General features: G+C 42.6%; 1 protein-coding gene across 9 annotated transcripts; it reads right to left on the bottom strand.

The window, feature by feature from the left end:
* Positions 1-3897: 3897 nt before the first annotated feature.
* STOX2 (storkhead box 2) lies at positions 3898-230103 on the bottom strand. Of its 9 annotated transcripts, none has more exons than XM_055276513.2 (5): positions 187435-187475; positions 186206-186280; positions 25709-25861; positions 16008-18273; positions 3898-10372 (listed from the first exon to the last, which is right to left on the bottom strand). In XM_055276513.2, exons 3-5 carry the CDS (start codon positions 25839-25841, stop codon positions 10177-10179), a joined length of 2595 nt encoding a protein of 864 aa, XP_055132488.1. In that variant the 5' UTR covers positions 25842-25861; positions 186206-186280; positions 187435-187475; the 3' UTR covers positions 3898-10176. The 9 variants fall into 9 exon arrangements, with proteins under 9 accessions (XP_055132488.1, XP_063493736.1, XP_063493733.1 ...); XM_063637666.1 differs by lacking the exons at positions 186206-186280; positions 187435-187475 and adding exons at positions 38385-38504; positions 38611-39223; XM_063637663.1 differs by lacking the exons at positions 186206-186280; positions 187435-187475 and adding an exon at positions 229366-230100.
* Positions 230104-247427: the final 17324 nt, after the last annotated feature.

Here is a 247427-nt window from a genome sequence, read left to right as displayed (position 1 = left end):
AATACCATTCTCCAATAAAAGACACCAGCGTTCTTTAGAGAAACGACTCATTCCAAGACTGGGACAGGAAATATACAAAATGAGCCTACAGCTTCTTATAGTGCCAGAGAGTTAAGAAGGTGCTCAAAAACATGTGAACAAACCACAATGATGGGGGTACATCAAAGAGGTACAAGAGCCAACTTCAAGTGCTCTCAATGCAAAAGCTGGAAAAGTTTTTGAGCAAATAAAATAAAGTGGTAATAGACTCTCACCCAAAGTATAACATAAATACCTGAATCTGTACTGCTAAGAATGATTGAATAAATAAATAAGTGGCACAGAAGAGACAAATCTTCTGTACAGAAGAATTACAACTTATTTATTTAGATACTTTGCCCTTAAGGAAGTAGAGCTTAACTCTCCACTCCTTAAGCTGCATGTGGTGACTTTCTTCCAAAGGGAACAGTATGGAAAGAGAGGAAAAAAGAGTAACTTCACAGTGAAGAGAGCTGACAACCACTACCTCTAGCCAGATGATCAAGGTTAACATCAATAGTGGTAATAGGTCATAATGAATAGGATGGACTCTTGATATGATGAGAATGGAACTTTATCTCTGGGGTCCTCCTCCCCAAAACACATAACTCTGGCCTACTCATGACAAAAGCATAAGTCATACTCACACTGGGGACATTGTACAAAATACCAGACACATACTCCTCAAAACTGTCAAGGACATCAAATATAAACAGAGTTTAAGAAATTGTCACAGACCAAGCAAGACCAAGGAGGTAGGACAACTGATTGTAGTACGGTATCCTGGTTGGGCTCCTGGGACAAGAACAACAAAAAATGACAGTGGGGACAAACAGAAAATTTGAATAAAAGGTGAACTTTACTTAATAATGTAATAATATTGGTTCCTTAATTGTGACTAAGGAACTGTATTAATGCGAAATGATAATAACAAGGGAAATTGGATCTAGGATATCCAAGAACTCTCTGTACTATCTTTGCGATAATTCCAGAAATCTAAAAATGTTATAAAAGGTTTATTTTTAAAGTGCAATGGAAGTGCTTTACTCTCAAAAACTCTCTACAAAAATGCTAACTGCTGACGTCCCGAGGCAAGTCTTTCTAAAGCGCTGGCCCTCCCACCAGTTGGCTAGAGCAAAAGTCAATTGTAAAAGATACCTTCTATTATGCTCATTTGTCTGACTTCTTAGGGGCCCATATGGAGCCCCAATCCACCTAATTAAGTCCCCTTCAAATTAAGAGACAAGACATGGAAGGGAGAGAAATGCAGAAATGACTATTTCTGTTTCCAAGCTCACTGCTCTATTCCAGACAATCTTAACACTTTCCCAGACTGAGTATTGATCCTTTGACATTCAACACAGATGTCCTCTCATGAACTGCCCTCAGATAACACATGAAGGAAAAAAGAGGGGCAAAAGCTGTCTTCTCCAATCCACTTAAGCTTTGTTAGTTATCTGTCTCACTTGTTTTATCAACAGTGACAAACAATGTGAAGCTGCACTGTGTCGATGGGCCTGCTGATCACTAAACCACTGAGCTGTTATTAACTTTAAAGGAGGTGTTTGGCCGGGCGCGGTGGCTCACGTCTGTAATCCCAGCATTTTGGAGGCCGAGGCAGGTGGATCACCTGAGGTCAGGAGTTCAAGACCAGCCTGGCCAACATGGTGAAACCCCGGCCCTACTAAAAATAATTAGTTGGACGTCGTGGCAGGTGCCTCTAATTCCAGTTCTCAATGAAAGCTTTTGAACCCGGAAGGCAGAGGTTGCAGTAAGCCAAGACTGTGCCATTGCACTCCAGCCTGGGCACCAGAACGAGACTCTGTCTCAAAACAAAAAAAAAAGGAGGTGTCTTTCAGGGGAAAAAAACTTTTCCCACAATAAATCGTATATCGTACAGTAAAGAATGGCAGGCACTGGCTTGAAGCATAGATAGAAGAAGGTTACAAAATAATTTCCCAAGATGAGTTCTTAAAAGGGAGTCACATGGACATCAAAAAATATCCTTTTGCATGATATCTCCTTTTGTTTCATTGTCATTTTCAGACGATAAGAATACAGGAACCTTTGTCTAATGCAATATCCATCCATGCATATCTTCAAGTTACCATGTATCAGGCCTCTGATGACTCAGCTGGTGGTAGATATCTACAGAAGTGTTGGAGAACCAAAGGCTCTTAGTGGCAAGGTGAGAGTGGAAATGAGATTGAAGGATGACAGTGGTCTGTGGACACAAGGAGGGAAAGACAATATAAATGTAAAATTTTAAATACTAGTAATCAATTGTGGTTATCAATAATGGAGAACAAGGGTGAGTCCAAATATTAATAGCATAACAACAAACAAATGAAAATCATTGCTATTATGCAAAGTGAAGAGTAGTAAAGTAAAATAAACTCAAGGTAATAGAAAACAAAAATAACGCATGGAACTTTACAATAAAGGATGAGGGACAAGGGAAACACAAAGGAAAGTGACCTGGGAGGAATTTATTTGATGGAATTTGGGAGCTGCAGTTAAGCAACCTATTTGGCCTCTCTTGAGCGCAGGTGCCTTGGTTTTTCTTGAAATTCCCGTATGGAGCAATGTACTGTGCAAATATATCAATCACACACATGATTAACCATTTGCTTGACAGGAAAGGTCTGGAGCCACTGAGCGTGAAGATGGGCAGGTGGGTGTCCCTAAACCCAAGAACTCCCACAGTAGGGATAAGATTTTACACTTAAATGAATTATTAAGGTCAGGTGAATAACTTCTTTTGATTACTCAGTGGTTCTCAATTTCATGGCCACCACCAGGGAAGGAGGCAAGTATTGAGTACTCTGCTTGAATTTTCTCTAAGGAGGGGAGAAAACCCACCACTCTAAATGCTAAAAATAAGTTAAAACCATACCGTTTCCTTTGGAAAGACAACGTGTTTATGAACTGTGACCAGTCTCTCCAAGGAATCAGAATCCTGCCTCCCCCCTTCTCCTTAAGTCCTCACGTTTCCTCAGTTCACTAGATCGTTCTGAAAGGAACGCACAATTACCTTTCCTTGACCACAGCTGCTTTTGGTCCTAGAGTAAAACTCACAATATACTCCCAGTATTCCTGCTCTTCCTAACTTCATGCCTGAAAAAGGAAACGTCTGTATAGAGACAGTTTAAAATATAAAGACAAACTTACGCAACAAAATACAACTTGTTCTTCAAAGCAGTCACCTTGGGGTCTCCAGACACTTATCCGAAGACACTGTCATTGTTCACAACAATTTTTGGAAGTCTACTTTGGATATTGCCTTTATAAGAAAATCAGGCTCAACTTTATGGCTCATTGTTTTTGACTGAGAATACTATTTTCTAGCTCCACGATTAATGGGGCAGCAAATCTCTTTGGTTTGAGAAAGCCCATTCTCTACGGGCAAAGATTTGCCACAGTGAGAGACTCAGAAGAATGAATGACAGCTGAAGGCAAATAAACATGGAGGATTCCGAACCTGTGCAAGTGACTCACTGGAACCTGTGAGCAGCCTCCTCGTGTTTACCGGGGAGAGGATCCCATCCGCTTGGGAACAAAAGCTGAGACATGAGTGCTAATGAAAAAGAAACCCCAGACCTCATCACATCACTTTATAATTTCATATAGAAAATGTAGTTACAGGCATCTCTCTCACTCTGTTTTAAATTCAGTTACCTAAAAATGTGATTTTTTTCCCCAAATTTCATGGAAAAAGAATTTTGATCAGAAATTTTCCTTTTTAGTTGTTTTAACTCAGAAGCTCTAATAATATTGTATAATCACAATGTTATAAAATCCTATTAATTGAAGAGAGAAATCAATTAACCTCACCTAAAATATTTTCTCTCAAGTACCAAAAAAAATCCACTTAAGACATATAACCAAATGTTATTTAATATCTTAAAAAGTAACACAATCCAAAATGGATATTTCACACAACACTACATAAACAACATGAACACAGTATCACCATAGGGAGGGACTTTCAAATATAGACTTACAAAAATCCCTGTCCTTTTTTTTCTTTTAAGTTATTATACTAAGCATGACAAGTAATCATCATTTACAGTATGGTACACTGACACGATAAAAACCATGTTACAAATGTGCTGTTATAAATCAGTAACATTAGGGAAGACATTTCATGAACTGTAATTATTTCATATGAAATACTATACAATATAAACAGAACATCCATCTTGGATGACCTTTACAGCAACCAGAGACTAAGTAATTTAAAATTTTTTTTCAGTGCAAACACATTTTATTCAAGGCAGTCTTGGCTGCAAAACTCCTTTCTAACATACAGTAAATCCCACTTGCACGTCTTAATTCATTTACCCTAATGCAATAGTCACATTCAGCCACTCAGAGAAAGATACCTGCAGAATTATGATCCCTTTAAACTTGACGTTTAAATTTAATTCTCTTCTAGAACGTAGTATCTGTGTCAACTGCTCTAAGGACTTTAATTTGTAGCTGTCAATACTTGCATGAAGGTGACCCTAGGGCAGCTCTATTCCTACCCCAGCAAGTGTGCACGATACTGCACAGTGTTCTGCCTTTCCAATGTGGAAACCGTGGCGGCGTGTCAGTATCTAGGTGGGAGAATGGAAAGGAGGACCTTGGAGGAAAGGAAGCGGAGGAGCTGCTGCGTGTGTACTTCATGATTAGTTTCCCGGAACTGCAGAGGACAGATATTGGAGGAGATCTCAGGTCTCACATTTGGTACCTCTTCTTGGTGGGAGCAAGGGAACAGGTTTACTAAGATCAGCCTTGGGACAGGGAGGCAGACAACTGTACATGGACCAGCCAAGCTTCTAACCTTACATTTTCAACCTTCCAGAATCATCGCTGCCTGACTTGAAACACCCCCATTCCTTCCTTGGCATGGTGTGTGTGTGTGTGTGTGTGTCCACATTTGAAGCCAACCATTAATGATTACAGCCCTATAACTGATCATGTACAATCATAAGAAGGAAGTTTAGTTCCCCCTTGAGTCTTGTAGAATCCTGAATCTTGTGAATCATCAACTGTAAGTCATAGAACTGTAAAATCACAGGATTGTGTGTTAGGGGAGCCATCTCTGGGAATCTCCTTGTGGGCTGCTGCTGAAAAAGATGCAGAGTATTCACTCAACAGAAAGGTGCCAATGTCTGTTTGAAACACACAAGGAAATGTAATAATGAATGTTTTCATATATGTAATTTATGAAACATCTCCTGAATAAAAATCTGTGGGAAAATATTGGATGTATCCTTAATATCATAAGACCTTCTAGGAGAGGAATGGGGTGACAGCTGATTCTATCTCACTTGGCAAAGCTCAGACCGATAGTAATCTTTTTCTTGCCCACATTTTACTAACCCGAAGCAAAACAGTGTTTTCCATGCCTTTTGCATTCATGTTTCCTGTGTTCTAGCTCCCCCAAGCCCTAAACATGTGCAGAAAAGTCACTCACTACCAGAAGAGCGCTGGATGACATTGACAATGGGCAGGATGGTCCTGGGGGAGATAGGGGGATAGAAGAGATTGCTCCTGCTTGGGTCCACTGAGGTCTGGCAGCACGTGGCTAGTTGGTTCTGTGACTGGCCTGTGGTGATGGAGGAGATCGCCGTCAAAGATCATCTATCTCCTAATTCGAGAAAACACTTAGAACTGGATCAGCTCCCTCAGAAATCCAGCTCCTCCAAAGTAGGGCTCGATACATTGTACTGGATTTCTATGGTGCTAAGCAGCACTGTGAAGAGTACTCGATAAAGTTTTTAATTAAAATTTCTGTTTCAGCACCGTCCACTGCCAAGAGCAGTCATGTTCCCGAAAGATGGTGATTTAGCACGGGAACTATAGAAACCCAATATGAAACTGTAAACAAGGGTGTGTGTCCAGATCTGCTTCTGACTGCAATGGCATTTGGGTGGATCTGTCAATCACCCACTTCATCCATTGATACCACTAAGGTGTGCCGAGGTGTAAAATTCCAAACACCCTGAACTTTTTTTTTTTTTTGAATGAAAATGGACAAAAGTGTCAAGTTGTATTTGTTTTCTTTGACTTTATTAGCACACATCAGAAAAATAGCATTGTATTTAGTGATTTCTCATGATGCTCTATCAAACAGATAGAAAACAGATCATCAATAGCTGCCACTGTGTTCCTGGGGAATCTTAAGTCACTCCTTTTGTTTATTCATTTTAAGTATGGGTATTACAAAGATGACCTGTCTTTGAATTGTTTGTGAATCTGAATGCTTTGGAAGCACTTTGAGATCCCAAAGTGAATCGTGCAAAGTCATTATCGGTTGTTGTTGGTTTTTAAATCAAGCTCCAAATACTGCCCATGTTATAAATGGCGAGACTTTCAAAAAATGATCACTATTGTATTGTGAGCAATATGCTTGTAATTTAAGTTAAAAATTTTATTTTCAAGTACACTTGGTGGTGATAAGTGGTTTATCCTGGGTAGAGTTTTGCAAAGCTGCGCCAACCTAAAAAAGGTACAATGCTTCTGCTTCCACTGAACAGGTTTCTTCTCCCCATGGTGACTGCAATGTAACTTAAATTTACATTTTAGAAATGCTGGTTGGGCTATGAAAAAGAGGGACCTGGGAACAGCTGGTGTTCAGATCCTTGTTACTCCAGATTAACTGTGAATTGATGCTTCCTGAACCTGACCTTCACAACATCAGAGAAGCAGTAATTTGTTATTTTTATCCAGCTAGTCTCCATTCACCTCTTCTACTTGTTTTCTCTATTTGATGGCACCCCCCCCTTTCGTATGTTCATTATGGTCCCCTGAGATGTGCAAAATATATATAATGGAATACAAATTATTTAACAGAAGTTGTGGAATTCACAGCACAGCTCTTTTAATTAAAGTGAAGTTTGGGCTCGACATGGTAGCATGCGAGTGAAGGCAGAGCCCGAAGTGCTTCAAGCTTGGCAGTCCACATTGCTTGTGTGTCTTCTGTTACTGAAAACTTAGACTTCAAATCAGATTTCCAAAGGAGCAAATAGCTCTTTCAATTATGTTCACCCATTGGCTCTTCGCCAGAGAACTTTTAACAGGAATGGGTGGAGGGCGGGGGTGGGCACAAGAATTTTTAAACTTCCGTTCATTCCTAACAAAATCGAGTGCGCTTTCGTGGGGAAGAGAGGAGAAGACAGGATTACATCTGAAAGCCAAACAGCGGCGTAAGAGAAAGCCATGGCGATGGAAAGTCATGAGTCCACAGAGGCAATCACTGACACACACAGCACGCCATGCCCTAACGTTGAAGGAAGTGTTCAACTTTGCTCTTCTGAACGATACACTTTAACACACGGCTGCCATTTCATCAAATTTATGGAGGTAGTTATATGTAAAAATAAAAATTACCATAAAGTAATATGCTGTATCATAATAATACATAAGTGTGCAAAATGCCGACAGATGTGTTGACCCTTTCACAGAGATTCAACCAGATTCAGTTTTGTAAACCTTTCAGTTGCTAAACCCTAAGACTGGATAAGCAGTCGTGTAACACAAAGCTATGATTTTACAGGAGGAAAGGGATACTGGCAACGCCTGGCGATGACCCCACTGTTCCGGGACCGAGAGCCTCACCGTGACCTCGGATGACATTTGCAATGTGCAGCCGGCTGCCAGTCCTCCCCCATTCAAGAATCTCGATCAGATTCAGGCAGGAATATTTTTATATGCAACGTCTGCTTACATAGTATCACCTTTAAAGTCCATCATTTCTACACTAATGGCTGCTGGTCTAAGGGAGTTTTTAAAAAATTATGTACCCCATAGCATCAGGCAAATAGTGTACATATTTATTTGAATAATGTCTTCTGTAAACCTATATCTCGTGAAATATCAATAAATTCCTATTTTAAAGCTTCTCTTAAAGGTAATGCTTTCCTTTCCTGTTCACACAGTATTCGATTATTTCAATGGCTACTTTCAGAGGATCAGCTAGAGGCTGATGTGTTGTTTCAATGGTTATATTATTTATGAACTGAGAGCAGAAGAAAGTTTGAGAGCAGGTTTTTGGAAAAAATGAATTTAGACAAAAATTTAGTAACCGTATGATACATAACTCCCCAAGGGAACCGACTATGTAGTCTATTAGATACATGATCATTCCTTCTGGACATATCTAAGCAATGAGACAAACAATGCATCGAGGCATGCCTTGGAGGAAATCAGGCATGAGACTGAAAGCCAACTGGCTTAAGCATTTCAATGGTATGGGAGTTTACTAAGAAACGTGCTGAAGTTTCACTATAATAGCACAAAAAAGGAATTTATACCAAACTCAAGGAGTTCAGTTTGACCCAATGCAACTTCCAAATAACTGAAAAACTATAAGGGAGCATTTAAAGGTTTCAAGAATGAGTCCAGCTGTGTATAGGACTGGATTCTTTAAACAGATTGCTAGTGATTAAACCTCATACAAAAACAGATGTGTCTCACAAATCATATGCCAATTACTGAAATTGGAGGTGAAAATGTTCTAGATTTATTTTGGGATCTATATATTTTATGGTGTATGGCTCCCAACAGCACATGCCACTGAACTAAATAAAACTTTACGTCAGAACACTTACTTGTGTCACATGTAACCCTTTTGCAAATAATATTCCATTACTACAGATCTGTCCCACTGTTCTCAGAAAATAAAACACGGGAACGTTGGAATGTCTCTTTGCTATAAGATGAAATTATTGGTCATCCCTTTGCTGCTGGGTCTTCCTTGTGTTCAACATGACATCGTAAACCAAAGCAAAATGTGAACAAACCATTTGGAAATAAGCTGGGCTAATTAACTACACAGCCAGCTAAAAACGCCTCCTGAAATTGGTTACAAGGTATCTGTAAACATTACTCTGGCATAGTTCATGTATGCATAATTGTTATTCTGATACATTTTAGGGGAGTACAAATTAGGATTATACCACACTGGCAGAATGAGCACATTCTGCTGTTTATTACGTGGGCACATGTATATTTCTAATCAAAAATTATTTTAAAAGTTTTCTCTATAGATATCTTCCCAGGAATAAAAGGCCTGAAGTTCAACTCTCCCTAAATTTGCTCTTTCGTATAACCACTAAAAATTATCTCCCACAGCCTAATTTAGGCATTCTATTTAAAACTACATAAAATAGATTTATGTCCTTCCATTAGAAAGAATAACATCCTCAGGCCCTACTCTTCATTTGTATCACAAAGAACATTTTGCTTTTAAACAAACTAATTATTGTATCTATTAGAGTAAGATAGGGTCATCCTAAGTATCACAAGGAGGAAATTCTCTTCCTTCAATATTTGAGTAATACCTTTTACAAGTCCACATCACCTTTTCCATCACCTAGTGCTGTGCCCCAGCCAGACTGGAAATTCCTTTCCTTTGTCCACTTCAGATTCAAAGGCCTATATTCCTGTTTGTGATGATGGGAGGTTAAAAAATCAGACAAGCATCTGTTATACTTGAAAACAAAACCCTGAAAACATTCACTCCCAGCGATTTCCATTGCAACCCCTTCTCACACACTTCCATGGGCTCCTGCAAAATAGTGTCACGAAAACTCACAGTGAAAAATGACTGGTGCATAAACGATTCACACACAAAGGGCCAGGGTCCCTTCTAGTTAGTTTGGCATCTATTTCCCTCAAGGTGGACCCTTGCATTTGACATTTCGTGGTAGCTTAGTTTTTTTGTTTTTTTTTTTTTAATTTTTTTTGTTTTGTTTTGTTTTTTGGAAGTGTCAAGGATCAGTTCTGTGGCACCGTTTAACCACAGACTGGGAGCAACACGCATCTGTGGCATTTTAAAATGGAATTGGCAACTGCATGACATTGAAAATGCATATTACACTTACAGTGTCTAGACTTTCCTATGTGTGCTCAGATACAATTAGTGAAGCAAAAGTATACATATCACCCCTACTGTTATTCAGTTGCTACAGAGCCATAAATGTGAAAAGCAATACTCTGAAATAAAGATTTTTTGTTTTTTTGCCCTAGCCCTACTTAGCAGCACAGTTTAAGTAAACACAAAAACTGTGGTTGAGATGCTTGTCTTTCCAAAGATGTAAACATCAGTCCCAGTGTCGTAAACTTTGCTGTATCGAATGAGACAGAAGATCTGAGGCAGAAGGACTATCACACGCTAGTAACAGAAGCTTGCAAGCAGTTGGAAGGTTTCTGTAGCTTCTCAGCTTCATTTGTCGGGGGCTCCGTGCTCGCTCGGAAGTTGAAGGCTGGACCAGCTCCACCATGGGCCGGGCTCAAAGCGGGGTTCTGACGACGGTTACTTTCAACAATGCTTGATGTGTTGGAAGCCAGGCTCTCCCGAGTACTAAAAGAGCAAAAAGGGTTTGTTTTGTTTTGTTTGGAACATAAATAATTATAAATTGAGCCCCAGAGGAAGAGCAAATGATGTCGTTAATGGATTTCCTCTGTTGGTTCATAATGTCATATCAATATACATCTCGACTGATTATTCACATCTGCCTCTCCACCACGGACTCCAGAAGCTTCCACAGACATGTAATAATCAGCAGCACACTCAGTGAATAAAGGGTTTTTAAACAGCTAAATGCACTTTGAAATGTCTTTCTCCTTTTCACACTCAAGGAAACGACTTCAAAATTTGAGGTGATAGCTAGCTATCACAGTGGTTTTTAAAATAGATACTCATAAATACACCTAAGTCATGATTTCATTTCAGGCTGGAAATTCACTGGCATAGCCGCTCCTGAACACACTCAATAATTTTACCCTAATGATTCCATTTTCGTTCTGGATTAGCAGATTTCAACTGCAGGGGACTCTGAGCATGCCCTTTTTGGGGGGACCCTGAGCATTTGCCACACAGATGGGAATAAAATTCACTTTAAACACTTTATTCCACTGTTTCAAAATTTAACACTTTAGTTAAAATACATTATATTTTCGATAAGGGAACTTAGATTTTTTTTCCCATTCATTTGTTAAGTTTCCACTCATTTCTGCCCCACTTTGGCAGGATTGTTTTTGGTTGGATTTTTTTTTTTTTTTTTTTTTGGAGACAAGGTCTTGCTCTGTCCCCCAGGCTGGAGTGCAGTGGTATGATCTCAGCTCACTGCAACCTCGGCCTCCCAGGCTGAAGCAATCCTCCTACCTCAATCTCCCAAGTAGCTGGGACCACAGACATGTGCCGCCACACCCAGCTAATTTTCGTGTTTTCAGTCGAGACTGGGTTTCGCCATGCTGCCCAGGCTGGTCTTGAACTCCTGAGTGCAAGCAATCTGCCCGCCCTGGCCTCCCAAAATGCTGGGATTATAGGTGAAATATTTTCTTTTTAAAATAATTCATATAGAATAGAGGTGATTTAAAAGCTGTATTATTTTGCTCTCTCTCTTACTTTTTCTAAGTTAGAAACATTTGAATCTATTTCATTGCTTTAAGATATTTAGAACAGTTAAGATTTCAAATGCACAGGGCAATGGCAGAAATAAGATGACTGGGCCAGATTGAGAAGAACTGAGTACGTTTCCTGTTCCAGGGCCTCAATGTGGCTACAAGAAACGTATCAGCTACAGAGACCGAGGGAGCCAGAAGCATTCTCAAAACATCCACTGCATGAGGCAGAGTCAACACTTAGGAAATATTCTCTGAGAGTTGGTCCCCACAACTGACTTAAGCCTGCTAGAGCTAGTTAACAGGTCAAACTACTACAGCGAAGACGTCCTCTCCTCTCTCATTCCCATCCTAGGCTGATAGCAACTTTGTCTGAATCCTGTACTTTGATAGCCCTTTCCAACAGGTTATTTAAGCCTAACTCCTTGTGGCTTTGAGTTTGCTTCTCACCAAGAAGCCAAGAGTTAATTGTTTAAAAGGCAGTTTGTTCACTGACAACCAAAAGAAAAAAAAAACCCTGGTACTTTCTTGAATGTCGAGGGTACCTCCAGAAAGGTAATCCATTTATAGGGAGAAGTCAAGTTTTTCATTATGCTTATGGTAAATCTGAGCATACCTAAAGGACACTCCAAAATGTCATCACTAAAAGGGAAAATGCGAGACTTGCCTACATGACGTCTCCCCCAGGAAAATTCACCAGTGGCTTTGCCAGAGCTACCACTGAGGCATGGAGCAGGTGGAGGAAGGAGGAGGGGCAGGAAAGATGCAAAACCCCAAAGATTTCAAGACACATTCCTTCGGTTTCGTTCTTAATCACTGAGGTAACTTTTTACAGTATCTGACTTCCTCATCTCTAAAAGATAGAGAGTCATGATGGGATTTACCTACTCCTAGGGTGACTGTGAAGAAGAAATAAGCATCAAGGAAGAATCTGTACGCTAATAAGGTAGAAAATGTGGATTATTTCTGTTATATACCAAGCATATGATGAAATAAATAGTGACTGTGGGTTCGCTTCAGAATCCATGTATTACAAATGACATATTTTCTATGGGAAAATACATTTTAAGGCCCAAAGGATTCACTCTTAAACCAGCTTTCAAGGGGTAGGCTCAACATTTACTGAGTGCCTGCTGTATACCAGGCACCGTAAACACATATTGCAATAGATGATCTGAACTGGGGTCTGTCTCTACTGTAAGATCCCTTAGCCCACCTTCAATCACAGCCAACATATTAATAGTGGTAAATATGTAATATATGTAATAGTGGTAAATAATGGTAAAGAATGTATTTCATTATTGTTGCAATAATGATTACAGTCTGTGACATTCATACTGGGGTCTCCGGATGTGCTGATGAAAAAGTTAAAGGAGGTGGAATGTTAGCAGTAAAAATACTCCTCAAATTTAAAAGTTGGGTTTTTTTTGTTTTGTTTTGTTTTTTAGAGAGCTAATGGAGTGCAACCTTAAAAATAGGATTTCAGGATTTTATAGGCAGGAGAAATGGACCAAGCGGCTATGTTTTTCGTTCTTCTGTGCGCATGTGTTCCCCTGGCCCCAGGCGTCTACAGCACACGTTCTTGCAATACATTAAGCAGATATACCCCTGGCAGCCTTTGGTCTCTGATTTTCATATTGTGTTTATCAAGCAGCTTTAGGCCTCACATTTGAAATCGCAAAAGCTTCTCACGTCAAGACTTTTCATTTTCAATATTAGATCTCATAGCAGAGTTCAAGTTTCTACCCTTTTTCCTTCTACATACCCTTTAATTCCCAACAAAAGGGACTAAAGAATTTTGGAAATGTGTCTGAACATGACTTCTGAGCCAGCACTGAAACCCTGCAGTGTGGAGAAAAATCACCTTTTGGGGTCTTTGTTTGTTTGTTTGTTTGTTTTGGTTGGGGCTTACCTGCTCAGCGAATTATTTACTGAAAGATTTTAATAAATGGCCTGCTTAAGATTTGCAAGTCAGGGCTGGGCATGGTGGCTCATGCCTATAATCCTAGCACTTTGGGAGGCTAGGGCAGAAGGATCTACAAAAATTTTTTAAAAAATCACCAGGCATGGTGTCACACACCTGTAGTCCCAGCTACTCAGAAGGTTGAAGTGGGAGGATTGCTTGAGCCCAGGAGTTCCAGGAGGCAGTGAGCTACAATCACCACTGCATTCCAGCCTGGGCAACAGAGTGAGACCCTATCTCCAAAACAAATTTAAAATGATTCCCATGTCTCACAGCAGTGGTAATGTATAAGCATGATAATGCTATTTGGCTAAAATACCCCCCAGACTGGAGAGTAAAGTCTCTAGAAGTCAAATACTTTCCCTTGCAGAACATACTCCTGGATCAGCGAGACAACTCAGTGACTTTATTAAGGTGTGTAGAAAATAGTTTGTCACCTAGCTTCTAATCAAAGGGTAGTAAATACGAAAGGGGTAAAATTAGCAATTGTTCTGTAGATTCTCTAACTGCATAACAGGTATAGGTGATACATGTTTTCATGTAGAGAAAATTCTACTTAGTATTAGTGGGGAGACATGTGGCTATCGTGTGAAGGTTGTCTCTTTAGAACAATCTTTACCTTCTGCCATGACAAAGCATTTAACTTTAAGCACATACTGAAACAACTGAAAATCAACTTACTTCAAGAAATAATCCCAGTCATAAATTCTATATTCTGCACCCCAAGTTTAGAGATAGTAAAATATATTCTGTAGAGATACTGGTTCAACCATTTCATGAATATCTCTGTTTACCTTCAAACAAACAAAAAACTTTCAATATTATGCAGTGGAAGGTTTTCTAGTTAGAACCCATTACACTACTCCCAATGTCTCCTTAGCAACTATCTCTTTAGTATGGCAGCTTCCTGTCTGTGGAAGTCCAGGGGCCCAGAGGGAAAAGAGAAAGGTTTAAAATGAGCGTGTGAAAAGCAGGTAGGAGGCAGAGGCTACACAATGAGAAACAATAGAACAGAAAGACACAGGCAAATACACCACACCTTCCACCAGCAATTGTTCTCAACTTCTACCACGGATTACAGACCTTCTCTTTTGCTAATCTGGTATCCACTACTACGAACTCAAGAGGAAAAAAGAGTAGAACAGGAACATGAAGAAAAAAAGGACAGTTAAAATAAATTGGGAAATAAATTAATATCTGATTTGAGATAAAAAATTATTTAGCAACAATGATTTCTTAGAAAAGCCACTTAGTAGACCAGTGGTTTTCAGGCTGAGGCCCATGGCTCCCTGAGGTCTCAGAGGCTTCTCGAGGGATGGGGAGAGGGACTGGGGCCCATAGTCTCCACTGTCACCACGGCCATCTCTCAGCTCTGTGCAGACATTAGACTTCCACACACGTGTTAACTAGGAAGAAAGGCTCCAAGAGCAAAATAATAATAATGATAATAATAATAATAATGAACCAGCCCTTTAATAAATCACAAAGGCCTAATATGGGACGAAGCAATTAATGATTCCCAGTTCCAGCTGTGTGATGCTCACTTCCAAAATTATCCAGGGATATAGTGAAAAGATCACAACAGAATTAATTTTAATTCTTAATAATTAAAATAAATATATGAAGTACATAATCCTATCTGAATCCGTGTTAAAATGATTAGTATTGTCAAATCTTGGGAATCACAGCTGATGAAAAATGTCAATCTCTCAGTAGTATTTCTGCATCTCAGAGTCACCAATCTGGAGTAGAAGTCAGAAAGAGAATTAGGTCCCATGTTGCTTTTTGAGGAGAAGAAAGAGTTAAGGAGAAAAAAGGAAGTTGCACAGACTCTTGTTTGCTTTCTGAATCCCTGAACAACTCTAGAGCTTTGGCCATGACCACTGGGCACCACTAACTCTCCACTGTCAACCCTTTGCTGACCTAACACCTATTAACAAGAAGGAACTACAATTAGACTGCCCAAATGGGCTCTGTCATTTCTGCAGGAGGAGAAATAAACATGGCACATGCTTTGATCTAACAGAGCACAGGCCCCCGCCCTCGCTGTGAGGGAAGAAATATTCCATTTCTTGGCGGTGAAAGGAAAGTGTGTGAGCCAGAGGGACAGGCTGCACAGAACACCGGGATCCAAATGGCAACAAGCTTCTAGATCCATTGGAAAGGTTTCGAGATCTGCTATTATATTTTCACTAGAGGGACCCCTATCTTAGCATCAATCAATTTACTCCCAACCCCTATCTTCCTCCCCCACCCCCAGACTATTTATTCTACTCAAAAAGTTACTATTTTTGAAGGACTTAAAAAACATCCTTCTCTTAGCATGGGTGGCAATATGAATGTAGCAAAAAAATACTGGAAATGTTGGTTTTAGTTAGATCAGACTGCTGCAAGTTTGAGGGGAGAAGCCAACCCACCAGTCCAGATTGGTGATCTCTACAGGTGCAGAAACATTTTTTTCAATTCCTGAAAAAGAAGTCAGAAACAGATTGTTAACAATACAACTCATACAACTCTTAACCCTCATCCATAGAACTGAGACTACGAAATCAGAAACTTGTCAAGTTACGTGCATAAAGCCCCAGGCCCCGCTAGGTGCACGTGTGTGCACAGAGACACCTCTCCCTACCGTGGGGAGTTGAATCCACTGTCCACTGTGATGCTGCTGCTGTCCATGCTGTCCAGCCGCGCTGAGTGGGTGGCTCTCTGGTTGCTGCTGCTGTCGGTTTCTTTTGGGGCGAGAAGGGTGAGGTTCTTTTCAAACTTCCTCTGCAAGTCTCTTTCCTTCTCCCTCTCGAGGAGCCACTGCATGGTGCCTACGTCCTCTCTATTTTTCTCCTCCTCCGTGTTCTTGTTTGCCCCTTCCTCGGAGTCATCATCATCAGAGACGTTGTAATAGTCGAAAGAGGCCTCCTGGTTCCCTCCTGACTCCTGCTGACGTTGGGAAGCAGGCATGGCTTGTGCCGCCGAGGTCCCCAGGGACGGTTCCAGTTTCTCACATCGGCCTGGCAATGTGTCGGCAGGTGTCTTCGGGTGAGATTTGAGGAGGGACAGGCTCGATTTGTGATAGCTGTTTACAGACAAGGTGCTGTGAAGAGGTTTGAACAGTGTGTCTTTGCTAAATATCTCTTTCCTCTTGTCCAAGCTGCTGGGCTCGGCACCATGGTGCTGGACGAGGCGTCCATTGGCGATCCCTTCAGCCACTCCTCCCGAAGCAGCTGGGCCCCCACCCGGCCCTTTTGGTGACTCCTCCTTGTGGCCCACAGGCTCCCTGGAGGAGTGGGGGACCTGCCTATCAGATGGGGAGAGCTTTTTCACCCCTTCTGCCAAAGTCAGAGTGTCATGGTCCTCCTTATTCTTTCCCAGAGGTGACGGTGCCGTGAGCACCGTCTCACTAGAGGTGTTGCACTGGAAATAGTCATCTGTGGCTGTTTTTGTTGGACAAGAGTTGAGTTCGCCATAGGATGGCAAACTCTCGGGTGGTTTGCCTGGCTCCAAAAGGCTGCAAGCGCTGGACGGCTCCTTGCTGCCACTGACTATCTCCGGAATACACACCTCTTTATAGCTTGTGGACGAAATGTGAGCCCTTTGGAGACTAACAGTCTGTGCAGGCCTTAAAGTACTGTCGTCAATGTAGGAGTGGCTGGGGGTCTGGTCGTCCTGGCTGCAGCCTTCAGCAAGGTCTTCTGGCGTCCCTAGAGAAGAAGCACCCAGAGGGCCTTTGGAGTTATCCATCGACCTGGATCTCTCCTTGGCTTTGTTGGATCTCTCATTCCTGGACCTCCGGTCCTGTGTATGGCTGTGGCTTCGGTGCACTTTTGAGTGGGAGCTTCCCCTAGAAGGTTCAGGAAAAGGCATCTCAGTTCTCCTTTTAGCCAATTCACCAGACACATCCCATTCTGGTGTCATGGGGAAGTGGGACTCGAGCACGTTTGTGTTGCCGTGCATGATGAAGCTATCTCCTTTGTGTTCAATGATGAAGCAGCCCTCCCTGGGCACCCTGGTAAGAGGATCACAAAAGTCATACTCTCTTTCACCTGGGATATCCAGATGTGAACCGTCGGAGGGGTCTCCTTTAGACACTCGTGTCTTGCTGTGAGACCGAGACTTTCCATGGGACTTCCTATGAGTCCTACTCTTTTTACTCCTTCCGCTGTGATGGGCAGAGGACCCGGCTTTACTCCTCTGCGCCTTTTCTTCCTCCAGTTTCTTCATGAGCGCGGTGTGCCGCATGACATTTTCCACGGTCAGGTCCGGGTTAATGCGCCTGATGATTTCCATCTCTACTTCCCGAGGGATCGTAGCTGGCGTGTCCTCGTCTCGCAGGGGCCACTCTTCAGGAGGAAACTGGGCAGAAAAATTGGCCAGCTGTTTGGTCTTGTCTTTTTTAAAACTTAGCCGGAATAACTTTAGCCCGAATTTTTTTGACTGCTTTTCACTATCTTTAGGTTTTGAGAGCGTGTCTGTCTTATAGGAAAAATTTACAGTACTTTTGCTCTTTTCAGTGGGTGGCACCTGGCACAGAGAAGGGGGGCAGTAAGGGTCTTTGCAGTCCTTGGCAGACTTCCTCTGCAGGGTGGGTGCATGCGTGCTGTGCACGTCTTCTCTGCAGCAGTGGCAAGAGTCGCAGTGGTTTCGGGGTAATGTCCTTTCCCTGACACAGCCTGAGGCAGAGGGCGTGATGGTCCCGGGTTGCGGAGAGGTGCACTGAGACCGGTCAGGTATCCTCTCGTCCAAATGGTACCATTTACTGTTAGTTCTTATGAGGGAAGGAGTTATGAAATAAGTCTGTGGGGTCACGATGAAGTAGCCATCTGGAGTTGGGTAGATTTTCCTCTCCCGTACCAGCGTGTTCAGCGTGTGCCGCAGAATTTCTTGGCTTGGGGTTGGAACACCTGAAAAAAAAAAAAAAAAACCCACTTGTGAGAATGAAGACAGAACATGTGGATTCCTGATTTCCAGGATCCTGTTCATTCTGCCAAGATGCGAACGAAGTACCATCACAGAACTAGGAAGCACAATTCAGACAAAGGTGTTCATTAAATTCAGTGCAAATCCTCGCCTTCTTGGATAACTCCTAAATTACTACCCACAGAAAGAGCAGATATAAAAGCTGGGAAGACAGAGATGGAAGTTAGGTGGAGTCAGATTGCTACTGTTGTGACCTGTTGTTTCCTGTTTCCTGAACGAAACAGGAAAGACAGTATATTTTTAAATGAGAGAAAAATGAAAAATGTTTCCCATGATATGATATGAAAGCATAGAAAAGGCTTTTTCAATAAAAGCAACCAGAGAAGCAGAGTGAAAATATCTACCTTGATATTAAAAAATACATCTAACATATATGGAGGCTACCACAGAATAGTTCCTGTACGTGCTCACTGTTAAAGATTTTACTTACTAAACTTAATGCTGTGAATTATATAAAAGGGCAACTAGACTTGACTACTGTGTATGATGCACCCTCTCATTTTGGAGTCGTCGCCTTCCATTTGGAAACTGACTGCCGCATGGGCAGAATTCATGTAAGAATGTTCTCCTTTTTGGCGTCAGTCAGTAAGATGAAGGTGGTTTTTCTAACTTCTAACCAAAGAGCCCTAATAAATACATGAGTGAAGGCTTTGACATTCTGTATCTGTTTGTCCCAAATTCCCATATTGGCTAGAATAGACACACCAGATGGAAATGATGAAAGCTTCTTTGTATGATTGATAATTGTTTTCAAAGGGTTTTTGTGCATGTTTATGTCTCGTCTACCTTAAGAGACAGAATTAAGAGTATAAATTCTTAAGAGAGTTTAACTTCTCCAGGCTCCAGCCCATTTACTTCATTTCTTGGGTATTCTCCATTTCTCAATGCCAGGCACATAAAGGGTGATAATACTTAGAAGACTGATCTCAAATCGGTCAGGTTGAGTCATATGAAACTGCCCATATTTAACCATCTGACTCACAAAAATGGCAGTTTCATGTGGTTCAACCTAACACGAATGAAGCAGTGTAAGGTGGAGACTAAAAGGCTGGGGCCAGGCTGCTGGATTGAAACCTCTGCCCTGTTAGTGTTAGCTGGTGTCGCTGGTTGAATTACGCACTCCCCATCCCAATTTGTATGTTGAAATCCTAACTCCTAATACCCTTTTAAATATGACCTTATTTGGGGAAAGGGTCTTTAGAGTTAAGTTAAAATGAGGTTGTTAGAGCGGTCTCTAATCTAATACGACCGATGTCCTTCTAAAAAGGGGAAAGCTGGAGACAGAAAGGCACAGAGGGAAGACAGTGTGAGGAGACACACAGAAGGTGGCCATCCATAAGCCGAGGACAGGGGCCTCACAGCTCTCAGAAGGACAACCAATCCTGCTGAGATCGTGATTCTGCACTTCTGGCCTCCAGAACCGTAGGACAATACATGTTGTTTGGTTGAGCCATCTGCACTTTGTTATGGCAGTCCTAGCAAATGAAGACAGCTGGCACCACCTTAGGCAGCTCAGCCTCTCTGAGCCTCCACTCACTGTCGTCAAAAGGTAGATAACAATAGTACCTGTAGCCACAGGGTTGAGGTGAAAGGAGTTTAGTGTGTGGAGCAGTGCCTGGCACACAGAGAGTGCTCAGTAAACATTAACTGGGAGTTAGTCTCCACTTTGGGTCGGGACCCACGGAAAACCAGATTGCCTTCAAACAACAATGTGCACCAACCTAGAACACCTGGGTCAGCTGAGCTGCTTCAACTCCCCAAGTCCTTCCAAAGTAGGAAATAAAGGAATTAGAAATGGCCTAGAATTCTCAAGGGGAGAAAATCCGTGAATGCGAGGTAACATACACACCCATTTGTGTTACCATCTTCAGAAGGCATCTTTAGTGACCAAGGCGGAAAAGGTAACATTGGTCATAGATAATGTATTAAGATAATTAATTTTTAAGTCGCATGGTTTCCTTTTAGTCTAATACTTTACTTCTGGTAAGCAAGCATTAGTTTTTATACAAATGATTTTAAGACCAATAATAACAAAATTTGTTTTTTAATTTTATAATACTTTCTGTACAAAATAGAAATAAATTGTTTTCTTTTTTTTCTTTTTTTTTTTTTGAGACAGGGTTTCACCCTTGCGCAGGCTGGAGTGCAGTGACAAGATCTCAGCTCACTGCAGCCTCAACTTCTCCAGGCTCAGGTGATCCTCCCACCTCAGTTTTTTGAGTAGCTGGGACTACAGGCACACACCACCACACCTGACTAATTTTTATATTTTTTGTAGAGATGGGGTGGGGTTTCTCCACATTGCCCCCCAGGTTGGTCTCGAACTCCTGGGCTCAAGCGATCTTCCCGCCTCTGCCTCCCAAAGTGCCTTCCACTGAATAACTTCAGGGGACACCACTGACATGGAATATACCTTCTGAGATGAGGGCACACCTCTGCACCACAGTCTCAGGAATGATGCCCACTGTCATTGTTTGGCACAGCAATCAAGATAACAAGCCCATGTTTAAAACCGACCACATATTAAATGGTAGCAGACTTTTAGTCAACAATGTGACAAACTTTTTCAAAAACTTGTAAGGTTCATTTATAAGTATTCATGATTGACCAGTTTACCATGGCTCCTAATAAGGGAAAGCTGATGTATATGTCATAAAAATAGCTATTACTATAAAGCAAAAGTTTAATTTTATTATAGAATTTACTGACTGTAGGCCTTCCAAATGATGATCTTAGGAAACTCATAAAGCTATTAATATATAGAATCATGACTACAATGCAATCATCTTTACTTACCATTAAAAACAAGTTCTCCAGTAGTTCTCAAATGAAGGAATAAAAAGAAAAATAGAGAACAAAATAGAGAAAAAATTTTCTGTTTCCATAGAGTATTTGTGCTTAAATTTTATTATGTCTTGGGTTTCCAGGTATATCAATCAAATAATGTTTAATTTGATAATGCACACTAGAAACATTCTTTGCCCCCTGTCCAAGCCATTTTCCATGCTGTGACCTGAGTTTTCAGACTTAACTGAAAGTTGCTTATGTTTATGATTATCATTTTATTATGAAGCCCTAACATACTGACTGATCATCTATGAAATTCAGGGTTCTACCAGAAATCTGTAGGGTTGACCTGAGAAAGTGATGGTTGTGATGGATGTTTAACGTTTGCATATTCCACTACTTCCAAATTCGACTCTGAAAGTTCATCATGAATGCAGATTGTGAGGGCTTAAAGAACAAAAATAAACTTTACATCCTAACAGGCCTGAACCTGATCTCTTCCACACCTTTACATTTTTCAAAGCAAAAATAACTATTTTAAAACGCTGCATGACACTGTGGTCTACTTATATCTATGTATTGCTTTGCTTTTTTTTTTTTTTTTTTTGGAGATAGCGTCTCACTCTGTCACCCAAGCTGGAGTGCAGTGGCACAATCTCGGCTCACTGAAACCTCCACCTCCCAGGTTCAAGTGATTATCTTACCTCAGCCACCGAGTAGCTGGGATGGCAGGCGCGCACCACCACGCCCAGCTAATTTTTGTATTTTTTAGTAGAGACAGGGTTTTGCCATGTTGGCCACGTTGGTCTCGAACTCCTGGCCTCAAGTGATCCGCCCACCTGGGCCTCCCAAAGTGCTGGGATTACAGGTGTCAGCCACCACAATCAGCCTCTATATATTGCTTTAGTCCTGCGAATCTGACAAACTGTCAGAACAGCGAGCACATGTACACGTTCTGTATGTTAAGCACCTTCAAGTGAAACGCTTTAATGAGCATCTTTAGATTATTCTTGTTTGTGAAGAACACTGGCTGAAGAATAATGCAGTAAGAGCCAACATAATGAGATGAACGGGAGACGGAACACAGCGTATGTAATATTAACATTCTCCAGAAATCTCTAAAGTCAAGTTCAGCTCCATACCTAGCCTTATAGGTCTAGCTCTATGTCCCTGAAGACCAGCCTTCCTCCCAGGAAGATTCAGTTGTAACAGCTTAACAGGTACCAGACCACCAATTTAAATGATCATTCTGGATGAATGGATGCGTAGTTATTTAGAAATACGAGAAGCAAGTATTATTCTTTATAAACCTTTTTAAAATATTCTTGATTCTGTAATGGAAACTGATAGATAAAAGTTGTTGAGTTGGTTTTCAAAAATTCAGCCAACTTTTTTTTTCTCACTTTTATAGAAAAGTGATAGAAAGATTTAACTTTTGATGTATCAGAATTTTTTTTTTTTTTTTTTGAAACAGAGTCTCGCTCTGTCGCCCAGGCTGGAGTGCGGTGGCGCGATCTCGGCTCACTGCAAGCTCCGCCTCCCGGGTTCACACCATTCTCCTGCCTCAGCCTCCCAAGTAGCTGGGACTACAGGCGCCCACCACCACGCCCGGCTAATTTTTTTGTATTTTTAGTAGAGACGGGGTTTCACCATGTTAGCCAGGATGGTCTCCATCTCCTGACCTTCTGATCCGCCTGCCTTGGCCTCCCAAAGAGCTGGGATTACAGGCATGAGCCACTGCGCCCAGCCCAGAAATTTTTGCTAGAAGACTATTCACTAAAAACTTTCTTTAGAATATGGATGCCCAAAACAAGAAAATAAGCCAAATTCTAGACTATACTTTTGATTTATAAAATAAATTAAATATGAGATCCAAATATTTTAATAATACTTAGGCTCAAAAACTTTATTTTTCAATAGTAAGATATAAAATAACAATACTTTATTCTTACCTTAAAAAACAAAAAATACAAATACGATCTTTAAATCCCTTCAGAGTTTTAGCATTGTCATTAAAAATACAATTTTCAAGTAGAATTTAAAGGGTTAGATTTTCTAAAATATTTTCTTCTGCTGTAGCTTAACTGATAATAAAAGACAGACAAAAAAAAATCAAAGGAAGGAAGGGAAGGAAAAGAGAAAGAGAGCTAAGAAGAAAGGAAAGAAGGCAGGCAGGAAACAAACTTTCATTTTTTATGAAATACCAGTTTAAAATCTGGAGCTATTGCTGAACATAACTTTAAATAGTTACCACCATATCCTAGCCCAGGGGTCAGCAGACTTTTTCTGTAAAGAACCACATAGTAAATATCTTAGGCTTTTAGCCATATGACCTCCATTGCCACTACTCAACTCTGCCACTATTGCATAAGGAGCCAAAGATCATCCATGAGCAAATGGGCACGGCTGTGTTCCAATAAAACTTTATTTACAAAAACAGGTGGTGGGCCACACTAGGCCTGCAGGTTAGCAAACTCCTGCGCTAGACTTGGTTTTGTACGGTGTCCTTGCAAACTTCTGAGGCTGACCAATGAGTCATCAGTGTCACACAGAAGAAAAAGCTCCTCAGTCTGTCTGAAAACCAGGGCCTTGGGATTTAAGTTCTCTTCCCATAAAAGCTACTAAAACAGCTATTCTTTTAAGTACAAACGACCTATGGATTAATCCACAAAGCATTCCAAGTTAGTGATATTGTTATCAGCTGCTTGGCAGTGAGGAGCATTTTACTGTTACACACTGGCTCTATGTTCTTTCCATTCTTTATTTTAGAGCCCAAAAGTGGGTGGTACATAACCAATTTCAGAAAAGCCATGTGATTTCTCATGAAGCTATATAAAAATACAAGGATTTAAAAAGCTGCTGGGTTGTTCAATGTCAGATGTGGCTACGCACTCATAGGGCAGAAAGCAGGTCCTTCCTCCAAGACCATCGTCTTTGCCAACACTATCTGTCGCCACTTAAGTGGCTGTCACCTGGGATTCTGTTTCTCTCACTACTGAAAGGAAAGGGGTTTGCCTAGGACTTAACAAAAAGATATATGCAATCAGACAGTGAAGAATATTCAGAGATAAAATGCTGGAAAGCTTAAAATAATTTGTATGTTGCAAGGGTGGGTTCATGTTAGAGGTTTTAAACCATATACATATTATCAAAACATACTAATTAGAATATTGAAAAAGGAGGAAATATCACAAGAAGAGGGAGAAAACGTTTCTCGGGGACAAAAGGAAAAGCAGGGAGACCAATATGGTAGATAAGATCTCTACTTAGCTTAGAACTAGTCCTCCCGTTCTCTTCCCATGTGTGGGGTGCACTTCCCCACACCTTGACTTTGAGTTTAGCAGGTTTGCGTTGGTCATTGCAGTGTTAATGGGGCTGGCATGAACAAAGCTTGAAGAGCCTTCGTGCAATGGGCTTGTGCTCTGGTGCCTCTGCCATCCCACGAGTGAAAGAGATCTTCATTTGCCCCCTTTTCTAAATAGGATGGGTACAGATGGAGCAGAACTACCCTGCTGGGCCCCACCTGGATCAGCTGACTCCTGGGGAACCCACAGAGGCATGAGTGAAATCAACGCCTGTTGCCATAGGCCTTTGATATTCTTTAGTTGTTTGTTACCCAGCATTTTTGTAGCAAAAGCTAACTGATACAATTAACAGCTTATATTTACTCAGATCTCTTCTAAGTTGAATGAAAAATATATCAAACATTCCCTTTTCATATAACCTCCATTTCAATCTAGAAACAGGCTGAGTCCACACCAAGTTGGCAAACTGGTAGCCCGATAATGTATTCCATTTGACTTGCATGTTGCTGGCACACAAACGTTAAAACATACACACACACACAATTGTCAATATTTAATGAAATGTAGAGATTTCACATAAGACCAAATTTCCAGATTCTCTTGAAACATGAGATTGGCAACTCTGGAAGGACCTCCATTTGGGGGTGGGGTGACAATACACTGGACCTCTTGAAAGACGGTCTTGCATTCTGCAGCTTGTCACCCTTCCTAACGCCTTCCAGCACTGAAAGCGTCAAATGCCACTCATACAATGGCTGGGCTGTTGCCTCATTTTTATAATATTTAAGAGAAAAGTAAATATTTTATTTTTTAAAATGAAATCCTAATTTATCAAATATTATTTTCTTAAAACTCATCAAGCCATGACACAAGTATGTAAGACATGTTAATTTTTGACATGACCCTTCCTGTAGTTTAACTCCCTAGGACTAAAGTTTTCAGTTGTTGAACCCTCACGTTCATGCATTTAAAGATTAGATTGCAAAGACTGACTGGAGTCCTGGTCATTCTTGCCAGATTCTTCATGGATTCTGAATTAATTTCTTCCTCTCGGTGCCAATTTAAAAAGTATTACAGCTGAAGCAGTTATTTTTGATGTCATGCAGGTGCCTGGATTTTTAACTACAGAAGTAAGAAAAGCTTCTGGTCAGTTTTGGGGAAGACAGTTTTCCTATTCTCTTTAAACATAGGAAGAACAGTCCATGTGAGTCCTAGAGTGACCAGAGCACACCGCCACCTGGCAAGTGCTACGTTCCCGCCTCGTTACCTGGGAAACACGTGGTCAGGTGCTCCATCAGTGCTTCTTGGGTGACAGGTTTTCTTGCTGAGTTCATTGCTGAGATGGCCAAGCAGAGGATTTCCCCGAGTGGAATAAACTGAGACTGACTGATGGGAGACATACTGATTGGTGATACATCACCTGCAGAAAGACAATTTTCAAGTGAGCGGTTCATTAAAAGACCCGGTCATCTGTCAGACACACACCTTCATGCGTCCACACCCCTCCCGCCTTCACGCGTCCACCCAGTCCTGGTCTGACAAACACAGTCAGCTCTGAACAAAGAAGCTGCTTGCCAATTCCACTCTGAACACAGAAGCCACAGCCAATTCCACTCAGGTGGAAAGACTTCCACACGCAGTGGAAGCTCCTACTTCCTCAACAAATAAAACTTCCCTTTAACATCTGAGATCTCATTTAAATAGTCCTAGTACTGAAAGTCTTGCAACAACAGGCTTTTATTTCCATTTTTATTAAGTTGGAGCTGATTTATTTAATAACTGCCATTCATATCCTGACAAATTGCATTTGTGTAACTTGATGATTCATTCATTCAAACATTGAACGCCTTTACGCATCTGCTGGGGGAATGGGAGCTGCAGAGAGTGAGTGCGCGCCTCTCCCCAAACATCTCTGCCCTCAGTTTCTATTTCAGTGGAGGAGACAGACAAGTAGATCGAAGTTCGCAATGTTGTGTGGCAGGCGCACAAGAGAACAGAAAAACACCTGGGCGCTGAGAGGCGAGGGAGGATAACACCTCGGGGAGGCGAGGGTGGGGCTCAGAAGCAGGAATTTCCAAGGTTCCACCAAGGAGGTGTAATCTGAACCCAGTGCTCAAGAGTAGGTGTGTCCCTGCAGGGCTGGGACCTATAAGCAGATGTTTTCTGGGGCACAGAAGCGAAGGGGGACAGGTAGGTAGGGACGACCATGAACAAAGAGCTGAGTGTCCAAGCTCTGCATTCTATGAGGGGTGGTGAGCCATGGAAGGCCAAAGGCAGGTGTGGATTTCAGAAAGATGAGTGTGGTGGCTGTGGGGATGATGGCCTGGGAGGAGTGGGAGAAGGCAGATTACAATTCCCTCAGAGATTGAGGTTTCCCGCACACCATAAGGGCCAGTGGAGGCAGGAGAGGCTGAAGACCCCGCACTGGAGGGGTGATGGACGGTGACTCTTGAGATGTCAACCTACAGTGCAAATATCTGCCTTCATTTCTCAAGTCTTTATACCACAGTGCAGTGATTTTCAAGTGATGCTCCAGGGATCCCTAGAATTTCCTGGAATATTTCTGGGAAGGAGGTGCCCTCAGTAGAAGCAGAGGCTGGGAGGGCAGGAAAGTTCGCCCCTGACACCTGAGTGCCACCTGTTTTATACCTGGGGTTCTCCAAGGTTGCACTTGAAAAGATGTCCTACACAAAGAGGATGCAAACTATCAACACAGTAGAACACAGAAGGGCTCACAGGGTCTGTTAAGTTTCTAATCTGATTTCCTAAATGTACTTACATAATCTCTCCTTTTTTGTTTCCGAAGCATGCTTGTAATAAGCTACCATGGTTGACCAAAACCGAGACTCAGGTTGGCCTGTGGCATTAAGCAACACCCTCCCCGACAAGGTGTCTGGCTGCTCTGGGGTGGACCAACCTCCTCACTATCAGGCACTTAAAGCCATGCCCAGCCACAGTTCCTAGTTTGCAGGAGGAGTGCAGAGTCCCTATGGGGAAACACCTGCTGCTTTGATGGGCTAGATGAGAAATGGTTTGCTAGATGAAATCAGGCAGCAGGGCCTGGGATAAAGATCAGCACGTACGGGGAGAGTCCAACAGGTGCCTCGGACAAAGCAGCAGGACTCCAGTGCCCAAGGCCCAGGCCTCGCCCCCTTCCCAAACCCAGCTCAGTTCAACGCCCCCCTTTCCCTGGACCACATGGGACTCCCATCGGCTCTACTGTAGCTCCACTCTCTGCAAAATGGGTATGAGGAGGGTAAGACATTGTCCCAGTGGCCAGAGGGAGACAGGAGTACCCACATCCAGAAAAGGAGGAAGGGAGAAAAATCAGCAGAAGCCAGGAACTGACCTAGCTTAGAAGCCACAAATTTCTGGGGCCTATGGGTCACAGGCATCATAAAGAGACACCCTCGGAAAAATTCTTGTAATATTTTGTGGGGCAGTAGCAGGCGAGACTGTGTGAACTTGGGGCCATTTTGGGGGATGTGAGTTTCATTCATTGGCTGGTGAAGCTCAATTCATATTGGTAACTCAAAAATGACAGAATGACAGAATGACGTGGGCTGGAACCACCTCGGTGGGCAAGTTTGCAACGGCCTAGAACAATGTATTTAAATCTTAAAGAAAAGATTTGTCATATCCTTTTTTTTCCTGCAAAAAAAGCTGAGTTTTTTTGTTCGTTCGTTTGTTTTTGTTTTTTTGTTTGTTTGCTTTTTTGAGACAGGGTCTGGCTCTGTGGCTCAGGCTGGAGTGAAATGGCACAATCATAGCTCACTGCAACCTTGAACTCAAGAGATCCTCCTACCTCAGCCTTCCAGATAGCTAGGACTAGAGTCTGGCCACCTCTTAAAGAGCTGGGATTACAGGTGTGAGCCACCATGCCCAGCCCAAATGAAGTCTTACTCTAAAACCTAATGTGGGTTGGGCGTGGTGGCTCACACCTGTAATCCCAGCACTTCTAGAGGTCAAGGCAGGCAGACTGTTTTAGCCCAGGAGTTTGAGACCAGCCTGGGCAACATGACGAGACCCCATCTCTACAAAAAAATACAAAAATTAGCCAGGCATGGTGGCACGCGCCTGTGGTCCCAGCTGCTTGGGAGGCTGAGCTAGGAAGATCACTTGAGCCTGGGTGGTTGAGGCTACAGTGAGCTGAGATGGCGCCACTGAACTCCAGCCTAGGCAACAGAGCAAGACCCTGTCTCTAAATCAATAAATACATAAGAAATGGGTAAAGATTGGCTGAGTGCTGATGCGAGCTGCAGCAGAGGTGGGAGTTGGGAAGTTCACCTGTTTGACTCTGCCCTCCCTACAGCAGGCCCTACAGCTCAGGCACTGACAGTCTGAGACACTGGCCTGTAGTTCCTTCTCTTTCACTCCACCTCCACTGGATAGGACAGGGGCACTGAGGCCAGCTTTCTTACAGAGGTGCTAAGTTAGCCACATGGACCTGAAAGTCACCTGGGATGATTTTTAAAGTCATATGAAAAGGAAGATGGGATCAGCTGGCAAAGAGGGAGAGGATCAATGCAGATTTCAGAAACTCTGGGCTTGGGTATCACTTGAGAGGTTAATACCTTCTAACGTGTGCCTATTATATAACTGAGAACATCTCAGAAGATGAAAGATACAAAAATACTAAATATGATCCCCAAAATGCAGGCCAGACTATTTCCAGATTTTTGTATAGGTCATAAGAGGAAACTCGAACTCTGTAAAACAGAAATGACTATTGGCAAAATTAACTGCTTTGGTTTACATCATGCTTGTCCTTATGGGTTTAGCTGAAACAGTTTGTTTGGTTTCACTGCCATATTCTCAGTTAATTTCTTTTCATTCATTGCAGGCAACTCCAAGAGGCAGCATGCTTTAAGTGTGTCTGAATGGCATTTGCTTTGGAAAAGCTCAGTTTCACTATAATAATGAATATGGGCAATAACTTTTAACTCAGAATGTAGAAAAAAATGGAATTTGGATGTTCTAAATAAATATCTCTACCTCATCTCATTTTTGTGCTGCACTAAGATATATTACTTTCAACTCCTTTCCCATCCCCAACCCCATCAGCAATCCTGTCTACACCCAAATGCTTCCTGGTCTGTCCCCTGGATTCTATCCCTGGAGCTCCCTTAAACTACCATCATCTCTCACCTGGTCCCTCATAAGAACCTGACGATGTTCAGCCTTCCCTCCTGCCTCCAACACTCCCCTCTCCACAGAGCAGCAAAAGTCCTCTTAGGAAAACAAAAAACACACCACTTCCCCGCATAAAATCCTCCAGGGACTGCCTACTGCACTTAGAAGAGAAGCTGAACTCCTTGGTAGGCCTACAAGGGCCCACATGGTCTAAGCCTGTCCACCCAACGCTAGGACCACTCCCCACCTCCATCCCTACTTGCCACTCACAACCTCCTCTGTTCTTTGAACATGTCAGGCATTTCCTCAACTCAGGGCCTTTGTATTTTTTGTGCCCTTGGCCTGGGATGCTCCTTGGGTTGACCTTTCAAGACTGGCTTTTCATGCTTTAGGTCTCAATTCAAATGGCACCTCATCAGAAAGCCCTAACCTGACTGTCTGGTCTACTGCCATTCCATCGCAGCCGAGTTTACTGTCTTCTCTCCCTGCATGTGTGCATGTGGGTTTGGTTCACTGGTTTACTGTCTGTCTCACCCACTTGAATGTGTAAGCTCCATGACAGAAGGCAACGTGAATGCCACATTTCCAGCACCTAATGATGTGGTGCTTACCCAACAAATATTTGTTGAAAGAATGAATATCCATTTTTAACATGATAATCTAAGGAATTTCTTAGCCATCTTAAAGGATTGTAATTTTATTAATATTTTTGCTAAATAATAGCAAACAAAAAGAGAACAAATAAGTTTAGCCATGCAATTTCTAAGACTCCCCCAATTAACTGCATGAGAAATAGGCCTCTAAACACAGCAGTTATGATAGAAAAATAACTTTGTAATACAACTATTATATAGCAATAAGTAATTAAAAATTAATAAAAATGAGTAAATTTTTTAAAAGAATAATTATATATTAAGTGAAGTTTAGAACATGCATTTCAGATCTGTATTAAAGGAATCACAGGTGTCTTTCAACACAGCATAAACATTATTCAAGTTTACCATAACCTTCTGTGGATCTTACATAAACCTGCTTAATAAGCCAACTAGTCATTTTTAAGATATGCTACTAGAAAATTCTTCCAACTACTGGACCACATTTATTTCTTCAAAGAAGAAAAAAGAGAATGTAAGTACTGCTAAAATATTGTTGGTCACGATAATCTACATAATCTACAGAAACTACCATATTTTTCATGAAGTCTGAATTATAACTTACTTGTCTATAATTTATAGGATGGATTTTTCTATCGTCAGAATTAGCTCAGAACACATTCAAAACGACAGCTCATCTTAAAGCACATTGGCACTTTGTCAGCTAAAAAATTCTTTCTAAACTGCTATAATTCTGTCCTATTGTTCTAAAAAAGGAGTAGATACGTTTTAGTTCAGCTTTATTTTCTTACAAACATCCATTTAAGTACAGTGCTCAGAGGACTTTTGTCAAATCTAGGCTATTTCAGATAAAACCAAACTCAGTGCCTTGGACAGAGGAAGCATTCCATAGATTTTTAAGTGAGCTTAAAATGTGAAAAGACATGAAAATATTACAATTGTAAGTAAACTTCTGTTTTAAGAGTATTTAACATTTAAAATGCATGAGTGAAAATGTGGATACTGCTTTCATGTGAGGTCATTGTCAGCTGACTGGCATGAAGAGAAAAAGTAGCCGGGTGGATGATGAGGGGCGTGGAAACTGGACCCCCCTCCAGGAGAGGCGGAACAGCCCAGCCAGCAAGGCGGTGGGGCCAGGGGTGGGGGGGCAGGGGCAGCATGCTGAGCCCAGGCAGCCTGGGGAGCTGAGCCTGGGGAGCTGCGGCAGGTTCAGGCTCCCCTGGGGCAGGCTAGTGGTGAGATACAGAGAAAAATAGGGGCCAGATCCTGGTTGACAAGACAAGAAGGCTTAGATCTTATTCTTGATGCTGACGGGGCACTGCCCATGTTTTCATACAGACAAATCACATGATATGCTTGTATGAGAAAATCACTCTCGTGCAACTGTGGAGAAAGAGCTGGTGACTCCTGAAATCGCTCGCAACGGACAACAGGCAGAGGTCCTGCAGACGCCAACCTGCTCTTGGATTGTCTACAGCTAGTCACCCCTACCTCAGGAAATAGCTTTATCAAGCGCATCCATTTTCACTATTTAAATCCCTCTATCTATTTTCCCCTTCCAACTTTTGGCCCGTTATTTTAGTTGGAGTTATTTCAAAAAAACTCTCTCTCACATAATTCATCCTTTCAAGAACTATCTGAATGCCTATTATACATCAAATACCTTTAAGCACTCAAGTTCGAAAACTGTTCTTATCTCGGTTCTATTTGTGCAAAAAAAAAAAAAAAAAAAAAAAAAAAGGACTATTATAAAGCCCTGTCCTTTATAAATGGCATTTTCACTTTTTGCAGTCATTAACTGAGGTTCCAGGAACTCCTCAGCCTGTGCACATGCAGGAGGCCAGCACCACTCCTGGGATGTGACTTTCACGACAGCTTACACTTGCTCCTTCCTGGGTGACATCGGTGGCTTTCCAAAAGATACCTGCTACAGAAGCCAACATAAAACTATGTCATTTCATCTTAAAGCACCCATCCTCATACAACTGTGTAAGAAAAGGAAAGCCAGAATTTCCCCAGGCGAACTGCATCACAGTGAACAGCCTGGAAAGTACCAGCCTCCATCCTCTATCTTAGCTTTCTTTAAATAATTTTTTTTTCAAGCACCAACATTCCATATGAATTACCCTGTTTTCCTTTTAAGGTACTATTTTTCATTGCAAATGTTAATGTAATCTATTCTCTGGGTTGAAGAGTTATCTTTGACATTAATGAAGTTCTTGTACCAAAACAACCCACTTACGAATGTGGTTCTGAAACTGTACTAGTTTATGATTGAGAAATTCCCAATATAAAAAAAAGCATTCAAGAGATATTTTGATAAGTACTCAGTCTCTTAAAACACAATACAATTATCTGCTCTGCGCCTGTTTCCTCATCTGTAAAATGAGAGTTTGGATGAAATGATTTCAAAGATTCCTTCAGGCTCCTAAATCCTATGATCCTCTATTAATGCAGCAGAATTCTGGCATAAAAGCATCATATAGTACGGGTGTCTAGCTCTGCTTCCATCATGCTGGGGACACTATTTTAACACTCATCTGATCTGAAAAAGTTGGGCTTTAATTTTCAAAGAAATGGCTCCATATACTGGCTAGTAATTTTTTCTTTCCTTACAATAAAGGCTTCATCATTTTCTCTTTCTAAATTCAAAGTCTTGCTCAGCTTTGTTCCTCAGGACTAATGTGTGCCCCTTTTGTTCTCTGTACAGCCAAAATTAACAAGCAAGTTAGAATGATGGATGCCAATAAAATTACCACAAGTAGTGGATACTGTGATTCCTCATAAAAATAGTCAAACATGTCTGTAAAATGCACTATGGGCACGGGGACAACACAACTCTATTCCTCTCAACAAACTCTTCAGAAAGCGATTCTGTTGCCAAGTTTTATCTTAAATGCCCTTGGGCTTGGGGAAATCACCCGCTTTCTGGGGTTGCAGTTAACTGAACAACTTCTCGGATGCAGCACCTCAGACAAATCTTGTGTTTTACAATTTAATTCAATTCATTAACCCCAATTTTATGTATTAATGCTGTTTGGCTCTTTTAACAGAAGGCCTACTACGATATTTTTTAAAAAGCTGCTCTAAAAAAAACCCCACATACTTCTTTCTTATGCGCTCTCTTGAAGACCACAGCACCCATCCGGTGGGGGCAGAGCAGACGGCTCCCATTACCTCACATGCTCGCGTTTTAAGCAGCTTTCCTTTGAAACCAGATGACTATTCTTGACTTTCGAATGTTTGTATTTGACATTCAGAAGAAAACCAGCAATGAAAAGGCACTTTTACTAGTTTACTGTAGGTTTGTTTCAAATGCCGCTCATTTCAAAAGTTGAAGGCTGAGCCTGATGGCAATAGTCAACTGAAGGCAACAGCATAAAAAAGGAATTTTAGAATATTTAGAGATTCCATAACAACTTTTTAAACGTTTCCCAATGCTTTACTTCAACACCTAATGGGTATCTTAAAGCAAGTCCAATTCCTAAGCTATTATTTGAGTAAATCATTTCAATCAAAAGAGACCATAAACAGAAGACACTCATTAATCATACTGAAATACTGGTGTCCATTAGCTATTACTTACTAAGAAACTTCTAATGGGAATAGAGTTAAACAAGAGTAACCATGGTGGCTAAGGGCACCCAAAAGAATGAGTTAACATCCCCCACATCACCCAAGCCTTTGTGCTGATCAGTCTGGCTAATGCCACTATGTGAAGTAACGAATTAATTGGCTCATTGGTCTACAGAAGAAACTCATGATCTTCCCAGGCCGCAACCCTTCGTTAGTCATATTAGCTATTGCTCTTGTTACTGAGATTTGACTACAGGTAAAAGGTTATCACAGAACAAGCAGAGACAGACAAGGCAGAAAGGGTAGAGCATCGGGCAGAAAGGGGCCATCCTCGCGGGCAGGGGTAGGTGAGAGCGCCCTGGCCAAGAGCCACCTTCCCCACCACCAGAGGTGATTCGTGATGTCTCCGATAGGAACAACGAACACTTTTGTTGGACCATTTAGCTATTTGCAATAGACGCACAGCAGAAAAGGTAGGATGGAATATGAGCCCTGGGACCGATCAGGTTAATTCCGTAATTAACGCCTTTGCTAAGGCTCCACGCTATAACCCATCAACCACGCCCACGGTGGTATGTGTCAGGCACCTGAAATAAAACCTAGCCGAATGCTTTTACACGGCAGGTCCTCAAATGCTTGTAGAATCAAAAGGTCCTACATACATAGACAAGAAGAGGCAAGGCCCTGCTACCTTGCAAGATGTTTTCCAACACCAGCTGCCACTTGTGCTCCAGTCCTTCAACCGGAATGAAGTTAAAGCCACTTACCAACAGGGATAAAATCATGATGAAATACCAGTCCTAGATGATAACAATTAGTAAGATCTCCCAGATGTCCTGAAATTCTGACCAACAAGAGCGCCTGTGTAATATGATGTCTTCTTTTTCCTTAAGTGGATCACATAGGACAGAACATAAATTCCTGTTTTAAGCCACCCTGTACTTCTCTTTCATGTTCATTCTGCAGCATAACCTGGCCTAACACTAGACATTAGATGCTGCGATTTCCACTGATGATATTTCCCAACTTCAGCTTAATAAATCAGTCTAACAACTCTAGGTAATACATTCACTTTCCCTCTTTTTAAGTCAGAATCACCAGAGCTGTTTCTCAGCCTTTGCATTCTCTGCTTTACCAGTTTAGGGATGACAACTGCAGTGGGACTGATTTCTGTAAAATACAATTGTAATAGGACAGGAAGGCCTAATTAAATAAACTACAAATATGGACAGGTTGACAGTTCCCAAATTACAACAAAATTACACCGATTGACTGCTACCAACCAACCCCCCTAAAACCGAACACCCTCCTACCCCTTCCAGCTGCCATGGAGGCCATTATGAAAGGACTATGTCAGAATTCAGAGGCATGAAAGAAAGGATGGGGGATCAGATCAGATACACAGAGGAAACTTCCAAGTCACTGTACAATTAAGTAACTTTTCTCTCTTCAATTCAGCATTACAAGATGGTGGTAAAGGCCATGGGCTTTGTAGTCAAAACTTTAGGTTCAGAGCCCAGTTCTGCTCCTCATTGGTTGTGCGATTTGGGGCAAATTATTTAATTTTTTGAGTTTCAATTTCTTCTTTTGTAAAGTATACATAATCACGTTTACCTTGTAGACTCACTGAGGGGATTAAATGAGATAATGGATGTTGAGTGCTTACCCTGTCCCTGAGACCTAATACATGTTTAATAAATAGTAGCTAGTATTAAAAATATCTTCCCTGGCCAGGCGCGGTGGCTCATGCTTCTAATCCCAGCACTTTGGGAGGCCGAGGCGGGTGGATCAACTCAGGTCAGGAGTTCAAGACCAGCCTGGCCAACATGGAGAAACCCCATCTCTACTAAAAATACAAAAAATGGGCCAGGCGTGGTGGCAGATGCCTGTAATCCCAGCTACTCGGGAGGCTGAGGCAGGAGAATCACTTGAATCCGGGAGGCGGAGGTTGCAGTGAGCCAAGATCGTACCATTGCACTCCAGCCTGGGAAACAAGGAAAGACTCCGTCAAAAAAAAAAAAAAAATCTTCCCCAAGCCCATCTAGATTTATCCAATTTACCCATTTACAGTGTTTGAATTTCCACCAAGGGAAAATTTGTTTGGTCCTAAAAATAAGCCTTTTTAAAAAACTAAAATATCTTTGGGAAGGCTAAGAGTGCAGAGGTCTTTCTTATACTAGTATGAAGTAGTTTAATCAGATTACTTTAATTAGATACATAGAACACATAGCATTTGGGATGCATCACCAGGCTGGGAGTGCAAACATGCATCACACTAGGGAGTTTGGAGAGAAAAAGGCACTAGGAGATGGGAAATAGTGTGGACAGAGAATTACAAGGATATCAAAGGATGTTGACCTATTTCAAAACTTAGGTTGGGCCAATCCATTACCTAAGAAAGGGAAAGGAAACTCAATAAGTAGTCTTAGTACTAAACATCAGTGACACTAGGAGTTAAGTAATTTCTGATATGACCTGAATTATTAGTAACTATTTTGACTCTCTCTTCTAAGGAAAATGTCCTGTAGGAGTGAAAAAAGTGACTTTCACGTAAACTCTCCGAATTCAGCACACTCCTTATAACTTAAGGATGGCTTGTCCAATACAATTCAAGCAAACCGTGATCAACGTTCATATTTAAGGGCCTTACATGCTCATTTGTCCTTAACGGCAACAGTCCTTTACAAGCAGGGTAAGGCAGCTTTCCTGGCTGTGACACTGTCTCAAGGTAAGAACCATCACAACTTCTAGAGTGGCATGAGTGACTCCTGAGGTCCACCTTAGCCTGAATATACCCTGTGAAGATTCTTAAAATTAGCAAAACCAGATCATTCTAACCCTCTATGACCAAAAAAAAAAAAAAAAAAAAAAATTCCTGCTTTTTAAACTGCCCCTCTTCCTATTCAACTATTTATTGAAAGGTTTCCATGTATAGGGAACTGCTAGGAGATGTAGATAGCAGAAAAAAGCATAAATCTTGATCTCTGCCTTCAATGAGATTACAATTTAGGTGAGAATACAAGATACACATGTGTGAAAATATAAACCATCATGAAATATACACATTGCTGTTCAAAACACCCTTAGAAGAGCTATACCAAGAAAACACATGAATGACTAGAAAATTAACTCTATAATGGGAGTTTCAAGGATTTAGAAATGACCTCCTGTTGGGGTGATTAGGGAGAACTTTCCAGGGGAGAGAGATTTGGAGTAGGTCCTTAAGGACGGGTAGAATCGATGGGTGTGAGGACATGATGGAACTATATTTGCAACATACCATGCTTGTGTTTTTTCTGACCAAACATCCTTTAAACCTGACTCAGCATCCTCAACGGTGCTCTGAAGATGCAAAATGCTATGCAGAAAGAAGAGACGTCCGACAGTGAAGAAAGGAAACATGCTCTCTTTTCTTCTGTGAGAGGGTGAGCTATGAGATGGATGTGACTGCGAAGAGAAAGAAGATGTTCAAGGGGTCTTGAACATCTGCCTTTAAAAATGTTCTAAAAATTCTTACCAATTACATACGGGATTCACCACTCTCAGAAATATCTTTAACAGTCCTGAAACCATCCATGTGATGAGGGGTAAAGCCACGCTTTCAGATGTGCCAAGCCTCACTTTGGAAATGAAGCAGGTAATGTACTTTTGAGGACCAAAATTTTCCATTTTGTTGTCATGTTTTTTTAGAAAGCTTTTGTGTGAAAAGCCCCTGGATGTTGTAAGAAAACAGCTCTGTCATAATCTGAATCCTAAAGCAGACTATGATGAACTATGCTTACTTCCTTAGCAGTTAACAGCAGCCTCAATATGATGTTAGTCTTGGAAACAGTCCCTGGGCACATAAATCAGGCTTTCTTGGATTTTAGTGCATTGCATGTAGGTTAACAGGCCAAACAGTACACAAAATTTCAGGCACTGTATATTAATTGGTAAGAAAAAATGTCGAGGCCGGGCACAGTGGCTCATGCCTGTAACCCCAACACTTTGGGAGACTGAGGCAGCCAGATCAACAGAGGTCAGGAGTTCGAGACCAGCCTGACCAATGCGGAGAAACCCCGTCCCTACTAAAAATACAAAATCAGCCGGGTGTGGTGGCGTGTGCCTGTAATCCCAGCTACTCAAGAGGCTGAAGCAGGAGAATCGCTTGAACCTGGGAAGCGGAGGTTGCAGCGAGCTGAGATCGCACTATTGCACTCCAGCCTGGGCAACAAGAGCAAAACTCTATCTCAAAAAACCAAACCAAACCAAACCAAACAAACAAACAAACAAAAAAAAAACCCAGGAAAAATGTCAAATACTATTTACTGAATGCCTCCCTCAGAGCAGCGAGCGAGATAGATATACAGCTGAGGGAAATCTGGGGCAGTCTGATTATTTCCTATTGCTGTGGACTTCTCGGTTCCCATGAGCAGCGCTGGGATGACCCGTGCTGGTGAGGTCATGTGTGGTGGACAGTCCACAGGAGGAGGACCCGGACTGCCTAAGATTGAGGCTGCGGGAGGAGCGGAACAGCAAGACTTCTCAGAGGACCGTGCACCCTCTTCACAGGTGGTGCTGACATTTCACCATATTCCTTCGCACACAACAACTCTTGAAATAAAAGCAGGGGAAACCTACCTGGCCCTTTCTGGACTGGCTCCATCCCCCAGGTAGCGTTGACGCTAAAGCCTGGTGCATGCTAGGGAGCTGCATCCAAGCACAAGAAGGAGCCAGTAACAGAAATGGACGTCCTAGAATCTGGAATAAGAAGAAAGAGTAAACTTTCAAGTCATAGTATCCTAAATGAGCATTTCAGATTGGCTACTGAGGGCCCGTGGAACACAACAGGAATCTGGTACTTTACCTTCGTAGATCTACTTTTTAAAAATGAGTTCCAGAACTCTCAGCTCTTCTTACAATTCAGGGCTTGAGATACTGGTACAAGTTCAGTTCAAAAGCTGGCAAAAGGCACCTTAAAAAGGCTCTCTGAATGTACTTTGCTGGTAACGTTTTGAGGAGGGAAAAAAAAAAAAGGAATCCTCTTTACCATTCTTTTATCCTATTAGCATGGAACAGCTGGAATCCTGTTCCATGCCTATCCCATACATCACAGCCACTTGCTGAGCCAACATCCCACTGCAGTGCCTCGGAATCTGCAGTGTCACTCCTCTTCTGCTTGTTCTCTGCAAAGTGAAGTCACAGGGACGGATCAGCCAACCTGACTTCTCACTGCCCTGCCCAGAATCCTTTGTGAACTGAAATGAGTCATCGCTCCAAGAAAAGCTACAGCCTCTGTTTGTCTGTGCAGTCTCCTTTGTCTGTGCAGTGCAGAGACGCGAGGTCGGAATGTACCCCAGGCGCGGGGTGTCGAGGGGCATATTCTCCTCTCCAAGGGGCCCAGGTCCCCTCCCATGCATTAGCACCAACTCACATGAAAAAGGTAAAAAGGGCACATACCTCCAGATGCTTGAAGAGAGAACACACACATTAAAATTGATCTGGCGTCATATACTCACCAGTCCGTAATTAGAGACCTGCCACATTTTCCTATTTTGTGTTAAGGCTGGCTTTGCATTGTGACGAAGGACGCATCTCCCTCCTGTGTGTAACAGGCGGTTCTACTGTACACTGTATCAAAGTTTAGCTGCAGTGAGCGATTTGTCATAAATTCCAGTTGCCGTGCAAGTCTTTGCAAGCCTGGGTCTTGTCATTCCCAACACACAGACGTCAGGCTCGCAGCCCGGGCAGCGGTGGAGCTCAGCCAGCACCAGCCAGTGCGGCTTCTGCCGCTGCGAGGAGGGCGGCGTTGGGAATGAGGTCACTATGTCAGGAACTCGCTCTCAGCAGGAGCCTCTCCTGCGCTTACCACACAATTCCAGTCTCACCCAGAAGTAGGATTCGTGGGATTTGGGGGGTGGCTGTTTCCTCCGCTTTTTCTTAAAAACGTCTACGGCTAAGATCAGCAAGGTGAAAATGAATGACGTATCTGCATAAAAATGTCCTTTTCATTGCACTACGGGTGCCACGCTCATTGTGAACCCCAGGCTGAATCACTCATGCGTACACCTGTGGACATGCATTTACACACCGACACACACACACAGAGGAACTTGTGCCAGCAGAGAAAACATTTAGTCTTTATTTAGAGTGCAAGAAGCAACACGTAAACATCTCAGGAGGAAAACGGGGTCGGCAGTTGAGAGAGAGGACAGAATGGAAGGAGTAGAGCAGCCACATAAAACCCGAGAAAAATGGAGTCGGAGAGGCCAAGGAAACGAATCCCATGGCAGTGGTACTGCTACTGCCAAACTCCCAAACCGCGTAACACCAAAACAGGCACCGCTCGCTGCTTCCGCTCGGGATCCAGATAACCGAAAAATTATCTCATTCTCAGAAACCCACAGAGGTGGGTGGCAGATGACTGTGCAGCAAATTCTCCCACATCCTCATGAATCCAGCAGCTCAGCTACCAGGGGCACAAAATGTGGGGTGCCAGCAAAGATGGGAAATGCACTGAAGCTCTTCATAAGGCGCCCCCAAAACTCAGAGTTACAGAGGTCCCCATGTGGGTCTCCCGGCTAAAATCCTGAGAGCATCCTATCCGCTCCTGACTCTGGTGATTCAGCCTGTCCTCCAGAACCTCCCCCAACAGAGCTCAGGCTCTGGCAAAGGCCCCCCTGCGAGTTGAGTCCAAGTCAGCATCTCTTGTCACCCCTGCACAGTGACGTCCATTCTGTCCTCGGGAGGCTACAAAACGTATAACCCTCTTCTGCGCCATCACCCATCCGATAGCTACAAACACTAACCAGGTCCCCGTGCCCAGATCAGCTCTTCTCTAGCTGCCTAGAGTCTGGGACACTCCGCAGGCATGCAGACTATATATTCATCTACTGATCCACTGAGATGCTTGCTTTGAATGTTATTAAATAAAACATCTTCCATGCCCTCAACCACCTGACGCTTTTCACATCCTCTGCCCTCCTCGGGTCCCCCCTTTGCTCTGGTCTGGCGTATCCATTTCCCTCCAACGATGTGGCATCCTCCTGCTAAATCCTCCCTGTGGCACCATCTCCTCCCTGTCCTGGACTATCTGTCACCCTATGACCCCCTTGAGAATGTGTTCCACACCAACTGCTACTGATGCACTTTTTAACAGCCTCATCGATTTTACCTTGTATGCTTGATCAGAAGCATATAAGGACCTAATAGGCCATATATAGATGAAAACATACATGCTTGGATATTAGAAATTATGACTACATTATTATTTATACGTTCTCATCCCTTTTCTTCAAGTATTTGTTTTTTTTCTTTCTCCACATACTTAACCAAATATGGTCTTGATTTTCCCTTCTAGTGTATTATTTTCTCTCCTCTTTGATAAGCCACTAGCTTCTCATCCATGCCACAGACTGAGCCTAGGACCCAGCACCAGGGCCTCCAACCAAAGCCACTCACCCTTCATCAAACCTCTTTAAGTTTGGCTGTGTTGTTGGTTATAAATCCACCCAAACCCATGTAATCCAGCCCATTCCTGTCGGGCATGGTCTGATCACTGTAAGGTCAGACAGGGTGCCTGATAAGCACACGCACCTTAAGAATGCAATGATGGAAGCATATAACAAATGTATTACAAATTAAGATCTAAACAGACATATCTGTAGTCGTGGCAATGTAAGAGCCTTCTGGGAAGCCCTGGGTCACTGTAACACCTCCTGACAGTTAAAGATACAAGTTTCTTCTATGATCTATGAAAGGTTAAATATGTGGAGAAAGAAAAAAAATCCAAATACTCGAAGAAAACGGATGAGAATGTACAAATAAAAATGTAGTCATAATTTCTAATATCCAAGCAAGCATGTTTTCATCTATATATGGGCCTAGTATGTCTGTACTAAGAAATTTACATAATCTTCACAAGGACTCTGGAAGTTAAGTAATGGTATGATCCCCACTTAAAGAGGGGAACGCTCTTCCTGAAGCTCACAGAGCTGGTAAACGGCAGAGACGGGATTTGAACCCAAGGCAGCTGGCTCTCAAGTCTGTTCTTTCAGCCACTGAAAGTCAGTTTTACCGTTTACACTTTTATGTATGCTGTTCTACAGACTTGCTACATCCTCTTCAACAACCATTGTTGTTGTCGAAAGTCTGTTCTTTCAACAACACGTGCTACCTCTTGATTATTAAAAAAGCCACTGTAAGCAAAAAAATGTTAAAACCTATATCTCAATTTTTAAATTTAGATTGAACACAATCTGCTTACTTGGCGCATGGACCAATGAGGTCAAGTTCACAAGTGGGGTCTCCCGTAGAAGTTGCTTCTGCTGGGGTCTATGACCCCTAACGACTGCCCCTGAGTAGACTTTTATTGAAGGACCATGATAAAGAATGTACATGGTCAGGGAAAACCACCACAAGCTCATCTTGCTGCCCTACTGAGAGTACGATGGGTTTCATAATGGACACTGTTGGCCTCCACTGAGAAATAAAGACAAGAAAGGTCTGCTGATGCTTTAGATCTCGGTATCTGATGGCAAGATGAGCTCAAGAATCACATGCAGCCATCCCTCCTCCTTGCCCCGTGCCTCTTGCATCTTTGAATAACAGCTTTGGTGTTACAGTAGAGATTTACAAACATCACACTGAGGACCGCAGAGGTGATTTGCTCAGTTGATGAAGTGTGGGCAGAGGTTGTGCTTGGCACTTGCCTGCATCCTTGGCAGCAGATTAAATATTAGTGCCACATAGTGACACAGGGAGGATCTTAATAAATGCTTGATGACTAACGGTCTCGCACGCTCTTGGAGCTGCTCCACTTGAAAAAGCAGAGAGCAATAAACACCATTAAATCAATTAAAAATATTTATCAGGTCCCTAACTGCAAAGTCCTATGGTCAGTTCAGGAATTTAAATATTAATCTTTAAGGTTGTATACATACGGAGTATATAAACCTTGGTGCACACTCTCTCATGGACAAATGACATGGTGTCTGCCCTCAAGAAGCTTCAAATGTACTTGAGGAGGTAAGATCCTCACATATAAAAAGTGCAAAAATACAAGGCAGTGTATTTCAAAGGGGAGGAACAGGAAACCAGTGCCCCCAAGAATTTTGAAGAAAAGAACCAGGGTCGAGCCATGGCTTCCAGGGAAAGGCAAACTTGTTCTAGAATCTGGACAAGTGAAAGAAACAAGAAAGCACAGCCCATATGTCATAACACAAGCTCCACGAGCAGGGATGTTTTTTGCATGTTTTGTGTTTACAGGTAGATCCCTGAAAGTGCCTAGCCAACAGCAGACCCTAAATCTATGCTGAAGGCAGGAGAGGACTGACCTGCAGAGGGGAAGCATGGACAAAGTGTTGAGGTGTGGATGGGAGGGAGGTGGGGATCATAAAGCAGGCAGGCCTGCCTGGGGCTAAGGGTTCATTACTGGGAAGTAGCGGAAAAGGAGGCAAGAGGGGTGGCCCAAGGTCAGATTCAGAACGTGGCGCACAGTGGCTCGTGCCTGTAATCCCAGCACTTTGGGAGACAGGAAGATCACTTGAGGGCAGGAGTTCAAGGCTGCAGTGAGCTATGATTACACCACTGCACTTCAGCCTGGGAAAGAGAGCAAGATCCTGTCTCTAAAAATTAATCAATTAAAAAAAATTTAAAGAACAGTCTTTAATGGGTAGGAAAATGGCCCATTTGATATTTGCAATGAATTTCACTCGGCATTTGCTAGACGGCCATCAGTAAGTCTCCTCCCACAGAAGCATGACACCTCCATTCTCCAAAAACATTTATAAGCTCATGGCAGCTCCCAGGAGGGAAGGGATGCTGACAATATGGTCAGATGCAGCTTCCCCCAGGGACTTCTCGGCCTCCTATCGCAACTCAGAAGTCTGCGGTGTCAAAATTCTCTCCCCTTTTCAAGACTGCACCAGTCGGGGAGAAAACAATCCTAGTCTGTGACAATATTCCACTAAACCTCCTTTCGAGTCAAAACACACTTATAAAATACAGCACATGAGATCCTAGCGTGTGGCTGAGGTCAGAGCAACGATGAATGAGTACCGCTCCTATATTCACTGTTCAACATCAGCATCTATGTCATTCAAGGCAAAGAGGGAAAGAGGACCAGGAGAGTAAAGATGGTTATTTCTGATATGCAAAAAGTGCCATCAAGGAAGCATGGAGGGAACTGAGAGGTGCTTCAGGAAGGAAGAGGCACTGAGGTGGCCCCACAGGATGGGCGAGTAAAGGGGTGGGGAGAGGAAAGATGAGAGTGTCTTTCCAGGCAGCAAGGCGGTATGAACAGAGACGATGTGCTTACACAGTCTAAGATGTTTTGGAGAATGGCTGGTGGTAGATTCAGCATGGCTGGGTTGGAGGGATCTATGAAGGAGATTGGTAGCAACGAGGCCAATGAGTCAGTCAGGCTGGGATGAAGATAACATTAAACACCTGGCGAATGGCATTAAAGGTTTCTACAGGGCAGACGTTCCTCATGCTGAATGTTTAGGTTATGCAGGCAACAGGGTATAGGATGCATCCAAAGGAAAAGATAATTACTGAGGCAACGTAAAAGCCTACTGTGAGAGAGTGAACAAGATGTAAAGAGTGCTTAACCAGGGAACAGAGAGAAGCAGAGAGACGTGAGATAACTTTCCTATTTCACAAAAGTGCTATCCGACATTTCCAACATGAAATACTGGAACGCTATCAGAAATGCATGAGTTTCACAACGCACATAACACTACCTGCCCAGAATCTATCGAAAAGACTGTCTGTGCTATAGCAGTAGCCTGACATTTGGAGTACTGCCCAGGGTAGAATATTAGCACCAACTGAGAAATAAAGGGAAGAGGAGAAATTCTCTAAACAAAAACCCCTGGGCACCAATAACAGATTAGACTTTCTTAGTTGCATAAAATTGATTAAAAAAAAAAAGACACAAATTAAAAACTCAACAAAAGCAGTTTGGAAAACAGAAAGTTCCTACATTTTCAGGGCCTTTATAGCCCAGAATTGACTAAGTTAAATGCATGTTTGTAACAGTGGAAGAAACCATTTCAATTAAGTTGGGTAAGATTTCCTTGCACTGTATATGCAAGGAAACTAAATATTTTAAAAAACACACTTGGTGTTCTTACAAGTATTAGAGAGCATCACTATGAACACGAAGTGAAGAACATGGCTATTCTGATACTTAAATTCTCAAAAGTCTTTGGATCGGTCAATTCTCATAGGATTGGGAACACTGAATAAGTGCAGGTGAGAGCTGGAGGAGACACGAGAAAACATCTAGTACATCATCACTTGATCGAATATAATCCTAGAGCCCAAAGTGGGAAGGTGACTTGCCCAGGTTGCAAAGATTTACTAGCAAAACCAGAATTAGCACTCAGGTCCCCTGATTCTCAGTGCAGGTGTCCCTCCATTATTCCACAACACCTTGTAAAATGTATTGAAAGAAAAGTCAACTCTAAGGCTTTTCCAGATGCACTCTGTGTTTTGTTTTGTTTTGTTTTGTCTTGTTTTGTTTGAGACAGAGTCTCGCTCTGTTGCCCAGGCTGGGGTGCACCAGTGCAATCTCGGCTCACTGCAACCTCTCTTCCTCCTAGGTTCGAGTGATTCTCCTGCCTCGGCCTCCCAGAGTGCTGGGATTACAGACGTGAGCCACTGCGCCCAGCCACAGGTGCACTTTGGATAAAATTATAAATTAAGTATGCAGATATCCAATTTTTTCCATACCACACTGTGGCATAAACTATTTTTCTGCCCTAAGTTGTTCTAATCAATATCCAAAGGAGACACCTAAGGAAAAGATGAAAGTAAAATGAAAAAAAACTGAGGAGCTTGTGATTTTTCAGTTAAAAAGCCAGATTCTAAATTGGCTGTTTTAACATTAAACAATAAGAAAACGATGAGACAGCACAGAAAAACGAAGTGTTGCCCTTCTCCATTACAATTTTATTACACAGCATTTGGATTTACAGACTATTTATTTCCAACCTACTGGGTTAAAACATGCCTGAGTGTATCTCAGACGTTTCTATCTCGTATCTAGCATTTAAACTGCAGAGGATAATGATGGAGGCCAACAGAAGCCCCCAATATGCAGAGAAAAAACAATTAGATTCTACTGTGAAGACGCCCGGAAATTCATACAGTCTATGCATTCTACTCTGTAATAGAACCCTGATTGTCCTAATAACAAAAGTTTAAAATTTTGTTTACAATGAACACCATTCAATATTACTTTCCAAAATTTACAAGTGAACTGACCCTTTAGGGAGACCATCCACATTCATCTTGAGGTTGTATAAACCTGCCAGTGTACGGCCCCAATCCCTTGGGACAAATATGCTCCCAATTTGAGAAACAACAACTACATCTAAAAATACGCCCTAAAAATGGTATTTCCCAATTAGTTTTCAAAACTATCATCGGTATTTCTGTTGCTTTAAACATATACTGCTATTGAGTCCTAGAGCTCTTTTAGCTGGAATTAGTTATAAGGTCAAAGAGCTGAGAAACTGAGTTACTTTGTCCCTGGCTTATTTAATTAGAACTAAGTTATCCTCTCTGTGGGTTGCATTCCTTCTCTGCAAGATGGAATCGGGAAAAAAATATGAAGGTTGCAAAGGCTGCCATATTTTTACAAAGCAGACATAGCAATAGAATAACCTCTGATCTCAAGGTGCTTCCAATTAACTGAGGAATGAAAAGTAAACATACATGAAAAGAAAGTATCACAATACTTCTAAAAAAAAAAAAAAAAAACTATGAATAAGAGGGAAAAAAAATCCACTCCAAACTAAGTCCAGACGGAGCGTAAAGTAAAGAAATACTGGCCAAACATTCTCATCACAAAGCTGAACTCGGCATGACCAGGCTGAATTTGTACTTTTCACAGTCCCCAGTTGAACCAGTTGGAAGGGGCAAGCCACAGTGGAACACCCAGTTCAGGGAGGTTTGCAGGGACCTTCCAAGGGCTGCTTTCCTGACACCTCCGTATCCGGGGACAGACTCCTAACATCCACCTCTATCCCTACTGACAAGAATGACAACAGGATCCGGACTGTTGTGTTCACCTGGTGAAAGTATAGTTATTTTCAGCACCCTAAAACAATCCAATATTCGCTGGTTTAAAAATAAACATTATTTGGGCTTTGCCCTCCTCTATACCTTTTGTATCACGGTCACAAACTTCTACCCTCCCACTAACATCTTTAATGTACATTGGCCTCATCCTCAGTATCACCTCCCTATAGCACCTCATGGAAGTTGGATCACGCATTTTTGTTTATAAAGCTAGAAAATGTCATAAAATCCTGAAGTCAAAAAGTAAAAACTAGTCATAATTTCTTTTATCTCTCCGAATGAATAAAAATCACATAATTTGTTTTCTAACATCACAGTGATTATACAATCATCTATATTTGTGCTGTCAAATAGAGTAGCTACTAGGCATGTGTGGCTATTTAATTATAAGTTAATTTAAATTAAATAACACTAAAATATTAGTTCCTCAGGAATAATACAGGCCAAACATTCTCATCACAAAGGTGAACTCAGCATGACCAGGCCTAAAATATTAGTTCCCGAGGAATTAACATAAGACCTGAAATATAAGACCTAACAATATATTTAGAATCTGGATTTTTAACTAAAAAATCATAAGCTCTCAGTTTTTCTCCTTTTACTTTCATCTTTTCCTTCCTTGTCTTCTTAGGACATCGATTAGAAGAACTTAGGGAAGAAAACGTTTATGCCACAGTGTGGTATGGAACTTTCTGAGGAATGAATATTTAATTTTATTTAATTTAAATTAATGGAAAATTAGGAACTAATATTGTTAGTTCCTAATAATATTTAAAATAATAATAAAATATTATTTCAAGTGCTCAATAGCTACATGTAGCTAGTATTTACAATGCTGGACAGAGCAGATACAGAACACTGTCATCATCTCAGAAAGTTATACTGGACAGTACTCATCTGGTTAATCAATAGGCAATCACAAGAATATCAGTGATATGGTTTGGATCAGTGTCCCTGCACAAATCTCACGTCAAATTGTAATTAATTCCCAATGTTGGAGGTGGGGCCTGGTGGGAGGTGACTGGACCATAGGGGCAGAGTTCTCATGAATGAGTTAACACCATCTCCTCGGTACTGTTCTTGTGATAGTGAGTGAGTGAGTTATTCTGAGATCTGGTTGTTTAACAGTGTATAGCACCCAGCCCGCCCCCCGACCTTTTTCTTTTTCCTGTTCTGGCCATGCAACAATGCTGGCTCCCTCTTTGCCTTCTGCCATGACTGTAAGTTCCCTGAGGCCTCACCAGAACCAGATCCTGCCATGCCTCCTCTACAGCCTGCAGAGTCACAAGCCAATTAAATCTCTTTTCTTTATAAATTACCCAGTCTCAGGTATTTCTTTATAGCAATGTGAGAACAGAATAATAAAATCGGGTACCGTTCACTTTTGCCAAGAAAACTCATATTTTTAACATAATTTTGAAAATTAACATATACAAAATTGAGGCCTCTTTTGATGCACAGATTCTGTAGGTTTTAACACATGTGTAGATTTGCCTGCTTGCCATCACTCAGGATAGAATCAGATACGGAATTGCTCTATCACCCCAAAGAACTCCTTCATGTTGTGCCTTACACACTTTGAATCCCTGGAAACCACTGATATGCTATTTTTCCTTATCATTTTGCTATTTCTAGAGTGTCATATAAATGGAATCATATAGCATGTAACTTTTTGAGACTGGCTTCTTTCACTGAGCCTAATGTTAAAATGTATCCATGCTGTTGAAAGTACTAGGAATGGGATTGCTGGATCATATGGTAAGGATGTATTTAACTTCATCAGCAACTACTGAAGTAGGATTGCTTTGGCTATTCAGGCTGTTTGTTAGTTTCTGGAGGCATCACATTACCTGACTTCAGATTATACTACAAGGCTATAGTAACCAAAATAGTATGGTACTGGTACAAAAATAGATATGTAAATCAATGGGACAGAATAGAGAACCAAGAAATAAAGCCACATAACTACAACCAACTAATCTTTGACAACGTTCACAAAAATATACAACACTGGGGAAAGGACACCCTATTCAATCAATGGTGCTGGAGAAATTGGAAAGCCAATATGTAGAAGAATAGAACTGGACTCCTATCTCACTCCATATACAAAAATCAAATCAAGATGGATTAAAGATTTAAATATAATACCTGAAACTATTAAAATCCTAGAAGAAAACCTAGGAAAAACTCTTCTGGACATTGGTCAAAGCAAAGAATTTATGACTAAGTCCTCAAAAGGAAATGCAACAAAAACAAAAACAGACAAATGGGACTTAACTAAACTAAAAAGCTTTTCACAGCAAAAGAAATAATCAACAGAGTAAACAGACATCCTACACAATGGGAGAAAATATTTGCAAACCATGCATCCAATGGAGGGCTAATAGCCAGAATCTACAAGGAACTCAAATAACTCAACAAGAAAGAAACAAGTAACCCCATTAAAAAGTGGACAAAGGACGTGAACAGACATTTTTCAAAAAAACAGGCAAGAGGCCAACAAACATATGGAAAACATCACTGGTCAACAGATGTTGTGAGGGTGTGGAGAAAAGGAAATGCTTATACACTGTCTGTGGGAATGTAAATTAGTACAACCTCTATGGAAAATAGTATGGCGATTTCTCAAAGAACTAAATACAGAACTACCTTTGATCTAGCAATCCCACTACTGGGTGTCTACCCAAAGGAAAAGAAATTATTTTACCAAAAAGACACCTGCACTTGTATGTTTATTGCAGCACTACTCACAAGAGGAAAGATATGGAACCAATCTAAGTGTTCATTAGCAGATAACTGGACTAAAAATGTGATACACACACACACACACACACATGAAATGGAATGCTACTCAGCCATAAAAAAGAATTAAATCATGCTTTTGCATGCAAAAGCAGCAACATGGATGGAACTGGAGGTCATTATCCTAAGTGAAATTACTCGGACAGTCAAAAACTGTATTTATAGTACAGTTATAAGTGGGAGCAGAATCAGATATGGAATTGCTCTATCACCCCAAAGTACTCCTTCATGTTGTGCCTTACACACTTCTAATCCCGTGGATACATTTTAACATTAGGCTCAGTGAAAGAAGCCAGTCTCAAAAAGTTATTGCAGAGTGGAATAACAGACATTAAAGACTCAGAAAGGTAGGAGGGTCGGAGGGGAGTGAAGGATCAAATACTACCTATTATACTACCTGTTATACTGCCTATTGGGTACAATGTACACTGTTTGGGTGACGGTTACACTAAAAGCCCAGACTTTACCACTACACAATATATCCATTTAATACAACTACACTGATATCCCTAAATCTATAAAAATAAAAATAAATTTTAAGAAACTACTGAACTATTTTCCAGACTGGCTATACAATCTTGCATCTAACTGGCAATGCTATTCTAGGAACTTTTTCTGTAAATTTCTTGGGATTATCTATATAGTCAATCAAGCTGTTTGCAAATAGGCAGTTTTATTACAGCTTGTAAGCCCTTCATTTCTTTTTCTTACCTTATTCCAATGGATAGAAACTCCAGTATCATGTTCAACAGGAATGGTAAACGTGAACATCCTTGCCCTGTTTCCAGTCTTAAACAGAGGGTATTAGGTCTTTCACCATCAAGTATGATGTTAGCTACAGGTTTCTTTTTCTTCAACTTTTATTTTAGATATGGGGTATATGCGCAAGTTTGTTACATGGGTATATTGCATGATGCTGAGGTTTGGGATTTGAGTGACCCTGTCATCCAGGTAGTGAGCATAGTACCCCATAGGTAGTTTTTAATCCATGCCCTCCTCCCTCCCTCCCCCTCTAGTAGTCTGCAGTGTCTATTGTTATCATAGCTGCAGATTTTTGTGGACGTTCTTTATCAGGTCAAGGAAATTTCCTTTTAATCCTATATAGATTGTTGAGAGCTTTTATCATGAATGTATGTTGAATTTTGTCAACTGCTTTTTCTGAATCTGTTAACATTACTGTGTGGATTTTTTCTTCTTTGGTATGTTAATATGGTAGATTACATTGACTGATTTTCTTTTTTTTTTTTTGAGATGCAGTCTCGCTCTGTTGCCCAGGCTGGAGTGCAGTGGCGCAATCTTGGCTCACTGCAACCTCTGCCTCCTGGGTTCAAACAATTCTCCTGCCTCAGCCTCCTGCGTAGCTGGGACTACAGGTGTGTGCCATCACGCTCAGCTAATTTTTGTATTTTTTAGTAGAGATGGGGTTTCACCATGTTGGCCAGGATGTTCTCAATCTCTTGACCTCATGATCTGCCTGCCTCGGCCTCCCAAAATGCTGGGATTACAGGTGTGAGCCACTGTGCCCAGCCCTACATTGACTGATTTTCAAATGCTGAATTAGCTTTACATTCCAAGCCTAAATCCACTCGGTCATGACTTGTTATTCTTTTTATTATTGCCTAATTCAATGTACTAACATTTTATGAAGGCTTTCTGCATCTACGTTCCTAAGAGACATTGGTCTGCAGTTTTCTTTTACTGTACTTTGTCTGGTTTGGTAACCCGGATAATGCCGGCTTCACAAAACGAGTTGGGAAGTGTTGCCTCCTCTTTTATTTTTCGAAAAATATCTTATAGAATTGATGTCATTTCTTCCATAAATGTTTGGCAGAGAATTCTACCAGTAAAACCATCCAGACCTGGAGTTTTTTAGGTTTTGATTTTTGAGTTTTTGGTAAAGATTTAATTATAAATTGAATTTATTGAGATATAAAGGGATATTTTGGGGTGAGTTCTGGTAGCCTCTTCTTTCTAGGATTTGGTCCATTTCATCTATATTGTTGAATTTATGTGCACAGAGCTCTTGATGGTATTTGCTTATTATATTTCTGTGGGGACTATAGTGATAGGCCCTCTTTCATACCTTACATTGGTAATTTATGTCATATTTCCTTGTCAATCTGGCTAGAGGTTTATCAGCTCTTGATATACTTAAAAAACCAGACTTTTAATTTTATTGGTTTTCTCCACTATTGTTGTTTTCAAATTCACTGATATCTACTCTTATCTTTATAAAATTCCTTCTTTCTGCTTGCTTTAGACTTGTTTTGCTCTTTTTCTAGTTTCTTTAGGTAGAAGCTTAGATTGCTCATTGCAGTTCTTTTCTTCTTTTCTAATATGAGGGTTTAATCCTCCATATTTCCCTCTAAGCCCTGCTTTAGCTACTTCATATGAATCATGATATATTGCATTTTCAATTTTGTTCACTTCAAAATATTTTCTGCTTTCTCTGAGACTTTGATTCAAAGATCACTTAGAAGTACGTTGTTTAATTTCTTAGTATTTAGAGATTTATCAATTATCTTTCTTTTGTTGATTTCTAGTTAAATCTCATTATGGTAAGATAACTACTTTTGATTATTTCAATTCTTTTAATCATTTTTAGGTTTGTTTTATGTCTCTGGCTATCAACCATTTTTGTGAATGCTCCCTGAGGATTTTAAAGGAATGTATATTCTGCTATTTGAGGGAGGAACACTTTATAAATGTCAATTAGCAAGTCTGATGGTATTGTTCAGTTTTTCCATATCCTTACTGCTATTCTATCTACTTGTTCTTGCAATTATTGGGGGAGCTGTGTTGAAGCCCCTAACTGTAATTGTCCATTTTTCCTTTCAGTTCTATTCTGTTTCATGTACTTTGAAACTTTGTCATTAGGTACATACACTTTTTTATGCTTATTATGTCATCATGGTGAACTTACCTATTTTTCTTTATGTAATGTTCTTCTTTATCCCTGGTAATTTTTCTTACTCTACAGTCTACTATTTCTGATATTAATATGGCCCCTCCAGCTTCCTTATGATTAGTGTATATCTCTTTACTTTTTACTTTTAACACACTCATTTCATTATATTTAAAATGTATTACCTGTAGATAGCATATCCTTTGGTCATTTAAAAAAAAATCCATTCTGACAATCTCTGTCATTTAATTTGTATGTTTAGATCATTTATATTTAATATAATTAGTTATACATTGGAATTTAAATGTACCCTTTATTATTTATTTTAGGTTTCTTCCCTCATTTTGTTCCTGTTTTTGCATTCCTACTTTTATTTGAATTATTTGAATATTTTCAGTGCTCTATTTTTATTTATCTACTGAGTTTTTACTATATTCCTTTGTATGGTGTCTTTAGCTGTTGCTCTACACATTTCAATGTATATACTTAACTTTTCACAGTCTACTTAGAATTAATATTTTACTACTTCAAGTGGTAAATCTTACCATCATTTTAGTCCCTTTAACCTCTTCTCTTTATGTTACAATTGTCATATGTGTTACATCTATATACAATGAAACTCTAACAATGCTAGAATATTTGATTTCCATTATTATACATATATATATTTTTTGACACAGAGTTTTGCTCTGTCACCAGGCTGGAGTGCAGTGGTGCAATCTCGGCTCACTGCAACTTCTGCCTCCCAGGTTAAAGCAATTCCCCTGCCTCAGCCTCCTGAGTAGCTGGGACTACAGGCGCCTGCCACCACGTCCAGCTAATTTTTGTATTTTTAGTAGAGATGGGGTTTCCCCATGTTAGCCAGGATGGTCTCGATCTCTTCACCTCGTGATCCCCCCGCCTTGGCCTCCCAAAGTGCTGGGATCAGAGGAGTGAGCCACCACGCCTGGCCTATTATACATATTTTAAAGAACTTAAGAGAATAATTATATTTACTCAGATATTACTACTGTTGCTTTTCTTTTTCTCTTGATGTTTCAAGTTTTCCTCTGGTATAATTTTCTGTCTATCAGCATTTCTTTTAGAGCAAGTCTTCTGGCAGTGAATTATTGCTTTCTTTTATTTGAGAATATCATTTTTTTACCTTTGTATATAAAGAATAGGTTCCCTGGTTATTTTAAAAATAGTGTTCCACTTTATTTTGGTGTTTGTAGTTTCTAACAGAAAATCTTCAGTCATTCAACTTGTTCTATTATATGTTATGTATCATTGGTATGTCTAAACATACCAATTAAATCTGCAGTAATTCAACTTGTTCTATTATATGTTACGTAGCATTTTTCCCTATTTGCTTTCAATATTTTTCTCTTTAGTTTTCAGCAGTTTATGATGTGTCAGGGTATGCATTTCTTTGATTTTAGCCTGTTTAGGTTTGTTCAGCTTCTTAAATTTAAAAGCTTACGTCTTTGACCAAATTTAGTTGCCAACCATTATTTCTTCAAATCACACTCTTTTAGGAAGTTTGATTACACAAATGTTGGACATTTTTGGTATAGTCTCACACATCCTTGAAGCTCTGTTTACTGATTTTTTTCAATCTTTTTCTCTGTTGCTGAGATTGAATAATTTCTATTGATCTATCTTCAAGTCCACTGTCTCTTCTCTTTCTATTTTCTTTATTCTGTTGTTGAGCCCGCCCAAGAATTTTTATTTTTGATCATTATATATTTCAGTTCTAAAATTACCACTCGGTGCTGCATTATATAATCTATTCCCACACTTCTGGGGCCATGATTAGAATAACTGATTTAAATCTTTGATAATTCCAACATCTGTGACACCTCAGAATTTGCAACTGTTACTTGTTCTTTCACATACAAATTGGGATTATCCTAGTTCTTCATAGGTTGGCTAATTTTCAGTAATGTTGATTATTATATTATGAGAGTCCGAGTCTTTAAATCCTAAGGATAATGTTGAATTTTGTTTTAAGCACGTGATCAACATTGTTAAGTTCAGGCTTCGATTTCCAAACCACCTCCTGTCAGCTGAATGTCACTGCAGTGCAGAAAGCCTTTGCAATGCTATTTGGATCTGTCTTACATGTGTACCATGCAGTGGTCATCCTGGGACCTGTATGATCTAGTTCATATTTCAGCTCTCAAAGCATTTGTAATGCTGCTTAGAGTCAGATCCAAACATGCACAGCTCAGAAGCGAGTCCAGGAGTTCATACAAGATTTTATGCAATAGCTCTCTTGATCCTCTCTGTGATCTCCCCAGTACCTTCCAGTACCCTAGGGCCCCTTTTCATGGCCCTTCTGCTAGAACGCTGGGGTTTAGTTGCCTTGCTCAGCCACATACTTCTAGCACAACTGCATTTCAATGTGGTGTCAAGTGGCAGAAGGACAGAGAGAGGGAAGAAAAGCAGTGGGAATTCGCCCCATGCTCTTAGGACCACAGTTCCCTTCATCAGACAGAAGGAAATCCTCCTCCCCCAGCACGCACAGTTTGGATGCCTGCCCAGCCCTACGCCACTGTGCAGGACTGGCTGTGGGTTGGGAAGGGAGAGAATGAGGACGGTGGCTTCTTCCACTCACTGTGAAGTTGGCGCTCCCCTCTCCTGCCTCTCAGGTCAGGAAGCAAGGGCTTCCCTTGAAGATCTTTCTGTCTACACCAGTGTGACCTACTGGATTTTGGGCTACCTCGGAGTCATGCCAGGTCATACAGTTTAGTGGAACTTCAAACTCTGATCTCCTTCCCCACTGTGGCTGCTGCGCCATGCATTCTGTCCCTGGTCTCAGCTACACGCTCCCTCTTGCTCAGAAGCAGAATCCATAACTACTTTTTATTGTTTGAAACAGCACTGTTAGCAGGAGAAGCAAATATGTTCACTTTGGACTTTGTTTTCCTTTTATAAAGACTTACTTTTATTTTAGGACTGCTGCCATTGAGATTTTTTTAAAGTTTTATTTTAGCCTTAAAAAATATCATTTCACTTCAGCCACTTCCCACATACCAGACACTTAGCCTTTTCCCACCTCTGTGATAACAGTGGACAGATATGGGTAACTCAAAGTTAGCTTCCTTTTTATGGTTCTGGCCTCTTTGGCCAACTGTTTTCTTTGGAGTTACCAATGAGAAGCCAAACTGATTGACGTGAGTGCCGTCCTCTCTTTCCCCAAGTCCACCCTCTGGCCAGAGGTACTACTGAGCTTTGTCATCAGTGTTAGGTGGATCAGGAGACAGGAGGAACCCACATGACCCACAGACCAGATCATTAGTGTCAAACATAACTATTGAGTTCATTGTTCCCCTTTCTGACCCTCTCCTATCCAGTCACACACACAATAGTGATGGGTGCTTTCAAAAACTCACCTTAGCCCTGGCTGAGGGCATTACAACAGAGAAGATAAACAGGTATGGCCTGAGACTTTGCCTGAATAATGCTCAGTCCTCCTACTTTTACTTCAGACTGTTGGTATTTGTGGTCATTAGAAGAGTATCACTCAATTTTGTATACTATATGAACATGATCGGCTTCTATACTCAACACAAAAAGTTCCACCAAAAAAAAAAAACCCTCAAATATTACATCTCGACAGTTCCACTACCATGCACAAAGAACCTGACCCCAAAATTCTAATGGCCTTCTCACTGGGGGATATGACCCCAACGATGATACTAAAAAGAGCTCCAAGAAGGCAATGTTCATATCATATATATTAGTATGTCATAGCGAGGGCAGTTTACTGATAATAGGACAGCCTGTTGAACAGAAATCTTGAGTATTTGGCAGGAAGAATGGGCAAGGTATACTTATAATTCTCCTCAATTAGAGAGTGAAATGTGAAAGTCAATATATGCAGTATGAGCAGATTTGCAAGAAAAGGTTTATGGGTAATAGATAAACTTTCTTACTCGACCCAAATGAGGATTTTAATTTCTGGCTACTGGCTACTTTGGCAGGGGAGCCAGTGGGGACAGAGAAGAAGGTGGCTCAGCCCAAAGTGCTCCACGGAGGTGCCTCCTGCTGAGAGCGGGGGCCACCTGAACATCCTCCTTGTGTGTATGTGGTGGCTGCCCTTCCTCCTGTGTGATTCCCCTGACACCCAACAGTTCATCTAGACACGGGTCCGGTCGGGGGCAGTGATGTGGTCTGGGCCACAGAATGGGGTCCCCCCAGGGGCTCCTCCTCAGTGAGTGGCAAACTGTGCTTCATCCACTTGGCATAGTGGGACTCCCTGAGGAGCACCCAACCCAACTGAGAAAACAGTGTTCACCATCCAGCTTGTGGCTGGGCAATCACTTAGACTGAATTATCAGCATGGACATTGCTGATAGACTTCAGAGAACGAAGGCTACCACAGATGTCAATGATACCACATTTGACACCACTGTTTGACTGAAGCCATGAGAAATTGGAAAGCAAACAAAGCTGATTTCTAACTCAACCTCGGGACAGAAAATTCAGCTGGAACTAACACACACACACACACACACACACACACACACACACATGTAGTTATAGACTGAGATTGAGAAACCTAGCAAGACAGTATAACGTGTTTTTTTCATGCATGGGCCGAGAGCAATGCGTCACTGTCTCTATTGAGAGGGGAATGAATGGCTGATGGATCAGCTCCTTTATACTTTGTTCAGATCTGTGGTCCTAAATCAATAGTTTCCCCAACACAAGATATGTAAATTTAACACCTAAAACCTGCAACCATGGCAGGGTGTGGTGGCTCACGCCTGGAATCTCAGCACTTTGGGAGATTGAGGTGAGAGGATCTCTTGAGTCCAGGAATTCAAGGCTAGCCTGGGCAATATAGTGAGATCCCATCTCTACAGGAAACTTTTAAAAATTAGCCAGGCGTGGTGGTGCGTGCCTGGAGTCCCAGCTACTCAGGAGGCTGAGGTGGAGGGATGACTTTAGCCCAGGAGTTGAAGGTTGCAGTCAGCTATGATTGCACCACTGCACTCCAGCTTGGATGACACAGTAAGATCCTGTCTCAAAAAAAACCCTGCAACCCTTAAAATGGTAAGTTCAAAGTTCATAGATTATGAATAAGCAGAAATCTAGCGGGGTATGGTAGCTCACACCTATAATCTCAGGGCTTTGGGAAGCTGAGGCGGGAGGGTGGCTTGAGCCCAGGAGTTCAAGAGCAGCTTGGGCAACAAAGCAAACCCTGTTGCTGTATTTTAAAAAATAATTTTAAATACAAATCAGGCTACTTTTTAAAAGTGTTTCCAAATATCAAACTGTTAATATAAATTAATTCTAAATTTGCAAAAGCTATCAATAAAAGTTGTCTGCAAGCTCTTTTATAATACAAAACCATGGTGCATTTTCTTCTTTCCACATTTTACTTTTATCCCATCCTTGCTGGTAAGTCACTGCCGTAACAAGCTCTTAATATCTGTTCATGTAACACATACACTGATGAAGCAGACTACATTCTTAATGATCTATTCAGATTAGTAGATTTTTCTGTTAACTTTCAAAAATCCACATGTCTACCACATTCATATTTTGCAGTAAAGGAGTCAATTCTCATAGGAACAGCAAAACTGGCCTCTTTAAAGTTCCACACCTCATAAAAGGCTTGTTTTAAGAACAAACAATTGATGAAGAAAGACATCATTCCCAATGTGATACCATATCCTATTACTTTACACTAGAATCTAAAATAATCTTGCCTATACAGCTTAAAGTCATATGTACTTTTCAGGCAGTGCCAGGGCAAAAAAGAAAAAGGAAGTCATATGTACTTAATCATTGAAAGTCTTTAAAATTTCCCTCTTGTGTTATACCATTTACCTTCTATCCTTTCTATCCACCCTCCCCTCCCCTGGCCAAACCCCTGCCACCCAACACCCCCCGCCCCCTGCTGCAACCCAACCTACTCTCAGAAAAGAAAAAAACATTCCCTGGCAACAAAGATCCTTTTGATAACTTGGCTTGGGCCACAAAGTGGTCCGGAAAAAGGGTTGATCTTTTCAGCCCTGCATTTGTAGCAGCGAAGGTGGCAGGATTTCTGTCTCCCAAGCTGTCCCGGGCTGGTCACCTGGGAGCAGGTAGACAACAGCTGGACCAGTACTTAGTAAATTCTGGCCAGATTCTGTAGGTCTGTGCTTGTGCTTGTGTGGACAATTATTTTAACAGTCCACAATGAAAAGAAGGAAAGATAAGACAACAAAGAAAATTTCTCATAAAGATAACTTTACTTGATCAAAAATTGGCTTTAATTCTGCTCTTCTTCGTGTGTGTGTGTGTGTGTGTGTAGGTACATGCATGTGTGCACGTTAAATGTCTTCCTTTTGAATGCAGTAATGGTAATAAGAGATGACAGATTTTTTTTAAAAAGCACTTGCTTGCCAGAACTAAAAGCTGGCGACCTATGGTGATCCACACAAATTTTATTGAAGTGTTCTTTGAACGTGACGTCCAAAAGTGTGAGAACCCTTGGATTAGATTTCAGACAGATGGGAGGGAAAAGGGCACAGGGATTTATAATCCTAACACACATCCTGAGGCCATTCCCCAACTCCATTTGTCATGTTCAGAGTTTGGGAAGCAAAGTGTTACCCATCCTGATATCTTCTGCTTGATAAAAAGCATTAACACTTGCGTTTGAACTCACATGAGTTTCAGTTATTTTCTTAGCGTGTACCAATCCAGTGTTCAGCTGGATCCCCTCATGGGTTTTCCTTAAGTTTTGCCTTCCTCATTTTGTCTTACGCTCCTAAAAACACAGTAGACTTTCATAATTCATTTCCCAAGCTTTGCATTCATAAACTGACTTTGTGTTTCTAAGTTTTAACATTTTCAGACTTTTGTGGCACTACATTTTTCATAACCCAAAGTTGATGATCTTTTTAATCCAATACAGGATTATAACTACTTTCCTTCCTACTATGACCATTTTCATGACATCCTACAATCCAACTATGTCTGATTGCAGGAAACTCAAACAAAACAACTAGAGCGTAGAGCACGCAACAGTTTATCTAAGTTAGGTACATCTCCGGTCCCAAACATCCAACTGTCAGGTGTGAGCACCACCCTTGGGTGGCCAGTGTATGCTCCCATGCCTTCTTACCCTTCCTTCACTCTTCCTTCAAGACACCAAACACCATCATGTTCCCCTTTCTTCCTCTTGCACCACTCACTTTCTTGATAATAAACATTCTCACTTGTATGCACACTCCCATCATCTTTAACCGCCTTCCTCTCACTTCTTTTTTTTTTTCTTGAGATGGAGTTTCGCTCTTGTTGCCCAGGCTGGAGTGCAATGGCGCAATCTCGGCTCACTGCAACCTCCGCCTCCCAGGTTCAGGCAATTCTCCTGCCTCACTCAGCCTCCCGAGTAGCTGGGATTACAGGCATGCACCACCACACCCAGCTAATTTTGTATTTTTAGTAGAGATGGGGTTTCTCTGTGTTTGTCAGGCTGGCCTTGAACTCCTGACATCAGGTGATCCGCCCGCCTCAGCCTCCCAAAGTGCTGGGATTACAGGTGTGAGCCACCATGCCCGGCCCCTCTCACTTCTAATGCCTACCCTTCCCATCTCCTACTAATAACAACTACACTTTACTGCCAGTGTGTACAAAGGGGCTTTCTACATGTCATGTCACTTTGTTCTCATGAGAAGCTTATGAAACAAATACTATTATCTCCATTTTCTTTCTCTCTTTTTTTTTTTTTTTTTTTGAGACGGAGTCTCACTCTGTCCCCCAGGCTGGAGTGCAGTGGCGCGATCTCGGCTCACTGCAAGCTCCGCCTCCCGGGTTCACGCCATTCTCCTGCCTCAGCCTCTCCGAGTAGCTGGGACTACAGGCGCCCGCCACCACGCCTGGCTAATTTTTTTGTATTTTTAGTAGAGACGGGGTTTCACCGTGTTAGCCAGGATGGTCTCGATCTCCTGACCTCGTGATCCGCCCACCTCGGCCTCCCAAAGTGCTGGGATTACAGGCGTGAGCCACCGCGCCCGGCCTTATTATCTGCATTTTATGAATGAAATCAGGGAGAGTTAGGTAACTTGCCCAAGGTCACAGTTTTAATGACAGATTATATAATAGCTAAGACATTGATCGAGTTCTATCAAGGAAAAGAAAAAAGCAAAATTTGACAAAGTAAAGAACACTTTTCTTGTTTTAATAGCTCCCAAAAATACTTAAAATATTAAGTCACACTTTCCACACAGGTCCTAGGTCATCCCTTCTAATTACAACCATTTAAGCACTCATGCTAAAGATGAGTGAAAACTACTTTAAATTGCACACCTCCTTGTTGAGTGTTCAGTACCTTCTATTTCCCACAGCCATCTGCAGCATTTTGGTCTCATGAAGATTACCGTGAATGTGTGGTGTGGCCTGAGTCATCACCACCACTGGGAACGGCTCCTGGGGGAGGCACCGCCGGGAGGGTGACTGTGATGAAATGGAAATTCAGTGGACTCAAGAGACCCGTCCATCTGTCCATCAAATGCAGAACTCACTTAGGGCACTGTGGTTCTTTCCAGCTTTGGCTTTTTGGTTCCAAACAGTTGACTTATCCATCTCTTTGGGAAACTCACTGTGTGTAAATCATTAAAACCAAATCCAGATTCTAAATTCACATCTAGGGTCTGAGTTTCCTCTTCATATAACTGTTTACTCTGCTGGCGTCTAAAAGAGAGCTCTCGAAGGCTCCATCCTCATCCATCTCCTCTCTTCCCCAGCTACGTGCCCCACAGGGGCAGGCCCACCAACTGTCTCAGGTATAACCACTCTCAGCCATACAGAGCTGAAGGGGTCCAAACTCCCTCCCTGGTCCCAAAACTCTCCCTGACTGCCTGACCCACCTGTCTTTCTCAATCTCTCTCTCCCTCCCTCCCTGCCCCCTTCTCTCTTTACCTATCAGATGATTCCACCTAGATACCCCTGGTGCCTCAAACTCAACATGGCCAAAACTGAATGTGTACTCGATCCCGTAAATCCTGCCCCTTCTTGTATCTCCTGGTTTGGACTGTAGCACCACCACCGGGGCAGCCACATGACACATGCATGTGAGATACCTGCTGTCCTTTCTTCCCTAACCACCCCCTCCCCTCATAACGGACACAGTCAACAGAGCCACTCTACTCACTGTCTGGAGGTCTCTAAATCTGTTCCTTTCTTTTGCTTTAGGTTTTCACCTGCACTACTGGAAACCGCCCCCCACAACCCCCGCCACTGGTTTCCTCTGTCACCCTAAGCATAAGTGCCAGAATGAGCTTCCTGTCCAATGCTCCTCTCTTACCCCTTTTCCAATGATAAACCCCTATGATCTCAATATGTTGATATCAATTGCATCCCTATTTTTGAGCTGATAAAACTAAGGACATTACATAAGGACAGATGATAAAACTGTCTAATCGTATCAGAAAGATATTCTTCTAGAATAACTTATCAGAGTTGAAGAACAAACAATTTTATCCCTTCAGGAAACATATCTCATTAAAGCACAGAATTTGGTCATTTTAGCAATTAAATGCAAGCAGGAAATACAGAATGCTAACATTTATTGCACACCTACTGCACGGCCAGTGCTCTATGTCAGACACTTCATATAGGTTCACAATTAATATAACCTGTGATGTGGGTGTAATCCTCATTTAAAGGATTAAAGCTAATTTGTTCTATGTCTCCCAGCAAGGAAATGGTACCTCCAGGATTCAAATGTGGTTCTAATATCCTGAACCTACACACTTGTCACCATTCCACATGCCTTGTCACCAAGAAAACGGACATGCTGGTGCCATGAGTGGCTAAAAGATTCATAAACACGGCATAACTCCTTTGATTTAAATTCAACCACAATATTTCTTTTTTATTCAAATTTCAGATTTCAAGACTATAAGATTTTTATGCTGACTGAAAAAGGAAATGGGTAAATATGAGAAGCACTATTTAGTGATAAGAAAATTCAACAGATAACATGTCTAAGATTTCATAAAACCCTCCCATTTCCTGTTTCTGAGGTCAAGGGTAACTTTTCATAACGTTTCAACATAAAAACTCACCAGTTTGGCTGGGCGCAGTGGCTCATGCCTGTAATCCCAGCATTTTGGGAGGCCAAGGCGAGTGAATCACCTAGGGTCGGGAGTTCGAGACCAGCCTGGCCAATATGGTGAAACCCCATCTCTACTAAAAATACAAAAAATCAGCTGTAATCCCAGCTACTTGGGAGACTGAGGTGGGAGAATCGCTTGAACCTGGGAGGCGGGGGTTGCAGTGAGCCGAGAGTGCACCACTGCTGGATGTGACGGAGCAATACTGTCTCAAAAAGCAAAACAAAACGAAAACAACTCACCAATTTTTTACACCTATTTTATACTTAGCGCTGGTCTGGGGACAAAAGGAAGACAAAGGCACAGTACAATCAGAGTACAATCCACCTACAAGTAACAAACTTTCAACTCAAGATAAACAGGTACTGAGATAAAGACAGCATTTCTCTCCCAGCGCTGTTGGCATCATGCATTACGTACAACCTCACCATACTCAATCTAAATAACATGAGCTCCAAATAAAAAAGGATTTGACATATTACAACCACACAATGTGTAAAATGCACCATAGGGGAAGTGATTCTAGGTCACAAAGATCTGAAAATCAGTCCTTTCTCAACATAACATTTCAATATTAATTAGCACCCCATCGGAAGAACTGAGGTGACTTGCAAAGTTTATCCTCTGAAGCAGATAATCTCCCTTGTGCCATTAATTCATTTAGGAAACCCTTTTTACATAAATGGAACAGAAGTACATTTCAGACTAGTTTCTATTTCAATTATCAACATTCAGCTTTGTAAAGAAAGCTGGGCGCAGTGGCTCACGCCTGTAATCCCAGCATTTTGGGAGGCCGAGGAAGGTGGATCATGAGGTCAGGAGATTGAGACCATCCTGGCTAACACAGTGAAACCCCGTCTCTACTAAAAACACAAAAAATTAGCCGGGCATGGTGGCGGGCACCTGTAGTCCCAGCTACTCAGGAGGCTGAGGCAGGAGAATGGCGTGAACCCGGGAGGCGGAGCTTGCAGTGAGCCAAGATGGCGCCACTGCACTCCAGCCTGGGCGACAGTGAGACTCCGTCTCAAAAAAAAAAACAAACAAAAAAAAAGAAAGCTGGTAAGGTTGCATTTTTGTCGTATTAGAAATAATATAACATTTTTAGGCCAGGTGTGGTGGCTCAGGCCTGTAATCCCAGCACTTTGGAAGGCCGAGGCAGGCAGATCACCAGAGGCCAGGAGTTCGAACCCAGTCTGGCCAATGTGGTGAAACCCCGTCTCTACTAAGATACAAAAGTTAGCCAGGTGTGGTGGCGGGCACCTATAATCCCAGCTACTCTGGAGGCTGAGGTATGAGAATCGTTTGAACCCGGGAGGCAGAAGTTACAGTTAGCAGAGATTGCACCATTACACTCCAGCCTGGGTGACAGTGCAAGACTCTGTCTCAAAAAAAAAAAAAAGAAAAGAAAAGAGAAAGAAAAATATAACATTTTTAAATAGATGAAAGCAACATTCAACATGTTGTTTCGTATTATAATTTGTGTCATTTAAAAATTATTTTAATGGCACTTTATTAATGAAGTATTATACAAATATGACTTTTTGACGTCATAATAAAACCCATAAGAATAGAGACCATATGTTTCTTAGTTGGGGGTAACAAATACTCTCTCCTTCTCATGTTTCCATGTGACGGAACCACCTGATCAGTAAAGAGCCAGGTGTATCCACTGGTCCATCCCACTCATCTACACCTGGGGGACACTGACTTTTCTGATTGGTGAGTGTGGGAGAAGGATCAATGTAGAGAGAGCAAGTGATCAAAAGTTACCCCAATGAGTGTAGAAGAATTAAGATTTTGTCTGATTTTGAAGCCTTAATACTCTTGATACTCTACCTTCCAGAGACCCTGATTTTATTCTTCTTCTAAAGTTTGCCTATCTTCAAAAGAACTTTTGCTTCTACTGCTTAATAACCCCCCTTTTATAAATGTAGTGAGCTTGATATTTGTTTGTAAACAGTGAATTTCTAAAGAAAAGTATTTTTAAATTTCTTGAACCCACCAAATTAACTAAAAGCACACTGTTTTTCTCTAGACTTCTCTACAGGTTCATATTTTTTAAAACTTCACAGACCATCAGTATTACCAATCCCAATTACTTCTGAGCAAAGTCTTTTGCTAAGCTACTAGCTTCACTGGATAATATTAGTGATGAAAGAAAAACACTACAATACTGCATCTGCCATTAATCTCTAAGCATCAGGCTTCACATCAATCACAAGTCATTTATTGTGGAACCTGTCACAGGATAGAATGATTCACGCTAGTTTGAACTTGCCATTGCTCCTCTTCAAGGGGGCTTTCAAAATAGTAAAAAGTTCATGAAACAGTAAATTAAACAGAACATCACTTTACCTTTCAATTCTACTTAATCTCTAACGTATTAATTTTGCATTTGTTAGATGCTCTAAAATGACTTAATAATGAAGATTTTGCCGTATCATAATCTGACCACAGAGACATACTAAATCACCTAAATATAAAAGATTAGAATTTTGCCACTTAAGAAAAACAATTACTATATAGTTACACAAAATAAAGGTGTCTTCCTATGACGATTAAGAAATGTGATTTCTACATTTTAAAGTAAGAGAACCTTTACAGCCTGCGAGTCAACAAAGATAACAAATCCTGCTTATAACAACGGAACTGCATTACAGAGGGTCCAATCTTATGCAAAATGAGTCATTAATGAACCTAAAAATTGTTTAAATTAGAAAAGCATGCTTGAGATTTGAAACTACACAATGAACCCATCCCCCAGAGAAATGAAGGTAACAGAACAATCAAATGTTTATAGAGAAAAAGTGCCTGTCTCATCAACAGGTGGATTTCTCTTCATGGGGTCACCGCACCCTGCTTTGTTTTAGACAAAGGACTCCAGCCCACTTCAAAGGCCTCTCCAATTGTGGTCTCAGCAGAAGCTGTCTGGCTTTGGCATTTGTGCCAGGAGATAGAATCAACATCTTGGTAAAAGTCACAACCCAAGATCCTTTTTGTGCTACAAATATTTTGAACCAATTATTTAAAAACCTAGCTATACTATCACATTTATGTATCTTTGGTAAAGTCTTTCTTTACAAAGCCATATAAACAGAAACCATATAGAGGCGTAGAAATAAGCCAAGAATACTACCTACTGGGTACAGTGTACACTATCAGGGTGATGGGCACACCAAAAGCCCAGACATCACCACTGTGCAAGATATGCATGTAACACAATATAGATTTAGGGGTACTGCACTTATACCGCTAAATCTAAAACATTAAAAAATGAATATATAAAAGAATAAAGCAAGTGTGATGTGCTGCAAAGCTGGCTACAGATTCTTGCTAGCTGGCCTTGTATTTGGTGAATGGAGGTAGCTGGGCTGACGATCATCCAGCTTCCTCACATGCCAGTGGCCTGACCTCACATAAAGCAAGGTGGCTGGCAGAGTCCACCATTCTATGCAGCAGCAGCAGCAGCAGCAGCAGCAGCAGCAGCAGCAGCAGCAGCAGCAACAACAACCATCACTTGTCGTTCGATGTGTTTTTATTCTTTGTTTATCCATTTAAAGGCTTATAAATTTTTATGAACTGTTTGCGAGGTAAATACATTGAGGTGGCAACATGACAGCTCGATGAGCTCTGTCCAAAAGCTTGCTCACATGCTTCCCATTTGTGACACGATGAACCAGATAGCCCAACTCAACTAGGGTATGTGTCCCCCCTAGTGACACATACCTTAGTTGGAGACACTGCCCTAACCTTTCCAGGGCATTGGGTTACTATTTATGAATGTGATAAAACATTCTCTAACCAACTGACAAAACCCTGGAGAGCATCCAAGTCGCTGTGTCACAGAGAACCAGGGGTAGGGCTGAGGGGTGTAGCTCATGTGTCTCTGTCACACCAGCACCTTGATGTATTTGTTTCACAAACCACCATAAACATTTCCAGATCTTTGCATCTGTAAACACAGCTTCCCTTTACAGCTTTAAGTTGAAACTGTCAGAGCATTATTCAGCAGATAATTTTGGAGCAATCAGATATTATGTTCAATTAATGAAAGACTATAATATCAATATTAGGATATAAACCAGCCAATTTCAAGGAATCTAAAAATGAACTAAACCTCCTGATCAAGCAAATCCGACACTCTTTACAACCCCCTTTATGCCCCTTACGACTCATTATAGATAAAAGGCTTTAAAAAGTAATCAATGCCAAAATATTCTCTAGAAATGAACAAGTTTGCTTACCCAATGTAAATGCACTTTAATATATCATTTATCCACCAATAGATATTGTCACTGATGCCAGCAATCAAATGAAATGTTGACTCTGAGCAGAATGACTAATATGGAGGGTTATCTCTTTTTTTAGAATACGCTTGAGATTCTATATGCAGCATACACACGTGTTAAGTTATCTATAATATACACATGCACATATAAAAGACTGAATAAAGGCAGCTGTAAAACTTCCTAACATGTTACAGTCGGTAATTAACGCAAATCAGAATGAAAACACTCTAGACTGCAGTCTTTTGGAGGCAGGAGCTCATGATCCCCAAAGATTCAGAAGCATTACCTCATTGCAGCCTTGAGACAAGCTGAGCATTCACTCTAGGTCTTACCCAGCATGCACTGGTTCACACAAAGACAACAGAGGCGTGACCAATCACATTGTGGCTAGCAGACACTGTTTCAAAGCCCTCTCCCAATATTACCCATTGACATGCTTGCTGGCAGCCTGCTGAACTTGTCGTCATGACAACACATCCCAGCTGCTCACGGAGGCTTGTCATATTACTTTTCCTTTTCACCACTCACTTAGCTAATTAAAAATTTAGAACTATGTTTTGCATGTTGGATGCAAACTGAAACAATGCAGGTTCCTTTTTTCTTTTCTAGTCTCTATTTTTTTTTTCAATGGAGCTTTTAAAAATGCTGGGAAAAGCAAATTGAAGGACACTCCCATGAAGTCCCAATATAACCAATCAATAGAGAGACTGCATGTAGCTCCAGCCAGATGGAATTTGTCGCTAAACCTAATCTGCAGCAAAGCAAAACCAAATCATGAACATCACTACAGATGTTCTTCCTGTTCTGAAATCTAGAGGCCAATTCAGCATAGATATTTATGTTGAAATATTCACATTATTCTTGGTCAAAATGTTCTTTCAATATTTTTATTTAACATGATTCTGATGTAAAACAGCTCTACCCATAATTCCACAATGCAAGCAGAGTAAATAAATAAATAAATAAAGCACAGAGAGAAGATCTTGTAAAAACTGCCAAAATGGCAAGTATTAAAGGAGGTTCCTGGTAAAAAGCATGCCCACAAACCTGACACATGTTTTAGATTTGATCACCAAAATGCACCACTGCGGGGGAAGGGGAGGAACGGCAGCCTTGGCAGTTGAAGAACCGTGGAAAGAAAATACCAGCTTTTGTTTACCAAAGCATGAGAAATAAATTAAACCTCTCAGACTGTTTCGAAGGCGATGGCTCCCTCACGAATATCACCTTTTTGAAAACCCCCCCTTCCACCCTGAGTTAGACCTTCATAACTGGAGTTGATACCAAAGGCATTCTTAGAATTCTAAGGTAAAAATTTGTCTTCAGATCTCAGATATCCACATAACACATGTAACAGAGTAGAAAGAAAATGAAAATTTGAAGCTATGTTCATTGTAAATAAGCAGAGATAGGAGACATCAAAGTGGCTTAGAAAATCCGAGTATTACAGCTGAGGGGAGAGGTCTGCACTAATTTCAATGAAATGAGAACACCGAGACATCAAAAACATGCTGAGAGAGCTGGTGTGCCTTCTGCCTCTTCCCAGGTTAGTCTCCTAATTTTTTTCAGTCTGAAATAATCCAGGACTGTCTGATTTGTAGTTCAGTCCTCAAGCACAGTGCAAATGTGTCCACAGAGAGCCTGGTCTATTCTCTCCAGAACTGCGCACATCTCTGAATTTTCAGGTCTACCATCAAATACCACTGAAAAGGAGTCCCACCCACTGAGAGAGTTAGGAAGAGAACCTTCAAGGAAGCCATACAGCGTTCTAATTGCCAGTGAGGGATACGGGAGGAATACGGACCCGGGACACTGAGGCAGACGTCATGAGCAGAGCTACGTGGGGTGTTAAAGGTAAATACTGTTTATTCCTTGTCTTCTTACTTCAAGTAACCAACAGACGGAAGATCTGAGATGGGCTTTTCAGTTAAACATGGTAGACTGCAAACAGTATCTCCCAGCTCTCACCAAAATGACAGTAGGTGGAATAAAAAAGGAGAAGAGAATGAGAGGGAAGATGAAATCAGATGAAGTCATCAAATAATTTTGGAAGCTGGAAAAGCAGATGGATGGGAAGTAGCTGAATTACAAGAGTGAAGAAAGTGCAAATATATATACAAGAGGAAAAGCCAACCACAGACGGTGGTATGGGTATGGTAATTCTAAAATGATTATGTATATATGGTGTGACTGAGAAAATTAATCATGAGAGAAGAAGACAAAGAGCCCAGTGATATCTCTATGAACTCCTGATTGTATATGTATATTTCTCCTAGCTCTGTCCACTGAAAAGCTCGGGAGGCAACGCCACCCCAGTACAAGGAGCTCCCACAGCATTCACGATCTTGGGTTCTAAATACCATTCTACCATTCCCCCGAGAGAAACCAGGGTGCCTTATTCACGATCTTGGGTTCTAAATACCATTCTACCATTCCTCACTGAAAGAAACCAGGGTGCCTTAGAGAAATAATTGATCATCACAAATAGGTCCAAGGCAGAAAAAACACAGGTGAACATGGAACATCATTTAGTGTCAGAAAAGGCTCAAAAACTGATGAGGACACCTCAAAAGACATGGGGACAAGATTGAAAGGATTTCTGTGGTCAAATCGGGAACCAGTTCAGCATAAAATAGCATGCCTGCAAAAGACTATAACCCACTGAATAAAAAGAAATCCATGAGTCCATTACGGCACAAAAACAAACAAAAAATTATAGAGTGCTTAGGAAAGGATGGTGCTTATTTTCGTTCAAAAAATGAACATCAATTCATAACTTTAGACGAAACTATGGAATTCGAACATCACGCTGTAACCACCATTGCAACAAGTGACTAAAGCAAGAATTACTGATGCATGATAAAACCACAGGGTCAAAGGCTGTTGGAAAACAAGCTATTCATACAGCCTCAAAATATCAACAGATTATTTTTAATTACACAAAGAAAAAGACAATGGAGAAATCAGGCTGCCGCCACCATAACCAAATGATCAAACTTACTATCATCAACGAGACAAAAAGCCACCATGCGCCTCGCAATGTTGTGTATTGAAAAGAACATCACACAACTTACATAGTATGCTTGCAAAAAAATGCTTAATCTAAATCTAACCTGGAGAAATAACTGCATTTCAAACTGAGGAATATTCTGCAAAACAATTGGCCTGTAATGCTCGAAAAAGTCAATTTCATAAAATGCAAAAGGAGGCTGGAAAACTCTGACATTAAAAGAAACTGAAGAAATGCAAGTCAATATAACATGTGATCCTTAGAGTTTGGAATTTAAATATAAGAATTTTAAAAAACAGTTATAGAGGATATTATTGGGACAACAGAAAAAATTTGAATGTTAACTGCACACTAGAAATAGTATCATATCAATGATCAACTTTCTGAATTCAGTAATTCTAGTCTTATTATGTGTAAGAGAATGTCCTTGCTCTTGGGAAACGTACCTCTGAAACATTTAGGAAAGGCAACTCTAAAACTTTAGTGCCACGATGCTTGCGACTACTCTCAAATGTACAGAAAATAGATATTAGAGATAGATAGATAGGTGATAGATAGACAGATAGATAGACAGATAGAACAAATGTGGCAAAATGTTAACAATTAGTAAATCTAGGTGAATAGTAGACTAGTGTTCCTTTCATGTACTTTGTAACTTTTGTGTCGCAAGAAATAAATTAAAAGCTGGTGGGAGGAAAAAAGGCTGCAAAGTCTCTAAAATTCAGGTATTGTTAAAGGCGAGGTGTAAAACAGGACTGAAAGCAGAACTATTGTTTGCAAAACTTCTAAGGGGCATTTAGACACTCAGCCCTATTCCTTCATCGAATACAGTTACCTCTCAACCTAGGCAGACGACAGCAATTTTACATAGTGGAGAGGTTAAACCACAGGTTGTTAACTTAGGGACACCAAGCATAGCTGAGAGGAGAAATCAGTTACTGAATGAAATAGGGTTATGGGAAAAATCATACACCTTACTCTCCCTCTGGACTGCTGTCACAGTCTGGAGACCGGTAGACTCTTCCAGGGAAACTGGCGCAAGAGAAAAGCCCAACCATTATCCTCTGCAGATCGCTCTGCGGGCAGGCCCACAAGGGATAAGCCCACCTCCCACAGAACTTCCAAGCAACACTTCAGTGCCTCCAGAGATCAAAACAAAGCAAAAACCAGAAAAGAAACTTTAAAGAAGCGGATGCAAGGCACAGAACAGAACACTCCTCTCCCAAACTCCTAAAATTAATATTCCCAGGAAGCTACTGGAGATGTGGCCCAGCAGAATAGGGAAATAAATCCAGGAACAGGAAGACATGGGGCCTAGAAGACAGAGGATCCAACACGGGAGTGGTGAAAACAAAACTCCCAGATATCAGCTGTTAGCCAGCCTTAAAAGCTAGTAGTCCAGACCAGAGGAAGAGGACAGGGCGCTCTCAAAGCTAAGTCTCCAAGAACAAGGAGGACTAGCTAGATTGCCTGAGATACTGAAGTACTTGGGGAAAAAAATACCGGTGGGAGTCTGGCACATCTGATGGAGCACTGGGGAAAAAGTTAAAGACATATTTTTAAAAATCTATGCAATTTTTTAAAAGGGCAATCATTAACTGCAGACAAAATGAATGGCTCTGTAAGGAAAGTAAGTGTATTCCTAGCACAATACCTGGCCCTTTGAAGAATAAAAGTTACATAGGTGGCCGGGCGCGGTGGCTCACGCTTGTAATCCCAGCACTTTGGGAGGCCAAGGCGGGCGGATCACGAGGTCAGGAGATCGAGACCACGGTGAAACTCCGTCTCTACTAAAAATACAAAAAAATTAGCCGGGCGTGGTGGCAGGCGCCTGTAGTCCCAGCTACTCGGAGAGGCTGAGGCAGGAGAATGGCGTGAACCCGGGAGGCGGAGCTTGCAGTGAGCCGAGATCGCGCCACTGCACTCCAACCTGGGTGACAGAGCGAGACTCCGTCTCAAAAAAAAAAAAAAAAAAGTTACATAGGTTACATAGTCATCATAACACCAACACTGATTATTGATTTATCTGTAAGTTCTTGTATAACTACATGGGGAAGATAAAGGGAGATGAGGTGAGTCCATAAGGAAGCTAAATTTCACTTAGCCTACCAGGAAGACAAAAGACAAAATCCAAAGTAATAAACCAAGATAAAGCATTACAAGCACATTTAGAAATTAGATACATGCCAAGGAAACAACTAGAGGAGTCTGAAGAGATTACCTCTGGGAATGAGAATCAAGGATTGGTTGGGGGGCCGGGCGTGGTAGTTCAAGCCTGTAATCCCAGCACTTTGGGAGGCCAGTCTGGCCAACATGGTGAAACTCTGTCTGTACTAAAAATACAAAAATCAGCTGGGCGTGGCAGTACACGCCTGTAATCCCAGCTACTTGGGAGGCTAAGGCAGGAGAATCACTTGAACCAGGCAGGCAGAGGTTGCACTGAGCCGAGATCGCACCACTGCACTGCAGCCTGGGCAACAGAGCAACAGTCCATCTCTAAATAAATAAATAAATACATACATACACACGTAAATATTGGTGGGGAAGGGATCAGGCGATTGTTATTTTTCATTATACTAGACAGTAGTGTGTGTGATGTGTGTGTGCATTTTTGACTTCTTAAATTATGTAAATAATTACCTTTGCAAAAGTAAAAATTATAAAAACAAAACTGGGCTGGCGCGGTGGCTCACGCCTATAATCCCAGCACTTTGGGAAGTCGAGGTGGGTGGATCACTAGCTCATGAGTTCGAGACTAGCCTGGCCAACATGGTGAAACCCCGTCTCTACTAAAAATAGAAAAAATTAGCCGGGTGTGGTGGCGGGCGCCTGTAATCCCAGCTAGTCAGGAGGCTGAGGCAAGAGAATCACTTGAACCTGGGAAGCGGAGGTTGCAGTGAGCCAAGATCATGCCACTGTACTCCAGCCTGGGCGACAGAGTGAGACTGCGTCTCAAAACAAAACAAAACAAAACAAAACAAAAAAAACAACTAATGAATAGCACAGGCTTGGTAGGGCAGAAATCAATCCACCAGTGGGACCTTTTTGAGTATCTCCCAAGGGCCCTGCAACGTGACAAGAAGTGCTCCACGGTGCTGAGGGCGTTCTTTTCGTTTCTTTTTTCATGCTATTTTTAAAGAAGCATTAATCACAAAAATTAGTTTTTATCAAGGACTAATAAGAAATTTACCCGAATGACGACGGAAGGGGTGTTGTCCACATGAAACCACCTTCAATGAGAATTAGAGGCCCACAGTCTTAGCTCTGCAAGAGTAAGGCAAATTTCACTCACTCATTTAGCATACATCTATTAAGAAACATTTTCCGGCTCCCTCACACACCAGCTGTGGGACTCTGGGCAAGTTTTGAACCTTCTAATGTCTATAAAATGGGTGTAAGGTCGAGTGTGGTGGCTCATGCCTGTAATCCCAGCACTCTGGGAGGCTGAGGCAAGTGGATCACTTGAGGTCAGGAGTTCAAGACCAGCCTGGGCAACATGGTGAAATCCCGTCTCTACTAAAAAGACAAAAATTAGCTGGGCATGGTGGTGCATGCCTGTAATCCCAGCTACTTGGGAGGCTGAGGCAGAAGAATTGTTTGAACCCAGGAGGTGGAGGTTGCAATGAGCTCAGATCCTGCCACTGCACTCCAGGCTGGGTGATGAAGCCAGACTCAGTCTCAAAAAAAAAAAAAAATCAGTGATAATAATCATGTATACCTCATAAATAGTATGTGGCACAGAAAAAATGCTCAAGCAAGTTAACTGTTACCTACTATGAATGGGCCCCAGTCTTGCCCACTGGATACAACCGGAACAAGGGGCACCCCTGCCTCCAGGACCTCTAGTGGAAGGGGAAGGTGGCGATGAATAGGCAAGGACAGTGCAAAGTGGTAAAGGGGCAACTGGGTGTGGGGCTAGGAGGAATGCTCCCAATACCACCCTTGCCTTCATGTCCCATATACCACTCCTGTGTGAACAAGCTGCCTTTCCCAAGGAAATCTCGTAAAACACTAGTCCCAGGATACACTTCTTTAAAAAAAAAAAGTTTTGTGGTAAAATCCATCTGGGAAACACCACACTTTTTTTTTTTTTTTAATTTTACTTTAAGTTCTGGGGTACATGTGCAGAATGTGCAGGTTTGTTACATAGGCATACATGTGTCATGGTGGTTTGCTGCACCCATCAACCCATCATCTACATTAGGTATTTCTCCTAATGCTATCCCTCCCCCAGCCTCCCACCCGCTGACAGGCCCCAGTGTGTGACGTTCCCCTCCCTGTGTCCACGTGTTCTCATTGTTCAGCTCCCACTTATGAGTGAGAACATGTGGTGTTTGGTTTTCTGTTCTTGTGTTAGTTTGCTGAGAAAGATGGTTTCCAGCTTCATCCATGTCCCTGTGAAGGACATGAACTCATCCTTTTTTATGGCTGCATAGTATTCCATGGGGAAACACCACACTTTATACCTGCGTGGGATAGTCACCACTCATGAGCATATGTAGGACCCTAAGCAGTCCTACAGTAAAGAAAATGGTGCAACTTTGTTTAATTCGGCATTTCCCAAACTAACGTGACACGCGCCTCTTTTTTTACTCAAGAGGCCCAAGTATCACAAAATTGGTGCTCCACAATCACGGAGTCACTGCCACTGATTTTAAGGCTGTCAAGATGGAGAAACTTTTATTCTGTTCTATTTCATAGCTTTTCAAATTCCTTTTTGATTTACCCCCAATTATTTGGATAATTTTTAAAGTCTCAAATGTTTACAATGAAAATACTATTTAATAGGAAACTCCCCTAACTAAACTACTCTTGTGAAAAGGAATCTAACATATATTTGTAAGATCTGTATATACTTTTGACAATAGTTACATAGTTGAGTTCAAATAATTCAGAATGAAGAAAAGGTTTCAATAACATTTTTAGAACAAAAGTAAAATCAGTGATGGATTCTTTTCTTTTTTCTTTAGAAGAATACTATATGAATCCTGGATACTTTGTGAAATGAGATGTGTTATGGCTTTTAAAGTACGCAGAACAAACCAACGCCATAAAAAAAGTAGCATGTGGGTTCTGCAGCAGTTTCCCTGTTTTGAAATATGCGTGACTGGGATTATTTTACATTCACTTGCTTCTCTTGCCTTTTGAGAAAACTCACAAATACATTCTTTCTGTGCCAAAGTTTTCCAAGAAAGAGAGTCTGGAAGTCCAGTGTTGTTTATCTCACCGCAAACAAAACTGCTTTAATGTGGGGAAACTACAAAGGGCTAGAGGGAGCGCATCGGAGAGTGAAGAGAGTCGCTCACCCACTTTTTAAAATTTATTTATTTAGAGACAGAGTCTCACTCTGTCACCCAGGCCAGAGTGCAGTGGTGCGATCTCGGCTCACTGCAACCTTCTGTCTCCCGGGTCCAAGAGATTCTCCTGCCTCAGCCTCCCGAGTAGCTGGAACTACAGGCATGCACCACCACGCCCAGCTAATTTTTTTGTATTTTTTGAGTAGAGACGGGGTTTCACCATGTTGCCCAGGCTGGTCTCAAACTCCTGACCTTGTGATCTGCCTGCCTTGACCTCCCAAAGTGCTGGGATTACAGGCGCGAGCCACCACACCCGACCACTCACCTACTTTTAGAAAACTGGATAAGAGACTGTCTTCCTTACCGAGCACGGTGGCTCACGCCTGTAATCCCAGCTGCTTGAGAGACTGAGGCAGGTGAATCGCTCGTACCTGGGAGGTGGAGGTTTCAGTGAGCTGAGATCGCGCCATTGCACTCCGGCCTGGGCAACAAGAACGGAACTCCGTCCCAAAAAAAAGAAAAAAAAAAAAATGAGAGACTGTCATCCTCTAAATCATGGATGAAAATATCTCTGAATAGGCAGCAACATGGACTTCCCTTCCTCTCTCTAGTCTTGCTCTTCTTCCCACCTCTGTCACCCCAAATCCTTTCTCCACGCTGCAGGAAGAATGAGCTCCTAAAGTGCCTCAAGGTGACCCTGTCACTCCTGAGCAAAGCCTTTGCACTACTCTTTTTTTTTTTTTTTTGAGACGGAGTCTGGCTCTGTCGCCCAGGCTGGAGTGCAGTGACGCGATCTCGGCTCACTGCAAGCTCCGCCTCCCGGGTTCACGCCATTCTCCTGCCTCAGCCTCTCCGAGTAGCTGGGACTACAGGCGCCCGCCACTACGGCCGGCTGATTTTTTGTATTTTTAGTACAGACAGGGTTTCACTGTGTTAGCCAGAATGGTCTTGATCTCCTGACCTCGTGATCCGCCCGCCTCGGCCTCCCAAAGTGCTGGGATTACAGGCCTGAGCCACCGCGCCCGGCCGCGCTACTCTCCTTCTTAAACAAACTAGAGACTTCACGACGTGGGTTGTGGGGCTTTCTGCTCTGACCCCAGTGAACATCCCTAACTCCATCTCTCGGCAGCTGCTCCCTCCTACCAGCCTGCACTCCCACAAAACTGTGAGCTCCTGAAATCAGCCCCCTGCAGGCTCTCTGCAAGCTGTTCTCTGGCTGCAGCAAGGCTGCGCCTTTCCTTGTCTGGAGTCCCCAGCACGCTGTGACTTCTGTGGGCCCGCCAGCCTCACGCGCTATTGCATGCCCAACCATCCTGCTCTATGTCATTCCAGCTCCTCGGTACCGTGATCTTTGACAAATTCGGCCTGCTCACGCCACTTCCCCCATTAAGCCTTCCAGCGGCTTCCTGGGGCACTGTCTCTTCTTTCCATCCTGTCTCCCCTGATCTCCCCAGGAGCTCCAGCCACACCGGCTCCCCATTACTTTCTGCTGCCCTTGGCCTTCACACTCCCTGCCCCAGGAGCATCCTGCCCAGGCCAGGTCCCCTTTTTCTGAACCTCCTAGCAGCCTGTTTTATTTCCTTCATGTTTGAGTCTGAGTCTGTCTCTCTCTCTCTCCCACTAATCTGTAGGTCCATGAAGGCAGAGACCATTTCAACTTTGCTCACTACCTGATATCCTTGAATAATCCCCCACACCTAGACCACAGCCAGGCACACAATAAGCCTCTGTGAACATGTGTTGAATATATGAATGAACGAATGCATGACCAAAGTGTCTTAATCTACCCAGAGAAATAAAAACTAAAGGATTTCAGCTTTAGCTGTCCCTTCTCTGGAATAGCAATGTAATTTAATAAGAGTGTAATGCAGTTAGCAGATTAATCAAATGCAGTTAGCAAATTAATAACAATGCTGTACAATGGTGAGAAGAACATGCCTAAAATGAAAACTTTATGACTTTTAATTCATGGTGTTAACTGTCAGTAGGAGCCCTCAAACCTCAGGGGGACATTTTGAGAAAAGTGGGGAAGAGGTGACATTGCTAGAGGAGGGATACAAACGCTGACTGGATGGACCATCCACACATCAAAGCACAAAAATGGGAAGCAAGACTTGGCTAAATGTCTAAACGGATAAGACCACCAGCCTGAAACAACAAGCACTCAAAAAAAAATGATCTAAAAATATAAAAATATCTTGCAAAAATCTAAAGTGTATTGGTATTTAAATTAAGAAAGTTTTTGTTTGTTTGTTTTTGATACGGAGTCTTGCCCTGTTGCCCAGGCTAGATAGAGTACAATGGCACAATCTCGGCTCACTGCAACCTCCATCTCCCAGGTTCAAGCGATTCTCCTGCCTCAGCCTCCTTAGTAGCTGGGATTACAGGCACCTGCCACCACGCCCAGCTAATTTTTGTATTTTTAGTAGAGATGGGGGTTTCACCATGTTGGCCAGGCTGGTCTCGAACTCCTGACCTTGTGATCCGCCCAGCTCAGCCTCCCTAAGTGCTGGGATTACAGGCGTGAGCCACCATGCCTGGCCTAAATTAAGAAAGTACAGAGAATTACAAATCCAAACTATTATGATTTTAAGGGCAGTTTCTTAAAATTAAAGACAGAAAAAATGCTACCTTTGAATTTCCATGTTTAAAGAATTAATACGGTGATTGATTTAAAATTAGCCTGTGTATTTGTTTTGTAATTTGGCTCCTGAGTGTTTACAACTTGAGATCATTTCTGAGATCTCCTCTCCTATTGTTTCTTCCTCTTCCTTTAGTGCCTAATCTTGGTTTGATTGGTGGTTGTGAACTGCTTTCCCCACCTATTATACCAACAGCTTCGATTTCTCCATGAGAAGTCTAAAAAAAAATATGAAAACTATTAATGCCACTACTGTGTGGACCTCTGCTTAGTGGATATCACTTATTATTTTTCTTATGGTCTCCAGGAATTAGCATCCTTGTTTCAGCAATGGATAGATTACAGCCAAGACAAGGAAAGATCTAAGATTTGCCGAGCACCCTCGAAGTATCAGAGGCAATGCTTTACATGTTCTCTCATTTAATCATAATAGCAACCTGCTAAGTGAGGTCTCATTATTGCAATTTTAAGAATAAGGCAGCCCGGCACAGTGGCTCACGCCTGTAATCCCAGCACTTTGGGAGGCTGAGGTGGGCGAATCACCTGAGGTCAGGAGTTTGAGACCAGCCTGACCAACATGCTGAAACCCCGTCTCTACTATAAAAGTACAAAAATTAGCCAGGCGTGGTGGTGGGTGCCTGTAATCCCAGCTACTTGGTAGGCTGAGGCAGGAGAATCGCTTGAACCCGGGAGGCAGAGGTTGCAGTGAGCCAAGATCACGCCACTGCACTCCAGCCTAAACTCCGTCTTAAAAAAAAAAAAAAGAATAAGGCACTAACAAGTTAACAGCTTGTCCAAAGGCTGCATAGTCATTAGAGAAAGAGCCCCAAGAGCACCTGGATCCCTGCCTGGTGATTATTCCCCAAACTAGGTGTTGAATTGACTAATAGAAATATGGAGCTATTGGAAAACACTCCACTTGCCAATTTTAAGATGCTATGTATCAGTTTAAGGACAAATAAGAAATGTGCAAGTTAAAAATTGTTTCTCTATTGGCTTCTCCTTTTTGAAAGGAAATAAGCCTCCACATACTTGTCAAACATCTCTACTTACTCATTTTCTTTCTTTCTTTCTTTTTTTTTTTTTTTGAGACAGAATTTTGCTCTTGTTGCCCAGGCTGGAGTGCAATGGCATGATCTCGGCTCACTGCAACTTCCGCCTGCCAGGTTCAAGTAATTCACCTGCCTCAGCCTCCCGACTAGCTGGGATTACAGGTGTGAGCCACCACGACTGGCTAATTTTTTTGTATTTTTAGTAGAGACAGGGTTTCACCATGTTGGCCAGGCTGCTCTTGAACTCCTGACCTCAGGTGATCTGCCCACCGCAGCTTCCCAAAGTGCTAGGATTACAGGTGTGAGCCACTGCACCCAGCCTCTAGTTACTCTTAAATGTAAATTTGCTACCATGGAGCCTTGTTGTAACAACATAGGATATCACAGCATCAAGCAAAACGCCAACTGGTTCTAATCACACATGCTAACTGCAGTAATATTAGTATGTACAAAATTGTATTGAGACACAGAGGAGGCACCGTTCCACTCTGCTTGCGAGAACCCTGACAAATACAACAGAGAAGATGACAAGGAAGGAGTCTTCAGGAAGGAGGAAGGGGAGGTGCGTTCCAAGCAGAGAAAACAGCCTCTGGAACACAAAACACAGAGTGAACATTTACTGAGGACTGAGCAATAAGGCAACCATTACTTTAGTTAATCCTCCCAGCAAGCCAATGATGTAGTGCTACTGTGATTTGCTTTTTACAGATAGGAAGACAGAAGCACAAAGAAATTAAATAACGTATATAGCTAGTGGGAAAGTGGAGTTCTGTGTAGAACCAAAGGGCCAGCGCAACAGGGCATATTTTGAGATGTGTATTGCATGAGAAGCAAAAGACAGCCCCACCCCACAAACTAGATGGCTAATAAAGCAGAGAATGCCAAGCCGACAATGAAATATTACACTCAGCCCTCTGCGAGCTCCATATCCAACCAACCAACGATCAAAACTATGCAGAAAAAAAATAATCAAAACTAACAATTCAACAAAAAATAATACAAATTTTAAAAATACAGTATAATGACTACTCATAGAGCATTTACACTGTATGCGGTATTATAAGCACATGTAGAAGTAATTTAAAGTATACAGGAGGATGTGCAAGAGTTCACTGCAAATACAGTTATTTCTTGCTGTCTTAGGGAGCTGGTTCCAGGACCCCCCCCTCTCCCCCCAACAGGATACCAAAATCCACGGATGGTCAGATCTCTGATATAAAGTGGTGTGGTGTTTCCATAGAACTTACCCACATCCTACATATATTTTAAATCATCTTTAGATTACTTACAAGACATAATACAATGTAAATACTATGTAAATAGTTGTAGGCAGGGCACAGTGGCTCACACCAGTAATCCCAGCACTCTGGGAGGCCAAGGGCGGGGGCGTGGATCACAAGGTCAGGAGTTTGAGACCAGCCTGACCAACATGGTGAAACCCCAACTCTACTAAAAATGCAAAAATTAGCTGGGTGTGGTGGCACGCACCTGTAATCCCAGCTACTCAGGAGGGTGAAGCAGGAGAATTGCTTGAACCTGGGAGGCGGAGGTTGCAGTGAGTTGAGATCACACCACTGCAGTCTAGTCTGTGTGACAGAGCGAGACTCCATCACAAAAAGAAAAAAAAAGAAACCACAACTATGTAAGTAGTTGTTATATTATTTAAGGAATAATAACAAGAAAAAAAGTCCATATGCATTCAGCACAAACGCCTTTTTTTCCAAATATTTTTGATCCACAGTTGGCTGAGTCCAAGGATGCAGAACCTACAGACATGGAGGACGTTTTATACTAGAGCACCCTCAGATTTTGGTATCCACAGGGTCACCGGCCCAACCCCCCCTCCAGGGACACCGAGGCATGACTGTACTTAAGAATGTTAAGTTCTCGCTATGTGCTTGGCTCTTGTCACAGATACAAGCTCATTTAATCCTCCTGACAACAGTCACTTTGCAAGTGAGGAAACTGAGACTAAGAAAAGGCGTGTAATTTGCCTGAAGTCACACAGCAAACAAACGCTTGAAATGAAGTCAGTCTTCCTAGAAAGCCCATCATTTTAACCATTATGCTATGCTGCCATTTTATTAAACACTGAGAGGTCATCTGAATTAAAAAATGTGACCTTGAATTCAGCCAACGTCTTGTATTTATTTGTTTTAGAACAAGACCTGTTAGACCTAGGAAACATTATTGCTTTCTTTCCAAAATCATTTACCCTGAGTGCCCATTGACATAGAAAATATTTTAAATTGTTCCCTTTAGAAACTGTAGTCCTAAGGCAGCTATGGACTACATTCGCAATGGTTTTATTCAGATTGAGAACATCAAGCATTTCATGACTAAAGTTTTCTAAAGAGCTTAAAGAAATATATTCTAAAGGAGGATACGATGGCTACAGCTCTTCGCAAGGAGAGAGGAAACGATGCGTCCCAGCAAAACAAACTAAAGGTGAAAGAACACACCGACCGAGGAAAAGACAGCATTTCCCCGCGTCTTAGAACCTGAATCGCAAGGGTCCTTCAGTCTTCTTTCGTGGTGTGCTCAATGATGGGAAACAGCTTTGCTGTACCCACAGTAAACGGATTTCCTCAGCCCTTTGCAACATTCGTCATCCCTCAACAAATGGAACCTGCTTTGTTTTCACAGAACTTTTTCTTTTTCTCTGTAGAACCGCTATGGGTTCCATTTTTAAATGTAGGCCTACAGACATTCGTAGTAACCTGTACCCGGCAAAACCGTCTTGAGCACTACTAACTTTTGCTCAAAATACAGATATAACCCAGAAATGATCTATAAACTCTAAAGACAAAATTACTTATGATTAGAAAGCTCAATAAATCATTCTAATCAATAAATAATCAATTAAGTCACTTTGCTTTTGCTCTCTCACCAAGGAATGGGTATACTGTCACGACCCTCTCTCTCTCTGCCGTGTACCCTCATGTTAAAATCAGATTTTTCCTGTGTCTCCTCCACTTCCAACCCCCAAATTCTGCAACTGAAATTCTCCTAAGTTCCCTTTTTGGAGAAATTTTTAAAATACCAAAGAGCTCAAAGATGTGTAAAATACACACCTGCCTTGCCACCACCTAAAACTGACAATTGATGAAATTTTGTCATAATCTTTTCTACAGAAAAGAATGAAACCTTGAAGGTAAGGTAATACACTCACAGACTCCATAACCAGAGGCACTCTTTTGAACTGGACCATCAATAATCCCAGTACATTTAAACACTTTTACATATGTAAATGAATGCACAACAATATTTGGTATTTTTAGATGCATAATAAAAGACTTAAATAAATGGTATTAGATTGTGTATCATTCTGTAAGCTGTGTCTTTTTTGTTGATGTGCCCTAGACATGGTAGACATTAGATAAAATTTGTTGAATGAGTAAAGATAGGCTTATAATAGGGAAGCCTCATATTTGCCAAATAAATAAATTATCCAAACATTCTTTACTAGTTGTCATATTGAGGTGCTCAAAGGCAAATAGAGAATTTATACTTAAATGACTTTCTCACCATTTTATTTTATTTCATTTTATTTTGAGATGGAGTCTCTGTCACCGAGGCTCGGGTGCAGTGGCGCCATCTCGGCTCACTGCAACCTCCGCCTCCTGGGTTGCAGCAACTCTCCTGGCTCAGTCTCCCAAGTAGCTGGGATTACAGGCATGCGCCACCATGCTTGGCTAACTTTTGTAGTTTTAGTAAAGATGGGGTTTCAGCATGTTGGCCAGGCAGGTCTCGAACTCTTGACCTCATGATCCACCCACCTTGGCCTCCCAAAGTGCTGGGATTACAGGCATGAGCCACTATGCCCGGCTCTCACCCATATATTTTAAATGCATGCTCAGTAAATATCTGATGAGTAATGACAGGGTCTTAATGTAGTATTTGAGTGTATTATGCACTTGAGTTTGGAAGACTCACATATCAGCACCACGTGAACTATTCCAGTTAAGCAGTGGCGCTAAAAGTAAGACATGTTTCCCAGGACATGGAGGAGTAGGGCAGCCCTGGCTTTAATTAAGCCCCACAGGGCCAAGACACTCGCTTAGCAAAAGGGATGAACAGATAAGTAACTATTATTTTACCTTGACTTATATTGTCAGCTACTCTGGGAAGTGTCCCCAGCTTCCTAGGAAGAATTAGTTCTCTTCTATCTACACGCAGAACATTTATGCATCCAGAGTGTATTCTCTTACATTTGTATGTCTGTCTTCTCTACTGAGCCATGGGTTTCTCCAGAGCAGGACTGACTTTGAGACATCTTTGAATCCACAGCGCCTAGCACAGTGCTCAGTGGTGGCTACAGCAGAGTGGCATCCCCTGAGATTTCTTTTTTGTTTTTTGGGTTTTTCTTTTTTTTCTTTGGGACGGAGTCTTGCTCTGCTGCCCAGGCTGGAGTGCAGTGGTGTGATCTGAGCTCACTGCAACCTCCACCTCCCGGATTCAAGCGATTCTTCTGCCTCAGCCTCCCCAGTAGCTGGGACTACAGGCGCACGCCACCACGCCCAGCTAATTTTTGTATTTTTAGTAGAGACGGGGTTTCACTGTATTGGCCAGGCTGGTCTTGAACTCCTGACCTCGTGCTTTGCCCACCTTGGTCTGAGATTTCTTTTTTAAATCATAAAACTCAAGAATGATTCTGCACTTCTATTTCTTCTTACACGTTTGAAATTCTTGATCACTTTATTTCTCTATATTTTATTTAAAAAACATTTTAAAATGGAAAGTTCCAAATACATTCAAAAGTTAGCAGAACAGTATCCTAAAACCTCCACGTACCTATCACTCAGCTTCAAGAGTTAACTCATTTTTGTTTCTCTGTGGAAAATGAAACTGGAAATTATAGATGATACATAATAGGTATGATTTATTCTAGAAAAACTATGCAAATTCATAGTCCTTGCCTCTACATGAAAAAGGTGTTTTCAGTTAAAATATTTTAGATTTTTAACAAATAATTCCCTGCTTTAGTTAAGTTTATTCATTGGGCAACTAGCTACCAGAAGAGAGTATTCCTGGATTGCCAAGTTGCAAACACAGGGTCACTGCCCCATAATATTCTATCCCCAAAATTAATGAGAGTTAAATGACTAAATATATTTAATTATGAAAGGTCAGTGTTCTCTTCCAGCCTAAATTTTTACCTGAATTAATAAATCTTTTAAAATTTGGAATCTCAAGATTTCTTTTCTATTGCCATTCAGAAAGCTGACTGTATCCCAGATTCAGTCTTCTAGAAAAGTTGAAACTCACTACTGCCAGAGTTGGAATTCAAAGCCCCAGCAATTAGATGAACTGATAAGAAATGATTATGTAGCAATACAAAATCAAAAGCCATTTACTTTACAAAATGAAAACATCTGACAAGATAGTAATAAAGACTTCTTATTTCAGGGCCGTAAGAATTGGTTTCAAACCATTAAAAAAGATTTTTTTAAAGCACATGATATAGAAGATCTTTATAAATATGGCCTGCCTCCATTCTCCTAGGACCCCATACCAGCTTTGCAGTTCTGTCTGCCATTTGTTTTCTTAAGCTGAAACAGTAGTTAGCCCATATTTTACAAACAAGAGCTCTTCTATCTCTTTTTGGAGCGTCTAAAAAGTCAGTTTACAAATGTAAATTATGCAATATGGAATGACTTTTTTTTAAGGAAAGGAAGAATATAATTAAAGAAGAGCTGGAGGACTACAGGTTTTTGTATACAGATTATGAAAATGAAATGGGGATGAGCTCAGGAGAATCAGAAGCCTCTTAGTGATCCCTCAGTACCAGATGAAACCCAGATCCAACAACCAGAAGTCTGCTCCCATGCAGTGAGTCATGAGTGTTCATCCAAGTTTTGTTTTTGTTTTTTTAACCTTGGTTTTGTCTAAAAAAAAATAAAAACACCTAGAAGCCTGGCATATATATATATAATACAAATGTGTGAGATAATTTACAAATGTCTAAACTCAAAGGAAATAAGCTGGTTGATCAATCAACAGTAGATTGGATTGTACCTCTGTTGAAATGTCTGCTCTCAGTGTCAAAGTTTATTTAACTGTTGGCTGCTGATCTCAGAGCTGTTAACATTAAAATTACATTGATTGAGCCAAAATCAAAGATGCCTTTGCTGTTTATACATCAGGCATGAAGGCTAATTACTTACTAATCCTTGAGAGTTTTAAATGCTTCTGAGGTACTAAATACCCCTGAGGACCATCCATACTTTTTAATGGATTGAGGACAGACGCTTCAACACATGTGCCCTCTAATAGCTAAAGAGGAGTTGTAGGTTGCCAGACATGATGAAGTGATAAATGTCAACAAGAGAATCATTATTGTCTGTCGTCCTAGAGAATCTCAGATTCTCTCTAACCAAAGTGTACAATAAAATATTCACAACATATTGATTTATATTTCATCTCCGTGTTTCTTCCAGTGGAGCTTTTTAATGCACAACGCATAAACTTAATAATATGAACATTAGCTCCATCTACCAATTGCTAATGACTATGTGCCAGGCACGTGCTAATATGGTATCCATGTTGTTTATCACCATACCCCCAGTATACTTATTAGGTATACACCCCCACCCCATGCATGAATATTGGGGTGCTCAAGAAATTTTATTTTTTTGAGACGGAGTCTTGTTCTGTTGCCCAGGCTGGAGTGCAGTGGCGTGATCTCAGCTCACTGCAGCCTCTGCCTCCCGTGTTCAAGTGATTCTCCTGCCTCAGCCTCCCGAGTAGCTGGGATTATAGGTGCCCACCACCACGCCTGGCTAATTTTTGTATTTTTAGTAGAGACGGAGTTTTGCCATGTTACCCAGACTGGTCTCAAACTCCTGACCTCAGGTGATCTGCCCACCTTGGCCTCCCAAAGTGCTGGGATTATAGATGTGAGCCACCGTGCCTGGCCACAAAATATTTTTTGAATGAATGAAAGAATAGAAGAGTAGGAGAACCAAAAGGATGAGTAAGAATGAATATTATGAACCAATACATATGACTCAAAGACTCCATCAGCACATAGAATCCATAATTCAGTCTACTCATCTTAGGAGTAACTGATTTGGTTCCTGAAAAGATAAACTAAAGATGATCTAATGTGTTTTTACTAACTTCATCATCCTTATCTCTGGTGCACATAAAAGAAGCTAGATCTGAGCTTATTTCATAAAAAGTAGTTGGTTGGCCACACCACAGATCTAAAGCACATGTTACAGCAAGCTTTGTCTCTCCTGAATGTTTCATTTTCGTGGCAGCCTGAATGAAAAGTGGTTTATTTAACACGGTATTCATCAACAAATATTTATTGGACAATTATTTTATGCAGGAATTGTAAAATAAAACTTTAAAATAGTAAAATAAAGAGGCTGCAAATGTAGAAGAAACAGTAGGTTTAGAATAAACTATCACACATAAAATATTTAGTACAATTGGGACCAGGAAGTTTTTAAAGAAAAAGGAAGTCAGGCTTTCAAATCTTGCTGATTAGGGGGTAAATTTTGTACAACCAAATTAGAAAATAATACTTGACCTCTGTCAAACATCATGTGATCAATCAACTTGGCTTATCTTCGAGTTTCAAATTAGATCCTGCTGTGTTCCCTTTGATGACAACATCTTTGTGAAGCTGGTTTTTTGGTGGTTGCCAAGATAAAAAGCAGTATTGTGCAAAAATCAGTGTGGAGCAGGAAGAGGGGTGACCATGCCCCAGGTAATTCCCAGGTTTGAGAAGTTCTGCAGTTTTCAGCATGTACACATATGCCCGGAGTAACCGGACTTATTTAAGAATAAAATAACATTTTCCATATTGCTATGAAGTTGCTAGGACATAAATACCTGCTTAGTTGTTTGGGTCTCACTAACGAGTAACCAGAACAACTAGGTGTTTCTTTTGCCCTAGCAGTTTTGTGGAAAAATTCGTGAGGCACGAAAGATACCATGAACCAACGTCAGGGAACCCGGGCGTCTTGATTTCAGAAATGATGAAAATGCTGGCCGGGCGCAGTGGCTCACGCCTGTAATCCCAGCACTTTGGGAGGTCGAGGCAGGTGAACCACCTGAGGTCAGGAGTTTGAGGCCGGCCTGTCCAGCATGGCGAAACCCCGACTCTACTAAAAATACAAAACTTAGCTGGGTGTGGTGGCAGGCGCCTGTAATCCCAGCTCCTCAGGAGGCTGAGGCAGGAGAATCGCTTGAACCAGGGAGGCGGAGGCTGCAGTGAGCCAAGATCACGCCATTGCACTCCTGCCTGGGAGACATAGCGAGACTCCATTAAAAGAAAAAAAATGCTGTCTTTAAATAAGAAAACACCATAATTATGATCACTCCTGATGTATCTATCACACCGGTCAGAATTTTAAGGAACTTTACATAACTTCGCCATTATGTCATCTTGCAGATGAGGAAACTGAGACGTGGAGAAGTTAAGAAGCACATCCCAGCTCACAGAGCTGGGAGAACGCTAGAGCCTGAAATCAAGCCTGGGACTGTCCAACCCAAAGTATCACTCTTCATTTTACCACAGTCCCTCTCCCTCCAGCAACCACTCGAGCACATTATAAACAACATTCAATAAATAGTGATTCTGGAAAAAAAAAAAAAAATCTGTTACTATCTGTAGTAGCTGAGTGGTGGCCCCTAAAAGGGTACATCTAAGTCCTAACCCCCACCTGTGAATGCGGCTTTACTTAGGAAAGGGTCTTTGCAGATATGATGAAGTTAAGGAGCCCGAGATGAGAAGATCACCCTGGATTACTCGGGTGGGCCCTCAATCCAACAACAGGTGTTTTCATAGAGACAGAAGATGGGAGAACACAGAGAAGATGAAAAAGCTTTGTGAAGACAGAGGCAGACACTGGAGAGATGCAGCCACAGACGAAGGAGGACTTGGAGTCACCAGAAGCTGGAAGGGACAGGGAAGGAATCTCCCCTAGATCCAACACGTTGATTTCAGCCTTCGGGCTCCAGAACTGTGAGAATACCCTTCTGGGGTTGTAAGCCACCCAGTGTGTGTGCTCATTGCTATGGCAGCCCTAAGAAATAATATGCCATCCTTGGTTCCAAGTCACCAAATGATTAAGATTGTTACAAATCACTTAAACATCCAAATTACCTGGTTAGCTACCGATAGCTTTTACAAGTTCAAAATCTGAAAACAGTCTTCTATTCCATATGTACCAAGGAGCTGACTCTTTTGATAGATTTTATTAATGGCCTGCATTTTTAAAATCATTCATTTAATAAAATTTTTTTATTTTCCTTTATAAAATTTTTATTTTCATTAGCAGGCTATTAAAAGATGAGCATTCTTAATCAGAGCTGATGAAATGTAGCAACTGATGCTACAAGTACAAGGCTGGAAAAAATTCGAAAATGCATTTCAAAACAATCATCCTGAAATTAGGCATAATGTTATCTCCAAGGTAATGGTGAGCTTTGGAAATCAAAGTTGTCACACAGGAGCAATGGCATTTGAAAGAGTAAACTTTGGGAGTAAAATAGATTTTTTTTTTTTTGGAGACGGAGTCTCGCTCTGTTGCCCAGGTTGGAGTGCAGTGGCACCATTTCCGCTCACTGCAACCTCCACCTCCTGGGTTCAAGCAATTCTCCTGCCTCAGCCTCCTGAGTAGCTGCGATTACAGGCACGCACCACCACATCCAGCTAATTTTTGTATTTTTAGTAGAGACAGGGTTTCAACATGTTGGCCAGGCTGGTCTCAAACTCCTGACTTGAGGTAATCCACCCACCTTGGCCTCCCAAAGTGCTAGGATTACAAGCATGAGCCACCGTGCTTAGCCATCAATAAAGTTTTTTAAAGTGACAAATGAGCTTGCTTCTTGCATGTTAATTTACTAACACAAACTGGATGATGGCAATGCTACTTGAGGGAATAATGTGTATCTAAAATGCTTTCATGTTTTGTTTTAATAACAGTTACAGTAGAGGAACCAGTCTCACAAAAGTTATGTGAATGAGAATAGAAGAAGATTTTAAAGTAATTTCAGCAAGTTCAGAATTGTTTTGTTTTGTTTCTTGAGACAGGGTCTCATTCTGTCGCCCAGGATGGAGTGCAGTGGCACAATCATAGCTCACTGCAGCCTCGACCTTCCAGGCTCAAGCGATCCTCCCACCTCAGCCTCCCAAGTAGCTGGGACCTCAGGCACACACCCCCACATCCAGCTAATTTTCTGATTTTTTTTGTAGAGAAGGGGTTTTGCCATGTTGCCCAGGCTGGTCTTGAACTCCTGGGCTCAAGCTATCCACCTACCTTGGCCTCCAAAAGTACTGGGATTTACAAGCATGAGCACCCAGCCAGCTCAGGATTTTTTAACTTTTACTCAAAATAAAGCCAGAGATACTGTATTTTCAAAATTCATCTTTAATCAATTCCAAAATTTTTTTCAGTCAAGTTAGTTAATGGTACATCATCTATTGATGAAATCAATGGTTTCCATACTTCTGGATCATAGAAGCTAACCTTAAAATGCCACACGTTGTGAACAAGGTCCTGAGTGTGACTGTTCTGCAGCTCACACCACACCTGAATGAGCTCAGTGAATGAGCTTGGATGCTGGTGAAATATCAAACCGCCATTGGTGTTTCAATGCCCACTCTCAATGTCTGAATATACGTCCTTGTGGACCTGTCTGCCGACCCCACTCGGAGCAGCTCTAAAACAAACGCTGACCTCCCTAAGCAAGTGCCAAGGCCTCATCCGATAAAGAGAGGGTCATACGGCTTCCTGAGCGTCGGAAATAAGGGAAGAAGACTCGTCTTCTCTCCACTGGAAATTCTCTCCTTCAGGATGGATGAAGAATTGATTACAGCCTTTCAGGAAAGCTGTGTCTAAACAGGAAACTGACATTAACTAGGAGAATTCTGGATAACACATTTTTTAAATGACAGGTTATCTCAGCTGAAGTATCACGTACATTAAAGAGCCTCAATGTGTTTTGAATTTTCCTTGCGTGCTACTAAGCTTTCTCTTAGGTAGGCCGTGACTCACAGGAAAGGAAAGGCACAATGAATGTACCTCACCAAAGGGTGCTTTAGCTGTACATCAAAGACATGCATACACTGCCCTGAGTGCATAAAAATATATGCATGTGTGAATTCAAGATGCCGTCATAATTATTTCCCTCCTTATTTACAATGCTCATTTCAAAGTTTATTAAAATGAGTAAGATAATGTCTTTATAATGAAAACTTATAATGTGCAAAAGTATCCATGCTCTGCCCACCAAATTATATCTCCAAATATTTTAAGAACTGTTTATTCCTACAAATCCCTCGTTTCATTAATCAGAATGAAAGTGAGGTGACATAACATTTGCAAGACATAGAAGTGGTTACAACAGATAGTACTGATGAAGTTTTGAAATAAGACAAACTGTCACTCAGCACACAATTGTTCATGGTATACCTCTAAGAATACAGGCAGGCTGGCAGTTCTAAATATTCAACAATTCCATGCACCTATACCTCTCCTTTAAATAAGCTTCTTTGTGATTAAGTTCTTAGTTTCTTTAAAAGTTCTCAGTTTCTTAAAATCTAGGTTTTTCATTTATTCTCCTCAGACACAGTTCTGCCTACAGAAGACTCATGTATAATCACAATTCAGTGCTTTGGTCAATATTTTCCAATTTTGAGCAACTTTGGTATAGAGAAAAAAAAAAAAGATACTATCAGGCCTTACAATAAAGTAAAAGATACTGTCACCAATAGACACATGACCCACTGCGGAAAAAAAAAGAGAAAATATGCAAAAACCTTACAGCAGGAATAAAAATTGATATCCATCAATCACAGCCCTACAAACAAAGAAAAGCCGTGCTGAAGCAATTACGCTGAGTAGAGTCAGGTGGGCTAGGCTAGGCTAGGCTACGTGAGGCTATAGCTTCCCCAGCACAGATGAGAGCGAAGGTTTCACACAGACTGCAAAAAAACTCCAGATGGAAACAACAGCGTTTGCCAAGGCTTGGAGGAAGACTGCAGAAGTACTTAAATTTAAATTCTATTAGTAGTTAGTTACTCTTAGGAAGTTGGATTAGGGGTGGTGAAGATTTCATGTTGAAATTTATTTATATATCCCTTGTTTGAAGTTCCTACAGGAAAGCATTTCTTTTGTCATTTAAAGAAGTAACCCTTTTTCTCCCAAGAATGTCGTGAAATACAAAATCTAAATCTGAAATGCATAGGGTTCATTTCAACAAAAAAATTAAGGATGCTTCAGGTTATATAAAGTACTGTGTATCAGGTTTTCCACCTTAAAACTTAAGAACTAAACATTTCATTTTGTTATCACTCTTACATCCCCCCTCTTGAAATGCAAACCCCATCACTAGAAATCTCTGCGTGAGACGAGGGAAGCAGAGGAAACTAGCAGTTTCTGAGTACTCCTTAGTCCCAGGCAAAATGTCAGTTACTTTAACGCACTACCGTCCCATTAATATTAATTCTCATAACAACCCTATAAGTTAGGAATAAGTACTTGTTTCTACAGGTGAAGAAAGGCTCAGAGTTGAAAAGGATTTTTCCAAGATCATACAAGCTACATGGGGGCTACGTTTCATACAGGGCTAGAATTCCAAGTTCAGTTCAGTTTCCCCACACTACCAAACCGCTGGGCCCCTGGGGCCTGCCTCTGATCTTCAGCCCTGGCCTTCTGTCCCTCTCACTTCAGTTTCCCTTCAACTCTTTCTGGAATAAGCAGATAGACTTATTCACCCTTATAATTCTCCAGGGCGTTAGCGCCAAAATGCTGCATTCCAGGCCTAAGGGAAAGACAAACCTAAATACGAACTTCCAGTTGTTGTTTTTTTTTCATCTTCCCCTTTTTCTGGTCAACAGGCTGATACCCTCTGGGGAGCTTTTAGGTATGTTTGAGGCAGTTTTGCTTGAGAGGGTGCCTCTGCTATTTAGCAGATGAGGCTCCAGGGCACGCATGGGGTGGAGCCCCAGAATGCAGGCTCCTGAGCGGGCTTCCCGCTGTCCTGCGGGACATCCATGCTGGGGAGTATCTGTGTGTAATTATCTGCACTTAGAACAGAACTCCATTTTACATAAAAACACCAAACTGTTTCCCTGGCTTTAATAAAAGCTGAGTTTTCCAGGATTACAGCTGGAGATGGAACAAACTGAACTTTGTTTTGTTTGAAATATCGCACTGGGTCGATTCTTGTTTCAGAAAATTGTGTCACCAATGGCAATGACGATGACTGTGTCTGAGGCACCCATGCAACCTGAGGAGTCAGGCTGCTTGTGCGTTCATAGCGATTTCCCTAAGAGGCGAAGCAGCTGGCAGCTTCCTGCATTTTCTGGTGAAGACCTATCCAAGCAGGTACATACGAAAATATACCTAATTTTACTATAAGTTACATTCTTCTTATTTCTCATTTATTTTACAATTAAGAAGCATATTGATTCTTTGAAATTATGTGTGTAGATAAATTATATTTCAGGATAAGAAAAGAAGCATTACCAAAGTATTTGTTGTTTTGTTTTTTTTTGTTTTTTTGTTTTTTTTAAAAAAAGGAGGCTCATTGAGGCTAACAAGGACAAGAACTACTGCTCTAAATCAAGGAATTGTTGAGTGAAAGATTTTGGATATTTGTTTTAATTAACTCTGTCATTAATTGCTGTACAACTGGATAAGTCAGTAAAGGAGACAAGAATAAAAGAAAGGCTATATAGAAATAAAGATAAAATCAAGTTAGGCTATCTAAAATTTCTAAAGGCCTTTATATACTTAGATCCAAGTGCTTGAATAATTCTCCATTTCCTGATTTAAGACAAAGGGGTTGAGCCAAGGCATTCAGGAGAGAGAGACAGATTTTTCAATTAAATACAACATTTACCTCTTTATTTTATTTTATTTTTTATTTTTTTGAGAGGGAGTCTCACTCTGTTACCCAGGCAGGAGTGCAGTGGCACGATCTCAGCTCACTACAACCTCCGCCTCCTGGGTTCAAGTGATTCTCCTGCCTCAGCCTCCCAAGTAGCTGGGATTACAGGCGCCTGCCACCACACCCAGATAATTTTTGTATTTTTAGTAAAGACGGAGTTTTGCATGTTGGCCAGGCTAATCTCAAACTCCTGACCTCAGGTGATCCACCCGTCTCGGCCTCCCAAAGTGCTAGGATCACAGGCATGAGCCACCGCACCTGGCCAATATTTACATCTTTATATAGATAGAATCAAGTTTGAATTTCTTAATTCTTCCAGCACATCTTAATTCTAACACCCCACCTTCTGCTTACTTTCCTATTTTTATTCTCTATGTCCATTTTTCCACTATTTAATTTTTTTAATCACATGATAGCTATGTATCTACCTAACACATCTTAAATACTTTTGCAGGGAGGCAGGATGAAGCTGAGTATAAATAAGAAATGCTCTTTCAAACAGGAGATACAATTCTAATTACCACGTAAATGTAATTGTTAGCAATACCCAAGTTGGGCATAATGTACAATGTCTTAATACTTCTGGGTTTTGGCCAGGCACAGTGGCTCACACCTGTAATCCTAGCACTTTGGGAGGATGAGGCGTGTGGATCACCTGAGGTCAGGAGTTCGAGGCCAGCCCGGCCAACATGGCGAAACCCTGACTCTACTAAAAATACAAAAGTTAGCCTGGCATGGTGGTGGGTGCCTGTAATCCCAGCTACTTGGGAGGCTGAGGCTGGAGAATCCCTTGAACCCAGGAGGTGGAGGTTGCAGTGAGCCGAGATCATGCCATTGCACTCCAACCTGGGCAACAAGAGTGAAACTCTGTCTCAACAACAACAACAACTTCTGGGGTTTACTGTATAGCTTTTTCTGTAAATGCTTTAATTTCAATAAGAATTAGACAGGCTTAGGAAAAGCCATTAACAATTACGTCTTTGGCTAAATCTGCAGTATTAAACTAAATTGGTATCACTTAAAATATACTGGGGAAAGGCATGGTATTCGTGTCTGTCCACAAACTCCAATAAATGTTGTACGTGAGCCAGATAATCTGCTTCGGAAATTATCCAGGAGCTTAAAGAGAAATGTTTCTATTGATGCACATTAAAAATGTAAACATCGGCTAATACAAACACTAACTAATAAACCATTCAGAAAGCAATGTCATATTTATATATTTTTCATGGTCATTTAGCATGTGAATCTGCCTCTCGACAACTCCATATGTATTCTAAGGAAAAATGGAAAAATAGAGGCAAGCTCTGTAGAATAAGTGCCTTATAGATACGAGGTATTTTTGAAGTCGTATTCTGCAAGAGGCTATAAATATTGCTCAGATGAGGAGCTGTCACGTAGGACGTTTCTTTAGTTCTAAAGCTGCAGAAACACCCACATCTCCCACAGTTCTGACAGGGAGTTGGGAGACGATGTTGCTGCAGGAAGTCAGGTTCCCCATTTCCTAGCCAAATTTCAGCTGCTTCAACAAGAGCAGCCATGCCACTTTTCACAAGGCTCAAAACAGCTCATATTCAAGACTGACATGAGCCCTTAAGTGAATCACAGCAAATCTAGGCGCTCAAGATCTTTACAGGGATTAAAAGCCCTAAATAACAACACTGGTACGTGCAGGCTGATGTTGAGGTTAACACAGAAAGGAAAAAAATGCCTACCAAACATTTCTACTGTATAATTTATTGTATCAATACATTAATGTACATACTGATACATACATATACTGTATGTATATACTGACACAATTAATATATTGTATCAATATATTGCATCAATACCTCAAACTCAACATATCTAAAATGGAACTCATCAATGTCCCAAACCCCATACCTGCTCCTCCTCATGCATTTCCATCCGAGCAAATGGCACCTCTCCCTTACGCAGAAACTGGGTATCACCTTGACTCCTCCTTCCTGCTCATCTGCTACATCCTCACAGTCACGGACACGTGTCAGTCAGCTGAGTCTCCAAAGCACTTCTCAGCTCTGCCCACCACTCAGCCCCTCCAACATCATCACCTGCTCCACGCTGTCTCCTTCCCAGGCCTGGATCCCTGAAACAGCCCTTCCCTGGTCTCCATGCCTCCCTTCTTGCCCGCTCCAATCCTTCTCTGCCTTCCTCCAATCCTTCTCTGCCTTCCACAATCCTTCGCAAATTTTTATTATATTGCTCTCTAGATTGAACACTCTCTACAGTTTCTCATTTATTGCTTCTTAAGAGCATGCAAATTCCTTACCCCCATGCGTAGGGTAACCATACGTTCCCATTTGCCTGGGATGGTTGCAGCTTATGCCTGTTCTTCTCGTGCAATTATTAATAGTGCCCTCTTTCACTGGCCCCAGCGCTCCAGTTTATAAGGTCATCCAACCTACAAGGCACCTCCTGACTCACCTTACCCTACAGACTCACATTCAGCTTGCACCACACTACCTTTACGGTATAGCGAACTCCTTTCAGTCTCTTTCTTTCACAATAGTCTGCATGATCTAAGTAAACAGGAGACTTGTGTCTTTCACTGTTCCTAGACACCTTGCAACTAATATATTGCTTGCATATAGACACTAGATATCTCTGAATAAATCAATAGAACAGAGTACCAGGAATATGGTAGCTCCATAATTTTTTTGGCGGGAGGAGGGGAGGGGAAGGAGTCTTACTCTGTCGCCCAGTCTGGGGTAGAGTGGCACAATCTTGGCTCACTGCAACCTCCACCTCCTGGGTTCAAGCGATTCTCCTGCCTCAGCCACCCAAGTAGCTGAGACTACAGGCGCGTGCCGCCATAGCCAGCTAATTTTGGTATTTTTAGTAGAGATGGGGTTTCACCATGTTGGCCATCCTGGTCTTGAACTCCTGACCTCAGGTGATCTGCCCGCCTCGGCCTCCCAAAGTGCTGGGATTACAGGTGTGAGCCACCATGCCCAACCAGTAGCTCCATAATTAATATATTATAGTAGATGATAAATTAAGATCTTTTGAGAAATTAAAAGAAAAATTACTAACAAGCTAGGCTTTGGGTTTAATACAATCACCTTAACAAGAACAAACATGACAGTTTCTAGATGAATATTTTTAAGACTTATTTTGATACTAACGAAGACACTTTCATTGTCCCCCAATAGAAATTTCTATTTTAACCAGTATGGCTTATGCTCAGCCTCTTTGATTTGAAGATATCTGTAGAAACCACATATGATCCTGGGAATATCATGCAAGAAAAAAAGAAAACTTGTAGATCTAGATCAGTATTTCAACTGATATTGAAGTTATTCAGAAATACTGACTTACAGCATCCAAAAAATATGACCTCTTCCTCCAAAACAGAGGGAAAGACATATAGCTTCATATTATTCTATTAAGCTTTAGAATGGAATATTGAAGACTAACTTCCTTCTTGAAGACAAAAGTTATGGCCAGAGCAGTGGCTCACGCCTGTAATCTCAGCACTTTGGGAAGCTGAGGCAGGAGGATGGCTTGAACAAAGAGTTGGAGACTAGCCTGGGCAACATAATGAGACTCCGTCTCTAGGAAAAATACAAAAAAAACAAAAAACAAAAAGGGGCATGGTGGCACACACCTGTAGTCCCAGCTACTTGGGAGGCTGAGGCAGGAGGATCACTTGAGCCCAGGAGTGAGGCATGATCGTGCCACTGCACTCCAGACTGGGTGACAGAGTAAGACCCTGTCTCAAACAATAAAAAATAATAACAAAATAAAAATAAAAAACTTAGCTGGGCTTGGTGGCACACGTCTGTAGTCCCAGCTACTCTGGAGGCTGAGCTGGGAGGATCACTTGAGCCCAAGAGTTTGAGGCTGCAGTGAGCTATGACTGTACCAGTGCCCTCCAGCCTGGATGACAGGCTAAGACCCTGTCTTAAAAAAAAAGTTGGCCTGGCGCGGTGGCTCACGCCTGTAATCCCAGCACTTTGGGAGGCTGAGGCGGGAGGATCACAAGGTCAGCAGATCGAGACCATCCCGGCTAATACGGTGAAACTCTGTCTCTACTAAAAATACAAAAAATTAGCCGGGTGTGGTGGCGGGTGCCTGTAGTCCCAGCTACTCGGGAGGCTGAGGCAGGAGAATGGCGTGAACCCGGGAGGCGGAGCTTGCAGTGAGCCGAGATTGCGCCACTGCACTCCAGCCTGGGCCGCAGAGCAAGACTCCGTCTCGAAGAAAAAAAAAAGTTATAAAGTTAAGATAATTGGTTGTAATATTTTCTTGCTGTACAAAATTATTCACAGAGCAGTGAACATAACATCAACAAAATAGCTGTTGTTCCTCAGAAATACGTTTAACTGGGAGCTTGTCATGCTGTGGTCCTTCAACATACAATGCCGCCAAATGGTCCTTTTTTTTGGTTTCATGTGGGAATGGCAGTGAGAAGTGAGAGTTATGAATCCCCTGCAAGAGCCTCTTTGTTCATTTGGTTTTAATGTATACAAAAGGCTCAGAAGAACCCAGTGTGATCCATGGCCAGAGATTCAATCACTTTCTCAGTCTCACTTAAGGTGTTGGAAATATACCCAATAATCAATCGGTTATTGTTATAAATTATATCCCCAAACTCCACTCAGGTATGGCAACGACCCAACATACTACACGTAACGTTACATAAAGAGAAAATGTGTACTACTTCCAAACCTCCAGACCTAGACCATTCTTTTCCTTGAATTCCTAACGCATTTATCTAAATCTTTACTGGATTATTCAAAGGAAGGCCAATATCACCACAAAATCAAAAACAGCATAAAATATCTGATTTCATGATAGCTATATACTTGATATTTGGGACACAGCTCTGAACTCTTTTGGTCTCATCCTGTATGCTGCAGAAAAGAAACCAGCCATGAGCAATGGAGAGGCCCCAAGACTTCAGCAAATTTCCATGTTTTTGATCATGACTAGATCTCATGTAATTTTCCCAATAACTAAAAATTTTAAGTTACTGCCTTATATCTTTAAAGATTATGTGTATTAAAATTAAGATGGCAAGTGACACATACTCAACTGAGGAATTCTCGAGACGGTTACAGGAGTTACGTTTTCGGGGCTTGGGTTACATCACAGATCTGAACCATCACCAAGTTTTGTATTTCACACTTTATCCAAAGCTTCTTTTCCTTTGAGTAAGAGCTATGACTTTCGGCCGGGCGCGGTGGCTCACGCTTGTAATCCCAGCACTTTGGGAGGCCGAGGCGGGCGGATCACGAGGTCAGGAGATCGAGACCACGGTGAAACCCCGTCTCTACTAAAAAACACACAAAAAAATTAGCCGGGCGTGGTGGCGGGCGCCTGTAGTCCCAGCTACTCGGAGAGGCTGAGGCAGGAGAATGGCGTGAACCCGGGAGGCGGAGCTAGCAGTGAGCCGAGATTGCGCCACTGCACTCCAGCCTGGGTGACAGAGCAAGACTCCGTCGCAAAAAAAAAAAAAAAAAAAAAAAAAAAAAAAAAAAAAAGAGCTATGACTTTCTCAGACATCGCCATTTTCTCCTATTTCTTATCATCAGCAGCTGTGGTGGGTTGGTGTTCTTTTCAGGACTATTTCCAAAAAGAAACCAAGTTTTTTTGTTGGTTTTTTTTGTTTTTGTTTTTGATGGTTTTTTCCTGAGATGGAGTCTCACTCTGTCACCAGGCTGGAGAGTGCAGCGGTGCGATCTCGGCTCACTGCAACCTCCGCCTCCTGAGATACTAAGTTTTTAATCCCCTCCTGTCTCAGACACACTGGGTTGGCAAGAGTGCCAGGCTCAGCCAGCTCACTGGGTTACTGATTGAGGTCCACGCTCACAGGACATGGGATTAAAATTTGTGCCTCAGCAAAACTGCAAGTTTGTCCTAGACCTCCGTCCTGATCACCCATTAATAACTGAAATCTCTGATAAACCCTTGAATGCCAAGGCTCTCCTCTGTTCTTCTCTTCACCGTATTCTCCAGCTGAAAGATAAATTTCTCAAGAATCTTGAAGGGGGCAAAATCGAAGCTCCTGCAGACACTGAAGTAGGCTTTTGTGTTTGTGTGGTTTTTTTGTTGTTCCATTTTGTTTTAAACCCAACAGTTTATTATCTTCTGCACAGAAAGCAGACCACTGGGGCTACAAGCATTTCATGGGCAGCTCAGGGAAGGTGCAGAGATAAACAGGAGGGTTCACCAGATACAAAATACACAAAATGCCCCCCCGAGGGCTCCCCATCCTCATCCACGTGAAAGACACAAATGCACTTAAAACAGATGACCTAAACTGAACACCAATCTATTGGGAAAAAAAGCCGTCACAAAGCCAATAAGCAAACAATGCAAAACGGAACCACTGAAATAATACACCAGGGATCCTTAGCACCTCTGTTCGTCTGGAAAGATTCTGCAGTTGTATCCTCTCTGTTGAGTGGCCTGACCATCATGCTGGTCCTATCACAGCCTCTGCAAGACCATCCGACCACAGCAAGGAGGGGTGCAGAGCCAGGTTTGTTTCCCGGCCACTTGGTGGGATGCCTGGGTGCCCTGCTGAGGGGTGTGCTCACTTACCTGCAAGTGGAAAAACAGGGTAAATCTGTACTCCTCCTAAGCAAGAAGAGAGAGCAGACTGATAGTGATTCCTCATAGATGTACAGCCCTGGGTAAGTGCCAGAAAGGGCAAAACAAGGCAGTTATTAGAATGTCACACCAGCGCTCACACACCCTCCTACCTCCTATCAAAAACATCAGTTGGCAACCTCCTGACCATTAAGTCCTAATGGGTCCTTCCAGCTCAGTAACATGTGCACTGAAAAAGTACCACGTCTAGCCTGCAAAGCCAATCTATTTTAAACACACTATTTAAAACAACTCCTATAGGTCAGGGGAGATTGTAATTACCGGCAGTTAAGCCTTTCCCACCTCAAAAAAAAAGGCCCCAAAAGTTATCAGAAATAAATGACCCCTTTTTAGAGGCCCAAAGCTGCTTCTTGCTAAACTGACACTATAAGCTTTTTAATAACCATAACTGTTCACTGTTACAGAACACATAACGTTAAATGAAAGATTGCTGTCCTCAAGGTTTTACATTGAAGGCATTTGATCCTCAAACAATCCCATGAAGCAGGTGCTGCTATCGTCCCATTTTACACATGAGACACAGAGGCCAGGCATGGGGGCCAGGCTACACAGCTGGTTCCGTGCAGAGCCTGTGCCCAAACTCAGCCAGCCTGCTCCCACATCCGGGCCTCAAGCCACTATTTGGCGCTGGCTCTGCTTTCAGAAAACCAACTGAAAAGTCTGCATGTGTGCAAAGAACCAATAACTGGCTAGAAAAGCAGTCAGAGTCAATGAGGAAATAATACTCATCATGATGTGTTGTTTTGATCACCCTGGACGCTGCCATTTTTGCACCAATGGCACTTTTTTTCTTTCTGTTAAGAGTAGGTTGATACTTTACTCTTTGCCCAGTTTCCATCTCCTAAATTTTTTACAAATCTGGTTAAAAAACACTATTTGTGGCCAGGCTCAGTGGCTAACGCCTGTAATCCCAGCACTTTGGGAGGCCGAGGCGGGTAGATCACCTGAGGTCAGGAGTTCGAGACCAGCCTGGCCAACGTGGCGAAACCCCGTCTCTACCAAAAATACAAAAATTAGCCAGGCGTGGTGGCGCATGCCTGTAGTCCCAGCTACTTGGGAGGCTGAGCCAGGAGAATTGCTTGAACCCGGGAGGTAGAGGTTTCAGTGAGCTGATATTGCGCCACTGCACTCCAGCCTGGGTGACAGAGCAAGACTCTGTCTCAAAAAGAAAAAAAAAAAAAAAACCCACTTTCTGCTTTACTCTAATTATACACTGGAGGATGAAGTACTAAAGGTTCGTCCTAAGAAAAGTTAGCAGATCCAGATTTGAATCCTAGCTCTGCCATTAATTAGCTAGTAATGTTCAACCACAAATTCTTTATCAGTAAACTGATATAATTATAATGCCAACCTCAGAGAATTGGGTGTTGTATTAAATGAAAGAATATCACTGGCTCCTATTAGGGCCTCAGTAAGTGGAAAACATTATTATCAGGAATTCTAAAATATTCTTTGGGGAAAACAACATGTTTCTTACTTATTTCTTCTTGGATATTTGCTTATTTATCATTTTGAATGTTTATTTGAATGTTTTATATTTTTTATTTTTATTATTCCCTTATCTTATTTTCTTAATTTTTAAAACCTGCACTTTTTAATTTATCTTGAATGTTTTCTTTATCTTGAATATTTATTTGTGTATTTTTCCTCTTGAATTTTAAAAACACATCTGTTCTCATATAGGTGATGGAAATACAGATTTCCTTTTTTAAAACGAAGAAGACTCATGTGTCATTAAGGATGCAGAATTACTTGGTTCTCCCATGTAATAAAATTTCATGTTAATTTGAAACCTACCAATTTGGAGTTTGGAGATGATGGGATAGGGCCAGGTTAAAGGTTACCTTTCCTTTGGCTAGGAGAAGTAACTGGCATAAATAAAATTTCAGGGCACCATATCAATGATTCAAGAAGAAAAAAAAACCCTGTTTTCAAATACTAAAAGGAGCAATCTCTTAGTAGAACCATTGATATGCTAATTATAAATAATTTATCCATTCATTAGATAGCCTGAGGACATGAAAGTAATAAGACTGCATTCCATTAAACATTCTATAAAATTTAAATCTTTGACTTATTTAGACAGGTCTTCCTCCCAATTATCCCAAATTAGTGCAATTCTAGTCCTAGTTATATGTATTACATTGTCTAGTGGAACATTATATACACAGCAAGTCACATCTGACAAAAGCTTAATTAGGTGATCAATTTTTCTTGACTAGAGCTTAAGAAGAGCTCAAGTGTCCTTCAGAAATAATCCTTCATGATAATAGACTCCAACTGGAATTATTCTTCAAGCAACTTTGCAAGTGTGTTTGGGGCCAGGGAAGGGCACGCATGCCTGTAATCCCAGCACTTTGGGAGGCGAAGGTGGGAGGATCCCTTGAGCCCAGGAGTTCAAGACCAGCCTGGGCAACATAGCAAGACACCAACTCTACCGAAAAAAAAGTGAGTTTAAAATGACAGTTTGTGATCAAGATTCAAATTTTCACCTGTTGTACTTCTTTCAATTTGGATTCCTTTTTTGAGTATTTAGACTACCATCATTAGAGAACCATTCAGAAGATTAAGGAGTATCATATACCAAACCTGTGCTTCCACCTTCTCATACACCAAACCTGTGCTTCCACCTTCTCATACACCAAACCTGTGCTTCCACCTTCTCATATACCAAACCTGTGTTTCACTAGGGAACAAACCCCCAAAGGAGACATCCCATCAGCCCTGGCTTCATTCGAAGGTTACAACACGGGGAGAAAAAGAAACTTCAACTTCCTCATTACTCTAGATCCTTCTACTTGGCAAAGTGTTAAAACCTAGAAAAATCCAAATGTTTGGTATTCCCACTTTTGCACTCAGATTATAGAGCGCTACGTGTAAAAATCACTCCGTCATACAAATTAAGACCACCACAAAGTCACAGTATCCGGCCTCAGCAGGCCTCCCTAAGACTCTCTAAGGGAGGTCTACGCATGTGCCTTCTGACGCCAGCACAGCTATCTTGACTCTGGTATCTTGCCCGTGACTTCTTCCAACTCTTGCAGCCAACTTCCTGCTTCAGGGTAGAAACAGGCACCGCCAGGCATGGAATTCCTGAACATTCTGGCCCTGTCACCCTTGCGAGCCTATCTCTATCCACTGCCTGCCCATCAGTTTCTTCCTCTAGGCCCTACAATCCATTTTCCACCCTGAGCCAGGGCGATCTCTCTCTCATGCAAATCCCAACACGTCATTCCCCTACTTCAAGTCTGTCTGGGACTCATTAAGCTCAGAATAACCTGACAGCTCCTCAGCTTGAAATATAAGGTCCTCCTGGGTCCCAGCCTCTCCTCTTTCTCGCCTTGACTCTCTCATCTGCTGGCCTCTAGAGGGAGGGCACTGCCTGGGAGACTCCTCGCTGTCTCCAGCCTCTCTTGTCCTTTCCTGCTGGGCTGCCTGCCCCTCCAAGGGCAGACACAGGGCTCCTGTGCCGCCTCAGAAGTCCTTTCCCATGTCCTAGTCTCTGTGGGGTCCAGCCCCCCTTACTCAGCCCCATCATCACCCTCATCCCACTGTCCCACGGTGGTTTCCTGTATATCTCCAGCCCACTGTGGGGGCCTTCAAGGCAAGAATGGATCCTGACTCTCTAACAAAACAAGCACACGTGTCAAGGCCCTGACACAAACAGGCAACGCTGGTTTGCTGAAGGTGTGAAGAAGCAGTGAGGATCTGAAGGAAGGAGCTGAGAGGCTCCCTGTCCTGCACAGGCAATTCCAAATCAGAGGCTACCAAACCTAACTGTATATCAGAATCACCTCGAGAGCTTTTAAAACATAAAGTTCTGGGCCCCATCCCAAGCTACAAATACTTGGGGAATGAGGCCAAGATGTGTATCTGCTTAACCAGTTCCCCAGATGATTCTGCAGAAGGAACCAACTCAATGCTGGTCCACAGATGGTGTCTAGGAACCACAGTCTACAGAGTGTTCCTACCTTCTGGGGGGCACATCTAGAATACAAGGACAGAGTCAACTCAATGCCAACCCTGCGGAATGCAGCCCGACAACTCCACGCCACACCCCTCACAGCCCCGGGTAAGGACTCATCTGACACCTCACTTTCTGCAGCTCACCCCCAAAGATATTCTAAGCTCTTCGCTACATTTTAAGCAACTTGAGAAGGGCCCATATGGTTACATCCCACAGCACTACCTCATAGCACATACTGCAAACAGGGATAAAACTTGAAGAATTACAAGTTTACTTTGCCTGTATTTAAATATTTCTCTTGCTTGGAAAAAAAAATAAGAAAAAAGTATTCAAATACAAGCACAAGAAACTAGGAGCACTTTTTTTGATCAGCTCTGCCTCTGTCTTCCATGTTGGTTATTAATCAGGTGACAGTGGCCTTCTAAGAAAGACTCTGGCTGATCATGTTTCTCTGTGCAGCAGACAACACAGAGATCACTCCAGTTTCCTTCTAACTTCTCAGAGAGGACACATCATCCACAGCATGGAGCTATGAGTATACTTTGTAACATACATGACTAAGAACACACATCCATTAGGGTGGCTACTATCAAGGAAAAAAAAAACAGAAAATAACAAGTGTTGTCAGGGATGTGGAGAAATTAGAACCCTTGTACACTGTTGGTGGGTATGTAAAATGGTGCAACCACTATGAAAAACGGTTTGGTGGTTCCTCAAAATAAGTTAAACAGAATTACCATGTGAGCCAGCAATGCTACTTCTGGGTATGTACATAAAGGAACTGAAGGCAGGGACTTGCCAGTTCTTTGTACACCTGTGTGCACAGCAGCATTCTTCACAAGAGCAAAATAGTGGGGACTCAAAGGTCCATCAACAGATAAATGAATAAACAAAACATGGTACATGTGGGCAATGGAATAGGATTCTGCCTTAACAAGGAAGAAAATTCCAATACATGCTACAACATGGATGAAACTTGATGATATGCTAAGTGAAATAAGCCAGTCACAAAAGGACAGATATTTTATGATTCTACTTAGATGAGGTGGGGTAATCAATTTCACAGAGACAGACAGTAGAATGGTAGTTGCAGGGGATGAGGGTAGGGAGGACCGGGAGTTAGTGTGTAATAGGTACAGAGTTTCAGTTCTGCAAGATGAAAACGGTTCCCAGGATATATCCTGATGTTGGCCTCATGACAATGTGAATGTACTTAATACTACTGAACTGTACCCTTAAAAAGTTAAGATGGTAACTTTAGTGCCAGGCACGGTGGCTCACATCTGTAATCCTAGCACTTTGGGAGGCCAAGGTGGGTGGATCACAAGGTCAGGAGTTCAAGACCAGCCTGGCCAAGATGGTGAAACTCCGTCTCTACTAAAAATACAAAAATTAGCCAGGCGTGGTGGCGGGCGCCTGTAATCCCAGCTACTCGGGAGGCTGAGGCAGAGAATTGCTTGAACCCAGGAGGCGGAGGTTGCAGTGAGCCAAGATTGTGCCACTGCACTCTAGCCTGGGCGACAGAGCGAGACTCCATCTCAAAAAAAAAAAAAAGTTAAGATGGTAACTTTTGCGTTATGTGTTTTTTTTTTTTTTTTTTTTACCACAATTTGAAAAAGTAAGTTTAAAAAAATGCATGACTAAGCATGAATCTAAACAGTTAAAATAATATTTGCACCTGAGGAACAAACTATTCATCTTCTCAAAGCACCAGGGAATAGCGAATTTGTGGAACGTCATCTGGCTCAGATGAATGCAATTTCTATACATTTAATGTGCTGTAGATCGTTAAACCCTTTGCTTTAAAGAGGTAGTTTACTAATCAAATCTCTCCCAGAATATCGTTAGAAAGAGGAAGACAATAAGAAGTTAAGTAGACATGCAAATAATTAAGAAATTCTCATCTTAGGAAACTGGATACAAGTGTTTGACCTTTTTCATTTTATTAGTTTATCCTTTGGTGTATTGATTCTAAAGTTAAAAATACAGAGAAACTATAAATCATATTTTTAGTTAAAAGCTGACAACTTTGTGTTATATTTCTTTAGTATAGTATACAGAGAATTTAAGTGTTAGCTAGTTATCTAGCCATGAAACAGGAGTAAGAGTTAATAAAAGATATCATTTTTAACTATTATATATTGTTTAAAAGCAATTTTGGTCTTTTAAAAATATACCGTATATCATAAAGTTTCGTGACTGTTCTTAAATGCACTAAAGAGCTGGGGTTTCCTTTATTTGTATTATTTTAAGCCTTATACATTCCAAGGATTATGTAGGTGCTAGATTTTGCAAGTCCTCCTACTAACAGAACTGAATGAAGCTTATGTTTTCATATTACCCACATTCACTGGGTTGCCATGGGTTACTGAACCCATCCTCCTGGACCACTGAAATGCTGGAGGAAATTGTAACAGATTTTCTCAGAGTGACCCTCCTACAGGGAATCACAAGGACACTTTTTTTTGTTTTCCCCCAAATTGAAGATTTTGTAATATACATCTAATGTACTCTAAACCAGTTCACTGATTCTTATCAAAGATACAGTTGGTTTACCCAATTTTTAACCATCTATACTTTTTAATCATATTCAACAAAATTCCTAGTTTATTAATTTCTTTCTTGATTACCTTGAACTTGATTTTATCTTACACCATGCAAACCCATAGAACTTCTCCTTTGCCCCCAGTTCTGTCATTTTGAATTATTGTGCCAGGTACTGTCAAATTGTTCCATTATTTGGATCCTAGCCTACTGCTATCCTCAGAATAATGTTCAGTCTAACTCTTACCACAACAGATGGCAGAAATTAGACTGTGCTAAACTGAATGCTTCTTCAGCAATTTTTCATAACTAAAAAAGTCAAGAAAAATACAAGAGAAAATGAGTAAGCAAAAGAAAATGATTTGCAAAGGAATGAAATTATGTTTATGTTTGAGACTTCTTTTCATTTGATGTTCCAAATTTTGTTGTCAGGTACCTTTGCACTAAATGCGTTAAGACCTAGGAGTTGTTCGGTCCCAACTATCTCATCTTCTCCAAGAATCAGGGATATTCACTGCATGATTGACAGCTCATGATAACACTAAGCCAATTAAGACGACTAAGGAGCTCACAACGGCATTACAATGGCATTTGAAACCCACTCTAAGGTGCTAAAAAGAGGAAGAGGAAGAAATAGCAGCAGGGAAACACTCAGCAAATCCCCCAGCCCGCCCCTTGCCAGATCTTAGGAGGCTTTATTGTTCTTTGGGTAAGGCAAGATAATTCTCAGAAGAAACTCAGCTGGCTAAGAAGAGGTTATTTTTAAATAACATACACAAATATTTAGGGTTAGACTTGTTAGAATATGCAAGGAGCCCTAAAATCTGCTCTCTCATTACAGTACAGGCTTCTACAGTGGGGTCCACTTAGAGGAAGCGCAAGATGAACCACTGGGGGAATGAAACAATATTCAATACTTTATTTAAAAATAAGAAAGCTGGGTCTGGTGACTCACACCTGTAATCCCAGCACTTTGGGAGGCCAAGGCGGGCAGATCACTTGAGGTCAGGAGTTCAAGATCAGCCTGGCCAACATGGTGAAACCCCCATCTCTACTAAAAATACAAAAATTAGCTGGGCGTGGTGGCGGGCACCTGTAATCCCAGCTACTCGGGAGGCTGAGGCAGAAGAATTGCTTGAACCCAGGAGGCAGAGGTTGCAGTGAGCCAAGATGCTGCCACTGCACTCCAGCCTGGGTGACAGAGCAAGACCCTGTCTCAAAATAAAAATAAAAATAAATAAAAATAAGAAGTTATTTTACTAACACTGAACATGATTGAAAGTATACAGATGAGTACGTGAAATCTCAGTTTTCTGAAATTTTGTTACATTTGTGTTGCTAAAATATTAATCAGCGGCACCCTTGCAGGATTGCAATCACAGTTACACAGGTACCAACGTACCAAGTACATGCTCAATAAACAATCGTTTCTGTCCAGGTCCAGTGGCTCATGTCTATAATTCCAGCACATTGGGAGGCCAAGGCAGGAGGACTCCTTGACCCCAGGAATTTGAAACCAGCCTGGGTAACATGGCAAGACCCAGTCTACAAACAAATTTTAAAATAGCCAGGTGTGGTGGTAGAGAACTCTAATCCCAGCTACTTGAGAGGTGGGAGGATTGCTTGATCCCAGGAGGCAGAGGTTGCAGTGAGCTACGATAGTACCACTGCACTCCAGCCTGGGTGACAAAGGGAGACCATCTTAAAAAACAATCCCAATAACAACAATGGTTTCCTTCCTTAGGTGAAAGGGAGTTGAGGGTAAAGAGGCCCCTTGTCCATACTGACATTTCAGGAGCGCACCAGAACTCCACTGTCATTTAGGAAGCATGCTCTCAGACTGTGCTTACATCCCAGGCCTGTGCCACTGCCGAACTTAACAGACACCTCCCGGGGGGGCCTGACTCCACGACTGCGGAACCATAAACCCCACCTCTAGCTGGCCCACAGCACCAGTCCCAGCCCAAGCACACTCCACCGCGCCGCCCTGGAGAGGAAGCCTTGCACACATACGGCTGCATCTCACAATGGAAACCTCCATTTCTGGCCCTTAGGCCAGGATGGTACACTACTATTCGCTACGCCTCTGGCATCCCAAACAAACATTCTGTGTAACTCTCCATGTGTTTAAATCACCCACATCAAGCAGCGTACACCATATGGAAAAACAAGATCTGCATGCTCCAGAAGCTATGCTTTGACTAAAGACAGCCAATACTTGTGGAATCATAAGTAGAAGAGGCTTTCCAAGTTCAATTAGTTGGGCATAACCACAGAAAGCAAGTTACTTCGTACCGTTTCGGTTTTTCTTTAGTTATCTTTCCCTTGATTTGCAGGAAGGCAAAGGATATGTTGCAGATGAATAAGTAACATGGAAACTCAGGGGTAGATGCAGCAAAGGTGGGCAGCTTTGAGCTCCCAGATCCCGGCTGGTGTAGAGGTTCACAGGAGGTGTGTGCAGGAGGGAAAACCCATCTGCTCCTCCAGCTCAGGGTGCCATCCCAGAGCCCCAGGCCTGGCTGCCAAACCATCTGCTCGTAGCAGCTGAAATATTAACACATGTGAAGAGTGGACCTCCAATTCCAGCACCCTCCTTTATTTCCTAAGCAACCCAGAGGCCGCGCTGACCTGAGATTCCACTGGGCCCATCACTGCTTTTATAAACTCACCGAAGGAGGAACATGCACTTGGCTGGCAGGAGAGAGCCTACTGGCTTTACTTTCAAAATTGGCCTTGAAAGATGTCCCTTCCTTTCACAGCTTGCCCCTCTCAACTGTGCTTCTGCGAGATTCGTTTTTATTGCATATGCAGACCCATAAACACGCAGCTGAACTGCATGCTCAGAGGGGCATTTTCTCCTTTACCTTCAACTGAAAAGTCAAAATAAGTATCTCAGAGTAAGCTATGTCTGATTATATGGGGCACGATTTCCCTGATTTTAAGTAAAGCCAAGTTCTCTTAGGGTTATATTCCATGGGAACACTGACTATACTGACTGCACGGTAATTCTCTACCATTTTTCCTTAGTTGGAAGTTCAAGGACAAATGAGCCCACTTAGATAAATGAATAATTCTGTGAATTTCCTTAGCAGAGCACATACCAAAATCAGTAAGAAATGCAATACTTGATTTCTGATAAGTGAGTACCAAATATTAGGCAAAGAATCCCATTTAAAGCTGCTTTTAACTCTATGCAGCACTAGACAAGTTGAGTTGCCCACTGGCTCTCTTCTTCTGCATCCTCAGGTGTAAAACACTTAGAAACCAGTCAATCCTGTATAGTTCTGTTCCAAAAGAAATAATAGTAGCAAAGATGTATTAGGTTCTTACTGTGTGTCAGGCACTATGCTAATTATTTTGATTGCATTTGCTCATTTAATCCACATAACAACTATAAATTAGATACTATTTTATCCTCATCTTAAAGATAAGAAAACAGAGGATAGACTGATAACATAGATTGTTAGGATTTCACAGCCAGCAAGTGGGTGCCAGCACCAGTGTATGAATGTCTGATTTCACAGCCCTAAATCACAGTGCTGCCTTACTGCATAAAGGCATTTGATGAACATAGACAGAAGCCACTCTCACAAATAAGGAAAAATCCACTTGACACTATGGCCATCTTCACTGTTCTGCTCTCTGGGACTTGTTCACTCTCTGGCTAAACAGTCTTTTTAAAAGCACTGTTAAAAAGTTATCCACATCTGCCCATTGTCTACATTCTAAACAGCCAGTTTGCAAGTGTAGGGAAAATATGTCTAAATACTTCTTTCAGTTATTTGAAAACCAATGGAAATGAAAATCCAAACGAGTTCACTAGGTTAACAGAACGCCCCATTTCAATCACAAGCTCTAGCATCTAATTTAAATGTAAGTTTTATCTTAGATGTTTGGTGAATTCAGAAGACGCTGTTTTATAATTTCACCAAAGATCCACGCCGGAATTCTTAAAAATCCTAAAACCGAAGTTCACATCTCTACAACCTGGTGGTTACAGCTAAACTACCCCAGTTTCCTTCAGTTTGCTCTTTTGGGCCCCTGTGAGTGGGTCAAGATTACTGATCCACCACAATCACCCTAGCGGCTTCTTCCCATCAACCCTGGGGCATCAACCATGCATACGGTTAGAGAAAGATGTGAAATACAGAGTCCACTGAAGCCACTGGGAATGCCAGCAAGACGATGTGTCCCCGTATCTACACATTTAAACTGCTGTGTACCTGCTACACATCTGGCACTCACTAGACACTGGGAGTACAAAGCCAAGTCAGACCCGAGCCATGGCCTGAAAGAGCTTCTAGTCTAGATGGAGGGTCAGAAAAGAAAATGGCAAATGTGTTGGTTATTTCAGAGGTGTGCAAGAAGTGCTGCCGGAGCACAGAGAAGGAGCAGCTCAGTCACACTCCATCAGGTTTCCTCAAGGAACTAAGTTCTAAACACTAGGAGGAAGCAGATAGGAAGTAGAGGGAAGAGGGTGTTATTGGAAAGGGGAAAACAAAAGGGTTCTGGAAGGTCACCGTAGGAAGACGACATGGTTGCAAAGTAAAACTCAACTGTACTTTTTTGTGTAGCTTATGTGCAAGTCACTCTTTATATCAATACTTTGAAGTGACAACGATTGAGATCCTGTTGTGATTCTATATATGTGTCTGATGGGATTCTACAGTTTTATACCCATGCTGGCTCTTTTAATATTACATTGGTGCAAAAGTCATTGCAGTTTTGGCCATTACTTTTAATGGCAAAATGAGTCACAGGGATATAATGCTTCTGTTGTACCAAGCTTGGTTCTAAGTGCTTTACACATATTAATCCACCCAAAGCCCAAAGGGTAGGTACCATTATTATTCCCATGTTGCAGGTAAGGAAGCCGCGGTCCTGAGAAAATAAGTAATTTCTCCAAGTTTACCTGGCTAGTGATGGTAACATCGAACTATGAAGCCAAGCCATGTGGTCCGCATCTCTGCTCTAAATCACTATGCTACACAGCCTCTCAGGAAAAAGAATATAGTAAAATACACTGAGTAACTCAAGGATTCCAGCGAGGGCTGGAGACCCAGTCTTGAAACATGCAGCCAGAGCCGCTTCAATAAGGACACCTCTGCAGCCACCACCAAGCGCAAACCTGCAGCTGGCACCACAAGCAAGGCCACATGGGGCACCACCTGCCAGCTGCCACCCCTGGCCTCGGAATGCCATCATGCCGCAACACCACGTCCGGGGATTCTGTCTCACAGTCCCCATCATCTTACCTTACTAGCACCAGATTAGAAGTCAGGGAGGGAACATCCAGTGGGTGGAATCCAGGTCTCTGGCCCCTGCCCTCCATGTAAAGAAGGCCAGGAAAGTGTCTACACAGCAATTTCAGCATCTTCACAGAGAATGCGGGTGCTGCCTGCCACCAAGGCTGAGAGGTGGCGGACTAGTGTCCTGTGGCTGCTGGAACTAGCACCGCACAGTGGGTGGATTAAAGCAGCAGAAATATGTGCCCTCCCAGCTCTGATGCTAGAAGTGGAAACCCCAGGTGTCAGTGGGATTGTTTCCTTCCGGGACCCTGAGGGTGAAGCCATCCCATGCCTCTCTCCCAGCCTCTGGTGGTGGCTGGCGGTCCTGGGCCTTCCCTCGTTTGTAGACACATCACTCCCATCTCTGCCTCTCTCGTCACACGGTATTCTCCCCTGTGTCTGTGTCTCTTTTCTTCTTCTTATAAGAACACCAGTCATATGGATTTAGGGTTCACCCTATTCCAGTACTGCTGCATCTTAACTTGGTTACAATAATGACCTGATTTCCAAATAAGGGCATAGTCACAGGTACCAGGGGTTAGGACTTGAACATATCTTTTGGGCGGACACATTCGACACGTAACAATGAGGAATGACACAGACACTGAAGAGGTTCAGATACTGGGCAGCCAAAAATGAAAAAAAAAAAAAAAAAAAAAGACGAATACCCCATGCTCCTCAGTCACTACTGCGGCCTTCATTTTCTCTACTAATGAGACAATTTCAAAGCAAAAGTTGGATATGCCGAAAGCAGTAAATGGCATATTAGCTCTCTTAGGGGAACCAACCAGACAGGAATCTGTAGGGGTGAGAAGGCAGTGTTAATCGCAGAGGATGGCTCCTCCCTCTGAAACTACGGCCATCAGACGGATAAGGCCAGGCAATAGTCCTGCTACCCCTACTGCCCACGGGCATCTGCCAAATCTCTCTCTTTTATCTTCAAAAAAAAGAAAACTTGGCCTGGAGGGGCCATCACAGATTAAAGTAGAAAGATAAATGGAGACTTTGACTGTGTGTATGAGTTACCTAAGCCATAATTTTTCAGCGGGATAGGTATATGACAGATGTTTGAAATATACATTATTTACATATCTGGCCTGGTCTTTTGTGCTGCTACTTGCAGAGCTCTCTTTTCAGACCTGACTATAGATATCAAAAACATATCCCTTCTATCAACAATGCAATGGCTTCTGAATAAATGAGAACCCTAATAAAACAAATTCAAGAATTAAAGGGCACTTTACTTTCAGCAACAGGAAAGCGGACGGTCTCCAAGCAATCCTAACCTCGAGTTTCCAGGTTTCAGAAACCCAAGGAGGACTCTGAGTTCATGGAATCCAACTGAACCTCCTTTTGCTGGAAATAAAAATCAGTCATCTGCTCCCCTCCAAGAAGGGGAACAGAAAGCACAGAAAGCCAAGCTATTCTCGTGTTCACAACGAACACTGCTGCACAAATGACCTCCAACCTATATGCCTTTATTGTTCACCTGTACACCTGAAAGCCCTCTGTGGTTGGAATACCAAACCATTAGCCCAAAATGGAACTCATTCTCCGCTCACTTTCTGCAAGTTCATGGTCATTTACTGCATTCTTCCAACAGCAACAAAATCAGTTGCACCTTTTTTATTTTTATTTTTATTTTTGAGACACGGTCTCCTTCTGTCACCCAGGCTGGAGTGCAGTGGCACAATCTCGGCTCACTGCGGCCTCAACCTCCCCAGGCTCAGGTGACCCTCCCACTCAGCCTCCCAAGTAGCTGGGACTACAGGCACATGCCATCAAGCGTGGCTAATTTTTGTATCTTTTGTAGAGACGGGGTTTCGCCATGTTCACCTTTATTTTCTTTCACCTCTTAAACCCAACCACTTACAAAGAACAGCCAGTTCCTTTGTTCTCCCAGATTCTCCCCTTCCTCTTCATAACCCTTTCCACCTTGTCCCATCCCCGCTCCCTTGGCCTACTCAGGTTTTCCACTACACGGTGTGAGTACCACTCAGGTACATGGGTTCATTTTGGGTAGTACCTAGTTGAATATTTTTTACTGAAAGAATTAAATGTCCATTTTAATAGGGATTAGAAAAAATATATAATTATCGAGGGAAACCCATAATTTCATAGGAAATGCAAAATTTTTTCTTTAATTCACTTAAATACAAAAGTAGATCAAGTTAAAGAGAAGTATTAAATAGGTAACAGTATAGTTGGTATGTGGACATATTTTTAAAATCTTGAGGGTGGTGTGCTAATAATGCCTAGCAGTGCTGGGTCACACAGCTTTTTTGTTTGTTTTGTTCTCGACCCCTCCGTCCCCCCACTCCAGACAAAGTTTTGCTCTGTCACCCAGGCTGGAGTGCAGTGACACGATGTCAGCTCACTGCAACCTCCACCTCCAGGGTTCAAGAGATTCTCCTGCCTCAGCCTCCCGAGTAGCTGGGATTACAGGCACACACCACCATGCCCAGCTAATTTTTGTATTCTTAGTAGAGACGGGGGTTCACCGTGTTGGCCAGGCTGGTCTCGAACTCTTGACCCTGTGATCCGCCCACCTCACCCTCCCAAAGTGCAGGGATTATAGGCGCGAACCGCCACGCCCGGCCCAGGACACACTGTTCTATGGCCGTCATCTTACTGCTTGATTACCACATCAACCCCCAAACACCACCCCTCTGGTCTCCCAGGCTCTAGACGTTCACAACATGCATCTATCCTGCAAGCCACTATCTGACACCTCTTTAAAAAGGCTCCTTCCATCATTTCTCTCCCCAAATCACAAATGTGTTACCTACCCCATAAACTCTGAATCCGCCCAAATTTCAAGATCCCACACATTATTTCTAGTTACATCCCAGAGTTACAGTAAGACAAATTTCGCACACCCATTTTCATTTCCAGCTTCGTGCCTTGGTTTGTACCTGCTTCCTCAACCTCCCCCAAATCCTTCTCCTTCTCCATCTCTTCAAATCGACCCACTTCTTCAAGACCAAGTAAGTCCTCCCTCCAGGCAGCCTTTTCTAAGCAAAGCCCTTCTGTTCTCGGAATCCAGTTCCACTTGTAGCAACCACATCAACCACCCCCAGCTTGACTCTTGATTGTACCCTATTATTTAGTACTTTCTGATCATCCACTCATAGCTTGTTGGTCCTGTCTACCAATCACAATGGGAGATCTTCTCAAAAGCAGGATCTTAGAATACATACTTGTAACTTCTGCAGTTACAAAAAGGTGACTCACATTAGGACTTCGAGACTTCATTCAACTTTCTAAGAAGTCATGTTTTAGGCACTCATTCCATACACATTTACTGTGTGCCTGATACATGCCAAGCTCTGTGGTTGCTGGCAAAATAGAGATGCGAATAAGGCACGTACTATCAGTGAGGATTTCACCATCTAGACCAGAGACACACATGGGTTGTAAACTCGTGATGTGGCACAATGTGACCGTGTTGCTGTAACACAAGTACAAAACAAACGTCATGGGAGCGAATCACTCTGGAAAGGATCTGAGAGACGATGCAAGAGAAGGGGGCATAGGAGCTGGTTCTGGAAGGCTAAAGAGGATTCTATCAGACCTGTAAGGACGGAGAATGCATTCTGGGCAAAGTCACATAAACTACAACAGGTACACAAGGTGACAGGCACTGCCACAGGTAAAGAGCTCCCAGAGCCCAGAGCACGGTGTGAGGTGAACAGCAGGGAAAGAGAAGAAGAGGTGGAAAAAGTGAGGGAGATTATACTGTGACGTGCCCTGGTCTATGATTTCATCCACAGGCGTGATGGATGGGAACACTGGGAAGGGAAGCAACATGAGTGATTTTGCTTTAGGAGAGATTTTAAAATAACAAAACCAAAACAAAACCATCAAAGCCCTCTGGGGACATAAGGAGGATGGATGGAACCGGAAGAGAGGTCTGTTTGGTAGATAGTGTTAATAGAACAGAAGAAGAGTTCCGCAACAGAGATGAAGAGGAAGAGACAGGTTTTAGAAATATGTAAGTAGGAGGAGCACATAGAATCTTCTGATTGACTGGCTGCGCGTTCTGATGTTAAAGAAGACTAGCCTTTTCCTACTTCAGGAAGTTTACGCCCTACTTAAAAAATTACCCACGTCCTTTCTTTCTTGTGTTACTGTGGATAAGGTCAATTTGGAGTAGACTATATCTATACTCTCACAAATTAGAAGAACCTCTACTTTATACCTTATACATTAGGCATCACACAGTCTCTATCACTGATTTATAAAAACATGTCCTAAATTCAAAAGTTAGCATAGTACCCACTGGCAAGGGTCCAAGCAGATTTTGCTTTTGGTTATAACCTGCATTCCGCCTAAGCAATCGTGTACCAAAGAGTATACTATCGTCTGAATTGTCCTAAGTCTCCGGGGTATAGGGAATTTGAGGCCAGAATTGCTCTGGAGGTGCAGAAGTGCTAAGGTTTTTATACAATATACTCATATTCCTTTTTTTCAAATAAAAACATTGGAAAGAATGTAAAAGATATTGAAATACCAAGAGAGGTGACCTTTTGTAAGCCCACTCATGCTCTCCTGGGAAATAAAGAATAAAGTCATTCACCACCAAGTGTAATATTCCTCACTTCCACTCGCCTGATGAAAGGAGTCAACATAGGTAGTTTCAAATTAAAACGCAGTTGGAGCGGCTAGGCTGAAAATGGATCTCTACAAAGAGGGAAAGGGACGTGACAGGATGCTGTTTATTAAAACTTGCATATGATTATAACTTGTCAGGTCTTAATTTATTTCTTCCCCCCTCATTACTCTGGTCATCAGGGCGAGTCCTAAAATGCATACATTTAATGTAACATTTCAGGATGATAGGGAATAGGATTGTATTGCAAAAGGAGCACTATTCCCACATACGGGAGACACCTGACTCCAAAAAGTAGAAGAAGGCAGAGGTTTTGTCTAACAATTTATGTGTAAGTGTTCAGAAGTCTTGCACTTGCTCATGACAGAGCCACTGCAGAGCCCAATTCTGTAATGGCAGCATGGAAGTGGGGGACTCATTACAGATGGAGAGAGGTCATATTACTCGCCAGGGACACAGCTGGTTTGTGGCAGGCCCAGATTAGAACCTCCAGTGTCCATCTTCCACTCCCAGAAAACCCTCATGTCTCTTAAAATAACAGAACATAAGGAACTGGAACACACGGTCAAATGTGCCCCAGAATTAGTTTCTATAAAATGAAAACTAATAAACTAATCAAGGTGATGAGCTGGCCATTCTTCCCCAGCAGACAAAACCGCTTTCAAATTTCTTGCAATGTCTGTTTAGGGCTTTTATCTTTCTTTTCAAAGCCTTTAAAACCATAGTATTAAAAATGCACGCTTTACTCCTTAAGGATGTTATCAAAATGATAAGCCTCAAACTCAAATGGGCCAGGACTTCGCTTTCTCATTCAGAAACAAAGCTTTTAAGGATCATGTGCTGTAGAACCTGTATAATGAAAAAATTACTTTCCATGCTTGATCAATAAGAATGTCCCCCAAAACTTTGGTGGCATTATATACGGAATATAAAGAGGTGCCCATCCCCAGGGCTGGGGAAGGGGAGAGTGAAGGAAATTAAAAGTTAGCAGCATCATTCATGTGAAGAGATTACAGTTCACATAATTCTAACAGAGAAAGCTCTCACAACTTCATCAACAAAAGGTTTGGGGCCTCGAAAATCATTTCACAGAGACAAATGAGCGTGTTTTCATACATAAAGTACTAAGCGTTCGTTATACAGATTTGCTCCTTTGTGGGAGTTTTACTTTTATCTCTAGTTCATTAATATCGTAGCTTCTAGTTTTAGAAAATGCCCAAGAATGATCCCACATCCATTTGGTCCAATCCCTTTTCTTCTTAAGATAACGCCATGCACTTTTTACCATTCATCTTGATTTGAACAAAAGGCAAGATCTTCCCCTTTCTGCCCAGAAACCACCACTGGGAAATTAATATTCAAGATGAACAATGAAGTCATCTCATGGCCTGTGAACTTACTGGTTGCTAGGAAGCTCATGAATTCTTAGGATTTCTTCAGATTTGATAGCATGAGTTGGGAGCTTAAACAGTCACATAAGGCATAGTCTTCCACACTTAAAGTTTCAGCATTCTCTAACTGTCCTTTTGCAAGTCCTCGCTAGTTTATAGGTGCCCGCTCTAACCTCTTGAGCTTAAGTGTAGTTTATCCTGAAGGTATCGGAAAGGCCAAGGCTAAATGTCAAGCCTATTGCTATAAATCACATTTCACACTGGTAATTATTTATGGAGAAAAGACTGTTTGAAATGGTGCTGTCTCATTAGAAAGCTATTATAGAAGCCTACAATGTTGCTTGAAGCACCTACTGTGTGATACGGGATGCTAGACCAAAAGGAAAATTATTAATATCTATTTCTTGAAATTCCCAAGGCTCTCTCATGTCCTGAAGTTTAAAACTAAGTGACTGTTTCCCACAATTTTCAGAATATTTGTTGAGGGAGGGGGTCTAAAAAGTCTCTTAACTGAAGTTATTTTAAGTCATTTAGTACATCTCTGAAAGGCTTATCTTGTCCTTTGAACCCAAGTAATATCCCCACAACAAAAACCCTTTTTACTAAAAATCAAGTATAAGAATACCAGCAGTAATTAAACCAAATGGCTGGACAAACAGAAAGAAGAAATATGAAAGGCCTCATGTATTTCCAAGTGGTTTCATTTTCTACTCAACATTTTATGTGACAAAGGCTCTGTTTGTATCCAAAGTCACTAACTTGATAAAAGTGGATCTCCTTTACATTTCCTAAAAGGAAGAGAATGTCTTATAAATCATTTCCAAGTGTTTCAGTATATCATCTATTTCTATCAATACTCACATTTTGAAAGGAGCCATATTTGTAAAGGAAATAGATGAAGATACACATCCTTCCCAACCCAACCCCCAAAAGAGTTGCACATGAGAAAGACTCCACCTACTCTCCCAATCTTCATTGTAGGTGTTCGTCTTCATGTTTACTATTTCCTTCCATAGCAGCAACACCTGCTTCTTATTCCATGTATTAGCTAACATTTAAAATAAAGAATAAATGATAAGCCTCCCTCCCTGGGCAAGAACCATATTATATCCAACCCTATAACCCCATGAGAATCCAGCAAGGCACTTCGCTCTTTGGGGGCACGCCATAAAAATGCTGAATGAATGACAGCACTTTTCTTCCATCTTTTGGTCTTCAGGCTTCTCAGCAGTAACCTAACATTGAATCTGAACAGAAAACCGCCAACCTAAAACAGGTTATCCTTCATTATCACCATAGGACCATCTTACCATTTGTGGATCAAGAAGTGAAATAAGGGAATCAAGTACAATTAAAAGCTTCTTCCTCAAGCCCTCAAAAATGCCTCGCAGCACCTGCAATAGCAGACAAGTTCTTTTGCAAAGAATGAAAATGTGATAATGAGGTAATGCCAAGATAGATTAAAAAAAAAAAAAAAAAAAAAACTGGCTCCCTGGAAATGTGCCTGAATCATGAAACAGAGTGTTGCAGGTTTGTTGAAGAAATGATGGCCTCCTATAGCTTCACAGTTGGTGTCGGGACCGGTTCCTCAGGAGGCATAAGAAAGGGGAACTATGAAGTGTGGAATGAAGACATTCAAACCCTAAGTACATGAAACCCAGGATTATCTGAACACTCAGTGCAGACGTGGGTTTATGTACATATGTTTTGAGGTTAGGTTTGGATTTAGGTGTGTTTCAAAATTTACTGCCACAAGTCTGAAGAATATAGCAACCACAGCAGCGACTTAAATGACTGAAGTATAAACTGTAGTTGTCACTTTCTTTACGAATTTGGCTTTTCATGAAAGGGAAAATCAAGGGAGCCTTATTGCCAAAATAGTACAACATCCTTATGTCGCCTGATTTTGCAATAAAAAAGATGGTTCTTTTATTTAGGCTTTATGTTCGTGGAAATGCGGTTGCAAGGCATTTTTGAAGCATGAGATGCTGACCCCAGTTAAAAAGGACTTGCTGTTTTAGGAGAAAGAGAGTAAAGCTAGACTCTAAGTACCAACCACAAGCTTAAAATGATCTTCCCAGTTAAGACAGGGCTCAAGAGTGATTTGGTACAGTATGTGGTTTAAAATAAAATCTCGGTTCTTCCATTACAGTGTGCTTAGAAGAAAATCAAAATTTCTCTCTGAATGAAAAATAAGAACCGATGCCTTACACATCATTACATCCAAGTGGTTAACGAGAAGTAAGGAGAAGGCAACGGAAGGTTTCCAGGCTTTCCCTCCTTCAGCATTTCCCTCAAGAATTTCATCCCTGGGTTCCCAAATCAAACCAAAGCCATTCCGTTGTATTTCCAAAAAAAGAACTGGCGCCTTCAGGAAGGCTTTTCACAGCACTGCATTTTAAACGGAAATCTTTTTTGAAGCCTTCCCTTTCCATTTACCGTTCTGTTTGTCTTTCCTATCTGACATGCAAATACATGATACAGCCTCCATTCTTTCCATACAGCCTAATTCGCAGCAACATATGTTAAATCCACACAGAATCATGTGAGCATTCAATCCGCATCCACACCATTACCCCCACAGAACGCGTTCAGTGAGCTCCAACACAGTTCTCCGCGTGCAAATCAGAGGAGCCAGGGATGTCTGCAGGACTCTCCCCTGACTCAGCCCATCCAGAGCTGCGCATGGAACCTGTTCCTTTTGGAGAACAGGGGGCTGCTGGAAATACCCACTCAGATAACCGGCCACAATGCAGGAGCCAGCAAGCCTGGCACTGCAGGCAACCCTGGGCGCAGGATCCTCCACAAAGCTCAAGGAGGCTGCAGCGCCGGGGCTTGCAGTCATTTATCTCCCTGCAGCCAAAACGCCCGGCTCGTACCCTCTCCCTCGTTTTACCTAACTAATAGCTCTCCATCCCCATATTGAGAGGGCCTGCTGTGGATCTTGCGGAGGTACAAAATGGTGGATGGGAGCTAATTTTTTCCTGCTTTCCCCATAACTTATCGCATCCATCACTGCCCGTCCTCTCCTCCAAGCACCCGGGCCGCGGCGTACCAAGCACGTCCCGCGGCCCCGGCCCAGGGGCAGAAACGCGGTCACCAACCAACCTGATGTCATGTAGCCCCGCGAAGCCTGGGGCGCGAAGGCCGCGGGGAAGCGCTTGTGCAGGCGGTAGTCCTTCTCACTGCGGGACCTCATGCGGTCCGAGGCCCGATCCGAGAAATCCGAGCTAGGCCAGGCTCGCCGCAAGGTTGTGCTCCGGGTCTTCTTCATGGTGGGGAGGGCGACCTGCCGCCCCGATCCTCGGGGCCTCAGCGCCGGGGCGCAGCGCGCTCCTTCATCCGTCTACGGCGGGCACGACCCGGGCGGACTCTGCGCACATTTTCCCAGCCCCTCCTCGTCGGCGTCTACACCGCCAGCGGCGGGTCTGGCCCTCCCCACGCCCCCCCACACCCCCACGGCGAAGGCTCCGATTTTACACACGTCCCACAATGCATTACACTTCATTTGCAATCCGCCCGGCTTATAGCTTCCAGATTCCTGGGGGGAAAGGCACGTTAGGAGGCTCCCCGGCCGGGAGGAGGCGGGGAGGGGGCGGGCGGGGTGGGGGCGCCGAGACTTGCAGCGTGAAGGCAATGGGAGCGCAGACAATGGCCCGATTCAGCGCAGGAGTGCTTGGCCAACTGGGAGCCACGGCACAAAAGACCCAAACAAATGAGGCAGCCGAGGCCTCCGGGGCTGACCCGGGATCGGGCGTGCGGGAGGCCAGAGGGGCGGCTGCAGACCCTCCGCGCCGGACAGCTCAGCGCGAGGCGTGGGGATGACAGTGTCCGAGTCCTGTCCCCGCGGGCCTATCAGCCGCACGGCCCGCAGTCCCCGGCGCTGGCTGGCTCGGCCTCCGCTGCAGTCCCCGGGAGGCAGTCTTCATCACAGAGGCTCGAGCGGGGGGCGCGTGTGCACAGGATCCGAGCAGGCTCTGCAGACAGCAGCTGCGGCGGGCGGGCTCCTGCGGAATCCAGGAAGAGCCCGCGTCGTCCCCGCGACTGCAGCGCCTCGCCAATCTTCCCCTTGCCGAGGCTCCGGGCGCTGTGCGTGCGCGCGGATGGGTGGCTGGGTGGGTGCGCCGACACGCATGTGCCCCCTACACATGCATGCTCCTACTTACTGGCCGAGGCGGCGCCGGAGCCATGGCTGCCAAGGACGCCGAGCCTGCGATCGACCCCCGCGCGGTGGCAGCGCTGCTCGGGCGCGAGCGCGCGGAACGGCTATTGAAGGGCAGGAAGCAGGACAGCCGCCCAGTCTCATGCTAATCACCAGGCTGCCTTAAGTTAGAGCGCGGTTCCCATCAGGCTTCTCATTTTCATGTAAAACACCCGGCGGCGGCGCGGGACCCTTGGCAGCTGCCCCAGCCTGGAGCCAGCGCTTGGATATTTACATATTTTTAGGATGGTCCCTCCCCCTCGGAGAGAGACAGCGAGCCAGCCTTCGTGGGAACGGGGAGATCTGCGGTGCCCTGCCTGGCCCACCTGCGCCAACCCCAAAGGAAGCTAAAGCCAGACGGAGGCGGCGCCACGGCGAGCTCCCCCACAACCGCACACGCTGGGGCGCCGGGTCCACGCAGCCTGGAAGACTCAATGCAAGTGGCCTGCAGCGCTTCCTCTCTCCCTCTGGAGTCCCGGTGTAAGTCACCGCTAACCGGCTACGCTGCATTCAGGTCCACAGCTCTTTAGATGGCACGGCTCTGCACAGCTGCTTCTGGTCCAACAACCAATCGCTAAAGGACAACAATGCGCGCGGCGCGCGAGGGGAGGAGGGGCCAATGCGCCGCCCGGGCCAGGCCGCTGGGCCCGGGACGCGGGCCCGGGACCCAGAGGTCACGCCGAGTTAAAGGCGCCCAGCCACGTTGCTGCTAACCCCGACCACGCTTTGCACTGCCGTTCATTCGAAAACGGTTAACTCCTCGATTTGGGTTTCCAAAAATGCTTTGGTACAGTAAACAACGACAAAAATAAGCCCGATTTCCTTTTTCAGCGCTGCATTTTATTTGACATGTTGGCGCATTTTTTCATCTGTGACAATGCAACGTTCAAAATCATATTTATGCTGTTGTTTCATATTCACAGGTGCCAAGATGCAGAGACAGGGATATTAAATCTTTATGGGGCTATGCTTTTAACAGGCTGATATCGCAAAAACAAGCCAGTGGATTCTAGCTGGTTAGGATTCAGGAAGTTCTAACACAATCTGTGCTATTCCAAGGCTTGAATTATTTGAGGGGGGTAGCAAGGATCTTGAAGAACCAGGCAGAGCAGGATGGCGTTAAGCCACAGGCATTATAAAATCTAGAATTAGAGCTCCCCTCATTCAGATCTCAAGACTGCTCTCTATAACCTGTGGCCACTGTACTACCTCTTGGGATACCCAGGGTAAATAAATAATCACTAAGTAGCCTATGGAATTTATATTTACATAATCAAAATGTATTACTGTCAACCAATTCACTAATGTTCTATGGTTTTTGTTTTTAATTAGGAAAGGATAGTCCCCCAAAAGGCACTTGTAGTTCAATGTCTTCTTTCCTGTAAGAGAACTGCTAAGAACAGAAAGATTACAGCTTTAGAAGTTATAAAAAGCTAGCTGTATAAAGCAGGGATCCCCAATTCCCAGGCCATAGACTGCTTGGATATTTACGTACCCCACAGATATTTACGGACCCCATGCAGCTTCTAGTCAGAGGCCCTAGGAACCAGGCAGCACAGCAGAAGGTGGGCAGTGAAGCTTCATCTGTATTTACCACAGCTCTCCATTGCTTGCTGGCATTACCTCCTGAGCTCAGCCTCCTGTCAGATCAGTGGCCGCATTAGATTCTCATAGGAGCGCAAACCCTATTGTGAACCATGCTTGGAGGGATCTGGGTTGCGTGCTCCTTATGAGAATCTAATGCCTGATGATCTGTCACTGTCTCCCATCACCTCCAGATGGGACTGTCTAGTTGCAGGAAAACAAGCTCAGGGCTCCCACTGATTCCACATTATGGTGAGTGTATATTTATTTCATTATATATTACAATGTAGTAATAAAAGAAATAAAGTGCACAGTAAATGTAATGCACTCAAATCATCCCAAAACCTTCTGCCCTCCAACCCTACCTCCACCCCGGGTCCAAGGAACAACTGTCTTCCACGAAACTGGTCCCCAGTGTGAAAAAGGTTGGGGACCGCTGGTGTAAAGGACCATAAAGGTAATAACAAATTGTATTAGTGAATGTAGGAGAACTGACATTTAGATATCTCAATTCAACAATTACTCAGTACCTCCCAAGAGCCAAAAGTGGTCATATGAATGATTATAATAGCTATGACTTAAAGCTAATGGTGACTGCTGTGGCAACTGTGATAGTCATTCATTCAGCAAACAATGACTGTCTAGAATACGCAAGCCCTGGGATAACAGAACACCACACATGACCCTGCAGCAAACCATCTAGTATGGAAGAGAAACGGTAGGCAAATAAATGCAGAAATTGTGCTAAGTTCTATGAAGAACAATAATCTCTCTCAGAAATGACAGTTGAACTGAGACCCTACAGCATGAGGAGCCACTCAAGCAAAGAGTGAGGGAGATGGTGTTTCAGAAAGGGGGAACAGTCTATGCAAAGGTCCTGGGGTAGAAGGGATCTTGACTTCTGTTGGAGGAAGTGGAAAAAGGCCACTGTGGCTGAAATTGGAGCACAGTAAGAGGGAGGTTTGTGATGAGGTCATGGAAGGATGCAGAGCCAGATCATGCTGGGACTTGCAAGCCATGGTAAAGGTTTTATATTCTACTCCAAGTGCAGTGTGAACCGCTGAAGAGTTTGGATCAAAGAAGCAATGATATTTTTAGGATTTCTATATAGAAGAAGAGAGAATCTGTTTGAAGGGGGAGATTGACTAAGAATTTTCTGGAAGTAAGTTTGAATCACACTTGATTAATCTGAGAAAATATTAATTGCTCATATGAAAGAAGGAAGGTGAGTTGATGGACATTTGGGGAGAAGAGCTATAGCTCTACTCAGCCACCTCCAAATGCAGACCTTGCAGAGGGGTGACATGATCCAGTGTTCGTGGCCAACTAGCCTGATGTAGAAGAATCACGTGGTACATAGGCTGAGTTAGCTGAATCGGATCAGATGGCAAAGTAGGTATGGGTGGTGAAGTAATTTATCCATCCAAATTGGGGACAATGCTGAATAGTGCTATGAAGGGAAGGCTTAAATCTAGCAAACAGCGTATCGTGAAACCAGTCCAATCTGAAGAAAATGGAGTTCCCTGTTACTATAGCCACTATTAAAATCAGACTCAGTCTGTCCATCTGTGTTATGATGGAAAGAGTCACTCTGGTCATATACAACCCCTATGTCCCTGGGCCCAGTTTCAGATCTCTAAACCTACCTCAAACAATCATGTATCTGGGTCATGAGTGGTCCATCAGGCAAGCTCGGTTTTGTAAGCCAGTATTCAATATTAGGAAAGTTAGGATTAAATAAATGATAAAGCAAATCAATTTTATAGCATTAGTATTCTTTAATCAGGCTTTTAAAATGTGTCTATTTGGTATTTTCATATCAGACAGAGACACTAATTAGACAGATTTGCTTTGTGACTCTTAATTCAAATGTATAATTGATTTTAGACTTGTAATCTTAAATTGAAAGGTATACAAATTTTGACTTGAAATCCTCTTCATTTAAAACTTTAGTTTATTAGCTTTGCTACAGTTGAATGAATTTAGAGTTAGAAGAATGCAAACTCCATGAGGATGAGGGGTATTTTCTGTCTTACTCATCGCTGCTCATTGTTCTGTTTTGTTCAGAGCTATATCCCCAATGGCTAGCAATGGTTGGCACATATTTGATGACTACTGAAGGCCCAACAGAGTACTGGGGAAAATTTGGGTTGAAGCCTTCCTAGTCAGATATATTAACTACTTTTTAAAAATCAAGTATACCAAGTGTATGACATCAAAGACACAAGCCATAAAAGAAAAAACAGAAAAATTGACTTCATGAAATTTTTAAAACGTGTGCATCAGAAGACACTGTCAACAGAGAAAAGACAATCCACAGAATGGGAGAAAATACTTATAAAGCATATATCTGATAAGGGATTGATATCCAGAGTATGTAGAGAACTCCTAAATCTCAACAACAAAAAAACAAACAACTAGATTCAAAAATGGACAAAGGACTTGAATAGAGATTTCTGCGAAGAACATATCCAAATGGCCAGTAAGCACATGAAAAGACACTCAGTATCAGTAATCATTAGAGAAATGCAAATCAAAACTACAATGAGATACCAACTCACACCCATTAGGACGGCTACTATCAAAAAAAACCCCCCAAAACCAGAAAATAACAAACGTTGGCAATTATGTGGAGAAACTGGAACCCTTGTGCACTGTTGGTAGGCAAGCAAAATGGTACAGCTACTGTGGAAAACAGTAATGACAACTCCTCAAAAACTTAAAAATAGAATTACCATATGATCCAGCAATTCCACTTCTAGATATACCTGAGAAAAAGTGAAAGCAGGGACTCGAAGAGATATCTGGACCACCCCCATGTTCATAGCAACATTATTCACAATAGTTAAAACATGGGCGCAACCCAAGTACCCATTGAGGGATGAGTGGATAAGCAAAATGCAATATATACATATAATGGAATCTATTCAGCATTCTAAAGAAAGGAAATCTTGTCCAATGCTACAACAGGGCTGAACCTTGAAAACAGAATGCTAAGTGAAGCAAGTCAGTCACAGAAAGAAAAATAATGCATAATTCCACTTACATAAAGTACTTAGAATAGTCAAAATCATAATAACACAAAGGAGAATGGTGGTTGCCAGGGGCTGGAGGAAAGGTGAAAAGAGGGGTTGTTGTTTGAGTTGTTGTTTAATTGGTAGAGAGTTTCCATTTTACGAAAGGAAAAGAATTACGGAGATAGGCCGGGCGCGGTGGCTCACGCTTGTAATCCCAGCACTTTGGGAGGCCGAGGCGGGCGGATCACGAGGTCAGGAGATCGAGACCACGGTGAAACCCCGTCTCTACTAAAAATACAAAAAATTAGCCGGGCGTGGTGGCGGGCGCCTGTAGTCCCAGCTACTCGGAGAGGCTGAGGCAGGAGAATGGCGTGAACCCGGGAGGCGGAGCTTGCAGTGAGCCGAGATTGCGCCACTGCACTCCAGCCCGGGCGACAGAGCAAGACTCCGTCTCAAAAAAAAAAAAAAAAAAAAAAAAAAAAAAAAGAATTACGGAGATAGATGGTGGTAATGGATGCATAACGTTATATATATATATATATATATATATATTTAACTTAACTGGACTTTACACTTAAAAATGATTAAGATGGTAAATTTTACGTTATGTGTATTCTACCTCAATAAAAATAGTAATAAATTTTAAAAATTAAATAAACGAAATTTATAGATGCAATTTAAATGTTTAAGGGAATGTATTTAAAGATGTTTCTAAGTAGGGCTAATTGTTAAGTAAAAGGGATTTAGTCTTCCATTCAAGTTGATCAAATGATTTTCAAAGGCCCCAAGAGCTATGGTTTTTATTTTTTACTTAAAAATACAAAATTTACAAATAGAATAAATTGAATGTAAAACCTTAAGGAAATTTTGATTTTTCAATTTGCATCTCTAGTAAAGGAAAACTTGCAGTTTGAATTTTTGAACTTGTATCTCTAGTATACGGAACATTCATTAAAGACCTAAGCATCTGAACACAATCTTTCCTGTGGGTTGGAATCAACTTCTTCCAAACTTCTGTTAATGTTGATATTCTGACCTCCTCCCATGGATCACAAATTTTCCTAATGGCATCTAGAATGGTTAATCCTTTCCAGAAAGTTTCCAATTTATTCTGCCCAGATCCATCAGAGGAATCATGATCTATGGCAGCTACAGCCTCATGAAACATATTTCTTAAATAATAAGACTTGAAAATCAAAATTACTCCTTAATCCATGGGCTACTGCAAAATGAATGCTGTGTTATCAGGCATGAAAACAGCATTAATCTCCCTGTACATCTCCATCAGAGCTCTTCAGTGACCATTGTCACTGAAGTATATTGTCAATAAGCAGTAATACTTTGAAAGAAATCATTTTTTCTGAGCAGCAGGTCTCAACAGTGGGCTTAAAATATTCAGTAAACCATGTTGTAACCAGATGTGACATCGTCCAGGCTTTGTTGTTCCATTTATAGAGCATAAGCAGAGTAGATTTAGCATTATTCTTAAAGGTCTTAAGCTTTTTGGTATAGTAAATGAGCATCGGCTTCAACTTAAAGTCACCAGCTCCATTAGCCCCTAGTAAGAGAGTTAGCCTGTCCTTCGAAGGTTGTATCATTGAAGGCAGACATTGACATCTCCTCTCTACCTATGAAAGTCCTAGATGGCATCTCTTTCCAAAATAAGACTGTTCTGTCTACATTGAAAATGCATTGTTTAGTATAGTCACCTTCATCAATGATCTGAGCTAGATCTTCGAGATAACTTACTGCAGTTTCTCCATCAGCAATTCCTGCTTCACCTTGCACTTTTATGTTATGGAGACAGTTCCCTTTCTTAAGCCTCATGAACCAACCTCTTCTAGCTTCAAACTTTCCTTCTGCAGCTTCCTCATTTCTCTCAGCCTTCAGAGAATTGAAACCAGTTAGGGCCTTGCTCTGGATTCGGCTTTAGCTAATCCAGGGAATGTTGTAGCTGGCTTGGTCTTCTGTCCAGACCACTCGAATTTTCTCCACATCAGCAGTGAGTCTGTTCTGCTTTCTTATGATTCGTGTGTTCATTGGAGTAGCACTTCTAATTTCCTTCAACAACTTTTCGTGGCATTCATAACTTGGCTGACTTTGGCACAAGAGACCTAGCTTTTGGCCCGTCTCAGCTTTGGACATGCCTTCCTCGCAAAGCCTAATCATTTCTAGCTTTTGGTTTCAAGTAAGAGACATGTGACTCTTCTTTCACTTGAACATGTAGAGGCCATTGCAGGGTTATTAACTGGCCTCGTTTCAATACTGTTGTGTCTCAGGAAATAGGGGAGCCAGAACAGAGGGACAGAGAGAGGGGAATGGCCAGTCATTGGAACAGTCAGATCGTACACAACGCTTAGGGATCAAGTTTGCCATCTTACATGGGCACACTTCATGGATCCCCAAAACAATGACAATAATAACATCAAAGATCAATGATTACAGATGACTATAACACATATAACAAAAATGAACAAGTTTGAAATATTGAGAGAACTGCCACAATGTGACATAGAGACATAATGTGAGTACATGCTGTTGGAAAAATGGTGCCCATAGATTTACTCACCACAGGGTTGACAGAAAACTTCAATTTGTAAAAAATGCAATATCTGCGAAGTGGAATGAAGCAAAGAGCAATGAAACAAGGTGTGCCCATAAACACATTTTCCTTCTTGCTAATGTAGCTAACGATCTCGCCACTGCCAAACCTACTCAGGACGTTGGATTTGGTTTCATCCTTATTTGGTTTCATGCTTGCCACTGTTGCCCACTCTCTCCCCTTAAAACTCTTCCCTCCCTGTCATTTGCATTGTCACTCTCTACAGGCTCTCCTCCTTATCCATGGCACCTCTGCCCATTCAGTACCGGGTGTTCTCTGGATTCCACCCAATCGCCCTTCTTGGCATTCAGAATTTCATCAGCTGAGTTCCTTCCACAACATTCACTGCTTTATTTCAGTGCTTGTAAGCGAATGATTTCCAAATAACTCTCACCAACCCAGGCCTCTCTCCTGGATCTCCAAATTCTTACTTCCTACTGTCAACTGAATATCTTTTCTGAATGATCCATGGACAATCAAACTCAAGCTGCTCATTCCACAAAATGTATCATCTTTATGCCCAGTGTCCCAACCTCTGGGGTCTCAGCATACATTTCCAGTCATGGCAAATGGAAGTCCCACTGTCCAGTCTCCCAGGGCAAGAACCTGGGAGTCATTCTCAACCACCTCCTCTCACTGCTCTCCCCGCTTCAGCCCACACACATCGCTACACACAGTCCACCGCCATACTGTGTTTCTGCAGCCTTCCTATCTCCTGAAGGCCCGAGTCAAGGCACTGGAGAAGGAGAGGGAGGGCAGAAACAGAAAATCGGTGTCACCTGCCAAAGATACAGAAAATGTGACATTAAAAAATCCAATGAAATAAGACTATGCTACAAATTTAAATATTAAAAATTAAAATAAGATATATGATACAATATATGTAATCCTATGCCTAATATACTTGTTAAAATGCTTACTTCAAAATAAGCTTTTCAATTAAAAAAAGGAATGTGATAATCAGCAATTTGTTTCAATATTAAATAGTTTAAGCCAAAAATCAGACTGCATAATAATATGATTATATGTTTCACTTTTTATGCTAACCGGCATGGAGAAGCCCCAATGTGAATGCAGTTGGAAATCATGAAAAATATTTAATGATCTTTTCTGATAAGGTTGGACAGTGACAATGAGCCAGCTGACTTCTGTTCAATAAACCATATTACTTGAAATGAACCTCAGGATCTGTTTTTATTCTGCATATGCTGTGTATTTAGTAATGCATCTAAAGTGTATTACTGCCATCTTCTTTGGGAAAACATCTATGAGGTTCTTTTATCAAGCTTTCAAGCCTCTCCTCAAAATGGCTTATTTTCAGCAAAATCAGAAGAGTTCGGAATAAAGTTGCTCATTTAACTAAAAGAAACTAGCTCACCCATGACCTCAGTGTCCAGCTCCTCAGCCCCGATTTGCAGTCCCCATTTTAAAGCTATCTCATACTGAAACACTGTCTGCATGTACAACAGCTACCTCTGCTCATCTAAAGAACCTAAGGTTATACCCACAAGACTTCAAGTAAGCAAAGCTAGCACCAAAATACGATCATCTACAAAGCCAGAAGCACCCAGGCATGCTCTCACGGAGAACAGGCTTCCTCTAGAAAGACCTAATGTTTCTCTGAAACCCAAATAGACAAATAACGGGCTTCTCACGTGGAAACCAAGAAGCTTCGGAATTAAACAATAGTTGATTTGAGTCACCAAACCTCTACAGGTTGAGGAAAAGAGTAGGAATTTAGTTGCCTGATTGACATGACTGACAATGTTAACAGTTCATGAAGTGAGTCTTTGGCTTTTCCCTGTGCATCTCAGGCTTGCCCCAGGGAAACCGCAGTGGGTAACACTGGCTTCCACTGCCAAGCTTCAATAGGCAGAGCAAGTTCTCTACTGGACCACCCAAGACTCTTTGTGAACTGCTTCATGCAGCTCATATTTAACTAACCTCCAAATGACAATATCGGTGGGTTCCTTGGATTATAGTGACTAGTACTAACATCGCTGTATTCAAAAAAGTTCAGCAAAAATATAACTCTGGACATTTATAAAGTAAAATGCATACCTTATCTTTATGTTGAACACCTCCTTATTTTGTCACAATTAATCAGTGGATTTTTTGTGAAGTAGAAAAACTTTTCAAGGTTACTCCCTAGCTCGTTACAAAATCGTGAAGATCAGATGAGCTGTAAATCCACTTAATGAGCACAGGTAAACTGCAGTAGGAAGAAATATACTAAATGGAAAAGACAAGGCTGGGTGATGGCTCATGCCTGTAATCCCAGCACTTTAGGAGGCCAAGGTGGGAGGATCACTTGAGCCCAGAAGTTTGAGAACAGCCTGGGCAACATAACAAGATCCCGTCTCTATGAAAAATTTAAAAATTATCCAGGTATAGGAGGGTGAACCTGTAGTCTCAGCTACTTGGGAGTCTGCGCAAGAGGACTGCTTGAGCCTGGGAGACGGAGGCTGCAGTGAGCTATGATTGCGCCACTATGCTCCAATGTCAGCAACAGAGTAAGATCTTGTTTCTATAAAAAGATAAACAAGGAAAAGACGACACAGAGCCACAGAGAATGGCCTGCGCCTGAGGATACTCCCACACATCCTTCTGTAACTCACTGCCACCAGACACATTTCACCCAGCGCTGGTCCTGGTATCAGTTGTTAAGACTTTATTTATTTTGTACTTTCTACCTAAAAGATCACTATAAATGCCCAAGTTCTTGCATTTTCTCCTGATGATCCAGTGAATCATCCAGGGCCCTTGTCACAATGTGCACCACACACCAAAGTATGCCCGATCATGAGCAAGGTCATTTCTCATTGCAGGCCTTAGGAGCCTCCCTGTTGCTGTAAGCTGGCTTGCACCTCCTTGGTCTCCTGGAAACTCTCATGTATCCTGCTTGCAGGATTCAAACCCAGGTCAGTTCTCTGAAAGACTTTCCATCTTCTTGTCTTTGTCCTCAAATATCCCTGCAGATTCAGAGGCCCTTCTCCTGTTTATATAACAACAGTGCCCTTCCTATTACCCTGCTGACCTCATTGTATTAATAATACAACATAATACCCTACAAAAAATGTCTGTCTGCTTCCCTGGCGGTGTACGACTGAAGAGCAGTGGCTGCTTTGTTCATCCAACAAATGTTTATTGAGCACTTGCTATGTGCTAATAATGGTTCTAGGTACTGGGGTACAAAAATTCAAAAATAAAACAATAAAATAGCAACAAAAACAAAATCTTCTGTCATTAAGGAATCTGCCTCCTAAGGGCAGGAGACAACAGTAAACATATCAATTAGTGAATTGTGTCGAATATAAAATAGTGATGAATGGAAGAAAATAATGCAGGAGAGGAAGATTGAGACTGAGCGTTAGCAATGTAAAATGGGGTGGCCAGGGGAGATTTCACTTTATAATCATTTTACGCCTAGTGCCTTTCAAAAAATAGGCCCTCAATAAAGTGTGCCACAATGTGCTCATTTTAGGCCCTCTTCAGTGCTATGATTCCCAGAAGAGGGGCATCAAATGGCCGTGGACTCCAGATCATAAAGGAACAAATGTTGTATCTACTTCATGTCCCTCATATCCATTTGTAGGTAAGAATTCTATCTAAGGAAAAATAAATAATGCCTTATGTTCGCATAGGACTTGACAATTTATTGAGCCTTATGCATAAGGCAGGCAAGGCAGGGGTTGCTATCATACGAAATGATGAAAAACTAAGGCTCAGAGACGGTCCACGATTTGCCCACAGAACTTGAGGAGCCAGCATTCCATTCTTGACATCCTAGTCCACGATTGTACTCTCCTGCCTCACTCCACTGCCTCTGTAATGCCTGGTGTGAGCAGTTACTGGATTTAGCGTTTTCTTATTGTTTGTGTCATCCAAACAAAGTCCATATAAATCTTTGCACTGCTAGAATGCCCCCCAAATTTTTAGGATGTCTTGTTAAATAGTTTTTATAAATATACATACATGTAAAATAGAGTACAAATGTATTCAGATGACTCAAATGACTTCCCCGCAGCTCATTTATACAGATGGTGCAAGAGACCGAGAGAGTTAAATCCACAAACCTCCTTCACACTAATCAATCTTGAAAGTTTTCTTTTCTCAATTCTGTTTGCAGGTCACCACAGAGCTGCTTCCCAAGCCAATGAAAAACCACACTATAACACAGATGGAGTTTAAAGGATGGATCCTTTTTCCAACATGTGGCTTCCTGCAATTTAAGGCAATGTTATACAGGAACAATTAAAATCATATATCAAAAAGGGAAGCAAAACTCAAATAGTTTCCTGCTTTATCAAATTTCAATAACTGTTAAAAAAAAAAAAAAAGTCCTATATATTTAAATCCTAGACACTTAAGAATAACTTTTTAACTCCAGCAAATTACAGGACTTTTATGTGATATCATTTAATAATTACTAATAACATTTCTAATGCTAATATAGAATAAAAATACAGAGATGCTATTATTTAATAATTTCTGCTAAGTTCATCTGAAAGATTTTTTAAAATTTTGTTTCAATATTTAGCAGTTTAAGTAGCTAGGCTTATGGGTAATAATCTTAAATCTTTCTATTATTTTTCATACGATATGTTAAAGGTGCTGTTTCAAGCACAAAGGATTAGCTATAATATAACTGTAGTTTGCAGTAGCTTCCATTAGAGTTACCATGTCAGTTATTATTCAATTAGGATATTTTTAATATTTTTAATTTTTTTTTATTTTTTGGAGACAGAGTCTCACTCTGTTGCCCAGGCTGCAGTGCAGTGGCATGATCACGGCTCACTGCAGCATTGACCTCTGGGCTCAAGCGATCTTCTTGCCTCAGCCTCCTAAGTAGCTGGGAATACAGGTGCACACCAGTATGCCTGGCTAATTTTTGTATTTTTAGCAGAGGTGGGGTTTCACCATGTTGCCCAAGCTGGTCTCAAATTCCTGGGCTCAAGGGATCCGCCTGACTTGGCCTCCCAGAGCCAACTAGGATGTTTTTTAAAGTAAGAAGGATGCTACTAATTACATTAAAACACAATGCTTAGACTAGTACCTTCCTGGACAAACGGGGACACAGGGTCACTCTACTTTTTAGGGAAAGGAGGCTAGTTTTTTGTTGTTGTTACAGTTTTGCTTTATAAGAGGAACAAATAAATCTAAGTGGGGAGACAACAAAAATCACCAGCAGGATCAGACACTTTTATATGTAAAATAATCATGTATTTTATATGTAAAATAATAGTGTAAAATAAGAGTATCTCCATCTGCTCTTCTCTCACCCCGACTAGAAGGGTGAAGACTCAAGATCGGTTGCAAATGTTTCCCAGTAACAAAAACATCAAGTCCAGCATCACTTGCGTCACCCAGACTTTTCCTCCCACAGGTCTCTGAAGAGACCACCGGCTTCGTCCAGTCCACCAAGCTAAGATGCCGACCACAAAGGGAACAGGCAAGTGCCAGCACTTCATGTGGAGCATGTTTCAGAACACAGACGAGGCTGTTAGGTCAGCTAACAGTCCACACTAGTCCCAGCCTACTGCAGGGTTTCCACGTGATCACTTCCGTACTGCCAGGGAACTGCCACTTAACCTGTGGCTGCGGCATCTCAGTAGAAATGAGCGGAAAATATCCTAGAAATGGGATAAGGCCTGACCAGAATTAGAAACCATGAGAAAGAACCAGAAGGTAATAAATTAAAGAGAGTGAGGGAGAGGGAAAAAAAAGAGAGAGAGAGAAAGTTGGACCCAGAGATATAGTGGGACACATTTTGTTCCAAAACCTCAGAGACTGGTTTCCAAAGGATATATGATCTGGTTTTCTGGCCCTGGATACTCTGTGCTTACCCATCACCACGTCCCTGGAGACAGGCCTCCTACAGACTTTTCCAGAGCATGATGCATTTTTAAACCTAAATTACTTAAGTTTTAGGTGTAAGGGAATCCATCCATGTTTGGTTTGACAAAGCAATGTCTTCATGGAGCCACAACCTATATGCCAATAAGTAGGTAACAGTTGCTCGTGTGGTATCTTAAACTCAGATTCTGGAACAAGTGAAAAAAAACTGCCTCGGAGGAGAGGTTAAGTATATCCTAAGCATGTATCGATTATGAGAAGAGTGTCCAATTTGCTTTTCCGTGTCACTACAGACGGTTGCCCCACACTGCCACAACCTCGGCAACTAAGCTGTGCAGTTCAACAGAAAGTGCTTTGATGCCCTTGTCAGCGTGCATGCAAGAAGAGTGTGAACTGGCCGGGCGCGGTGGCTCACGCCTCTAATCCCAGCACTTTGGGAAGCCGAGGCGGGCGGATCACGAGGTCAGGAGATGGAGACCATCCTGGCTAACACGGTGAAACCCCGTCTCTACTAAAAATACAAAAAATTAGCTGGGCGTGGTGGCGGGCGCCTGTAGTCCCAGCTACTCGGAGAGACTGAGGCAGGAGAATAGCGTGAACCCGGGAGGCGGAGCTTGCAGTGAGCCGAGATCGCGCCACTGCCCTCCAGCCTGGGCGACAGAGCGAGACTCCGTCTCAAAAAAAAATTACACCCGTGGAAGCAAGGCAGGGCTCTGTACGGTGCCGTGTGCAGCCTCAGGGTTTCCCGAGGTGGCTCACAGGCCCAGCATGGGAGACGAGGGGAGGGCGGCCCTGAGCCATCTCGGAGGGACCCAGTTCTCTTGACTACCTTTTCAGAATTTTGCTAAGACAAGGATTCGCTAAGACAAAACAAGGGTGTTACTAAAGCAGTATAGCTCAGGGGTTACACATGAACGCTCTGGAATATCCTGGACAGTGTGTGAATCCCAGCACCTCCACTCCCATTGTGGAGACCGCGGGCCTGTCTTACTGACGCCTTTCTCAGTTCTTCCTCTGAAACATGGGGAAAACAAAAGCAACCATCTCTTCAAAGACCTTAGACTAGTGCCTGGCAATTCATTAATGCTCGGCAAATATTAGCCATTTCTAAACTAATACACTATACCTGGTACAGGGCTGAGCACGTAGACAAATTCTTTTTTTTTTAAATTTCGTTTTATTTATTGACTATTTTTTTAAATGATGAATACTTCTGTTTTTCCATAGGGTTTTCAGGAACAGGTGGTGTGTGGTGACATAAGTAAGTTTTTTAGTGGTGATTTGTGAGATTTTGGTGCATCTGTCACCTGAGCAGTACACACTGAATCCAATTTTTGTCCTTTTATCCCTCACCCCCTCCCACCCTTTCCCCACAAGTCCCCAAAGTCCAATGTATCATTCTTATACTTTTACATCCTCCTGGCTTAGCTCCTATTTGTGAGCGAGAACACACAATGTTTGGTTTTCCATTCCTGAGTTACTTCACTTAGAATAATAGTCTCCAATCTTAACCAGGTTACAGCAAATGCCATTAATTCATTCCTTTTTATGGATGAGTAGTATGGATATATATTCCATCATATATATATATATTCCATCATATATATATATTCCATCATATATATATATTCCATCATATATATATATTCCATCATATATATATATATTCCATCATATATATATATTCCATCATATATATATTCCATCATAGATATATATTCCATCATATACACACACCAGTTTCTTTATCCACTCATTGATTAATGGGCATTTGGGCTGGTTCCATATTTTTGCAATTGCAAACTGTGAGCACATAGACAAATTCTGACAGGTGGTTAACCCCTAGACAGCTCAAAAAGTTGTGCCACATTGGATTATTAGTATTTTTTATTTTCAGAGGCGGGGTCTTGCTGTGTTGCCCAGGCTGGGGTGCAGTGATGGGCTCATGGCTCACTGCAGCCTTGACTACCTGGGCTCAAGCAATCCTCCCACCTCAGGCTCCCAAGTAGCTCGGACTATAGGTGTGCACCACCATGCCCAGCTATTTTTTTAAATTTTTTTGTAGAGATGGGGTCTCCCTGTGTTACCCAGGCTGATCTCAAACTCCTGACCTTCAGCGATCCTTCCACCTCGGCCTCCCAAAATGCTGGGATTACAGGCGTGAGCCACCACAACCGGCCTTATTGAATAACAAGCTCTCTCTTTTTCTCTAATTCCATCTCTGCCTCTCTTCCTACTCTTTCAATGATTACTCTTCCAAGAATTCTTAACTTTTATAAAATCTAAAATCGATCACTGTCTCCACCATTCTCCCAAATACAAAGACCTTAGACTGATTCACCTCTGTGCACAGACAATGGCTCACAGGTTTGAGTTGCTCAGTATTTTATTTGCTTCCCTCCCTTCTGCCCTCCATCATCCCCCCCTCTCTTATTTCCTTCCTCCCTCCATTCCTCCCTCCTTTTCCTGTCCCTCTTTCTTCTGTTGCTGTTTTATTTTTTTTTTTTTTTTTTTGAGATGGAGTCTCGCTCTGTCGCCAGGCTGGAGTGCAGCGGCACAACCTCGGCTCACTGCAGCCTCCACCTCCTGGGTTCAAGCAATTCTCCTGCCTCAGCCTCCCAGGTAGCTGGGACTACAGGTGCATGCTGCCACACCCAGCTAATTTTTGTATTTTTAGTACAGACGGGATTTCACCATGTTGGCCAGGGTGGTCCCAATCTCCTGACCTCGTGATCCGCCCACCTCGGCCTCTCAAAGGGCTGGGATTACAGGTGCCCAGCCCTGTTGCTGTTTTAAACAGTCAAACCTTGTTGAGTTTACCTGAGTTTACCGGTTTCCTTGTTCAGTATGAGCCGGCCAGTTCCCTCAGGTCTGAGTTGCTAGCTTAATGGTATGGGCAGGTGGATGGAGCTAGATCTGTAGAGCCAAGAAATACTATGTAATATTTCAGCTGGAAATTAATTTTTTTCAAACCTAGAAGCTTCTCAGGCTGTATAGTCTGCCATATCGTGGGAAATAGAAGCAAGTAGCTCGCTTTTTCTTGTACGGCCTCTAAACAGCAGTAATCCCTTAACAATCAATTATGAAATCCATCTTTTCATCAAAAGAAGAAAAAACAGAAAGTATTACCACAGAGAGAAGAAAGGTTTCCAGCCATCCTTGAATATTCTCTCTCTTTCTCCATATATATATGTATATATATATATGTATGGAAAGGAGGCAGGCGTAGAAAGAGGGGAGGTGGCCTGGTATGCCTGGCCTCAGACAGGCCTGCTCTGCCCCAGCAGACCCCATTCAAGTCTGCAGACCCCGGCCAGGCCCGTTCAGGGCTGGGCCCTCTGACTCTAAATTGCTGCAGAAGGGAAGGCCTCCTTCATGGAGGCTCAGGTCCATCAAACTTTGCTAACTTCATGCTTTTGTTTTGACTGTCTGTTTGTTGAAGGTGCTTGTACAGGTCTGCAAGGGCTGCTGTAACAAAACACCACACACTGGCAGCTTACACAGCGGAAACTGTCTCACAGTTCTGGGGACCAGAAGTCTGTGATCAAGGTTAACAGCAGGGCTGTTTCCTCCGGGGGTGCTGTGGGAAGAGCCTGCCCCATGCCCTGCCCCTGGCCTCTGGGGCACGCTGGTGACCTCTGGCGTTCCTTGGTTCCTGCATTACCGTCCCTGTCTGTGCATTCTCCCTGTGTGCCTGTCTGTGTCCCAGTTTCCCCTTTTCATAAGGACACCAGTCATGTTGGATGAGGGCCCACCCTCCTCCAGTACAACCTCCTCTTAACTAATTCTATCGCCAACTACCCTATTTCCAAATAAGGTCCTATTTGGAGCTATAGGTGGTTAGGACTTCAACATATGAATCTGTGAGGGATGCAATTCAACCCCGATCAGTGTTGTTGAGGACAATCCTTTAACTCCCTCGGACTCATAAACCAAAGCCAACTTCATGAAGGAAAAAAAATAAACCAAGCAAAAGACGGTCCAATAACGCATCGAGAACATCTTTGGCAGTTCATCAAAGCAAACCTTCCCTTTTGGGTAACTGTGTTTTCCTGACACAGGAAGAAGCCAGCTTGTTTTCTGTGCTCCAAAGAAAGGCAGCATTTGCCCCCTTCCCCAGCACAGAGCCAAATCAGCCCAAGGAACAAGCGGTAAGTCAGCATAATTGCGGGTTTGAGCACCATCCAAAAGAATGAAGGGGGGAAAGGGGTGGGGACAAGGTGGCACTTGAGATGCTTAATGCTCATTAACAGGAGCAAAAGTGTGTCTCATTCCTGTGCAGACTCTGCAAACCTCTGGCTTCTGCTTTGCCAAGCCCCAGGGCTCAGAAATAAGCAAGTCAGAATAAGAAGTAACCATGGGATTGGCAAGGAGCAGGCAAGAGAATTAATCCAGGTCCCAATGAGGCGGTGCTGCCTCAGTACCAGCCTCGAGCCCTCACTTGCAAAGGCCTCCTCCTCCAGCTCCTTCAAGGTCAGGAGGAAACAGGACATGGGCTCATGGTACCTGGGATCCAAGTGGCATGCCAGAGAGGTACAGAGTACAGAATGCAGAGCCAGCCTGCCTAGGTAAAATGCACTGGCCACTGACTAGCTGTGTGAGCATCCCTGGGCCTCAGTTTCCCCAGCTGTAAAACGGGGAAAATAGTAGAACTCTCAAGGCTGCTGTGAAGCTTGAATAAGTGAATCCATGTGAACTGCTTAGAACAATGCCTGGTAAAGAGTAAGCATTATAAATGTTAGCTACTGTTAGTAATGCTTAGGGGAAGGGTCTAAGGGGTTCTTGCTCAGAGCTTTGAACCTTCATCCTTTGAAACACGAGGTTGTCTCAAGGGAATGAAAGACAATTAAGGTCTCCAACACCATATTTTCCTCCTGGTAGGGTAGAAAGATACACGTGGCCCTAAGATATTTGCGTAGCATTCTACAGTATTAAAAAGGAGCATCAGGGCCAGGCGCAGTGGCTCACACCTGTAATCCCAACACTTTGGGAGGCCGAGGCAGGAGGATCACTTGAAGCTAAGAGCTTGAGACCAACCTAGGCAATAAAGTCGATACCCTGTCTCTACCAAAAAAAACCCAAAAATAAACAAAATTAGCTGGGCATGGTGGTATACACTTATAGTCCCAGCTACTCAGGAGGCTGAAGCATGAGGATAGCTTGAGCCTAGGAGTTCAAGGCTGCAGTGAGGTATGATTGCACCACTGCACTCCAACCTGGGCAACAAAGCAAGACTGTCTCAAAATAAAACAAAATAATAAATTTTTTAACAGCATCAGCTTTGGAGCATGGATGTAAGTCCTGGATCTAGCACTTATCAGAGACATAACCTTGAGCGAAGTCCAAAATCTCCGCTAAGGCTTTATTCCCTCCAAGACAAAATGGGAAACATAGCTCTCTCCTAATGTGTGAAGGGTAAATAAGAGCTAAGAGCGTGCATGCAGGGTGCTAGCAGGGGGTCTGCTGACGATGTGTAAGTGTCCATCATTAGTAGGAATATGTCTGATCCTAAAGGGAAAAGGCCTCCAGTAGCTCACACAGTACCTTTCAGACAATTAGGGGGAATAAAGAGTTTCCTTTATAAGGAAACATTAATCCATCTCTCCAAATACTATAATCTCTCCAAATACTAAATCGCTAAATTTATAACGGCCTAAATTGATGGTGTATCTGACAAATGGTTGTACTCTTAGCTATGATGTCCCTGTACAGGGAAGAAGTACATAACTTTTTCATTTTTTTTTTTTTTTTTGAGGTGGAGTCTCACTCTTGTTGCCCAGGCTGGAGTGCAATGGCACAATCTTGGCTCATTGCAACCTCCTTCTCCTGGGTTCAAGTGATTCTCCTGCCTCAGCCTCCCGAGTAGCTGGGACTACAGGCATGCACCACTACGCCAGACTAATTTGTTTTTTTGTATTTTTAGGAGAGACAGGGTTTCACCATTTTGGCCAGGTTGGTCTCGAACTCCTGACCTCAGGAAATCCTCCTGCTTCAGCCTCCCAAAGTGCTGGGATTACAGGCATGAGCCACCATGCCCAGCCAGAAGTACACAACTTTATGCAGTAGCACTGAGTTGATCCACCATGAAAAAGAATCTCAAGATGGATAGGAACATAGCCTTCAAGAATCTGGCATTATTCTTTGTGTGTAGAAGGTATTGAATGCACATCTGTGTGGGAGGGAGGATGAGAAAAAAGATGGCGGAGTGGGGTTGTTTTTAAGGATTGCTTGCTCTGTGTTCAACTAATGAGACGTCTGTGCTTGGGGAATGGCTGTTCAAAAAGAAAAGTGGTATTTCAGAGAAAGATGCTTAGAAGAAAAAGACCTGGTCTTTTTCTTACCACACTACTTACCCCACTACTAGTTGCATCTTACTCCACTACTACTTGCTTAATTCCTGTCTGGTTGCCTTTCATTCTGCACCCGGACAGTGCTGGAACAGAGTGCCAAGAGCTGCAGACACATGGTTATTGCTCAAACAGTAGCTTTTCTCCCTTTTCTATTGTGTCCCCAAGTGTCCTCAATGGACTCACAGACATGCAGGCAGAATTTCTTTTCAGTCTGTATTACTGAAAAATCCAGGTAGTCCCCTGCTTAGAAACATTCGATTGTCAAATCATCTCTTAGGTACAAGGCCTGTCTCCAAGGAGGCCTTTCCTCATTCCCACCCTTTCTGTTGTGCAACCCTAGTGACCCTGATCTTGCATCTGCCTACACCATCCAGCAACCATCTGAACCTTCGCCCTCCTGATCTTGCATCTGCCTACGCTATCCAGCAACCATCTGAACCTTCGCCCTCTGGAGGACCCTTCTCAGAGCCCTTGTGTCCATGCTGTTATGTGGGCCTCCATCTCTGCAGACTCATAAGCTGGGGCCAGGAAAGGGTTCCCTCCCTCGGCCAACAGTTTCAGATAATGGGGCAATGAGATGCATGTTGACACTGGAACTCTTATTTTTCCATGAAAACATTGTTATAAAGGGGACTAAGGTCCTCCACTGGTTTTGGGAATTTGGCTATTGGTCAATTGTCGTCAATGAACTTTAAAAAAAAAAAATTTAAAGAGGAGGTCCTGCAAAGCCCACAGTCAGAGCATTAAACACCAGTGTACTTAAGGAGCAGGACCTTGGATGAATGGACTATCGGTAAAGGGAGATACAGAAACTCTACTCATCCATCAGGCTAGACATCCACATTGTTCAGCTTCCAGAAGCTGAGGCATTTCCTCTTTCTTCCTCAGCACCACTAACAAAGCAAATGCGAGGCAGCCGGCACCCTGCACAGCCTCCACAGATGGAGGGGCCTCATTTTTCTCACTGCACAGAACCAGAATCATCATCACTCAAATATGGCAAGGAGGCCACAGGCAGGAGGCAGTGACCACGAAATGCAGGCCTTTGGACATCTGAGTGTTCAGCCCTAAAAAACAGCTGTTCCCACTCTCGGACTGATCAGCTACATAAGTCCTCTGTCTCTCTGTTGCTCTCTCTATATTTTTTCTGAAACATTTGTCCTTCTTGGACCAGCCAAAGCCAATGGCAGAGAAAGGGTAAAACAAATACACACCAACAACAAACTGTATGAAAGGTGAAGAAAAAAGGAGCTTCTCCAAATTCTGAAAGGTGGGTGGGGGGTGGTGGGTGACTATACTGTGATGAGGGAGTAGGAGGAAACATTTTAAGCAAGTCACAAGGTGCGTCTGTGGCCCCAATTACCAGAGGACACGGGTTTTTATTATGCCCTGGAAGTCAGTCTGACCTAAATACAGCAAGCCTTAAACTAGTTTCAGCTCACACATCTCTGTGCTGTTAGGTTTGGGATGTGTGATGACAGGGACGCGACACCCAAGCACACGGCTGTACTTGGCTGGTTTCTTTTCTTCTTTTCTCCCAGTTGGCTCGTTCACCAAGGTTTACTTTCATGACCGCTGCTCTCAGGAAAATCCTGCTTCTGGATTCTCGCTCCCAGGACCCCACTCTCCCTAACGTTTCTCTAAGGCAGACAATCTGATTTCAGCCAGCTTGACAAACTTGTAGCTTTCTCATCACAACAGACAAGTGATGAGGACATTTCTGTTTTGTACCCTATATTCTGTAACACAAAATGTCACGCCAACCTAAACATATGAATGGGATGGGACATTTATTCAACACCTGCTCGCGGCTTCTATCACTAAAGAAATGTAAAAGGAGAAGTCAAAGAAACAAGAAACGCCTTCACAAAAGGATCCCACAAAAGGATAAAACTGTCTCCTCTAAAATGCTTCCCTGGAATATAGTTTGTAGTGAATAGGACGTGTATCTAACCATAAATTATTTTATTTTTTCTTCTTTTCAAAACAGTGTCAGGGTCTCACCATGTTGCCCAAGCTGGTCACGAACTCCTGAGCTCAAGCGATCCACCCGCCTCAGCCTCCCAAACCAATAAAATATTTTCTATCTCGTGCTACTAAACTGGACCCTAGGAGCTCAAGGTATTCACATCTGCTCACACTAAAAAAAACAAACAAACAAAAAATTAGAGACAACCAACAAAGAAGACCCAGTCTTTCTCCTTTTCTATGGTGACAAGTTTCTTCAATATACTGATACTCAAATGACTTAAAGGGATATAAAAAGAACAGCTGCAGTGCCTTGGAAAAGCATCATGTTAAAATTTACTAGTTTTGGGCCAGGCACAATGGCTCGCGCCTGTAATCCCAGCACTTTGGGAGGCCGAGGGGGGCAGATCACCTGAGGTCAGAAGTTCAAGACCAGCCTGGCCAACATGGTGAAACCACATCTCTACTAAAAATATAAAAAAATTAGCCGGGCATGGTGGTGGGCGCCTGTAATCCCAGCTACTCAGGATGCTGAGGGAGGGAGAATCACTTGAACCCGGGAGGCGGAGGTTGCAGTGAGATGAGATCGCACCATTGCACTCTAGCCTGGGCGATAGAGCAAGACTCGATCTCAAAATAAATAAATAAATAAATAAAATTTACTATTTTTGGTGGAAAAGAGAAAACACTCCAAATTTAAGCGACTATCTAGCAAATTCCTCATTAATTGTAAAGTCATGTCACATTTCATCAGTGATATTGAAGAAGGCCTTTACAGCACCTCTTCTCATTCCATTCACCTAAAGCACCCACCATTCTTAACAGTTTGTTTCCTCTTCGAAAGGGAAAACACATTTGAAAATAAAATGACTATATAATATTTATAACAGGTTGGCTGGGCACAGTGGCTCATGCCTGTAATCCCAGCACTTTGGGACGCTGAGGCAGGTGGATCACGAGGTCAGGAGATTGAGACCATCCTGGCTAACACGGTGAAACCCTGTCTCTACTAAAAAACAAAAAATTAGCCGGGCGTGGTGGCGGGTGCCTGTAGTCCCAGCTACTCGGGAGGCCGAGGCAGGAGAATGGCGTGAACCTGGGAGGCGGAGCTTGCAGTGAGCCAAGATCACACCACTGCACTCCAGCCTGGGCAACACAGCGAGACTCCATCTCAAAAAAAAAAAAAAAATTTGTAACAGGTCAAACAGAACAACTATGGGGTATTCAATAACATTATGGAATTACTGCTAATTTGCTTAGGTTAGTAATAGTATTGTGTTATTTTTCAAGAGTCTTTATCTTTTAGAGATGCATGCTGAAATAGTTATGGATGAATTAATATGATGCCTAGATTTGCTTCAAAATAACTGGGGGGAGGAGGGAGTAGATGGGGATATAAATGAAACATGATGACATTGCTGAAGCCAGATATTGGGTTTGTTTTTCTATTCTCTCTACTTTTGTGTATTTTAGAAATTGTACGTGATAAAAAGAAAAAAAAAAGCAACAGTTATATAAAATGGTCTAAATTTTAAATCTCCAACAATAACATTTAGCATTTCTTGGAAATGTTTCCACTGAGAATCTGGACAGAGGTAAAGAATATCATTAAATCCTGTCCAGAAGTAAGCTACCAAAAACACTAGTGCTAGAGGTGGGGAATTGCAGTTCTAGCCCCGGCTTTGCCACTGTCTAGCTTTGTGACCTTAAGCCTGTCTCTTAGCCTCTGTGGGCTTCATTACTTCATTTATATAAAACCAGTGCGTCAGATCTGAAGTATTCTAAGGTCTCTTCCAGCTATAAGATTCAATGAAATATGAAGCCCACTTAAAAGGAAGCAGCAAAAGTGTAACCCAGGCATAGTAAATCCTAACAGCTGCTACAACTCTACAGTGCATTTGGTCAACTACAAAAACCAATCATTCAACCTAAATGTTGGGAGAAAGATATTCATCTGACACTGACCAAAAGCCTGGCTTTGTTCCACTTTATGCAGCCAAAGGTATACTCAAAATTGGGATAGAATGAAGTGATAGAAGTTAATTGAATTAGGTTTCACTGAACTCTTGCAATATCCCAGGATTAACCGACCCACGGGGAAATGAGAAGGAGTTTTATGTCTGGGAAATGCCCTGTTTTTTCTTTTATAATTGCTTTAAAAAGTGGGACCCTAGCACTCAGGAACCCATAAAGATCAATGTGTATTCAGAGTAAAGGGTCAATTAACAGAAAATTCCACATACAGAAAAACAGGGAAGGGTCTAACTGGGATCAAGGGAATGGCATTTTATCTCAGGGATTCAGTTTCCCAAATTCCATTTTGGGTGTCCTTGTAAAAAGAGAACAGGCTGGAATCTGTTTTCAGACAAACATTTTCACTGTGATTTTTCCAGAGCAGTGAGCTGGGTATCAGTGTACAGTAGACTTGAAGTCCTAGTATCTGTCACTTACTCACATTTCTCACATAGCCCTGCTGGCCACAGCACATATTTGTGGTGCCTTGGCTGGGGTCCTCATTACATGTAATTAATTCAGTTCTAGGTCAGCTCAAGTTGAAACCAGTCGAAATACGTTACTTTTAAAGTTGTTGGTTCAAATTAAGTTCCACTTCTAGAATGGAGCATACCCAAAGGTGTCTCGATCTATAATAATTCTGTTCACTATCTGTCAGCCTTCCAAAGCTATGCAGATGACGGCACGCGTGCCACACAGAGAATGAAATCAGATGAAAAGTCTATTTCCTGCTACGAAATCGGCTTGAGTGAGGATGACCGTAACACAATTAAACATAGAAAAATTACTTTTTCCGTGTATTTCTGCCTAAATATCATCTTAAACAGAGGTTTCAATATTTTTATCAGGTTTTTCTATGCCCCGCTGGGTAATAATTCATGTTGAATTCTAGTTCTCAGAAGAAATTCCATTTAGTTATTTAACAAATATATGAGCTTAAAATGTGAGGCAGTGATGTCCTTTCAATCCACTGACCAAGCCTTTTCTTTCCTTTTCTTTTTTTGTTTTTTTTAGATGGAGTTTCACATTGTCACCAGGCTGGAGTACAGTGGTGCGATCTCGGCTCACTGCAACCTCTGCCTCCCAAGTTCAGGCGATTCTCCTGCCTCAGCCTCTGGAGTAGCTGGGACTACAGGCGCCACCACACCCATTTTTTTTTTGTATTTTTAGTAGAGACAGGGTTTCACCATGTTGGCCAGAATGGTCTTGAACTCCTGACCTCGGGATCCGCCCACCTCAGCCTCCCAAAGTGCTGGGATTATAGGCGTGAGCCAGCCTTTTATTGACTGATCCTAAGATTTCCTCACCTCTTGATGGTGAGGCTGTGCCTCTTTCCTGGACAATCTCTGAGCTTGTGGGTAACTTCAGCAGCCCTTGGGGAACTCAGAAAAGGCAATTTACTCCAGTCTCATTGAAGGCAGAAAGGCTCTTGAAGAGACCTGTACCACCCTACAGCTCTGTTGATTATATTTAGAGAATGTTTTCACTCTTCTTTCCACAGCCAATGAGACAGACATTAACAGCTACACACAATGGTCTAAATTTTAACTCTCCAACAGTCACGTGTAGTTCTTAAAAAAATTTCCTCCTTAGGGTCTGTACACAGGTGAAAAAAGAAAAATCCTATTCAGAAATAAGTTATCAAACAGGCAAAAATATTACCCCACAATGTTCTTTATCTGTCCAAGGTAAAATGCTAAAATTTCATGTTGGTTGTTCAAATTTTAAAATGAGAGGAAAACATCTAACAGAGAAATTGTCAAGGCTTTCTGCTGTCTCTTTCACAAACTTTGCTGGCTCCATCTTTTTCTCTTCATCTCTCATTTTATCAGACAAAGGCCCCAAGTTAATTCTAACCTAAACATTTTAGTGCCATCTTTTCTATTCTCCTAGTCTCCAAACATACTTTTTCTGGACATATTGAACGTAGATGACAAAATTATCTTTATCTCTGATCTGGCTGTGACATTCTCTTCTTAAAATTCTAACAGTAGCTCTCAATCAATCGTTCTGCAAAATTAGCACAGTTTTTCTCCTCCACGAAAAGCTTCCTAGCTTGTTTGATCAGTTGGTTGGTTTGTTGATTGGTTGATACCTGGATACTTTAGAATCAAATCGTTTGATAACTGAAAAAGAAGACTTTTAAATCTGAAGATTTTTAAATCCATCTGCTCCTGCACTCACAGTATATAGATAAAGAAACTCAGCAGGGTACGGTGGCTCATGCCTGTAATCACAGCACTTTGGGAGGCCAAGGCGGGCGGATCACCTGAGGTCAGGAGTTCCAGACCAGCCTGGCCAACATATAGTGATACCCCATCTCTACTTAAAAAATACAAAAATTAGCTGCGCATGGTGGCACATGCCTGTAGTCCCAGCTACTTGGGAAACTGAGGCAGGAGAATTGCTTGAACCCAGGAGGCGGAGGTTGCAGTGAGCCAAGATCACGCAACTCTGGGCGACAGAGCGAGATTCCGTCTCTAAAAAAAAAAGAAAAAAGAAACGAAACTGAAGCACCAAATTCCTTTCCTAAGGCTGTAGCTAGTTAGCAGCACCAAGTGGACTAGGCCCTAGGTCTCTGACTTCCGATGCGGTGCGATTTGCACCATGTCGTACTATCGCCACTCATTGCCATGCGCCATCCCCCCACGTTCTTCTCAAGTACACCCCACCCCTCTTCCCTGTATTTGGCATCCTGCTCCCATCCCCCAAGCCTCCTCTAAAGCTGGCCATAGACCCAACAGGTTCCCACTAATCCCTCCTTCCACTCATCAGCAGCAAATCAACTATGCCACTTGAGCCCCCTAAATCTAGGCTCCAGATTTCTCCAAGAAATTAATAGATGGGGTTGTCCATGGAGAAATGGTGAAAGATGCCACACCAACGCAAGGCACCTGACATTGCCGGTGACAGATGAGATCATGGAGATGCGGCTCGCTTAACCTACGGCTACACAAGCCTACCTGATGTTAGGGCCCATGAGAAGAGAACGTCATTCACTGTATCCCAGTGCCCAGCCACACTGTGAACTCATGCGATGCACAAGCACCCGAGAAACTATTCATTGCAGGAACTCTGTGGTTTCCTCCGGAGTGATGCCAGCATAGAGCCACGGTGTGCCTCTGTTTTTGCTTCGTGAGGACACTGCACAAATACTTCTGTGCTTGACGTATGGGCCGAGAGCAGAAAGGGGTACGAGGGATGTGCGTAGCGCCCGTGGAGGTGAAGAAGGATGAGACGGTGAGAGAGAGGGTGGCAGTCAGCCCGGGGACATGCCTTGGCAGAGGCTAGCCTGAGGCTGCCTGGGGTCCCTCCACATAATTTTCACCAACTCCTTCACCCCATACACACGTCTAATCTTCAAACACTAAAACAATAACAAACACAGATAATTTGGGAGAGATTTATGGCTCTTGATCTTCTACAGAAACAGGCTGTGGGCACATGAAATTGATCTGTAAGTGCCAAGTCCTTTCATTACTGTGGCTGTTTTTTTTTTTAATAACAGACACCATTGTGCGGATTTCAAAATAGTTTAGACCTAAAAAAAAAAAAAAAAAAAGCTATCCATGAGTAAAGAACAATTCTAGAGAGCCGAGCTTTCACTGTAAATCTTTAGGGAAAAGAAAAACAAAACAAAATAGAAAAACTCAGCTCACCCCTTGCGGGCCATCCTTTGTGCTCCTAGTCTCAATACAAAGGTTAGGATTAAAAGCATTGGCATTAAAGTAGCCTGCAGTTTCTGCTTTGAAGTCTAATGATGACAATAGCTAAAATCTTTGGCAACTTTTGAGAAGGCAGAGTCCTTCAGAATCCTTTGAAATGTTAAATACCAAATTGAAGAGGTCGTTATACAGAGAATTTTTTCATTAAAGGTGCACAATGAACATGCTTTTTAAATTCACACTCATTTGGTTTTCTTTCAACACCAAGATTGCATGTATGTTCTCAATTTGCTATTGTCTGTAATTCTAATTCCAAATCAAAATCAGGACCCGACTTGCTGGATTAAACCCAGAAAACGACTGTTAAAACAGAATAATTGGTCCTTATGAAGTGACAAATATTTCTTATTTTGTAGCTGCTTTTCCATGGCCAAAACCACCAATGAAAGCTTAAGTAATAGCTGTTTCAAAAAATAACCAAAAAACAAAACATAATGAATAAACTTGGAGCAGCATTATAAGGCCTGCATTTTAGTTTTGCTTATTCCTGGGAATTCTACAAATGGCACCTTTACCAGGCAGGTTCACTGAATCTAAAAATGTCTCCAGCAAGGGCAGGCCATGGCAGAGTTGTATAAATGAAGCTTGCACTGGACAAGCTCTTCTTAGATCTCCTGGGTGCAAATCACAGCTCTTTCCTCTCCTACCAAGCAAATGGCCTTGGATGGTTCCTCAAGCTTTCTACAACTCAGTTTCCAGGTCTAAAAACTTCAAGTGATAATTCTTACCTCAGGATACTGTTGTCAGGGCTGAACAGGATAAATTATGTGAAAGTGTGGCATAAGCCAGGCACTGTGGCTCACACCTATAATCCCAGCACTTTGCGAGGCTGAGGAAGGCAGTTTACTTGGGGTCAGGAGTTCAAGACCAGCCTGGCCAACATGGTGAGACCCCATCTCTACTAAAAGTTAAACAACAACAAAAAATTATTCAGGTGTGGTGGCGGGCACCTGTAGTCCCAGCTACTTGGGAGGCTCAGGCACGAGAATCACTTGAGCTCAGGAGGTGGAGGTTGCAGTAAGCCAAGATCGCACCACTGCACTCCAGCCTGGGAGACACAGCGAGACTCCTTCTCAAAAACACAGCAGCAGCAGCAGCAGCGAAAGTGTGGCATGAGGCGGGTGCTTAAAATTCTTAATAAAGTTAATAACCCTTTATCCTAAACAAGAAACTCAAAGCTTCCATGCCTCCTGCTCCAGTGTGCAGAGCACGCATACAGAGCATGCAAGATGGCTCTGCAACAAAGTCACAGACTGTGTTTTCTCCCTTTATCAAAAGTAATCTTCGTATGTTCTGATCCATTGATTCTTTCGGTCAGTGAATTAACCTGAAAACCGGATTCATGCTAACATACTGGCTGGTGTTCATGTTTCCCCTACTCCAAAACATTTTAACATCATCTTTCTGGAAATGTTTGGGATCTGGTTAAAATGCAGATCCTGTAGGTCTACACGGGGACCTGACATTCTTCATTTCTCTTAAGCTCAAAGGAGATGCAGATGTGCTGGTCCCCAGACCACACGCTTTGAGTAGCAGGACTTTAGTTCAAGGGATAGCAAGAATCAGAGACTCACAGAACTTAGAGCTAAAAGAGATTGTTTTTATCCCAAAGATGGAAAACTCAGCAAATTCTGCCCACATATAATTTTTTTAGTTTTGGTCCTCATCGTGTTTTTCTTAATTGGGTAAGTTTTATAGACTTATAGCATCAAAAAAACCCAAAAAACACAGTCTCATAGTATGGGCCTTTTTTCCTGAAGCCAAGTGGTGGCCCTATAGAGAGGCCACACATTCTCCAAGACCCTCCCCAACACAAAGACTGAACGGCACGGCCACGTTCCAGGATGCAGGAACTACTGTCAACCGTTCTCACTCTAGAAAACGCTTCTCCATTCGCACTCACGATGGAACTCACAGGGTTTCGTGCACGTTTCAAGAAACATCAGAATAGAACGCCCGCTTGGCCCACTTCACTGGTTTACATGACCTTCCTGGCAACCCCACTCGCTCTGCAGACAAGAAAGTGGGAGGCACAGCCATGAACGACTTGGCTCAGGCCACAGGGCTGGGCAGCAGAGAGAAGGGGAGGTGCTGGGTCCCCTAAAGGACAATGAGAACTACTGACAGCTCAGCAGGCACCCCGAGCGGCTGCCTCCGTACAGGTGGGGCCTCAGCACCTTTCAAACCACCGGCACTGGCAACCTCTCCTTGCCATCCCGGCTCCACGTGACTACTTTCACTTTTAAAAACCTCCTTTCTAGTGCAGCTCCATGTCTGGTTGTTAATACTATAAACAAGGAATACCAAGAAGCCTATCCGTCATCCACTTACGTCATCCACTTATCTGACCTCCTGGTCAGAGCCAAGCAGGAGGCTGGGCCAAAGCTGGCATCTCCCCCAAAGGAAAGGAGCCCAGGCCTCCCGAGCCTGCTGCATGCTCTCTGGAAAGCCATTACGCACAGCCTTTGCAGCCTGGGAGGCTGCCAAGAGCTTGGGACCTGGCCAAGTCAGGGTAATGCATCAGACCGCCTGGGAGTCGCCCCTTGAAGTTCAAATCGTAGACAGTCTCTGTCAGAGAACTGTGTGGGCCAGACACAGGTTTCAGGTGTCTGCAAGACACAGAGCTTGGGTCATCAAGAAATCTGCACCTCTTGGAGAACTCATGGGGATCGAGGTGAACATAGGCAACATGCTCCTGGAAAAATTCTAGCTGATATGGGGCCTCTGGTCAATGGTATCTAAAGTATTCATGTGGCCACGTGCAGTGGCTCACACCTATAATCCCAGCATTTTGGGAGGCTGAGGCGGGAGGATCACTCCTCCCTGGACCTGAGCAACATAGTAAGACCCCATCTTTACAAATAAATTTTTAAAAAATTAGCCCAGCGTGGTGGCATGTATCTGTGGTCACAGCTGCTTGGGAAGCTGAGATGGGAGGATCGCTTGAGCCTGGGCGGTCGAGGCTGCAGTGGGCCACCATCATGGCACTTGACTCCTGCCTGTCTCCAATAACAACAACAACAACAGTAACAAAATACTCATGTAAGACTAAAACGAGCAGAACTCATCCTCTCAGGACCCAGGTTTTACGTGCACATACCCTCCTCTTCCATCCTTCTTTGACAAAACACAGGCTGCCACTCAATTTTCTTAGAGGGCTTTGCAAAGGAGACACCAGCTACCGCAGCATGAAAGGAGGAGGCTGCAAGGTCCGCTCCACCAGGCCTCGGGGCTCCCACACAGTGAGAGGGAGCTCTCCAGGCAACACAGTCCCGACTGTCGCAGGCGCCTCCATAAGATGGGAGGCTTTGCCTGGGGCAAACGCAGACTCTCCCTAGAAAAGCACTGGCCTCTGGGGAAGTGCTATCAATGAGGAGCAGAAAACGCAACCACAATTGCCTCCTTCCCCTGCCCCATCTTCTAAAACCCCAGCCAAGGTATTCACCACCACCTACGATGAAAGCCTTGAGGAAGCGGAGGGAAGGGAGAGAAAGGAGGACTTTCCTTATTTTAAGAGAATAAAGACAAGAAGAGAAATTTAGAACTCAGTTTCTCTACAGTCCCCATCACCCTGTAGTAATATGGGCATTGCCGGTGACTACTTGAGACAAATGTTGACCAGGGAAAGAGGCAGCCAAGGGCCACTAAATCTGCAGACAGTGGAAGGACAGGAGCTCTTGAGATGTATGTGACTCTGTTCTTGAGAAATCACAGAAACCAAAGCTATCCCACAACAGGTAAACTTAATTGATACTGCAAAATGCTAAGTTTTATATATATATATAGTCTCTGCATATATTAAGTGCCCTGTTCTACAGATCAAGAACAAAAATGCTATTAGAAAGACTTCTGTATAACTGCTTAGAATAATAAGTACATTTTAAAATACACAACAAAGGTAAAAGCTCATTAATAATCTTCAGTCCTCCTGAGACTCTGAGCTTTCCAGGAGTCAACCAAATATTGCAGCTGCTTAAAGAGAACTCTGTAAACCTAAGGACTGTCCTCCTTCTCTAAGAGGCAGCAAATACAAAGAGACTTTCTTATTCAGTTATGACTACAGGGAGGCTGGGGTTGAAGAAAATAATAAAACCCCCTGCACAACCAAAGAAAAATGGCATGCAAAAGGGTCACTTTTACCAAGGGATGAAGACTTTCTCCCAGTGTCACTGATAAGAAAATATCCCAAATGGGGCTGCAGTTCCAAAAGTGGGTTGGACGCATCCGTGACATTTTTTTTTTCTCCAAGTCTCTGCAATCTGTTTCTTGCCATCTGCTAGGATATTGGTACAACCACATCTGAGTCAGAATGCCCACCTCTTAGAAAAGCGAATGATTGTCTGCTCGCCACTTACTTATGGGAGCCACAGGCCACACTATCTCAGATATCCAGCCCGAGTAGGGAAAAGGATGGGCTCTCATGGAATAGAAGGCAAGTACCCGGACCTCAACTGAGCAGACCACAAGTCTGGAGGATGCTCATCCACACTCTCCAATTGGAGGTGTCGTTTCAGAGTCATGACAGAGCATTGGAGTTACAATTCCAAGGAAACCACCATTTCCATGGCGCACAGCCCTGGCAGCCCTGGCAGCTTTGTGTTTGTACAACTACAGCCCTGCCTTACTGTGGAGCTTCCCTGGGCAATTTTCAGGAGAAGCACACACATAATGGTGATGAAACTAATTATATGCCTGATTTAAGTAGCTTTCTTCCAAAGAACTCAAAGCATGTTCATGTGCACTGTCTCACTTCCCGGTTTCAACACACCCAAGAGACAGTAAAGGGAGGCATTCCTATCCCACAGTATCTATGAAAACAACCCCCAACACAGTGCTCCAGGAGGAAGCCTGCATGCTGTGTGTGTTACTAGCACAGTCGCCGTTTAGTGCTTGTCAAGACAGGCTCAGCACCTTCTGGAAACCTAGAATGTAACACCCAAAGAAATCAAGCAACCATCCTTTTTTTTTTTTTCTTTTTTTTGTTTCGAGACAGAGTTTTGCTCTTGTTCCCCAGGCTGGAGTGCGAAGGTGCGATCTAGGCTGACTGCAACCTCCGCCTCCCAGGTTCAAGCGATTCTCCTGCCTCAGCCTCCCGTGTAGCTGGGATTACAGGCATGTGCCAACACACCCGGCTAATTTTGTATTTTAGTAGAGATGGGGTTTCTCCATGTTGGTCAGGCTGGTCTCGAACTCCCGACCTCAGGTGATCCGCCTACCTCGGCCTCCCAAAGCGCTGGGATTACAGGTGTAAACCACTGCGCCCGGCCCAATCCTCCCAATTTTTATATGTGCCCAACATAAAAATGCTTATAGACAGATCTGAACATACCAACAGGACATAAAATGCAGGGAAAAGACTTAGACTCTCTTTGTATTAAAAATAAAGAGCCAGCTTCCAAAGAGTAAGTAACACTTTAAAAATCTGAGAAGTAACATTCACAGCTTATAGAAAAGTTTCAGAATGTGACTTTCTGAAATGTTCTGTCTTATCATTGATTCCATGGCCTTCATGGTTTTTCAAACTTTCACTAAAAGCAAACAACAGAACCACAAAGATGACGGACTAATCTCATAGAGCAGATCTAAATTCCAAAGTGTCAGATACACAGACATTTTAGGGCGAGAAAACCCAGGATTAAAAAAAATAATAATAAGCAGATGGCCAATGAGTTAGGAGGACCAGAGCCATCAATTTATGTGGGTTTATCTTGTTTATTTACTCAGCTATTGGCACAAAGCAGCACGCTTACCCTAGCAACAGCTATGTCATATGCTTCTGAGCTTGCCACACACCCAGCTTCTAATTTTAAAAACCACCACTTCACAATCTGCAAGAGGCCCCTTTTATGATCGATGTTAAATAAGCTATTTCAAGTCTCTGACACATAGCCTTGATATTTCTCCCTTTATGTACATTTTTAAACACACTTGTGATTTTTCTTAAAAAATACATATAAAGTTTGTACATATTCTGGCACCTGGCAATAATTCTTCCTTTAGAGTCTATGCGTCTATGCAGCAATATAACCCTAAACTGATGGTGTTTCGAATCAGGCAGTCATCTCGAACAAGGTCCAATGGTTCCACCTGGCCGGGCACGGTGGCTCACATCTGTAATCCCAGCACTTCGGGAGGCCGAGGCAGGAGGATCACCTGAGGTCAGAAGTTCGAGACCAGCCTGGTCAACATGGTGAAACCCCGTCTCTACTAAAAACTACAAAAATTACCTGAGCGTGGTTGTGGGCGCCTGTAATCCCAGCTACCCAGAAGGCTGAGGTAGGAAAATTGCTTGAACCCAGAGGCAGAGGTTGCAGTCAGCCGAGATTGCGCCACTGCACTCCAACCTGGGCAACAGAGTGAGACTCCGTTTCAAAACAAACAAAAAAAAAGATTCCACTTGATGCCATGCTGTCTTGGTACAACTTATAGTTTATCCAGATGATAGGGTTTTTTATACCTGTAGCACTTCATATTAAGTTATTACATTAATATATGAGGCGCAAATTTTCATCCTTACAAAAGTAACTAAGTTGGATACATAAGATCCTCTATTTCTCTATTACAAACCCATACTTCTGTAGTGAATTATAGCTGCATTTTTTTTTTTTTTTTTTTTGGTATTGACTGTTTCATAAGAAGAGCTCACGGTCTGTCAGAGAAATTTTCCAAACGATCACTTATTACATAAGGAATTCATTTTTTCCCCTAAAAAGAACTGGGCCTGAGGTGGTAGTTACAAGGCAGAATAATCACAAGCAGATGTAAAAATACTTACACAAAGTAAAAAAAAATAATAAAATAAACTTCATATGTTTTGCTCCTTTAAAAAATATCAGATACAGTGAGCAGTGAGTTGGCCGCTGATTGTCATTAATTGCCATTATTACGTGCTGCTGAGGGCTCCTAATGGCACTATTTTTCTGAGCAATGGTTTTATATTATTTTTCTGGCACAAAAGCCTGTTCACAAATACCAGAATGTTCTCATACCAAAACTAAAGTGACTAGGAGATTAAAAGCAATTAGTGTAATTTTATCACTGGCATTAGTACTGAAAGCAGATCAGGATACCTGCTTTTCAAGGTTCAAAAACTTTTTCAAGTTGAGCAAGACTTGAAAACAGAGCAGGAACTGCCTACCAAAGGCATTAAAAGAAGAAAGACATTTGCTTCTGAAGGGCAGCCAAGGAGAGGACAAAGAATTCTTACTCCCTGAAGAGAGTCCACAGCAGTTAGAGAAAGACAGTTAACAAGGCATGGGCACACCTGGAGAAGCAGGTCTCACTGCAAAGAATAAAGACTGTGCTCCCTGCAAGGATGGTATCTCCCTGTTAGATCCAGCCAGGAATGGCACCCACCCACCAGAATAACACTCACTGCAGTCTCGTATTAGTTAAAGCAAATAAGGCCATCTAAGAATAAAAAGTTCATAAATAATTTTAGGCAGCCATCCAGTAAGCCACATATAACCAGTATCTTCACGATTTCTAGGCTTCTTAAGTTTAACTTTCAGGATAGAATCATATAAGATTTCAAGCAAGAACATTTTTACATTCAGTAGACTCTATGAATGTGGGCTTGTTAATCTGAGAGAGAAGGAATCCTCTTAGAAAGTACACTTTTATATTTTTAAGAACCCAGTTCTATCAACAAATGGGGTTCTTATACAGCATTTCCACGTTCAATATAGTAATTACTGAAATTCTTCTCCCCCATGAGTGCAACAACTGAAATTGATAACTATGTCTCTGAAAGACCATACAAAGACAAAGCTGCTATGAAAATCATCCAAAGAACATGTTTTAAATTTGAAGATTTTTATTACTAAGTATATTGTACTCTCATACTTATAATAAATATTTTTATAAATTTTAAGTGAAAGAGCACACAGGTGCCCTAGACTTAAAATTTATAAACCACCATCATTTGTAGAATGCATTGTCCCAATAAACAATATTATAAAGGGTAACATGGTGTAGCTCAGTGTACAAAAAAACCAACATAATCTCTAACGTAGGCGAAATGACTAAAAGTGCAAGGCTATTAATATACTACTGGTCGTTAAAATATCTAAAAACCCTAGTCATCTAAACTGTATTTGAAGACCTAGAAAGAAATGGTTTTAGGGTTGAACAATGCTTTTTGTTACTACAAGCAGTCATTTACTCACAAATGAACTCTTAGAACACAAACACTCTTATACAAAACACAATCACATGTAGTGTTAAAAATGTCACGCAAGTTCCCAAAGCCATTTTAATCATACTATGGCTCTGGTATTTTAGTACTACTAGAGTATATAACAGCATTACAGTTTGGAGATACTAGTATGAGACTATCACAGCTGCATATGGAATAAAATGGGCTTCATTTCATCGTAAGTACTGAAATGTATTCACTACTACTTACAACGATTTTTTTGCCCACGGAAGTATGAGTTCTGAGACATCCCAAATCAATCAGGCCATAAACAAATTTTCGGAAAGATACCTTGGCTGCTTTACGGACTGCTTGTGAATCAGAAGCCCATTCCTTAGTCCCGCCCATTCCTTAGTCCCGCCCGTTCCTTAGTCCCGCCCCGTTCCCTAGTCCCGCCCCGTTCCTTAGTCCCGCCCCATTCCTTACTCCCGCCCCGTTCCTTACTCCCGCCCCGTTCCTTACTCCCGCCCGTTCCTTGGTCCTGCCACAATTAAGCCCAGAATACAGTACAAAAAAGATGCAAGAAAAAGCAAACCATCTCTGGGATTCCACTGATGACTGGGAAGGATGGTTTTTAAATAGCTTATCAATGTTTCCAAGTATATGGGAACTTCCAAAGAATGGTCTCGTAAATAGCTTTAAATAGTCACTGATTGTTTCTACTTACACAGTTATAGAATCTCACAAAAGTAATTCTAGTCCAACTTTTGTCTAAATAATCACAAAATTTAGAATTAGTGAAGCCAAAATTAATAAAGGTGAATTCTGAGATGCCAAGCTAATAGTGTGATAAATGACTATTCTAAGTATTCTGAGAGTTGGGCCTAATTTCACCTTTATTGATTTAATCTAAGGAATGAAAACATTTTCTATTTTCAAGGCTGTGTAATCATGTGTTATACAGATATATTAATACAAATCACCTCAGATAATAAAAATATGACTTAGCAAGTTGAAAAGGTGATACGTTATAGCTTTTAACCTTTCGCAGGATTCCCTTGCTTATAGTGAAAAAAAAAAGAGCTTTAAAAAAGTTGCTTCTACCCATCAATTGATATGCACCGCTGACATGGATATGGATTCTGAACAGCTTTCAATGACAGTCAGTTTCTAGGCCCATGGAACAATTCTGACAGCTTTATTAAGTGGTGGTTTGTATTGTCTTTATTGTCCATTTTCTTTCCTTGTCGTGGAAAATTGTGTTATAAAGATAGCACGGTTTGCTTTCGTTTGTTTGTCATGTATACTAAAAACAGTCTACATCATACCATACTGGGAAGTTTTAATTTCACTATCCGGAACTTTCACATAGCAAATAAATACATAATCAGTGTTTATTATTTAAAGTTTCAGAAAATAATCTGAATCTCCCAGAGCTTCATTCTCATGTCTTACCATGAGGAGTAATATCAAAGTCAAAAGAATCTGGGGAAATCCTCAAAACACCAAATAAACCAAAAAGGTTCAAGAATATACTCACTGTTTTGTATTAAAGACATATTTTTATCAAAAGAAAAGTGGGGAGGGACTTACCCTTTTTCTTTTTTAATAAAAAGGCTTACTCTTAACAAAAGGGGTTTACTTTTAATAAACTAGAAAATTCAGTTAAGCCAGACATCTTATTTCCACCCATTTGAGGTTTTGCTACGAGGAGCTATACACAGCTTGCTGCATTCCATGAAGTCTTGAATTCGAGTAAGAGATGAGCATTGTTGCACTCAGGAGAAAAACTGAGCATCTAAATGTTTCCAGCCATCATGGTCACAGTGCTGCTATATTATGCCTCCTCGGGCTTAATTAGCTATTCCTGGTTTCCCCAGACTTTTCAAGTACACCTGAGCAACCTTCACTCAAGTTGGGACATTCGTCTCTGGGGTAGGTTCTGCCACCTCACCAGCATGCCAAGATGACCTGAGAAGATCTAGGTAACTTCCATTATCCAACTCATACATAGAGAAACAAATTTTTTTTTCTTTTTTAAAGAAACGGAGTCTCCATCTGTTGCCCAGGCTGAAGTGCAATGGCACAATCATAGCTCACTGCAGGCTCAACCTCCTGAGCTCAAGCAATCCTCCCTCCTCGGCCTCCCACAGTGCTGCGGTTACAGGTGTAAGCCACAGTGCTGGCCCTGGAAACAATGTAAAGAAATGGTTGTCCATGGCTATCTGGTATTCTGGCCTCCTTTCTAAAAATGTCACTGAACTGTATTAGCAAAATAGTTTCTATGATCCACTGAACTGCCATCGAAATGTTTTCCTAACACTTCTCCTCAGATGCCACTGGGAGGCTTCAGTCATGGCTTCAGAAAGGCTTTCGGGGCAATTACAGACTTGCTGAGCAAGTGGCCAAACCCCAGATCCAGAACTCACTCTAATGTTTGAAAGGCACAGGTTGACACAACATGTTAATTTGCTTCTTTATTATGCAAATTGTACACTACAGGAATAAAAAAGCAGAGGGAAAATTCTGACTGTCCCCAGCAATCAGTTCTTCCTTCTTCTGCATCCCCTGAACCATATGGGTGCTCTATTCTAGCTCTTGGCACTTGTGAATTGCATCCCTGTCTGCTTCCCCCTTGGGGCTGTGAGGTACCTTTCAGGAGAAGCTACTCAACCTTTTGTGTCTCTTGAGCCCAGCAGAGCCTGGAGCAGCAAGGGGGCACGATTAATACTGATAGACTAAAAGTGATTGCACACGCCAAGAATTAACCATATGGGAGAAGAGCTAGGAAGGGAAATATACCCCGACTTACTAAAGGAAACTCCTTCTCAGGATGACAAACGATGGATAACCTCAGATCTCTGGCCCCATGTCCCACTGTAAAGCAGGATCATGATGGGGTGGGCCACTGCTCCAAGTAACTATGACACTATAATACGCTTTTAATGATGAAGGGACCAAGAACAAATGAAACACAGCATTCACTGAAAGCTCATCTGGCAACGTTCCCTCAGTAGCCCTCTCCAGGAAGCATATCTGCTGTGTCCCGATCTTGGCCTTTCTCCTCGGGCTCTCGGCTTAAGAAGTGCCAGCCTTTCACCCTCTCTTCCATGTCATATTTTTTAAATCTCTGTTTATCCTCTGGGCAACCAGTCTCCGTAAGTTTTAAAGGTAATCTGGGAGTTTCAAATCCATCTGAATTTTAGTAAAATTTCCTAAAGTGACAGTGGCAAATGGAGATTTAGAGAAAAACTATTTTGTAAACACTGGGTGTGCCCACATGGGTAATAGAGAGGGCGAACATGTCGCCACCTTGATCCACTCTAAACTCTGTACAGTTGTTTATAGGCAGCTCTAGAGCTGAAACAACATGGTGATTGAAAGTTTGGACACAGATCCTTCCACATGTAAATAGTGCCCACTCATAGGGAAAAAAAAAAAGAACTATAAACAAGAGATGACCTTTTTCTAATTTGTATCACAGAGTATCAAATGTGAGGGTAAATTGCTTCAACTTCCATTCATGCTGATTGACAAAATAAAATACATTGTTCTTTTGTTTGTTTGTTTGTCGTTTTGAGACAGGGTCTCCTTCTGTCACTCAGGCTGGAGTGCAGTGACCCAACTGCCACTCACTTCGGCCTCCAAATCCTGAGCTCAAGTGATCCTCCCGTCTTGGCCTCCCAACGTGCTGGGGCTACAGGCATAAGCCACTGCGCCCAGCCCATTGTTTATTTCTTATATTTTAGACCTATATTCCCTTTTCCACTTCTTGCATGACCTAATATTTTATAGTCTCTAAAGTGCTTCAGTCTATCAAATTAGCAATGGAAAAAAACTTTAATTTACAACCAAACTGGCAGTTCAAATATACTAGTTATAGGAAAACATTTCAGGCTGAGCACGAGGACCCATGCCTGTAATCCCAGCACTTTGGGAGGCCGGCCGGGGCATGAGGATCACTTGAGCTCAGGAGTTCGAAACCAGCCTGGGCAACATGGTGAAACCCCATCACTACTAAAAATACAAAAAATTAGCCAGGTATGTTGGTGTGCACCTGTAGTCCCAGCTACTCGGGAGGCTGAGGTGGGAGGACCACTTGAGCCTGGGAGGCAGAGGCTGCAGTGAGCTGAGATCATGTGCCATTGTACTCCAGCCTGGGTGATAGAGTGAGACCCTGAAAAAAAGAAGAGAAAGAAGAGAAGAGAGAAGAGAGGAGAGAGGAGAAGAGAAGAGAAGAGAAGGAAAACAAACTTCAAAGCTTTTTATTACAGACATCTAAAAGGCCCAGGTGATTAAATGTTTCACACATGCCTAAATTTTACTCTATTCCAAGGCTTTTAAAAGAATGTTAGAGAAAAGTAGAACAATAAGAAGGTGCAAAACAGCATACAATGAAACATGCCTTTTTCCAAGAAAATGCTGTTTTAGAGTCTCATGCCCTTCTTGCACAGTAGCATGTTTCAATCAACCAGGGGACACCAAAAAGAAATCTTACAGATCACCTTTAGATTTAGAATGGGAGTAACAATCTGACTTGGAAGTCAAAGGTCCTCTAACACTGCCTGGAAGCGCGGTGGTCAGTGGTTAAGCCTGAGGTGCTGTCAAGGCATTGGGCTTCAGCTAAATCAGATTCATAAGCAAAACTAACAACTGAAGAAAACAGAAACTCCTTTAACCTTTGTTCCTTCTGTTAGGGAGGATTATGCTTGTGGTAGCAGGAAATGGTGACAAAATTCCAAATGGTAGTAATTTATATTCTGGAAAAAGCAAGCTAGAGCAACATCACATGATAATCCAGGCTGAATCTTCTCTGAAGGTAATGTTCTTTGGAAGAACCTCTGCCCCTGCTCTCCTTAGCTGTACACCTTCCAGCAAGTGCTAGGAGGCCCAACCGTCCTGAAAGGAACTAGCCCTAATCTGCATCTCTCCCAGAGGCAGCCCAAACTGTTTCTCTGCATTGTTTTGTGTTATGGCTTTGTGGAACTTTTAAAGCTGAAATCATTTCACACATGAGGAACACACACAGAACACTTAAGTAACTGGTGCCAGGCCACGTAGCTCATCTGAGTAAATGCTAAAACTGAAACTCACTTCTTTTGACTTTCTAGTCTCTCCATTTACACTACCGCCGCCTAAAAATCAAGTCTGCTTTGCAACTTTTAAAGTCATTTGTATTTTCCACAAGAATTTCTGGAAAGGAAAGGGATAAACAGAAGGAAATCGCAATTCCTATCTGGAACATTAAAGTACAGATTTCACTTTCTTTTAGAAAAAAAAAAAAAATGGCACTAGCAGCATCTTTCTAGGCTGCAGCAAATGTAAAAATTATCTGAGGAAAGGAATCCCAAAGGAGTGTTACGTGTATCGATTACAGACCTAGGCTGCCCAGTTCAAATCTCAGAGGTGCCACTTCTTTTTTTGTTTGTTTTTTTTGAGACGGAGTCTCACTCTGTTGCCCAGGCTGGAGTGCGGTGGCACGATCTCGGCTCACTGCAACCTCCAACTCCCAGGTTCAAACGATTCTCCCACCTCAACCTCCCGAGTAGCTGGGATTACAGGCACCTGCCATCATGCCCGGCTAATTTTTGTGAAGACGGGGTTTCACCATGTTGGCCAGGCTGGTCTTGAACTCCTGACCTCAGGTGATCCATCCACCTCAGCCTCCCAAGATGCTGGGATTACAGGCATGAGCCACTGCTCCCAGCCTCAGAGGTATCACTTCTATGACTAGTACCTTTCTCTACCTCAGTTTCCTGATCTATACTGTGGTGACAGTAGTAACAGGACCAACTTCAGTGGGTTACTTGGAGAATTAGATGAGTTTTTTGGGGGAGGCCGAGGTGGGCAGATCACTTGAGGTCAGGAGTTCAAGACCAGCTTAGCCAACATAGTGAAACCCCATCTCCACTAAAAATACAAAAATTATCCAGGCATGGTGGCATGCACATGTAATCCCAGCTATTCGGGAGGCTGAGGCAGAAGAATCGCTTGAACCTGGGAGGTGGAGGCTGCAGTGAGCTGAGATCATGCCACTGCACTCCAGCCTGGGTGACAGAGCAAGACTCCATCTCAAAAAAAAAAAAAAAATTATGTCTGGCATATAGAACAATTCTTGGAACACAGTAAGTGCTATAAAGCTGTTAACTATTTTCATCATGTAGGGAGGTGGTATATGCTTAAAATAAGGAAATAGTGTAACGAAGACCCAGTAATTTTTATGTAAAACAAAAAAAGCAAAAGTCTAGGAGTTCCAAAAACACAAATTGTTGAAGTTTTAGAAACACTAACAAGAGGCTCTGAAACTTTAAGGTAAAGAACAATGAAAGGAAAAGCAACGACATTCAATAATGCAAACACATCATTGCCCGGATCTGGCATGGTAATTCTCAGTAATTCTTATCTAACTGGGAGAATATAGTATATCCCAGCCCCTCCCCCTCCACCATCCTCTTCTCCATAAATCAGGCAAAATGCCTGATTAAAGCAGATGGCTGTGAAATCAGATGCCCTGCAGCTCTGAAGGCTGAAGCATCCTACTCAGAACACCAGGAGAAACAGGATCTGAAGATGCCAGAACAGGTTCTCCGTGGAGAACGTTCTTTCCTCACTCATTATAATACGATATCTTCAGGCTGCCAGTGAGAGAAACCGGGAGAGAAAGACCACTAGGAAAACCAGCAATTAGGGTTTTTGGCAAGGAAAGAACGGGCTCGGGGTGGGCTTGCCTTCTTGAAATAAGCTGAGCACTGGATATAAGAGAAGGGGCAGAGGGGTGGCCACTTGAAGGGGGACAACAAGAGCTTAAGGCCCCTATATTATTCCTTCACTGCAAATAATTAAAATTAACTTTAAAAACAATTGTTCATCAGCACGTGTATCTTTCTCCCCTTCACCTATGCTGTGGGTTTTCTCTGCTCCTCATACCCAGGTCTGCTGGGAGTCACCAAGATCACTAGACCCACGACAATCTCAGGGGAACCCTCATTTTATTCACCTGTGTCAACTCCGTCTTCCATTTTTCCTAAAGCATAATCTTTATCACACCACTCGTCAGCTTAAACTTTGTTTTAATGGACTCACAATGCCTAAGTGGTTAAAAAGAAAAAAGCCTTCCAAAAAATGACCCCCAAATCAAATTCTATCTTTGTCTCCACAAGGCTTCTCCATGCAACCTACACGCCAGGGTTTTCTTGCCTTCTAGCCTGTGTTCTCGCCATTTCGTTCCCCTGCTTGCAACCTCCGTCACCTCCTCTCCCCCATCCAAACTCCTAATTCTGTCTTATTCTTTTAGCCTAAATCACTACCTCCTCTTCAGTGAATTTTTTTCTTTACATCCCATACATTTTTTCTATCTACGGTCCTGCAGACTCACCTGAAATTAGCCATCCTCATTCCTGTATCCTATAATGTTTTTGATACTACTAACAGGGTCTTTTATTAAATTGTATTATAATACTTATCTCCGCAAACAGACCATAAGCTCATTTAGAGAAAATACGGGCTTTTTATTCATAGATGCTGACACCCTCTACGTGCTTAATATGTTTGTGGCAATTTCTACAGCAATTGTTCATGCCTTTTCTACAGTCTCTGCCTAACTCATGAAACAAAAGACAGGTAAAACAGCAATCCCACCCACCCCAGTCACTTTAAAACCGAGTATCTAAGAAGAGAGATAATAAATAATCTGATTTCAAAACAAAATATAAATTTTTTTCATTCAGTGGAGTTTCTGCTGCATACAAAGCTTAACAAGGATTAAACACATGTGCACACAAATGCACAGATAGGTGTGAGCCTCAAGTAGCAGAGACGGCACATATGTGATAAACCATAGGCAGCAAATGTTCATAATACAGGCTAAGGCGGGGTACAGATGATAACAGCTCTAACAGAGATTCTTTGTGGATTGCGATGGTCAGGAAGGTCTTCCCAGGGTAACTGGGATTTGGAGAACTGTGATCTTTCATACTGGAGCAGAAGAAAGGAAAGCATTTCAGATTGGCTAGGTAAGAATGGAGGAGAGAAAGAGAGTATCACGAGAAGAGACTTAAAAGTACAGAAACCTGAAGTTGTTTGGGAAGATTATAAAACAATTAGTTTTGCTGGGACGGATAAGTGAAGTGACAATGGGACACACTGCTAGAGGAGTGGTTAAGGAAAACCCAGGTTGAGAGGTTTGGGTTTGATCTTACTTCAGCATCAATCCTGCTTGGATTTGGATTGTTATCTACAAGGATATATATTTGCATAAAAAGAGTCCATTTGACCGGGCGCAGTGGCTCATGTCTGTAATCCCAGCACTTTGGGAGGCAGAGGTGCAAGGATCACTTGAGGTCAGGAGTTCGAGACCAGCCTGGCCAACATGGTGAAACCCCATCTCTACTAAAAATACAAAAATTGGCCAGGCATGGTGGTGGGCGCCTGTAATCCCAGCTACTCAGGAGGCTGAGGCAGGAGAATCACTTGAACCCAGGAGGCGGAGGTTGCAGTGAGCTGAGATTGCGCCACTGCATTCCAGCCTGGTGACAGAGTAAGACCCCGTTTCAAAAATAAATAAATAAATAGTCCATTTATACATCACTTGTAATCATCTGTACCTGTTTTCATACAGATTACTCTTCTTTTAGTTTTTTTAATCCAAAGTAGGATCTGCAGAATAACATTCCTATAAATTGCTCTGAAAGGGGCTGAGGTAGGCATTCAGGAGTTAAATAAGTCTGGAAAATAATAACTGTTTTATCTCCGTTCTGGAGAATAACAGTGCATGTTAGGATAGTAAAGGCACTGAGAAGTCCTGCAGTAAACAGCCTCGTTTACCTCTGTATTTCCTCATATTTCAAAACTTTTTTTTTTTTGAGAACCTAGTTGGGAAATGCAGAACTCTAGGCAATACAGACTATTAAAAAAATAGCATTCACATATTTTAAAGTGTGGACCACAGAGTTAAAATGAAGGAGGAAATACAGATGGAGCTGGAGCTGGAAAATGAAGAGAAATGAAGGTGCTAAGAGGTCTGAACATTCTGTTTCAAATTAAAGTCAACCAGACACTCTTCCACAAACTGCCAGAGCTCAGTGGTTCTGTGAACACCTATCAAAAACATTTCCTCCAAGTTCAGATACGGTTGTGTAAATCCCTAGGTAAGAGCAAACAAAAAAATTAAAAGAATAATAATCTGTATGAAAACAGGTATAGATGATTACAAGCAATCTAGAAATGGACTCTTTTCTATGTAAATATGTAGCCTTGTAGATAGTAATCCAAAATCAAAGGCATGTGTGGTTTAGAACATTTATCTTTTAAACCAGGTAAGACTGGTTCCTGCTTTGAGATCCTAGAGTCCCGAAGAACAAGCCAATCGTCACACAATACTAATGGAAACGCTATGAGTTCAAAGGGCAAAGTAATTAACATTCGTGTACAAAACAGGAGTGGATTTATGATTTTCAACACTTTGAATCTCCACTCATCCAGTCTTCATTCTACGCATATGGAAGTGCTTTACAAATGTTGTTTCTAATCCTTTCACACAGAGAAGACTTTCAGGCTCAGAAAATCCTTGAACTCTTTCAAGAGCTCATTTAGTAAACACTCTATAGCAGCTCTCTCAGCTGGCATTTTCCAAGTGGCACCTCCAGAACTTGCATTCCTTGAGATGTCAATGGACACAGCATACGAAAGAGCTCCTATGGCCTGGTGTAGGGGGCACGATTGATAGGTTTCCTTACTGCAGAGCTTCTCAGAGGCTTTACAGCATTCCACATGGGGACTCTCCAGGGCTGGGAGGCACTGTGCTCCATGTCCACGTCACTCACCCGGGACCGCTTCTTTCATGAGTCCTGCATGCCACCGATGTTCTCAGATGACCTTGTGGGAGACACAAGGCTACCTGCTTCCTGCAGGAGTTGGCTTGTTTCTTAGGTCGGAAGATCCTGAACTATGATGACATGAGCAACCTAAACATCCCCAGTGAGATTGGTGGGCTCCCTGGTGTGGCAAAAGGAGTTCTGCAACAAGCCTTAGGCCCTCCCAGTGTCTGTCACCTCCCCTCTGACCGGAAATAACCACGCCTTCATTGTAGGCCTCACGAGGTGGTAGTGACGGTCCAGGGAGGCCCTGTGTTTACAAGGAAACCGCACTGTCCAGGTCCCACAGGGCACCGTTAGACAGAGGTGGCGGGGCGCAATCCCTGCCTCTTCTGAGTTTCCTTGGTTTTTCTCAGAACACTAATTACCCTTGATCTTAAAACACAATTTGCCCCCAAAGCCTGTACCGGGCCCTCAGGGTGTAAACCCTGCCGACTCTTGCATGGCTTCTTCTTGCGACTCAAATGCGTGCCAGCCTCTCCCGCGCAGGGGCCTCCCACTGCTCCCTCCCATGGGCAGCTCCTCCCTGGGTCTTCCCATTATCACTTCTTCAGAAGGGCATTCCCTGGTCACCGTTGTAGAGGCACCCTCTGACAGCTGTCTTCTGGCCCATTCCGGTGTTTTATTTTCCTCACAACACTTAACACTGGCCGGGCACAGTAGCTCATGCCTGTAATCACAGCACTTTGGGAGGCCGAGGTAGGCAGATCACGAGGTCAGGAGTTCAAGACCAGCCTGGCCAACATGGTGAAACCCCGTCTCTACTCAAAATACAAAAATTAGCCAGGGGTGATGGCACATGCCTGTAATCCCAGCTACTAGGGAGGCTGAGGCAGAAGAATCGTTTACACCCAGGAGGCAGAGGTTGCGGTGAGCCGAGATCGCGCCACTGAACTCCAGCCTGGGTGACAGAGTGAGACTCTGTCTCAAAAAACAAACAAACAAACAACAACAACAACAAAAAAACACTTAACATTATCTGAAATCACCTCATTCTCATATGCTTTTGTTGTCTGGCTCCTGCCTCTGAAACGTAAGCTCCCTGGGGACAAGAACTGTGTGGTCTTGCGCCTGGGATCTAGGAAACCCTCACGAAGTATCTGTTGAGTGTTAGAAGTTTAGGAAAATGACTAAATTCGGTAAGAAGGGAAGGGGAAATCGTGTGGATGGGGAGAGATGAGGCTCCTGTGATCCTGTAACGTTCTAGTTACCACCTGGATGGTGGTTACATGGGGCTTTGCACTTTGCAATCATCCACTGAGCTGTAAATTGGGCTCTTCCGGGTCCTAATTTAAACTAAAATAGTTGTTGGTATATTAGCGGTTAGATAATCATAAATATAGGAAAAATGATAACTGCTACTATTTTTGAGGACCCACAATGAGCCCTATGCTCTGCGAGGCACTTTACATACGTTGTTGCATTGTGTCTTCCAAACATCCCTACCGGTAATCACCACAACCCATTTTACAGATGAAGAAGCTGTGGCGCCCAGGGACCAAGTGACTTGTTCATGGTCACATAGCTAAGATGCAAAACTGCAATCCCAAGCCAGTGTGTTCCAACTCCAAAATCCACAAGCTCTCCTAAACCCTGCCTGAAAGTCACTTCTCACGTCAGAACTGGTATTTTGAGGTGTCCTTATCTCTCCCTAGAGGCTATCGCAGGCTAAGAGAGGCTGAAAGCTCCCCGGCTCTCCCTCTTCTTGGGTACCTATGAACGCTACAGTGGAACAAACTTCACCATGGCGGCAAACACAGCAGCAATGGTCAAACAAAGACGGGCAGAAAGAGCCCCATTTGCCCCACTGCAGCAGGGTGAGGACCCCCCAAGGTAACGGGGCAGTCCACTCCCACCTGGGGGTTTTGCTGAACCTCAGTGGTGGCGGCAGCTCCTTCTGAGATCTAGGGGGTCCTGCCTGCTCCTGAATTTGAAATCTGACCAGGTTCTGTGTTTTTCTCCCTGTCATTTTGAACTTCTTTGGAAGAAACAGCACTTTTAGTCAGGAGAGATCTGGAGAGAAAGAAGTAGTGGGGAGAAAATGCACTTTGATAATTTTTTTCCCGAACAACTACTTGCATGTTTGGATTAGTGTACCGTAACAACAACTGAAAAGGATTTGTTTCTCCAAATAAAGGGTCACCTTGGAGTGATTAGCATGGCTGCCAACGCGTAATCCCTTTGCAAACAACTAATGGCGGCACTGACAAGTTTCTACAGGAAGATGCTTGGCAGGCGAGCACTGTGGGAAAGGCTCTGTCTTCCACCTACGGAAACGCGGATGGAAATGGAATCGTTTGCTTTTCCTTCCTTGTGTCTGAGAGATTCCCCCAGTGGCTATGGGGTTTTTCATAAAAGTGTCAGGCCCTATCGGAAATTTGATGACAGCCACACACATTATCAAATAAATAAAAAGAACGGCCTTTTGTCTCACCTTTGAAGTTCCCTTAAGTTAGTCTGATAGCGTCTCCCTCTGCCACGTTTCCTGTCTCTCGAATAATGAGATACTTTCTAATTAGCATATCACAAATATTCCTGATTTTCTTTACAAGTCCTGATACATTTTTAAATGTTTCTTTTAAAGCATATCAGGATTTTTCACACTCTATAAAGAGGTAGGGGAATTCAAGCAATGTGTCAACTCAATTCTCCGATTTTTTCTTTTTTTGTTGTTTTTTGTTTTTTGTTTGTTTTGTTTTGCTTTAAGCCAGCTGGCAGCATGCAATAGTGGGAAGGTCACAGCACTGAAAGCCAGAAGTCCTGGATTGGGGTTTTGGCTGGGCCACTAATTAGCTATGTCATTTTAGGCAAATTGCTTCACCTTTGAGGGCCCATTTCCTTTTCTGTATAATGATGAGGCTGGACCCAGTGAGAAGTCCCTCACAGTTTAAAGGACTATGTTCTATTTGTGAAGCTTAAATCATTCCTCATCTCCCTTTTCAAAAACTGGAACAAGTTATTTTCTTTGATTTAAAAATTCACAGTGAACTACATCCTAAATAGGTAGACGTCGGTAAAAAAAAAAAAAGAATATGATTTTAAAGGGACACAGATATTTAATTGCAGAATTATATATTCTCTTTAAACAGCAAAGAGGCTTTTTGACTAGTTTTAATATACTAACAAATACATACACACACACACACATTCTAATCTGCCAGGAAATTCTGTCAGTAAATATCTAATCTAATCTAATCTGTCAGTAAACGCAACTGACATGAACAAATCCTAATATACAGAATATTGTGACAAGGAAAATAAAGTCCTAGATATCAAAGTCTTTCTAGTCTTTGGTATAGTCGGAAAAAAAAATCCATTCAGTTCAGTAAGATCATTTGGGTCACCCCAGTGACATGCGGTTTTCAGGATTTGACTTGTGATATCAAAATCATAAAAATACAGAAATTTACCTTGCTTTCAATGACAATTTCCCTGCATGCAAAGGCCATGCCTTCTGTGCGTCACCATTTACTTTGTCTCATCAAAACTGTCCGCTGGGTGGGTGGAGATGGCTCTGTAAGCCTGTTCATCCCCTGGCCCTGCCGCCTCTGTCATGCCAAGCCACACCAACACCCACCATCTGGCCCCTGCCCTTCCCAGGCTGCCCACCACCCCCAGTCTCCTCTGCCACCCCTCAAATGCCTGCTGTCATCCTCTTTGGTCACTGCCAGCTGAGCTCCGTAGGTGCCTGTCACAGGATAAGACCAGCTCCAATGTCACCCAGATGGACACCCTTTCTTGCTCCCCAGTACCACGATCTTGCCCTATTGCATTTGTCTGTTTACATGGCTGTATCTGCCCTACTGCAGTAGGAGCTGGAGTTCGGAGGCACTTTGGTCACCTCTTCAGTCCCAAGACCTGGCAGCACGTGACACCCTACAACACTGGGGAGAGGGAGAGAGAGAATGGGCCACGGCAGGGGCACAGCGATGAGCAAGGCACCGTGGGATCCCAGGAACTGCCCCTCCTAATCCCAAGGTGTAGCCTATGACAACCACCAAGCTTGGTCCAAATAATATATCTTATTCAGAGGAGAGAAAGAATCCTGAAGACTGAGAAAGGCACGAAACCATTCCTACAGTAGAGGAATGCGGGGCGGGGTGGCAGAGGGCCATAGGAAGCTGCCTATGCTTTTCAGCAGAAGAGCAGCAAGAACGATTAAGTGTGAGGATGACTTAGGGGCGGTGTGTATAATACACTGAAATGGTGTAGAGATGAAGGTGCAAATTGCTTCCAATAATTATGCAGCCATGAAAAGAAGTATTATATTTCCAGATACAGAAAAGCAATCATAGAAGCTAAGTATAAAGAAGTCGACTACAAAACAATATAGATAACATAATCATGATTTGTAAGACTTTTTTCACATTTGTATAGATGAGGATATTTTGATAGATACATGGGAAAAAGTCTAGAGGGATAACTATCAAAGCCTCAATAGGGACATTATCTGAATGGTGAAATGTGTGGTTTTCCCATCCCTCCCTTCCTTCCTTCTTTCCTTCTTTCTCTTTTTCTCTATTTTCTAATTATTTTCCACCATGAACGTGAACCACTTGGGTAATTTTTTTAAATCTCTGAGGAAGTAAATGCCCCATCTATAAATATGAAACAGTGCAGGAATGAGGCAGGGAGGCTCCGGCCGTGGGCAGAGGCAACAGGAATGGAAAGTTGGAAGCAGAGCTGAGCACAACGACAGCAGAAGAGCTGCCGGGTGGGTGGCGGACTGGGTAAGGATCTGAAGGGAAACTAGAGCTGTAGTGGGACTCCCAGGCTTGCAGCCCGCATACGGTGGGAGACGCAGTTCACAGTGTCAGGAATGGGCCAGCAGCAGGGCACTTAGCTTGGAGGAACAGATTGTGGGTTTCACTGTGGAGCTGCTTTGTCTGAAGTGTGGACAGGTCATCCAGGAGGTGGAGGGGCACGGGAGAGCCTACGGATGGGGCTGTGCAGTGAGGTCAGGCATGGCGCCTCCTGAGGGTTCCCCAGGGAGCCTGCACTTCCCCAGGGGTTGTCCTTCCAGCTGTGCTGGGGAGGCCTATTTACCACCCGCTTCCTCGCTGTGGACTCCAGGAGGCAGGGACCCAGTTTTTGGCCTCATCCTTCTACTCCAATGCCTGGATCAGTTCCTGGGGTATAAAAGGCACTCGATAAATGTTTGAGAAATGAATGACTGACTCCTGTAGGGAGACAAGAGTGGATGAATTATCATTATCCCAGGGAGAGAACAGGGGGATGGGCAGGACTGAAACCTGGGGATACCCTCAGAGGCATGGGAGGCAGCAGTGCCGCCAACAGCATCGATGCAAACAAGGACAGAGCAGCTTTCCAGAAACCAAGGAAGGGGGGCTGCAAAGCAGACAAGGACACCAGCAGCCCTGGGGCCGAGCTGGAGGAGAAGGAGACAGGGCTGGGGGGAAGTTTCCTCTATTCCACAGCTGCCCGTGATTCCGGAAGTGGCAAGGACCCCAGAGGTAAGAGGTAAGAAGATAAAAGGAATGAAAGCAGAACATCTTTTAAGTTATGTGGTGACGAGGTAAAATAAGTAGTCTAAGAAGCTGAATCGGGCAGAACTTCAAATTCGGAGATGACCTGCACATGTCAGTATGTGGGAGGCTGGGAATCCAGGCAGCGGCGGCACTGCCTTCAATGGGATAACCAGTCCTGCGGGATAACCAGTCCTGTGGGATAACCAGTCCTGCAGGATAACCAGTCCTGTCAGATGACCAGTCCTATGAGGCAACCAGTCCTGCGGGATAACCAGTCCTGCGGGATGACCAGTCCTACGAGGCGACCAGTCCTACGAGGCAACCAGTCCTATGGGATAACCAGTCCTGTGGGATAACCAGTCCTGCGGAATAACCAGTCCTGCGAGATGACCAGTCCTGTGGGATAACCAATCCTGTGGGATGATCAGACCTGCAGGATGACCAGTCCTGAGGAATGACCAGACTTGCAGGATAACCAGACCTGCAGGATGACCAGTCCTGAGGAATGACCAGACCTGCAGGATAACCAGTCCTGCAGGATAACCAGCTCTGCAGGATGACCAGTCCTGTGAGGTAATCAGTCCTATGGGACAACCAGTCCTACAGGGCAACCAATCCTACCAGGCAGAAGGATTACCCTATAGAAGGGAGAGGAAGGCTTGTTTGATCTTCCTGTCCTCCAAACCCCTCCAAACCCTCTCCCAGCCTCTACCACACAATTTAGTCTAATTATCCACTCATCTCTCTCCCTGCCTCTTCACATGTCCTCTCTCCTCAGTCAGATGCCACAGACCAAATCTCCAGGACTTTCCAAAGTAAATTCTCAATAAGACTTGGTAGCTGACTGTTTTGATCCCATAGGGTAAGTGTCAAAAAAAATAAAGCTACACACATTAATGTATATGCACTAACTATTAAACAGACACTACTGAAAAAAGACTATTTTTAAAGTAGCACTTTCATATCTCCCTTCTCTTCTTCTGTAACAACAAAACACCCCATTATTCTCGGGCAAGGGACCTATCATCCCCCGGGGTCCAAGACAGCTAACTGCAAAGCAATGTTCACATGAACCACCCTACCATTAGCTGCAGTCAGCCAGGGGCAGGTGGCTGAGAGCAGGGACGGCTTTTAGACAAGGCTTTGCAGACAGATCCCTGAATTGCCCTTCAGCTTGGATGGAGACTGCTGAGGGAAGGTGGAAAGAACAAAATTAATTCCCACACCTGTCGAATACGAGGTTAGCAAGTAAGTTGAATCACACACATTACTTTAAGTGTTTAATGCTGAAAACTACTCATCCAAGTGTTCACTTTGCAATTAATTGTGCGTATCTGCGTCTCTGCTCCTGAAGGGTGCTCTCTGTTAGGGCAGCCCATGCCGTTTCTTTAATTAATGGTGCAGATTCTTTTAGTTCATAGGCTCGTCTTGGGGGAGTAATGCAGGCATGTGTGAAAGGGGCCGTGAGCCTTTCTGGACACTCGGATCCTATTTGATAAATTATTGCTTCAATACACGAAATGGGCCTCAGTGTCCTAGAAACCTGTGACCAGCCTGTTCGAGACCCCAGGGTGTGCACTTAGGATGTTTCTGAGAGGTCCATCCCTGCAGCAAGATGCTACCACCAGGCCAGAAATGAGACCTAGGCTGGAAGCGAACTCAGAGGAGATGGACCAGAGCAGCTGCCAGCTTCAGCAAAGCTTGCCCTACTCCTGACCCAAACCAGAGCAGCTGCGGCCAGAGCATTCTCCGAATGTTCACCATAGGCAGAAGATTCCCATCAAAGTAGCATCACAAGGCAGCTAAAATGCCAAATGTCATTTCAAAAAGAAGCCAGGATGGAAGTGAAGGGCCTGCACTTGCCCCACATTTGCACGCTTCCAGACAAATCATTAACATTCCTCAACACATCATTCCAACCATACCTTCCGCTGCATAAAGTCTTCTTGCTTGCTCACGTGTATTTTTGCAATAGGAGAAATCAACTATGCCTACTTAGCACTTTCTTTTCTTAAGCCTTAAGATGCTTACATATACATTTTGAAAAGTATACTATAAGCATGTTCATAATACACTTCACAAAAGATTTTCCCACACTGAGGTTATTTTCAAAACATATGCCAAATAGACGACCATTCGTTTTTCTTCAATAATAAGCTTGGATTTCCAAGCTACCCTTGTCATAAGTTACACTTTCCAGGAAAAAGAAGTGAACATGTGGAAATGATATGAACGTTTCTAGGACACTGGGGTCCATTTAGTGTATTGAAGCAATAATTTATCAAATAGGACCCAAGTGTCCAGAAAGGCCCACGGCCCCTTTCACACATGCCTGCATTACTCCCTCAAGACGAGCCTATGAACTAAAAGAATCTGCACCATTAATTTAAAAAACGGCATGGGCTGCCCTAACAGAAGAGCACCCTTCAGAAGAAGAGATGCAAATACGCACAATTAAATTTCAAAGTGAACACTTGGATGAGTAGTTTTCAGAAGTAAACACTCAAAGTAATGCGTGTGATTTAACTTACTTGCTAACCTTGTATTCGACAGGTGTGGAAATTAATTCTGTTATTTGCACCTTCCTTCATTTTAATTTGGCCACATACTCTGTATTACATCATTCTGTGAATCTTAGCTTACCAAAGAAAAATATTGGGGTGAAGAGTTTCTTACTTAAACATTAAGATTTCAGGGGTTGCAAAGAATGAACAAATCTATCCATGGAACATTTCATATCCGGGACACTAGTCTAAGTATCAAAGATCTAAGATTTTAATGTTGCCAAACTAGCTAAGAATTGACAAATATTATACTAAATTCATATGCATGTTAAAAAAACATTCCCTGTTTATAAGCAATCTTCCATATGTGTTGGATAGAAAAGCACTAAGTGATAATTGGCTGACTTCTCCAATCTGTCATTAATTGTCATTTTTAAGTTGAAATGATTCCATTAAATTTTATTTTCAGTGCTCTATATCAAAATCATTTATGAGAAAGTTTCTATTTCTCCATGAGATGTCAAATAATTTACCTAACAGTCCCATTTACATAGGATGTAACTCTATTTTTATGTAAACATTTTAGGTAAATGGGCTTCTCTTATTCACTACTTGTTATTTTAAAACACTTTTACTTTTTATAAAAAATAATAAACTCACCATCCCCCCTGCCCCCTGCCATGAATCTAGCTTTTCAAGGGCTAGAGTTTAGGAGTTCAGGTCTAATATCTCTGAACAAATATAAGCACTGATTAAAACACACAGACACGCACAAAAACATCTGATGTGAAACTTGCATGTTTTATGTTTAGTCTCTATCTATGAGCCTCAACTGCAGGGAATCTAACCATTGGCCCAAGTTATAATGTCAAATAAACACTGGGCAAAACATTCTTCTACTGATATTTAATGCAGGTTTATCAGAAAGTACCTTCTCAAGAATAGTAGAAAAGTCCAAGCTAAGTGATCTATGGTAGTGATGAACCAATTCATTATTCAAGACACTTATATGTGTTTTGTGATGACCTTTCCACAAGTTTCAGGAAAGAACACAAAACCCATCACATAAGAGCAATCTGAAATCAGAGAGCACTTTACAGATACTTCTACATTTACAGAAGAAATCGTGGAAGCATGAAGGCCTGGTATAGTAAAGGTTTGAAACAATGGGATATCCCACGAGACATGCAAATAACCCCTCCAAATAAATCTGATGTTTCTGATTATAGACAAATTCTAACATCGCCAGAACAGAATAGTCAGGTTTTATGAAGTATTATATTTAAAAATTCAAACCAATTTCTGAGTTTCCTCCATCTGACAACACACCCCAGAGTTCAATATACTTACACTCCAGTCTGGGTCCTGGGTTTCTGGTTTTTGCAAGAGGTCTGTAAAATGTACAGATGGTAATAATCTGTGACTTCCTTCAAATCCTGACGACTGCTGCTTTTATTCTCTTGATTTCCTTTGGTGCCAAAGATGTCGTTCTAGTCCAGAGTTACCGCACGTTAAGTGAAACTGCTGTCAACATTTTATTACATTCACTATTTCGAGTTTCCTGATAGCTAACTCAAACATTAAAGATAGCTGTATCTGTCTATTTTTCAATCCTCTTTTTCTTTTTCCCTCCAAGGAAAGGTGTGGGATCTCCTTAAGCAGCCCAGAGATTTAAAGTTGTGTGTTTCCAGGCTGCATTAAAATAAATCCTAATGCAATTCATTTCTACCTTCAGACATTTCTTCCCTTCCCTGGTTGCTCCGGCAGTGTTAATTTTCTCACACTCTCCTGTAGTGGTGAACGACTTGTCTGGGCAAGTAAGATAACACTTGGGCAGGAGATTAAAAACCCACATTGAAGTCATTAAGGACCGACGGGGCTGGGCCCTGAATCCGCTCAGCGCAGTCTCCAAACACCATCACCTGACGAAACGCAAGGGAAAAGCCTGACAATGAAGACAATCTCCTTTTGGCACTTCCAGGACCTTGAGCCACCTGTGTTTTATAGAAGAGAACAGTCCTTCAACTTAGATGCCAGAACAAGGAGGAAATGCCTTACTTTGATTTCGTTTCACCTTGAATTATGGAATCTGGGAACCACTGCTGAGGTCTAGAACTAGGGTGACCATAAGTCCCACTCTGCCCAGAAAAGTTCCTGCGCGCGATTATTCCTAATAATGCCTTTCCCTCTCCCAAGTGCCCCGGGTTCATCAGTCAATGACTTGCCTACCTTATCTGGAGCTTCAACCTCAGTTCTGGGAAGTTCTTTACATTTGCCATCTATGTTTGAAAAAGCAGTTGACACCCATACCCTAAAATCACAAGTCTGAATAGCAACTTGACCATTTTGACCATCAGGAACTTACAGATTTCTACTCTCTACTACTTATGCTGACGCACCCTTACACTAACTTACAAAACCATTCATTTTATTAAATAGGTTTTAATTAATTTCCTCTTCCTTATTAACATAAATCTTAAAAGTTCCACCTCTAAATACAGAAAAAAAGAACCTCCCATGGCTGAAGGGCATGCTGCTTCCGAGGTAGAGGGTGTGGTCAGATTGTTCAACCTAGAATTAACCTTGATGTGACTATGATGAGGCAGCATCATCCTTTCTGTCATCCTTTCTCCCATTTGCCACATGATGAAAGAATGGAGGAGAAGGTGGCAACGTGTTCTTCTTCTTTTGACTTCTTCTTTTTTTCTTGAGACGGAGTCTCACTCTGTCGCCCAGGCTGGAGTGCAGTGGTGCGATCTTGGCTCACTGCAGCCTCCACCTCCTGGGTTCAAGCAATTCTCCTGCCTCAGCCTCCCAAGTAACTGGGATTACAGGCACCTGCCACCAAGCCCGGCTAATTTTTGTATTTTTAGTAGAGACAGGGTTTCACCATGTTGGCCAGGCTGGTCTTAAACTCCTGACCTCAAGTGATCCACCTGCCTCGGCCTCCCAAAGTGCTGGGATAACAGGCGTGAGCCACGATGCCCGGCTCTTTTGACTTTTTTAAAAAAGAAATCTCATAAGTATCAATTACTATAAGTGAAAATCATAAAGAATAATAAGCACAAATCCTTGTCTTAAGGATGGAAAAGATGGCATTCTCCAAAAAAATTTTTTTTCTCCTTGAAGAATCTAAATAAACTTTTTGAGCATTTAAGAAAACGCAGGCTGGGTGTGGTGGCTCACGCCTGTAATCCCAACACTTTGGGAGGCCGAGGTGGGCAGATCACCTGAGCACAGAAGTTCAAGACCAGCCTGGCCAACATGGTGAAACCTCGTCTCCACTAAAAATATAAAAATACAAAAAATTAGCCAGGCGTGGTGGCTGGAGCCTGTAATCCCAACTACTTGTGAGGCTGAGGCAGGAGAATTGCTTGAACCCGGGAGGTGGAGGTTGTGGTGAGCCAAAATCATGCCACTGCACTCCAGCCTGGGCAACAAGAGTGAAACTCCATCTCAAAAAAAAAAAAAAAAGAAGAAGAAAAGAAAAAGCAAATGCAGCTATTTGGGAGAAACTGGTTATATTTAAAAAACATTAGGAAAGAAGAATCAACCAGAAATCAGAGGAATCTGGGAAAAAAATCATAGGACAATAAAATAAAATGGAAATAAATACAACCCTTGGAGTGGCTTCTCCTTCATGGCGCATACACAGAAATGATGTGCCGAACTCCCAACGCCCTCTCCCTTCACAATCTCACCCCATCCTGATCCCGGCGTGTCGATGGCTCCAGTCTTTATTTCTGGCTATAGAGATCTTGGTAGAGATCTCGCACGTCCCAGTCTCATATAATCAATTACTGACATCTCTCCCTAGATGCCCTATGTACTCATAGGCTCAGACGTTTAGCATCAACAATTATTACTATTTCTGTATTCCGTATTTTGGATAAAGCCAGCCAGCTAGGCTCACCCTCCAGCACTGTCTTCTTTCCAATCCCGTAAATGCTATCTCCAAAAGAGTTCTTGTATGTATCTCCTACGAGGCTACATCCTTTCTTCTCCCGCCCCAGCAGGAAACTCCTGATCCATATGTAGTAGGCTCGGGCTAATTTCCAGTGCTCAGGGTCAAGCCCATACTGAGGCATGAGGCCTTTGACTTCAGCCCACTCTGGGGCCTTGCACCAAGTAGCAGTGGCTGCTAGTTCCACCCTAAAGTCTCAATTTTAGTCAAAGAGCTCCTAATTCCCCAATTCCAGCCTGCCTCCAACCCTAAACAACAGGGTTTCACCTCTTAAGCCTTGTTCCCAAGCTCCGATTTTGGTAACTGCCCAGGAAATCTGGCTCCTCCCGGGCCTGGGACTCTTGCCAATTTCCCCGCTTGGCCCTAAATTGTCTTCTCCAATCTCTAGTTTGATGCTTGGAATCTACTAGCCCCTGCAAGGCTGTGTTCATGCCCAGAGTGAACTAGTTATCTAAGGGCCTGGAGATTGCCACACCTGCTGGAAACTGCTTGCCAGCTCTAAATGTAACCTAAACTCCCACGAGGCAGGAGCCAGAGCCAGAAACCAGGCACTCAGCAGAATTCTATTCCCTCCACCTGGGCCCCAACATGGACTTCGGGCTCCCGTTCCAGCATCCGACACACCACAGGCTTTAGCTTACTTTGGCTCAGAGTTGACACTTCTGGTTTTAACCCGATTACGTGACTGTCTGTACGTGTTGTGTTTCTAATCTTCACTTCTAACCCCTCACTTCTCTAATAAAGATGACAGCTTGCTCCAAGTTTGACATGGTTAGAACAGAGCAGGTACCTGCTACCCTTCCAAGTAGCCACCTCACACCCTTATCAGCCATCCCTCTTAGCTTCTATCTAGCCATTGTCCACTGCCCACCTAACAGTTATTCTTTCTTCCTGGCTTACAGAACCCTGCTCCTTTAATCTCTCAGAGGCCCTTCCCCAGCCCTGACAGAAGAATCACAGACTTGTCATGGTAATCTCTTCTTTTGGCCAGTGATAAATATAAGAGTGAGCATGAGACTTATTTATGGCTGATGAAATATAAGAAGTCTTCTGACGGGGGCTTTCTGTTCCAACGTTTTAAAAAGTTGCCAGGAAAAGACTTTTGTATATTACGTGCCTTGAATGCAGAGGTGCTATCTGGAGCTACAGCAACCATCTTGAGATCAAGAGGCAACAACTGAGAATATAGAAGCCAATATTCTAATGACAGTGAAAGGGAATGATCAACAGCACCTGAGTTCTTGACAGCATCATTAGGCCACTACTCTGGCTCTTACCTGTTCATCCCCAGGTTTCCTGTTATGTGAGTCAAATAAATTCCTATTTGTGTGGGCCAGTATGAATCAATTTTCTGTTACAGGCAACCACACACTGTCCCCTAATAGAACAGATACCCGAACTGCATAACTTTCTAGGAAGACTGCATTATGTTTTGGTGCCTGAAGCCGGGCCAGTCAATATCCCTCCATTTCCTACTCATTTCTTCTCCTTCAATCTCTCTCCTCTCCAATTCTCTTTATAGCAAAGGTAATAAGGTAGCATTCTGCACTTAGCTCACACATATGTTTTCTTTTATATACACACTATTTGTAAGGCACATGTGCACAGAATGACATCAGCGAAAACCATGGAATAGGGAATTCCAAGGGCCTGTTCCTGTACAGAAACAGCTAATAAATAGACAAAAACTGTCAAAATCAACTTAATCTGAATGCTGGAACTGGTCACAGGTTTACAGTGGCCAGGTGAACACGTAAGAAAAAGGCAGCTGAATTTCAGTAGGTGAGATTTATGGCATTTTAACCTACCCTGGCCCCATGATCCTCCTATCCAGTTCGATTGTGGTCTTGAAGACAGCAACCCACTTTCTTGGTCATGGTTCCTAGTGCTGGAAGGAGAGCAGACCTTGCTTTCCAATAATTGTGTTTCTTTTAGCCTGTCTGGTGGCTCTGAAGGACTGATAGAAAGGTCTATATGTTCTGAATTATTTTTGCTAATTCAGAACTTTCCCTGGGTGGTGAAGTGACTACCCAACAAACATTTGTCATTCATTAAAAACACATGACTTAGTTGCTGACACCTGGGACAAAGAAATACAAATTGGGGCAAACAACAGATAGCAAAAAACCTAAAAGGAGAGGCTAGGGAGTTACATACTTTTCCAAATAAGGACTTTGAAAAGTTCCCATGTAATCCTGGGATTCTAGAAGCCCATACACATGCTAAAGATAGGGCACATGCTCAGAATAGACCTGAGATGGCCCTAAGCTCACTTCTGCCTGACTTTCAGGCTCTGCACAAGCAGGAAGTGAAGGCTAAGGCAGAGTTGGGAATTGTATGGCTGAGTGTTGAAGGCATAACCTAATACACACAGCACACTGGCTCTCTGATTTTTTTTCTTTTTTTGTTCCAGATGTTTGAGGGAATCTTTGTCAAATTGCTAAGCTAATCAAACATATGCTTCCGTGGACATACACGACAAAGAAGGCAGAACTTAACAAAATTAGTTTCTAAAAGTCACTAAACAAAGAAACAGCAACCACAATAAGCAGGTACAACAAGTCCTGAGAATCAGAAAGAATCTGACTACCTGAGTTATCACATTACAATATTCAAAACCCAGTTTCAAAAAAAAAATTACATGGCATGCAAGAAAGTATGACCCACGCACAGGAAAAAAAGAAAAGATATGAACAGAAACTGTTTCTGAGGAAGCTATTGAACTTACTAGGCAAAGATTTTAAATTGACTATTTTAAATATGTTGAAATGTTTTAAGAAAAAAATATACAAGCAACTAAAGGAAATCATGAGAATGATGTCTCACAAAATAGAGAATATCAATAAACAGGTAGAAATTATAAAAAGAAACCATAAAGAAATTCTGGAGTTGAAGTACAATAAGCAAACGTCACTGTTCAATAGCAGATTTGAAGAGACAGAAGAAAGAATCAGCAAACTGGAAGATAGGTCAATTGAGATTACCCAATGTGAAGAACAAAAATTAAAATAAGACGAAAAATGAACAGAACCAAAGAGGCCTGTGGGACACCATCAAGCACACCAACGTGTGCATAAAGGAGTTCCACAAAGAGAGGAGAGAGAAAAAGGGCAAAAGAATATTTGAAGCAATAATGGCCAAGCATGAATCCACACATTCAACAAACTCAACAAACTCCAAGCATGATAAATTCACATAAGTCCACAACAAGATACATTATAATCTAACTGTGAAAATACAAAAAGAGAATCCTGGAAGCAGCAAGAGAAAACAGCCTTGTCACAAGGTATACACAGTAAGATTAACAGTTAATTTCTCATCAGAAACCATGGAGGCCAGAAGGCAATAGAATGACATGCAAAGTGCTGAAAGAAAACAAACTGTCCATTAAGAATTCTATATTCAGCAAACTATCCTTCAAAAATGAAGAAGAAATTAAGGCATTCCAAGATAAACAAAAACTCAAGAGGATTTGTCACTAGTAGATCTGCCCTACAAAAAATCCTTCAGGTTGAAATGAAAAAATACTAGACAATAATTCAATATGCATGAAAAATAAAGAACACCGTTAAGTACATATTATAAGTACACTACATAAGTACATATAAAAGTCAGTATTAAAGTATATTTGACTATTAACTCCTTTGTTCTGTAAGATTTAAAAGATAACCACATAATAGTTACAAATCTATGTCAATGGGAACACATTGTATAAAGATGTAATTTATATCAATAAAGCACATATGCAGAGGAGAACTGTAAATCTGCAGCAGAATGAGAGATTGCATTCCCAAAGCATTGAATGGTGGATGGTCCCCTAGAGAAAACTTCTCTTTTTGCTGTATCCTCTCCACATCACTTCTCTATTATCTTCTTGGCCTTTACAGGTATGTGAGTTTGCAACTCCCTTGTTCAGAACTGCTGCCAGATTAACACAATTCTGCTTAGAAGCCTCAGGTGGCTCTCCACTTCCAGCAAAAAAAAATTCGAGCTTTATGGCCTGGCATCAAAGACCTGGAAGATGTGTTTCTTTTCCATCTTTTTGTCCTCATCTCTAATAATTCCATGTGACATATTCTATCTTCAAGGTAAATTGAACCACTGACCGTTCCTATTTCCATTTTTCCCATGCCATATCCCACCTGGCTTAAGCTTTTCTGAAGCTTTTCCAGCTCTGGATGGAATGATCTTCCCCTGCTCTGAAAGTGCACAGCCCATCCATCCCTAACCCTAGTCCTTATTCCCTTTATCCATCCCCTACCCAGAAGCCATCTCTCCCTCTTCTGGACTCCTGTACCACTTTAGATGAACTTCTGTGATTGTACGTATTACTGTCTATTTTGTATTTACCTATGGTGGACATTTCTTATCTCTCCTTTTTAAACTACTATAGAGCCATCTCTATGGTTTGGAAAGGTCACCTGATTGGGAATCTAAGGAACTGTGCTACAGGCAGCCTTGGGGAGACTATATGTTTTCTATGTTTTAGCTTCATCATGAATGAAATGAAACCAACATCTGCTTCACGAGATTCTTATGAGAACGTAATGATGTTATTTGTAATCTGTAAAGCACTGTGCACATGTGAAATAACATTTTAGCCTTGGGGTCAGGGTCCATGTTTTAGTCAACTTTTTATGTCTAACAAAATACTCAAGACATAGTAGGCGAGGTGCTCAATACATTTTTGTAAAATGAATGAACATGCTAACTCCTTGGTGAGATGAAACTGAATCATTTAAACCAATCTACAGGCATTTTCATTAATAATCTTACAGTCCTATCTACAGTCTCTCCCAGAGGTAAATAATGAAAGAATTTTTTAATAGCTGCAATTAAATGACTCACCTTGAGTTTTAACACAATCAATGGCTTATTTTATTACTAACATGACTTTTTTGATATCCCTGAGGTAAAAATTCTCTGTACTCAGGGCTATTTTTTCATAATTCACACAATTTGACAACCAAATTGACAAAAGTAAGAGAAAAAGAGGTGACTCCATTTAGTAAAGCAAAACAATACTCTGTTTTTCTTTTTTAAAATATTTTTACTATAAAAGGATTGTTTGAGTGAGTAAAACTGATAATTTTATAGTAAAATAAATCAATGCTCACCATGGTTTCACTCAGCTACAAATGTCAGGCAACCTAAAGAGAGAAATGAGTTCTCGGGTTTGTTTTTCTAGGAAAACAATTGTTGCTTTCCTGAAGACATTTCTCAGTACCAAAATATTCAACTGGACCATGGGAACTCTCCAAGACAGTGTTAAGGGTTGGAGGAAAAAAATGACTGCCATCCTCATATCTACTTGTGATGGGGTGTCCGTTTTTCAGAGATTTACATTCCAGAATACCAACAAATACAAATTCACCAAATTGAATAATAATTTTGTTTTTTTAAAAAACAATTATTAGATTGCTTTTAAAAAGATTAGAAATTTGGATTGGGTAGAAGAACACTGGGGATAGATGCAATTAAAGAAGTAAACGTTAAAGAAAAGTAAACAATTATTTTCAGAATTTTACACCTACACTACATAAACTATCATTTATGTATAAAAAAGTTAAGTAAGTAAAAGCAAAAGTACAGAACTGTGGGTCAACTATAATTACAATTATTATACGATACAGTGACGTATGAAGAAAATAATATGGATTATGGAATTAAAGATGAGTTTCTCATCCTTTTGAAATGTTCTTTCATGTTATTACCTTTATAATAACTAAAACTCAAAGAAGAAAAAAAGCCAAGATTTTTTTTTGCTAAAATCAGAAAAAATCAAAACAACATTTCATCATATGTGAAAATTATATGGAATTCAAATTTTGGCATGCACAGAGCTTTACTGGAACACAGCCATGCTCATGTGATTTCCATAATGTCCCTGGCTGCTTTTGTGCCACAGCAGCAGAGCTAAGTAGTGGTGACAGAGACCATATGGCCACACAGCCGAAAGCATACACTATCTAGCCCTCTGTGGAAAAAGTTTGCCAACTCTTGATCTAAAGTTCAGTGCCCATGAAGGTACACAATGTTTCTGTCTACATATGTGGCTGAACAAGTCTAAAAATTGAGTGGAAATATATAGTACATAAGTACAAAAATGATTTCATCTTCTATTTTGGTGTTTTTCACACTGAGTTCTGAGGAGTCCTACGGGTCAGGGTGACGTCTCTTTGTGAGCTGTGTGGCCAAGGTTCTGAGATTCTTCTCCCTCCTCCCAAAAAGAGTCATTCTGCTTTTATCCTTATAGATTGGGATACCACGTGCAATTTTATTTTAAAAACATTTTTCTTTTTTTCTTTTTTTTTTTTTTTTGAGATGGAGTCTCGCTCTGTCTCTCAGGGTGGAGTAGAGTGGCATGAACTTGGCTCGCTGCAACCTCTGCCTCCCGGGTTCAAGCAATTCTCTGCCTCAGTCTCCCGAGTAGCTGGGATTACAGGCACCTGCCACCATGCTTGGCTAATTTTTGTATTTTTTAGTAGAGATGGGGTTTCACCATCTTGGCTAGGCTGGTCTTGAACTCCTGACCTTGTGATCCACCCGCCTCGGCCTCCCAAAGTGCTGGGATTACAGGCGTGAGCCACCGCACTCGGCCTGAATAACATTTTTATTTCAAAAAAAAAAAAAAAGAGTTTAAAACTCACTGTGACCTATTTTATCTATGAGAGATGACTGCAGTATCAAGCAAGTTTCAAAGGCCATATATAAAAAGGAACCATTATGAACCTAAAACCACACAAAACCGGATTGAAAACCAATCAGCCCTATTTGCTGAGCACTATGTCATGAAATGAAACATAGGCAGCCAACATGGTGTATGAGGACTTGAGTTTTCTCATAGAGCACTTTCCTCCACCACAGCTTAACCCCGTGTGCACACAGCCCTGCTGTATACTTTATTAAATATATAAAATTACAGAGCAATTTGATTCACATTCCTGTATTATTGCCACACATCCATTTTCCTGGAGTTAGCGAAATCAAAAACTAAAGAAACTACAAACAGGGTGGCAGAGTACCTATAATTTATTTTCATAACTAATGAGCCATTAACAGGTACTTGAGGAGGTAATTAAAGGGAAATTGATAGGAGCTGACTGTGAGGATTGAAGTTTTCATGTTTGCTTTTTTAGTAAAGCAATAGTCTTCTATACTCCATTCAAAGCATCTGAAAAATTACTTTAGCCACGTCGTATGGAACTAGCAAACTGATATAGACTAGGTTCCATCTAAAAAAGCAGCTCTAAGACATTCCTACAAAGACTGAGTTTTGCTGAATGCCTGGGGCAGCCAGTAAGAAGACTGGCCTCTTCAACACTCAAATCTGGAAAGGTGGTAAGAGCTACTAGGGAAATGGGGAATTACCTGTGTGTTATATTTTAATGAATATATGTTGCAATGAGCATGAAAGGATCAAGTGGCTTCATTACCCATCTAACTTTTCTTACAGGGATTATATGAGGAAATTCATTACTTAAGCCACACACTGGCAAGGACACAGCCCTTGCTGAAAGTAATGCCAGTATTCATAATTCCACAGTCAAGTTTTTTTTTTTTTCCATATAAATGACTCTTAGAAATTGTATGACTCTATGGGAAAATTAAATTCCTACCATAAGTATTTACCTTACCTGCTGTTTTCCAATATCTTGATTATGCAAAGCCAACTTTGTATTTGCTTTCATTGTTCATCCAATAAGAAATTCCTAAAACAAGAAATGCTCTGTATAATCATCTGGTATATATTTTGGAATGCCTTAATTAGTTGTGTATTTTTTTCTGTCTCTATTTTCTCAACTTCTTACCTATTCTAAAAAGTTGTTTTAAATGTTCAAAAATAGTGAGCAAGGCAACTTACAAATGAACTTCGTTTTAAAATAAGAAGCAGGCTGGGCACAAGAGATCGAGGAAGAAATCGCATGCTACCAAGGGTTCTGATGATTTCATAATACTACAGCATGGCACAGTGGCTCAAGCCTGTAATCCCAGAACTTTGGGAGGCCGAGAAGGGAGGATCTTTTGAGGTCAGGAATATAAGACCAGCCTGGGTAACACTGCAAGTTCCTATCTCTCTAAAAATAAAAAAAAATAATAATAATAATTAGCCTGGTATGGTGGCATGCACCTATTGTACTAGCTACTCAGGAAGCTAAGGCTCCAGTAAGCTATGATCACACCCCATACTCAAGCCTGAGCCACACAGCTAGAACCTGTCTATAAATAAATAAATAAATAAATACTATGATGAAAGCTGAGCCGGGCGTGGTGACTCACCCCTGTAATCCCAGCACGGGAGGTCGAGGCGGGCAGATCACTTGAGCCCAAGAATTTGAGACCAGCCTGTGCAACATGGTGAAACCTTACCTCTACTAAAAATACAAAAATTAGCCGGATGTAGTGGTGTGCACCTGTAATCCCAGCTACTTAGGAGGCTGAGGCGGGAGGATTGCTTGAGCCCAGGAGGTGGAGATTGCAGCGAGCTGAGATCCCGCCACAGCACTCCAGCCTGGGCAATAGAGTGAGACCCTGTCACAAAAAAAAATAACAATACAATGAGTGAAACTCTCTCCCGCAGATCCACAGTGTGCAGCGTCTCTAAGAACACACTAACCACGTCACTGAACTTTTTTTGTAGTCAGACAAAAAGATTAAGACCAAGTCTCAAGCCACTGAAGAGGGGCTCTGGCAAGTCTGAAATATGCATATGAGCTAAGCTTCAGAGTATGAGAATTATGAGAATTTCCATCAAATCTGTTACTTGTGTTATAATTATCCTACAAGGATTTCTAGGAGACCGAGGGGAAAGCATTGCAATTTTATGCAGTCAAAATACAGCAAATAACCACTGCCACATACTCACCCCACACACTTACACACAAACACAAACGTACAGAAAACCTCTGGTTGCCGTTAAGCGTGTCAGGACAGAGTCACCAGTTTATCTGCAGTGATGGGGGACAGGAGCGGGGGGCGGGGGCTACGTCAGACGGCTTCTGCCGTTCTTCGCTTGCCCCCTGGTGGCCAACCACCTGAAGAAGGGCGCAGAAATTACCAAGAGAATTCCTCCTTCAGAGAACAGGAATTGACTGTTACATGGACAAAGAAAAGACATTTGAAACAGAACACAGAATTGTACAAACGGGTTAAGAATCATTATTTTAAATAATCCATCCACTCTCAAAAATTCAGCCTTTCAGACACATTGTCTATTTGTAACAATAAGGTATTAGAACATTCCAATCTAAATACAAAAGACTTGATTCCAAAAGTTACATTATCAATTTTGTTTTTACAACAAAGTGGAGAAAAACTACATGCTTACATTTTTTGGCATTCCCTTTTCCCCTAGTTCTTGCCCCCACAACCAACACACACACACACGCACACACACGCACAGTCCATGAAAAACAAAGAAATCCTTGCACGCTGAGTCTTCACAGACCACAGGCCTTTCTGTTACTTGAAGGCAACATTTTACAAAAGTAAAAACAAACAAAACCCTTAGAGCGTTGGCCAAAACTTGCTACAGACACAGTATCAACAATATTTGGAAATCCAAAAGTTTATCATTTCATAATTCACGTTTAAAAGTTATATGGATTCTTTACTCATGCAATCTGCATAACATTAGGTGCCACGTCACCATATGTAACTCAGGGGAACCAAAACAACTCACATATATTTCAAATTCTTTCCATTATTAATTAATAGAAATTATCAGAATGCCTGAAAAAGAACATGAAATGCAAAGTCAAGAGGACACAGTTCGCGTGCTGGCCTCATTCACTCACTCTGTTACTTTGCCCTGTAGACTTGCACACAGTCACAGTAACTTTCTCAACTGCAAAATTAGGGACTTGCAGGGAGAAATCCCCTTAGGTTTCCTGTAGTACTAATGCTAGTTGTTCTAAAAGGAACAGCAGATGAGTCACAACTTTCCATTTCCCTCGTTCATGGTGCCCTCAAGTGGTTCAGAGTAAAAATAAACTTTTGTTGTGTGTGTGTTTTAATTCTTGCCTATATGCAGGAGAACATTAAAGTCAGTGGCACCCGAACTTTTCGGATCAGTGTGATGGTTAATTTTATGTGCCAACTTGGCTAGGTCATGGTACCCACATATTTGATCTGACACCTAGATGTCTAGATGTCTCTGTGACTGTCTTTCAGATGACATTAACACTTAGCCAGTAGACTGTGAATAAAGCAAATTACCTTCCATGATATGGGTGACCCTCGTCCAATCAAAGGCCTTAAGAGAAAAAGACTGACTTCCTCCAAGGAAGAGGGAACTTTGCTAGCCTACTGCCTTTGGATTGGATCTGCAGCACCCACTCTTCCCTGGGTCTCCAGCCTGGCCTGCTCTGTGTGTGTGTGTGTGTGTGTGTGTGTGTGTGTGTGTGCATGTGTACCTGTGTGTGTGTGCGCGCATGTGTACCTGTGTGTGTGTACACACATCTTACTGCATCTTATTGGTTCTCTTTCTCTGGCTAGCACAATCAGTGATTCTCAAATGCTTACCAGAAACCGCTCATATATACCTCTCTCCAAAGTGAAGACTTCTGCAAGAAATGAGACTCACTGGTGATGAGTGTGTAACCACATGGAGGAGGTGGAGGCAGAACAAAGGCTTGAGAGCCACTCTTGTATATAAGTAAACAAGGCACACTCTCCTCAACAGGCAGTCTCCACACATCCACAATGGGTGCCCCAAGTGGGGGCTGCAGAGAAAGGCCAAAACCCCTGGAATGCGAAGCACAGTTTTGAGCAAGAGCATTACTGTGCTGCTTTAAGGACATGGGGGCTCACACACTGGCGAGGCTGTGGCAAAACTCTCACAGAGTAATCTGGCCATTTGTGATAAGCAACTTGATTTGCTCATATCTTTGATGTAGTAGTTTCATTTTTATGTAAATAACAGGTTTATCAACAAAGATTTATATGGATATGTTCATCTCAGTGTAATTTATAATAAATCTCAAAATGATCTAAAAGTAATGAAATAATAAATCAAGACACATCCATAAATGTATTGTTTATGGTCATTAAAAATATTTGAAATATTTTATGTATTTTTTTAATAAATTTCATTTATTTAAATATTTCAATATATTTATTGAATATATTTAAATATTTCAATACAGTTATTGAATTATTGAAATATTTCAATACAGTTATTGGATAATTTAAATATTTCAATACAGTTATTGGATAATTTAAATATTTCAATACAGTTATTGGATATATTGAAATATTTCAATACAGTTATTGGATATATTGAAATATTTCAATACAGTTATTGGATATATTGAAATATTTCAATACAGTTATTGGATATATTGAAATATTTCAATACAGTTATTGGATATATTGAAATATTTCAATACAGTTATTGGATATATTGAAATATTTCAATACAGTTATTGGATATATTGAAATATTTCAATATAGTTATTGAATATATTGAAATAAATATTTCAATATAGTTATTGAATATATTGAAATAAATATTTCAATAAATTAAATAAAAATAATAAATACTAAAAATCTATTTAGCCAATATATTTATTGAAATATTTAAAGAGAAAAAAGGAGATAAATTTAACATATTTTCAATGTAAAAATTATCACTAAATACAAAAGTGGTGATTTTCTGTTTTAATTTTAATTTTCTGTATTTTTCTAACTAATCCACAATGAATATGTGCTATCTCAGAACTCAAGGTAAAATTGTCCTAAAAAAGTGAGTGCCACTGAACAGACACCCACGTCTGCACACCCATGTCCACAGCAGCATCATAGCCAAAAAGTGGAAACAACTCAAGGGTCCATCCACAGATGAACAGATAAACAAAATTTGGTATACACACACGATGGAGTATTTATTATTCAGCCTTGAAAAGGAATGAAATTTTAATATGTGCTACAACATGCATGGAGGCCAGGTGTGGTGGCTCATGTGTGTAATCCCAGCACTTTGGGAGGCTGAGGCAGGGGGATCACTTGAGGGCAGGGGGATCACTTGAGGCCAGAAGTTCAAGACCAGCCTGGCCAACATAGTGAAACCTCGTCTCTACCAAAAATACAAAAATTAGCCAGGCGTGGTGGTGCATGTCTGTAATCCCAGCTACGTGGGAGGCTGAGGCAGGAAAACCACTTGAACCCGGAAGGCAGAAGTTGCAGTGAGTCAAGATTGTGCCACTGAACTTCAGCCTGAGTGACAGAGAGAGACTCTATCTCAAAGAAAAAAAAAAAAAAGCACGGACCCTGAAATAGTATGCTTAGTGAGATAAGCCAGATACAGGACAAATACTGTATGATTCCACTTACAGGAAGTACCTAGAATAGGAAACTCCATAAGGCAGCAAGTAGAATAAAGGGTGCCAGGGGATGGGAGTTCTTATTTAATAGGTATAGACAGTGGTGATGGTTACCTGACATTGTGAATGTATTTAATGTTACTGAATTGTACACTTATGAATGATTTACATGATCTATATTAAGGGTTATGTATATTTTTCCACAATTAAAAATAAAGGGAATGGCCTGGGATGCTCTTCCCCACTCCCCGAGAAAGCTCCAAGGATTCCCCCATTTCTGCTCCCAGAAGTCTTTCCTTCTGCTACTAATCTTCACTCAGCAGCACAGATGTCAGTCTATGTGTTTATCCCCACTCTTGTACAGTGCTACCTGTATGAGTCATAAGAAGCAGGGATGTGCTCTGATTAATCCTGTATAAGCAGCACACAGTACAATACTGGCACACAGTAGGTACTCAAAACACCGTCTTCCTGGAATTATTATATAAAAGACAGAAAAGACAATCCATTCCAAGGTGTACCAAACCTGTTTAGTCAAATTAGAAGCAAATATTCCAGATGAATCTTAGCGTCCCTAAGTGAAGTTTTGTAGTTCCACTGAGCCAACTAGGAGATTTCCAATATCAGAGTGTCTAATAGTATGCCTGCTTTTTCACCTTCATGAGGCTGTCATGAAAAGTCACTGACCCCACCACGAAATGGGAGATGGTGACTGCGATGGACACTGCTGATGCTCACTAATACCAGGTCACCCCTTCCCAGGACATGGAAGACTACCCTTCCCAGATCCCTTCCCATTGATGGGGCCATGTGATGGGGTCTGGATAATGGCTGAGGCATCAGAAAGCCCCTGAGCCCCCTCACATTGTTCACATTCATAGAAAGCAGAGTTGTGCCCTAAGATTGCAGCAGCCTGGACCATAGACTTTGCAGAAGAAGAAATGAGGCTTAATGTGTTAAGCCACTGAGATGTTACTTCAGCATAAAACAGCCTATGCTGCTAACGTAGTGACACTCCTTATGTTTATTTTTAGTGGTCCTCAGACCACTGTTGCTGCTGAAACTCACTACACCACAACCATACCCACTGACTTGCAGAAGAGGATCTGCGGTGCAACCTCAGAGGATAAAGCAATCCCTACAAGCCAGGAGAAGAAGAGTCCAAACAACAAATATCAAAGTCAATGACTCTCACAATAGGCAAAGGATTTGAACAGACATTTATCCAAAGGCTATGATAAATAGCCAAAAAGCACATGAAAAGACGCTCAACATCATGAGTCACCAGGAGATCGCAGATCAAAACTGCAGTGGGATACCACTTTCCACCCACTAGGATGGCTCAGATAAAAAAAAAAAATGGCAGTAACAAGTGTTGGTGAGGATGTAGAGGAATCAGAACCCTTACACAATGCTGGTGAGATTGTAAAATGGTACAGCCATGTGAGAACAGCCTGGAAGTCCTTCAAAAGGTTAAACATGCAGTTACCATATGACCCAGCAATTCCGCTCCTAGGTGTATACCCAAGAAAAATGAAAACATATGTCACACAAAGACTTGTATGGGAATGTTTGTAGCTGCATTACTCTTAATAGCCAAAAACTGGAAACAAGTCAACCCAGATCCTTTCCCTCACAGACCCCACAGGAGGTCTACAGGGAGGTGTGACTAGCTCTGCATCCCTGGAGTCACACAGTAGGCTGGTGGCAGAGCCAATTCCAGTGTTCTTTCTATTACAATAATTTGCCTCCAGTAACAATGTGAGGAACAATAACAGGAAGAGATTGAAAACAGATAGACATTAATTAATATATTTAAAAACTATTACTGGACATTAATTAATTAATTAAAAATCTATTGGTTTGGCCGGGCATGGTGGCTCACACCTGTAATCCCAGCACTTTGGGAGGCTGAGACAGGTGGATCATGAGGTCAGGAGATCAAGACCATCCTGGCTAACATGGTGAAACCCCATCTCTACTAAAAATACAAAAAACTTAGCCAGGTGTGGTGGCAGGCGCCTGTAGTCCCAGCTACTCGGAGGCTGAGGCAGGAGAATGGCGTGAACCTGGAGGCAGAGCTTGTAGTGAGCTGAGATCACGCCACCGCACTCCAGCCTGGGCAACAGAGCGAGACTCCGTCTCAAAAAAAAAAAAAAAAAAATCTATTGGTTGCCAGGCACTATGATGAAGTTTTAGGACATTATTATCTTCTTTGCCTATTCTCAGATGAAAAAGGTGAAGTTCAAAAAAAAAAAATAGGTAACTTGCCTGAGGGTCACATAATTGTTAAGAAGAGGAGCTAGAATTCAATCTCACCTATGCTCTGCTTCAAGACACTATGTTTCCTCTCCATGACACGGTATTGCATCAAACTCTGAAGATCTTCTCCTCTGTGCATCCTTCCTATCCACCCCAGCCCCAACGTCGGAAATTCCTGGCTCATCCACGGGTTCCCCAGAGCACCTGGCCCACATCTCACTGCTTCAGTAACCCTGGATCACAAAGATTACCTGTCTCTTCCACCATAAACTTGAAGCTTCTTGAGGTAGGAATCTCAGTTCCTAGCACAGTACCTGACACAGAGTAAGTGCTAAATATTGCTTGTTGAACGAATAAATGGAATGAATGAATGTGTCACATTGAAATTCAAGGCAAGCAGCTAATGTTCAAGAGACTTTGTGTTCTCTTTGCCTAACATGACTATCATTGTAAGACCAAAAGAACACGGAATAGGCACAGATCTTCATGACTATTCTGAGCGACAACTGGGGAATATAAAGAATTTACAGCCACCAGCCTTCCTTCCCTTATATAAATGCACAGAACCTGCGTGTTTCATGCCACTGACTCACACGAGCCAAGACGGCAGCCTGGGAGCCATTCCAACTCCACACCTCTCCCACCTCCACTCCACCTCCAGACTGTAGGAAGCGTGTTAACCTCTCACAACAAAGATTGCCAGCAGATCCAGGCTGCTCTGGCTGGGGAAAATAAGCCACAAACAAGGTAGTCACAGGCTGATCAACTATCTAACAGGCTGCGTGGTGCAAAACTTCAGAGATCCAAAACGGTCTGTGTGAAGCATGGGAATATTTAGAAATCCATTAATTCAAAACACATCGATTACTACAATATTTTGGGGCCACGCCAGGCTGTGACAGAGAAACAAAAGGAAATCAGTGAATGCTTTACTGCTGATGAAATGCTCCTCTCCTGGGAAGCAAGTAACGCTGCTGTAGCCATTCTACAGATGGAGAAGCTGAGGCTTGAAGAGATCCAGTGGCTTGCCAGAAGAGGCTGGTTCTAAGGAGGAGAAATACATTCATGCCTGGATTTTGTGACAACACCTTCTCACATTCTTTCTACCTGCTTTGGTGAAACTCTGGTATGCTTGGAATGAAAAAAAAAAACTCCTGCAGAAATATAAAAGCATGTATCATTTTCATCAGCCCTGATGCCGCCTTGCCAATGCTATTTCTCTGTTGCAACCACTTGAAACCATTTCTTCTGACATACCAGTGTTTGCATTTGGATTTCCTCAGAATGTTTCCCCTCTAACCTGAAGGTCTTAAAGGGTGGGATATAGAGAAGAGATTAAGGAATGTTTGATCTTTTATGTGGGAAAATATCTAGGCTATGAGCTTACCTGGGGAAACAACTTTTTAAGAGTAATTCAAAAACCCCCACCAGTTTCATCATTACCAAGCAGAGTTAGACATTCTTTGATGATGCTAGACCTGAGCGTTCTGCTAAGTAACCACGAAAGGAATCCTGACAGGTCACACCATAATCACGGGGCAGGCTGCAAAGCACAAAAGCTCCTACAAAATCAGGAAGAGTCTGGACTTGACTTCTTGCAAGCGGTTATTAGGCAATAAAAAAAGAACTGTCGCTGAATTTAGAAAGACAATTAAGAACTGAGAGCATCAATGTTCAAACTTACTGAACCGTGTCCATTTCACAGGGGAAATTTCAGGTAGACCATCGCCATGGATAATCCGTATTTGGTAACAAATTAGCAAAATATTCTTAATAGCTGACTAATATTCCTATTGGAGACTGAAAAACATCAGCATGCTGTAACAGGTTTTGAAGGAATCTGTAGTGTAGTGTTTGGTCTGCAGAGGTGAAGTTAAAAGGAGATATCACTGTTCCTTAAATATATATGAAGGGATTGTGTGTAAAGTTTACCTCATCTTCTTTTTTTTTTTTTTTTTTTTTTTTTTGAGACGGAGTCTCGCTCTGTCGCCCAGGCTAGAGTGCAGTGGCGCAATCTCGGCTCACTGCAAGCTCCGCCTCCCGGGTTCACGCCATTCTCCTGCCTCAGCCTCTCCGAGTAGCTGGGACTACAGGCGCCCGCCACCGCGCCCGGCTAATTTTTTGTATTTTTAGTAGAGACGGGGTTTCACCGTGGTCTCGATCTCCTGACCTCGTGATCCGCCCGCCTCGGCCTCCCAAAGTGCTGGGATTACAAGCGTGAGCCACCGCGCCCGGCCATCTTCTTTTTAATTGAGCCGAGAGTCAGAGGAAAAGCTTAACGACAGTAAAGAGCCAGTTATAGGCCGGGTGCGGTGGCTCACGCCTCTAATCCCAGCACTTTGGGAGGCCAAGGTGGGCGGATCACTTGAGGTCAGGAGTTCAAGACCAGCCTGGCCAACATGGTAAAACCTGTCTCTACTAAAAATACAAAAATTAGCCGGGCATGGTGGCGGGCACCTGTAATCCCAGTTACTTGGCAGGCTGAGGCAGGAGAATCACTTGAACCCAGGAGGCAGAGGTTGCAGTGAGCCGAGATCATGCCACTACACTCCAGCCTGGGTGACAGAGCAAGACTCCGTCTCAAAAAAAAAAAAAAAGTCGGTTATAGGCTACTAAGAAGCTGCAGAATATAGCTTTCTGGAGTTTTAAAAAACTGGATGAAGTATTATATTCCTTAGATAATTTCAAGAGTCTTCTCTAACAGTGAGAAGCATGCAACTAGGTCCCAAAATGGGGTTAGTAATATTTAGAGTCCCTGCTTTCAGAAACAAATAGAAATCAATGAGCTCCAGGGCCAGGTGTGGTGACTCCTGCCTGTAATCCCAGCACTTTGGGAGGCCATGCTGGGCGGATCACCTGAGATCAGGAGTTCGAGACCAGCCTGGTCAATATGGTGAAACCCTGTCTCTACCAAAAATACAAAAATTAGCCAGGCATGGTGACGAGCACCTGTAATCCCAGTTACTCAGGAGGCTGAGGCAGAAGAATCACTTGAACCTAGCAGGCAGAGGTTGTAGTGGGCCAAGATTGCTCCATTGCACTCCAGCCTGGGCGACAAGAGTGAAACTCCGTCTCAAAAAATAATAATAAATAAAAAAAAGAAGAAGAAATGAATGAACTGCAGAATTCAACAGAGGAAGCTTCAGGGAGGGTGCGAGGAGGGGACTAAAGCCTGAAAACAGGAAAAATTGGGGCAGAGCTGTCCCGGGAGAGAAAAGAGGAAGTACAAAGCCTCGGAAATGAAACCAGGGTGTGTTTAGAGCCGCCCAAACAGGAACTAACGCAGAGAAGCTTAACAAAATTTATTTATCTACGTATTTACTTTTAGTGTTTTTTGTCTATATCCGTGGGGTACAAGTGCATTTTGCTACCTGATCTATTGCATCGTGGTGAAGTCAGGGCCCTCAGCGCATCCATCACTGACAAAATTTATTTTTAAGAATTATACAGCACAGAAGATTTTTTATAAACTAGAAGTTGATTATTTACTGTACCACAAAATTCTAATACTTAGCAAAATATTTCTAGACCATTCTTTTCACCATTATTTAAGTCTGATATTCACCAAAAAAAAAAAAAAATGTACATAGTTCTAAACTTTCCATCAGGGTTTTCTAATGTTCATGAACAATGCCCATGGTCCACACAATTATTTGTGTTTTCTGGTACTGCCTAACCATCTGTTTCCTGATTGGAGCTGCAATTTGGCAATGTCCATAATGTAAGATTCCAAGTTCAAGGCAAAATTGGGGCCAGAAATGAGGAAAGGCACAAGAGCCAAGCTTCTTTCCTGCCACAATTTTCCTTACATGTGTGCAATTTCTGTGGGTGTGTTTTGTACAGGACAACGTTTTTAACCTACTGTATCCTGCCTTTCAAATCGTCTTCTCTCCTGTAGACCTTTAGCAATAAACAACTCTCACTGAAATCTTCCATCCCCCCACCATCCCCCCTCACCCCTCCACCAGGAAGGGGAAAAGCCAATACCCTCCAAGCCAGCTGCTCAGGCCCGGAGTTCAGCCCCACGTGCTTGGCCATCTCCACCGAGGCCTAACCCGGAATCCCAGGATTCTTCTACTGCCAGCCTGGGAAGGATCTAAACACCAAAGGCTGCAATTTTGAAACTGAAAACTGTTCAATCATATACAGCTAGCCAAAAAAAAAAAAAAAAAAAAATTCTAAAAAGGCAGACCTGCCTGTTACAACCTCTGAAAATGTTTTGCACAGCATTCTTACCCAGTCTTCCCCTACTGGTGTGGATCAGGTGACCCTCAAAGCAGAACAAACGTCCTATTGTTGGAGGAGGGCCCTTAATGACTGCTTTTCAGCTGAGAGTGAAGTTCGTGACTAATTTCTTTTCAATGAGCCATTGGCCTATGATGAAAGATATGTTTTCCACCTCAGCTAATTTCAACCAACAGATATACATATATCACCCTCACATATACCCTCAGCTAACTGCCACACAAGGAGTGACTACTGGCCAGGCCAGACCAGCCCTGGGCACATCAAAAGGGCAGGGTCAAAGGTAAAGCCAGCCTGGGGTCATGGCCAAGGTCAAAGGATAAGAACCCTCATGACCATCTCTCCCAGCCCTGGCACAGAGGACTTCACTGGACACCCTCCTTCCCACAGAAGAACACAGCTGTAGTTGCATTTTATCACCCAGTGGAATTCAGAATACAAGATAACACCCATAGTAGCAAACTCTCAGTGCCCCTAGAATGTAATTCAGTCAAACTAAGAGTGTAAAAACCCCATGTGCTTGCATTTGGCCAATGAGGGGGAATTCTTTTAGTTATAGTTAGAACGGTATGTTACTCCTAGCCCAATTTGCTACTGTGTGCAAGGAAAGCAAGTTAGCAGAAAAGCAAGTAACAACGCACCAGGTGACCCTAGGTACCTTGACGGGGGCGGGGAAGTGAGATTAGTTCTGCTCAGACACTGGAAATAGCCCTACCTCCCTGAGACACTGTGCTCAGAGCCACATAAAAATCCATTGACAGCCCAGAAATAGTCACAATCAGCACAACTTCAGCAACAGTGCAGTAAAGATCTAAAGGACTCGCCAATTCTACCCCATCACTCACACCTGCAAGAAGGGGGAGCAGGCCCAGTAATGGCCATCTTCAGCATTCCATGAGGAAACGTCTCTGAAACACCCAGCACACATAGCAGATGCTCAGCAAGTGTCCACTTTTCTTTGTGTCTCTTTGGGAGTGTAAGTTCCTTGGCCAGGAGAGGAGAATTATTCTGTTTCATTTCCAACACATAACAGAAAATCTAATTATAAAGTTCATTACAATCAGGATCCGTTAGGTGCATTTGGTTGCAAGTAACAGAAACCTCAGGTCAAGCTGGCTGAAAATTACAGGGAACAATGTATTGACTCCTCTAACTGTGAACTCCTGAGGTGGGGCTGGAATTGAAGGCCTTGGCCCATGGCTAAGACAATGTGACCAAGGGCTGATTTTCATAAGAAATTTAAAGTGTACTGTGTTACCTATGCTGGTGACTGACAGTTTAACACAAAGACATGAGGGAGACGTGCCACCGAATGCAAAGGGAATGAGGAGCATTAAATAATCTTGCGCATAGAAGTTTTCTAGTTATGTATAACAGTACCCTAGATTCTGGGGGTTGGAAAGGCCTGCAAGTGTGACAAAGACAATCAAATGACAAGGGACTAGAAGTTTCAACAAAAAGAGAAAGGAAACGGCTTTTTCCACGTTCTCTCTTCTTTCCTTTCTGCTACTACTGCAACTCACAATCTCACCACAGTCTTAAAGAATGTTGAATGTAGAGATGAATGTTTTTAATTTTTCAAAAATAAGAATGTGTATGTTTCGAAGCATAATAGATTAACTAAATGCCTCATAAAAAATCTTGTAGTTTCATGATTCAGTTTCAAAAATAACTTATAATGAGCATTAAAAATAATTCAGATATAAGTCAAATATAATTTCTCTCATCAAAGAAAAAGATGACAGATTTTTAAAAACAGAAGACCACTTTCTTTGGATAGGAAAAGAGCAAAAGTTTATTTCTAAATTCTCTTGTTTCTTAATGCTAATTGGCAAAATATCTGCGGAGAAAATTAGTCAACTTTATAAATGCTGCCATAAAACAGCTGAAATCAGCAAATTGCTAATCTCCTTGTTGGCACCCAAGCCAAACTGCTTTCCTTCTTCTGCCTGTTACAACTTAAATCTACCTGACAAAACGCATGCGTCTGCAGCACCAGGTCTGGCGTCCATGGTAGATTTTTTACAAGATACCCATGATTCTCTGTCTAGTTTTAAAGTATGATCTTGGTTAAATACAGAAAAAAACTCCATCAGGCTCAAGGTAAATCACAATACTCTACTTTGAATTTGGCAAGGCCCCCCAAACAACGCGATGAATAATTTCAAAGCAAACAGAAATATTTCACAGAAGTTCATTTTTCCAGTTCTCTGAATGCTGGCTCATTTGTCAAGACATTTTCAGTACCAAGAGCCAGCCTGAATAATAAAAGCATGTACCTAAAAACTTAAATCTGTCGCCTCTGGGATTACGCCCTAAAAGCATGGATTTACCCCACTGCGTTCATTGACTTTACTCAAACACCCTGTCATCATTCAATACACCTCCCCAAGTTTCTGACCATTTTTTTTATAAAGGGGGGAAAAGCCAACATAACAACTTGCAAGAAAAATCAAGTGGAAGAGTAGAGACGAAGAATGAAATACAGGAAATAGACATGTTGGACTGAATATGACTGAAGAATCTAAACACATCCCCCGAGCCACACCCATCCTCTTTTCCTGGGGCTGTTTCTTCCTCCCACCTTCCCCAGCCCTGTCAAGATTCTACCGCTGTGTCACTCACCCAAACTTATGACTTCAGAGGCAAAATGCACCAACACCCTCTGCCAGTTTCTGAGTCCACCCTGTCATCACAGCCAGCTGGCAGCTCCTTGGAAGTCTCTTTCTCCAGCCTCAAACCGCGCTTTGCAAACATGGGCACAATAAACATTTGCTGAATAAAGTGCAACAAGTACACAACATTTTCAGGTACTTTGCTTTAAAATTCATTCTCAAAAATAGACTGTCTTTTGTTGGGATCCTGATTTGAGAAAATGAACTGTAAAAAAAAGTTTATGCAAATATCAGAGAAATTTAAACACAAACAGGATAGCTGGTATTAAGGAATTACCAATAATACGATACTTTTAAGTCTGATAATGGCATTGAGGTTATACTGGGGGAATAAAGGCCGTCTTTTTTCTTCTTTCTTTCTTTCCTTCCTTCCTTTCTTTCTTTCCTTCCTTCCTTCCTTCTTTCTTTCTTTCTTTGGCAGGATTTCATTCCATCACCAAGGCTGAAACGCAGTGGTGTGCATAGCTCACTGCAGCTTTGAACTGGGTTCAAGCAATCCTCCTGCCTCAGCCTCTCGAGCAGCTGGGACTACAGACACGTGACACCACTCCTGGCCCATCTTTTTGAAATATATTTACAAAATATGTACAAGTTCATTGTAAATACAATCGCTAATGTGTTGTCTTTACAATAGTATGATGTCCGAGATTTGTTTCAAAATAACCCAAAGTGAAGATAGAGGTGACAGCACCAATGAAACAAGATGGGCCATGTGTTGATTACATTAAAGCTGAGTACAGAGGAACTCATTCTCTCATTCCCTCCAATTCTTTGTTTTTTAAATTTTTTTTTTTTTTTTTTTTTTTTTTTTTTAGAGACGGTCTCATTATGTCACCCAGCCTGGAGTGCAGTTGTATGATCCTAGCTTGCTGCAGCTTCAAACTCCTGGGTTTGAGCAATCCTCACGCCTCAACCTCCCTAGTAGACTACAGGTACGTGTCACTACACGTGGCTAATTTCCTCATTTTCTGTAGACTGGGGTCTTGCTGTGTTGCCCAGGCTAGTCTTGAACTCCTGGCCTCAAGTGATGCTCCCTCCTTGGCCTCCCAAAGTGCTAGGATTACAGATGTGAGCCACCACACCCACGCTATCCCATTTCTATAAATGACTGACATTTTTCATAACAATAAAATAGGGGTTATTTTTATTTCGGTGCTATAAAAATACAGTGGTTGCAGCCAGACTTTCTGAGTTCAAATACTGACTATACTACATAACAGCTAGGTGACCTTGGGCACCTAACCACTCTGTGCCTCAGTTTCCTCAGATGGTGTTAATGACAGCCAATACCTCAAAGCTCTGTTGAGAAGGTTAAATAAGTCATATTATATTTAATGCCTGGCATATCGTAAATACTTATAAATTTGCTATTACTATTATTACCATTACCGCTACTACTATCACGGCCTTTTGCCTTATGATTATCTGTTGAGCAGCAAGCTCAATGCTGAGATCAGAGAGGAACATAAAACACAGCCTTTCTCTTTTGAGGGTCTTTGGTCCAGCTGGGGATTCCAGACACAGAGAAAAGAAAGAGAAATAGCATTTATCCAAACACATTCTATGTAGTGGGCACTGTGTATTCTCCCACTTAAGCCTCCCCAAACCCTGCGGGACAGATTCTACAGTTGGGAAAACTGAAGTTGAGGGCGATGCTGTGACCTGCCAGGGCCACGTCACTAGCAGGCAGCCGTCCCAGGGCTGTGTGATGCCAAGCTCTTGCTCTTTCGACAAGCTAATGGCTCGTATTTGAAAGGAGTGAAGTGGTGTAGAGAATACAAGCCATGGAAATGGAAAGCAGAGAGGTTGCACTTACTCAGCAGGGAGGTCAGAGCGGCAGCTTTCGCAGGGAAGACGAACTGTGCCTCGAAGGCCAGTGATGGGGACAGGGAGTCGCTGGAGCCAGAGGCTGCCTGAGTATCCCCCGAGATAGATGAGCAAGCCATTCTCAGGGGAACAGGTTCGCTGATGAGGACAGTGAGGGGCAAGGCTCAGGGAAACCATGGAGGGGTCTGGACTACCAGTGGCGATGAGAACAGAAAGAAGTGCCCCAACAGAAAGAGAAAAAAGACCAAAACCGGATGGAACCCGGCAGCTGAGTCTGTTTTCTCAAACGTGGTCCTCGAATCAACTGCACTGGAATCATCTGAGGAGCAAAATGAAAATGAAATGCAGGTTCCCAGCCCCACTCCTGCTCTGCTGAGCTGGAGTCCCTGGGAGTGGGCCCAGGAGTCTGTGTTTTGACATGTTCCCCTGATGAGTCTGTTGTGCACTAAAAACTGAGAACTTCTAGATTAGACAAACAGGAAAGAGCAGAAGAGGTGATAGATTACCCAAAGGTTTCAGCGACTGCAAATGGTGTCGATTTTCAGCTCACAGCCAAAGACCCTTCTCGCACCTTCTCCCCACCATTTGCCAAACTGACTGCCATACTCGTTCCCAGACTAAACTTCCCCAAACACTGCTTTTATCATACCCTGCCTGTGCTCAGGAGCCCACAGCAGCTTTCCACTGCTTGAAGCATTAAATCTGAACCCCTCCCTGGCAAAGTCCAGCCCCAGCCACCTCCGAGCTGCAGACCCTGACTCCTGCTCCACTAGGTCTAGGTCGCCCGTCCCGTCAAGCTATCCTCAGAAAATAACAACGGAAGCCTGCGCTCAGGGCTTCACTGCGAGTCCTGGGACACAGAGGACAGGCAGGGAGGGGTTGGGCACTGCACCCATGTTGGCAGGACAGAGGCACGGACACACACACACCTACAGCGAGGGTGGCTGCCTGCACTCAGGCCTGAGGGAAGCCTCTCTCCAACCTCTGAAGGTTGCCTGCCACCCAGTGCAAGCCTGTTTTGCGGTCCAGGGATGCTAGGAGATGGCATGAGCTGACCGCTGCCATCCCCAGCACGCGCTTCACACAGGTCAAGGGATGGCTCAGCTGTGTGAAGGCTGACCGCTCCCGGCCCACCTTCCTCCCAAACTACTGCTTGGGAGGCCTCATCAGCTATGTCTCACTCCTAAGAACACGTCCTTCCTTCCTCACTCACAGCCTCTCCTCCTCATGCGTAATTAGCTCAAGATCCTCAAAGCAAAATAAGCTGGAATAATGTCCCAGCAGTCCTCATGGTGGACCTGAGACCGTCCACCACGACCTCCTGACACCATGGGGTGACCTTGGACACTCAGTCCTAGCTCTGCCTCTTTTCAGTAAGTGTCTTTGATGAGCAGCCTCCTTGGTCCTTAAGAGCCAGGGATTATCCACCATGTTCCTCCCCGATCCCCAAGCTCAAGATTGTGTGAGGAGACAGGGGATGTGGGGACATTCCGATTGTGCAGGCTAAGAAGAGAACCCACTTGTGATTGCACACTTAGTCCAGGGCAAGGGTCACGATCAAGCTCTATCGGTCCCCTCCCCTCACGAGCTCACAGCACTTGCCTGGAAGCCCCCATCTGAGCACTTAACCACCAGCCACAGTCTGCTGCCCTGCGTGTCTGGGGAAGCCCTGAGTCCTGAGCAGCTGGAACTAAATGCATGATGTCTCCTGCCTCTCCCATGGCGCCTAGTATTGGTGCATCACACAATACATACTAAACAAATGCTCTATTGGTTCAGATTCTGTTATTTTTACAAAATGCACATTTTACTCTGTGCTTCCCTCGAAAGTTTATCCCATGTCAAATAAATATAATTTCTGTTTACCAGTTTATTGCAAATTAAGAAACTTTTCTATAATCACACAATAATATCTTTTTTTAAATTTTATTATTACTATACTTTAAGTTTTAGGGTACATGAATCACACAATAATATCTTTGTGGTTGTTTATTTGAGAAGCTCTGAGAGTTCATCCAGATGGCTGGCCGTTCCACTTCCCTCTCTCCAGCATGCCTTTTCAAATCAGATGTAACAGAAATTCACCTAAGGAAATTACCCAAGGCCCATGGCCTAGGAAAGTAAAATAGGCTTAAATGAAAATAGAATGTCGGTGAGAAATAATTTATAATAAAATATGAGGAACATTAGAAGGTGGTGAGAATATTTTATTAGCTTTATGACCCAGAAAAAAAAAATGCTATGAGGGTATCCCTGCTTAAATTATCCTATTCTGGCCAGTATGAATTTATTATCACATTGTTTTAATCCCAAAATTATTTTAAAGAAGGTGACAGTTTATGAGCTAAAGCTCAAAAAAACCGTTGTATAAAACTGCTGAATTGTTCTAACATCTGATGCCTTCCCAAGTTTGCAATAATACCACAAATGCATCTCATGGAAACCACTTCTCACAGAAAGTTCAGTAGCCGATTTTACGATACATGGTTACACATGTCTGCGTATCTGGGAAAAAGATCAAGACCTGAAGCCGCATTTGAAGGACAAAATTGCCTTGCTGTTATACTGTTTTTAACGTATGCCGTACATTATGCTTTACAATAGCTAAAATGTGCCAAAGAACAAAATCCCTGCCCTAGAGGATTTACAGTCTAGAGGCACAGATGTTAAGAGCCGAGGAAAACGCCAGGAAAGTTGTGGAAGTCTCTGGAAATGAGAGGCCTCTGCTCATCAGGTAAGTTTTCAAACCCGCGGCAGCCTCCGCCAGATGGGCTGGGAAGTGTGACAGCCCTTTAGGCACTGCTGTCTCTCGGGCCCAGAGCTATGAGGACGTGCTTTGCTGGAACTTCTTGTGGGCCAGACATCTGGTGACTCACCAGAGCTACTACGATTAGGGCAGAGAGCACAGTTCCACATTCCCTCATCTTCCAGGTCTATAAGCCTAAGGAATCTGATGGGCTAGTGGGAAGGAAAGCCTTTTATTTTTATTTATTTATTTATTTTTTGAGACGGAGTCTTGCTCTGTCTCCCAGGCTGGAGTGCAGTGACGCAATCTCGGCTCACTGCAAGCTCCGCCTCCCGGGTTCACGCCATTCTCCTGACTCAGCCTCTTCGAGTAGCTGGGACTACAGGCGCCCGCCACCACGCCCGGCTAATTTTTTGTATTTTTAGTAGAGACGGGGTTTCACCATGGTCTCGATCTCCTGACCTCGCGATCCACCCGCCTCGGCCTCCCAAAGCGCTGGGATTACAGGCGTGAGCCACGTGCGCCCGGCCGGAAAGCCTTTTATTGTGTAACAGTTTGCCTTTCAACAGTCTACTTCTGGACAGCCAGCTGTTGCCTCCAGATGATAGGTGGGGGTTTTTTGGTTTGTTTTTTGTTTTGTTTTGTTTTTAGACGGAGTTTTGCTCTTTTTACCCAGGCTGGAGTGCAGTGGTGCGATCTTGGCTCACTGCAACCTCTGCCTCCTGGGTTCAAGTGATTCTCCTGCCTCAGCCTCCCGAGTAGCTGGGACTACAGGCGTCCATCACCACACCCAGCTGATTTTTGTATTTTTAGTAGAGATGGGGTTTCACCATGTTGGCCAGGCTGGTCTCGAACTCCAGACCTCAGGTGATCCACCCACCTTGGCCTCCCAAAGTGCTGGGATTACAGGTGTGAGCCACTGCGCTCAGCCCAAGTGATAGTTTTAAAAAGAAAGAATCATCACTAGATCATTGCGGTTACATTTATATTGAAAGAAAAACGTAGACCATACAAGCTTTCAAGAGCACCCGAAGGTTCTCAGGAGGTGCACAGCAGATGGGTCGAACACAGGAAGGCTAGGAGAGCCATGTCCAGGCTCAGCCATGGAGTCAGGCAGACCTGGGCTGAGGTCTCAGCACTGCACAGCTGGACCTCCAGCAACATACTTAACCTCTCTGAATTTCAGCCTCTTAGACAATAGAGATAAGAAGCGCCTCACTGAGTTTCTGTGAAGATTAAATACAATCATGTACATCACAGGGGTCCCCAACCCCTGGGCCACAGACCGGTACTGTGGCCTATAAGGAACTGGGCTGCGCAGAAGGAGGAGAGCAGCAGGCGAGCCAGCGAAGCTTCATCTGCATTTGCAGCTGCTCCGCATCACTCAGATGACCACCTGAGCTCCGCCTCCTGTCAGATCAGTGACAGCATTAGATTCTCACAGGAGCATGAACCCTTTTGTGAACTGCGCATGTGAGGGATCTGGGTTGTGTGCTCCTTATGAGAATCTAATGCCTGAGGATCTGTCACTGTCTCCCAGATGGGACCGTCTAGTTGCAGGAGAACAAGCTCAGGGCTCTCACTGATTCTACATTATGGTGAGTGTATAATTATTTCATTATATATAACAATGTAATCAGAATAGAAATAAAGTGCACAATAAAGGTCATGCGCTTGAATCATCCCAAAACCATCCCCCAGGCCAGTCCGTGGAAAAACTGTCTTCCACAAAACCAGTCCCTGGTGCCAAAAAGGTTGGAGACCATGATATACATAAATGAGTTACTTCTCAATCTAAGCTACAGCCAGCGTTCCACTAGCAGTAGCTTTTTAAAAGCTCACTCTCCAGCATCGATGGAATCTGCCCTCTCTGGAGGGCACAGGAATCCCATCTAGGCTTGTGGCTTATGGGGGTTTGATGCTCCCTAGCACGTGGGTGGCAGAGACACCATAATCTGGATCCTGAAAGGCTGATCAGGACGGGAAGTTTGCAGAGCACCCCGCCCAGGAGGGCAAATCCCAGAGACCTAGGCACCCCCAGCCAGCCTGGCTGCAAGACCCAACACAGAGTGTATCACCTTTCCTATACACAAGCGTCGTTTTTAGGGAAGGGCAGGGTGGGGGACACAGACTTCTAAAGCCCCATCCATTTCTGTTAGATCCTAAGCTCCAACTCTGTGACTAGAACCCCACCCTACAGACTCACAGACCTGCAGCAGGGGTCAGAATGCAGCCCGGCAGGAACAGGGACAGCGACGGGGACAGGTGCTCCGCAGGGATGCAGAGGGGGAGGCTGCCCGAGTAGCAGGAACCCCTCCCCTCCCCTCTAGGCAGGGCCCAAATGGGAGGTGGTGGGGTGTGACAGTGGGGACAGCACCCTCTAGTTCCGAAAGAGGACACGTGCCAACCCTCACCTTCCCAGCCTACCTGCCTGCCAGCTTCCCAAAGAGGCCCCAGGACCAACCACAGTGACATCAGAACAAAGGACACAGCAAGGTGGGGAGCTGTGAGCAATGACCTTCGCAGCAAGGGTTGGGATCACCCACATTCTCTTAAGGGTCATGGGTGAAAATATCCAGCAGGTAGAAGAAAAGGAATTACAATTTTCAGAGCAGCTAACAGTTGCTGTGCTCTGGCATGAATAATACCAGTGTAACGCTTTCGTTTGTTCTTTCTAAAAGATCTTCTACCTGCTAGCACAGGCTTCCACCTATTAAGACAGGGAGGAAAATAAAGCCATTATCTGCATTCCGTGAAGCACCATATGGTTACACACGGGCCTCCAGCCAAGGGAGGGTTCTCACCAAGCCTCTGTGTACAATTCAAGAGCAAAATTAAGTCGTTACGCTATATTGGATTAGCATCAGGAAAGGAGGGCCAGGAACTCAACAGAACTGTGAACAGAAAAATCCCTTTTTTCTTTTTCTTTCTTTTTTTTTTTTTTTTTTGAGACAGGGTCTCACTCTGTTGCCAGAGGCTGGAGTACAGTGGCACAATCACAGGTCACTGTAACCTTGACCTCCCGGACTCAAGCAACCCTGCCACCTCAGCCTCCTGAGTAGCTGGGACTACAGGTGTTCACCACCACACTAGGCCAATTCTTGTATTTTTTTTGTAGAGATGGGGTCTCACTATGTTGTGTTTGAACTCCTGAGCTCAAGCGATCCTTCTACTCTGGCCTACCAAAGTGCTGGGACTACAGGCATGAGCCACCGTGCTTTGCCAAAAAAACTCCTTAGCTTCATTCTTTTTTTAATCTCCTGGTTTCTGAGTTACCTTGAGTGTCTCAAAAACCACAATGGGGATCAGCCAGATTTGACTGCACAGACAGCTTCTGTTCTTCAATCTGCATACTTTGAAACTAAGTATAACAATTTCAGTCCTTTGCAGGACACATAGCCTAATAATTCTAATAACCATAGACTGTTACGTCTAAATAAGCAGACAGACCAAAAGAAATTTACTCAAAACTCAAAGCTTTAAAACAGTAAAGAATAAATTGATACATTTATGGTTTTAATCTCATTGAATCCTCCAATAGGAGAGCCACTTGTCTGAGATCCCGCAGCTTTTAAAGAGTAGAGCAGGGATGAGGGGCCAACATTCAAATCCAGAGCTCCTGGCAGGGTACCCAGGTGTGTCACCTGACAATGACATCAATGAGAGAAGCGGCAATAGGAGAGGGAAGGGACACGGAGTGGCCCACCTCCTCACAAGAAAAGACCCTAATAATAGGGGCAAAATGTGAAAACCAGAGACACACATGCACAAACAGGTTATCAGCCTCATGAACACAGAACATCATTTGGTAATGAAATAAAAATAGTCTAGCTGGGCGTGGTGGCTCACGCTTACAATCCCAGCACTTTGGGAGGCCGAGGCGGGAGGATCACTTGAGACCAGGAGTTCGAGACTAGCCTTGCCAACATGGTGAAACCCTGCCTCTTAAAAAAAAAAAAAGTCAGGATTTTTTCAGATCATTTTAATGGTGTGACTAGCGCATACCTCAAAAAGAGAGTAAAAGAAGTACTATGAACTAATACTCATTGGGATTTTAGTTTAACTGTGATACTTATACCATAACGCACATTCTCTAAGCACTCCAAATCTCAACTGTACTGTAAAACTATTTTCCAGAACATTGCTTACCCTATTTAAGAGCATAACCTCACCACCTTCTCCTCCAAAGGCAAGGGCAGTTTGCATGGAAAAAGAGCCTGGCCCTAAAGCCAGCAAGACAAAGGGAGAAAGAACCTTTTCTCCTCCTTGTGATTTAGTGTGGCGATGCCGTTCAAGCCTTTTTCACCCATGCTTCCTTTTGACAAACATAAAATATCTCATGCCCTCCTTTCATTTTACCTGAAGTAAAATTAAGCACATCAATGAAAAATATCAAAGCAATGATATTTTAAAAGAAAAATATTTATAGTCACCTTGAAACATACATATTTTTTCTTGTCACGTAATTTTTCTTTAATGCTGAGGGTGCTTGCTCACCAAAAGTACAGTGAGAGTTACTTCATACCCAAGTGTTCTGCTGCGTGAGGCGGGGTGAACAGTGCAGCAAATGTCTGTAAGTGAAAGAAATAAGACAATACCTGAAGATGCACATTTGCTTGTTTTAATGTAAGATAACCACAGTGATCTGTAAAGTATATCTGGCACCTGAATCAAATTCCTCTTCCCAAACCTCACTTGGAGTTCTCTTTTCAATACCATCAGTGAGAAAAGGTCTCTCCTCACAAGTCACAAATGCAAATCTCTACTCATGTCAAGAGTAGGTGACCTGAATTCACCTAAACTGGATGAGATGTAACTTCTTAAAAGTCACTTTCACAAAGTCTTGAGAGTGTCATCAAATTGGTGGCTCATAATTTAAAAACTGTTTGTAAATGCATGAACTATAATGTTTGTTTTTATCCCTTGCAATTTCCATTTCTGTGTACTTGGAGTTTCCAGTCTTTCTACCAAATACACAATGCTCCACCTGAGGACTTTTCTTAAGTACAAACAATTTGATTTTTTCCCTGGAGTTCCAAAAATAGGGCTACTATATCTTTCAGCTCACAGTCTGGCAACCATACTCCCCACTGATCGCCAGCAAAGGACGGACCCTTTGCAACCCATGCAAAGGGTTGCAAAGCAAGGCACGCCTCCGGGTGTGTAGCACACTCTTTCGAACACGGTGAACCATCTTGTTGGTAAGGACTGAGGTTTTCTCCTAGACTACTAAGCAGTTTTGGAAGCCATTTTTTTATGAATGACACAGATCAGCCCCCAAAATAGTTGGAGGGTTCGTTTCCTCTTTGATTCAGTTCACTAGCTTCCAAGAATGCGGACAGCATTTCAAGGCTTTAGTGGTGGCCACCTACCTGCAGAAAACAGTAGTCCTTTTCCATCTCTCATGACTTGAAGCATGTGCTGCACTCACCAGGAGTTGAACACAACTGCAATTATCAGAGCTCACAGCAAAAATGATGATGTGATCTGAGGCAACACTAGAAATTCAATAGCTTCAGCTAAGTCATCAATTCAGCCAATGCAGCCCTTGTCCACAGAGTTAGACAAAGACATCATCTGGAATTTCTTCCCCATTTCCTCTCTAAAGAAGTTTTGGCAGATACACAAAAAATGCTAATTTTCATGAGACTATCTTTAATGAGGACTTTTTAAAATCTTTTCAAGTTACGGGATTATTTAATATAAAATTTTCACAGCTTTTGTGGATTTCAGTAATGTGTTCCAGTTCCATTCCATCTCATGTGTGGAAGAAAAGTGATGTTTCCAAAATAAATGAATACACTTCACCATTTAAATTTTTTTGAATTTTTTTTTAAATTTTAGATTCAGAGGATGCATGTGCAGATTTGTCACACAGATATATCATGTAATGATGAAGTTTGAGTTTCTGGTGAACTCATCACCCAAATAGTGAACACAGTACTCAATAGGTGGTTTTTCCACCCTTCCCCCTCCTCCTCCCTCCTTTTAGGGTATCTGATGTCTACTGTTCCGATTTTTATGTGCATGTGTACCCATTGTTTTGCTCCCACTTATAAGTGAGAAGATACGGTATTGACTTTCTGTTTCTGCATTAATTTACTTAGGATAATGGCCTCAAGCTGCATCCAAGTTGCTGCAAAGGACGTGATTTCATTCTTGTTTATGGCTGCATAGTATTCCATGCTGTATATGAACATTTTCTTTATCTAATCCACTGTTGATGGGCACTTGTGTTGATTCCATGACTTTGCTATTGAGGTCACCATTTTTTAAATAAGACTTTTATGACTAAGGCTAACTGGCACCACTGCTCGGCTTTTAAAAATACATCCAATATTCCTCTTACTTTTCACAATATACATTCACGTCCACATGAATCACTCATGAAATCGCTGGTTATTCCTTACGAATCAATTTGGTTTTCTTCCAAATTGACCCAGGAATTCTGAAATCTGGCCAGGCCTGCAAAGTGAGGAAGATGTTGCAACAACGTACTGTTGGACACTGGATGCTAAGGTTACTCCAGGTGTCCAACCACGTATGCAAGATTTTTTATCATCTCATGTAAATAGTATCAACATATAAAAATAAGTGGCTGATTAAAATACACATACAAGTTGTCTAAAGTTTGACATCTTCCTCTGCCTTCCTGAAAATAGGCACTTTTCAACCTCATTTATACCTTATTTAAGGTATCACATTGTTGCCCATGCAGTGTTCAAGAGACCTCATTCAAAAGATCTCGTGTTTACCTCCCCACACTGAGGACCACAAGGTTGAACATTAACAATAAAGTCCACTGTGTCCTGTAATTAATATCTCACTTCACTCTTTTTCTTCTCAACTATGAGTAAAAGAATTTTATTCCCCTTCCTTCACAACAAAAATGTTCTGCAATTATAGTTTTCTCTCTTGCTTGTCAAAGAGCTAAACAGGCCAGTCTCACTGGCTTTTTGTAATTGTCCAATTTATTTTATTTTATTTTTAAATTGAGATATAATTAATATATTATTTATTAAAATCTATTGTTCATTTTAATTTCTAAAGCAATGTTGTAACGGAAATAAATTTAATACATGCTATTAAGTGTAATCATCATTAGACTGACACATTTTATAATATTTTGCTAAGATTAAGCCTCTTTTGACTACAATTCCATTCCCCCACTTATGCATCTTCACAATGGGTTTTTTAAAGCAACAACGCAGGCCCACAGTGGCCCACACCTATAATCCCAGCACACTGGGAGGCCGAGGCAGGAGGATCACTTGAGTTGGAGACCAGCCTGGGCAACATAGCAAGACTCCTTCTCTATTAAAATAAAATAAATAAAAATTAGCTGGGCATGGTGATGGACACCTACAGTCCCAGGCACTCGGGAGGCTGAGGTCAGAGGATCACCTGAGCCAGGCAGCCACAGCAAGCTATGATCACACCGCTGCACTCCAGCATGGGCAACAGAGCGAGACCTGGTCTTGAAAAAAGTAAAATAAAATAAAATAAAATAAAATATTCCCCCCAAAAGAAGGACTCTAAATAAAACCTTTTATTCAATTTTCTCTTTACTAAATCTTTATACTCAAAGTAACATCATTTATCGCTAAAGAAAATCTGAAAATGAAGAAAAAGACTAAAATCACTTAGTTCTCTAACCCAAATCCAACCACTATTAATATTCGCAGTATTAATATTTGTGTATTTTTGTATGTATTTTAATATTTGTGTTGTACACAACAAACGGAATGTGCAGAGGGTCCTAAATGCTGGCGACAGGCTGGCACTAGACCCTGGCTTGGTGTAAACCGTGCTGGGCTCTGGTTGTCTGCCAGGTGACTCTAATTCAGGAGGTGGCCACGGGGCATGTATTTGTTTTCTCACTCATTTATCTATTTGAAGTTCTCAGATGATTCTGACACACAGAAAAATTTGCAAATTACCAGTTTCAAGCACAGACCCTGGATCCCACAGGCAGACCTGGTCCCGATGCGGTCCCATCACTTAATGTGGCTGAGCAAGATTACACAACTTCTCTAAGCTCAGTGTCTTTATCCACAAAATGAACAAACCAAGAGCCATTTATAAAAATTAAGTGAGAAAAATTACTCGGCAAAGTCTCTAAAACATAATAATTACTCAATATACAGTAATTATTGTTATTCTTTCCCATCTTTCCTATGCATCTGGTTTAAGATTTTGTTCTAATTTGTATTGCTGTGAAATATTCCATGTGTTTCTAAGTGACATTATATATCATAAGCACTTTTCTATGTTGCTTCATAACCTTCATAGATTTTTTTTTTACAGATATATACTATTCCACCCAATATAAAGAACCATAATTTACCTAACACTTTCCATTCGTGGCATTTAGATTATATGCAATTTTTCTTTCTTAAAAATTGTGTAATGAATAGCTTCCTACATATAGCTCTCTACAAAATGTAAGATGCAGTAACTCTATTTCTAGGACTATCTCTAAGACAATATTACAAATATTCCAAAATTTTGTAATATTATCTTAGAGATAGTCCTAGAAATAGAATTACTACATCAAACTATATGAACATTTAGATGGCTTTCTAATACAGACTGCCAAGATACTTTCCAAAGAAGAGTTTTTTCAATTTATAATATCATTGGCAGTACATTAAGGTATCAGATTTATTTTACCCTTGCCAGTACTGAGTATTTTTCCCCAGTGTTAAAATGGTAGTTTAGAAATTACTACCAGCAACCAATTAGCATTAACTCTACCTGTGAGGATATTTATGCAATACTTATAGATCCACGTTACATAGAAAACTGAGCTAGAAAATATAAACTGAAGTTTATAGTCTCCACCCTCAAAGGAATTACAATCTAATGGGAAAGACACATTCAAAGTGTCCTGCTAACATAAGCAAGTAGAACACCCAGGCCTCCCTCGGTACAGAGGATCAGACACCAAGAATACGAAAATCCACGGATACTCAAGTCCCTGACATAAAATGGCAGAGTATTCACAGATAACCTACTCACATCCTTCCAGATTCTTTAAATCATCTCCAGCTTACCCATAATACCTAAAGCAATGTAAATAGTTGTTAGATTATGTTGGCTTTTTTTTTTTTTTTTTTTTTGAGACAGAGTCTCGCTCTGTCACCCAAGCTGGAGGGCAGTGGTGTGATCTCAGCTCACTGCAACCTGCACCTCCCAGGTTCAAGCAATTCTCCTGCCTCAGCCTCCCAAGTAGCTGGGATTACAGGTGCCTGCCACCACACCCGGCTAATTTTTGTATTTTTAGTAGAGACAGGGTTTCACCATGGTGGCCATGCTGGTCTCAAACTCCTGACCTCAAGTGATCTGCCCTCCTCAGCTTCCCAAAGTGCTGGGATTACAGGCGTGAGCCACCACGTCCTGCCTGTATTGGCTTTTTATTCGTATTTTTTCTGAATATTTTCCATCTGCCATTGTCTGGATCTGTGGACCCAGAACCCACAGATACGGAGGGCTGACTGTAAATGCAAATTATTTTTTAAATAATTGATCATATAAATGGTAATCATTTTCAACTTTTATGACTTGAGAAGGCAGTGTATTAAATATCTTAATTGAAATGCTTGGACAATCTTTTTGGTATGAGAACAAAATCAGCACAATGACCTACATACTTGGAAAATTAAATATGTTAGCAGTGTTACAAAGGGCTACATTCATTCATTAGGGTTCAGAACTTTTGAGTACATGGGGTCAGGGCTTAGAGAAAATCATTCACATTCTCTCTACACAACTGCACATACTGTAAATCCCTCCTTGAAAGTAAAAGCATTTTTTTAATTAGATTGCACTCTCGATCCTTAGACTGGACAGTACAGATTTATATTCTGAAAAGTCAATCTCACAAGTAGTCATAGAAATTATGTGAACTCACCAATTCATGTCGAGCTGCTCTTTAGAAACAACGGTAATGCATATTCTATCAGCATGTAACCAATTTTCTACTAATAAACTTTCAGAAATTTTAATGGGGGAAGAAAAAATCATTTAAAAATTTAATACTGATTTTAGCACTCTTTTAAACAAATCTAAAATCCCTTAAATTGCATAGACATTTTAAAAGTATTATGCACAACGCGACTTTATCAATTAATCATCAGTTTGAGTATACTTAAAGTAAATTTAAAGTTATAGTTTCTTCAAATTACATGCAAATTTGCTGGCTAAATATGATTTCACATTTTAACTCCAAATATAGCTACAAACTGCTGGACTTTAAGAAAATCTCAGATGGCTGGGCATGGTGGCTCACACCTGTAATCCCAATGCTTTGGGAGGCAAAGGCAAAAGGGTTGCTTGAGCTTAGGAGTTTGAGACCTGCCTGGGCAACATAGTGAGACCCATCTCTACAAAAATAAAAATAAGTTACTTGGGTGTGGTGGCATATGCCTGTAGTCCCAACTACTGAGGAGGCTGAGGTGGGAGGATCACTTGATCCCAGAAGGTACAGGCTGCAGTGAGCCATGATCGCACCACTGCACCCCAGCCTGGGTGACAGAGTGAGACCCTGTCTCAAAAAAAAAAAAAAAAAAAAAAAAATCCAGGCTTTCTCACTAGGTCATTTTATAAGAAATGGGCCCACACTTGAGAATAAAAGAAACTGATATTATTTTAAGAAAACAAAGAAATTTTGGAGCTTTCTGAGCCTTATCTCTTCCATAGTGTCAAAGAAATATCTAAAGTATTCATTTTTAAAAGAAGAAAGAGAGGAGAGGAAAAACTATTCATGAATTAAACTTTTTTCACAGGAAACATTTTCTAGTTAGTCACATATCACTGAATTAACACCATCAACAATTTCCATGTGAATCTGTCTTCATGGACCTCTTCAAACTAGATTTGCTGCTATAAGCAGCTTCTATTCCCCTTCCTGCTTTTATTTACTTCTTGATTCGGCATAAGCAGTTTTAAACATAAACAATCTCTTCCACATGAAGGAGATGGAAGATTTAAAACAGGAGAAGCATGTGACAAGAACCAAAACTTGTCACCCAAAGGAACAGCATGGCGCTTTATACTTTAGGCCTGGATCAAATACCTGGTGCTTGTAACATCTGAAAATCTGTTCCCAGGGTTGCCTGAGGGAGCTGCTTGTTCTGTGAGCCAGTTGAACTCTGTAGCAATGCCCACGTCTCTCACCTTTCTGCTTTTGAATTGTGGATCTAACATAGACTTAACACAATATAAACTGGAAACAAACAAACACAATTTCAATTTCCAAAGCAACTGATGTAGTCTCTTAAGAATAAACTGGTGTCAGTCCCCATGTACCATCTATCACCCCTCCCCGTCCTTTGAAACCTGGTCAGTGACAAAGATTCTCTGCTTGGCCAAACTGTAGTCAGGCTCTTGAACCTTCTCTCCGGCCCATCCGTACTCTTCCTTGTAAAATCGTTTCAGCAAAAGAACCCTGCACTATATCAGTTTGACAAAAACCCAAGTCCTTGATATCTGATCAGGTTTCTCATCCCCCATCACCCCCGAGGTGCTGTCCGATCATCCTGGCCTGTCTTCAGCAAGAATTCTATTAGGTAGGTTTCATGCCTTGTCTTAGTCCAGGTTGTGCTGCTATAACAGAATACCACAGATTGGCTAATTTATGAACAACAGAAGTATATTTGGCTTATGGTTCTGGAGACTGGGAAGTCCAAAATCAAGGGGCTGAATTTTGTGAGGGCCCCCTGCTGTGCCATAATATGGGAGAAGCCATTGCATGGGGTGGGGGCCAATTCATCCGTTTATCCAGAACCCACTCCCAAGATAACAGCATTAATCCATTGATGAGGGCAAAGGACTCATTGCCTAATCACCTGTTAAAGTTCCCACCTCACAACGCTGTTGCACTGGGGATTCGATTCCAAGATATGAACTTTGGGGAAGACGTTTAAACCACAGCACCCCTGATGTTTCTTCGTAGTAATTTTCCAGCCACTGACTTCCACCCAGCTCTTTCTCTGGCAGTGAATTGCCACTTGCCCATGCTGTGTTTGGAGTTGTGCCTAATTTCTCTCCCCCCCTGCAAAACCTTGTTGCACTGGTTCCTGTACCTACCATGGTGGTCCTGATAAAGTCTTCCTCACAGTACTTTAAAAGTAACATTAAAGAATTTTTTCTTTAACCTAGGGCAGAAGCATCCTCAACAATCCCTGGTCCAGATACAACACAAAGGAGGTTTCTGGGCTGGAAAGTGAGCATTTTACCAACTCACACCTACTCCAGTCCCTCCCTGCAACTACAAGGTGGCAGCTATAGTTACCTCTGTCCCCACTACACCTCCTTAGGGTCAAGGGTAGAGAATTCGGGTTTATTTATCCATGCAGACCAGTACTGTAGTTACAAGGTCGAAAGGAAACCACCAAACAAGGTAATTCTTCATAGGTAAAAATGGCAGCGAACATTCAAGAGTTATGCTCTATGAATTCAGTTTACTGTTAGTGATTTACAAAAAGCTGACATTTCACAGTCTTCCATAGATAAACCTATCTATAATTTTTTGGAGAATAAAAGATGCTCATAATTCAACTTTAAAAAAGAATTTCAGAGGGAAACAGCACTTAAAACATTTTATCAAAAATAGCTAATGCAAAATACGTGTACTAAAGGAAAAGATACAACAGTAACGTTGAAAGTCTGTGTGTTTTTCTGTTTTGGCTTCTAGAAAGTCAAGTATATAATCAAAACACAAATATCTGTATTTCTCCAAAAGTGGAGAGTTGACTTAAAAAATAAAAGTCAGGGCCAGGAGCGGTAGCTCACACCTGTAATTTCAGCACTTTGGGAGGCCGAGGTGGGCAGATCACGAGGTCAGGAGATCGAGACCATCCTGGCCAACATGGTGAAACTCCGTCTCTACTGAAAGTACAAAAATTAGCTGGGTGTGGTGGCACGCGCCTGGAATCCCAGCTACTCAGGAGGCTGAGGCAGAAGAATCACTTGAACAAGGGAATCGGAGGTTGCAGTGGGCCGAGATCAAGCCACTGCACTCCAGCCTGGTGACACAGCAAGACTCCGTCTCAATAAATAAATAAATAAATAAATATAAAAATAAAAATCAGATCAGGCCAGGCACAGTGGCTCATGCCTGTAATCCCAGCACTTTGGGAGGCCAAGGCAAGAGGATCACTAGAGGCAGATTCGAGACCAGCCTGGGCAACATAGTGACGTGTCATCTCCACTAAAAAAACTTTTTTAAAGTTAGCTGGGTGTGGTGGCTCATGCCTGTAGCCCCAGTTACTTGGGAGGCTGAAGTGGGAGGATCTCTTGAATCTGAGAGCTCAAGGTTGTAGTGAGCCGTGATCACACCACTGCACTCCAGCCTGGGAGACAGAGCAAGACTCCCTCTATCTCAAAAATAAATAAATAAATAACAGCTCTAATTAGTATCCAAATTCCACAAAATTCAAGCATGTCCTGTTGTTTACAATGTGTACAGATGAAAACTTTAGTACAAATTCATCACTACCACTAGAAAAACAATTCAAAGCAATCAAGACCCCCAGTGTCTTAAGCTTTCTTAAAACAGTATGAGGTTTTTTGCGATTTTTTTTTAGCTCATCAGCTACGATTAGTGTCAGTGTATTTTATGTGTAGCCCAAGACAATTCTTCTTCCTATGTGGCCCAGGGAAGCCAAAAGATTGGACACCCCTGATCTAACAGAATGAAGAAGTATATAGCATAAAGACTGTCTTCTAGAATGTTCCTTTTTCAATATAAGAGGAAATGCTAAAGATACAGGTAAAAATGAAACAAAGATGCTACAGTAACCATTGTTATCTGGGAACAGACACAGTGTCTAAAGTACTGCTTTTGTTTTTCTACATTACTGCATTTTCTACATTTAAAAAGTACTGCTTTCTACATTCTCTACCTTACTTCACAGTCTACTAACGATTAAAGACTTTCCTCGAACAAACTTTTTGTTACAAATTAATAACCAGGCTCTAATGAAAGGAAAGTGATCAACCTCGACAAACTATGCTGGCCATAAAGTCCCCCAAAACAAAAAACAAAGGATGCTTCCCGTCTCTGCGGTTCTATGTTAACTCCAAAGTCAGCAGGGCCTTCTGAGGCTTTCCCAGCCTATCACGACCAACCCAGGACAGAGGGGAAATGACCGGTCAGGAGAACCTAGAGCCCAGAGGCACTGCTGGAGGGAGTTAGGCGAGGATCAGAATGAATGGTGGCGCTGTAACAAGATTACAGGAGAGATGTAACCCTAACCAATGAGATCGAGAACTGGAAATCTTTCCAGAAGTGCCGCAGAGTTCACTGAGCTGCATCTTCCTTTCACTTCCTCAGGAAGAGTCCAGGAGAGTCTGGTTTATTGACCAGAGAACAGAGATTTAAAAAAAAAACAAAAAACAAAGTGATTCGTCCTGACTGGACAGTTCTTTTCACCCAGCAGGTGTAATGTGAGGTCCATCTGCTACAGGAACTCGCGCTGATCCCTTAGTCCTCCTCCTGGCCTTGGCGACATTGGCTGGGAGAGCTCAGCCCGCCCCGCAGGCCTGTTGGGTAGATAAATCCACAAAGAAAGCGGCCTGATTCCCAGCAAGAGCCTTCCACTGCAGCCTCACGGACACCAGGCAGCTGCTCCCCTCGCACCTCCTCTTCCTCTATCTTCTCCCTAGCCATTTTTCAGCTCCCAGTCATGGATCTGGGCCGTCTCCCATGCTGCCGTCTCCCCGCTCACAGCCCACTGCTTCAAGAGCACCTTGGGCCCTCACCTGCCTACCCCACTTCCCCCAGCTCAGCCTCTTCCAGCTCCATCCACCCACCCAGGCTGCCAAACAAGCAGGCAGGATTAAGAAGCTGAGCTGGGAGTGGGGTGGGTGTGGGGTGTGGGGCTGTGAAGGCCGCAGGGATAAAGCTCAAGTGTTCCCTAGAGAAGGTGTCACCCAAAGCCAAATGACAAAGAGGGCGGGCGATGAGACATGGTGGCCAGAGAGGCTGGCGGCTCGGGCAGGCCCACAGGCACCTTAGGCTGACAGATGGTTTGCGAGGACTGCAGGACCGTCCCAAGAGTGGAAAGCATCACAAAGGGGTCACACCAGAAGGCCTGGGGACTTCTGTCCACAATAAAATTTGTTTTGGAAATCATATCCACCGTGGTACCCCTCTAAATATGGAGAAGTTCTCCTCCCTTTTTCAGCATGAAAGTGTCAGAGGCCGGGCGCGGTGGCTCACGCCTGTAATCCCAGCACTTTGGGAGGCCGAGGCGGGCGGATCACGAGGTCAGGAGATCGAGACCATCCTGGCTAACACGGTGAAACCCCATCTCTACTAAAAATACAAAAAAATTAGCCGGGCTTGGTGGCGGGCGCCTGTAGTCCCAGCTACTCGGGAGGCTGACACAGGAGAATGGCGTGAACCCGGGAGGCGGAGCTTGCAGTGAGTCGAGATTGTGCCACTGCGCTCCAGCCTGGGGGACAGAGGGAGACTCCGTCTCAAAAAAAAAAAAAAAAGAAAAAAAGAAAGTGTCAGAAAGCATCTGAGACTCACAAAGGCCCCCTCCAGGCATGGGGGCTTCGAGCTGTGGGGCAGTGGGCGCAGTCCATGCGGGGGAGTCTGGAATCTCTAAAGACCACTTGCCTTTCAAGGGCATGTCCTGGGCCCTACCGTCCTGAACACGAACACATAAATGTTTGTTTCCTCAAAATTTGGACGGCGGGGGACCTTATTTAGAAGTAGAAAGGCAGAGGTGTCATCATAACCTTTTGTTGCAATGGTTTGAAAAGAAAAATAGTCCAAATCCTGGAGGGAAAGTGGGGGTCGGGGGGAGAAGGGAGGTACCTGACACAGCACTGGAGGAAGCAGGCTGAGACAGAAGGAAATGGTGTCACACGCAGAGCTCCCAGGAAACAGGCCACAGCAGGCCACTGCCCTGGGAAGCCAGCCTTTCAGCCAGCACCACCGCAGTATCCCGAGGTTCACAGTGAAGGCAGAAGGCTGCAGCAACCTCAGGAAGCAGGAAGATGGGGTGCCCCAGACTGGATTCCACCCCTTCAAGACACCAGGAAGCCCTCTGTGAGCTCCAGGGACTCCCGGACTCATAAGAAGGAGGTGATTTTGGACTCGATATGCATCCCCGGCTTCCATGCCAGAGAGCTAGACTAAGGGACATCATGTGCTCCCCAAACATACGTTATGGGGGAACGGGGAGGTGACATCCTGCTTACAGAGACAAGTCATTTTACACTGACAGATGGGCTCTCACTTTAGAAAATTATTATGGGGCCTTCACAATAAATTGGGAAAATGGAGGCATTTATCGTGTTTATTGTCATCCTCAGAGTGAAATCTACAGCACAGAGGTATGCTGCCAAAGTGTTAATGTCATAAGGACAAATTCAGACCTGGATCTGCTCAGCATGGGGTCTCCCACTGTCCCATGCACTTTCTCAGCTTACCCACTTCTTCAGGCCCCAAAGACTTGGAGGAATCCTTTCTACCTCTTTATCTAAGTCATTTATCCATTTATAAATTCTCAAAGACACACAGCCAGCTCTGGCCCTCGGCAGTGTCCAGCCTGACTGGGCTGCATCAAGAGAGACTGACGCCAAGATATCAAGAGCTGGTTAAGCCAGCTCGTCCTGCCAGTGTGATTTTTATTTTTATTTTTGTATTTAATGAGATAGGGTCTCACTCTGTCACCCAGGCTAGAGTGCAGTGGCACAATCTTGGCTCACTGTAACTTCGATCTCCCAGGCTCAAATGGTCCTCCCACCTCAGCCTCTCACGTAGCTGGGACCACAGGCACACAGCACCATGCTCAGCTAATTTTTTTTTAAACTTTTTTGTAGAAATGGGATCTTGCTATGTTGCCCCAGGCTGGTCCAGAACTCCTGGGTTCCAGTGATCCCCCCACTTAGGCCTCCCAAAGTGCTGGGATTATAGGCATGAGCCACCATGCTTGGCCCAGTGTGATTCAAGTGGATTAAAATCTCTTGACATAAGGCCTTCTTAAAAATCCAGATCTAGCTATTATTATAGTATACTATAAATTTAAAAATTAGATCCAAAGCTTGTACCTTGGCAATACATCTATTTATTCCTCATTGAGATAAACTATAGACCATGTCATTAGTTTCCTCCAAATTAAGAAATGTTGGAAATTATGTCACGTCTACAGCTATGCAACAAGGGTTTAAAACTTATTTCACGGCCGGGCGCGGTGGCTCACGCTTGTAATCCCAGCACTTTGGGAGGCCGAGGCGGGCGGATCACGAGGTCAGGAGATCGAAACCACGGTGAAACCCTGTCTCTACTAAAAATACAAAAAAATTAGCCGGGTGTGGTGGCGGGCGCCTGTAGTCCCAGCTACTCGGAGAGGCTGAGGCAGGAGAATGGCGTGAACCTGGGAGGCGGAGCTTGCAGTGAGCCAAGATCGCGCCACTGCACTCCAGCCTGGATGACAGAGCGAGACTCCGTCTCAAAAAAAAAAAAAAACACTTATTTCACAAATATATAAACTAAGTAGAAGGATACAAGTACAATCTCCAAACTTCAAGTAACTAATGTTAAAGCCCCCGTCATACACTGAAAATGCTATTTTTAAGGTGACCAGATCATCACTGTGTGTTATATTTTAGGCAGACTGAAGACATTTAAAATTCCTTGCAGCAAATAGTTTGTATATAACGAACTTTCCCGGGTTTTTACCCCAAAATATGTGATCGACCTCAGGAACAGAAAGCATCTAAATACTTTCAACTCGTCGCAAGATACAGACACCATTTTAGTTTAATGAGCCCTTTTAAAAGAACTTGGCAATAACCAGCAAATTTACCTCTTGATGCAATTTATTTTCCAAATTCAAAGTAAACCCACAAGGAAACAAACATGCTCAAGATCATAACTGATCTATAAGCAGTAAAATTTACAAATCTTTGCAAAACCAGATTTATCACAGCAAGACCTGGAATCTCAGAAGTTCATTCTAAATGCTTTATGGCAATGAAACTGACATGCCTTTGCTGAAAACATCTTTGAGCCAAAGTGAGGTAATTCATAAAAATGGTTTTTTATGACTAGCTAGAAGTCACTAAAGTTTTAAACACAGCCTTGTTCACTGTTTAGACTTAATCCTGTGATTTTAATATAAGAGGTAAGCTTCTTTAGGAGCCAGGCCCGCTTCTTAAACTTCTCTAAATTTTCTGCAGACCCCAACCCAGAGCACATTTCTGGAGACTCACGCCTTCTCTCTGCAGAACACCATCCCACACGGCTCCACAGGACCTGGCCTGGGCCTGCCTCTGACCTCAGCTGCAGTCACACCTTCTTCTCCTTTCCTGGCTCAACAAGCCCAGCCCCATGGGCCACCCTCTCTGTTTCTCCAGCATAGCCAGCTGATTTCCATCTGCTCCTCTGTCATTGCTGGTTGGTGGATACCTGCCTCATTCGTCAAGTGTCACCCCAAATGAGGTACTGTCGAGTAGTCATCCAAAACACTGCTTCTAGCATCCCAGGGCCTCGGTCCAGATCCTGGCTCTATCACTTACTAACTAGGTATCCCTGGAGAACATTTATCTTTCTGTTCCTTAAGGTCCTTATTTGTATATGGATAAAATAAGGATACCTAAATGGTATAAGTGTCTTAAAAATTAGATTAGATCATAAAAATAAAGCATTTAGAAAATAGTTGATCAATAAATGTAAATGTTAGCTATTCTGTCATTTCTCCCCAACGCTCTCTATTCTATCAAGTGCTTAATTTTTACAGCACTTAAAAATATTAGAAATTTGTATTTCTTTAATTTTTTTTTTTTTTTTTTTGAGACAGAGTCTCACTGTCACCCAGGCTGAAGTGCAGTGACACGATCTCGGCTCACTACAACTTCTGCCTCCCAGGTTCATGCGTTTCTCCTGCCTCAGCCTCCCAAGTAGCTAGGATTACAGGTGTCCACCACCACACCTGGCTAATTTTTGTGTTTTCAGTAGAGACAGGGTTTCACCATGTTGGCCAGGCTGGTCTCAAACTCCTGACCTCAAGTGGCCCACCCACCTCGGCCTCCCAAAGTGCTGGGATTACAGGTGTGAGCCACCACGCCTGGACCATTTCTTTAATTTTTCAAATGTCTGTTGTGCCACTAGAACGGAACCTCCAAAAGTACAGGGACTGTATCTGACTTGTTCTCCACTTCAGTGCCTAGAACACATCCCAGGAACTGGTGAATGCTCCAGTCACTGAATGAATCAATATCTACAATTTAAAAGGCTTTAAAACAATTGTTAAGCAATTCAAGCTATTTGTCTAGGAATATTATTCAATTTTAAGTTGACTTAACTAAGTTCTTGAACTATAACTTCTTTTGAATATACAAATGTCTGTGGAGTATACATTTTTTTTTTAATAATTCTAGGCCGGGCTTGGGTGCTAACATCTGTAATGTCAGCACTTTAGGAGGCTGAGACGGGAGGACTGCTTGAGGCCAGGAGTTCAAAACCAGTGATTTGGTTTGGAGCTGTGTCCCCATCCAAATCTCATCTTATAGCTCCCATAATTCCCACGTGTTATGGAAGGGACCCTGTGGGAGGTGACTGAATTATGGGGATGGATCTTTCCCGTGCTGTTCTCATGATTGTGAATGGGTTTCACGAGATCTGATGGTTTTAAAAAAGGGAGTTTGCTTACACAAGCTCTCTTTGCCTGCTGCCATCCATGTAAGATGTGACTTGCTCCTCCTTGCCTTCTGCCATGATTGTGAGGCTTCTCCAGCCATGTAAAACTGTGAGTTCTCCATTAAACTTCTTTCCTTTGTAAATTGCCCAGTCTCGGGTATGTCTTTATCAGCAGCATAAAAATGGACTAATACGGGCCGGGCATGGTGGCTCACGCCTGTAACCCCAGCACTTTGGGAAGCCAAGGTAGGCGGATCAAGAGGTCAGGAGATCGAGACCATCGTGGCTAATACGGTGAGACCTTGTCTCTACTAAAAATACAAAAAATTAGCCAGGCGTGTTGGCCGGTGCCTGTAGTCCCAACTACTCATAGTCCCAGCTACTTGGGAGGCTGAGGCAGGAGAATGGCGTGAACCCGGGAGGTGGAGCTTGCAGTGAGCCGAGATCACGCCACTGCACTCCAGCCTGGGCGACAGAGCCAGACTCCGTCTCAAAAAAAAAAAAAAAAAATGGACTAATACAACCAGCCTTGGCAACATAGGGAGACCCTGTCTCTACAAAAAAAAAAAAGTTAAAAATTAGCCAGGCATAGTGGTGTGTGCCTATAGCCCAGCTACTAGGGAGGCTGAGGCAGGAGGACCACTTGAGCTCAGGAGTTGGAGGCTGCAGTGAGCCATGATAGTGCCACCGCACTCCAGCCTGGGCAACAGAATGAAACCTTGTGTCAAAAACAAAAACAAAAAAATCTGTCTTAAAAATCTACTATTTGGGGCAATCACTTCAAGAAAGCAACTCTTTTTGAGAAAACCAGTAAAAATTGTGGAAAAGAATAAAATCTTGATGCCCATGTGTTCTAAACAATTTTATAATGCAAAATACAAGTTCTGATATAAAGTCTAAAAAAGTGTATTTGGTCTGAACTATTTAAACATGTGAGGATCAAATGGGAAAGTGTAAAGTGCCACTTTCCCATTTGGGGACAGAGATGCACCTGTGCTCCCTGAGGTCTGGAGGGGGAGTACATGGCTCCACACAAAGGCTAAGGGCTTGTGGCTGAGGCTAGAAGGCCCTCCAGCCTCAACCAGACTAATGGTGTCTTTCTTTGGGTCCTAACCGTGGCCTGTGCAAGTGTACCGAAGGAGGGCAAACACTCTAAAGAAGCACTTGGCATTTCTCCCTCTGTTTCAATAGGCCCAGCTAGTGCTCCTATTTCTAATCCCCTCCCAGTCCCACCCTTCGCCCTCACTGGCATGGAATTCTCATTGTAACACAGATCAAATCATGTCATTCCCACCCCTGCTTAGAAGCCCCCAGTGGCTTCTAGATCTTCACATCTGGCCCTCTCCCATTGTCTTATCACCCCAGCCAGTTTCCAAACACATCAGGAACTCTCTAACCCCAAGCCTTCACTCAAGCTTCGGTCACCTCCTTCCCCAGCAGGGAAAGTTCTCCTGCTCTGGAAGAACTCCTGCCCCACCCCCATCTCCATCTGCACAAGGTCAAGTTCAAGCCTCCTACCTGGGAAACCTCCCCTACCAGTTCACAAGACAGAAGTCACTGCTTCTTGTTCAATCAAAACAAAGAGTCCTCAAAGCATTTAGCACACTCTCAATTTCTTATGTCAGAATACCCCAAAAGATGGCATGTCCCATCAGTCTTCCTACTTGCAGGAGTGACACAGAGGCTGGAGCTAGAAAGCACTCAATAAACATGTATGGGCTTTAATTTACTGTGATTTACTCAAAATATACAGCACAATTTTAAAACATTACCAGCATCCCGTATACCCTTTGAAGGGTTCTGAAAATCAAAAGTCCAGACTTTTTTTCTATATGCCCATAGCAGGTTATTTCTAAGAATGGACTTGCATATTCTAGTAGGTTATTTCTAAGTAGTGGATTGGAAGATGCCAAGTCAAAACCACTTTTCCTTTGAGTGACTTAACACCCTGCTTCTTGTCGAATCCAGTAATTATCTCCTTGTTGTCCAACCCTCACCTGAAGTTTTACAGTTGGTTAGAACCATATACTTTTGGAATTACAGGCACCAAAATGCTTACGATTTCAACACAGGTGTTTCAAGTTACAGAATAAAATATTAACTCCTGGCAAATCCTGCTGTGAAAGTGTAGGTTTGCCTCAACTGTACCACAGCACAGTGAGAAAAAAGCACCGGGGCTTGCCTGTCTCTCCTCGCCTGTGAGCCTCTCTGCTCTGGGTTGTGTGAAATCATGCACCCAGGCGAATCCAAGTCAAGAGACGGGGCAAAACTGTTCCTCTCCTTTCTTCACCGGCAGGATCTAATGGAACACTTTTATTACCACTCTCTATGGTGGGATCTAAGAGATCATCTGAAACACAACCAATTTTTATAAATAATCTTTATCCCACACAACATCCCCCACAAGAATAAGATCTGAACAAGCTTTTGGCTATCAGCTATTTTAGAGGACTATTGGTAACTGATGAGCTTAATTCAAGTTCAACAGGTGCGAATGTAATGCGCCTCCTGTAAAGCTCATCTATGTGTCTGGCTCTATGGCCGTTTCATGTGCATGAAATAAGGAGCTAAAATCCCAAAACAATGTAAAAGGACCTGACAATATATGTACTACAGATGGGGGTCAATTGAAAGGGATGCTGCAAGAAATGTATTACTAATAATAAAGTATCAAAGATAGCATTTGGTTTCTGGTTTTGTACATATAACGGTAGATCGATTCTAGGCCATTCCTACGATAACATCACTCTTTTCAGAGTAGAGTTTCAGCCAGGATCCCCCATATCACCCTCCCCCCCCCCCCCCCCCGGCTCCCTGCCAGCATTTGAACTTGTCATCACGTGTACTGTGACTCAGAATAAAAGGTTGTGAGCCAATCCTCATCAGCTTCCAGACTGGAATTGCAAAGCCCAATAAAAGATCTGGCAACAAAAAAAAATGAGGAAGCCTGCAGCAGATACTGAGAATTTTTATAGTAGACAAAAATCTTTCAAACAATTCAGCATTTTACCGTCATTACTGAAGCAAAATGGGAATTCCAGTGGAGATTTTTAACCCACCCCACCCCCCAGGCAGTTCAAAAGAAAGTTACCACTTGGATCCCAGCAGGTATCACCCCTGCTCTTTTATCTGATGCCTGGGCTTCAAGAGGGAATCCCTCTGCTTCCACTGAGGGCGCAGAGGTAAGACGAGGAGCTCAGTACTACAGAGGCTGGCAGGCCCCATCAGCGGCCAGTCAGCAGAGACAGCTCAGGCCAGGCCACCTACCCAGGTCAGGGCAACAGTCAACCAATTAGAGCAATTTGGAACCTTTAAAAATTGCCAAAATATTTCTCTTTGGTTAATATGACAGATCACCAATTCCTATGAACTTATAAATTCTGCTGAAATAAAAAAAAATGAGCATACTGAAATATTTACAAATGAAATTAAGTTGATATAATGTCTGGGATTTCAAAATAGTACTGGTAGGGGGTAGATGGGGGTATAAATGCAATAAGACCGGCCATGCCATTGATACTTTGTGGAGCTGGATGATGATGAGTACACGGTGGGGGTTCAATATAATATTTTTGAGTTATACTACTTTTGTATATATTTGAAATTTTGCAAAATAAAACATTAAAAAGTGTGAAATCGAGTTTCAAAGAAAATTATTAAAAGCCTGTAGAGCAATCTATACGGTGCATATAAATGACTACATATATCCTTAAGTCCTAATGTGTCACAGTCCTACACTGCAAAAGCAAGTTAAGTCTCAGAGGCGTTCATCTCGGCCCTTTACGGAGTCCGCTTAATTTCAGAGACTGAGGATTTTGCTCAAAAGAATTGAGAAAATTAAGGCACCTTTTGAAATTCAGCGCAGGTTACAAAATATACAAGATGTAAACTTTACTAGCTTTTTGTCTACTCAAGTCAAAGAAAGCTTTGTAAAGATCTCTTCTATGCCAAAATAGGCAAAACACAACAAAATAAAAATGCTATAAATTTGTCACACGCATAGATGGAGACACATCAGCAGGTAACAGCTAATCCTTCAGAGGAAGGCGGCATAGCAACAGCGGGTAACGAAAAAGGCGGCTTTACAGTTTTTTAGCGTTTGAACTTTTGACCTCCCAAAATGTCAAGAAAGAATTTCTAAACCGCGGAACTAGAAAGAATGCTTTCTTCCTTGAAATTGTTTCCTAAAGCTTTACTATTTACTATGTACGCTTTTAGCTGCCGGACCCAAAGTACAAAACTCAAAAGTATATTCTAAAGGTGATGCAAACTGGATTAAGGAGGGGAAATTAAGTAGTGCAATAAAACCCAGCAAGTCAAAGCACCACTGGAAGCGCGGCCGCGACCTTCACCTCTAGGAGACTCTGCGCCTCTTCACGTTTTGCTCTCTTTTGTTGAGGATCAGATTTTTTTTTCCTCCGGCCTCTTTGTGTCTCTTCCTTCCCTCAAACACACAAAACGACTTAGATGTGCTGCAGGTGAGACATTTAAGACGAAATCTGCAGCCTTGTCTCGTTGAGAAATGCGTGCGCGCAACACTCAGCCCCCACCCGAGCTTCCTGGCGCGTCCCCCGCAGTCGCCGCCCAGGGAAGGGCGTCCCGGGCGCACCTGAGCCGCCGCTCCAGCTGGGAGCCCCGCGCGACCCGAGCCCCGGAGTCCTCCCCACCCACCTCCGCCCGGCCCGTGCACTCCCTCCGCGGAGCAGTGCCGGGAGGCGGACACTCACACGCCCCTAGCGCCGCGCCCTCCGAGCCGCCCGCCGAGCCGCGGCTCCCACCTGGCCGGCCCCAGGCACAGCCCGCCACCGGGGAGGCTCCCGCGGGCAGGCGGGGGCGGCGCACCGGGAATGGGACGGCTCCCTCCTTTCGGTGCCAGGAAGTTCCCCAATCCCACGCTCGCAGAGGGCCCCCGGCTCCTCCCCCGGCAGGGACGCGGGCACCCAGGGGAGCCTCGGCGGTGCCCGCGGCGGTCTGGGACAGGGCGGGGCACCCGCGGCCGCACGGCACGGACGCGACTCGGTGGGAAGGGACGGGACGGGCGCGCGGCGGTCGCACTCACCCAGGCAGCGGATGTGGAAGCCCGAGGGCGGCCGCAGGGCCCGGCGCGTCCAGCCCTCGCGCAGCGCCTCCAGATGCTCCTCCTTGCCCTGGATCAGCAGGACCTGCTCGTCGATCCAGCCCAGGAAGAAGGTCTCGGCCACCGCGGCCGTGACCTTCTTGTTCCAGAAGTGCTGCATGTTCTCGGCTTTGAAGTCGGCGAAGATCTCGTAGCCGATGTGGTGCCGGGCGAGCTGGCGGGGCTGGGCCGGGGGCGCGGGCCGGGCTGCCCCTGGCCTTTCCCCCGCCGGCCCCTCTGCCGGGCCCAGGACGATGGCCAGGGAGTGAGGCGCGATCTGCAGAAACTTCTCCATCTTCCCAGGCATCTGCCGCGCCGACCTGGCTCACCGAGGCCGCCTCCCGCCGCTCCCAGGAACAGCCGCCGGGACGTGGCTGCAAAACCAGCGGGGAGCGCGACCGTCCCCCAGGGCAGGGCTGGCCGCGCCTCCCCCCGCGCCCAGCGTCCCTGCAGCCCGGGCGCCCGGCGCAGTCCCTGGGCGCAGCCCGCGGGTCGCTGCGGGGAAGGGACGGCGTGCGGGGCCCGCTCCGGCCCGAGCTCTGGAGCGCGTTACCTGCAGCTCCTGGCCACCCTTCGGGCAGCGCTCATTTTCCGGCCGCGGCACCTCGCCTCCCCGGGCGCCCAGCGGCCTCGCGGGGGCGGAGAGGCGGGAGGAGGCGGTGAGGGGGCGGGAAGTGCGCACCGGGCCCGGGAACCCCCTCGGCTGGACGCGGCCCGAGGAATCCCAAGGAGTCCGATGAGGGAGGTGGTCGGGGAGCGCTGATGGCCTAGGGGTGAGCGTTTGGGTGTTGGGCCTCGAGGGAGATCAGAAAGCGGGGGGTGGGGGGACGCAACGGCGACACTTGGAAGGCACGGATTCCGGAGCGGCGAGTGTCGCTCCTCCCCACGCTCCACCCCTGCCCCCACCTCCCACCTCTCGCTGGAACAAGTGGATTCGCTGACTGGTTAATGAATGTACCCTTAGAAGTGGCTTTTTAAAAAACTTAGTCAACCACGAAAAATTGTCATCAGTCCCTCCTCCCAAACTCTTGTGGAATTCTACTCTCTTGTCTTCAGCATATACTTTGGCCTACCCTAGAGGAAACCCAATCAACCATTAACCCTCGGTTTGTGAAGAGGTTACAGGAAAGGTAACAATGATGCTTTTAAGAAAATTCCTTACGTTTGTTTCTATGCAAAATTCTATTTGACTTATATTTTAATCTAAAGAGACTAGTAGTCATATGTGAAAAGAGATTATTGTCATAAGAAGCATTAAGGGTTATGCTACATTTACCCAGAGCAGTATTTAAATTTCAGTGTGCATCACCGTCACCTGAACACGTATTAAAACGCAGGTATCTGGGCCCCATTCCCAGAGTTTCTGATTCAGTAGGTCTAGGGCAACCCGGTTTTTAAAATTTCTAAGAAATTCCCAGATGCTGCTGCTACTGCTGCTGCTGGTGGTCTCGGACCACACCGTGAAAAACACAGAATGTCCAGCCTAGTTTTGGGGAATGGAAATAACTGTTTTCTACTGGCGTCCTGTGATTTTATTATCATGAAAAAGTCACTAAACCCGGGTCTAAAGACCTGAGGTGTTTGTTCGTTTTGTTTTGTTCTGTTTTTGAGACGAGTTCTCACTGTCGCCCAGGCTGGAGTGCAGTGGCGTGATCTTGGCTCACTGCAACCTCCGCCTCCCAGGTTTCTCCTGGCTTAGCCTCCCCAGTAGCTGGGATTACAGGCGGGCACCACCACACCCGGCTAATTTTTGCATTTTTAGTAGAGACGGGGTTTCACCACATTGTCCAGGCTGGTCTCGAACTCCTGACCTCAAGGGATCCACCCACCTCGGCCTCCCAAAGTGCTGGGATTACAGGCATGAGCCACCGTGCCTGGCCAATACCTGAGTTTCAGTCTTACTGCAGGACGCCCTATTGAATAAAGCAAGAAGGCATAGCCCACACTGTTATAAATAATAAACAGAACCTCAGTTTCTCCATCTGCAAAATGGAGTTGTTAAGTCCTACTCAGTCCCTGTCACTGGACTGGTGAAGGAATCAAGCAAAGAAATGGATAGGAAGTCACCTCAGATGATAAAGTTTTCAGTCAGCTGAGGGTGTTACAGACCCTAGGTGCTTTTCAGACCTCAAAAAGCCAAGAGCTGGGTTTAGCATAGGAAGGCTGCTGGAGCAGGGCATCCTGACCTCAGAATTTCCCAGGCACCCACCGTGTGGGGAGACCTGTGATTTTCTTGACTGGCTTTTGGCGCTTTCGTATTAAGCCTCCTCAATTTGGCCCCGTTGAAATGCCGCATTCCTCACCCTCCTTGCTTAGTGTCTGGGCCTCAGGAAGAAAGGAAGTGATAGTCGTTGGAAAAAATGGAAGAAGGGACGATTTTATACTTGTGACTTTTTTTAGTTTGCATTTGTCTCTTTAATTTTTTGTTTTATTTTGACATAACTTCAGACAGAGAAAAGTGCAAGAATTGTACAAAGAATACCCACATATCTTCACCTGGGTTCCTTAATTAACATTTTACTGTGTCTCTACACATGCACAAATTCTTTTTCTAAATGATAGAACAATCTCCCTACTATAAATTATTATTTTACTCTTTTAATTAATAAATATCTTTCTGAGAATTATTTTGAGATTATATAAATACCATCCTGTTACTTCTCCAGTGTTTGATCATTATGATTCTTGTTTGTCGTGATACTATAATGGTTGCTAAATTCTGGTATTCCAATTTCATCATGCCTTCTACGTGTATTCATTGTCATTCTACTGTGAAAATGAGCTTTCCTTTATTATTAAATAACAATGTGGGCTGTGCCTTCTTGCTTTATTCAATAGGTTATAATTCTTAAGTATTATCATTATTTTGATGTTCATATTACCCCAAATTTGGCCAGTGGGAGCCTCTAAAAGCTGGCTCTTATGTCCTTTTGAATTGGTCTCATCATTCTCTGAGCACTTCCTTACTTTTTGGCACATCAAGATGTTCCAGAATCATTTTGCTCCACCCCTGCAATCAGCCATTTTTCCAAGGAACTCTGATTCTTTTTAGTGAATGGTATTTAGAAACCAGCATGTGGCTACTAGGTGTGCTCATTGCGGAGGTGACATTGGGTTTTGATTAATCCGTCTATTCGTGAGCAGCATCCGCAAGATACTATAGTTCTCTTTACAATATGTCTTCAGTCATCTGTATAGGAAACATGAGGCAGTGTAGCTTCGTAAAAATAGGTTGGATGCAGGGTGGGACAATGTGTGTTCAGTCTACTTATCAGATAGATGAAGGACCTTAGGCAAGTGACCTGTTTAACTCTCTGGTTTCTCATTTCTAAAATGGACAGTTGTCATGAGAAGCAAGATATGTGTAAAGTGCCCAGTACCTGATAGGTACTCAAGAAAACACTAATTTCTTCTCTTTCTACTCATTCACTCATAGATGTACATCTTTTTCTTTAGTGTAGCTCTCCCCACAACCTCCAGATTTCTGCTTCTCTCAGAGCCCAGAATAACACTGCATTGCCATGTTCAGGCTTTCCCCTCGATGGAATAAAAGAAATGCTGCTCTGATCAGAGGTGAGGATTTTGCTGCTTCTATTGAAGGTTCTACAACATCTTGCTTTTTAAAAAAGCATACAATCACAAGAATGGCCTGTAACCCCACCACTCTGGGAGGCTGAAGCAAGAGAATCACTTAAGCCTAGGAGTTCAAGGCCAGCCTGGACAACACAGTGAGACCCTGAGTCACAACATTTGTTTCAAAGATTAGCCAGGTGTGGTGGCATATGCCTGTGATCCCAGCTACGCAGGAGGCTGAGGTGGGATGATGGCTTGAGCCCAGGAGCTTGAGGCTACAGTGAGCTGTGACTGTGACATTGCACTCCGGTATGGGTGACAGAGCAAGGCCCTGTCTCAAAAAAAAGAATGAATTAACTTAAAGCTCATCTTGGCAAGCTATCCCTTTGGTGATTGAATGCCTTCCAGAAGTCTTCTAAATGAAAATTGTTTATGCAAGACTACCTCCTGATCAGGCCCTTTCCCAAACTTGTGTGCTTCCGAACTAATGTGCTAGCCCCAGAAACCATGCTGCAGCAGCTGTGTTTGGGGTCTCCTGCTCCGCCTCTCTTTACCCTGTTCCCTGCTCATGAAGACCCTCAAAACCTCCTTGTCATCATCCAGATGGCCAGAACAGTCTCCCAATCTTTCCAAACCATGGTGCTTCAAGGTGCCAGGGCAGAGCATAGTCTATGATGTGGGCCTTCCTTTCAATTCAGGATACTCTCAGTCACTTGACCCTAAGGTAACTCTGTCTGTGCCTGGAAAATCACCAAAGTAGCTCCTTCATTTTCTATGAGCAACTCCTGAGCAAAAACATACAAAATACTGCAAGAACAAGCAACCATCTGAAATAGTTATACATCTTTTTCCCTAGGAAATTAAATGCAAAACTGCCTTCACTATAGACAACCTTTGACATTCTCAGCAAGACATGTTTCCCTCTTGAACGGCATCGCAAACATCTGCTGTCCAATTGGCTCTGCTTTCTATTTGTGTAACTAAATGGCCTATTTTATTTTCTCAGAACAAAGAATATTCTCTAGAATACTCAAAGGAACAGTGTTTTCAAATAGCTACTTCTTGAAAGATTACTCAATCCTTTGAAAAAAAAATAGGTTTTCCATCTTCTACTACAGCTATCTAGGCTCAACAGCCTTAGAGCCAAGTTTTAGTCAAAATTAAGACTCAAACATTCCCTCTCCTATCCCTGAATCTGCAAAAAGAAAGTATCTTTTTCTAAACACATGGCTTAGGAGCTCAGCCCTAAGATGTCTGGAGAAGTCCTATCTGCATACTCTTTCTGCATCTTGATACAGAGGTCTTTGTCTTCCTTAGGCAACAATTCCTCCTGAAAATAATAAAGAGTAAAATTTAGTTCAGCACCCAGGGCATGGAAAGGTCTTTAATTCTTACAACAGCCCTCTAAGGCAGATCTTATACCATCTCTATTATTTTGTGGAAGAGGAAATTAAGGCACAAAGAATGTAGGAAATTTGTCTAGGATCCCCCAGCAATGAAATGCCTAGGTTTAGAATTAGAATCTAAACCTAAGCAGTTTATCCCAAAGCTCAAACCTCATGTTGTCCCATCTGTCCCACTTACCTAACCAATTACTGGTAGGTAGAATATCCCATTAAGGTCCTTCAACAGTGCCTCTTGCATAAATGATACTTGACATTTGTATTAGTCATCTATTGCAGCATAACAAATTATTCCAAAACTTAGCAGCTTCAAACAACAAACATTTTTAATCTCACAGTTTCTGTAGGTCAGTAATCCAGGCACAACCCCACTGAGTGCCTGAATGGTTTGGATCTGTGTCCCCACCAAAATCTCATGTTCAGTTGTATTCCCCAGTGTTGGTGGTGGGGCCTGGAGGGAGGTGACTGCATCATGGGGGTGGGTCCCTCATGAATGGTTTAGCACCATCCTTTTGGCACTGTTCTTGTGAGTGAGTTCTCACAGGAGCTGGTTGTTTAAAATTGTTTAGTGCTTCCCCCATCTCTTTCTTGGTCCTGCTTTTGCCAGGTAAGATGCCTGTTCCCACTTGGCTTTCTGCCATAATTGTAAGTTCCCTGAGGCCTCCTCTAAAGCTGATGACACCATGATCCTGTACAGCCTGCAGAACCATGAGCCAATTAAATCTCTTTTCTTTATAAACCACCCAGTCTCAGATATTTCTTTATAGCAGTGTAAGAACCAACTAATACAGTGTCCGTGGCTCAAGGCATCTCAGGAAGCTGCAGTCAAGTTGGGGCTGCTGTCTCATCTGAAGGTTCAACTGGGTATGGACCCATTTCCAAGCTCACTCACATGATTATTGACAGGATTCAGTTTCTTGAAGGTTGCTGGCCTGAGGGTCTTATTACTCACTTCATGGAAGCCCACTGTTTTTCTTGCAATTTGAATCTTTCCACAGGGTAGCTCACAACGTGCCAGATGGCTTCCCTTAGATCACCCAAGACAGAAATAACATCCCATCGCCTCTGCTGCATTCTATTTTCTAGAAGTGAGTCACCAAAGCCAAGCTCACACTCAAGGGGAGGGATTTATACAAACGTATGAATTCCAGGACGTAGAGATCATTAGGGGTCATCTTAGAAGCTCCAGGCACATTTATAATGAACCAGGAAAATGTTTAATTATTAAGAAAATTACAATAAAGTGACAAAAAGAGCAACTCCTAATAGAAATGATCTCCCTCACATAGAGATAGCAAGCTCTTGGCACCCACACAATCAGAAAAACTATTGATCTTCCCAACAGGAAGGGCTATCTTAGAGGATATACCATCAGAACTCAATGGGACTAAGAAAAGAAGATTCTTTATCAGTTCTTACTGCTGTCATCATTTGCATTACTATCAACCTCATTAACATCATCATTACCAATTAATGATTACTTCCTATATGGCAAGCAATGTGCTAAGAACTTTTCATGTGTGGTCATATTATTGTGTTTTTTTTTTTTCAGAAGATAGTCTTAATGGCAATCATATTTTTCAGGTAAGTAACCCAGTGAATTTTCATTTTCTTTTTTTTGAGCTGGAGTCTCACTCTGTCACCCAGATTGGAGTGCAGTGGCATGATCTTGACTCACTGCAACCTCCCCCTCCCGGGTTCAAGTGATTCTTATGCCTCAGCCTCCTGAGTAGCTGGGATTACAGGCAAGCACCACCACGCACAGCTAATTTTTGTATTTTTAATAGAGGCGGGATTTCACCATATTGACCAGGCTGGTCATGATCTCTGGACCTCGTGACCCCCTGCCTCAGCCTCCCAAAGTGCAGGGATTACAGGCGTGAGCCACCGCACCTGGCCCAAATTTTCATTTTCAATAATCCTCAATTCCCAGTTGTCTCACAGTATCTTCCACTCGTGGACTCAATTGTTTCCTCCATGTCAGTTCACCAAAATGTGCCTCTGAATATAGCTTCCTTTTCTTCCTCAGCCTTTCCCTCTCTTTCCTCTCCCTGCCCCACCTCCACCATCCCCAGTCCCTTCTCTCTTGGCCCCATCTCCTGCTGCTGCACTAGCCAGGAGCTAGGACAGAATCTGTGATGAATGAGCATTCCTTCAAATTTATAAAAACAAGATAAAAACCAGTCAAGAAAACATAATGGGTTTAAGGGGAGCAATCACCAGGTAAAGGAATGACCTTGAGTGTAGTTATAGCATGTCAGACAGGTGAAGGGACAGACAGAAACAGGGAGGACCTACCTTAGATAGGATGTTGAGGGAAGCCCTCCCAGAAAAGGTGGACATGTACTCCAGCCCAAAGGATGAGAAGCAGCCCAACTTGCCAAGACTACAGTGATCACATAGATATATAAAACATTAGAATAATAATTGTTCCTTCTTACTGATTTCGTAAGAATGAGGCATTTTATATATATAAATATATATTTTATACATTTATATATTATATAAATATATATTTATATTTTATACATTTATATATTATATATAAATATATATTTACATTTATATATTATATATAAATATATATTTACATTTATATATTTATATATTATATAAATACATATAAATAAAAAGAATGAGACATATTATATATATACAAGTATATATAATGCCTCATTCTTACAAAATTAGTAAGAAGGAACAATTATTATTCTAAGTTTCCAAGAAGGAACTGAGGTTCCCAGATGTTAAGTAATTTACCCAAGTTTGCACAATGAATAAAGCCAAGATTTAAACTAGATCTATGAATTCAGACCCATGCTTCGTCACCATCCACTGCAGCTTCCACAGGAATGTAAGAACCTACATGATAAACCAGTGTTACTTTAGTCCCAAGAAATGCATGCACCAATTTACTTGAAAACATTTAGGAAAAACTATGAAGAACTGCTTGAATATCTAATACATAAGAAATCCTCAAAGCCATCTCAAGCTCTCTGGGGAAAACCTTTGCCTCGGTTGTCTCAATCCTGAAGTTCAAGATGAGTGGGATTTGGGGCAGGATTAAAGAGCATGGTGAATAAAATTCTTTGTCAGCACTTCTCCCCACTGCCTGCAGTCAACTGCCTGCCATTCTTGCTGGGGAAAGACGGTTTTGCTAAACTTGCTCTTAGCCAAGTTTATCAATTGCTGATTGTCCACTGTGCTATAACAGAAGCCCAGACAATCATCAGTCAGGGAGGTGCATTCCTGCCTAAGTGCCTTCAGTTTGGAATTTCTGTTTGTGGCAGCTACTGTTTTCTACAGATCTCCGCCACAATACCTCCTGTTCACATGCATATCTATGATATGACCTTGCCACACTTCCATCAAGAAGTAGAAACCATCTCTCCACCCCCTTCACTCTGGGCAGGCACTGTGATTTCTTTAACCAATAGAATAGAACTGAAGGGATACTGCATGAGTTCTGGCTGTAGACCTAAGGTCTCATAGTTCCCAATCCTGCCTCATGGAAGCCAGCCACCATGTAACAAGTGCTACTACCCTGTATTCATCATATTGTGAGGAAGCTCAAGCTAGTCACATGGAGAAGGTGTGCAGACAGAGTGCTGTTGGCCAATCCCCAGCTGTTCTTGCCATCCCAACCCAGGAGCGAGACACATGGGTGAAGGAGACCTTCCAGCCACAGCAGACACCAACTATGAAAGAGCTGAGGCCCCAGACTGATGGCCCCAGTTGGGTTGTCCCAGACATATCTGGCCATCCAAGCCACCCCAGCTGAAACTTCCAACTTTGTGTAGCAAAGGTGAGCCATCCCACTTTGCCCTGCCTGAATTCCTGATCCACAGAATTGTGAGCGTAACAAAATGGTGGCCTTTTTACATCATCATGTTTTGGGGTGATTGATTACATAGAAACAGATAATTGTAACACCATTGTTCTTATAATATATGCATGCTACATGTGGAACTATAATTTATAAGAATCCAGGCAGGAAATAATATTTTAATGACATGCTGATTATGCATCTATGGAGAGTCAGCTTTTATAAAGAAAAAAGAATGTCCTTCTATATTATTTTGATAGCACAGTATTGTAGATGGATTACTTTCTCTGCTGTGTCATGATGCAGCATGAAAGCCCTCGTCAGAATCCAGGCTATGCCTTTGGACTTCCCAGACTGCAGAACCATGAGCTAAATAAGCCTCTCCTCTTTATAAATGACTCAGTCTCAAGTATTCTGTTAGACTTCTAAGTACATAATTCCAGGCACCAATTGCTTATGTGTCAGAAACAACAGCATCTGCACAAAAAAACCTTACTGTTGTCAGGTACAGTGGCACATGCCTGTAATCCCAGCTACTCAGGAAGGTAAAGCAGGATGATTGCTTGAGCCCAGGAGTTCAAATCCAGCCTGGGCAACATAGCAAGACCCCCATCTATAAAAAAAGATAAAATTAAAAAAATTAAAACCTGGCTCAAGCCTGTAATCCCAGCATATTGGGAGACCAAGGTGGGAGGGTTACCTGAGCCCAGGAATTTGAGATCAGCCTGGGCAACATGATGAGACCCTGTCTCTACATTAAAAAAGAAAAAATGAGTCAGGCATGGTGGCACACACCTGTAGTCCCAGCTACTCAGAAGGCTGAGGCAGGATCACTTGAGCCTGGGAGGTTGAGGCTGCAGTGAGCTATGATCATGCCACTGCACTTCAGCTGAGTGACAGGATGGGACCCTGTCTCAAAAAAAAATAAAAATAAAAACCTTACTGCAGTAGGAAGCCAGAATTTCCACAGAACTTCTATAACCATGGGGGTGACCACTTATTCTAATTACAAGACTTCTAAAGGATTCTTTCAATAATAACCCAACCTTGGCCGGGTGCGGTGGCTCACGCCTGTAATCCCAGCACTTTGGGAGGCCGAGGCGGGTGGATCACGAGGTCAGGAGATCGAGACCATCCTGGCTAACACAGTGAAACCCCGTCTCTACTAAAAATACAAAAAAATTAGCGGGCGAGGAGGCAGGCACCTGTAGTCCCAGCTACTCGGGAGGCTGAGGCAGGAGAATGGCGTGAACCCCGGGGGGTGGAGCCTGCAGTGAGCTGAGATCGCGCCACTGCACTCCAGCCTGGGCTACAGCGAGACTCTGTCTCAAAAAAAAAAAAAAATAAAAATAAAAAATAACCCAACCTTAATTGTGTCATAACACTTATGCAGTATTAGTGATTTTTTTCATGCTTATGACTACATGTTTACCTACAAGCAGGAATCCATCAATTGTTGAACCTTCAATTACGTGTCTGCTACTGCTTATCCCAGATAAATAATAAAAATAGCTAGCATTTATATTTTGCTTCCTATATGTCATGCAATGTGCTAAGTACTTTATGTATATTCACTTATTTAATCCACACAGCAGCCCTACGGGATAGATACTCTTGTTATCCTATTTTACAGATGAAAATTGATTCAAAGAGAATCAAGCAACATGTGCAGGACCTCCAGTGTTAAGACACTGCTGTGGTTTGGATTTTTGTCCTCACCAAAAGCCATGTTGAAATGTGGTGGTATTGGGAGGTAGGGCCTAGTGGGAGGTGTTTGGGTCATGGGGGCAGATTTCTCATGAATGGCTTGTTTTCATTCCCATGGTAGTGAGTGAATTCTTTCTCCAGCAAGATGGGATTAGTTCTCTCAGGAATGAATTCATTCCCATGAGATCAGTTGTTACAAAGTGAGGTTCCTCCTCCTGTTGGGTCTTCCCATGTATTTTCTTCCCCTTTGACCTTCTCTGTCATGTCATGATGCAGAGTGAAAGCCCTCGCCAGAAGCCAGGCTACACCCTTGGACTTCCCAGACTGCAGAACCATGAGCTAAATATACCTCTCCTCTTTATAAATGACTCAGTCTCAGGTATTGTGTTATAGCAACACTGAATGGACTAAGACAGACACCAAGCCATGATTCAAGCCCAGGCAGTCTGGTTTCAGAGTCTGTGCTCTTAACAGCTACACTGTGAGACCCCCTTCCACTGTTTTTTAAATAGTTCATGATGGTCTAGTTACTGTAGCCACACATGTGCAAATCACGTCCTTTGAGGATATTGGCTATCTCTTGTGGTCGAGAATGAATATGACATTGAAAACACTGCCAGGGTACATCCCATACCTCACTTCTTCCCACAGCCTACCAAAGACACTTACCTTAGTGAAGAGCCTGTACTGATCTACCCTACAGGGAAGACTTTTTGACTGCCTGAGACACTTACTCAAAGTGGCTCAAAATGCTCCTAGAAGCTTCTCTATCTATTCTGATTCCTCACTAAATTTTCCCAAAAGAATTCATCTTTTCTGGTAGGAAGTTTAATAGTACCACTATCAGTGAAAGCTCATATGGCCTAACATTTAACTGCAAGTGGCTTTTGAGATGCTTCTGAATAATGCCTCTGTTGACATTCCCCCAGCCATGACCCCTCTCTACTTACACAGCACTGGCCCTGGCATTTCAACTACAATGGCAGAAGCTCATCCCACTTCAAAACCAAATTTCAAAGAGCAGTGTGCAAAATATATATTTCTTTGTCTTCAGTTTCTATTAGTGGTTTGTTTATGTTCAATTCCTGTACCTGTGCACAGCAGCAATTAAGAGTGGAAATCAATCTAGCATAATACTTTCCCCATTAAAATATCTGACTCTTTTCCTGCTTGTTATTGTAAACCCAACCCAAATTTCATGCTAAATTCATTTTTATTTGAACAAAAATTCCACCAGCCAAACCAAATGATGAAATGTTGACAGTATTGGATATCCATATCATGAGCGTGAATGTCTCCAGCTTTAACACTGAGTGATTCGAAGCTACTAAATATTGCTCCCATTCATCAACAACCATGTATCAGACAACTCTTGTATTCTAGGCAGTGAGCTGACTGCTGGACAAAGAGAAATAGACGTGACATGGCCCTTGTTTGGAGGGAGCTTAAAGTTTGTAAAAAGAAACAGACAAGTCATCCCCCCAAAATGAAGTTATACTAATTGGTGGAATGATAGAAACATGTACATGCTGCAGAGGAGCAGAAAAGAGAGAGGGGCATCAGTGGAAGGAGGGGCTCAGTATAAAAGGGAATTGGGAATGAGAGAAGACAGCTTGCAGTGGGGGATATTGGGCTAAAACTTGGGAGATGAGTACTTGTGGTATCGTATTGATGCATTATGTATAGCTCTTTCCAATCTAAAGATCTTGATCCACTGCTGAGTCTCTATCATTGGGAAGTATGTCATAAGAAAATGGTTATTAACAGTAGAGTGTCAGTTTGAGATGGATTTCTTTTTATTTATTTTAAAGTTAGAGTAGAGTCAAAGTTCCTCCAATAATAATTTTACTCTCATTCTTTTGCATACTGCTAGGCTTTATTAAGTAAGAACAGAAGGGGTGGACTTCAACTACCCTACCAGGATTTGTGTATTTCACCGTACTCTCATGGGCCTGTGTCTTTCACGTCTGTGTCTTTCACGTAAATGACGTCCTCCATGAGGGCTGTGGTGGGAAAAAAACAACATGACAAACTGCTGCTATAACACATACTATACTGTCATTATTTTCATAAGTATTTAGATGGACATAGATATACCTTCTTGCTACTTCGTGTGAAATAACAATAGCTGATATTAATAACAAAGGTACATGGTAAAATAAACATAATTTTTAGACATGTTTGTCCACTTACTGGAATAGCAGCAGTTCATTATCCATTGATTTTTTTTTAATGTAATTGCCAAGTTCTACCCTTGATTTTGTCTCCCCCGAAAAAAGAAGTAAATACCCAGTGTCTGAGGTCTCCAGCAGTGGAAATTATAACCTGCCAGGAACCTGCCATCTTGCCTGAAATACATATTCGCGAGTGAACAGGCAGGCCTTCCCTCCTCTGAGATCTCTGTAGATGGCAGGTTTCCAAAAGGAAAAAAAGAAAAAAAGGACCAGCTAAAAATAGGCAGTTTTAGGAAAATGCTATGGCTCATCAGATAACTGCTATCTGAAACATGCAGATATCAAAACATTTAAAAAGGCAGAAACACAGTCACTCATAAGAGAAAGAATAATGACTTAATACAAGTTCTATGTGTTTTTTTTTCCTTTTTTTTGAGACAGAGTCTCGCTCTGTTGCCCAAGCTGGAGTACAGTGGCACAATCTCGGCTTACTGTAACCTCTGCCTCCCGAGTTCAAGCAATTCTCCTGTCCCTGCCTCCAGAGTAGCTGGGATTTTAGGCATGTACCACCACACCTGACTAATTTTTGTACTTTTATTAGAGACAGAATTTCACCATGTTAGCCAGGCTGGTCTTGAACTCCTGACCTCAAGTGATCTGCCGGCCTTGGCCCACAAAGTGCGGGGATGACAGGCGTGAGCCACTACGGCTGGCCTACATGTTCTAGTTATTAAAAAGTAGAACTTCAGGGCCGGGTGCAGTGGCTCACGCCTGTCATCCCAGCACTTTGGGAGGCCGAGGCAGGCGGATCATGAGGTCAGGAGATCGAGACCATCCTGGCTAATATGGCGAAACCCTGTCTCTACTAAAAATACAAAAAAATTAGCCGAGCGTGGTGGCGGGTGCCTGTAGTCCCAGCTACTGGGGAGGCTGAGGCAGGAGAATGGCGTGAACCTGGGAGGCAGAGCTTGCAATGAGCCGAGATCACACCACTGCACTCCAGCCTAGGTGACAGAGCAAGACTCTGTCTCAAAAAAAAAAAAAAAGTAGAACTTCAAAATCATCTATACTGGGCATTCAGTTATAAACGTAATTAGATTCGTATGCTGTTTTACACTTAATGATTTTAGATGTGACTGACCACTGAGTTTAGAAAAATATTATATGTAATTGATTTTTCCTGATCATCCAAGATAAAGTTATTAGACATTTATCTAGAAGACTAGACATAGACTTTTAGACATTTATCCTGTGTATTCCAGATGGAAAAATACAGATGTCTACTTTTTCAAAATGTATTTGAAGTAGTTTTATTTGTAATTTGTTCACTTTTATTACATTATTGATGGAGATTGTCTTGTTAATTAAGACTTGTCTACCATCTGTAACAGTTATTGCAAATCTTGGTGTCTGCTCAGCTCATCACTTTTTTTTTTTTTTTTTTTTGAGACAGAGTGTTGCTCAGTCACCCAGGCTGGAGTGCAGTGCCACAATCTTGGTTCACTGCAACCTCCGCCTCTTTGGTTCAAGTGATTCTCCTGCCTCAGCCTCTCGAGTAGCTGGGATTATAGGCACGCTCCCTCACACCTGGCTAATTTTTGTATTTTTATTAGAGACGGGGGGTTTCACCATGTTGGCCAGGCTGGTCTCGAACTCCTGACCTCAGGTGATCTGCCGCCTCAGTTTCCCAAAGTGCTGGGATTACAGGTGTGAGCACTGCACCCAACCTCATCACTTTTAATTTATCCTACTTATCCTGTTTAAACATTTTGAAAGGTATAAATATAATTGGAAAAGGAATTGGATAAGCACTCCATGTCTAAAATTGTACTTCACATCAGAATAAAATATATACATACAGTTAAAAAAACCACTATGTTTTAACAGAAAACATACATACTCATTATCAAGAAAAAAGTGGAAATGGAAGGCGTTCATTTCTGGCAGTAAAGCACACTAGATATTCTAAAAATTTCTCATTACACCCACATAAAAATGATATATCTCAGAAATAACTCCTCTAGCACTCACTGGCCTTATGTTTCTGGGTAGGGTAGAGTTGCTTATGTAAGACCAGTGATTCTTCCAGGAACAACTAGAAAAGCTAGATTAAACCTAAACACGATCTGCTTACAGACAGCACAGTTTCTAAAGCAACAAAGAAAAAGGGTAATAAAATTTCAAAGAGAAGAGCCATGAAGTAATGATCCAACCTTCTGCAGCCACTTTTCCCAAAGGAAACTGGTTAACCCTAAGTATGGGCAAGAGGCTGAGAGCCCAGGCTTTCCCTGAGTAGAATGCTGCTCCTGATGGGCAGAGAAACCGGTAGACTTTTTGGCACTTTATGCAGCTGGAGTGACACGATTGAAGGGCCTCAAACATGGACTGTTTTCTCTTCAAGACAGCTGGAAAGGATACGGAAATAAACAGCTCAGCTGAAAACTAGAGCAAAGCTTTTGGCAGCCTCAGAGTCATGATCAGACAAAGATTAGAGTTCATGACCTGCCAGGGACAGGAACCCCAGTGTACACATCAGGTCCTCAGTTGAAAGCCCAGAGCTCACTAGTGTAAGAAGAGAGGTGAACCAAAGAGAGCATGCCAAGACTGCAACCCAGAGTAGCGTCTGCTCAGTTCCTTACTGAGCAAAAGCAAAAGCTCCGTTCACCCCTACTGGGGAAGGGTAACATTTCCCTGGAGGAAAGTAGCATCAACCGGGCCTCTCCTATATATATATATATATATATATATATTTTTTTTTTTTTTTTTTTTTTGAGACGGAGTGTTACTCTGTCGCCCATGCTGGAGTGCAGTGGCACGATTCTCACCTCACTGCAACCTCTGCCTCCCGGGTTCAAGCGATTTTCCTGCCTCAGCCTCCTGAGTAGCTGAGATTACAGGCACCTGCCACCACGCCCAGCTAATTTTTGTATTTTTAGTAGAGATGGGGTTTCACCATGTTGGCCAGGCTGGTCTCAAACTCTTGACCTCAGGTGATCCACCAGCCTTGAGCCTCCCAAAATCCTGGGATTATAGGCATGAGTCACCGTGCCCAGCCCTCTCCAATATTTTCTAGACAATGTCCAGAATTCAGTTAAAAATTACAAGTCCTACAAGGGAAAAGGACTACACGGAGTCTGTTGAGTCCCTGAGGGAATGAAATATACACCAGAAGCCGACTCAGAGCAGACTCTAAAATAACTCACATATGTTCAAGAAAAAGAGAGGAAAACAAACAGTAGAGATTATTACCAGAAAAACCAAAACCTAAAGAGGAAAATTAAATGAAACTGTAAAATGGAAAGTATAATCTCTGCAATTAGGACTCAGCAGGTGGGTTCAAGACTAGACAATACACAGTATAAGAAAGGGCTGGTTAACTGACACACAGGTCAGTAGGAAATATTCAGATTTTAAAACACAAAGGAAAACAACAATGAAAAAAAAGCACAGAAACCCCTGGTATATATTGGAACTGTGTAATACACAGGAATAATTAAAGCTCTTTGAGAATGGGGCAGAATAAATATTTGAAGAGATAACCAAAGCGAATTTTCCAAAACTGATATGTAACGTTATCTCACAGATGTAAGAAGCTCTGCACAAAAAAAAATCACACATACACACATCAAGATAAAGCTGTTGAAAACCAAAAATGAAAAGAAGATCTTAAAGTCGTGGGGTGGGGATGGAGCATAGGGGGAAACATTACCTTCAAAGGGGTAACAATAAGACATTTTGTCTGCTTTTTGGTAGAAACGATGGAGCTAGAAGACAATGGAATATCTTTTTAAAAGCTAAAACTCTGCAGCCAGTGACAATAATCTCCTAAAACGAAGGTGAACTCAAAGTGTTTTCAGAAGATCAAAATCACAGCACTAATTTAATAATTCTAGCTCTAGTGTGGCAAGCTGAATAATGGCCCTCCACAAATGTCCATGCTCTAATCACTGGAACCCGTGAATATGGTCTATTACATGGGAAAAAAGGACCCTTTTTATTTTATTTTTTGAGATGGAGTCTCACTCTGTCACCCAGTCTGGAGTGCAGTGGCTTGATCTCAGCTCACTGCAACCTCCACCTTCCGGGTTTAAGCGATTTTCTTGCCTCAGCCTCCCAAGTAGCTAGGATTACAGGCAGCTGCCACAACGCCCAGCTAATTTTTGTGCTTTTAGTAGATATAGGGTTTCACCATGTTGGCCAGGCTGGTCTCAAACTCCTGACCTCAAGTGATCCACCTGCCTTGACCTCCCATGGTGCTGGGATTACAGGCGTGAGCCACTGTGCCCGGGAAAAAGGGACTTTGAAGATGTAATTAATGTTACTAATCAGTTGACCTTAAAATAGGGAGGTTATCCTGAATTATCTGGGTGGACCCGATATAACCACATGAGCCTTCACAAGCAGAGTCTTCTTCTAGCTGAAGGCAGAAGGGAGATGTGGCAGGAGGGGAAGCTGGACAGATATCAAGGGTGACAAGGATCTAATGCATTTTTGCTGACTGTAAGACATAAAAGCCCATCTGCAAGAACCGGAAGGAGGCCTCGAGGAGCATAAGGATAGTCCCAACTGACAAGTATTTAAAGAAATAAAGCTGGCTGGGCACAGTGGCTCATGCCTGTAATCCCAGCACTTCAAGAGGCTGGGGGGGGTGGGGTGCAGGGGTGGATCATCTGAGGTCAGGAGTTTGAGACCAGCCTGGCCAACATGGTGAAACCCCATCTCTACTAAAAATACAAAAATTAGCTGGGCATGGTGGCGTGCGCCTGTAATCCCAACTGGCATGCACCTGTAATCCCAACTACTCAGGAGGCTGAGGTAGGAGAATCGCTTGATCCCGGGAGGCGGAGGTTGCAGTGAGCCGAGATTGCACCATTGCACTCCAGCCTTGGCAACAGGTCAAGACTCCATCTCAAAAAAAAAAAAAAACAGAAAAGAAATAAAACGGTCATCCTATGACTGAGGGTTGGGGTGCCTAACACGTGCACAGGAGGCTCCTAACACAATGAGACAGAGCTGGGAGTTGGAAGAGAAAGAGAAAGGCCCGGGCAGGCTGGAAGCATGGGGCTGCCTCTGAATATTCTAAGGCAGATCTCCAAGGAATCAAAAAACTCTAAACTAACTCTAAGTTAGAATCTGCATTTACAGGAGATCATAACGGTATATTTGTTAAAATAAAAAGATGGACTACAGGGATGAAGACAGTGTGGTACCAGACACATAGATCAATGGTTAAGAAAGAAAAACGAGAGCCCAGAAATAGCTGCTTACACTTATGGTCAACTGATCTGCAATAAAGGTGCCAACAAAATGCAATGAGAAAGA

The sequence above is a fragment of the Symphalangus syndactylus genome, chromosome 4 (assembly GCF_028878055.3).
Source record: "Symphalangus syndactylus isolate Jambi chromosome 4, NHGRI_mSymSyn1-v2.1_pri, whole genome shotgun sequence".
In the NCBI taxonomy this organism is placed as follows: domain Eukaryota; kingdom Metazoa; phylum Chordata; class Mammalia; order Primates; family Hylobatidae; genus Symphalangus; species Symphalangus syndactylus.
Note: the sequence above shows the minus strand (reverse complement) of the source record. Positions and strands in the feature narration are given on the sequence as shown.

Bases quoted from the DNA above. Each gene is read 5' to 3' on its own strand.
- STOX2 (XM_063637663.1), bottom strand. From the start codon at position 229,729: ATGCCTGGGAAGATGGAGAAGTTTCTGCAGATCGCGCCTCACTCCCTG. The intron at 25,862-229,365 runs GTGAGTGCGACC...GTCTTTCTGCAG, and splicing joins CTTCCACATCCGCTGCCTGG to GTGATGTATCACCAATCAGT. The intron at 10,373-16,007 runs GTAGGGAGAGGT...TTGCTCTTTTAG, and splicing joins AGTGGATTCAACTCCCCACG to TACTCGGGAGAGCCTGGCTT.